A 218,206-nucleotide genomic window follows, 5' to 3' on the forward strand; every position below is an offset into this window, starting at 1 on the left:
GTCAAGGCTTAATAGAACATAGAAAAGCTACAACACAAGCAGGCCCTTCGTCCCACAAGTTGTGCCTACCTACTAGGCTTACCTATAACCCTCTGTCTTATTAACTTCCATGAACTTATCCAAAAGTCTCTTAAAAGACCCAATCGATCTGCCTCCACCACCACTACTGGCAGCCGATTCCACACACCCACCACCCTCTAAGTGAAAAACTTACCCCTAACATCTCCTCTGTACCTACTCCCCAGCACCCTAAACCTGTGACCCCTTGTGGCAACCATTCCAGCCGTGGGTAAAAGCCTCTGAGAATCCACTCTATCAATACCTCTCAACATCTTATACACCTCTATCAGGTCACCTCTCATCCTTCGCCTATCCAAGGAGAAAAGACCTAGCTCTCTCAACCTATCCTCATAAGGCATGCCATCTAATCCAGGCAACATCCTTGAAAATCTCCTCTGCACCCTTTCTATGGCTTCCACATCCTTTCTGTAATGAGGCGACCAGAACTGGGCACAGTACTCCAGGTGGGGTCTGACCAGGGTCCTATACAGCTGCAGCATTATCTCCCGATTTCTAAACTCAATTCCTCTATTGATGAAGGCCAGTATTCCATATGCCCTCTTAATTACAGCCTCTACCTGCTACGCTGCTTTGAGTGTCCTATGAACTCGGACCCCAAGATCCTTCTGATTTTCCACACTGCCAAGAGTCTTACCCTTAATATTATATTCTTTCATCCTATTCGACCTGCCAAAATGAACCACCACACACTTATCTGGGTTGAAGTCCATCTGCCACTTCTCCGCCCAGTCTTGCATCTTATCTATGTCTCGTTGCAACTGCTGACATCCCTCTACACTATCCACAACCCCACCAACCTTTGTGTCATCAGCAAACTTGCCAACCCATCCTTCCACTTCCTCATCCAGGTCATTTATAAAAATGACAAAGAGCAAGGGTCCCAGAACAGATCCCTGGGGCACTCCACTGGTGACCGACCGCCAAGCTGAAAAAGACCCATCTACAATCACACTTTGCCTTCTGTGGGCAAGCCAGTTCTGAATCCACAAAGCAATGTCCCCTTGTATCCCATGCCCCTTCACTTTCTCAATAAGCCTTGCATGGGGCACCTTATCAAACGCCTTGCTGAAATCCAAATAAACCCACTCTTCCCTCGTCTATGTGTCTAGTTACATCTTCAAAAATTCAATTAAGCTCGTAAGGCATGATCTGCCTTGGACAAAGCCGTGCTAGCTATTTCTGATCATACTATTCCTCTCCAGATGTTCATAAATCCTGCCTCTCAGGATCTTCTCCATCAACTTACCAACCACTGAGGTTAGACTCACTGGTCTATAATTTCCTGGGCTATCTCTTCTCCCTTTCTTGAATAACAGAATCACATCCGCAATCCCCCAATCCTCCGGAACCTCTCCCGTCTCCATTGATGACGCAAAGATCAACGCCAGAGGCTCAGCAATCTCTTCCCTCGCCTCCCACAGTAACCTAGGGTACAGCCCATCCGGTCCCAGCGATTTATCTAACTTGATGCTTTTCAAAAGCTCCAACACATCCTCTCCCCTAATGTCCACATGCTCAATCTTCTCAGTCCACTGCAAGTCTGTACTGCAACTACCAAGATCCTTTTCCACTCTGAATACTGAAGCAAAGTATTCATTGAGTACCTCTGCTATTTCTACTGGTTCTATACAGACTTTCCCACCGTCACATTTGATAGGTCCTACTCCTTCACATCTTATCTTCTTGCTCTTAACATACTTGTAGAATGCCTTGGGGTTTTCCTTTATCCTGTCTGCCAAGGCCTTCTCATGACCCCTTCTTGCTCTTCTAATTTCCCTCTTAAGTTCCTTCCTACTAGTCGTATACTCTTCTAGATTTCTAACATTACCTAGCTCCCTGAACCTTTTGTAGGCTTTTCTTTTCTTCTTGACTAAATTCACTACAGCTTTCGTGCACCATGGTTCCTGTAACCTACCATAACTCCCCTGTCTCATTGGAACGTTGCTGTGCAGAGCTCCAGACAAATTTTCCTTGAAAATTTGCCGCATTTCTTCTGTACATTTCCCTGAGAAAACCTCCTTCCAATTTATACCTCTAATTTCCTGCCTAATAGCCTCATAATTCCCCTTACTCCAAATAAACACTTTCCTAGCTTGACTGATCCTATCTCTCTCCAATGCTAATGTAAAGGAGATAGAGTTATGATCACTATCCCCAAAATGCTCTCCCACTGAGAGATCTGACACCTGCCCAGGTTCATTCCCTAATACCAAATCAAGTACAGCCTCTCCTCCTGTAGGCTTATCCACATACTGTGTCAGGAAGCCCTCCTGAACACACCTAACAAACTCCTCCCCATCTAAAGCCCTTACCCTAGGGATATTCCAATCGATATTTGGGAAATTAAAATTTCCCATCATGACCACTCTGTTATTATCACATCTCTCCAGGATCTGCTTCCCAATCTGCTCCTCCACATCCCTGCTACTATTGGGTAGCCTATAGAAAACACCCAGTAAAGTTATTGACCCCTTCCTGTTGCGAACCTCCACCCACAGAGATTCTGTTGACAATCCCTCTTTGGCATCCATCTTTTCTACAGCCGTGACACTATCCCTGATCAACAGTGCCACTCCCCCACCCCTTTTGCCTCCTTCCCTGTCCCTCCTGAAACATCTGAAACCCGGCACTTGAAGTATCCAGTCCTGTCCCTGAGATAACCAAGTCTCTGTAATGGCCACCACATCATACTTCCAAGTAGTGATCCACGCTCTAAGCTCATCCATTTTGTTCACTACACTCCTTGCGTTAAAATACACACATCTCACCCCTTCGATCTGAGCGCTCCCCTTCTCCGTCACCTGACTATCCTCCCTTTCACACCGTCTACAAGCCCCTTTTATTTTTAAGCTAACCTCCTCTCTCCCAGTCACCTCATTTTGATTCCCACCCCACAACCATTTTAGTTTAAACACTCCCCAGTAGCCTTAGCAAACCTTCCTGCCAGGATATTGGTCCCCCTGGGATTTATGTGAAACCTGTCCTTTTTGTACAGGTCGCATCTGCCCCTAAAGAGATCCCAATGATCCAGGAACCTGAATCCCTGACCCCTACTCCAATCCCTCAGCCACGCATTTATCCTCCACCTTATTCCGTTCCTTCCCTCACTGTCTCGTGGCACAGGCAGCAATCCCGAGATTACTACCTTTGCGTTCATTCTTCTTAACTCCTTACCTAACTCCCTATATTCTCTTTTCATAACCCCTTCCCCTTTCCTGCCTATGTCAGTGGTACCAGTATGCACCACGACCTCTGGCTCATCTCCCTCCCACTTCAGGATTTTTGGATACGGTCAGAAACATCCCTGATCCCGGCACCAGGGAGGCAAACCACCATCCGCGTTTATCGACTACCTCCACAAAAATGTCTGCCTGACCCCCTCACTGTAGAGTCCCCTATCACCACTGCCTTCTTCCTCCTTTCCTTACCCTTCTGTGCTACAAGGCCGGACTCCGCGCTGGAGGCACGACCACTGCTGCTTCCACCAGGTGGGCTGTCCACCCCAACGGTACTCAAACAAGAGTACTTAGTTTTAAGGGGCACAACCACTGGGGTACTCTCTACCACCTGACTGTGACCCACTTGCCTGCTTCTTGTGGCCCCGGTGTGACCACCAGCCTATAACTCCTATCTATCACCTCCTCGTTTTCCCTGACCAGACGAACGTCCTCGAGCTGCAGCTCCAGTTCGCTAACTCGGTCCCTTAGGAGCCGCAGTTCGACACACCCAGCGCAGATATGCACTTCTGGGAGGCTAGGAGACTCCATGACCTCCCACATCCGGCACTGAGAACAGCAAACTGGCTTCACATTCCTAATGCCCTTTTCCTCAGATTCCACAGGGGAAGAACTAAGATTTAAAAGTTGAGAAACCTGCCCTCCCTCGCCCATTTCCTCCTAAGCCCGTTGAGCCAAAGCCCATCAGCTCTCACTCTGCTACCTGCTCACTCCGCTGCCCGCTACAACGCTGCCCGCTGAATAGTGCGTACTCCTCTTTAACCCTCACTCGAACTACCGACTGACTCCAGGCACATGCGCACAAAACATTTAAAAAACCGCTCTGTCTTCCTGCTGTTTAAAAAATGTCCGTTCTGCGTTCCTTCTCTGTTAACTATCTCCACTCCGCGTTCCTTCTCCTTTAAATCTCCTTTTAATGTTTGTAATTTAAGCAGAATTTTTCTCTCTCATCCTTTCTTGAGTGCCAACTTCTTTAAGCTCGCAATGTTAAAACAACACAGCTGTTTTATAATGTAGACTACTGGATCAAAGAAAACAAGAAATGCTTTAACTCATCTGAACCAAATCAATGGATGTCTTCCAGAGGTGTGGAGGTCTGGATGGAGAAAACAATCAGTGAGCTCTTACTGTTAGGCTGCAAATTGAACAATTAAGCATACTCCCATATTGTTTGAATTTTTGTTACAAAGGCATGGACCTTTGTAACAAAAAAGGCCGCCAATTCTAATAATTTAGTATAATTCACTTAGAAAGGGCTGAATAATATCTTGCAGCTTCTTCCTTTAAACGTGAAAACATCAATGTTGATTTTAAAAGGTACTACTCATAGTTAGAGAACTATTCTCTAGGGGGAGGTAGTGGTAATACCACAAGACTAGAACTCCAGAGGCCCAGACTAATGCTTTCAGGACATGTGTTTGAAAGCTACCATGGCAGCTGGTGAAATTTAAATTCAATCAATAGATCTGGAATTAAAATTTAGTTTTGCTAATTGAGCATGAAAACTTTGTTGATTGTCGTAAAAACCCATCTGGTTTAGGAAAGGAAATCTGCTGTCCTTATCTGGTCTGGCCTACAAGTGACCCTTGACCCACAGCAATGTGGTTGACTCTTAAATGCGCTCTAAAATGGTCAGTCAAGCCACTCAGTTGAATGGACCACCCGGCATCGACCTAGGCACCGAAAATGACAATGGAAAACCCAGCCATGTTGATCCTGGAAAGTCCTCGTATTAACATCTGGGGGATGTTACCAAAATTGGGAGAGCTGTCTCACAGACTAATCAATCAGCAGCCTGACATAGTCATACTCACCAAATCATACATACAGACAATATCCCAAATACCACCATTGCTATCCCTGAGTATGATGTGGAGATGCCGGCGTTGGACTGGGATTAACAACACCAGGTTAAAGTCCAACAGGTTTATTTGGTAGCAAATACAAAGGAGCAGCGCTCCGAAAGCTAATGGTATTTGCTACCAAATAAACCTGTTGGACTTGAACCTGGTGTTGTTAAAACTCTTACTGTGTTCATCCCTGAGTATGACCAGAGGTGGCAGCACAATGGTATATAGTCAGGAGGGAGTTGTCCTGGATGTTTTCAACATCAACGCTAGAACCCATGAAGTCTCATGATATCAGGTCAAACATGGGTAAGGAAACCTCCCACTGGTTACCACATACCATTCCCTTCAGCTGATAAATCAGTACACATACAATTTGAACACCTTGGAAGAAGTACTGAAGGTGGGAGGGCGCAAAATGTACTCTGGATGGAGTCTTCAATGTCCATCACAAAGAGTGGCATGGTAGCACCACTACGAACCAAGCTGGCAGAGTCTTAAAGGACAGAACTGCTAGGCTGGGTCTGTGGTAGGTGGTGAAGAAACCAACAAGAGTGAAAATCATACTTGATCTTGACCTCACTAATCTACCTATTGCAGATGCATCTGTCTATCACAGTACTGTCACACAGTCCTTGTGGAGATGATGTATCCTCATGTTCACATTGAGGAAACCCTCCATTGTGTTTCATGGCATTGCTACCATGCTAAATGAGATAGATTTCAAACAGAAATCTTCAGAACTAGCTGCATCCCTAGCTAAATTGTTTGTGACTCCTCAGATACTTAAGAAGTCCATGCCCATATGCAGCAAGACCTGGACAACATTCAGGCTTGGGCTGATAAGTAGCAAGAAACATTCTGGATACACATGTCAGGCATGCCCAACAAGAGAGAATCTAACCATCTTGACATTCAATGGCATTTCCATCAATGAATACTCCACTATCCTGGGAGGTTACCAGATGCTGAGTTGGATCAACCATGTAAATACTGTCGCTATAAAAGTCGAGACTGAGGGATTCTGCAGAGAGTAAGTCACTTCCTGACTCCCCAAAAACAGTCCATTAACTACAAGCTAGGAGTGTAATGGAATACTCTCCACTTGCCTGGATGAGTGCAACTCCAACAACACTCACGAAGCTTGAAACCATCCAGGACAAAGCAGCCCACTTGATTGAAATCCCATCCAGTACATTCAACATCCATACCCTCCACCACCAATGGACAGTGACAGCAGTGCGTACCATCTGCAAGATGCACTGCAGCAACTTGCCATTGCTTCTTCAACAGCAGCTTCTGTAATAAGCAACACCGGTTAAATGGTTTCCTCATCAGCTCTTGAGGAAATGGAAGGGCGCACTCCCTTTGAGCACTACAAAGTGGTGTTGGTGAAGGTAGCACAATATTTTTGACATGAAGGTGTTCATAGCCAGCTTCAACTCAACGGCAGCATTTGATTTGATTTGATTTATTATTGTCACATGTATTAACATACAGTGAAAAGTATTGTTTCTTGCACACTATACAGACAAAACATACCGTTCATAGAGAAGAAAACGAGAGAGTGCAGAATGTATTATTACAGTCATAGCTAGGGTGTAGAGAAAGATCAACTTAATGCAAGGTAAGTCCATTCAAAAGTCTGACAGCAGCAGGAAAGAAACTGTTCTCAAGTCGGTTGGCACGTGACCTCAGACTTTTGTATCTTTTTCCCGAAGGAAGAAGGTGGAAGAGAGAATGTCCGGGGTACGTGGGGTCCTTAATTACGCAGGTTCCAGAACTTCTCGGTCTTCTGGAACGGGAAGTATGCAGTGTGCCTCCTGCAAGAAACCCACTGGTCCGGGAGATGAAGCCACATAGCTCCTGGAGTGGCAAAGGCGGGTCTACATGAGTCACCTAGTACCTATTTCTAGCAGGGTGGCAATCTTGTTGGCCCCACATTTTCAGCTGGAGATCTTGGGATTCAAGGAGCCTTGCCAGGCTGATTGCTGCACTTGACAGTTCATGAGGGAGGCGTGGTGTTTCACTTCGTGAATGTCCATGCTCCGGCCCTTTGGACTGCAGCAAATGACTTTCTATGAACAATAACATATGATCTTGCAATATCAACTTTACCAACAACTTTTGCAAAGCTTCAGGGTTTAATCCTGTGTATGTTGTTTGTCCTTGCAACAACAATAATTTTATATTATGTAACACCTTTAGCATAATGTTACTGTGCATGTATGTGAATGCTGGAATGTGATAAAATAAGATTGAAGATTACAGGTGCAGATTGCCATGTGGGAAAACAATGTTGTGGCTGTAACAGAGACCTGACTCAAATTGTTGACCTAGGTGTTAAATATTCCTGCATACAAGGTGCGCAGGAAAGATAGGAAATGAAGTGGAAGGGGGAGCTGTTTTTGTTAAGGATAAAGTTACAGTGCTTGAAAGAGATATGTCCGAGTAGGATCAAAGACATAATCAATTTGGCTAAAGGAACAAAAAAGGTGCAATTATTTTGCTTTATGTATTCCAAAGGCCACCGGCCAGTAGGAAAGATGCAGCGGAACAAATTTGCAAGGGAATTAGAGAGGTGCAAGAGTTCTAGAGTACTTATAATGGGTGAGTTTAATTATCTGAAGATAGACTGGAACTGCAGTAATGTAAAGGGCAGAGATATATTCTGGATTTTTTACAGCAGTGTGTTTCTGGCCCACTGAGGAAGAGGCATTGCTTGATCTGGTTCGTGGAAAGGAGGTGGGCCAAGTGGATCCATTGTCAGTAGGAAAACCTTTAGGGGAAAGTGATCTTTGTATCTGAAGAAGAGTCATATGGACTTAAAATATTAATTCCGTTTCTCTCTCCACAGGTGCTGCCAAACCTCCTGAGCTTTTCCAGCATTTTCTTTTTTTCTGTATCTGTTCAGGTTGGCTATGGCAAAGGACAAAAAACAATTTATTGTAAGAACTGGGGGAAAGCCAACTTCAGTTGGGTAAGAATGGAGTTTTGTCAGATAAACTGGTATCAAAGATCGGCAGGAAAAATAATAATTGAACAATCAGGTACATTTAAAAACAGAGGTAGTTCAGACACAGTTAAGCTATATTCCAGTTAGGTAGAGCAAACAAATCCAGAGTTCCATGGATGATGAAAGAAATAAATGTTCAAAGGGAAAGTGAAAAAGAAAGTAAGAGAAGCAAGGAAAGTATGAAAAGAGACTGGTAGCTAAACGTAAAAGGAAATTCCAATGTCTTCTATAACTATATAAGTAGTAAAAGTGTGGTTAAAGGAGGAGTGGGGCTGATTAGGGACCAAAAGAGAATGGAGGCTGCGGGCATAGCTGAGGTATTAAATGAATACTTTGCATCTGTCTTTACCAAGAAAGAAGATGCTACCCAGGCTATAGTGAAAGAAAAGGTAATTCAGACACTTGTAGGGTATAAAATTGATAAAGAGGTAGTATTGGATACGCTGTCTAACAAAATTATTATAAGACACCAGGACCAAGTGAGGTGCATCCAAGGATAACAAAGGGAAGCGAGAGTGGAAATTGCGGAGGTACTGGCTATAATCTTCCAGTCTTGCTTAGACTCGGGGTGGTGCTAGAGAACTGGTAGTTAAACAAACTTTTAACTAATCTCTGCTACCACCTGAGTCTAGTCTAGCCCTGGCCCAGTGCTTAGAACTCTTACCTACCAGTCAGAGATCAGGAGTATAGGCTTTCATCCGAGGGACTGGAACACTATATCCGTGAAAGAATAAATACCTGAGTGATGATCCAGGCAGACTCTCCCATGCTACACTGTTGGAGGTGCTATCTTAAACTATCTTGCGGGTGGGTACTGAAGATTTCATGACCATTTTTAGAAGAACGGGGGGTAGTGACTAAGTGACACAGAACTTTGACTGTTACATCCACGTCAAAAAAGACTGTAAAAATAAGCCGAGCAACTGCCACTCAGTTTTACCTCAGTGGTGGAGAAGCTTCTAGAAACAATAACTTAAGGAAAAATTAATAGTCACCTGGGAAAATGTGGGTTAATTAAGAAAAACCAACATGGATTTAAGAGAAAACTTCCTTGAGTTTTTTGAAGAGGTAACAGAGAGGCTTAATGAGGGTAATGCTGATATGATGACGCACATGGATGGTAAAATTCCACACAAGACTGGTGAGAAAAGTTACAGTTCATGGAATAAGATGGACTGTAACAACATAGATTTGAAATTTCATGCTTGATAAAAAAGAATCCTGATTAATAGACATATTTTGGACTGGAGGAAGGTTTGTAATGGAGCTCCCAAGGGGTTGGTGTTTGGATCCTTGTTGTTCCTGATATATATTAATAACCTACACCTTGGTTTCAAGGTTTGTGGATGATACAAAACTTGGAATTATAGAATTCCTAGACTGCAGAAGAGGGCTATTTGGCCCATTAAGCTTGCACTGTCAACAATCCCACCCAGAACCTATCCCTGTAACTCCACGTACCGACCCTGCTAAACCCCCTGACACTGAGGTCTGATTTTACCATTAAGTTCCTCCTGTTTTTGGGTGCGAAAAATTGGTAAAGTCGGGCATGAGGCGAGTAGCAATCCACGCCTGCCTCCGTGCCAGCTCCCCCTACCAAGGCCCGAAAATGGACATGATTGGGACCGTGCCCGAAATGGGAGCGACAGCCATTTAAATGCATTTGAATGTATTAAAATTGAATAGGCTGCACGACCAACTTTTCCAGCACTTCTCCCTTTACCACTGCGTTTGCCAATCCCGAATGGGCACGTATCAGAAATGCTCCATAAAAGTCCGATTCAGGTGCTCCATCAGTGAGGGTTAGTGAGCAGCACTCTGCTATTCATGGGTGTCCTTTCGTTGCGGCCATTTTCTTTCTCGGGGCGGTGGCGGCTCTGCGGGTGTGTGAGGGGTGGAGGGCTGTTGCTCTGCAGGGTCTCCAATGTCCGATTTGCAGCACAGACCCGGGTCTCAGCACTGACCTTGGGTTTTGCAGTGCTGCTGGGTCCTGGTGCACTCAGCTCACTTCCAGCTGAAAGATATGCACAAAATCCTTGCTAATTGCACCGCTGCAGCCTCTCAACTTTGCAAGGAGCTGTGATTGTGGGGAGCATGTGACTGGGGGATTGGGGGAGGGGGGTGGGGGGAGAGCTGGGATTGTGGGGAGCATGTGGCTGGGGGATTGGGGGAGGGGGGTGGGGGTAGAGCTGGGATTGTGGGGAGCATGCGGCTGGGGGAATTGGTGGGGGCTGTGATTGTGGGGAGCATGCGGCTGGGGGAATTGGAGTTGTGATTGTGGGGAGCATGTGGCTGGGGAAATTGGGGGGCTATGATTGTGGGGAGCATGTGGCTGGGGGAGTTGGGGTGGTATGGACAGTGACTGTTGATGTGCTAGGGGCAAGCAGTGTTCCTTAACCTCTACATATGTTCCTTTCCATCCCCCCCCCTCCCCCTCCCCCCTCCAACCTGCCCTTCAGAGTGATGGGATGGCTTTTGCAATGCAACCAATCGATCTTGCTGTTCTTTTTGTAGCTACTGGAGCTGAGGAGGAGGAACTGGAGGAAAGATTGTGGGCACAGGAGGCCTGGGCCTTACCACTTGCAGGCATAGAGGGAGATGACCACCAGAGGCAGGAGGTGGCCACCATTCACCCAGAGAGGAGGCATAGGAGAAGGAGGGAGCAGAGACCCCAACAGTTCTGTGCAAGAGTGTCATTTGAACACCGTGGACACCATGTGCTGCCGACGTTTCCGCCTCCAAACACCTGTTGCAGGACCTGGCACCTAGAGGAGGGGGGGGGGCACCCACTCTCAGTGGCTGTGAAACTTTTATGCGACTGGTTCCTTCCAGGCCCCTAGCGGAGATATCTGTGGCACCTCCCAATCAGCTGCGCACACCTGTATCACAGTAAGAGTTTTAACAACACCAGGTTAAAGTCCAACAGGTTTATTTGGTTGCAAATGCCATTAGCTTTCGGAGCGCTGCTCCTTCGTCAGATGGAGTGGAAATCTGCTCTCAAACAGGGCACAGAGACACAAAATCAAGTTACAGAATACTGATTAGAATGCGAATCTCTCCAGCCAACCAGGTCTTAAAGATACAGACAATGTGAGTGGAGGGAGCATTAAGCACAGGTTAAAGAGATGTGTATTGTCTCCAGACAGGACAGCCAGTGAGATTCTGCAAGTCCAGGAGGCAAGCTGTGGGGGTTACTGATAGTGTGACATAAACCCAACATCCCGGTTTAGGCCCTCCTCATGTGTGCGGAACTTGGCTATCAGTTTCTGCTCAGCGACTCTGCGCTGTCGTGTGTTGTGCAGATCACAGCTGTGTCAAGCAGATCACAGAAGCCCTGTATGCCTGGGCTGGGCAGTACATCAATTTAACCTGGACCAGGCCCATCAGGAAGCCCGGGCTGCAGGGTTCGCAGCCATTGTGGGGATGCCTAACATACGGGGGGCCATCGACTGCACACACGTTGCCCTCAAGACCTCCCTACAGAATCCGCCGAGATTCATCAGCAGAAAGGGGTTCCACGTCCTGAATGTTCAACTAGTGTGCAACCATAACATGAACATTATGCATGTCTGTGCAAGACATCCAGGTAGTGTGCATGACAGCTTCTTGTCAGGAGCTCGGACATCCCGGAGGCATTTGAGGAGCCGCCCAGGCTGCGGGGGTGATATGAGTTTTGGACATGGTTGATGATGCAGAGGCCTGTATCTGAGGCGGAGACCCGTTATAATAAGACCCATGTAGCCACCCGCGTGATAGTAGAGAGGTGCATTGGGCTCCTCAAAATGCGATTCCGGTGCCTAGACCGATCTGGCAGGGCCCTCCAATAGAGCCCAGTGATCTCTTCCCACATAGTAGTCGTGTGCTGTGCTTGCACAATCTGGCTCTACAGAGAGGTGACATATTGGAGGAGGAGGAGGGCGTGGAGGCCAGGCATCGCTGGGGAGGATGACCAACAGGAGGAGGAGGAGGAAGAAGACGAGGAAGAGCATGCCGAGGAACACCAACCAAGCACTGGAGGGCTGGCAGCTCAAATGATGCATGCGTGGGCAGCAAGGGAGCCCCTGATCACCAGGTGGTTCAGTCGCTAGGGGTACGTGTCTGTGAGTTCCATTCCCCACCCCCTCCCAAAATTCTTTCTATCTCCTGCAACATTGTCACACCAGAGTGGTGGGCCTGGGTGCGTTGTTTTAGTGAGTGTTTTGGGAAGCAGGAGGGTGATGACGACTCGCTAATCGCCATTATGATGATGCCCAGGTGCAAACTAGTCTGGCTCCTACCTGAGCTCTGCATGCACGCTGGTACCTGGGCCCATGTAGTGGGTAAGGGATCTGAAACCCCCATACAGGGCCCTGGGGCAAGTGGGGTGGGGGACGGGAGAGAATCACTCATGGGGTCTGGGGAACCAATGCCTCCCTTTCCTCCGTGACACAGTATTGAGGGGCCTCCCCAACTGACATCAACATGAAGCATCGTTCTGGTGATCATCAATGTAAGAGGATTCCTATTCGAGACAAATTAGTCACAGGTGGGTGGTGAAAAAACATTTAATTGCGATAAAGGTGTTTAAATCAGACATTCTAACATAAAAACATGTGAACAGAAAACGTTAAAGTGCTTAAATATCTTTCTAACTAGTGCAGCCCTTCACCCGTGCCATCTCAGTGCAAGTACAACTTCCTAACCTTATGTGGCCTACCACGTCTCAGTGACTCCCCAGAATGTACATCAGAGGTGGAGGGACCAGCTGCCTACCTCGCCCCGTTGCCTGTGAAGCGCTGCCCCGAGCTGCCCGGTGTCAGGAAGGGGGGAATCAGAAGGTGTAGTCACAGCTACAGTCTCCTGGCTGGAAGGCCCCGGCATGGGCTCCAGCCCTTCCTCCTCCTTGGAGTTCCTAGGTCACTCCATGGGACGGCGGTGCTTCTGCAGTGAGCTCCAGAAGCTCTGACATCACCTGGCACTGCCAGTTCTGGAGGACCACCTGCGACCTACCCATGATGGTTGAGCCCTCTGCGATGACCACTGAGTCGGGGGCCACCTCAATGGCCGCAGCAAGTGCCCTCTGAGATTGGGCCAAGCTCTGCAACCCCTCAGTCGTGGCCCTCAGACTCTGGATCAGTGCCTCAATGATTGAGGACAGGGGAGAGAGAGAAATGTGTCACACAGCCATTGGAGTCCGGAGGAGACTTGTGGATTATTGCAGTACCTTTCTGATAAGCTCCAACTATCTCTTTTATAATCTGTCCTACCCTGTAGCTACAATTAAGGGGCATGTACACCACTCCCACAAGTGACTTCTTGCATTTACAATTTCTCATCTCAACCTAAACTGCCTTTATATCCTGAATATAGGTCATCCCTCTCTAATGTGCTCATATTATCAAGAACTAACAGAGCCATCCCTCCACCTGTTCTCAACTTCCTGTCCTTTCTAAATGTCACATATACTTCTATATTCAGGTCCCAATCTATGTCATCCTGTATCCACATCTCATCAGTTCATCTATTTTGTTTCAAATGCTACTTGCATGCAGATACAGAGCAATAAGCTTAGTCCTTTTATTATTTTATAGCACCTAGCCTAATCTGCTGATTGACTCTTAGATTTGTACTCTCTGCCCCTTCCTATCACAGCTTGTTTATCATTTCTTATATTAGTACTTTTCTCTCTTGCCTTGTCTCTACTAGTTATGCAGCTCACTAGAACCCAACATGGTTCAGGTGCAGACCATCCCAATAGTACAGATGCCACTTTCCCCAGTATTGGTGCCAGGGTGCAAAAAATTGGAATCCAATTCTCCCACACCAGTCTTTGAGCCACACATTAATTTCTCTAACCCTATTTACCCTATGCCAATTTGCAAGTGGCTCAGGTAATAATCCACTTTGGAGGTTCTACTTCATAATTTGGTGCCTAGTTTCTCGTACTGACAATGCAAAAGCACCTTCCTCATCCTTCCTATATTGTTGGTACCTACATGGACCATGGCCACTGGATCCTCCCCCTCCCATTGCAAGTTCCTGTCCAGCCCAGAGTAGATGACCTGAACCCTGGCAGGCAACACAGCCATCTGGACTCTTGCTCCTTGCTATAGAGATCAGTATCAATCCCCTTCATTGTCCCCTACTACCACTACATTCTTATGTGCTCCATCCACTTGGATGGCTTTCTGAACCACTGTGACATGGTCAGTCAACTCATCTACCCTGCAGCTCCCACCCTCATCCAAACGAGCTGAAAGAACCTCAGACATGTTGAACAATTTCAGAGGCTGACACTTCTTCAAACCTGCCCTCTGAGTCGCCTTACCTGGCTCAGCTGCAGTCATACTCCCCTGTCCCTTACCACTTTCCAGATCAGAAGATCCTATCCTAAGGGGTGTGAGCCTTCTTAAATAAAACATCCAAGTTACTCTCCTCCCTAATGTGTCGCAGTGTGTAGCTCAGCCTCCAACTCAATGACTGAGCCAAACTTCCTCAAGCTGCAGACACTTACTGCACTGTGCTTGTCCTGGATAACACAAGTATCCATGAGCTCCCATGTGCTGCAGCCTTGACACATCACATGCCCTGCCCTATTTATGAACTTTAATTACTTAATTGTTTCATTCAATTATTTTCTTTTAGATATTTACCAATCTTATCACGAACCCCAGTACTATTTTAAACCTTCGGATAATACACCTTGACCACTTACCAGATACTCACCAACAGCTCACTTCCTCCTCTATAGTTGAGCAAAAACCAACAGCAGGGTAAAAAAGTTAGAAAAGGCGAAGGTGTACCTCCTCCCCTCCGAACTCCCCCTTCTCACCAAACCTCCACACTCTGAATTTGCACTCAGCGTTAGGAATTTGGGAAGTTGAGGTTAATAATTGAACTCGAGATGAAAACAAAATAACGTAACAAGATTAGCAGACATTTAGAGGAATAATGAGATGTGATTTACCCAGTAACAATATTAGTAGGCATCTAGACAATTGAGGTGCGGATTGCCATATCAGAAAAACTGTTTGCCAGAGATCAGGAGGAGCTACACAAATGATAACTTCTAAAGACAGGGAATTTGAGAGATAGAAACAGCTGAATCCACAGGGTGGGAATATCAGGCTGAACAATATAACTGCGAGCACCCTCACTGGGGAAGGAGGCTAGTTTTCCATCCAACAGTCAGCAGAGGCCTGTTCCAGCTAACATTTAGAGCCACAGCAGATTGCAGTTATTCTCCTGTAAAAGATGCAGGGGGTGAACTTAAGCCCACTCCCACCATCCATGAGAATGTCGACAGGGACTGAAGATTTGGAAGTCACAGATCTTTCCGGCGAGATCACGATTTTGGATCTTTCCTGCCCCTTGCTCTGACATCATCAGGTTCACACGCATAATGGGTATGTACCTGATTTACATTCATTTAAATATATTTCCACATTAACACTATTGGGAAATTATTAACATTATTGGGAGATATTGACCCCTTCTTCCGCCTTATTTTCAAACTGTCGTTTTCGACAGGTTCACCAGATATGAACCTGTTATGGGAATCCCCCGGGGAAGTAAAGGTGAGTACAGACCCCAGGCCAGGCAGTGGCTTGGCAATGGCAGTCCTCTGGTACTGCTCCTTGGCACAGGTTGGTACTGCCAGGTTTGCACCATGTCACCTGGCATTGCCGGGGTGGACCCCAGTGGGAGCCTCATGGGGAGGGTTCCTTTGTATGTAGTGATGGATGAAACGGGATACTGGCGATGACCGATTGGAAGGTGGGAGGTGCGGTGCCAGTTCTGATTGTGGAGAGGGAGAGGGCAGATGATAATGGAGTGGGGGTCAGAGTTAAATGTCGGCTCTATTCGGGAAGTGAGGGGCAAGCCTCTGAGACCTCCTTGATGGTGGTAGGGGGAGGGGGGAGTTTTTTGCTGTTCTGATTAGGTCACCCTTTAAACATGGCGTTCCAATCTCAGTGTAGCTGGGCTTTGCTGGCGTGATGGGGCCCCCTGCATGACAGCGTGAAACACTTCCATTTGATTTTTTGGCAGAGTGTCATAAGATCTGGAGAGAAAACTGACTGGTTTCTCTGGAGAGAAATACAGCAGTTTTTCACCAGAAATAACACACATTTTTTTGGTAAGATTTCATCCACAGTTTCATGCCTTCATTGAACCAGGAAAAACGTTTTCGCAGACCTAGTCATTTGAATTGGATTGTTTGGGAACTATTAGCTGGATTTGACTAAAAGAGTTACTAAATTTGAAGTTGTTTGGGGAAAAAAAGGACTTCTCAGTGAGTTCAGGGAACAAGAAGTAATCCCAGATAAAATGATGCGTGTTATCAATATACATAAGTGTCATAGCGTATATTAGTCTTTCTTGTCATGTGTTTTTCCTTTTACTTCAGTACTCTTCATTAATTGTTTACATAGTGACTGGACTGGTTCCTCAATGGGTTGTACGTTGTTCCTCACATTACTCCAAACAAATATATACCAAGTGTTTCAACTTATCCTTAGGGTATCCTTAGGGGTTTTGAAACACACTCGCAGGTAATATCAGAAGGTGTAACAAAATTGGGGGCTTGTCTGGGCTTTCTAAAGGCATAATTCCTTTGGGGGTAGTGGATTTATGACTTTTTAAACATTATAAAACAGTGAGGAACACATGGAACCAAGAGAGGATGTGTTATTTAAAATAAGGAGGCTGTAAAGATGGCCCTTGCTCTAGCCCAGGCTTATTTGGAAACAGATGCTGTAACGTTAGCAAATTTGAAAAATGTACCAAAAGTAAATTTGATGCAACTGGCAGCTAAATTGGAATTATGATTATCTACAAGCGCCAAGAAAGCTCGAGTCATAGAGGTTTACAGCATAGAAACAGGCCCTTCGGCCCAACTTGTCCATGCCGCCCTTTTTTTTTAAACCCATAAGCTAATCCCAATTGCCCGCATTTGGCCCATAGCCCTCTATACCCATTTTACCCATGTAACTGTCTAAATGCTTTCTAAAAGACAAAATTGTACCCACCTCTACTACTACCTCTGGCAGCTTGTTCCAGACACTCACCACCCTCTGTGTGAAAAAATTGCCCCTCTGGACACTTTTGTATCTCTCCCCTCACCTTAAACCTATGCCCTCTAGTTTTAGACTCTCCTACCTTTGGGAAAAGATATTGACTATCTAGCTGATCTATGCCCGTCATTATTTTATAGATCTCTATAAGATCTATAACTTGGTAAAGTTGGGCGTGAGGCGAATACTGCGATCCGTCGATTGCGTCCATTTTTGGGCCTTGTGGACGCAGGTGCGGATCGCACTATAACGTATAACTCCTTATAATTCAAACCATCAAGGCCCGGTAGCTTCCCAGTAAATCTCTTTTGCACTCTTTCTAGTTTAATAATATCCTTTCTATAATAGGGTGACCAGAACTGTACACAGTAAAGCTGAGTAATTGTAAAAGTAAGCTGAGGTAATTGAAAGCACAGCAACACATTTAAATATGCAAGCAGTCAGTCAGACCGTGTGGGCCCGATTTTACCATTTGGTTCTAAGTGCTGAATCTGGGTGTGATTCAGATCCGACTTGTAAACACTGTTCTCAGGCGCCCCCATACGCACTCAGCCTGAAAATAAAAGTCGCAAATCTGAATCATGCTGTGAGTGGGATTTATCGCGCCCGAAACACTGCTGCTCCAATTGGAGCCTTCAACTGCGCATGCACGCTAAAAAAAATTTTGAAAAATGCTCCCCTGCTACATCGCTCCCAGGCCACAAAAAGTGGCCCAGGAGCGATGGTCCCCATAGACAACACCCTATCCCCACAACATAACTGTCCCCCTTATCCACACCGCCCCCCCGCTACCCGGACCGATTGCAACTCTCTGCTCCATTTCCCCCCCCACCGATCGCCCGCAGAGTGGCAGCGGACCCTCTTGCCCCCCCCCACCACAGACCCATCTGACCCTCCTCCTCCTCCCTCCCCCACCAGAGATCCACCTGACCCTCCTCCCTCCCCCACCAGAGATCCACCTGACCCGCATCCTTCCCTACCAGAGAATGACCTGGCCCCCCTCTTCCTCCCCCCCCCCCATCAGAGAACGATCTGGCCTCCCTCCTCCTCTGAACCCCCCCCCCTCAAAGAACAATCTGGCCCACCTCCCTCTCCTCCACCCCCCCCCCCCCCACCACCAGAGAACGATCTGGCCTGCCTCCCCCCCCCCCCCCCCCACACACACACCACCAGAGATACATCTGGCCTCCCTCCTCCTTCCCCCCACCAGAGAATGATCTGGCCTTCCTCCTTCTCCCCGCCCCACCCCCCCCCCCCAACCAGAGATAACATCTGGCCCGCCTCCCCCCGCCCCACTGATCTGAGTTAGAGAGCCACCAGAAGCTCTGAACTTACTCCTTCAGCAACTGAAGCACCCAAAACAAGACTTTTGCCGAATCTGGACGGGTGAACGCGATGGTAAAGGGGGAAATGCAGGTAAGTTTAGGCGTCCAGCCCATTAAGTCAATTTAAATGCATGCAAATGCATTTAAATTTGTCGCGCCTGTTTCGGGCGCGGTCCCAATTGCATCCATATTCGGGCCTTGGTAAAGAGGGAATCGGCGTGGACGCAGTCGCGGATCGCACTATTCGCCTCACGCCCGATTTTACCAAGTTTTCACACCCAAAAATGGACGCAATGCAATAGTAAAACCGGGCCCTGTATTTCAAGAATTGGGGAAACTGAATTAGCAAAAATTCAATTACAAAGAGAAACAGAAATAAAGAAATTAGAAATGTAAGAAGGAGAGAAAGAGATGGCTTTTCAAAGGGAATCGGAAATGCAGAAGTTAGCAGTGACAGAAAGAGAAAAGGATAAAGAGCAAAAACTTCAAATTAAAATATAGCAAATTGCAATAGGCACAATGGAGCTGGATAGGGAAGAAAGTTGTTCTAGACATAAACCTAGTGGGGAGATGTTTAGATTTTTACAGGCACTTCCAAAATTTGATGAAAGTGATGCGGAGGCATTTGTTAATGCCTTTGAGAAAATAACTAAACAGATGAAATGGCCACAAGTTATTTGGACACTGCTCTACAGAGTAAACTTGTAGGCTGGGCTAGTGAAGGGACAGAGGAAAAGTCTGGGAAACAGTTAAAAGATCTATACTGAGTACTTATGCGTTATTACCAGAGGGTTACAGGCAAAAGTTTCAAAACGTGAGAAAACAGTCTGGATAGACTTGTATTGAATTTGACATGGTTATACAAAGTAATTTTGATTGGTGGATCAGAGCATTAAAAATAGAAGAAACCTATGATGCCCTTAGAGAAGTAATTCAGTTGGAAGAATTCAAAGATTCATTACCTGCAATGATAGGGACTCATGACAAGGAACAAAGAGTTAAAACTACAAGACACACAGCCGAGTTTGCTGACGATTATGAGTTAGTTCATTGGTCAAAGCCTTTTTTTGGACACTTGTTTAAATCTGAGAAAGATAGAAAATGGGAAGGTGCGAGAAAGGACAGTCAAGCAAGAGGAAGAGTGGTTGAAAATTCCAAGGAGACTTCACCTCAAAATAAAAAAAAGATAGTGCTGAGGGAATGAGAGGTATGAGGAAAGGATGCTATCATTGTAATAAACTGGGTCACACCAAGTCAGCATGCTGGGGATTAAACGAAAAGGCAATTGGAGTTAAAAGGGGAAATATGAAGTCAGAGACTGGAGAACAGGAGAAGCAGGCAGGGTTTATACACAAGAGGAAAAGAGCCAACGATAGGAATGAAAATGTGTGCACAAATGGTACAGGGACAGAGTGACGAGAGTGGCTGACATGTTTAAGGATTTTGTGTGCAAAGGAAAAGTATTTCCATGTGGACAGACCTGAATAGGGAAAATACTAAATTTTATGAGATACAGGTGCACCTCAATCACTAATATTGTGGGATAAATATATTTGTTGTCCAGAAGGGATATTGAAGAAAGACGTTCTGGTCAACAGCATTCACGGCGAAACAAGAAAAATTCTTTTGGTTAAAAATAAACTTGAGTAGCTTGAAGATGAGAGAAGTGGTTGTAGGGATGCAAGGATTCAATTCATTCTGGGGAATGATACAGCAGGATTACAGACAGTAGTGATTCTGATTGTGGTTGAACAGCCGATAGAAAATCCAGCTACAGAGAAATTGCAAACAGACCATTCTGGAGCTTTTCCTGATTGTGCAGTGACAGGATCACAGGCTCATTATCTGGTACGCACACCAGCTGGGCGTAAATCACACAGGATGTGTCATATTAACATGCTTAAGAAGTATTGGAATGAAGTCTTGATAATAATGAAACAGGTGTTCCAGTTTCCTCCCACAGTCCAAATTTAATCAACTGCTTAAGTTATCTTCCAGCTAAGAGCCAGAGTGAATTGTAAGAGTTATTGCAGGCCTATAAATGTATTTGTGGGGATAAATTAGGTAGAACAGAAGTAGCAATGCATGAGGTAGATGTGGGGGACACAGTTCCAATAAATCAACATTAATATAGATAAAATCCAGAAAGGTTATCACAAGTACAGAAGAAAATTGAATATATGATCCAGAATCGCATTATTGAAATGAGTTCTAGTGATTGGTAGCATTCTGATTGGGGAGCTCCAAAGTCAAATGAAACACATTAGTGTGGACTCCAGGAGAGTAAATACCGTCACTGTGAGGGATTTGTTTTCTATTCCATGTTTGAAAGATTGCATCGAAAGAGTTAGACAGTCTGAATTCAGTCATGAAGATAGACTTGCTAAAGGGCTATTATCAAGTAACTTTGACTGAGAGGGCAAAGGAGATCGCTATGTTTATGATGCCAAATGGACTTCATCAATTCAAAGTTACGCCATTCGGGATGAAGAACGCACATGCAACTTTTCAGAGATTCAGAAATAAAGCTATTCAAGGACTGAGACACTGTGCAGAATCCTGGGTGGCATGGTGGCACAGTGGTTAGCACTGCTGCCTCACAGCTCCAGGGACCTGTGTTCGATTCCTGGCTTGGGTCACTATCTGTGTCGAGTTTGCACGTTCTCCCCGTGTCTGTGTGGGTTTCCTCCATGGTGCTCGGATTTCCTCCCACAGTCTGAAAGACGTGCTGGTTCGATGCATTGACCCGAACAGGTGCCAGAATGTGGCGACTAGGGGAATTTCACAATAACTTCATTGCAGTGTTAGTGTAAGTCTTACTTGTGACTAATAAATAAACTTTAACTTAACTTTATACATTGATGATTTAGCTTTCTGGAACGAGAGGATTTTGTCCTAAGTTTGTACTGAACTTTGGTAGTGTGGTAGCACCATTCACAGAGTGCCTAAAGAAGAACAAGCACTTTAACTAGACAGAGGACTGTAAAATGGTATTTGAACATTTAAAAACTTTGTTGACAACGAAACAGTGTTAGCCGCACAAAATTACTACATGCAGTTTAAATTGGCTGTAGTTGCTAGTGACATCGGTGTGGGAGCCTTGTTGCTACAGGAAGACATTGAGAAACCTGTGGGCTATTTCTCAAGGAAATTAAATAGTCACCAACAGAAGTATTCCATCACTGAAAAAGAGTGAAAGTCTCACAACACCAGGTTAAAGTCCAACAGGTTTATTTGGAATCACGAGCTTTCAGAGTGCTGCTCCTTCACCTGATAAAGGAGAAGCGCTCCGAAAGCTTGTGATTCCTTCATCAGATGAAGGAGCAATGCTCCAAAAGCTCGTAATTCCAAATAAACCTATTGGACTTTTACTGGTGTTGTGAGACTTCTTACTGTGTCCACCCCAGTCCAACGCCGGCATCTCCGCATCATTGAAAAAGAGACATGAACCCTGGTACTGGCAACCCACAGAAAAATCATACATACGGACCACAATCCCATAAAATATCTGGAAAGGTTTCAAGATCAGAACACCAGATTATTCTTATGGAGTCTGTTGTTACAACCATTTGATTTAAACATCATTCATGTGGCCAGGTTAGAGAACGTCATTGCAGGAGCTTTATCACAAGTATAAAAGAGATTTTTGGTAACATTGGGTGAAAATTCTCTGCGATATAATTTTATTGTTAATGTATGCTCATAAATCTGTAATAGTTGATTCGGTAGAACGACCAACAAATGATTGAAAAGAAAGCAACTTTCATGTTTATTTTTAAAAAGAGGCAACATGTTTGGGAAGTTAACAGTTAAACTTGAGGTGAAAACAAAATAACAAACAAGTAACAAGATTAGCAGGCGTCTAGAGAAATTGAGGTGCGATTGCCATATCAGAAAAATTGTTTACCAGAGATCAGTGAGGCTATACAAATGATAACTTCTAAAGGGGGCATGATCGTACTGGCTCATCCAGCCAGTAAATCAGTGTGGCGAGCCAGTGAGATCAGGCGAAAGATGAAAAATTGGCTTCATGCCCGTTTTGTGCCTCTCGCAATGCTAGCCGACTCTGTTTTGCCGGCAAAATCAGCTTCGCACCAATTATGAAGCCAATTTCAATATTCATTACTTCAATTCAATATAATTAGTGAGTTCTGGACACAATTGGCCAGGTTCATTTGTCACCGGTCGAGGTCCTCACTGGCGAGAATGACACTTTTAAAGTTTAAACGTTTAAAGTTTTAAAGTTTATTTATTAGTGTCCCAAGTAGGCTTACATTAACACTGCAATGAAGTTACTGTGAAAATCCCCTAGTCACCACACTATGACGCCTGTTCAGGTACACAATGGAAGAATTTAACATGGACAATGCACCTAACCAGCATGTATTTTGGACCATGGGAGGAAACCGGAGCAACCAGAGGAAACCCACGCAGACACGGGGAGAACGTGCAGACTCTGCACAGACAGTGACCCAAGCCAGGAATCGAATCCCAGTCCCTGGCGCTGTGAGGCAGCAGTGCTAACCACTGTGCCACCATGCCGCCCACGTATAGTCCCCACAAACGGGGACCAGAGGTGATGGCTTCACTGGTGGGACAGGAGACCATCAAAGCCCCTGGTGTGATCTGGGGCAGGGCTGGGCAGTGCTCCTTGGGCACAGAGCAATCGATCGGCAGTAGGTCGCGATGTCTGACCAGCAGTGGATCCCGATGTCCATGAAGTGTGGGGAGAGGGGGGAAGTGACAGGAGATCTTCCAGTGTACTGTGTACACTGTGTACACAGTACACTAGGAAATCGGGGTGTCTGAGCAATAGTGCTCCTAGAGCTCAGCAGCTGGCTTCACTGGTGAGAATAGGCTTCAGCCTGTCCCCTACTGACGAGAATCACATTCTGGCTGTTTTCTTTTTACTGAGTGCCATACGATTGCGAATGGGAGCTTGCCCAAAAAAAACAGCGCTTTTCTCTCCTGTTTTCATGCTTGTCCCACATTTAGAATTTTTTTTTGGTAAGATCGTCCCCAAATAATTTGAGAGATGTAGCTAGCCAAATCCAGAGTGTGGAATATCAAAGAAATGGAACAGCACCCTCATTGGGGAAGGAAGCTGGTTTTCCATCCAACAGTCAGAGTTCCTTTAACATTTAGAGCCACAGCAGATTACAGATATTCTCCTCTAAAAGACACAGTTTTGTGCCTTTGCTAAATTTTCCCAGACTTAGTCATTTAAAGAACAAAGAAAGTTACAGCACAGGAACAGGCCCTTTGGCCCTTCAAGCCTGCACCGACCATGCTGCCCAACTGAACTTAAACCCCTACCCTTCCGGGAACCATATCCCTCCATTCCCATCCTATTCATGTATTTGTCAAGACGCCCCTTCAAAGTCATTATCGTATTTGCTTCCATGACCTCCCCCGGCAGCAAGTTCCAGGCACCCACCACCCTCTGTAAAAAAACATGCCTCATACATCTCCTTTAAACCTATGCCCCCTAGTAATTGACTCTTCCACCTTGGGAAAAAGCTTCTGACTATCCACTCTGCTCATGCCCCTCATAATCTTGTAGACTTCTATCAGGTCGCCCCTCAACCTCCGTCGTTCCATTGAGAACAAACCAAGTTTTTTCAACCTCCTTATAGCTAATGCCTTCCATACCAAGCAACATCCTGGTGAATCTTTTTTGTACCCTCTCCAAAGCCTCCACATCCTTCTGGTAGTGTGGTAGCCAGAATTGAACACTATATTCCAAGTGCGGCTTAACTAAGGTTCTATAAAGCTGCAACATGACTTGCCAATTTCAAACTCGGCCGATGAAGGCAATCATGTCGTATGCCTTCTTACCTTCTCCACCTGCGTAGCCACTTAGTGATCTGTGTACCTGTACACCCAGATCCCTCTGCCTATCAATAGCCTTAAGGGTTCTGCAATTTACTGTATATTTCCCATCTGTATTAGTCCTTCCAAAATGCATGACCTCACATTTGTCTGGATTAAACTCCATCTGCCATCTCTCTGCCCAAGTCTCCAACCGATCTATATTCTGTTTATTCCTCTGACAGTCCTCATCGCTATCCACAATTCCACCAACCTTTGTATCATCTGCAAACTTACGAATCAAACCAGTTACATTTTCCTCTAAATCATTTATATATATTACAAACAGCAACGGTCCCAGCACTGATCCCTGAGGAACGCCACTTGTCACAGCCCTCCATTCAGAAACGCACCCTTCCATTGCTACCCTCTGTCGTCTATGACCGAGCTGTATTATGTAAATATTAACTGGATTTGACTTATACAGTTACTAATTTGGATGTTATTTGGGAAAAGGGGTGTTGTCTCTGAGTTTAGGGAACGTGAGTATATTTATTTTGGGAACAAGAGGTAATTTCAGATAAAATGTGATTCACCCAAATTCGGAGAAAGTGCCCACGCCAGCGGGAAATGGGAGTGTTTCCCACTGGCGCTGGCAATGTCTGTTAGGTGGGGTTCGCCCACCTGAAAGATGTAAACGAGCCCATCTCGCGAAACCCACCAGCCAGCTCCGGTGTTCAGAGATCAGGGCGCCCTTTCTCTGCAGTTAGAGACAGCGCCCCCCCCCCCCCCTCCTCCAAAATGGAATGGTCAACCATGACACAATGACTGCTAACGAAGGGAGCACCATCAACCAATCCATCAGCAAAAAAGAGGCAGCCTCTTCCCCTCCCACTCACCATGCAGGCATGAGAGTGACCTGACCCACCCCCTCAGGCCGCCACTCAGCCCCCCTCCGACACCCCACTAAGCCTCCCTCCCTTCTCAGACACCCCCTCCTCCACTCAGTCCCCTGAAAATGTTGAAGTGGCCAGGTCACTTTAATCTCCATTCAGCATGGCATCTGATTCCCACTGGCCATCTGACTTTGATAAATACTCTATTAAATAATTGTTTACACAATGACTGGATTGGTTCCTCACTATGTTGTATGTGCTTCTTCACATTCTTCCAAGCAAATATACACCATTAAGAACCAATGTTTCAAGTTATCCTTTGGGGTTTGAGACACTTTCACAGGTAACATCAGTGGGGTTAACACTTCGATTTTAACCCAGTATAAGTGAGGAGGACTTTACAGGGTTAACAGGACTGGTGAAACTTCGTCATGTTCTGTGCGTCGATTACTGCTGGTTGATTATATTCTTATTGTTATCACTCCATTAGAACCACTCACACCCCACCACTCCCCTCCCCACTGTGGTTGGGAATCAATCCTTATGATCAAGGATCAGACTCCATCCTGGATTGGATCACCCACCTCTGGGTCAGAGATTGAACTCCCACCTGACCTCAGGGTTGTAGATCAGATCTACCTGCTCCTGTGGCCTGTTCCTGAGTCTGCTCCACCCAACTTATCAATCAGGCTAACTTGTGGGTTGTCAAGAGGAAAAGATGGGTTTCTAACCCATAACTTCACCCCTTCTTCCCTCTCCATGTCTATATAAACTATATAAGAGTTGAGTGTGTAGAAATATATATATATATATATATATAGTGAATGAGAATATCAAATGAAGGTTATTTTAAATAAAGTCCCGATTCACTGGGACTTCACAGGTCGGATATGTGCTGGCCTGCCTACCTGTCCTTGGACCAATTGAGGCCCTTAAGGGCCCCTTCCTAAGCTAAGCAGCTGTAGGCTGAGGGTGCTTCTGTGCAGGTTCCCTGATGCTAATGGAGGCCTCTCCCCAGCTGAATGGCTGTCCCTGCATGTCCTTCCCCCTTCACCTTCATGGTTTCTCATTGGTGACTGGTTCCATTCCCAGCAGTGGCCACCACTGCTGGGACTGATGAGCTGCCAGCCATCTGATTAGTTGGCAGCTCTTGGAGACAGAACATTTTCCCAGATAAGGGTAGAAGCCACAAACTCAGGCAGCTAACTGCCTGACAACTGTAAAATCCAGTCATGGTTTCCTGGGTTCGTGGAGCAGGGCTTGTCCCCAACCTTTCAGGTGGTTGGGTGGGACCACTGCCTTTGCAAAAAATTCTGTTGACATGTCAAAGTTCAGCAGCATTGTTCTCACTACTTTATTACAGTACATCAATCAAAGAAAATCATAAACTCATGTATCAGACAAAATAATGAGCATTGTTTCTCAGTCAATTAAAATAAATCAGGTGGGAAGTTCAAATTTTAAATGCTTTAAACCCAAAACCAAGTTTGCCTACCTCTGGTTTTAAACAACGGTGGGCTGGACAACCAATTAGCTTTCAGGAATCAGGTTGATCTTGAAGACTAAGGAGGTTTGCATGCTTCCATTTTAACATGCTTTTTATTTTTAACAAAGGTAGCTGTGTTTCTCTGGTCTAAGGAAACCTGGCTGGTAAAAGGTGAGAATCCATAACATAAATGTGACAGAGCAGCCCAAAATTACCTCTACAGTCTGTCTGTCCCAGACTCCAAATTTTCAACATCAACAACTATTCACCAAATGTTCTCCCTGCTGGGATCAACATCAACAACTATTCACCAACTGTTCTCCCTGCTGGGATCTTGCTCTACCACCCCCCCCCCCCCCCCCCGCCCCTCATGTGAACCATGATTCACACCCTCTCCATTGTGACCATTATCCTGTGCCCAGATTATGTTCCCCCCTACTATAATCTATTTGCTCCTTCACTGCATTCCCCTGATGCAGTTACCTGGATGAGCAAAAGCCAATGGGAACAAATTAGAAAATATCATTTAGGAAAGATTTGCTAGTGTTATTGGGGAGCGTTTAAACTAGATTTGCAGGGGGGTGGGAACCAGAGTGCCAGGGCAGATAGTGGAGCAGGGGTAAAAAGACAGGTTAGTTCAAGCAAAATCACAAATGGAAGGGTAGAGTGTGGTGGAAATAATTTTTTGAGGTGTGTCTATTTCAATGCCAGGAGTATTGTAGGGAAGGCAGATGAGCTGAAGGCGTGGATAGACACGTGGAAATATGACATTATAGCCATTAGTGAAACTTGGCTACAGGAGGGGCAGGACTGGCAGCTCAATGTTCCAGGGTTCCAATGTTTCAGGCGGGATAGAGGCAGAGGGATAAAAGGTGGGGGGGTGGCATTGTTGGTCAGGGAAAATGTTACAGCGGTACTCAGGCAGGATAGATTAGGGAGCTCGTCTACAGAGGCCCTATGGGTGGAGCTGAGAAACAGGAAAGGTATGACCACATTAATGGGCTTGTATTATAGACCACCCAATAGTCAGCGAGAATTGGAGGAGCAAATCAGCGGAGAGATAGCTGACAACTGCAAGAAACACAAAGTTGTGATAGTAGGGGATTTTAATTTTCCACATATAGATTGGGACTCGCATACTGTTAAAGGTTTAGACGGGGTAGAGTTTGTAAAATGTGTTCAGGAGAATTTTCTACATCAGTATATAGAGGTGCTAACTAGAGAGGATGCGATATTGGATCTCCTATTGGGAAATGAGTTAGGGCAGGTGATGGATGTGAGTGTGAGGGAACACTTTGGATCTAGTGATCATAATGCCATTAGTTTCAACCTGATCGTGGATAAGGATAGATCTGGTCCTCGGGTTGAAGTTCTGAACTGGAAAAAGGCCAAATTTGATGAAATGAGAAGGGAACTGGGAAGTGTGGATTGGCACAGGCTGTTCTCTGGTAAGGATGTAAATGGAAAGTGGGAGGCCTTCAAAGGAGAAATTTTGAGAGTGCAGAGTTTGTATGTTCCTGTCAGGATTAAAGGCAAAGTAAATCGGAATAAGGAACCTTGGTTCTCGAGGGAGATTGTAACACTGATTAAGAGGAAGAGAGAGTTGTATGAAATGTACAGGCAGCAAGGAACACATCAGATGCTCGAGGAGTATAAAAAGTGCAAGAAACTACTTAAGAGGGAAATCAGGAGGGCTAAAAGAAGACACGAGGTTGCTTTGGCAGACAGAGTGAAGGAAAATCCAAAGAGCTTCTATAGGTATGTTAGGAGCAAAAGGATAGTGAGGGATAAAATTGGTCCTCTTGAAGACCAGAGTGGTAGACTGTGTATGGAACCAAAAGAGATGGGGGAGATACTAAATGGGCTTTTTGCATCCGTATTTACTGAGGAAACGGGCATGGAGTCTACGGAAATAGGGCAAACTGGTAGGGAGGCCATGGAACCGTTACAGATTAAAGGGGAGGAGGTGCTCGCTGTCATGAGGCAAATCAGAGTGGATAAATCCCCAGGACCGGACAGGGTATTCCCACGGACCTTGAGGGAAGCTAGTGTTAAACTTGCAGGGGCCCTGGCAGACATATTTAAAATGTCAGTATTCACGGGGGAGGTGCCGGATGATTGGAGGGTGGCTCATGTTGTTCCGTTGTTTAAAAAAGGTTCCAAAGGAAATCCGGGAAATTATCGGCCAGTAAGTTCGACGTCGGTGGTGGGCAAGTTATTGGAAGGTGTGATAAGGGATAGGATCTACAAATATTTGGATAGACAGGGACTTATTAGGGAGAGTCAACATGGCTTTGTGCGTGGTAGGTCATGTTTGACCAATCTATTAGAGTTTTTCGAGGAGGTTACCAGGAAAGTGGATGAAGGGAAGGCGGTGGATGTTGTCTACCTGGATTTCAGCAAGGCCTTTGACAAGGTCCCTCATGGGAGGTTAGTTAGGAAGGTTCAGTCGCTGGGTATACATGGGGAGGTAGTAAATTGGATAAGACACTGGCTCAATGGAAGAAGCCAGAGAGTGGTTGTGGAGGATTGCTTCTCTGAGTGGAGGCCTGTGACTAGTGGTGTGCCGCAGGGATCGGTGTTGGGTCCATTGTTGTTTGTCATCTATATCAATGATCTGGATGATAATGTGGTAAATTAGATCAGCAAGTTTGCTGATGATACAAAGATTGGAGGTGTAGTGGACAGTGAGGAAGGTTTTCAAAGCTTGCAGAGGGATTTGGACCGACTAGAAAAATGGGCTGAAAAATGGCAAATGGAATTTAACGCAGGCAAGTGTGAGATATTGCACTTTGGAAGGACAAACCAAAGAAGAACATACAGGGTAAATGGTAGGACTCTGAAGAGTGCAGTTGAACAGAGGGATCTGGGAATACAGGTACAGAGTTCCCTAAAAGTGACGTCACAGGTGGATAGGGTCGTAAAGAGTGCCTTTGGTACATTGGCCTTTATAAATCGGAGTATCGAGTATAAAAGTTGGAGTGTTATGGTAAGGTTATATAAGGCATTGGTGAGGCCGCATTTGGAGTATTGTGTACAGTTTTGGTCACCTAGTTACAGGAAGGATGTAAATAAGATTGAAAGAGTGCAGAGAAGGTTCACAAGGATGTTGCCGGGACTTGAGAAGCTGAGTTACAGAGAGAGATTGAATAGGTTGGGACTTTATTCCCTGGAGCGTAGAAGATTGAGGGGAGATTTGATAGAGGTGTATAAGATTTTGATGTGTATAGATAGAGTGAATGCAAGCAGGCTTTTTCCGCTGAGGCTAGGGGAGAAAAAAACCAGAGGGCATGGGTTAAGGGTGAAAGGAGAAAAGTTTAAAGGGAATATTAGGGGGGGCTTCTTCACGCAGAGAGTGGTGGGAGTGTGGAATGAGCTGCCGGATAAAGTGGTAAATTCGGGGTCACTTTTAACATTTAAGAAAAACTTGGACGGGTTCATGGATGAGACGGGTGTGGAGGGATATGGTCCAAGTGCAGGTCAGTGGGACTAGGCATAAAATGGTTCGGCACAGACAAGAAGAGCCAAAAGGCCTGTTTCTGAGCTGTAATTTTCTATGGTTCTAAACCCAAACCTCAAAATTTTCTGTCCACTGCTCCAAATGCATGGTTCAATAAATATCGGGCCATTGTATTTACAAAAAAAAACTAATTCACTATGCTATATCCATTGATTAAACTGAAGACATGAAACTGGACTGAAAAAATGAGAATGGCAGAAAATGAGAATCAAAATTTGTTATTTATAGTTACATACACAAGACAATACATTTCTACCATTTTATTTTCCTTAGCCAAGAATTTGTATATCAATAAAGAGTGCAAACGGTTCAAAAATAATTATGCAATTCTCATTGTACAACTGACACTTATAGCACGACACTGGTTAAATGGAGATGGTAATGTACATAAAGTGCCTTTTGTTGAATAGAGCATAGTCATCAATCACAGAAAAAGAAACAAATCAACATTATTAGACCAGCTTTAATTATCAAATCTTATTACCATAATGGGCATGTATTTGCCACTGAAATTCTTTAGATCCTATTATTTAATAAAGTGCTGCAGATGAGAATTTTTCATATTTTGATGAAATATCTTAAGACATTTTGTGATGAGCTCTGTTTCTGGTTATCATTCCTTTCTCCTGGGAAAAGTTACTGGTTTACATGTGGTTTGATTGACAGAAAGTGCATTTTCAGAAATAATATACATAAAGTGCAAAACTATACTTATTTCAAATGAGTGTCAAAATCTTAGTCCCAAGCATCCATATTTAAAAGGCTAAAGATTCCACCTTTTTACAAATTCTACATAAAATGACATTTAACAAATTAACAAAGCCTATGACTAATGATTTATACACTCTTAAATGAACTAGTGGATGCTCAATTGCTACGTTTATAGTTGAATAAACATGTTCTCAAATAAGAGGAAATTGAATAATGTTTTATTTTAAAACTGGTTGCCAGTTTAGTGGCAAAAGAAATCCAACAATTTAAATTGTAACCAGAAATAGATTTCACAATACTGCCCAAAGGATTGGCCTAACTTGAACTTCAAACAATCCAAAACATCTAAACAAGAGCACAAAAATGGCCCTAAATTAGCACTGGAGGATGGTTAAATGCATAATAATACCCTGCAGTGTTGATAAATGCAGTATGAAGGAAGGGTTCATAAAGGAAGAGACATTAAATGTTCATGAGATAACAAATCTTACATTGTACTGTGATTTGAGAGTTAAAATTGGTAGGACTTGTCACCAAATCTGTATAAAGTATACCACTTCACTGGTGCAGGCTAAACCCCAGGTTTCTGAACTGATACAATGTTTGATAACTTGTGCACTGCCCCCATTTTGTACTCTTGACAATAGTTGTTAAGCTGTGTTTAAATTAATTAGTAGCAAAAGTTTAAACATTAACTCAAGCTTGAAAAGTCTATATATGTGTAATATGAATACAAGTACTGAAAATAGAAATCTTGTGTTAACAGTAACCTCATTACTTGAATATTGCATAGTCACAGTTACTAAATACCACCATAAATAAGCTGGGCTAGTGAAAGAATCAAAATATACGACTGTAAAAAAAAGTTATCAATAATCATTTGAGCCTGCGTCCCAACTCTGAAAATATTTAAGCCTAGAAATTAGGGTGATATTAAAAGAAATGTTAATTCATATAACACCCATCCACAGCATGTTCCAAAATGTTTCACAGGAACTACACTCATAAAATTTAGCCACTTAGTTCTTGGCAAAAGCACCAACCTATATGCTTGGGTATAGCAAGTCCCACAGATAGAAATGAAATAAAGGACTAATGATTCTATTTCGGTGTTGAATTTGTGGTTACCAGACCTCAGCTATTGCCTTTCAATGTCCACTTGGAAAGTCGGACTTGGAGCCCCAGTTTAACATATCATTTGAAAAATGGTAGGTCTGATCATGCAGTATGCCCTCAATACTGCAATGAAATGCCATCCTAAATGTGCTCGAGTCCCTGAAGTCATATATGAGATTTAATGTGTCCACATTCCATTTTATCTGCTCATTTCTTTAAAGGGGTGGTAACCTTTTCATGACAGAACCAGCAACTGCCAAACGCTATACTCTTTTTTGAAAGCATTATCTCCATATCTTGCTATGTGAATAAGGCTGGAAATTTTTGAAATGGGGCAGTCTTGATGTTGACACTTTATCTCAAGTTTCAAATCACTTTGCTTCAAATACTCCAGTTTAAAAAAAAACCCTCCACTGCAGACCAATTGTCAACTTAAAGGCCAGCGACTCAGATCTCTAGTTGCAAATCTAAATTATCCAATTAAATACTCAGAATGACAAATCAAATTGAAATGTTTACCTTCTAAAGGAAAGTTCTTAAACCATAGACTTTATGTACCTATTTGGTATTTGATAAATTGACCAGAATCAACAATGACATCTTCCTTAAAATAGAACCAATGTAATTAATACAAAATTTCACTTGTTCATAGTTAAATAGTTTTATCCAAAATATTAAATGTATCACCAAGTGCATAATTTTAGTCAACACAAGTCAATATAATAATAAAACCAACCTGCTGAATTACGTTTTTTAGTTTATCTTTTCATGGCATTCAAAGAAAGGCTAGTTTTGATGACTTTTGGAATTACAGAATTGTGCCTTGCCTCAAGTTCAGTTGAAAAATTTACCAATAGATTATGCAAGATTAGTCAACAGGTTAATTCCTATTCAAATAACTTTACAGGGATTATAGAAATGCAAGTTACGCTTCTGTACTAGGTCACTGAAGATCTATTAATTAATTGGTCTTATCTGATAGATTTTCTTGCTGTTCTATTTTAGTACAAGATGTAACAGGGAAAATGTGTGCTGTTGTCTAAAATTCTAAAAGATTTTTTTAAAAGTACGTGTTTAAATTTTAAGTATTCTCTAAGACGCTGCTTAAAGTGGGATTAACCAGGGTGGAAGAAAGATACTACTATTTTAGTTATGGTTCATGTATGTCCTTGACACACAATAGAATCATAGAAACCTCGAGTGTAGGAGGACGACATTCAGCCCATCGACCTGCATAGATAACAATTCCACCTCGACCCTATCCTCATAACTGCACGAATCCTCCTGACACGAAGGGGCAAGTTAGCACGACCATTAACCCGCACATCTTTGGAGGAACATTATTAAGTACAGACACCATAACATTTTCAATAAGTGTGAATTAGCTACAAATTTCAGAACATTATGCAATCCATCCACCAAATAATTAACACAGCAGCTAGATTGGTTGCTGTGGGTTTCACTGATCTACAAATTGTAATTTTGTTCCAACCACAAAATAAGTCTGCCTAATTATTTTCAGAGTCAGGCCCATTATCTAATGCAACAATGTGATGTGTTTAAAAAGAATATTTTTTCAAGTGATGAAAACCAAATCAAAAAATATAAAACCAAATTTAATTTGTAATGTGATTAAAACAAAGTTTTGTGTTTCTTTTCATCTTTGAATCTGCAGTTCAATAAGGCAGAAAGTGCAGTGAAGATTGGTTTTATGTATTTAAAGCAGTACAAGCATGGATTAATAATCTCAATTGTGAAACATGTCTCTGCTAGGCTTTCTTTGAACATTATATTTGAACACATGAATAAAAGATGCTTCAAAGAGGATTAGATTTTATAAAATATCTAAAATACTGCAAATATTTTCAAAATGGGTACTTTACTTCCTTAGCAGTCCAATTTGCTGCAAGGTCTAGGGAGAAGCTGATTACTGATTGTCAGTTTCTGCGCACAAGTCTTTAAAACATGTTTGTTAAACATCTGACTTTCAGATTTGGCAATACATGTCAGTCAAAACATTTTAAAGCTAATCGTTAACAACTCAGATTAACAAGACAGAATTAGTTTCCATGCTGTTATTTCAAGGCATAAAGATTATAGTCAGACAACACACACACAATAGGTGGCCCATTATACCAAATAACACAAATCAAATCCGTTCCTTCAATCACTAGATTATTAAACGCTGAAAGGTGCAGTTCTATTTCACTCTTTTTCATTATTTCTTTGCTGCACTTAGTTCGATATTCACAAGATCATATTTGAGGTTTGGCTCTTTTTTTGGGAACAACTGTAGTAAATAAGCTTTTGCTTGTGTTTGTTTTGTTGTTCACGTGGTCTGTATGTTTATTCTCCAGCCCTGAAAGAAGGCTTAATGACCTCCCAATAGGTTTGACAGAAAGCCTGACTTGCCCTCTTTGGCTTTTTGACTTGCTGCTTGGCCCTGATCCAGTCCTAATTCACTCTCAATTTGTTCCAACTCAGACTCATCAAGCAACTCAAAGTCATCGGCCTCTTCGGTGTCAGTCTCTTCACTCAAGTTAAGCTGTGGTAGCATGGTCGGGTTGCTTTCTAGGGCCTGCAACTGGCCTTTCACAGCAGATGACACTGCAGCAGCAATGACATCAGTTGCCATAGTGCTGATCAGGTTGAAGCTCTGTTCATTTGACAAATTTAGGGCAAGTCCAGTAATAGCAGTTCCTATGCTTATGCCTTCCTGATGTGAATCTGCTTCATTAGGTTCTAGGGTGGGAATTGGAGGTGTAGGGATGCCGATGCTCGAGTCATCATCATCATCTATTGTTCCCTTATTATCAATTGAAGGGAATTCTGGAAGATCTCTGGCAAATGCTTCCTCATGATCACTTGGACGATCTAGGTCTGAATTAAAGATTAAAACATGGGAGAATAAAAAAATGACACTAATATCATTGAACTATTTGCAGGCAATTAAGGATTGACACATGCTGGCCTTGCCAATAATGCTCACATTCCCTGAAAGAGTAAAAAAAAACATTTTATCACTTTGTTTTTGAAACTTGCTTTAAGCACAGAAAATCAAGTTTAAAACTTAATCAACAAAAAGACTATGAAAACAATGAATAACCATTTGAAATTAAATAATGGAAAAGAGCTAATGGCCTGAATTTTACCCTCGAGGTGCATCTGAAAAGTCAGTGTGGGTGGGAGCAGATGTGAAACCTGCTCCCACCTGAGATTGTGTTATTAACACATCTGCCAGATGGGTCTCTGTATAGGTGTGGGAGGAATGTGTCAGATGCCAGGTCCAATGAGCACCCAGCGGGGCTGTTTAAAACCAAAGGATGCAGCTCCCTGAAGGCTGCCAGGAGTTTTGGGGAAGCTGAGGGTGCTGTGTGACATGGCAGCAATGACTGTACTGCTGTCCAGCAATGTCATCAGAAGGCCATGTAAGATGCAGGGAGGAGGCAAGTCATTCAGATGAGTGCCTGTCTGTTCTTGTGCAGGAAATCAGTGCCAAGCACTAGATCCTGATGGCAAGAGAAGGGCACCGCATCTGACTAAGGAGACCTGGGCTGAGGTAGCAGCTGTTCCATGGGCACTAGCTTCAGTGCTGCAAAAAATTCAACAATTTTTTGTGGTCTACAAGGGTAAGTGCAGAGATGGCATAGATCTGTGTGGAGATGGCATAGCTCAGTGCGGAGAGGTGTAGTCAGGTGTACATTCCCCCTCTGCGCTCAGTGGTCTGAGTGTACATACCAACTGACACTGAAGCCTGCCCTGCCAAGGCTGGACTGTCAGCACATTAGGCTGCAGTGCATTGGAGGTGGAGGTGTGCCACAGTGAAGTGACCTACTTAATGTCTGTGTGGGGAAGAAGCATCTCGAATGGCCTTCAAGTAAGATGGAACACTAATGAGCCTTTCTATTTCTGTAAGGAGAAGACAAGTCACAATAATATAGAGTGCCGCCGAACTGGTGGTGGCGTCCCCAGTTTGTTGGTTCTGGCTCAGAGCAAGAGTTATATCCTGGATTTGGATTGTCAACATCCAACTCGCTGCTCCGGTCGTGGTGAGATGCCGGTCTGGATGAAGACACGTACATTGGTTACAGATGCATGTGCCACAGGTAAGGGAGAGTTCATGGGCCTCTCTTATCATCTCTGCACTGCCTCAGCATTTACTGGATGCTACGGGACTTGATGGTTTGAGTTATAAGGAAAGGCTGGATAGAGTGGGACTTCTTTCCCTGGAGCATGGGAGGCTTAGGGGTGATCTTATAGAGGTCTATAAAATAATGAGGGAAATAGATAAGGTAGTCAACAACTTTCCCTAAAGGTAGGGGAGTCTAAAACTAGAGAACAGAGGTTTAAGGTGAGAGGGGAGAGATACAAAAGAGTCCAGAGGAGCAATTTCTTTCACACAGAGGGTGTTAAGTGTCTGGAACAAGCTGCCGGAGGTAGAAGATGTCTTTTAAAAAGCATTTAGACAGTTACATGGGTAAGATGTATATAGAGGGATATGGGCCAAACGTGGGCAATTGGTACTTGCTTAGTGGTGAAAAAGGGACAGATTGGCAAATTGGGCCAAAGGGCCTGTTTCCATGCTATAAACTTCTATAATACCTAGCATGGATAGTAACAATGACACTTATCAGACAGCATATTCTGTATGTCCAGTGGGATGCATGGGAATATTTGGCAGAGATCCATGAAGTTCTGTGTGTCATTGCTTCCATCATTGAGAAGTTCAATTGAAGACTGAGCACTGCATTGACTCTGAGCACTGAATGCGCAGTCTTCTCTACTGAGAGAGTGGCAATTCTCAGAAAGGCTGCTTCAGGGACAGATGTCACACTCAAACTTGCAAGCCAGAACACCAGCTGTGACCTATGGAGGTCACTGCCAGTGTGAGAGATGGATGAGACACCCCAACACCAATCATCGGCACCTTCCCAACTTCTCCCCCGCCCTGACCATGTCTCGCTCCCCCAGAGGCTATACATACCTTTATGACCTTGGGGAAACCCCCACAACAGGGTCACGTCTAAGTGGACCAGTTGTAAATGGCACCAACATGATGTCACGCCAATGCATGCTGAACATCCGGAGAAGGGGCAAGTCGTAGAGAGAGTGGTCACTAATGACATGCAATTAGTATTACAATGAGCTTTCTGTGGTCCTGTGGCATGTTTCACGCTACTCCGCAGGCAACGGGCCAGTAAGATTAGAACTCGGAAACTCGCCAGCGTGAATCGTGCTCTCCAGATTTTGAGCACGCATTGCCACACCTGCAGGTGGAGGTGTGGGCTCAAAATCCATTCTCCCTCCTCCGGGAGAAGAGGAGAATATCTAATTCTAAGAAGGGAATTTATTAAAGGGATTTCTCTTAGATGGGGTTTTTTTTTTTTACCCACAGTGAATGATGGACTGTAGCTAAAATTACCATGATTTAAAACATTTGTACTTCCTTAGGATTTAACTTTGTAAGCAAATATCTAGAATAACCCTCTACCAAGTGACCAGCCTTCCTTAGGATTCAACAAGCACTGGAAGGTTAAATAGCCAACTTGCCAATATACAATTCCATTGTGTCACTAGTCACAATAATTCTCCAGCAACAGGTTGATTTGGTCCAGCCAATTAACTCAGATATTGTCGAGTGGTCACGCATATGCACAATTGTGAACTTAGCGTTCCCAAGACACTTGTGTTCCTAACATCTGCTAACCATTAAATAAGCATGTTTTTGCTCCCCCGTTTTAAAATTTCCAGCAAATTCCCTTAGAAAATATCTCCAAAGGCAAAATACTTCCCCAAAATTTGTGGCACTCCCTCTTTGGAATATTTGCAAAAAATCATAAGGTGTATGAAAAATTATTTCTTATTTGTATATCTTCAATGATAGCAAAAGTTCACCATACCATCCGAGGCATCTGTCTGTGGGGTATGACCTCCTGACAAGTTGAAGGTTCCATTTTCTGTCCATGTTTCTGAAGGTTCAGTATCAGAAATAGATAGTTCTTTGCCAGCTCCTGAGCTGCTTATCTATAGAAGAAGAAAGGTAGAAATACCAGAACATAACAAGGTTACATATTCACATCTCCTCGGTCTAGATCATCTCTTGTGTGCTATCCCAGCCTAGCTAATTGGTTTTAAAGCTGTTCTCACTTTGAAACTGCCTGTTGGCTTTTCCCCGTCATCCTATGTCACAGAAGCCAACATTGTACCCGATGCTTCTCTACCGCAGGTTTGATTATCATTCCCAAGTTCAATTAGTGTGACCACTCAGCTATTCCCCTGAACTCTCTTCTCTCTTGCAAAGGTCCCCTGAAAATACTTCTCATTCATTGTGCTTTGAATTCCCTTTTTATTTTCACTTTTCCCTCTTGCTTGGAGTTCATTTTCTTCTTCTGTCCACCTTTCTGTATGTGAAGAGTAATGTAAAATTTAAGTTGTTGGTGTTCTGTACAATGTACAGCTACAGCTGAACAAATGAAGAATGGAGTATTGTAATAGGAAAACGCTCTTGTAATTCTTTTTACAATTTAAATCTACAATTTTGTACAACATTGACAAACTCTTAATACTTTAATACCAATTCTGTATTGAATCCAATAAAACATGATAGGGTTCATAGAATCCCTACAGTGCAGAAGGAGGCCATTCGGCCCATTGAGTCTTCGACAGCATTCCACCCACGCCCTATCATTGTAACCCCACATATTTACCCCACTAATCCCCCCTAACCTACACATCTTGGAACACTAACGGGCAATTTAGCATGGCCAATCCACCTAATCCACACATCTTTGGCCTGAGGGGGGAAACCGGAGCACCCGGAAGAAACCCACACAGTCACAGGGAGAATGTGCAAACTACACAGCCAGTCACCCAAAGTCGGAATTGAACCCAGGTCCCAGGCACTGTGGGACAACAGTGGTAATAACCACTTTGCTACTGTGCTGCCCTTAAAATAACCCTGAAACAATTTTTAGTAAATATGCTAGTATGAGTCAAAGAGTCAATATGCAACTGAGGGAAGCTATTCGGACCATCAACTCTCTCACTCTCAACCCCACACTGTAACCCCAAAGCCCTGCAAGTTTATTTCCCTCAAGCGCCCATCCAATATCCTTTTAAATCATTGGAAATCTCTGCTTCTACCACCCTCATTGGTACAAAGTTTCAGATCATTAACTTCCTCATGCTGGTAAAACTTCTCTGCCTTTCTCAAGGGCTTCTCCCAGGCTTCCCAAAGTGTGGTGACCAGAACTGGATCCAACACTCCAGTTGTGGCTAAACAGAACTTTGAGGTTTGTTATAGCTTCCCTGCTTTTGTACTCAATACCTTAATGAAGTCCAAGATCCCATATGTTTTGCCAACAAATCTCTCAATATGTTCTGCCAGCTTCAAATATCCATGCACTTGAACTCTCTGGTGTCCCTGCACACTTTTAAGTCTATATTTCCTCTCCCCATCCCTACTGCCAAATGCATCACTTCATTATTCTCGGAATTAAATTTCATCTGTCACTTGTCAGTTCATTTTTCTAGTCTATCTGTTCATTGGCATCAACCCTATTGCCTGCTACACCTACAATCATCATAATGAACGGTGGAGTAGGCTTAACAGATCGTATGTTCTTCTCGTGCACCTATGTCTTCTGCTCCCATGTACAAGTTCGCTATCATTTACAAATTTTGAAATTTTACTCTGTGGGTGGTATCTTACATCCACATCCAAGGAGTTTGTGATGGAGGGCTCATGTAATGGAGCAGGAGGTTGGTGGCTGGGCAACATTATGTATTCATGCCCCCCTCCCCGATTAAGTCCATGGATATATATATATATATATATATACACACACACACACACGTGCGTGTGTGCCTTGCTCACCAACCTCCCATCTGATTCTATCACAAACTCATTTTGCTTTTAAACAAACTGACCCTCCTTTCAATAAGCTCTATTTTGGTTAATTAGCCTTTTATCTAGTACTTTGTTAAATGATTTCTTAAAATGCCTATAGGCAACATCCACTATATGCCCTTCATTGTAATTGTTAAACACCACAAGTTTTCATTCAAGTTTCAAATCCCAGGTTCACAATTTTAAATTTGGTTGAGGTACCAGAGGCTGTCACCATTCATGGAACTATGTAACATAAAGCATCCATTCTTTCAGGAAAGATAAAAAGTCAAAGGGAGGAAAATTTGAGGAGAAAAAATAATTGAAACATCACAATTACACACGATTTTCAAAGTGGTAGTGTGGCACTGAAGCAATGTAAACAAAATCTTTAATGATACTTTGGCTGTCTTTTCAATATGCCGTTACTCCTTCATAGCAGGCCAATGAGATCTTCACAATGCACTAATTATATTTAGCAATTATGTAGTAATGAAATGTAGCCCTTATAATTTAATGAATGATGTTCACAGATCAGGCATTTTACCATCCTGACCTGAATATCTATGTGCTACAACATTCTAGGATAAAACAGCATTCTTGATTGGCATCCATTGACCACCTTAAACATGGACTCCCTCCAACATGGGCACACAGTATCAGCAGTGAGTACTCACTCTTTAGAAATATTGTGAATACATTATAGAAGATATTCACGAAAATTGTTCCAATCATAAGGAACTTAATTTAGATGGATGGATTGGAGAAGCTGGGCTGTTCTCCTTGGAGAAACGAGGGCTGAGAGGGGATTTGAGAGATACGTATAAAATCATGAGGGTCAGGGCAGAGTAGATAGGGCAAAATTGTTCCCATTGGTGAAATTATCAAGAATTGGAGGACACTGATTGACTATGATTGCCAAAAGAAGTAACGGTGAAAAGTTTTATTGCACAGTGAATAGTTAGGATCTGCAATGCACTGATCAAGGGTCGTGGAGGCAGATTTGATCATAGCTTTCAAAAGAGGACTGGATCATGAAGAGGAAGGGGAGTGACACAAGGTGAATTGAAGAGCAAAGAGCGATACAAACTGTCTTCTTTGTGTTCTGTAACCATTATCTATAAGATTCACTGCAATGACTCGTCAAGCCTCCTTCAACAGCACCTTTCAAACCCACAATCTCTACCACCTAGACGGACAAGGGCATCAGATACATGGGAACACCACTACCTAAAAGTTCCAATCCAGGCCACACACCATCCTGACCTGAAACCAAATCACTGTTCCTTCACTATTACTGGGTCAAGAACCTGGAACTTCCTAATGGCACTATGGGATCAGCATTTGAACAAAACAGAAGCTGCAATATTTTACTAACCAGCGACTGTAGAGATAGTCATAGAGGTTTACAGCATGGAAACAGGCCCTTCAGCCCAACTTGTCCATGCTGCTTTTTAAAACCCCTAAAGCTAGTCCCAATTGCCCTCATTTGGCCCATATCCCTCTATACCTGTCTTACCCAGGTAACTGTCTAAATGCTTTTTAAAAGACAAAATGGTACCCGCCTCTACTACTACCTCTGGCAGCTTGTTCCAGACACTCACCACCCTCTGAGAAAAAATTGCTCCTCTGAACACTTTTGTATCTCACCTTAAACCTATGCCCTCTAGTTTTAGACTCCCCTACCTTTGGGAAAAGATATCGACTATCTAGCTGATCTATGCCCCTTTTTATTTTATAGATGTCTAGAAGATCACCCCTCAGCCTTCTACATTCCAGGGAAAAAAGTCCCAGTCTATCCAGGCTTTCCTTATAACTTAAACCATCAAGTCCCGGTAGCATCCTAGTAAATCTTTTCTGCACTCTCTCTAGTTTAATAATAACCTTTCTATAACAGGTCATAGGTTTAGGGTGCTGGGAAGTAGGTACAGAGGAGATGATAGGGGCAAGTTTTTCACTCAGAGGGTGGTGGGTGCGTGGAATCGGCTGCCGGTAGTGGTAGTGGAGGCGGATTCGATAGGGTCTTTTAAGAGACTTTTGGATAAGTTCATGGAAGTTAGTAAGATAGAGGGTTATAGATAAGCCTAGTAGGTAGGGACATGTTTGGCACAACTTGTGGGCCGAAGGGCCTGTTTGTGCTGTAGCTTTTCTATGTTCAATAATGGAGTGACCAGAACTGTACACAGTATCCCAAGTCTGGCTTACCAATGTCTTGTACAACTTCAACAAGACGTCCCAACTCCTGTATTCAATGTTCTGACCAATGAAACCAAGCATGCCGAATGCCTTCTTTACCACTCTGTCCACCTGTGACTCCACTTTCAAGGAGCTATGAACATGTACCCCTAGATCTCTGTTCTGTAACTCTCCCCAACGCCCTACCATTAACTGAGTAAGTCTTGCCCTGGTTCAATCTACGAAAATGCATCACCTCACATTTATCTAAATTAAACTCCATGTACCATTCGTCACCCACTGGCCCAATTGATCAAGATCCCGTTGCAATCAGATATAACTTTCTTCACTGTCCACTATGCCACCAATCTTGGTGTCATCTGCAAACTTACTAACCATGCCTCCTATATTCTCATCGAAATCATTAATATAAATGACAAATAACAGTGGACCCACCACCGATCCCTGAGGCACACCGCTGGTCACAGGCCTCCAGTTTGAAAAACAACCCTCTACAACCACCCTCTGGCTTCTGTCATCAAGTCAATTTTGTATCCATTTAGCTACCTCACCCTGGATCCCATGAGATTTAACCTTATGCAACAACCATGCGGTTAATTGTTCAGTCATTTTGCTGTGTTTAACAACTAAGCCAAACAAAACCAAATGGACCACATGGACTGCAGCGGTTCAAGAAGGAGATGCATTACCACGTTAAGAGCAATTAGGGATGGACAACAAATGCTGGCCTAGCCAACAATGCTCACATCCCATGAAGAAATAAAAGAAATATTCTCTAACCTTGGGACAAAGGGCAGATGTGTCTGCTTCACTCTCATCTTCTGACTTCCTTTCAGCCAATTCTTTCTGCTTCACTATAACACAAGATGCAATGGATAAAATACAGAGTCATAAGTTCAACTTGAGGCAAAAGGAGATGTTGGAAACTAGAAAAGGGAAAAATGAATCACTTTTTCAAGAATATACTAATGATCAACATTTGAACAAAACAGTAGCTGTCATGTTTTAGCAATCAACCACTTTGCAGATGTTGATTGGTTCATTCATTTTGCTGGATTTAACAACTCAGCTAAACAAAACCAATGCCTGGAACAAATCATTCTTGATAAAAACGTGTGAAGGAGTTTAGATATTTTTCCATCTATTGCTGTTAAAATTTGAAAAGTCAATTTTTCTATGATGGCAATTGATACATGTAATTGGGGCTTAGCCGATAAGAGATATGAAGTCCATTCACGTCATGCAGCTAAACTTGACCTTCACCAGGATGCTTCAACAATTTATCCATGCAGATTTATTCAGCTTCAAAAAACACTCCAAACCAGTTCAAAAAGACCAAGAGGGCAATCTTACCAAAATGATTCTAAGTGCCAACCAAGTGTGAAAACGGGAGAAATTGCACCGATTTTTTGGACAAGTTAAAAATCCAATCTTACAAAGCATCGTAGCTGTGAGGGACAGCTCGGTGGATAGGATATTGGTATGTAGATAGGCTGGAAAATTGGGCGGGGATCCTGGATTCAGGATTCAATCCTGGACCGGGGAGCGGCGCGGGCTTGGAGGGCCGAAGGGCCTGTTCCTGTGCTGTATTGTTCTTTGTTCTTACCACACAGAGCAAATAAAGCCAGCAGGGGGAAGGGGCGGAGCCCAAGTTAATCTGAAAGCTGGCAACTTGCACATGGGCAGATTTCTCTCTATTCTGTGCAAAAGCACAGAGATCTGTCAGGTATGTAACCCTAGATTTTCACTCAGAGGGTGCTCATTGCGTCTTGGAAGTGCAGCAGAGAGGGAGAGATTCGCGAGAGGAGTGCTGCGGGTAAGCGCTGTTATTTTTAACTTACTTTTTCGCGGGTTTTTTCTTAAAAAATATCTAAACCCGGAAGTGGTCGCGCAGGGAGGTCTGGGAGAGAGATTTTTTTTTAAAAAAGTTACTCACCTCAGTGAATCGGCCTCATTGCGTCTTGGAAGTGCAGCAGAGAGGGAGAGATTCGCGAGAGGAGTGCTGCGGGTAAGCGCTGTTATTTTTAACTTACTTTTTCGCGGGTTTTTTCTTAAAAAATATCTAAACCCGGAAGTGGTCGCGCAGGGAGGTCTGGGAGAGAGAGATTTTTTTTTTCCCCAATAAATTGGAACAGAGAGGAATCCCGATACTCTACACTTGTAGAGTATCCCACCCTCCCTCCTCCTCTAACCTAAAAAAAAAGATCCAGTGAGAGCAGGGCTTTGGAGAAAACAGGAGGAGGAAAGGTAAGTTTAAAATTTTCATTCACTTTTTTTTCCCTGTGTGTTTAAAGGGGCAATTATGAGTGTGAGGCCAGTATGTTGTTCCCAATGTAGGATGTGGGAGATCCTGGAGGCTCCTAGCCTCCCGGACGACCATATCTGTGCTGGGTGTGTTGAGCTGCGGTTCCTAAGGGACCATGTTAGGGAACTGGAATTGCAGCTCGAGGACCTTCGCCGGGTTAGGGATAGTGAGGAGGTCATTGACAGGAGCTATCGGCAGGTGGTCACACCGGGACCACGGGAGGAGGGTAACTGGGTAACAGTGAGGAAGGAGAAAGCTCAGTTGATGGTGAGCACCCCGGTGGATGTGCCCCTTAATAATAAGTACTCCTGTCTGAGTACTACTGGGGTGGACAGCCCACCTGGGGGAAGCAGCGGTGGCAGTGTCTCTGGAGCTGAGCCTGGCCCAGTAGTGCAAAAGGGTAAGGAAAGGAGGGTAGTGCTAATTGGGGACTCTACGGTGAGGGGGTCAGATAGGCGTTTTTGCGGACACAGACGGGACTCTCGGATGGTGGTTTGCCTCCCTGGTGCAGGGGTCCGGGATGTCTCTGGTCGAGTCCCAGAAATCCTGAAGGGGGAGGGAGAGGAGCCGAAGGTCGTGATGCATATAGGTACTGCTGACATAGGTAGGAAGAGGGAAGGGGTCATGAAAAGAGAATATAGGGAGTTAGGTAGACAGCTGAGAAAGAGGAATGCAAAGGTAGTAATCTCGGGATTGCTGCCTGTGCCGCGGGAGAGTGAGAACAGGAATCGGTGGAGAATGAATGCGTGGCTGAGGGACTGGAGCAAGGGACAAGGATTTGGGTACTTGGATCATTGGGACCTCTTTAGGGGCAGGTGTGACCTGTTTAAAAAAGACGGGTGGCACTTGAATCCCAGGGGGACCAATATCCTGGCGGGAAGGTTGGCTAAGGCTACTGGAGAGACTTTAAACTAGAAAGGTTGGGGGGAGGGAATCGAAATGAGGGGACTGAGAGCGAGGAGGTTAGCTCGCAAATAGATAAGGAATGTAAACAGGGTAAGAGGGAGGTTAGACGAGTGATGGAGAAGGGAAGTGCTCAGGCTGAAGGTCTGAGATGTGTCTATTTTAATGCCAGGAGTGTAGTGAATAAAGTGGATGAGCTTAGAGCGTGGATTGCTGCTTCGAATTGTGATGTGGTGGCCATTACGGAGACTTGGATGTCTCAGGGACAGGACTGGGTGCTTCAGGTGCCGGGTTTTAGATGTTTCAGGAAGGACAGGGAGGGAGGCAAGAGAGGGGGGGGGAGTGGCACTGTTGATCAGGGATAGTGTCACGGCTGTAGAGAAGGTGGACGCCGTGGAGGGATTGACTACGGAGTCTCTGTGGGTGGAGGTTAGGAACAGGAAGGAGTCGGTAACTTTGCTGGGTGTTTTCTATAGGCCGCCCAATAGTAACAGAGATGTTGAGGAGCAGATGGGGAAACAGATCCTGGAGAGATGTAGGAATAACAGAGTTGTCGTGATGGGAGATTTTAATTTCCCAAACATAGATTGGAATATCCCTAGGGCTAGGGGTTTGGATGGAGAGGAGTTTGTTAGGTGTGTCCAGGAGAGTTTCCTGACACAGTATGTGGATAAGCCTACTAGAGGAGAGGCTGTACTTGATCTGGTGCTGGCTAATGAACCTGGACAGGTGGAGGATCTCTCGGTGGGTGAGCATCTTGGGGATAGCGATCATAATTCTATCTCCTTCACGATAGCATTGGAAAGAGATAGGATCAGGCAGGCTAGGAAAGTGTTTCTCTGGAGTAAAGGGAAATACAGTGTCATCAGGGAGGAAATTAGACGGGTAAATTGGAAGGAGGCATTCTTGGGGAAAAATACCGAAGGAAAGTGGAGGATTTTCAAGGAATGTTTGTCTGGAGCTCTGCATGACAACGTTCCGATGAGACAGGGGGGGTGTTGGTAGGGTACGGGAACCGTGGTGCACGAAGGTTGTGATGAACCTGGTGAATAAGAAAAGAGAGGCGTACAGAAGGTTCAGAGAGCTAGGAGGTGTTAAGGATTTAGAGGAGTATACGGGATGTAGGAAGGAGCTTAAGAAGGAAATTAGGAGAGCGAGAAGGGGTCATGAGAAGGCCTTGGCGGGTAAGATTAAGGAGAATCCCAAGGCTTTCTACAAATATGTCAAGAGTAAAAGGATGAGATGTGAAGGCATAGGACCCTTAAAAGGTGAAGGGGGAAAAGTTTGTGCGGAACCGTTAGAAATGGCGGAGCTGCTTAATGAATACTTTACCTCGGTATTCACGGTGGAAAGGGATCTGGGTGGTTGTACTGCTGGTTTGCGGTGGACAGAAAGGATCGAGCATGTGGACATAAAGAAAGAGGATGTGTTGGAACTATTGAATGGCATCAAGGTTGGTAAGTCGCCGGGACCGGATGGGATGTACCCCAGGTTACTGTGGGAGGCGAGGGAGGAGATTGCGGAGCCTTTGGCGATGATCTTTGCATCGTCGATGGAGACGGGAGAGGTTCCGGAGGATTGGAGGATTGCAGATGTGGTCCCTATATTCAAGAAAGGGAACAGGGACAGCCCGGGAAATTACCGACCGGTGAGTCTAACCTCAGTGGTTGGTAAGTTGATGGAGAGGATCCTGAGAGACAGGATTTATGATCATCTAGAGAAGTTTAGTATGATCAAAAGTAGTCAGCACGGCTTTGTCAGGGGCAGGTCGTGCCTTACGAGCCTGGTTGAGTTCTTTGAAAATGTGACCAAACACATTGACGAAGGAAGAGCGGTGGATGTGGTCTATATGGACTTCAGCAAGGCGTTCGATAAGGTCCCCCATGCAAGACTTCTTGAGAAAGTGAGAGGGCATGGGATCCAAGGGGCTGTTGCCTTGTGGATCCAGAACTGGCTTGCCTGCAGAAGGCAGAGAGTGGCTGTGGAGGGGTCTTTCTCTGCATGGAGGTCAGTGACCAGTGGAGTGCCCCAGGGATCTGTTCTGGGACCCTTGCTGTTTGTCATTTTCATAAATGACCTGGATGAGGAAGTGGAGGGATGGGTTGGTAAGTTTGCTGACGACACCAAGGTAGGTGGTGTTGTGGATAGTTTGGAGGGATGTCAGAAGTTGCAGCGAGACATAGATAGAATGCAAGACTGGGCGGAGAAGTGGCAGATGGACTTCAACCCGGATAAGTGTGTGGTGATCCATTTTGGCAGATCCAATGGGATGAAGCAGCAGTATAATATGAAGGGTACCATTCTTAGCAGTGTAGAGGATCAGAAGGACCTTGGGGTCCGGGTCCATAGGACTCTTAAATCGGCCTCGCAGGTGGAGGATGCGGTCAAGAAGGCGTACTGGCCTTCATTAATCGAGGGATTGAGTTTAGGAGTCGGGAGATAATGCTGCAGCTTTATAGGACCCTGGTTAGACCCCACTTGGAGTACTGCGCGCAGTTCTGGTCACCTCATTACAGGAAAGATGTTGAAGCCATTGAAAGGGTGCAGAGGAGATTTACAAGGATGTTGCCTGGATTGGGGGGCATGCCTTATGAGGATAGGTTGAGGGAGCTTGGTCTCTTCTCCCTGGAGAGACGAAGGATGAGAGGTGACCTGATAGAGGTTTACAAGATGTTGAGAGGTCTGGATAGGGTAGACTCTCAGAGGCTATTTCCAAGGGCTGAAATGGTTGCTACGAGAGGACACAGGTTTAAGGTGCTGGGGGGTAGGTACAGAGGAGATGTCAGGGGTAATTTTTCACTCAGAGGGTGGTGGGTGAGTGGAATCGGCTGACGTCGGTGGTGGTGGAGGCAAACTCGTTGGGGTCTTTTAAGAGACTTCTGGATGAGTACATGGGATTTAATGGGATTGAGGGCTATAGATAGGCCTAGAGGTGGGGATGTGATCGGCGCAACTTGTGGGTCGAAGGGCCTGTTTGTGCTGTGGCTTTCTATGTTCTATGTTCTAGATATCACTGGCCTCTCCATCATCTCCCACTATAGCTGGCCTCCCCCCAGCAATTACTCCTGGCCCGGCCGATCACACCGCCCACCTCCCCCCCCCCCCCCCCCCCCCCACCCCACTATCTCACCCCCAGTCCCGACCCAGTCAATCATGCCCCCAGGCATGATTCTTGCCAGTGAAGAGCTTCACCAGCGAGGACGTTAAGGCAGGTGCACCCAGACCATTATGTTCTGGGCTCACTAATAGTAGTTAAATTAGAGGTTGATCTTGCCGTACTTCTGGTGCTGGTAAGCTCACGAGGCGTGACAAATCACGCAAACCTGATTTTTCACCTCCCTCACGATCTTACTGGCTTCGCCATGCCCATGAACCAGGGGGACGAGAAGGTAAAATCGCCCACCCCACCCCCCAAGGGTCAGATTTCTGCACAGTCATGGAAATTCCGTGGACTTTAAAACTGGCAGATAGCATCTTGATCTAGAAATCCTGTCTCCATTTCCAACAAACCCCATTTTTACTGCCAGGGCAAGGGTAGGGAGTGGGGGCAGTGTGTGACTTACACAGAAGGGAAACCTGAACTCAACACTGATTTCAAATAGTGCTGCTGAATTCAGACTCCCTTTTTGCTGTGGCTAGGGCCTATCTCACAACGTGGGGAGAGACATAAAAGCTCATGAAGGACAGATGTAGAACTGTTTTAGCAATCAAATTATTTAAATTCCCAAATAATTCAAAACGAATTTAAAATTTTACACCTGTATTTCCAAATATAAAGGACCTCCTCACAATTTGTGAATACTTAATAAGGAAAATATTAAACAGCATTGATCGTCTAAATATGGAACCTTTTAACATTTGATCGATCTTGTTAAAAAGGAAACTATACAATATATTAGCATGATTTAGAGGAGATCATATCAGTTTCACTGGACTAGTAATCCAGAGGCCTAGGATTACAGGGCTAGTAATCCAGAGGCTAATACGCAGGAGATAGGTGTTCAAATTCCACCATGGCAGCGGGTTCAATTTAAACGCAATGAATAAAGCCGAAATATAAATCTAGTCTCAGTAATGGTGACCATGGCAACTATAATTAATTGCCGATTGTTGCAAAAATCCATCTGGTTCACTAATGTCCTTTGGGGAAGGAAATCTACGCGAGACTCCAGACTCACAGCAATGTGGTTGACTCTTAATTGCACTCAAAGTGGCCCAGTAAGCCACTCAGTTCTAGAGCAATTAGCCATGGACAACACTCATATCCCATTAAAGAATGATTTATCAGACTTCTTAAACATCACCTTTTAAAAATGATTAATCTGATCAATGTTAAAAATTTTAATTTTGCAACATTAATTATGTCTACTACAAATGTGATTTTCCTGTGGCCTTTTTACTGTAACAGCGGTCAGCCTTCCCACTGAATAACTCGAAGGCCACGGTCATAGAATCAGTACAGAATGAGGCCATTCGGTCCATCAAGTCTGTACCAACCACAATCTCACGCACACCCTATTCCCGCAACTCCACATATTTACTCTGCTAATCCCCCCCGACACTAAGGGGAAATTTAGCATGGCCAATCGACCTAACCCACACACCTTTGGACTATGGGAGGAATCCAAAGCACCCGGAGGAAACCCACACAGACGAAAGTGCAAACTCCACACCGACAGTGACCCGAGGCCGGAATTGAACCAGTGTCCCTGGTGCTGTGAGGTAACAGTGCTAACAACCATGCTGCCCTACCACTGTGCCACCCTGTCATGTCCAGCTCTGTGGCCAACCATTTACCCACAAACCAACAGCAAAATAGTTGGCAACGCTCTTGGCTGTACAATGACCTCCAGAACACTGGATCCAAGGTCAGAACAAGAGTGAATCTAGTACAGAAACTGGCAGGTACTAGCTGTGGCACCAGAGCTAACAAACTAAGCACTGCTTCACACGGACCAGTCTACCCAACAACGGGGCACTGCTACTCAACCTGGCTCAAGAACCGCCACACAAAATTGGTAGATATCCATCTCTGGGAAGTAATGAGGATTAATTAGAACCATGGAAAGGTGATAGCACAGAAGGAGGCCGTTCAGCCCATCTGATCCACGCCAGCCCAAGGGCACCCAGGTACCCTTTCCAATCCCACCTTCCTGTACCCGGTCCATAGCCCTGTAGTTTACAGCACTTAAAAGTGCAGATCCAGGTACTTTTTCAAAGAGTTTAGGGTCTCTGCCTCCCCCACAAATTCCAGCAGCAAATTCCAGACACCTACCAACCTTTTCGTAAAAAAGTTATTCATGTCCCCACTATACCTATTGCAACTTACTCTTGAATCTATGTCCCCTGGTGACCCAGGGAAACAATTTCATTCTGTCCACTCTATCTCTTCCCCTTATAATTATGTACACCTCTGTCAAGTCACCCTGAGCCTTCTTTGTTCCAAGGAAAATAACCCCAACCTATTCAATCTCTCCCCAAAGCTACACGTTTCTAGCCCTGGCAACATACTTGTATACCTCCTCTACACTCTCTCCAGAGCAATCACCTCCTTCCTGTAATGTGACCAGAACCGCACACAATATTTTAGTTGTGGCCTCATCAGTCTTTAATACCATTCCTTTGAATACCATTGCTTTTATATTCTATACCTTTGCCAATGAATGAGAGCATTCCAAATGCCTTCTTTACAATATTGTCTACTTGAATTTTAGTGACCTGTGTGATTTTAGTGACTTGTATGCCACGATTTCTCACTTCATCTACCCTTCTTAGTATATTCCCATTAATTGTGTATTCCCTATAACTGTTTGACCTCCCTAAATGCATTACCTCGCATTTCTCTGTTAAATCCATCTGCCACTTCACCGCCCACTCCAACCCATCGATATCGTTTTGTAGATTACAGGTTTCCTCTACAATATCCACTACTTGGGGGCAATCGTTGCGTTGTCTGCAAATTTTCCAATCATTCCCCCATGTTCCCATTCATTGAGACCAACACAGCTAAAGTGGTTTCCTGTGGTAGCGCATATTGAACCTCCTGATGGAATGTGAGAAATTGTGACTGTGGCCACCCAAGTCCGACCATTGTCCACCCAAGTCCGACCATTGTCCAGATACTGAACTCCTGATTGAGAGATCCATCATTCCAGAGAGAAAACATCCTCCTCAAGGAATAGCATTGGCTGACAGCTAAAAAACCTACCTGAAATTCTGTAGCCTCTACTGGGGCACATTTCTTACCCTACAAACAGCTGAGAATCCAGCCTCTCCATGGCAGACCTCCTGGTTGACTGCAACCTTTACCAACCAGAATCAGGTAACTGACCTGATTTCTGAAGTTTCAGGTTTCAACCTTTGACAGAAAATCTGAACAACCCTCAAATGTTTGAGGAGGGGCCAGGGAAGATGTGACCAGTTGCTCCACAAGTGGAACATGAAGAAAGGCTCAAATTGTGACTGTGGCCACCCAAGTCCGACCATTCTCCACATACTGAACTCCTGATTGAGAGATCCATCATTCCTGGTGGCATCACAACCATTCACACTGCAGCAGCGGAAGCCACTGAATGGATTGTTAACCTTAACGTCAAACTATAACTGCTTTCCTAGCCATACAAATAATTAGTTACTGCAGCAGCCTTTTTTCAGGGTTTGTAATGCAACTGTTGCCTATTTTCTTCCACAGTAGCTGGGCCTTGCTGCAACCAGGCAGGAGGGAACGTTCCCTCAAGGCAGCCAAAATTTCCGCTATTGGATTGCAGTTGGCTTGTGAAGAGAGATTTATTCGATATCTGTGGCATACATTGTTGCCGACTACAAAATCCAGGCCCATGTTTTTATAATCTGTCAATTAACAGTATAATTGAGGGTGACACAATATTTGCCTGCTATGCATTCACTGAGTAATTTCGCCACCTGCACGGTGCTTAAATATAATTTCTTCCCTCTCAGTTCACTTTTGTAAATAACTGTCCAAATAAGGCTACTTATTTAATGGATGCAAAATAATTTAAAGCACATATTTGGATGTTGAAGACATGCTGAAAATGTCTTCTTGGCAGCTGACAGTTTTACATAATCCAATATCAACGCATCTTAACGATGATAATAAACACAGGGCGAGATTTGTAACTTATTCAGAACCTATTCACTTGCACATTATAACAGAGTATAGCTGACAAACAAAAAATAACTGTTTAATCTCTCTTCTCATAATCCTGTGCAACTATAACTGACTAACTGAGGAAAACCTATATGGGATGAGAGGGCTTGGTGTCAGCCCCAGGCTCAAGTGGTCGCGCTTATTTCTCAAGTCAGAAGTCCATAGCTTCAAACCCCACTCCCTAGCTGACACTTTAGTAATGAAGGAGGGCGACATGGTAAGAGGTTCCAACTTTTGGATGAGAGTTTAAATTGAGTTCCCATCTATCTTTTCAGGAAGATGTAATTGATTATCAGTCATTTTGCAAAGAAGAGCAAGGAATTCAAAACAGATTATCTGGTCATTTATCTATTTGATGCTTGTGGGGCAAATTGAATTATACTTTTCCCTACTTTGCAATAATGACTGTCCCTCAAAAATACTTCATTGGCTCTGAAGTGATGTCCTAAAATAGTGGAAAAAGCTATTTAAATGCAAATTCATTTTTCTACCATTAGGAAGACTACTAAATTAAAACCTATATTAGTTAATAATAAATAATTTGTTTAGTGGTGTTCCATTAAATTGGTATATTATAAATTTTATGCAATTCTCAGCATATGTTATACTTTTTTTAATGTAGAGCTTAAATAATGAATGCAAAGCTTTTCTTACTTTCCCGTCTTCTTTGAAAGCGTTGCACATAGTCCTTCAGACCAAAATCCAATCGCTGCAGAACTGGATCAATCTTGTTGTAAATACTTTGCCCCAAGTCACAAGAGGTTACTAAAGGCCACAGGAGGATGCATAATACTGGAAACCAAACAAGGAACAAAAAGGTTATGCATGGTATCACATTTTGCCAATTTTTAGTGCCCGGTAAAGAAGGCAAATGGTTTGTTGGCCTTCATTGCGAGAGGTTTTGAGTTAGGGTTAAGAGCAGGGATGTGTTGTTGAATTATACAGGGCCTTGGTGAGGCCACACCTAAAGTATTGTGTACAGTTTTGGTCTCCTTTTCTGAGGAAGGATGTTCTTGCTCTCGAGAGAGTGCAGCAAATGTTTACCAGGCTGATTCCGGGGATGGCGGGACTGAAGTATGAGGAGAGATTGACTAGGTTAGGATTGTTTTCGCTGGTGTTCAGACAAATGAGCAGGGATCTCATAGAGACTTATAAAATTCGAACAGGACTAGACAGTGTAGATGCAGGGAGGATGTTCCCGATGGTGGGGGAATCCAGAACCAGGGGTCACAGTCTGAGGATTCAGAGTAGACCATTTAGGACAGAGGAGAGGAGACATTTCTTCACCCAGAGTGGTGAGCCTGTGGAATTCATTACCACAGGAAGTAGTTGATGCCAAAACATATATTCAAGACGCTTGACAAATTCCTACACGATCAGGATTGATGGTCACGATCAAGGATCAGACAGCTTTGAATCTAAAACATACACATGGACTAGCAACAGATAATACAATTTGGATGTATATCTGACCTGTGTACATCATGCATGTGTCATGCATCACTATAAATTAAGATAAATATTTCTATGGAAATTTCAATGCTAAAATATCTACACTCTGCCACTTACCTGTAATCATTCCTGGTCACAGCACTAGATGGCGTTTTAATAGGAATTCCAATGTTGATCTCCTCACTAACCTGTAACAGCTTCCTGTCACACCACTAAAATAAATAATTAGTTTTCCACTTCGCCCAGGTCTGCCATGGGAAGTAAAAAAAAAGCTTTTCTCCTCAAAACTGCAAGTCTTTAGATATTTTTATGCTGTTGCCAAGATTTTATTAAACTCCCTCCACTTGTTCCTGATTCTGACAAAATAATTAACTCACGGTTTCTTATAGTATTTTGAAAAGAAAAAAGTACCTTAAAACTTTGAGGTTTGTCAGATATTATCAAGTGCTTCTCAATTTTCACATAACAAACTTAGCCATTGACCTCAGTTTCAGAATAAAAACAATTAGCCCCAGGTCTCAAGAAATAAATGGATGCATAGTTTTCTCCCAAAATAGCCTCATTATCAAATAAACAAATAACTATAGCAATCAATGTTTCCAAACTCACGTGCTGAAGTCATATTTCCTGCCCTGTTTGCTCCAATATAAAAATAAATAACACTATTCCATCTGACAAGTAAATAAATCTTCCTTCCATCTTTTCTCCTCTTCTGCAAAAAACAATTCACACTCCCAAATAACTAACAACGACCACAATTTCAACTTCAAAAGTATATTCTTTGCTCCGTCCAGTGTAAAATTCATAAATAGTACTTGAATCATTTCACTGACTAAATATTAACTTAAGGCCAAAATATTTACAGATGGTTTATATGTTTGCATACAGAATCCCATCGCAAGTGCTTAGACAGTAAGATTCCATTCTAAATGTTAATTATAAAAGTATACAATATTTTAACAAATATGATTAAATATATATTTAGTCATTTGCTGGCAGAGAACATGAGTGTTGCTGAATAAAAGAGACACTGTCAAAACTTTTCATCTTGTAGTCATCACGATAGCTCACAAAAAATTACCAGTATTATTGAAGGAACAATAATTTATACTGCAAATATATATTTAATATCTTAAAAATTGTAAATCTAAAGTGCACAAGATACAACTCCATGTGTCATTTTTTAATAGAAATGCAAATTAATTGTAATGTTAAAATGCTACAGGCTGAAAATGTCAAGCATATTCCAAACCGTGAAGTTCACCAGCTAAACAAGTATGTTCTTACTATTTCAGCTTGTGTTTGCCAAATCAGTGATCTGATTTTCACACTTCTCCACCGGCAGGTTTTTAGGTGGGGTGGGGGAGAGAAAGTGTGCAATTGAAAGAACGGGATTCTCTCTGGGTTGAGATGGGGAACTTCACAGTGTTCCCCAATTGAGGCCACTTCAGGGCAGTGTCTAAAAGCTGAATGATTCATTCAAGTTCAGTCTCTCTTGACCCCAGGATAGATGAACGGTCTGATTTTAACTGTTCCACACGATTACCTGGAGTAGCTGAAGTCAGGCCTGTGATCCATTGCAGATAATTCCTTCCCACCTGCTGCCTGTCACACCTGTCATCACTTATCCCTACTAGAAATGCATTTTCCCTCTCATCTCTACCGTGACTGGATCGGAATCTGAAAGTCTTCAGCATTTTTGTACTTTAAAAGATAATCCAGGCTTCCCCACTGGTGCATTAAATTTTAAAAATATAGTCAGTCAATTTTAACGAACATGAGTTTTCCAAATTATTGCTGGGCAAACCATTTGAAGAAATGGCCATCAAGAGTCTCTTCATGAGGACCAGTCCCCAGTGCTCCACTCTCTGAGTTAACTTCATTTTCCCCTATTTCACTGATCTTACTGACAATCATGCCGAGCACCCAAGCTTTGTTCCTTAATGCCAATATTTTCTACAAAACGATCGTAACACGTACAGCAGTACATGAATTCTCTCTACAACCTCAAAAACCTTCCCCGTAACGCTCATTAACTCAGTATTGCCACAGTCTCTCCTTCCACTCCTTCATTTTTCTATCAATACCTCTATACATCTTCCTTACTGATCCTACAGCAGAATGACCTTGCTTCTGTCATACTCCAGCAATCTCACCATTCCTCATCTTTTCCAGTGCTGCAAAATTCAGGGGGGGGCAATTCTCCCAAAAAAATTGTGTCAATTTTGTGTAAGAACTGGAGTAAATCACACTGCTATTTTCCAGCAGAAGTTTCAAAATGAATCTCCACGCTCTGTACACTGCAGAGTGCACTAGCGTGAATCACGCAGAAAATCAGTGGACGGGGTCTATTTCCATTGGTGAGGCCGGCAGCATAGCGCTGAGTGGGCCACTGCGCATGCGCCAATCTATCAGCACCGCAACTGGTGCATGCGCAGTGGCCCCGCACTGCTGGCCTCCCAATTGCTGGTCAGCTCGATCACTGGCCAGCCCCGCGACCCCCACATCGCTGGCCATGCGACCCCCTCACAGTCCGGTCGCTGGGCCCGGAACATGCCCGGGCCCAGCCCTGAAACCCTCCTCCCTGATCTCTCGCAACCCGCCCCCCCTCCCCCCTAGCAAGCTGCTCCCACCCTAACCCCGATGGCCAGCCATGATCGCTGGCCTTCCTCTGTCACTCAGCCTGAATGCAGATCAGCAGCAGGACCCCCCACCCCCATCGATCGCCCCCCAGAGACCCCACACCCGATCAGGTCCCGCTCCCTTGGCACTGCCCCATGCCTGATGGACAGTGCCAAGATGCCCCCTGGGCAGTGTCGGGGGCCCAGGCTGGCTAGCAGGCCCGAAGATTTCAGTCCCAGGTCCGCTAACAGCATAAAAATATATTTTAATGAGCTGCTGAATATATTAGGCAGCTCCGCACTGATTTCCATCACCAGAAATCTGGCGCTGAGGCCGTGGCGCCCAGCGGGGAGCCCACGAAACGACCTCTGCTCGAGTCTCCTAGCCCGCTGCGCTGAAACAGCAGCAGAGCGGATTGGGAGAACTGATCCCCAGGTCTCTGTAACCCTTGTGTCCCTCCAAAACTTGCGCATCTCATAATGCTGTCTTCCAAACTTAAGTATTATCATCAAGTTACCAAACTCATATAGCCCTTGCAACTTCCCATTCCCATTAAACAGTTCCTACAATTGACTTCTGAAGTACCTGGAACATTACCCATACCATTTGTAGTTATCATTTCAAAATACAGTCAAAAAGTTAAGCTAATGGTTTCTAAATTAATTGAGCAGTTTTACATTTTAAAACAAATACACAAGAAATCATGCGATATGTGAGCTGCAAGATAACATGATCACATTATTCTGTAATAAAAGTTTAACTTGACAATGATTAAATCAATTATAAACTGTATATTACAGAATAAGACTCTGCTTCCTGACTCATGCCAATATGGTAGCACAGTGGTTAGCACTGCTGCCTCACAGCGCCAGGGACCCGGGTTCAATTCCCGCTTGGGTCATTGTCTATGCAGAGTCTGCACGTTCTCCCCGTGTTTGCATGGGTTTCCTCCAGGTGCTCCGGTTTCCTCTCACAGTCCGAAAGACGTGCTGGTTAGGTGCATTGGCCATGCTAAATTCTCCCTCAGTATATTTGAACAGGCTCTGGAACGTGACAACTAGGGGATTTTCACAGTAACTTCATTGCAGTGCTAATGTAAACCTACTTGTGACATCGATAAATAAACTTAAATGAGGTCCATTAGTATATTAAAATCTCTGTAAAGTTGATAATTTGAGACATTTTCCATCACTTGTAGCCCAAAATTTGTTCTAATATATGAAATTGTATTTTAGCATACCCAATTGTGTAATTATTCTCACATGCTTTACTGTCAGCCCTATTTTTTAATCACGCCTCTTAAACACGGACATTCATTTGTTTCTTAAATCATCATTTAAAAGAGCACAGAGGGAGAGTGCGACAGAGGAATTATTTTAAAGAGCGCAGAGAGGGAGAGCTGTTGAGGAATTATTTTACAGAGCGCAGAGGGAGAGAGCGACAGAGGAATTATTTTAAAGAGCTCAGCAGGAGGAGCGGCAAAGGAATTATTTTTAAGGGCTCAGAGGGAGAGAGCGACAGGAATTATTTTGTAGAGTGCAGAGGGAGAGAGCGACAGAGGAATTATTTTAAAGAGCACAGAGGGAGAGCGCGGCAAAGGGATTATTTTAAAGAGCGCAGAGGGAGAGAGTGACGGAGGAATTATTTTAAAGAGCGCAGAGGGAGAGAGTGGCAGAGGGATTATTTTAAAGAGCGCAGAGGGAGACAGCAACAGAGGGATTATTTTAATGAGCGCAGAGGGAGAGAGTGGCAGAGGGATTATTTTAAAGAGCGCAGAGGGAGAGAACTGCAGAGGAATTATTTTAAAGAGCGCAGTGGGAGAGAGTCATGATGTGGAGATGCCGGCGTTGGACTGGGGTAAGCACAGTAAGAAGTCTCACAACACCAGGTTAAAGTCCAACAGGTTTATTTGGTAGCAAATACCATTAGGGAGAGAGTGGCAGAGGGATTATTTTAAAGAGCGCAGTGGGAGAGAGTGGCAGAGGGATTATTTTAAAGAGCGCAGTGGGAGAGAGTGGCAGAGGGATTATTTGAAAGAGCACCAGGTCGTGACTCCAAACCAATTTAATTCAGGAATGTCAAAGTGTGACATCATAGGGGAACTGGTAAATGATTGGTTCTTGTTTATCTTCTGAATTGTGGGTAATGTATCAGTAAATCTAGTGTTCACTTAGTAATAGTAAGGTGTATAGCAGCAATAAGGTTTGGTAATAGTTAGTAGTAAGGTTTATTTGATTATAAAATTAAAAAGCATAAATTAAGTAACACATAATAAAGATGAGAAGGTGGGTGATTATTTGCAGTTGCAGTATGTAGAAGGTGGTGGACATCAGTGTGATCCAACATAACCACATCTGCAGTAAGTGTCTGCAACATGTGGAGCTTTATCCCAGGGCCAGTGAGCTGGAGGCCAAATTCCAGACATTGCGATGCATGGGGAACAGGAGGAGGAGTTACTTGATTACTTTGTTATAAAAGGCAGTGACACCCGAGGATAGAGTCTTCAGATTTGTTGAGTATTCAGGGTCAAGAGGGTGTGACTGGGAGTGAGGCAGATAACAGGATTAAGGAGGTGGAAGTGAAAGAGCCTTACCCCTTGCAGTTTGTCCACCAGGTTTGAGACTCTTGCAGCTTGTATGGATGAGAGCAGGCGCTGCAAGGTGAATGAGCGATCTGACCATGATGCCATGATACAGGAAGCCATTCAAGTGGGTGAGTAAATAGCAATGTACTGGTACCAGGAGACAGTATAGTAAGAGAATTGATAATTCTTTGCAGCAGAGCCCAGGTCCTGATGGTGGTGTTGCCAGGGTTTGGAACAGCTGCTCAAGCTGTCGAAGAACTAGCAGTGGAAAGGGAAAAGATCCAGTTGTCTTGGTCCGTGGAAATATCAACAACATACATAGGGGTAGGAAAGATATTTTGATTAGGAATTATGGTCAGCTAGTAGCCAAGTTAGAAACCAGAATCCTAAAATGAACCATGAACAAATTGACAAAGGGTAAATAAGATGAAAGAGATGAATGAGAAATTGGTGTGGGAGAAATGGGTTTTGATTCATTGGGGCATTTGGGAAAGTGGGAGCTGTATTGTTGGGATGGTCTTCACCTGAACTGTGCTGGGACCAGTGTTCAGGCGAGTTGTATAACTAAATTGGTAGAGAGGGTTTAAACTAAACAATGGGGCGGGGGAGGGGGGGGGGGGGAGGTAAGATGTGATTAAGTAAAGGAAAATGGCAGGACAGTAAGAGTAGGGTATAAAATTAGGAAATATTAGGCAGTCAATTCTGAGGAGTCAAAGTTTAAAACAGCCCAGACTTACTTCTGTTAAATTACAAGGACGTGTAAAATGATAGGGAAAAATAGGTCACACCATTCCGGTGGGAAGTTGTAGTTAATGCACATTGTTTTTTTTTATACTTTTCCAATTCAATCAAATCAAATCCAATTCAGAGTCTCAACAAGTTGAGACATTTCCGATCCAGGCTGACAAGACAGGGCGAGCGACCAAACCACCCTGTCCTGGGCCCGATCTACATGAGCCAAGCTGATTGGGGAAGGGGGAGGTTCCTCTTCCAAGACTTGGGCTCATTTGCATCTTAGCCAAAAGGCCGAGATGCGACTTTTAAAAATTGCTTCATATGAAACATATGAAGCTTCAATGTAACCTAATGACCTCAACCCCATTGTTTGGGCAAAGAAACAAGTCTAAAGTTTTAGACTCCCCTAAAGCATTAAGTAGAAGCTTCACTTCTACTTAATGCTGTTCCTGATCTTTATCCTCATGCTGACTAGAAACACTTGGTGTATTTTAGGTTTACGCATTGACAAGAACACAAGTTTCTGTTTTTTCTAAAAGGCAGAAGGAAGTCAATGTAATAAACAAGCTAACTAGTTAAAAGCAGAGAATTTAGTTAGAACAACAGGGCCCTATTTTACCATTTTGATTCCAAGTGCTGGGCCGGCTTGAAACTGCGAGTGTTTCAGATTTGACTTTTAGGCCCATTCTGAGGCGCCCCCAAACTCACTCTGCCTGCAAAAATATCAGCAATTCCAAATCGCGCTGCACAAACCTGTGGGCAGGGCTTAAAGTGCCTGAAACCCTGCTGCTCCAATTGGAGCCTTTAACTGCGTATGCACAAAAAAAAAATAGAATGCTGCTCCCCCGCCACATCCCTCCCAGGCTGGATAATGCCCCCCTGGCCCCCATGGATATTGCCCCACCCCCACAACATTACTGACCCCCTTATCCAACCCCCCCCCACCTCCCAGAGTGATCGCAGCCCCCTCTCCCCCACCCGCCCCCCCAATTGATGTCAGGCAGAGTGGCAGCAGACTCCCCTTCCTCCCCATTGATCTCAGACAGAGGCAGCAGATTTCCGCCCCCCCCCCCCCATCACCTACTCAGCAGAGTGGCAGCGGATCCCTCTTCGCTCCCGCTGATCTCAGGCAGAGCAACAGCGGAGCGCCCTTCCCCTCCACTGATCTCAGGCAGAGAGATCCCCCCCCTCCCACCCCAGACCTTCCTGCACAAGGCTCCCATCTCCTCCCGACTCCAATGGCTGTATGACACTTCCCACTCTCTCTGCCCTGTCCCCAATCATAGAGGCACTGAACCACCACCCTCCCTCCCCTATCTGCGCACCTGCAAGTGCTCACTTGCCCTCCCCTCAATGCTAACAAGCAAACTACATGTAACTTGCTGGAATGCTCTGCCAAACTGCCTGCAGCTGATCTGCCCTAACGAGAGACAGCTCCATAAAAAACCCAAGGCTGGACAGGCAGGCAGGTAGTGCAGGAAAAAAAGTGACCACACGACCAGCTCCCCCCCCCCCGCCCCCGATTTACTGAGGGCGACCTGGGGAGGTTGCTGGATGCAGCAGAGGCAAAGCGGGACACATTCTTCCCCCCAGGAGGATGCAGACGGCAATGCGGCCTGGGAGGCAGTTGCCGCCTCAGTTAGTGCCATGGCACTGGCTCCCAGAACTGGGAAGTAGTGCCGCAAGAAGGTCAATGGGTTAAGCGAGTGCTTAACTCAATCTTAGCATCTTCCCCAAATCGCCCCCAGACCCTCCCACCCCCAGCATGCTTCCAGCCCCTGACCCACAATCCCATGCATAGAGTCATAGAGGTTTACAGCATGGAAACAGGCCCTTCGGCCCAACTTGTCCATGCCGCCCTTTCTTTTTTAAAACCCCCAAGCTAATCCCTATTGCCCGCATTTGGCCCATATCCCTCTCTACCCATGTAACTATCTAAATGCTTTTTAAAAGACAAAATTGTACCCGCCTCTACTATCATCTCTGGCAGCTTGTTCCAGACACTCACCACGCTCTGTGAAAAAATCGCCCCTCTGGACACTTTTGTATCTCTTCCCTCTCACCTTAAACCTATGCCCTCTAGTTTTAGACTCCCCTACCTTTGGGAAAAGATATTGACTATCTAGCTGATCTGTGCCCCTCATTATTTTATAGACCTCTATAAGGTCACCCCTCAGCCTCCTACGCTCCAGAGAAAAAAGTCTCAGTCTATCCAGCCTCTCCTTATAACTCAATCCATCAAGTCCTGGTAGCATCCGAGTATATCTTTTCTGCACTCTTTTTCTAGTTTAATAATATCCTTTCGATAATAGGGTGACCAGAATTGCACACAGTATTCCAAGTGTGGCCTTACCAATGTCTAGTACAACTTCAACAAGACGTCCCAACTCCTGTATTCAATGTTCTGACTGATGAAACCAAGCATGTCGAATGCCTTCTTCACCACTCTGTCCACCTGTGACTCCACATTGAAGGAGCTATGAACATATACCCCTAGATCTCTTTGTTCTGTAACTCTCCTAACGCCCTACCATTAACTGAGTAAATCCTGCCCTCCTTCCTATTCCACTTCCCCTCCCCCCCTCCCCAAGAGTATCACTGGGCTTGCCCACCAAGGACCACGACCTGATACTCTGCAGGAGTAACACCATCATTTCTTTTATGACTCCTTGTGTCTCCACAGGAGAAGAATGACCATAACACCAGAGAGAGAGAGCAAAGACAGGCAGTGGTGAACCAGACCTCCGGGTCCTCATCTCCTTTGAAGAGTGGTTGCTGAAGCTGTCCAGGGAAGGGGAGATGCGGGCTGTCAGCGACAGCATTGTGGGGCTAGAGTCAAGAAGTGAGCACATGTCAATCCTCCACTCAATTTGCGGCAACTTCTTGGGGGCATGGGTTTTGGTTGCGAGGGGCAAGGTTTAAAGGAGATGTACAAGGCATGTTTATTTGCACAGAGAGGGTGGTGGGTGCCTGGAACTCTGCTGGGGAAGGTCGCAGAGACAGATATGGGAGTGACCTTTAAGGGGCGTCTTTACAGCTACGTGAATGGGATGGGAACAGAGGCATATGGTCTCTGGAAGGGTGGGGGGGGGGGGGGGGGGGGTGGTTACAATTCAGCCTGGTCGCTGCAGGCTTGGAGGGCCGAAGGGCCTGTTCCTGTGATGTAATCTTCTTTGTGCTTTGTTCTATATTCAATGGAGAAATGTGAATCATGTTTTTTGCATTCCAGATTCCTCTCCCTCCCTTGCCAGGGACAGATCCAGATGCCCGGGGCCATCTGGCATCATGGCCCCATCACTCTGGTGTGACGATGTTGCAGGAGATAGAAGGACTTTGGCGGAGAGTCGACGGCGCGGGGGGGGGGGGGGGGGGGGCGGGGAATGGAATCCACAGACACAAGCTCCTAGCGACTGAACCGCCTGGTGATCAGGACCTCCCTAGCCGCCCTCACATGGCTCATTCGAGTTGCGAGCCCTCTAGCGCCTGGGTGGTGTTGCTCGGTTGGCTTCTGGTTCACTCTCTGGTGAGCATGACACATCTGATAATGTACATTATCGGGAGGAGGAAATATCCAAGGCCTCTGGCATGTGGGGGCCTGCCGGAGGCGAGGACTCAGCTGGCCCCAGGCCACATGCTGGGCCTCGGAGATCACTTCTCCCTCAGCTGCTGGAGATGCAGCAACAGAGCCAGGGAATGCAGGAGGAGCTGAAGGCCACATTGCACCGACTGCGAGGCTGTTGGGAGGAGTCCCAAAGCTTTCAGATGGACCAGCTATTGCCAGTCTTGCATGGTTCCTAGGCCAACGCTGCAGGGGTCGCATCTGCCTGGGGCAGGGAATCCTCACCATGAGTGACAGGCTCCAAGCGATGGTCCAGTCACAGCAGGCCACAATGGAGTCCCAAAGGGCTGTGGCCGAGAGATATCAGGCTACAATGGAGTCCCAGAGGGCCATGGGCGAGTCACAGAGGGCCACAGCTGAGGGACTAAACGGGATTCTCAAGGTTCTGCAGCCCATGGCTGAGAGGCTCAAGAGCTTGCAGGAGACCCAGCAGGACAGCACGGAGACACAGTGGGCTACGAAGCAGCCCTTGAGAACATGGCCTAGTCGCAGAGGGTCATAGCTGAGGGGCTGCAGAGTGTGGCCCAGTCTCAGGGAGCATTTGCTGCGGCCAGTGACAGGTGGCCCCCAACTCAGTGGCCATCACAGAGGGCTTGACCACCATGGGTAGGATGCAGTACTGGCAGGGCCAGGTGATGCTGGAGCTTCTGGAGCTCACTTCAGAAACACTGCCGTCCCATGGAGTGACCCAAGGGCCCACAGGAACCTCAAGGGAGGAGGAAGGGCTCGAGCCCATGCTGGGGCCTTCCAGCCTGGAAACTGTGGACATGGTTATACCTTCTGACTCCCTCCTTCCTGACACCAGGGCATCTCAGGGACAGCAGGATGAAGAAGCTGTCATGGAAACGTCCCACACACCTGGAAGCCAGCCAAGGCTCTCAAGGTCCAGGGCCTCCAGAGGACAACTGCCACGTGCATCACAGGCAACGGGGCGAGGTAGGCAGCTGGCTCCCTCCACTTCCGATGTACATTCTGAGGGAGGTCATTAAGATGTAGTGGTAGGCCACGTAAGGTTAGGAAGCTGTAATTGCACTAAGATGGCATGGGCGAAAGGCTGCACTAGTTAGATAGCTCTTTAAGCACTGTAACATTTTCTGTTCACACATTTATATGTTAGAACTTATGATTTAAACACCTTTATTGTAATCATTAAAGGTTTTTTCACCACCCACCTGTGACTAATTTGTTTCAGATTTGTCTCGAACAGGATTCCTCTTCCATTGATGCTTCATGTTGATGTCAGTTGGGGAGGCCACTCAATGCTACGTCACTGAGAAAATGACGCCATTGGTTCCCCAGAACCCATGAGTGATTCCCTCCCCCACCCCACCTGCCTCAGGGCCCTGTATGGGGGTTTCAGATCCCTTACCCCCTACACAGACGTGGGCCCAGGTGCCAGCGTGCATGTGAAGCCCAGGTAGGAATCAGACTAGTTTGCACCAGGGCATCATCATAATGGTGGGTGCTTAGCGAGTTGTCATCACCCTCCTGCCTGCCAAAGAAACTCGCTAACACAGCGTACCCAAACCCACCATACTGGTGTGATGATGTTACAGGAGATGGAAGGACTTTGAGGCGGGGTGGGGGGGGGGTAATGGAACCCACAGACACAGGCCCCTAGTGACTGAACCACCTGGTGACCAAGCCGCCCTCACATGGCTCATTCAAGCTGCCAGCCCTCCTGCGCCTGGCAGGCTCCTCCACTTCTTCCTCCTCCTACTGGGCATCCTCCTCCTCAGTGACACCGGGCTGGTAGGCCTCCACGTCCTCCTCCTCCTCCAATAGGTCACCTCTCTGCTTTGCTAGGTTGTGCAGGGCACAGCACACCACCACAAAGTGGGAAGAGATCAGAGGGCTGTATTGTAGGGCTCTGCCAGAGCGGTCAAGGCACCGGAATCACAGTTTGAGGAGCCATATGTGTTAGAATGTAACCGGTGACAACTTTGTATCAGATGTATTGTGACCAATGGTAACAAGCTGTAAGAATCAGCTGACCCAGTAAACTATGGAACCAATTACAGAATGATGTGATGCTCAGCTGTTGGGAATTCTGGGGAACTTGGATTGACCCAGGGCAAGGCCCCAAGTTTGGAGTAATGACGTTTCTTTATTAAACCCTTTCTTTGATTTATAGATTGGGAGTACGTTTTGTTACATTTTTATTGTCTGCATTTGAAGAGTTCCTTCTGAAGAAACATCGGTAGCAGAGGAAAACCCATCGTAACTTGGTATTTGTTTTTGAAGGAGTGCTACATCCATGGCAGAAGGTAGCAGTAAACCAGTGGAATTTGATTGTCCCAGTCTTTTCAGATGCCCTCACTGATAGCGTGCCCAAATTGGACTTAAATGGAGCTTGTCTGTTTCGCGCCAATTGCGGATTGGCAAACGTGGTGGTAAAAGGGGGAAGTGCCGGTAAAGCTGGACGTGCAGCCCATGAAGTCAATCGAAATGCATTTAAATGGCCATCGTGACCGTTTCGGGCACGGTCCTGATCGTGGCCATTTTTGGCCCTTGGTAAAGGAGGAACCAGCACGGAGGCAGTTGTGGATCGCACTACTCACCTCACGTCCAACTTTACCAAGTTTTCACGGCCGAAAACGGGTGCAACTCGTGGTAAAATCGAGCCCACAGTTTCCAAGCACATGAAAACTAGTTTGTAATAACAAGATATGAGTGAATGAAATTATTCCACAGATTAAATGGATTTCTGTCATGTTGCACAATTGTGTTGCTAGACCAAACCCCTGATCATTTTTAAGCAAAATAGTATTAGAATTCCCACAAGATATAGAACATAGAACATTACAGCGCAGTACAGGCCCTTCGGCCCTCGATGTTGCACCGACCTGTGAAACCAATCTAAAGCCCATCTAACCTACACCATTCCAATATCATCCATATGTTTATCCAATGACCATTTAAATGCCCTTAATGTTGGCGAGTCCACTACTGTTGCAGGCAGGGCATTCCACGTCCTTACTACTCTCTGAGTAAAGAACCTACCTCTGACGTCTGTCCTATATCTATCTATCACCCCTCAATTTAAAGCTATGTCCCCTCGTGCTAGCCATCACCATCCGAGGAAAAAGGCTCTCATTGTCCACCCTATTGAATCCTCTGATCATCTTATATGCCTCTATTAAGTCACCTCTTAATCTTCTTCTCTCTAACGAAAACAGCCTCAAGTCCCTCAGCCTTTCCTCATAAGACCTTCCCACCATACCAGGCAACATCCTGGTAAATCTCCTCTGCACCCTCTCCAATGCTTCCACATCCTTCCTATAATGCGGCGACCAGAACTGTACGCAATACAATACTGCGGCCACACCAGAGTTTTGTACAGCTGCAACATGACCTCATGGCTCCGAAACTTAATCCCTCTACCAATAAAAGCTAACACACAGTACGCCTTCTTGACAACCCTATCAACCTGAGTGCCAACTTTCAGGGATCTATGCACATGGACACCGGGATCTCCCTGCTCATCCACACTACCAAGTATCTTACCATTAGCCCAGTACTCTGTAATCCTGTTACTCCTTCCAAAGTGAATCACCTCACACTTTTCCGCATTGAACTCCATTTGCCACCTCTCAGCCCAGCTCTGCAGCTTATCTATGTCCCTCTGTAACCTGCAACATCCTTCCGCACTGTCCACAACTCCACCGACTTTAGTGCCATCCACAAATTTACTAACCCATCCTTCTACGCCCTCATCCAGGTCATTTATAAAAATGACAAACAGCAGTGGCCCCAAAACAAATCCTTGCGGTACATCACTAGTAACTGAACTCCAGGATGAACATTTCCCATCAACCACCACCCTCTGTCTTCTTACAGCTAGCCAATTTCTGATCCAAACCGCTAAATCATCCTCAATTCCATGCCTCCGTTTCTTCTCAATAGCTTACGTGGGGAACCTTATCAAACGCTTTACTGAAATCCATATACACCACATCAACTGCTTTACCCTTATCCACCTCTTTGGTCACCTTCTCAAAGAACTCAGTAAGGTTTGTGAGGCGCGACCTACCCTTCACAAAACCGTGTTGACTATCCCTAATCAAATTATTCCTTTCATGATGATTATAAATCCTATCTCTTATAATCCTTTCCAAAACTTTGCCCACAACAGAAGTAAGGCTCACTGGTCTATAATTACCAGGGTTGTCTCTACTCCCCTTCTTGAACAAGGGGACAACATTTGCTATCCTCCAGTCTTCTGCCATCTCTTCGGACTCCACGCACAACTTCCCACTACTGTCCTTGACTGGCCCCAATCTTACCCTAGTCATTCTTTTATTCCTGACATACCTATAGAAAACTTTAGGGTTTTCCTTGATCCTACCTGCCAAAGACTTCTCATGTCCCCTCCTGGCTCTTCTTAGCTCTCTCTTTAGGTCCTTCCTGGCTAACTTGTAACTCTCAAGCGCCCTAACTGAGCCTTCACGTCTCATCTTTACATAAGTCTCCTTCCTCTTCACAAGAGATTCAACTTCTTTAGTAAACCACGGTTCCCTCGCTTGACCACTTCCTCCCTGCCTGACAGGTACATACTTATCAAGGACACGCAGTAGCTGTTCCTTGAACAAGCTCCACATTTCAATTGTGCCCATCCCCTGAAGTTTCCTTCCACATCCTATGCATCCTAAATCTCGCCTAATCGCATCATAATTTCCTTTCCCCCAGCTATAACTCTTGCCCTGCGGTATATACCTATCCCTTTCCATCGCTAAAGTAAACGTAACCGAATTGTGGTCACTATCACCAAAGTGTTCACCTACCTCCAAATCTAACACCTGGCCTGGTTCATTACCCAGTACCAAATCCAATGTGGCCTTGCCTCTTGTTGGCCTATCTACATACTGTGTCAGGAAACCCTCCTGCATACATTGGACAAAAACTGACCCATCTAAAGTACTCAAACTATAGCTTTTCCAGTCAATATTTGTAAAGTTAAAGTCCCCCATAACAACTACCCTGTTACTTTCGCTCCTATCCAGAATCATCTTTGCAATCCTTTCCTTGACATCTCTGGAACTTTTCGGAGGCCTATAGAAAACTCCCAACAAGGTAACCTCTCCTTTCCTGTTTCTAACCTCAGCCCATACTACCTCAGTAGACGAGTCCTCATCAAATGTCCTTTCTGCCACCGTAATACTGTCCTTGACTAACAATGCCACATCTCCCCCTCTTTTACCACCTTCCCTGATCTTACTGAAACATCTAAACCCCAGAACCTGCAACAACCATTCCTTCCCTGCTCTATCCATGTCTCCGAAATGGCCACAACATCGAAATCCCAGGTACCAACCCATGCTGCAAGTTCACCCACCTTATTCCGGATGCTCCTGTCATTGAAGTAGACACACTTCAAACCACCTTCCTGCCTGCCGGTACACTCCTGCGACCTTGAAACCTTATTCATGACCTCACTACTCTCAACCTCCTGTACACTGGAGCTACAATTCAGGTTCCCATCCCCCTGCTGAATTAGTTTAAACCCTCCGGAAGAGCATTAGCAAATTTCCCCCCCAGTATATTGAACCAGAGGGGTACCAGGTGTAGACCATCCCGTCTGATGCCATATGATGCAGCTGCCTGCAATTTAACTTTGAGAACATGTGTAACAAAACCAGTCAGATTTATCAAAATTTCTCAAAACTGCAGGAAGTGTACTTACGCAAGAAGTACGATACCAGAGCCCCAGGAATGTAGCGTCCAATAACTGCACAAAATGTACAGAGGCTGCAAACAAGGAGACAGAACTGGAGATGAGGATGGGAGAGTGGGAGGAAGGAATAGTAAGAAAGGTTATCAGATTGTCATATGTCACAAATTGCGAGAAAAAGACATTCGCATAACCATGAATAATTGTTGGAAGATTAACTCTCCACACCTGGAACTTGGATTTGAATCAAAGCAAGAAAATTCAGATAACTTTGATACAGGTGGACAACGGTCCATTGATTAAAATAATTTTGAAATTCAACAATTATATGCCAAACTAATTTACAAACAGAGCAAATGCGTACCAGCAAGAGAACCTGACTGGCATGCCTGGAAACACATAGGTGTGTTCAAATATAGCTTATTCAGTGGTGTCAGTGAGCAGAATAATCAGTCAAGGGAAAATACCATACTCTACATGTCAACCAGGAATACTGGATGCAAAGCAGAAACATGTTTGTTTTCCAGTTTGGTATTTCTTGGTAACTGTGCATACGAAAACAATCTAATGAATAATGCTAAAATACAAGTACAGCTGAAAAAGGAAAGTGAACCTTAGTTAGACCAGAGCCTAGTATCTTCCTTCAAAGCCCTTTGTTTTCCCTTTGGTTATTTGCTGTGGCCCATGTTATACTACATCCCCCGAAACTGGAGATTTCAAGTTGGAGTAGAATCTGGGGTTGGAGTGGAGAGATTGCCAGGCCTGCCCGATATCATCAATTTATGGACCTGTGCTATTTACATCCTGCTAGTCAGCTGCCCAACCAAATCAAGTGTAAAGAAATTGAATTTTGAACAGGTTGAAATTGTGCGCCCCATTACATCAAGGGACGTTGTTGGTCAATTAGTCTAAATACAAGGAATGCTATTAGTTTCTCTCATACTCATTACTCTGCTATATGCCAACTTTAGAACTAGCAAATAAGAATGAACATGTTTCATCTCTTGTGAATTCGCCATTTACATTTTTTTTGTAAGTTAGTCTCTATTTTAACTGTGAACTTTATATATTGTTGAGTAGTTGCATTTTCTTACCTTTCCAGGGTTTTGTTTTTTGAAATGGGACATCTCCTCAAAAAACACAGTGCAACTCATCCATGACTCTGTGAGGCACTGGCTGAGTCTTGCTGTGCTCTCCTGTTTAGTATCAGTCACTTTCCAGCTAAATAAAAGAGAATAATATCAACTAGATGCATTAGTCCATCCTGCCACCAGACTTATTGACTGTACATCAACACATTAGTGTTGATGTGAACTTGGCAGTCTTGACATTTTCCATAGTTTGGATCACAAGAAAAACATCCAAATGCCAACAGTCTGCAGTGCTAAATCCGGTAACCTTATCCCATAACAGAATTACAGATACACAAAAATAATGTGGCTCAATTATATTGCTGGTGGAGAAAGGCGGCCAGAATAAGCAATGCAGATATTGCACAGATGCTGCTCACTTGACAACTGAACTACAAAAGCTTTAAATACAGATCCACCTTCAGCAAGTTCAAAATGATCTCTCCAGAATCATCCTCACCGAGGTAAAATCGACAAGTGTACAACTGAGTATTTTCACAGTACAAATGAACCAAGCAAAAAAAATGTTATAGATCCATAATTTCCCCTAATTGAAAACCTAATGAAGCAGAATAGAAAATGTACATCCAATGTACCAAGTTGTCGGGTTCATTAATATACTGGCACCAAAATTTTAAAAATCACAAAAGTGCACATAAGATGACCCCTATAAAATATAATTACAGCAAGTGAAAGATTTGGGTGAACAGCTGAAGTCATTGTTTCAATACATGAGAGGCAATATTAGCCCTCCCTACAATTGGCGAGAGAAGATTAAAAATTTAAAATCACAAAACACAATCCCAACCTGCAGTGTAACAGAGGGTTGAATGGCATTTGTGTGTCCTGTCTTGGAGATATGGGACACTTCGGGGGCGATTTTACCATTTTGATTCTAAGTACTGAATCTGGGCACAATTCAGATCTGACACGGAAACCTGTTCTCAGGCAGCCCCATACGCACTCAGCCTGAAAAAAAAATTGCGAGTCTGAATCGTGCTGTGGGTGGGCCTTATCACGCCCGAAAGGCTGCTGCTCCAATTGGAGCCTTCAACCGCGCATGTGCAGTTAAAAAAATTTGAAAAATGCTCCCAGGCCGCAAAAAGTAGATAAAGCAGCTTGGGAGCGATGGCCCCCACAAATATCGCCCAACCCCACAACATAACTGTCCCCCTTATTCACCCAACCCCCCCCCGCTACCTAGAGTGATCATGACCCCCTGCCCCCTTCCTCCCCCCGACCAATCACCCGCAGAGTGGCAGCGGACCCCCCCTTCCCTCCCACTGATTGCCTGCAGAGTGTCAGCGGTCACCCCCTGCCCCCCTCCCCCCCACCAGAGATCCATCTGGCCCACTTCCCTCCTCCTCCTCTTCCCCCCCCACCGGAGATCCTTCTGCCCGCCTGCCTCCCTCCTCCCCTTCCCCCCACCAGAGAGTGATCTGGCCCTCCCTCCTCCCTGCCCTCCCCACCCCCCCGCCCTCCCCAACCCCCTGCCACCACCACCAATCTGAGTCAGAGAGCCGTTGGAAGCTCTGAACTTACCTCTTCAGAAACTGGAACCCCCGAAACAGACCTTTGCCGAGCATGTCTGTTTCGTGCCGAATCTGGACGGGCGAACGCGATGGTAAAGGGGGAAAATGCAGGTAAGATTGGATGTCCAGTTCATTTAAATTGACGTCACGCCCATTTCGGACGCAGTTCCGAACGCAGCCATTTTCAGGCCTTGGTAAAGTGGGAATCTGCGCGGACGTGGTTGCGGATTGCACTATTTGCCTCACGCCCGACTTTACCAAGTTTTCATGACCGAAAACAGGCGCATCACAATGGTAAAAATCAGGCCCACCATGTTTAAATTAGGCTTCCAAAGTGCAAATGCAAATCTGATTTAACAGTTCTGGCTGGGTTCCCTGTGATTTGAGGAATATAAATATTTGAATCAGGAGTAGGAGTAAGCCATTCAGCTCTTCGAGCCTGCTCTGCCATTCAATAAGATCTGTTTTGTATGTACTCCCTGTCTCTGCGTGGGTTTCCTCCGGGTGCTCCCACAGTTTCCTCCCACAGTCCAAATATGTGCAGGTTAGGTGAATTAGCCATGCTAAATTGCCTCTTAATGCCCAAATATGTGTAGGTTAGGTGGATTGGCTATTGTAAAATGCACGGGGTTATAGGGATAGGGTGGGGTGCTCTTCGGAAAGTCAATGCAGACTTGATGGGCTGGATGGCCACCTTCTGCACTGTCGGGATTCTATGATGATAACCAGAACCCCATATTCTTGTCTACCCACCTTGTTAATCATCAATGTATCTACCTCTGCCTTAAAAATATTTATTGACCATGTCTCCACTGTTCACTGCAGAAAAGAGTTCCAAAGATTCACAACTGCAGAGAAAAAAAAACTCTTCTCATCTTTGCGGTAAATGAGAGACCTTTTATTTTTAAAGTGTGCCCCCTAGTTCTAGTCTCGTTCACAAGGAGAAACATCCTTTTAGCATCCATTCTGTCCAAGCCCCCTAGCACCTTAGCAATAAAATCACTTCTCAATCTTCTAAATTCCAATGAAACATGTCCAATCTGTCTAACCTTTCCTCGGAAGATCCCCCACTGGAGGTTTCAGTAGAGTGAACCTTCTTCAAATTCAGTAACTAAATGGAGCAGCGAGTTGCCAGCTGCACCTGATAACTGCTTCTAAGGACACTACGAGTGAGTCAAAGGAAGTGGCAAAGCTTTCCCCAACCCTTGCAACCACCTCCCCCTCCAAACCACTGATCTCCCCCACCAGGCCCCCGCACCACTGCTGCTGATCCACAATTTCTCCCTCTCTCCAGATTGCAGTCTGACCACACCCACACCTCTGCTTTGCTGTAGGATTACTTCTTCCTTCTCATCTGCCATACTATCTTTTGCTCCCTCCGGATTGTTGATTTGATCCACCACTTCTGCGTGTGGTCCCTCCATCCCTCCCAACTGGTAGTCCAAACATTCCTGATAGCCAAGCACCATTGCCAACTGTAGCTTTGTGCTGTTGTCTTTTTTGCCCAGCAGCAGACAAGCTTGTCAACCTGGCCAGCTGCTGGATGGCAAGCAGAATTTAAAAAAAACAAGATCCTGGTTAAACTCAGTAGGCGCTTTGCCTGTGTAGAATATCCAGGTATCCAACCACCCGACACAAAAGCAAGGAGCCACAAATTGAATGATAGGATCTGTTGCTTCAAGTTTCTGTAAACTTCATTCATATAGCTGTATTCAAACCCATAAAGTAGCAACCATATTCTCATGCTCAATGACAAGAGCAAAATTCAGTCTTGACAAGTGCAAGATCTATTTCAAGATAATGTTAAGATTTAGGTGTTTGCTTGACACTGATTCGATAAAGATATCTGTACATCAAATTTGAAATCACTACCAGAGTTACTGCCATACATTACAGGTTACTTTCTGTACAGGATAATTAACCAGAGACATCAACACATTACAGTATTTAACAAAGTTGACTGTAAAATTTGAAAGAATAGAGTGTAAGCTCATATAATAGTAAAACATCTGAGAAAACCAACTGAAACTGTCCCTGGTAAGATATGATGTGAGATGTGAGTTGGACTGGGGTAAACACAGTAAGACATTACCTGGTAAGAGGGACTGGAGCGGGGGACAGGGATTCAGGTTCCTGGATCTTTAGGGGAAGGTGTGACCTGTACAAAAAAGACGGGTGGCACTTGAATCCCAGGGGTACCAATATCCTGGCAGGAAGGTTGGCTAAGGCTACTGGGGAGACTTTAAACTGGAAAGGTTGGGGGGAGGGAATCGTGATGAGGTGACTGAGAGCGAGGAGGTTAGCCCGCAAATAGAGAGGGATTGTAGACAGTGTAAGAGGGAGAATAGACGGGTGATGGAGAAGGGGAGAGCTCAGACCAAAGGTTTGAGATGTGTCTATTTTAACGCCAGGAGTGTAGTGAATAAAGTGGATGAGCTTAGAGTGTGGATCGATGCTTGGAAGTGTGATATGGTGGCCATTACGGAGACTTGGGGACAGGGACAGGACTGAATACTTCAGGTGCCGGGTTTCAGATGTTTCAGAAAGGACAGAGAGGGAGGCAAAAGAGAGGGGGGGCGTGGCACTGCTGATCAGGGATAGTGTCACAGCTGTAGAGAAGGTGGAAGCCGTGGAGGGATTGTCTACGGAGTCTCTGTGGGTGGAAGTTCGGAGCGGGAAGGGGTCGATAACTTTGCTGGGTGTTTTCTTCAGGCCGCCCAATAGTAACAGGGATGTTGAGGAGCAGATAGGGAAACAGATCCTGGAGAGGTGTAGGAATAACAGGGTTGTCGTGATGGGAGACTTTAATTTCCCAAACAACGATTGGAATATCCCTAGGGTAAGGGGTTTGGATGGGGAGGAGTTTGTTAGGTGTGTTCAGGAGGGTTTCCTGACATAGCATGTGGATAAGCCTACAAGAGGAGAGGCTGTACTCGATCTGGTACTGGCTAATGAGCCTGGACAGGTGTCGGATCTCTCAGTGGGGGAGCATCTTGGGGATAGTGATCATAACTCTATCTCCTCTACGCTAGCATTGGAAAGAGATAGGATCAGGCAAGCTAGGAAAGTGTTTATCTGGAGTAAGGGAAAATATGAAGCCATCAGGCAGGAGATTAGAGGCGTAAATTGGAAGGAGGCATTCTCGAGGAAAAGTACTGAAGTAAGGTGGCAGATTTTCAAGGAACGTTTGTCTGGAGTTCTGCATGACAACGTTCCGATGAGACAGGGAGGTGTTGGTAGGTTACGGGAACCGTGGTGCACGAAAGCTGCACTGAACCTAGTGAGAAAGAAAAGGAAAGCGTACAAAAGGTTCAGAGAGCTAGGCGATGATAGGGATCTAGATGAGTATACGGCTTGTAGGAAGGGACTTGAGAAAGAAATTAGGAGAGCCAGAAGGGGTCACGAGAAGGCCTTGGCAGGTAAGATTAAGGAGAACCCTAAGGCGTTCTATAAATATGTGAAGAGTAAAAGGATGAGATGTGAAGGAATAGGATCGATAAAAGGTGAAGGTGAGAAAGTCTGTACAGAACCGGAAGAAATAGCAGAGGTGCTTAATAAATATTTTACCTCGGTATTCACGGTGGAAAAAGACCAGGGTGGTTGTACTACAGGATTGAGGCAGACTGAAAAGATTGAGTATGTGGACATTAAGAAAGAGGATGTGTTGGAAATTTTGAATAGCATCAAGATAGATAAGTCGCCGGGTCCGGATGGGATGTACCCCAGGTTACTGTGGGAGGCGAGGGAAGAGATTGCAGAGCCTCTGGCAATGATCTTTGCGTCGTCGATGGAGACGGGAGAGGTTCCGGAGGATTGGAGGATTGCGAATGTGGTTCAAGAAAAGGAATAGGGATAGCCCAGAAAATTACCGACCGGTGAGTCTAACCTCAGTGGTTGGTAAGTTGATGGAGAAGATCCTGAGGGACAGGATTTATGAACATTTAGAGAAGTTTAGTATGCTCAAAAGTAGTCAGCACGGCTTTGTCAAAGGCAAATCATGCCTTATGAGCCTTGTAGAGTTCTTTGAAAATGTGACTAAACACATTGACGAAGGAAAAGCGGTAGATGTGGTTTACATGGACTTCAGCAAGGCGTTTGATAAGGTCCCCCATGCAAGACTTCTCGAGAAAGTGGAGAGGGCATGGGATTCAAGGGGCTGTTGCCTTGTGGATTCAGAACTGGCTTGCCTGCAGAAGGCAGAGAGTGGTTGTGGACGGGTCTTTTTCTGAATGGAGGTCGGTCACCAGTGGAGTGCCCCAGGGATCTGTTCTGGGACCCTTGCTATTTGTCATTTTCATAAATGACCTGGATGAGGAAGTGGAGGGATGAGTTGGTACGTTTGCCGACGACACGAAGGTTGGTGGTGTTGTGGGTAGGTTGGAGGGATGTCAGAAGCTGCAGCGTGACATAGATAGGATGTAAGACTGGCGGAGAAGTGGCAGATGGACTTCAACCCGGATAAATGTGTAGTGGTCCATTTTGGCAGGTCAAATGGGATGAAGGAGTATAATATCAAGGGTAAGACTCTTAGCAGTGTAAAGGATCAGAAGGACCTTGGGGTCCGGGTCCATAGGACTCTTAAATCGGCCTCGCAGGTGGAGGAGGTGGTTAAGAAGGCGTATGGTGTGCTGGCCTTCATCAATTGAGGGACTGAGTTTAGGAGTCGGGAGATAATGATGCAGCTTTATAAGACCCTTGTCAGACCCCACTTGGTGTACTGTGCTCAGTTCTGGTCGCCTCATTACAGGAGGGATGTGGAAATGATTGAAAGGGTGCAGAGAAGATTTACAAAGATGTTGCCTGGATTGGTTGGCATGCCTTATGAGGATAGGTTGAGGGAGCTCGGTCTTTTCTCCTTGGAGAGACGAAGGATGAGAGGTGACCTGATAGAGGTGTACAAGATGTTGAGAGGTATAGATCGGGTGGATTCTCAGAGGCTTTTTCCCAGGGCTGAAATGGCTGCTACGAGAGGACACAGGTTTAAGGTGCTGGGGAGTAGGTACAGAGGAGATGTCAGGGGTAAGTTTTTCACTCAGAGGGTGGTGGGTGAGTGGAATCGGCTGCCGTCAGTGGTGGTGGAGTCAAACTCGATAGGGTCTTTTAAGAGATTTCTGGATGAGTACATGGCACTTAATAGGATTGAGGGTTATATGTAAGCCTATATATAAGCCTAGGTAGGTAGGGACATGACCGGCTCAACTTGTGGGCCGAAGGGCCTGTTTGTGCTGTATTTTTTCTATGTTCTATAACCACCTACGATTTTCAGACTTTCAAACATATTGTAAGAGTTTTTGAACTCATTTATCTTTTGCACTTTACAACTATTAGTCGCAAAATACAGTTGCCCAACATCTGTATTTTGGCCCTGCAGACGTTACTTCAGCTCCATGTCACACTTGTGATGTGGACTGTGCTAAATACCATTTTAGTTGATAACAGACATTTGTAAAATAGTTCATGGCATCAATTAGCAAATAATGCTGACTTATCACCAGTGATAAAATTCTCAACATCAATGCTCCACCAAATCCCTTGATTCCTCTCTCCCCTCCCCCCAACCCCAATTTCTCTCTCCCCTCCCCGCCATTCCTGGTAATTTTTGCCAGTGCAGGATAAGTGTGCAGACAGTGGGCCTATAAGTAGCACTCACAGCCTTGCCCACTCTGTTGCGGTGCTAGGCAGTTTAAGCCGCCCCTACAATTTCAGTAGAGTTAGGTCCCTTCATAGGTAAACATAGTCCATGGTTTCTCAGAGGAGGTCTGAACCAAGGGGAACCCCAGTCCCAAGTGGGGGAACAAAAACAAAAATCAGGCACCTGCTCCTGCAATTCTTTTGTCGTCAGACTTGAAATACAAAAAAAGTGCAATGTCAGTTTCAATAGTTAGATATATTTCTACTCGAGTGGTTGATTATAGTGCTCTGTCCTGCAAAGGCAAATTATGATTACACTGATTGGCACCATGTTAAGTGTGGAGATGCATTCGAGTACTTTTATCATGGAAAAGGTGCTTTTATGCATCCAAAACTGAAGAAAACACCACTTGGGATCTCAAGTGTATATGATCTGAAGCGATTTAAATGCCCAGAGCCGTGTTAAATTGAAAACAAAATCTCAACAGTTTTTACTTGAGAAAAAAAAACACCTGCTGCTGGACTGCTTTGATTGATAAGACATATAGAGTAGCTTAGAAAAAAAGGACAATTGATTTTTTTCAGTTTCATTGGACACAATTCTTTAGATTTCCCAGTGTTTATTATTACAGCTGAGCCCATTATGAATGCTGGGCTGAATTTCGAAAGTTTAAGTATTATTTATCTCTTCATTGAAAGTATCACTTATCTCAACAGGGGGCTGTGTTCACATTTTGATTGATTTGATTTATTATTGTCACATGTATTGCGATACAGTGAAAAGTATTGTTTCTTGCACTATACAGACAAACCATACCATTCGATACATAGGGGAAAAGGAAAGGATAGGGTGCAGAATATAGTGTTGCAGTTAGAGATAGGGTGAAGAGAAAAATCAGTTTAATACATGACAGGACCATTCAAAAGTCTGGTGGCGGTAGGGAAGGATTAACAGTCTTTGATGTGGTTAGTGAAATAGATGTTTGTTTTTACAACAGGGAAGGGTTTAAATTTTGTTGAATGGATTTTATGAAAACCCATTGCAACTGTGTTCGAGCGAGAGCCCTTTTAGATTGTTAGGAGGTTTTTTTTCATCTCCAGGTCTGCCCATGGTAGACTTTGGGTTTGTGATTATTGAGGGAGCATGGGGAATTTGAAGATGCATGGAGGGGGCACATGAGGCAGATGAGGTGCGAAATTGGAGTGGAGTGAAGCCCTGAGATTCACTGTTAAAACGGATTGATGCTCCAGTAATTAGAGGCAGGTCTTCTAACCTGCCAGCTTGGCCATCTGTCTATGTTTATTGTCACCACAGGCCTACCTCCAGATGCACAATCTGGCCCCTGCCCATGATTTGGCAAGGTGGGGAGACGGAAAATGCTGAGTATGAACATTCTCGCTACTGACTAGCGTCCCTGGCTCCATCCCGCTTTTCTGGTCATTTCCCCCAGAGGTAGCAGGTAGCTGATTTACCCAATTAATGACTGGAATGTTCCAATCAAGAGTCTTCAGGAAGGAGGGAGGGTACTTGGAGGCAAGTGCCTGGTAAAAGAGCCAGTAGTGGAGGGGGTGGCAAGAACAGTGCTCCATGCAGACTTGCAGGTATTCTCTGCCTGTCTGGCCTCAGCTGAAACTACAGGCTGCTATATGGTGGGGCTCTCCTGGGTGGAACAGCTAGTGAGGCCATTTTTAAATTTAAAATAAAAGAGAGGATGCCTCTATTTTGGGGTATCATCTCTCTAACTTGCAAAGACAGCCTGCTGAACTGCAGTGTCTCCTAATGACCCTCCAGCTTAAGAACTTGCCCTCTGGCCACTAATTGCCTGAATTGGGGAAAATCACAGATGTGTAACAGAATGCTGGCTTCTGATTTTAGTGAGTCAGTGGGATGTTTGGTATCTAAGAATAGAAGTATATAAGTATCTACACAGATCACAAACAATTGAGATCCCACCAATCACAATTTTTACACAATATTCTCCCTACCTTACATTTGTTATGGGTGCTTTCCAGATATTTTAACATTTACGCACCTCTTTGACCTGTTTCTAAGTAGCAAACACTGTGCACTCCTCTTCCCCTTTTACATTTGCTGGTGAGGACTGAGCTTCACAGCTTTCAGTCTTCACTATTTACAATGCCTAATTTCAGTAACTGAGCATCAATAATTGAGCTTATCTTGTATTTTCTCTTGTTTCAATTTTAATTCCGTTTCAATCACTCAACTTCAAGCTGGGACGCGACGTCTTATTTAATTCTTGTTTGTTTTTTCCCTTTCATTTAACTTCTCACTCAAAATATTGATCTGTTGATGTATAATCATTCAGTAAATATGTTCCCCTTCTGAGTCAAAAATGTTTTTTATATCCTTGCCTTTTTGGAACTCAGAACTCCCATACATCTTCCCTCACTGAAGTTGTCTTCAATCAGGTAGCTTGGCTTCTTATTTGTTCCTTCTTTCAATGCATATTTTTCCCCAGCAGTCCTGACTCATTACGAAGCCGAGTCAATGGACACAATCTTGCTGGCCATTCACGCCACGATCGCACAGAATTTGGCGTCCAGTCTGTTCATTGCAGCGGGTTGGGAAACTCCCGCTGGTGTGAATGACCTAACATTCTGGCCTATGACTTTAATTCTGTCCCCATATCTTCAACACCAACCACCCATGTACAGGATATGTTAAAGAAATCATCTCACAGTGTATATTTCCCCTCAAACTACAAATGCTCTCATTTCTCTATTTTATCAGCATATCACCCAACTACTCAGAATTTCCTCTCTCGCTCCTAAAATCCAAATACTTCTCCTCCCCTCCTCTTTGAATCATTAAAATTGAAATCAAAAGTTTCTAAATAAAAATCATAGTGTTTACATATATCACAGGCATCTTAACAGAAGTCCCAAAACAAATGAAATTCGCAAAATGTTCTACAGTACATATAATCAAATTGAATTTGGTCTTATTCAGTTAATAGAAATCAGTAGCTCTGGAAATCAACTCGACTGATTATAAAGTTGGAAAATGAAAAGCAGCAAAAGGTCAAATGGCATAAATGATCCATGGCATGTATGCCAAAAATGTCACCCATAATGAATTAATGGGCTAAATTCTCTGTAGATGTTTCCATAACCCAACCTTGAGTGAACAGTCACGCATCAGTGGGGGCCGAGTAGTCAAGCGTTGGTGGGTGGGCGTTAGTGGGTGGTTAAGCGGGTGGGCAAGTGCTGGCAGGTGTGTGCACAAGTGTGCGCCAGCGGGCAAGAGCACTGGAGAACATCAGTGAAAGAGAGAGCAAGCATCCATGAGTGAGCCAGCGAGAGTCAGTGTGAGCGCGAGCGTGCGTAACCAACCAAGCTAGCAAGTGTCGACTAGCAAGTGAGGATGAATGAGCGAGTGAACAAGCAAGCATCAGCGGGTGAGTGAGTGAATGAGCATTGGTGAGTGAGTGAGCTTCAGCGGCTGAGCATCAGCTAATGAGCGCATTAACAAGCACGCACATCAGCAAGGGAGGGCATGTCCATGGGGAAGGGCATGTCTGCGAGGGAAGGCATGTCCGCAGTGTTAGAGGCAAGGTACTAGCATGGATAGAAGGTACTAGCATGGATAGAAGATTGGCTGACTGGCAAAAGGCAGAGTATGGGGATAATGGGGTCATTTTCAGGATGGCAGCCGGTAACTAGTGGAGTTCAACAGGGGTCAGTGTTTGGGCCACAACTTTTCACTTTATACATCAATGATCTAGATGCAGGAACTGAGGGCATTGTGACTAAGTTTGCAGATGATACAAAGATAGATGGAGGAACAGGTAGCATTGAGGAGGTGCAGGTGGTCTTGGACAGGTTAGGAGAGGAGGCAAAGAAGTGGCAGATGAAATACAACATGGGAAAGTGTGAGGCGTAGACTATTTTGTAAATGGGGAGAGGATTCAGAAATCGGAAGCGCAAAGGACTTGGGAGTCCGAGTTCAGGATTCTCTTGAGGCTAACTTGCATGTTCTGTTGGTAATTAGGAAGGCAAATGCAATGTTAGCATTCATTTCAAGAGGACTAGAATACAAAAGCAGGGATGTACTGCTGAGGCTTTATAAGGGTCTCGTCAGACTACATTTGGAATATTGTGAGCAATTTTGGACCCCACATTTAAGGAACAATGTGCTGGCCTTGGAGAGGATCTAGAGGAGGTTCACGAGAATGATCCCAGGAATGAAAAGCTTAATGTATGAGGAGCTCTTGGTCTGTACTTGATGTGAGTTTAGAAGGATGCAGGGGGATCTCATTGAAACTTGCAGAATACTGAAAGGCCTGGATAGATTGGACATGGGGAAGATGTTTCCATTAGTAGGAGAAACTAGGATCCGAGGGCACAGCCTCAGAGTAAAGGGATGACTCTTTAGAACTAGGACGAGGAGTAATCTCTTCAGCCAGAGGGTGCTGAATCTGTGGAATTATTGCCACAAAAGGTTGTGGAGGCACGTAATTTAGTGTAGTTAAGACAGAGATAGATAGATTCTTGATTGGTAAAGGGATCAAAGGTTATGGAGAAAAGGTGGGAGAATGAGGTTGTGTAATATATCAGTCATGATCGAATGGCAGAGCAGATTTGAGGGGCCGAATTCTGCTCCTATATTTTATGGTCTTACGGTTCGGTGAACATGTATGTTAGTGAGTCTGTCAGCGAATGTGATTGCCAATGCATTGTTTGTGAAAAGGACAATTAAATGTAGACCAGGAGTAAAAATTCTCGACTGGGGAAAGGCCAATTTTATTTACTGATTTAGCAAAAGGCTACAAACAGGCGAAGCAGTAAAAGTGAATCAGTGTAACAGGCAAAATAGAGAGGCTTGTCTCAGATAGCAAGAGCTCAATGCTCCCTGATATTATTCAAACCAATATTCCACACTTCTCCTTAATACAAAGTATCAAGACAGAACAAAGTTGAGAACTGTGCCTGTGCCTCTACACACAGGTTATCCTTTGTCACTAACTTACTGCTTCTTTAATCATTCCTTTACTGTTTATGTATTTATAAAACATCAAGTTTTTCTTGATTTTCCCAGCCAATATTTTTGCTGTCCTCTTTTTGATTTTCAATTTCCTTTTTAATTTCACCCTTTTACACACCTCCAGGCTTTCTGTATCATTGAACTCTTACTATTGGAGACAAACTTCTATATTGCCTGATCCTATGATGCATGGTTCTGACTTTCACCATCTCCTTCTTGAAGGCCACTGACTGCTCCAACACCTATTCATTTTTACTGCTTAACATTTTTGTAGCCTTTTGTCAAATCAGTAAGTAAAATTGGCCTTTCCTCTCCCGGTCTACATTCTGCCCAAGTTGTCATGGGCCGAAGGGCCTGTTTCCATGCTGTAAACCTCTATGACTCTATGGGCCCAATTTTACCATCAAGTTGCACCCATTTTCAGGCGTGAAAACTTGGTAAAGTCGGGTGTGAGGCGGATAGCGCGATCCGCGCCAGTTCCCCCTTTAACAAGGGCCGAAAATGGCTGCAATCGGGACTGCACCTGAAATGGGTGTGACGTCAATTTATGCGCCTTTGCAGGCATTTAAATTGACTAATGGGCTGCACGCCCAAACTTACCGACACTTCCCCCTTGACCACCGCGTGCGTCCGTGCCCATTGGGCATGAAACAGACATGGTCCGCAAAGGTCCGATTCAGGCGCTCCAGCTTCTGAGTCATAGAGTCAGAGGTTTACAGCATGGAAACATGCCCTTCAGCCCAACTTGTCCATGCCGCCCTTTTTTTTTTAAACCCCTAAGCTAGTCCCAATTGCCCACATTTGGCCCATAGCCCTCGATACCCATCTTACCCATGTATCTGTCCATATGCTTTCTAAAAGACAAAATTGTATCCGCCTCTACTACTACCTCTGGCAGCTTGTTCTAGACACTCACCCGGTATGTGAAAAAAGTGCCCCTCTGGACACTTTTGTATCTCTCCCCTCTCACCTTAAACCTATGCCCTCTAGTTTTAGATTCCCCTACCTTTGGGAAAAAATATTGACTATCTAGCTGACCTATGTCCCTCATTATTTTATAGACCTCTCTAAGATCACCCCTCAGCCTGCTATGCTCTAGAGAAAAAAGTCCCAGTCTATCCCAGCCTCTCCTTATAACTCAATCCATTAAGTCCTGATAGCATCTTAGTAAATCTCTTCTGCACTCTTTCTAGTTTAATAATATCCTTCCTATAATAGGGTGACCAGAACTGTACACAGTATTCCAAGTGTGGCCTTACCAATGTCTTGTACAACTTCAACAAGACATCCCAACTCCTGTATTCAATGTTCTGACCAATGAAACCAAGCATGTTGAATACCTTCTTCACCACTGTCCACCTGTGACTCCACTTTCAAGGAGCTATGAACATGTACCCCTATATCTCTTTGTTCTGTAACTCTCCCCAACGCCCTACCATTAACTGAGTAAGTCCTGCCCTGGTTCAATCTACCAAAATGCATCACCTTGCATTTATCTAAACTAAACTCCATCTGCCATTTGTCAGCCCACTGGCCCGATTGATCAAGATCCTGCTGCAATCTGAGATAACCTTCTTCACTGTCCACCATGCCACCAATCATGGTGTCATCTGCAAACTTACTAACCATGCCTCCTATATTCTCATCCAAATCATTAATATGAATGACAAACATCAGTGGACCCAGCACTGATCCCTGAGGCACAATGTGGTGAACCATAGATGGTTATCACTATGGGTACTTGTACATATGTTGGGGTTAGGGTTGGGGTGTTCCACCTGTTGGTATTGTTGTGTGGTACACTCCGGTTGGCTCCGCCTTCCTATAGGAGTATAAAGGTCACTGCACTTCCTAGCGACCCTTTAGTCTGGGATTGTATTGTTAAGCAGTATGCTCCATTCTTGTTGCTAATAAAAGCCTTTATTTCCCGGGTACAATCCAGCCTCCCGAGTGAATTAATCGCGCATCAATTTTATTAGCAACAATTTTTGTTTTGAAAAAAAAAACCATGGAGCAAATGTTAAAACCCGATCGGCTTACCTTAGATCCGCGTGCCGCTGGAGCGTCGAACACTTTCGACCATTGGTTGAAGTGTTTCCAGGATTATATCGATGCCTCAACAGCAGTCCAAAGCGACGCCGACAGATTGCGGGTCCTCCACGCAAGGGTAAGCGACACTGTGTATGCAACAATCCGCGATTCACAAGACTACAAAGAGGCCATCGAATTACTCAAGAAGCTGTACCATAAACCGCCAAACGAGATTCATGCTCGTCACCTACTAGCCACTCGACGGCGGCAGCCCGGCGAAACGACGGGACAGTACCTGCGCGAACTTCAGCAGCTAGCCAGAGCCTGCAATTGCAAGCCAGTGTCGGCTACTCAATACACTAACGATCTGATCCGAGATGCGTTCGTGGCGGGAATCGGCTCATCCTATATTCGCCTGCGGCTGCTAGAGTAAGGTAACTTGGACCTAGCTAAGACGGTGGAATTGGCTGATGCGATGGAAACGGCCTCCAGAAGTCTTGAAACTTACCCCACCGACCACGTGGGAACATCGTGGCAAGTACAGCCACCGACTCAACTCTACCCAGCGGCTCCTAGGAACTGCGCGATCGTGCTTTCAACCTCGGACCTGACGGCGGCGGCAGCTCCAGGAGGCCCACGGTGCTATTTCTGTGGATTGGCGAAGCACCCTCGTCAGCGATGTCCGGCCAGGACGGCATTTTGCTCCGCTTGTGGGAAGAAAGGGCACTATGCTAAAGTGTGCCGAGCGAAGCGACCTTCGAAGCCAAGCAGTGCTGCGTGTGACTCCCCAGGATCCATCTCCTCGTCTCCAGCGTCGTCGATGTCTTCAACCACGTGCGATTCACGGGCGCCGCCATTCCTGAGGACGACGACGCAAGACACGTGCGACCTGTGAGTGCCGCCACTTTCAACGCCATCGACCACGTGCGATCCATGGGCGCAGCCATTTTGGTCGACACCGACTGCAGATGACCAGCAGGGGTCCTCATCATCGACCATCTCAGCTGCCTGCAGTTGCACTCGGGATTCAACAGTGGCGTCAATCATCCTGGACCAGGCCAAGCCTCACAGACTCGACAAGTCCATGATGGACATAGAGGTAAACGGACGCCTGATACATTGTCTGTTTGACAGCGGGAGCACGGAGAGTTTCATTCATCCGGACACCGTGAAACGGTGCAGTCTCCGAGTACAAACTGTCAGGCAGACAATTTCTATGGCGTCGAGGTCCCGATCTGTTACTGTTCTTGGGAGCTGCGTGGTAACTCTAATGGTGCGGGGCACAGCTTATGAGAACTTCAGGCTCCTCGTGTTACCGCACCTTTGCGCTCCAGTATTCCTGGGACTAGACTTTATGGTCCACCTGAGGAGTGTGACCCTGCAGTACGATGGGCCACTCCCTCCACTTTCAGTGGGAGAACAGCAGCCTCCAAATTGCCCAGCGCGCTCCACGTGCAGTCTCTCAACACTCAAAATCACCCCGCTGTCTTTATTTGAAAATCTCGTGCCAGGCTGCAAGCCCATCGCAACTAAGAGCAGGCGTTACAGCGCTGAGGATCAGATCTTTATTCGATCTGAGGTTCAGCGGCTCCTCAGGGAAGGGATCATTCAACCTAGCACTAGCCCATGGAGAGCGCAAGTCGTGGTGGTTAAGACTGGAGACAAGCCCCGGATGGTCATAGACTATAGTCAGACCATTAATAGGTACACGCAGCTGGACGCGTACCCTCTCCCATGCATATCTGACATGGTCAATCAGATTCTCCACTATCGACTTGAAGTCAGCCTAGCACCAACTCCACTATCGACTTGAAGTCAGCCTACCACCAGCTCCCCATTCGCCCAGAGGACCGAAAATACACGGCCTTTGAGGCGGATGGCCGTCTCTACCACTTCTTAAGGGTCCCTTTTGGCGTCACTAATGGGGTCTCGGTCTTCCAGCGTGAAATGGACCGAATGGTGGACCAAAACGGGCTACGGGCTACCTTCCCATACCTGGACAACGTCACTATCTGCGGCCATGACCAGCAGGACCACAATGCCAACCTCCTGAAGTTTTTACGCACTGCGTCACGCCTGAATCTGACCTATAACAGGGAGAAGTGTGTATTCAGAAAGCACTGCCTAGCAATTCTCGGATACGTGGTGGAAAACGGGGTCCTCGGCCCTGATCCAGACCATATGCGTCCCCTCCTTGAACTTCCCCTACCCACTAGCATCAAAGTACTGAGAAGATGCTTAGGCTTCTTTTTGTATTACGCACAGTGGGTTCCCAATTATGCGGACAAAGCCCGTCCGCTCATAAAATCTACCTCTTTTCCCCTGGCAGCAGAGGCTCGCTTAGCCTTTGAAGGGATAAAAGCTGACATCGCGAAAGCCACGATGCACGCTGTCGATGAGTCCATCCCCTTCCAGGTGGAGAGTGATGCATCTGATTTCGCCCTGACCACCACACTTAACCACGCGGGCAGGCCCGTCGCCTTTTTCTCTCGCACCCTCCAAGGCCCTGAAATTCGGCATTCTGCGGTGGAAAAAGAGGCTCAGGCCATTGTGGAGGCCGTCCGGCATTGGCGCCATTATTTGGCTGGAAAACGATTTACCCTGCTCACGGACCAGCGGTCCATGACATTCATGTTCAACAACACATTAAGGGGTAAAATCAAGAATGATAAAATCTTGAGGTGGAGAATCGAACTCTCCACCTACAACTATGATATCATGTACCGTCCGGGGAAGCTCAATGAGCCCTCAGATGCCCTGTCGCGTGGAACATGTGCCAGTGTGCAGGAGGACTGGCTACAGGCCCTCCACAATGATCTCTGCCATCCGGGGATCACTCAGCTCTTCCATTTTGTAAAGGCCCGGAATCTGCCCTACTCCATAGAGGATGTCAGGTCGATAACTCGAAGCTGCCAGGTATGTGCTGAATGCAAGCCGCACTTCTACCAACCTGACAGGGCACACCTCATTAAGGCCACTCGCCCTTTTGAACGACTGAGTGTTGATTTCAAGGGCCCCCTTCCTTCGACAGATCGGAATGTGTACTTCCTCAACGTGGTTGACGAGTACTCCAGATTCCCTTTTCCCATTCCCTGTTCAGACATGTCCGCTGCCACGGTCATCAATGCCTTGCGGAGTCTTTTTACCTTGTTCGGCTACCCCAGTTATATCCACAGTGATAGGGGTTCGTCGTTTTTGAGCGATGACTTGAGGCAATACCTGCTCCCTAAAGGAATTGCCTCAAGTAGGACTACGAGTTACAACCCCAGGGGTAACAGGCAGGTCGAAAGAGAAAACGCTACAGTCTGGAAGGCTGTCTTACTGGCGTTGAGGTCTAGGGGTCTTCCAGTCTCCCGTTGGCAAGAGGTACTTTCTGATGCGCTCCATTCAATCCGGTCCCTCCTGTGTACGGCAACCAACGTTACCCCACATGAGCGGATGTTTACCTTCCCTAGGAAGTCTTCCTCTGGGACCTCACTGCCGTCTTGGTTGACATACTCAGGACCTGTCCTCCTGCGGCGGCATGTTAGGACCCGCAAGTCCGACCCTTTGGTTGAACAGGTCCATCTCCTCCACGCTAACCCTCAATATGCCTATGTAGCATATCCTGACGGGCGAGAGGACACGGTCTCTATCCGAGATCTGGCGCCTGCAGGGGACCTGGCAACCCCCGTCGCTCCCGCACCCCTGGTTAGGGTTCCTTTGCCCATTCTCTCCCCTCCTGACACGGCGCGGGCAGTATCGGGACCTCCACTTAATCCTCTTACTCCCGTGTACAGCTTGCCTGAGTCCAGGAGATTGTCGCCACTTCGAGGCTTGCCTGAGTCCAGGAGATTGTCGCCACCTCGAGGTCCACCCGTCCGTGAGGAACTGGAGGAGTCACTGGACACCACCTTGGAGAGAGGGTCACCACGGTCACCAGAACCGGCGCTACTGCCAGTGCTGCGGAGGTCGCAGAGACGGTGCGGCCCTCCGATACGACTGAACTTCTGAATATATGGACAGTTCGTACTGTTTTTTTGCCCCACCGGCCTTTGTTTTTAAAGGAGGGGTGAATGTGGTGAACCATAGATGGTTACCACTATGGGTACTGAACCATAGATGGTTATCACTATGGGTACTTGTACATATGTTACTCTTGTTACTGTTGGGGTTAGGGTTGGGGTGTTCCACCTGTTGGTATTGTTCTGTGGTACACTCCGGTTGGCTCCGCCTTCGTATAGGAGTATAAAGGTCACTGCACTTCCTAGCGACCCTTTAGTCTGGGATTGTATTGTTAAGCAGTATGCTCCATTCTTGTTGCTGATAAAAGCCTTTATTTCCCGGGTAAGATCCAGCCTCCCGAGTGAATTAATCGCGCATCAACCCAGCACTGATCCCTGAGGCACACCGCTGGTCATAGGCCTCCAGTTTGCAAAACAACCCTCTACAACCACCTTGGTTGGCTTCTGCCATCAAGCCAATTTTGTATCCATTTGGATACCTCACCCTGGATCCCGTGAGATTTAACCTAATGCAACAATCTACCATGCGGTATCTTGTCAAAGGCCTTGCTAAAGTCCGTGTAGACAACATCACCTGCTCTGCCCTCATCTCTTTTCTCGATTGCCCCTTCAAAAAACTCAATCAAATTTGTGAGACATGATTTTTCACTCTCAAAGCCATTCTGACTGTCCCTAATCAGTCCTGAGGAGGTAAGTTAGTTCCGAGCATCCGGCGACTGCCAGGAGGGAGTGTTGGTGGGGAGGGGGGGGGTGTCAGATGGCTCTCTGACTCAGACTGATGGTGGTGGTGAGGTTGGGCGGGGGGGTGGGGGGGGGGGCAGAGAAAGAGGGAGACAGGTCCGATGGCTCTGACTCAGGTCGGGGAGGTTTGCTGCCACTCTGCGTTTGATTGGTGGGGGGGCAGGGGCAGTCTGCTGCTACTCTGCGTGATCGATTGGGGGTGGGGGGTGGGGAGGGGCCGCTGCCACTCTGCGTGTGATCGGTGGGGGGGGGGGGGAAAAGAGGGGCCCGCGATCGGTCTGGGTGGCTAGGGAGATAAGGGGGTCAGTAATGTTGTTGTGGTAGGGCAATGTTCGTGGGGGCCAGGGGGAGGCATTATCCGGCCCGGGAGCGATGTGGCAGGGGAGCGTTTTTCTTTCTTTTTTTGTGTGCATGCACAGTTGGAGGCACCGATCGGAGCTGCAGGATTTTGGGCATGTTAAGCCCCGTCCACAGGCTTCTACAGCGTGAATCAGAATCACTACTATTCTGTCAGGCAGGTGCGCATGGGGGCACCGAAGAACGGTTGAAAAGTCAGATCTGAAACACTCCCAGTTTCAAGTCCGCCCAGTACTTAGAATCAAAATGGTAAAATAGGGCCCTCTGACTCCAATTGTACTTATCACAAATAATGCTAAATCTAACAGAATTATGATAGGGTTTGAGCTGATATTTCAGTGCAGTATTTATTCAATGCCATCTTTCATATGTTAAGTTGAGGCTATGCATACTTACTCAAACGGACACAAGTGATTCTGGGGCATAATTTAAAGTAGAATAGTTTTGGCATATTGCTCAACGTTTACTCCTCAACCAGCTTCATTACATGAATAATGATTAAAATTGTACAGCACATAAGGAGAAAGCAGCCATTTTAGTTTGTGCCAATTCATTGGTGTGCAGTCCAAACCTCACTGCAACCTTGGTGCAAGCATAGACCAAGGATTTGAATTACAGTAGTGAGTCAACACAGCATTTGGTCAAGTGTGGCATCAACAAGTAAAATTGAAGTCAATGGGAGAAGGGGGAAATCTCTCCAGAGGTTGAGCTAATAGCCAGCAGAAAGGATGATGGTTGTGGTTTTTGGAGTTCAACCATCTTAGGCCCAGAATATTGCTATAGTTCATAAGCGTGGTACAGTGGTTAGTCCTGCTGCCTCTCAGCGCCAGGGCCCCGGGTTCTATTCCAGAATTGGGGGAAGTTTGCATATTCTCCCAGTGTCTGCATGGGTTTCCTCCGGGTGCTCCAGTTCCCTCCCACTGTCCTAAAGATATGCAGGTTAGGTGGATTGGTCATGCTAAATTCCCCCTTAGTGTCCAAAATGCATTGGACTGGGGTGGGCACAGTCAGAACTCTCAACACCAGGACTCACCTGATGAAGGAACAGCCCTCCGAAAGCTCATGATTCCAAATAAACCCGTTAGACTTTAACCTGGTGTTGTGAGACTTCTTACTTAGTGTCCAAAGAGGTGTAGCTTAGCTGGATTAGCGATGATAAACGTGCAGGGTTATAGGGATAGGGCGGGGGGTGAGGAGAGGGCGCTGGGTGATGCTCTGTCGGAGAGTCAACGCAGAGTCGATGGACTGAATGGCCTCCTTTTGCACCAGGTCAAAAGGCCCAACCAAATTGACACAACTATTTCACAATAATAAGAGTGCAAACTGAGTATTACAGAAGACTTTAAAATGAACTGAATTATATCTGTGCATTCAGGTCCACTCTCCAACCTCACTTATCTGAAGACCATGCTTACTCTTCCTTTCCATAGGCTGCATCACCCAGGGAAAATGACTGCTGCTAATGTGGGAGGAGACTGAAGTGTTCCTCTGTTTCAGGTGATTATCACTTGTAAATGTGTGAACTCTAGGTGGAGGAGCATTCAAAGGACTTTCACGACCTCAGTATATCCCAAAACATTTTATAACCAGTATTGTAGGAAAGATGGCAGCCAATGTAACTGCATCAAGTTTCCACAAACAGCAATATCATGTCTGTTTTACTTATGATGGCTCAAGAACACAGTTGCCTTTGGAATAATGCCATAGGATTTGTTATGCCTATCCGAGAGGACAAATGGAACCTCGGTTTAATGTTCATTAGAAAGATGGCACATTCATCAGTGCAGCATTCCCATAGTACTGCACTGGAGTGTCATCCCTGTTCATATGCTCAATTATCTGCCTGGAGTGAGATTTGAATCCACAACCATCTGGCTCTGAAGGGTCAAGTTGACCACTAGATTTGCAGCACTCACTTTATAACCCACCCAACTTAGATTCCTCTTTTCAAAGTGAAACTGGACTGAGTTTGAGTTTGCTCCTCCCGAGTCAAAACAAACTTCCGGCTGCTGCTGCTATGGCTGAGACTCTTTGCTGCCCACCCCTTGCTGCCCACCCCAAACCACTCCTATTTTCTCATATTAGGCTGCAGCAATAAAGAAATGGCATTTACAGAGCAGTTTTAACACATGAAACATTAAACGGTGCCTTACAAATAGGAATAAGCAAAAAGTGTGCCTAGCCATAAAACAGAGAAAAGGATGAGAAAGTTTGGTCAAACACCTGGTTCTTACTTTCCTCCTCGTTATTTATCACACCACCAATTTTCATGTCATCTGTGAACTTACTGATCATACCCCAACATCCATGTCCAGATCATTAATGTAAAGTACAAGCAGCAAGGGGCCCAGCACTAATTCCCTGCAGTATACCACTGGACACAGGCTTCCAATTGCAAAAACAAACTTCAACCATTATACCTCCTGTCACAAAGCTAATTTTGGATCCAATTTGTTAAACTGTCCTGGATCCCTTACCTTCTTAATCAGTCTCCCATATGGGACCTTGCCAAAAGTCTTATTGAAATCCATATAAACTGCATTAATTGTACTTCCCTCATCTACACACCTAGTCACCTCCTCGAAAAATTCAATCAAATTTGTTTGGGTGCCATGGTGGCACAGTTGTTAGCACTGTTGCCTCACAGCTCCAAGGACCCAGGTTCAATTCCAGCCTTGGGTAACTGTCTGTGTGGAGTTTGCACATTCTCCCTGTGTTTGCATGTGTTTCCTCTGGGTGTGCCAGTTTCCCCACACAGTCCAAAGATTTGTAGGTTAGGTGGATCAGCCATGTTAAATTGCCCCTTAGAATCAAAATGGTAAAATCGGGTCCTAAGTGCTGGGTGGACTTGAATCTGGGAGTGTTTCAGATCCTACCGTTAGACCCATTCTTCATCTCAAGCAGAGTGGCAGTGGCAGTGCCCCCCCCTCACTCATCTCAGGCAGAGACCCTACAGATATCAGGAAGGCTGATCCCCCTCACCCCCACCCCAGACCCTCCTGCACAAGGCCCTCATCTCCTCTGGACTCCGATGGCTGTGTGACACCTCCCTCTCTCTCCCCTGTCCCCAGTCATTGAGGCACTCATCCACCACCCACCCCTCTCCCCATCAGCGCAACTGCAAGTGCTCATTTGCCTTCTCAATGCTAACAAGCAAACTGCATGTAATTTGCTGGAATGCTCTGCCAAACTGCTTGCAGCAGCTCTGCTCGAATGAGGGGCAGCTCCATTAAAAACTCAAGAATGACAGGCAGGCATTCCCGATTCTCTGAAGGTGACCTGGGGAGGCTACTGGATGCAGCAGAGGCGAGGCGGGACACCCTCTTCCCCCCCTGGGGTGCTGATGGAAATGCGGTCTGGGAGGAAGTTGCCGCCTCAGTCAGTGCCAGGGCACTGGCCCCCCGAACTGGGAAGCGGTGCCTGAAAAAAAGTCAACAATCGCATCTGTGCAGCAAGGGTGAGTGCTGAACCCCATTTTGCATCTTCCCCCAAATCCTCCCACCCCCAGCACCCTTTATGCTTCCAGCACCTACTTCCTTTCCCCCCCAATGAGCCCCACTGTGTTTGCCTCTAAGGGCCACCACCTGATACTCTGCAGGAGTCACGCCACCATTTCTTTCATGGCTCCTTCTGTCTCCACAGGAGAAGACCGAGCACAACACTCGAAAGAGGGCGAAGATAGGGGGTGGTGAGCCAGACCTCTGGGTCCTCACCCCCTTTGAGAAGCGGGCACTGGAGCTCTCCAGAGAAAGGGAGATGCAGGCTGTCAGCGACAGCATGGTCGGGCTGCCGTCAAGACGTGAGCACCTGTCATTCCTTCAATCACTTTGAGGCAACCGGGGGCATGAGTTTGCAGTGCGAGGGGCAAGGTTTAAAGGAGATATACGAGGCATGTTTATTTGCACAGAGAGGGTAGTGTGTGTCTGGAACTTGCTGGCGGGGGAGGTCGTGGACACAGATACGATAGTGACCTTTAAGGGGCGTCTTTACTGCTATGTGAATGGGATGGGAATAGAGGCATATGGTCCCCAGAAGGGTAGGGGGTTACAAATCAGATGGGCAGCCTGGTTGCTGCAGGCTTGGAGGGCCAAAGGGTCTGCTCCTGTGATGTAATTTTCTTGGTTCTTTGTTCTATATTCAATGGAGATATGTGAATCATGTGATTGCCATCCCCGATTCCTCTCTCTCTCCCTTGCACTTAACCTTGTGTCCCGTGTTGCAGGGACAGATCCGGATGCCCCGGGACCTTCTGGACTACAGGCCCCGGCTATAGCTCCCGCCCCTCCTGGTCCAGACAGCTTGGACGAGTCCTTGGAGGATATATGAGTGAAGGGACCAGAGGGTGGCACCGTTTTGGCGTCAGATGCCACCTCACATCCCAGATACTGACACATCAGTGGGCCCAGTTAGTGTTGAGGCTTCTGAGTCACTCTCTGGTGAGCACGACACATCTGATAATGTACATCGGGTGGAGGAGGGCACGTCCGATGTCTCTGGCATGCGGGGGCCGGCCAGAGGCGAGGACTCAGCTGGCCCCAGGCTACATTCTGGGTCTCTAAGATCACTTCTCCCTCAGCTGCTGGAGATACAGCAATAGAGCCAGGGAATGCAGGCCACACTGGACCAACTGCGAGGCTGTTGGGAGGAGTCCCAAAGCTTTCAGATGGACCAGCTACTGCCTGTCTTGCATGTTTCCCAAGCCAGCACTGCAAGAGTGGCATCTGCATTGGAAAGCCTGGAGCAGGGGATCCTCACTATGAGTGGCAGGCTCCAAACGATGGCCGAGTCACAGCGGGCCACAGCTGAGGGACTGAACAGGCTCGAGATTCTGTGGCCCGTGGCTGAGAGGCTCGAGAGCTAGCAGGAGACCCAGCAGGACAGCGCTGAGGCACAGCGGGCTATGGCAGCAGCCCTCGGGAACGTGGCCCAGTCACAGAGAGTCATGACTGAGGGGTTGCAGAGCATGGCCCAGTCTCAGAGGGAACTTGCTGCGGCCAGAGGTAGCCCCTCAGTGGCCATCGCAGAGGACTCAACCACCATGGGTAGGACACAGGTGGTCCTTCAGGACTGGCAATGCCAGGTGAGGCCAGAGCTTCTGGAGCTCACTGTAGAAGTACCGCCATCCCATGGAGTGACCCAGGGGCCCACAGGAACCCCAAGGAAGGAGGAAGGGCTCCAGCCCATGCCGGGGCCTTCCAGCCTCGAGATTGTGGCTACAGCTTCTGACTCCCCCCTTCCTGACACCAGGGCATCTCAGGAGCAGCGGGATGAAGAGGGTGTCATGGAAACATCCCAGACACCTGGAAACAGGCCAGAGCCCTCAAGGGCCAGGGCCTCCAGAGGAAACCCGCCACGCGCATCACAGGCCACGGGGCGAGGTAGGCAGCTGGCCCTCTTCATCTCCGATTACATTCTGGGGAGTCACTGAGACATGACGTAGGCCACATAAGGTTAGGAAGTTGTAGTTGTTCTGACATGGCACAGGTGAAGGGCTGCACTAGTTAGAAAGATATTTAAGCACTTTAACGTTTTCTGTTCACAAATGTTTATGTTAGAACATCTTATTTAAACACCTTTATTGTAAATAAATGTTTTTTCACCACCACCTGTGACTAATTTGTCTCGATTATGAATCCTCTTCCATTGCTGATTGCCTGAGGGATGCTTCATGTTGATGTCAGTTGGGGAGGCCCCTCAACGCTATGTCACTGCCAAAAGGAAGAGAAAAGGTTCCCCAACCCCATGAGCGATTCCCTCCCCTCCCCCACACCATCCGCCCCAGGGCCCTGTATGGGGGTTTCAGATTCCTTACCCACTACACAGACATGGGCCCAGGTGCCAGTGTGCATGCGGGGCTCAGGTAGGAGTCAGACTACACCAGGGCATCATCATCATCATAATGGTGCTTAGCAAGTTGTCATCACCCTCCTGCCTGCCAAAAAACTCACTAATAGAGTACCCAGGCCCACCACTCTGGTGTGACAATGTGCAGGATATAGAAGGAATTTGGCGGGGGGGGGGGGGGGGGGGGGGGAGGATGGAACCCACAGACACCAACCCCTAGCGAATGAACTGCCTGGTGATCAGGGCCTCCCTTGCTGCCCTCACCTGCCTCATTTGGGCTGCCAGCCCTCGAGCGCTTGGTTGGTGTTCCTCGGCATGCTCTTCCTCATCTTCCTGCTGGTCATCCTCCCCAGCAACAGCCGGCTGGTCAGCCTCCTCCTCCTCCAATAGGTCACCTCTCTGCAAGGCACAGCACACAACCACTATGTGGGAACAGATCATTGGGCTGTATTGGAGGGCCCCGCCAGATCGGTCCAGGCACCGGAATCGCATCTTGAGGAGCCTGATGCACCTCTCCACTATCAAGCGGGTGGCTACATGGGCCTCATTATAGCAGGTCTCCGCCCCAGACACAGGCCTCCGCACAGGCATCATCAGCCATGTCCGAAGCGAATAACCCATATCACCCAGTAGCCAACCTCGCAGCCTGGGCTCCTCCTCGAATGCCTCCGGGATGTCTGAGCTCCTAACAATGAATGCAATGCTGCCTGGATGTCTGGCGCAGATATACATGATGTCATATTATGCACACTAGCTGAACATTCAGAGAGTGGAACCCCTTCCTATTTACAAATCTTCGTGGATTCTGTAGAGGGTGACTTGTGTGCAGTCGATTGCCCCCTGCACGTTAGGCATTCTACAATGGCTGCGAACGCTGCAGCCCGGGCTTCCTGCTGCGCCTGGTCCAGGTTGAAGTTGATGAACTGGCCAGCCCGGTCATACAGGGCTTCACGGACCTGCCTCACGGCAGATTGGGAGATGCCACAGATATCTCTGCTCGGGGTCTGGAAAGAACCAGTTGCGTAGAGGTTTAGAGCGGTTGTCAATTTGACAGCCACCTGAGAGTGGGTACCCCCCCAGCCTCTAGATGCCAGGTCCTGCAACATATTGCATAGTTGTTGCACACAGTCTCCTTTTGGAATCGGAGAAGTCGGCGGCACACGGTGTCCGACATCTGCTCGAAGGACACTCGTGCACGGAACTGCCGGGGAGGGGAGATGGAGAGGAACACATGTAGAAGTTATGGAATGCTGCTTGCCCCAAACACATCAACAGTCACTGTCCATACCCCCTCAATTCCCCCAGCCACATGCTTCCCACAATCACAGCCCCCCAATTCCCCCAGCCACATGCTTCCAACAATCGCAGCTCTTTGCAAAGTTGAGAGGCTGCAGCAGTGCTATTTGCAAGGGCTTTGTGCACATCCTTCAGCCTGAAGTGAGCTGAGTGCACTATGACCCAGCAGCACTGCAAGGCCCGAGGTCAGTGCTGAGACCCGGGTCTATGCTGCAAGTCAGATATCAGAGACTCTGCAGAGCAACAGCCCCCCACCTCCCCCATACAATCGCAGAGCTGCCACCGACCCGAGACAGGAAATGGCTGCAACATCAGGACACCCGTGAGTAGCAGAGAGCTGTCAGACGCTATGCACTTACCTCCTCACTAACCCTCACTGATGGAGCGCCCGAATCGGACTTTTATGGAGCATGTTTGATTTGCACCAATTCGGGATTGGCAAACGCGGTGGTAAACGGGGAAGTGCTGGTAAAGTTAGGCATCCAGCCCATTAATTCAATTTAAAATGCATTCAAATGCATCCTCTTCTGTACTGTGGGATTCTATAATTCTATGATCTCCCTTTGGCCATGCTCACTATCCATGGTTTACTTTTATTTTTAAAGGTTTACTAGGATGCTACCGGCACTTGATTGTTTTAGTTACAAGGAGAAGCTGGATAGACTGGGCCTGTTTTCCTTGGAGCGTAGGAGACTTAGGGGTGATGTTATAGAGGTCTATAAAATAATGACGGGCTAGATAATCAGCTAGATAGTCAACATCTTTTCCCAAAGGTAGGGGAGTCTAAAACTAGAAGGCACAGGTTTAAGGTGAGAGGGGGAGAGATACAAATGGATCCAGAGGGGCCATTTTTTCACACAGAAGGTGGTGAGTGTCTGGAACAAGCTGCCAGAGGCATAGTAGAGGCAGGTACAATTATGTATTTGAAAGAGCATTTAGAAAGTTACATGGGTAAGATGGGTATCAAGGGATATGGGCCAAACATGGGTGATTGTGACTAGCTTAGTGGTTAAAAAGGGCGGCATGAACAATTTGGGCCATAGGGCCTGTTTCCATGCTGTAAACCTCTATGACTCTATGATTAATTCTTGCCTCCCCAAATGGAGATAAATTTCATCCCTCAGAATTTTTCCCAATAATTTTCCTACCACTGATATTAGACTCAGTGACCTGTAACTATCTGATTTTTCTCTACTTCCATTCTAGAATAATGGTACCACATTAGCTGTCCTCCCATCCTCTGACACCTCACTTGTGGCAGGAGAAGATTTGAAAATCAATGTTGGAGCTCCATGCAGGAAGCTTGATCCATCAGAGGCATCCCCCCAGATCATTTCCTCCTTTACCCCCCCCACCCCCCTCCCCATTCCCATGAACCCAGATCCACCTGTTAATCAGCACTCCTCAGCTCTGGGTCTGCTGGTATGCCGGATCATCGACACGGATGCCATCATCTCACGTGAGAACACCATCTACCAAGTACACGGTACCTACTCTTGCAACTCGGCCAACGTTGTCTACCTGATACGCTGCAGGAAAGGATGTTCGGAGGCATGGTACATTGGGGAAACCATGCAGACGCTACGACAACAGATGAATGAACACCGCTCGACAATCACCAGGCAAGACTGTTCTCTTCCTGTTGGGGAGCACGTCAGCGGTCATGTGCATTCAGCCTCTGATCTTCGGGTAAGCGTTCTCCAAGGTGGCCTTCACGACACACGACAGCGCAGAGTCGCTGAGCAGAAACTGATAGCCAAATTCCGCACACATGAGGACGGCCTAAACCGGGATCTTGGGTTCATGTCACACTATCAGTAAGGGAGGGGGGGGGGAGGGGGGGGGGAGGGGAGGGGGAGGGGGGGGGAGGGGAGGGGGGGGAGTGGGAGGGAGGGAGGGGGGGAGGGAGGGAGGGGGAGGGAGGGGGGAGGGAGGGGGGAGGGAGGGGGGAAGAGGAGATGGGGGGGAGAGAAAAGAGGAGGAAGGGGGGGAAGAGGAGGAAGGGGGGGGAAGAGGAGGAGGGGGGGAGAAAAGAGGAGGAAGGGGGAGTCTCGGGTAGGGCCGGCAGAGATGTGTCCAGGCATGTCACATATACAGGTAAAAAGCTAACAGTGGTTTACCACATTCACCCCCTGTTTAAAAAAGACCCCGAGGGGGTGAGGTGGGTGGAACGATATTTACAGAATTACAAATTTAGTCTCTCTGGGGGCTTGATCTGCCGCTGCGACCGCTGTAGTGCCGGTTCAGGCGCCAGGTCGTAGTCGCTCGAGTCGTCTGTAGTCCCTTCAGATTGTCGGGTGCATGGTGGCAGCTCCTGTGGCTCAGGCGTGCTGTATACGGGGGCTAGGGGAGCATGCTGTATGGACAATGTTGGGGGTTGGGGGTGTGGGGTTGTGGGTCGTAGTGGTCCCTGGGGCACCTGCGGGTGCCAGGTCTCGAATAGAGACAGTGTCCTCCCACCCGTCGGGGTACGCCACATAGGCTTATTGGGGGTTGGCGGAGGAGTTGGATCCTTTCGACCAGGGGGTCCGACTTATGGGTCCTCACGTGCTTCCGGAGCAGGACAGGGCCTGGGGATGCCAGCCATGACGGTAGTGAGGTCCCCGAGGAGGACTTTCTGGGGAAAACAAACATTCTTTCATGAGGGGTAGCATTGGTAGCTGTGCAAAGGAGTGATCTAATTGAGTGTAGTGCATCAGGGAGGACCTCTTGCCAGCGGGTGACTGGAAGACCTTTAGATCTCAGAGCTAGTAAAATGGCCTTCCAGACTGTCACGTTCTCCTTCTCTACCTGTCCGTTCCCCCTGGGGTTGTAGCTGATGATCCTACTCGAGGCTATGCTTTGGAGAGCAGATACTGTCACAGCTCATCACTCATAAAGGAGGATCCCCGGTCGCTATGGATATAGCTCAGGAAACCGAACAGGGTGAAGAGGCTGTGCAGGGCCCTGACGACCGTGGCAGAGGTCATATCCGGGCAGGGAATAGCGAAGGGGAAACGTGAATATTCGTCAATGGCGTTGAGGAAGTATATGTTGCGGTCAGAAGAGGGGAGGGGGCCTTTGAAGTCGACGCTTAAGAAAGGGCGGGTGGCTTTTATGAGGTGTGCTCTGTCTGGCCGATAGAAGTGCGGCTTGCACTCTGCGCAGACCTGGTAGTGTCCGGTTATAGACCTGACTTCCTCAATGGAGGGCGGCAGGTTACGGGCTTTAATGAAGTGAAAAAACCTGGTGACCCCCGGGTGGCAGAGGTCGTTGTGGAGAGTCTGCAATTGGTCTATTTGTGCGCTGGCACATATTCCCCGGGACAGGGCATCTGGGGGCTCATTGAGCTTCCCGGGCCAGTATAAGATGTAATTGTAGGTGGAGAGCTCGATTCTCCACCTCAATATTTTATCGTTTTTGATCTTGCTCCGCTGCGTGTTATTAAACATGAATGCAACTGACCGTTGGTCCGTGAGTAGGGTGAATAGTTTACCAGCTAAGTAGTGGTGCCAGTGCCGTACAGCTTCCACTATGGCTCCTTTTCGACAGAGGAGTGTCGAATTTTCGGGCCTTGGAGGGTTCGTGAGAAGGCGGCCACGGGTCTGCCCACCTGGTTAAGGGTGGCGGCTAGGGTGAAGTCAGACGCATCGCTCTCTACCTGGAACGGGATGGATTCGTCTACAGCGTGCATCGTGGCCTTCGCGATGTCTGCTTTGATGCGGTCGAAGGCCAGGCGGGCCTCTGCCATCAGGGGAAAAGAGGTGTATTTGATGAGCGGACGGGCTTTATCCGCATAATTGGGGATCCACTGGGCGTAATACGAGAAGAAGCCCAGGCATCTCCTCAGTGCTTTGAGGCTGGTGGGGAGGGGGAGTTCCAGGAGGGGACGCATGTGGTCGGGATCAGGACCGATTACCCCGTGTTTCACAACACAACCAAGGATGGCGAGGCGGTGTGCGCGGAATACGCACTTCTCATTATAGGTCAGATTTAGGAGTGTGGCAGTGTGGAGGAATTTGTGGAGGTTGGCGTCGTGGTCCTGCTGATCATGGCCACAGATGGTGACGTTATCCAGGTACGGGAAGGTGGCCCGCAGCCCGTTCTGGTCTACCATTCGGTCCAGGTCACGCTGGAAAACCGAGACCCCGTTGGTGACGCCGAAGGGGACCCTAAGGAAGTGATAGAGGCAGCCATCCGCCTCGAAGGCAGTATATTGGCGGTCCTCCAGGCGGATAGGGAGCTGGTGGTATGCAGATTTTAAGTCGATGGTGGAGAACACCCGATATTGCGCAACCTGATTAACCATGTCAGATATGCGGGGAAGGGGGTACGTGTCCAGCTGCGTGTAGCGGTTAATGGTCTGACTGTAGTCAATGACCATGCGATGTTTCTCCCCAGTTTTAACAACGACTACTTGGGCTCTCCAGGGGTTGGTACTGGCCTCAATGAGCCCCTCCCCTAGGAGCCGTTGCACTTCGGACCTGATAAACACTCTGTCTCCAGCACTGCACCGTCTGCTCGTAGTGGCAATGGGCTTGCAATCGAGGATGAGATTTTCAAACAGTGAGGGAGGGGCGACTTTAAGGGTCGAGAGGCTGCAAGTGGTGCGCGGTGGGCGATCTAAGAACTGTTGATTGCAAACGGAGAGCGGGCGAAAAGGCCCATTATACTCCATGGTGACGCTCTTAAGGTGACACAGGAAATCTAGCCCCAGGAGTACGGCAGCGCAGAGTTGTGGCAGCACGAGGAGCCTGAAATTTTTGTACACTGTGCCCCGTACAGTCAGGGTCACCACGCAGTACCCGAGGACATCCACCGAGTGGGACTTTGAAGCCATGGAGATCGTTTGCTTCACTGGCAGTACTGAAAGGGCGTAGCGACTCACTGTGTTAGGGTGAATAAAGCTCTCCGTACTCCCACAGTCAAATAAACAGTTTGTAATGCGACCGTTTACCTCTATGTCCATCACGGACCTGGCGAGGTGGTGAGGCCTGGATTGGTCCAGCGCAATCGAAGCCACCGTTGGATTTTGCGAGTAGTCACACGCGGCTGATGGCGGCCCGCACGGCTCACACGCGGCTACCGGCGCCCAAGATAGTGGCCCCCGCGGGTCGCACGCGGCACTACTGGGCTTGGAGGTCGATTTCGCTCTGCATACCTTCACGTAATGGCCCTTCTTTCCACACCCGGAGCAGATCACATCCTTCGCCGGGCAGCGTTGTCGGGGTGCTTCCCCAGGCCGCAGAAGTAGCACTTTGGGCCTCCGGAGACTGCCGCAGCGGTCGGGTCATTGGTGGGATGTGGCGTGGCATAGGCCTGCGGCCCTCCCGAGTACAGAGGTGGCGGCGGCTGCGGTGTCCACGATGTGCCCCCGTGGTCGGGGGTGTAGGCCTCGAGATTACAGAAGGCCACCTCTAACGAGTCGGCAAGCGCCACAGTCTTTTGTAGGTCTAGCCCACCCTGTTCCAGCAGTCATTGTCAGATATAGTTTGACCCGATACCCGTGACATAGGCATCTCTGATTAAGTCCTCAGTGTTTTGGGCGGCTGTTACGGTTTTGCAGTTGCAGGCCCTGCCAAGTGCTCGCAACGCACGCAGGAATTGATCACCTGATTCTCCTGGCTGTTGTCTGCGAGTAGCCAGAAGATGTCTGGTGTAGATTTCATTAGACTGTTTGTTGTACTGGCCTTTTAAAAGTTCGATCGCATCCTTGTAAGTTTCAGCGTCTCTAATCATCGAGAATACTTGATCGCTTACCCGGGCGTGGAGCACGTGTAGCTTATCGGTTTCGGTCCGGACGACGGAGGAGGAGGTGAGGTAAGTTTCAAAACAGCGCAGCCAGTGATCGAAGCTGTTGGAGGCTCCTGCAGCTCAAGGATCCAGTTCAAGTTTGTCGGGTTTTAGTATCTGCTCCATCCCAAAACTTTTGCTCATAAAATTGATGCACCATCAATCGAGCAAAGACTAGTTTGTATGCAAGAACAAATAGGCTTTTAGTAGCAAAAGACTTGGAGCACACCCATGCCGATGAACTGGTCCAGACTGAGGCGGGGGGGGGGGGGGGGGGGGGGGGCGGCAGTCGCCTTTATACCTGGACCGGGGGTAGGGTAGAGCCGGCAGGGTAGGGCCGGCAGGGATGTGTCCAGGCATGTCACATATACAGGTAATAAGCTAACAGTGGTTTACCACAGTTCACGAATTCCAGGGATTTGCGGATTCTTGAGGCCCTGCCACCATTCCCACAGACAGTGAGTGTGGGCTCAAGATGGCCCCCCTTATTTCTAATTGGCTACATCCTACTGACCACATTGTGCAAACCACGCATATCCTATGAAAAATACTGATTCATCATATTCCACCCAAAATATTTCTGAGAAAAACTATGGCAAGATTGCCCCTTATTCAACAGCAAATGGGGTAACACAGTCACCAAGTATCGAAACAAAGAAAGAAAATATCACTATGGATGGGTAAGGGAGAATGATGCCATTCTCTTTGGGGGAGCAGAGGGAAGCTGTTATTCAGGGCTTTTCAAGCCTATGTTGTAAGGTAACATATTTTCTTACTCTGTTAGCAATACCATAAAAATCTGACTTTATTTTGTACAAAAAAAACTTTACATTTTTTTGTTTATCCAGGATACTGCTTTGCACGTGCAAAAAACGTGAATCAGTATTATTGGAAAGCCTAAATCAATAATATTGTAAACAGTTCTGAATTTCTACTTTTGCACTATGAATTCATTACACTTGGACAGATATAGAGTCATCAAGTCTTGTGTCATAGAGGTTTACAGCATGGAATCAGGCCCTTGAGCCCAACTTGTCCATGCCGCCCCTTTTTTAACCCCTAAGATAGTCCCAATTGCCTGCGTTTGGCCCATATCCCTCTATACCCATCTTACCCATGTAACTGTTTAAATGTTTTTTAAGACAAAATTGTACCCACCTCTACTACTACCTCTGGCAGCTTGTTCCAGACACTCACCATCCTCTGAAAAAATTGCCCCTCTGGATCCTTTTGTATCTCTCCCCTCTCACCTTAAACTATGCCCTCTAGTTTTAGACTCCCCTACCTTTGGGAAAATATTGACTATCGAGCTGATCTATGCCCCTCATTATTTTATAGACCTCGATAAGATCACCCCACTACGCTCCACAGAAAAATGTCCCAGTCTATCCAACCTCGCCTTATAACTCAAACCATCAAGTCCCGGGTAGCATCCTAGTAAATCTCTTCTGCACTCTTTCTAGTTTAATAATATCCTTTCTATAATAGGGTGACCAGAACACAGTATTCCAAGTGTGGCCTTACCAATGTCTTGTACAACTTCAACAAGACGTCCAACTCCTGTATTCAATGTTCTGACCAATGAAACCAAGCATGCCGAATGCCTTCTTCACCACTCTGTCCACCTGTGACTCCACTTTCAAGGAGCTCTGAACCTGTATCCCTAGATCTCTTTGTTCTGTAACTCTCCCCAACGCCCTACTATTAACTGAGTAAGTCCTACCCTGGTTCGATCTACCAAAATGCATCACCTCGCATTTACCTAAATTAAACTCATCTGCCATTCATCAGCCCACTGGCCCAATTGATCAAGATCCCGCTGCAATTGGGGATAACCTTCCTCACTGTCCACCATGCCACCAATCTTGGTGTCATCTGCAAACTTACTAACCATGCCCCCTATATTCTCATCCAAATCATTAATATAAATGACAAGTAACTGTGGCCCAGCACTGATCCCCGAGGCACACCGCTAGTCTCAGGCCTTCAGTTTGAAAAACAACTCTCTACAACCATGACAGAAGCCAATTTTGTATTCATTTAGATACCTCACCCTGGATCCCGTGAGATTTAACTTTATGCAACAACCTACCATGCGGTACCTTGTCAAAGGCCTTGCTAAAGTCCATGTAGACAACATCAACTGCACTGCCCTCATCTACCTTCTTGGTTACCCCTTCAAAAAACTCAATCAAATTTGTAAGACATGATTTTCCACTCACAAAGCCATGCTGACTGTCCCTAGTCAGTCCTTGCATCTCTAAATGCCTCTAGATCCCGTCTCAAAATACCTTCCAACAATTTACCCACCACAGATGTGAGGCTCACTGGCCTGTAGTTCCCTGGCTTTTCCCTGCAGCCCTTTTTAAACAAAGGCACAACATTTGCTACTCTTCAATCTTCGGGCACCTCACCCGTGACTATTGATGATTCAAATATCTTGGCTAGGGGACCCGCAATTTCCTCCCTAGCCTCCCACAACGTCCTGGGATATACCTCATCAGGTCCCGCAGATTTATCTACCTTGATGCGCTTTAAGACTTCCAGCACCTCCTTCTCTGTAATATGTACACTCCTCAAGACATCACTATTTATTTTCCCAAGTTCCCTAACATCCATGCTTTTCTCAACAGTAAATAATCATGTCCCTTGATCTCTTTATACCCAAGAGCTATATCTACTTTATTTTCAAAATCACAACGTTATGGACTCAACTACCTTCTGTGGTAATTAATTCTACAGATTCACCACTGTGTGAAGAAAGTTCTCCTCACTTCAGTCCTCAAAAGGTTTACTCTTATCCTCAAACTATGACCCCCTAGTTCTGGACTCCCCCACCACTGGGAACATTCTTTCTGAATCTACCCTATCCAATCCTGTTAGAAATTGTACAAGTTTCAACGAGAACCACTCTCACTCTTCTAAACTCCCATGAATATAATCCTAACCAAGTTAGAGTCTCCTCATTGAATGATAGAATCCCTACAGTACAGAAGGAGGCCATTCGGCTCATCAAGCCTGTACCGACTACAATCCCACCCAGGTCCTATTCCCATTATCTCACATATTTACCCAGCTAATCCCAACGCTAGGGTCAATTTAGCATGGCCAATCAGCCTAACTTACACACCTTTGGTCTGTGGGAGGAAACCGGAGCACCCGGAGGAAACCCACACAGACAGGGGGAGAACATGCAAACACCAGACATTGAAGTAGTCAGGAATTGAACTTGGGTCCCTAGCGTTGTGAGGCAGCAGTGCTAACCACTGTGCAACCGTATTACCCTTATATTTGAATTGATTTATTGTCACATGTATTAGCATGCAGTTAAAAGTATTGTTTCTTGCACGGTATATAGGCAAAGCATATCGTTCATAGAGAAGGAAAGGAGAGAGTGCAGAAAGTAGTGTTACAGTCATAGCTAGGGTGTAGAGAAAGATCAACTTAGTGCAAAGTAGGTCCATTCAAAAGTCTGATGGCAGCAGGGAAGAAGCTGTTCTTGAGTCGGTTGGTACCTGACCTTGACTTTTGTATCTTTTTCCCAACGGACGAGGGTGGAAGAGAGAATGTCCGGGGTGCGCGAGGTCCTTAATTATGCTCGCTGCTTTTCCAAGGCAGCAGGAAGTGTAAACAGAGTCAATGAATGGGAGGCTGGTTTGCGTGATGGATTGGGCTACATTCACGACGTTTTGTAGTTTCTTGCAATCTTGGGCAGAGCAGGAGCAGACTGCTCCTGCTGTGATACAACCAGAAAGAATGCTTTCTATGGTGCACCTGTAAAAGTTGGTGAGAGCCGTAGCGGACATGCCAAATTTTCTTAGCCTTCTGAGAAAGTAGAGGCGTTGGTGGGCTTTCTTAACTATAGTGTCGGCATTCGCGGGAGGAGGGGGGGGGGGGGGGGGGGGGAATGTGGACAGGGGCATATTCTCAATTACGCTTCATATGACAGTCCTGCCATCCCAGGAATCAATCTGCTAAACCTTTGTTGTACTCTCTCTATAGCAAGGACATCTTCCTCAGATAAGGACACCAAAACTGCACACAATTCTCCAGGTGTGGCCTCACACTGCCCTATACAATTTCAGTAAAACATCCCTGTTCCTAAACTCAAATTCTCTTGCTATGAAAGCCATTTACTATGAACATACCATTTGCTTTCTTTACTGCCTGCTGTATCTGCATGCTTACCTTCAGCATATCAAATGCACAACTGATTGAACATTGCCAGATCTGACTGGTCTCAACCTCAACTAAACATCACGCATCTCTGCCAAAACCTCAGCTCTAGAATGAGAGAGAGAAGACAATTTCTAACTATTTTCACCTCTACTATCTCTGCCTGAAAGCATTCTCTCTGGTCCATACCACATTCACCTTTAACAATAAGTGTAAGGAGCTTATCGATTTTGTTATCAAGATAAACACCATTTGTTATCTGCCTCTGGTCCTTCCCTTTCTTCAGAAGACAAACCAGGTCCCTCCTTAGCCCTAATCTGTTGTCACGCTCTCCAGCTCCTCTCCCATCTTACTCTATGCAATCTCCAAATTAATCTGCATTGGAAACCCAACTTTTGCTCCCTCAAAGCCATTTCCATAAATTGGCTTCCCACCAAAGTTCTCTACCTGGCTTCCATGCTGGTTGATATCTCACTCTCTTCAGGTACTGCCCCCCCCTCTCTATCTAAATGATCTTCATCACTCTCATGAAAATATCCATTCCTGATCTCACTATTTTTTTCAGGCTACCACTCATTTTCAATCTCCCCTTCCTCTCTAAAGACCAAGTCAGTCTGTATTCCAAAAGAATGTCAACTAATGGAGCAACTGATTTACAGTCAGCAAATATTCCTTCAGCATCTGCCTCTTCCTGTAGAGATTTGCAACTTTGAACTTAATAAAGCACCAGACAATTGCAGAATGAAAGCTATGTCCGATGAAATCAACCAGCAACTAACCTGTATGTAGTTGATGAACCCTTTAAATAGCACAGGTGAGGAGGTTCTTCCAGCTGCTGAATATTGTGCAGCCATGCAAAGACAGGGTGTTAACTGGAGTGCTGAACCCTGATCTGCATATTTCTGGCAGCTGTTCACTGCTCATGACTGTTCACACCCTCACCAACATGGCATCCAGTTTGATTAGCCTCAAAAAGTATGCATGCATGCCACACATATTATTTTGGAGCTTTAAAATCACAGTCCCAAAAAGACAAGGACAAACAATTCAAATTTCTCACCCTAGGCTGACTTTAATGGGATGAGGCAAAGCCAAACACAGTAATCTAGTCAAAACAATTCTTTGGCAAAACTACAGATGAACACTGGGTGGCATAGTGGTTAGCACTACTGCCACACAGCGCCAGGTTCAATTCTGTGGAGTTTGCACACAGTCCAAAGATGTGCAGTTTAGGTGGATTGGCCATGCTAAATTGCCCCTTAGTGCCAGGAGGATTAGCGGGGTAAATACATGAGGTTTCGGGGAAAGGGCCTGGGTGGGATTGTTGTCAGTTCGATGGGTCAAATGGCCTTCTTCTGCACTGTAGGGATTCTATGTTCAAAAAGTAATTTACCACCACACTATCCAAAATATACTCCAATGTGAAAAGCACATTAATTAACAAATAAAACACCCATGGTTAACAGAGGAGTTCATAGAACCATATAAATTTGACAGCACAGAAGGTGGTCATTTAGCCCATTGTGTCAGTGTCTGCCCAAAAAGAGCTATTCAACCTAATTCCACTTTCCAGAATTTGATCCACAGATTGTAGGTTATGGCAAGTCAAATGAATATCCAAGTATTTTGGAAGGGACTCTGCCTCTACCACCCTTTGTGGCAGTGAGTTTAAGACGTCTATCTTCCTTGGAGTTCACAAACTCTCATCAAGTTCCTCTGTCACTTAGTTTAGATCTATGCTGCTTGGTATTGTGCTGCAAAAGGAAATAGGTCCTTTCTATTCACTCGATCCAGGTCCCTCAACTTTATACACCTCAATTACATCAGTCTCAGCCTCCTCTGTTCCAAAGGAAACAAACACAGCCCATCCAATCTTTCCTTATTAGCTAAAAATCTCTATTCCTGGTACCATCATCATTTACATCTGCTATGTACTCTCTGTAATGTGATCACATAGTTTCTGTAAAGCAATGGCCAGACCTGCACACAGTACTCCAGCTATGGCCCAACTCATGTTTCAAACACTTCTAGCACAACTTCACTGCTCTTCTATACCTCTGTTTATCAAAGAAAGTATCCTGCATTTTTTTTTTAAACCTTTTCTCCCTGTCCTGTAAGCCTTTGGGATCTCTGGACTACATTTTACGATGGCTCTGCTCCCTCTATACTTATCAGTTTCCTTAAGCTTTTGCATTGTTTGCCCACCCCAACTACCAAGGATTGAATTCTATTTATACTCTACATAATAGTCAGGTGGGCAGAAAAGTGGCAAATAGAGTTGACATTTTACTGCAGTCTGCACCATCAGCCATATGGTCAATCTGGTAACACCTGCAGATTTCTTAATCAATGTCCAAAGATGTGTTGGTTAGGTGGATTAGCCATGGTAAATGCTCGGGGTTACAGGGATAGGGTGGGGGAGGAGGGCGTGGGCCTGGATCAGATGCTCTGTCAGAGAGTTGGTGGAGACTTGATGGGCCAAATGGCCTCCTTCTGAAATGTAGAAATTATATGAGGATTAAGCTTGTGGGGAAGATAAAAACTGAGTGTAAAATTTTCTACAGGCATCTGAAGAGAAAAAGTTTGATGAAGACAAATGTAGATTGTGCAGTGAGCTTGCGCACGCCAGTGGGAGAGAGACTGCAGCTGGGGTGAGGTTATCGGAAATTTGGAGCTGAGTGGGTAACTATTGGTAAGTGTTTCTCTCTTTTCTCTTTAAATTCAGTAGTCTAGTTTAAAGGCCAAATAAGCAACTGACCCAGTTAATCAACTGAAGCCTGACTCGGGCCTCAATAGGTGTGAACACTTGGTAATTCTAAACTGGTGTGCGAGTAATCCCAGCTCACCTCAGCTGTATATAAGGCAGTGGTTTTAGCAAGCGCCCAACCAGTGAGCTTGCGCACACCAGTGGAAGCGAGACTGCAGCCGGAATGAGATTCAGCTAGAGTGAGAGTATCAGAAATTTGGAGTGAGTAGGAAAGAGGTGCTGAGGGGAAAGAGGTGCTCGCCTTCGGGAGGATTGGAGAGGCGGACCCGTGAGGGAGACTCGAGAGCAAGCGCGAGGTAGAAAGAAATCGAACCATGATGTCACAGCCAGCAGGTAAGTGATTGGCGGATGACTGGTAAGTAGTTTTTCTTTTTTCTCTTAGCATTGTAGTTGTTGATGTAAGTTAACTCAAGGGTTAAGTCATGGCAGGAGATCATACAGATATACCGTTTTGGATAGAGTTTGGGGAGATGGTTCACCAGGGAAAGGTGGCAGCAGCCGGGTTCATGGCACTGTGGCTGGCTCTGCTACACGAGGGCAGGAAAAAGAGTGGCGGAGCTATAGTGATAGGGGATTCAATTATAAGGGGAATAGACAGGCGTTTCTGCGGACGCAAATGAGACTCCAGGATAGTATGTTGCCTCCCTGGTGCAAGGGTCAAGGGCGCCTCGGAGAGGCTGCATGGTATTCTGGAGAGGGAGGGTGAACAGTCAGTTGTGGTGCATGTAGGTATCGGTAAAAAATGGGATGAGGTCCTACAAGCTGAATTTAGGGACTTTGGAGTTAAACTAAAAAGTAGGACCTCAAAAAGGTAGGAATATCAGGATTGCTACCAGTGCCACAAGCTAGTCAGAGTAGGAATGTCAGGATAGCTAAGATGAATACGTGGCTTGAGGGAGGGATTCAAATTCCTGGGACATTGTAACCAGTTCTGGGGGAGGTGAGACCAGTACAAATCGGATGGTCTGCACCTGGACAGGCTTGGAACCAATGTCCTAGGGGAAAGTGTTTGCTAGTGCTGTTGGGGAAGGTTTAAACTAATGTGGCAGAGGGTTGGGAACTGATGCAGGAAGTCAGAGGGAAGTAAATTGGGACAGAAACAAAAGGCAGTAAGGGGAAAAGTGGAAGGCAGAGAAACCAAAGACAAAAATCAAAAAGGACCACAGAACAGAATCTGTGGAGAACTCAGTGAATGGGTCCAGCAAGGCCAAGAGAAATAAAATATAGGAAGAGTGTACAAAACATGACAGAACAGATGGTCCGAGGTGTGTTTGCTTTAACGCAAGGAGTATGACAGGTAAGACGGATGAACTTAAAGCTTGGATTACTACATGGAACTATGATGTTGTGACAATCACGGAGACTTGGATGAAAGAAGGGCAGGACTGGCAGCTTAGCATTCCAGGATTTAGATGCTTCAGGCGAGATAAAAAGGGTGACAAAAGAGGTGGGAGTGTTCCTTTACTGATTAGGGAGAACACCGCAAACTACTGGCTCCAAGTGGAGAGGATCTATCTCCAAGAAGATTGTGCATATCGACATCGGGTAAGCGTTCTCCAAGGCGGCCTTCATGACACACGACAACACAGAATCGCTGAGCAGAAACTGATAGCCAAGTTCCGCACACATGAGGACGGCCTCAACCGGGATCTTGGGTTCACGTCACACTATCTGTAACCCCCACGACTTAGGGCGGCACGGTAGCACAGTGGTTAGCACTGCTGCGTCACAGCTCCAGGGTCCTGGGTTCGATTCCCGGCTCGGGTCACTGTCTGTGTGGAGTTTGCACATTCTCCTCGTGTCTGCGTGGGTTTCCTCCGGGTGCTCCGGTTTACTCCCACAGTCCAAAGATGTGCGGGTTAGGTTGATTGTCCATGTTAAATTGCCCCTCAGTGTCCTGGGATGCGTAGGTTAGAGGGATTAGCGGGTAAATATGTGGGGGTAGGGCCTGGGTGGGATTGTGGTCGGTGCAGACTCGATGGGCCGAATGGCCTCCTTCTGCACTGTAGGGTTTCTATGTTTCTATGACTTGCCTGGGCTTGCAAAATCTCACTAACTGTCCTGGCTGGAGACAATACACATCTCTTTAACCTGTGCTTAACCCTCTCTCCACTCACATTGTCTGTATCTTTAAGACAAGTGTGAGATATTGCATATTGCACATTGGAAGGACAAACCAAAGTAGAACGTACAGGGTAAATGGTAGGACTCTGAAGAGTGCAGTTGAACAGAGGGATCTGGGAACATAGGTACAGAATTCCCTAAAAGTGACGTCACAGGTGGATAGGGTCGTAAAGAGTGCCTTTGGTACATTGGCCTTTATAAATCGGAGTATCGAGTATAAAAGTTGGAGTGTTATGGTAAGGTCATATAAGGCATTGGTGAGGCCGAATTTGGAGTATTGTGTACAGTTTTGGTCACCTAGTTACAGGAAGGATGTAAATAAGGTTGAAAGAGTGCAGAGAAGGTTCACAAGGATGTTGCCAGGACTTGAGAAGCTGAGTTACAGAGAGAGATTGAATAGGTTGGGACTTTATTCCCTGGAGCGTAGAAGAATGAGGGGAGATTTGATAGAGGTGTATAAGATTTTGATGGGTATAGATAGAGTGAATGCAAGCAGGCTTTTTCCACTGAGGCTAGGGGAGAAAAAAAACCAGAGGGCATGGGTTAAGGGTGAAAGGAGAAAAGTTTAAAGGGAATATTAGGGGGGGCTTCTTCACGCAGAGAGTGGTGGGAGTGTGGAATGAGCTGCCGGATAAAGTGGTAAATGCGGGGTCACTTTGAACATTTAAGAAAAACTTGGACGGGTTCATGGGTGAGAGGGGTGTGGAGGGATATGGTCCAAGTGCAGGTCAGTGGGACTAGGCAAAAAATGGGTTGGCACAGACAAGAAGGGCCAAAAGGCCTGTTTCTGAGCTGTAATTTTCAATGGTTCTATTTACCTGGTTGGCTGTAGAGATTCGCATTCTAATCAGTATTCTGTAACTTGATTTTGTGTCTCTGTATGCCCTGTTTGAGAGCAGATTTCCACTCCATCTGACGAAGGAGCAGCGCTCCGAAAGCTAATGGCATTTGCTACCAAATAAATCTGTTGGACTTTAACCTGGTGTTGTTAAAACTCTTACTGTGTTTACCCCAGTCCAACGCCGGCATCTCCACATCATGCTTCTAGATATCCTGGGGATTCTCGATTTAGGAGTCCTACTTACCTTTCTTTGTGGAAACGTATTTGTTCAGAACCCTCACTATCTATTCTCCCCTTTCCCAATACGGATATACCTTTTCAATTCATTATAAGATAGGTTCAATGAATGGGCAAATATTTGGGAGGTGGTGTGTAATATGGGAAATTGTGGACATTTTCAGGTGTTTCCAGCCCATTTTTGCTAAATCACATCCCAGCTCAGCTCAGTAGAATGAGCTTTTCTCCAATTGAGAATTATTATTCCTGTCCTACCTTGGCTATTTTTCCATAACTATAAATGCGCAAAACAAAACAATTCTAGTGGACTGGGACTGATATGCAAAACAGCGAAGGAAGACAAAAGGGCGGCATGGTGGCACAGTGATTCGCACTGCTGCCTCAACGCCAGGGACCTGGGTTTGATTCCCGGCTTGGGTGACTGCGTGGAGTTTGCACGTTCTCACTATGTCTGTGTGGGTTTCCTCAGGATGCTCTGACTTCCTCCCACATTCGAAAGACATGCTGGTCAGGTGCATTGGCCATGCTAAATTCTCCCTCAGTGTACTTGACAGACGCCGGAGTGTGGTTACTAGGGGATTCTCAGTGACTTCATTGCAGTGTTAATGTAAGCCCACTTGTGACTAATAAATAAACTTTAAAATTTAAAATGTATAGTCACAAAGAGGGAATATAAAACTAAACTTGCGAAAGCTAACAACGTTCATATAAATTTCTAACATTGTAACCCCCAGAGGAGGTGGCAGCCTGATTAATGTGTAGACCTGCTAATTGTAATTTAATTGGTGGATTTGACCGCCCATTCACCAGCAACCCCTAATTAATTTGCCTCTCCAGTGGGAAATGGGCTGGTGAGCTTTGGTGCTGATAATGACCAGCATGTATCTGGCGTGCTGAACCCTGAGGGTCCTGGGGAGCACTACCTCAGAAAATAAGGGCATCCTCCCCCAAACACTCAAAGAACAGGTCATCCTCACCTCACCGCCCCTTCCCCTCCAGCCACGAGGGTGACAAATCATCCCTCTCTCCATCTGCCCCTCTTTCCGCCCCCCCCACCCCCCCCCCCCCCCCGCTTAGCCCCACACCCCTCAGACGCCAACTCAGACTTATACTCAGTCTGCCTGACTGCAGAGGAAGTGTGTCTCAGAGTCATAGAGGTTTACAGCATGGAAACAAGCCCTTCAGCCCAACTTGTCCATGCCGCCCTTCTTTTTTTTTAAAACTCCTCAGCTGGTCCCAATTGCCCGCATTTGGCCCATATCCCTCTATACCCATCTTACCCATGTAACTGTCTAAATGCTTTTTAAAAGACAAAATTGTACCCGCCTCTACTACTGCCTCTGGCAGCTTGTTCCTGACACTCACCACCCTGTGCGTGAAACAATTGTCTCTCCAGACACTTTTGTATCTCTCCCCTCTCACCTTAAACCTATGCCCTCTAGTTTTAGACTCCTCTACCTTTGGGAAAAGATATTGACTATCTAACTGATCTGTGCCCCTCATTATTTTATAGACCTCTATAAGATCATCCCTCAGCCTTCTACGCTCCAGAGAAAAAAGTCCCAGTCTATCCAGCCTCTCCTTATAACTCAATCCATCAAATCCCAGTAGCACCCTAGTAAATCTCTTCTGCACTCTTTCTAGTTTAATAATATCCTTTCTATAATAGGGTGACCAGAACAGTACACAGTATTCCAAGTGTGGCCTTACCAATGTCTTGTACAACTTCAACAAGACGTCCTAACTCCCGTATTCAATATTCTGACCAATGAAACCAAGCATGCGGAATGCCTCCTTCAACACTCTGTCCACCTGTGACTCCACGTTGAAGGAGCTATGAACCTGTACCCAGAGATCTTTGTTCTGTAACTCTCCCCAACGCCCTATTAACTGAATAAGTTCTGCCCTGGTTCAATCTACCAAAATGCATCACCTCGCATTCATTTAAATTAAACTCCATCTGCCATTCGTCAGCCCACTGGCCTAATTGATCAAAATTAAAGGCACAACATTGGCCACCCTCCAATCTTCAGGCACCTTGCCTGTGACTATCAATGATTCAAATACCTCTGCTAGGGGACTGGCAATTTCATCCCTAGCCTCCCACAATGTCCTGGGATACACTTCATCAGGTCCCGGGATTTATCTACCTTGATGCGCTTTAAGACTTCCTGCCCATTTACCATTTTATACGGGAACCTTTGCACTTTCAAATCTTGGTTCCAGCAGGGAACTTTACACTTGCTTGGAAAAGTTCCAAGTAAATCTATGCAAGTATAGAACCATCAGCCCAAATTTCTGTGCTTATGTCCATGTGCTCCCATTATTGTAGGGAATTGTGCAGCAATTGGAGTCCCATGGCTGGCCCGGATGGGTATCTGGATGAGCACTCAGATCCTGTGTGCCTCAGGGATCAGCTGGCAGGGGTATTCGCAGACATCTTCAACCTCTCTTTACAACAATCCGAGGTCCCTATCTGCTTCAAGAAGACGACCATCATCCCAGTACCTAAGAAAAACCAAGCAGCGTGCCTTAATGACTTTCGGCTGGTGGTTCTGACATACATCATTGTGAAGTGCTTCGAAAGGCTGGTCATGGCACGAATCAATTCCAGCCATGTCATGGGGGGAGGGGCGTGTCTGATGTCATGAGGTGGGCCGGAGCATGGAGGCAGAGCATGTGGCCACCTAAAGTGCAAGTCCATCTCTGGACCAATTTACATCAGTCTTCAGCTATGTGTTGCAGGAACATGCTGGTCTCAGCGCCAATTCTGGCTCCGAAAATAATCGTAGATCAAAACTGACCCCCTAATATGTTCACACATCACATTTTTTTCCTTTTCCAAAAACACAACTCTCACACATTGGTTCTTTCGGGTTATGTCAAAATGTTATCTGAAAGACTAGTCAGCAACAAGGCTACTTGCACAAAAAATATTATCGGAACATTTTAAGCCATTTAGCCCCTTGAGCCTGTTCCATCATTCAATAAGATTAGAATCATACAGTGCAGAAAAAGGCCATTCGGCCCATCGAGTCTGCACCAACCACAATCCCACCCAGGCCCTATCCACATATTCCCTACATATTTACCCACTAACCCCTCTAACCTACGCATCCCGGGCAATTTAGAATGGCCAATCAACCTAGCCCGCACATCTTTGGACTGTGGGGGGAAACCAGAGCACCCGGGAGGAAACCCACACAGACACAGGGAGAATGTGCAAACTCCACAGCGACCAGAGCCGGGATTCAAACCCAGGCCCCTGGAGCTGTGAAGCAGCAGTGCTAACCACTGTGCTACCGTGCCTGTGATGTGTGAACATTATGGCTGATCTGTGGCCCAACTCTGTATACCTGCCATTTGCTCATCTCTCTTAATAACTTTGCTTAACAAAAATTTATCTCAGATTTAAAATTAGCAACTGCAATAGCAAAATTGAAGTTTTAATTAAGTGCTTTACATTTTTCAAAAGGCCATGCGATATAATAAGCAGCGTTCCCCCATTACTTGTTATGAATGGTCATGTGAAAGCACATGTGAAGGCTTGTGTGAAGACATGTGATACACCCAGCCTTTTCCACAATCTTTTGGCCACTCTCTCAGTCTACAAATCAATAAGCAGTTCTGGACAACAGTCAACAAATCATTTGCACAACAGTTGCTAGCAACAGGTGGTCATCACATTATAGGCACAAATATGTCTGTGTACAAGCTCAGTGACAGATCTATTTTCAGTTAGACATGACTAAATACCTCGTGCTCAGTACGCAATTGGTAAACCCACAACGAGATAAACACAGTAGCTGGCCTCACCATGAGGACATCCTATTTGCATTTCTTTTAAAAATACCATTTCAATTACAAACACCAAAACAGGCTACACAGGCAGCTCAGGAATGTAAAAATGAGAGTAAATAAAAGTTGAAGGCAACATATGACACATTTTATTGCAGGATGTAAATTTTAAGCTCTGATTCCTGCCTCCTAAAAACAAATGTATTGGGGCAGAAGGTAGAGAATTTGCTTGTAGATTCATACAATAGAATCACAGAGTGGTTACAGCACAGAAGGTGTTCATTTGGCCTGTCAGCTCTCTACACCGCAATCAAGCTAGATCCACTTCCCACCCTTTTATTCCCCTTCAAGTGCTTATTTAATTTCCTTTTGTAAGCCATGACTGAACTTGCCTCTACCACCCTTACAGGACAGTTCATTCCAGATCATAACCACTCACTTAATGATAAAGTTTTTCCTCATGTCACCTTTGGTTCTTTTGCAAATCACTTTAAATAAGTATCTTTCCTTCTAGGTCCTTCCACCAATGGAAACAGTTTCCATCTACTCTGTCTACATCCTTTATGATTTTGGATACCTCTATCAAATCTCTTCCAATCCTTCCTTCTCAAAGGAGAACAGCCCCGGCTTCTCCAATTTATCCACATAACTGAAGCCCCTCATCCTGAAAACAGTTCTCAGGAATCTTTTCTGCACCCTCTCCAATGCTCTCTCACCCTTCCTGTGGTGCCTCGAACTTCACTCAACTCCTGTTGAGGCCGAACCAGTGCTTTATAACATTCATTGTAACTCCCCTGTTTTTGTTCTCGATGTCTCCATTTATAAAACCCAGGATCCTGTATGCTTTTTCAACTGATTTCTCATCTTCACTCAAAGTTGTGAACCTGCGGAATTCTCTGCCACAGAAAGCTGTCGGGGCCTATTCATTACATATGTTAAAGGAGGGAGCTGGACATGGCCCTAGCAGCTAAAGGGATCAAGGGGTATGGAGAGAAAGTGGGAGTGGGATCCTGAAAGTGCATGATCATATTGAATGGTGGTGCAGTCTTGAAGGTCCAAATGGCCTACTCCTGCACCTATTTTTTATGTTTCAACTTGACTTTAGTGATTTGTACACATTATCTTTTCCTGCACCACTTTTAGAATTGTACTTTTTCACTTATACTGGCTCTCCTCTCTTTTCCCACCAAGATATATCTTTTGCACATCTCTGCATTAAATTTCTCCTGTCACTATCATCTATTCTTTCAGCCCATGTATGTCCTCCCGAAATCTCAGTGCTCCTCACTCTTCAGCACACTTCCAAGGTTTGTCATTTGCAAATGTTGCTATTGTGCTCTGTACAAAGTGCAAGTCGTTAAAATATATCAAGAGAACCAGTGATCCTCCCTCAACCCCTGGAGGCCTCACCTCCACTCTGAGAAACAACTATTCACCAATAACCTGTTTCCGGTCCTTCAGCTAATTTAGCCAATAGATATTGGTGATTTTTGTGCTACAGTTGAACAAAGTGGGCCAAATGGCCTCTTTCTGCACTGTAGGGTTTCTATGATTCTATGAAAGTGTTTCTTTTAAATGGAGGAACGCAGATGAAAGGATAACAGCAATACTCTAACACATCTGTAATACTGAACACAGGCCAGAGGAAGAATTAAGTCAAGGTCTAATTACGTGATGCCAAGCTTGAGTTTTTAAAGACTATAGTCAGAAAATTCTGATCTGTAAATAGAGGTTGCCAGAGATGGTGGCAGAGGTGACCATGCAGTGCCTCTATCACAGCCCATCCTGTGCCCCATGCTAGAGATGGAGCTCCCATGTGCTCTTTGTGTGCATGGATGCCTCCCAGCTTTGTCATGGAATCAAACACCCATACCAGCAGATTGGATACTCTCCATTTACAAACTTGAACCATGAAAGCCCATTCAGCATATTTTCTCGCCATTCAGCAGAGCACACACGTTCAGCTGTAACATTGCCTGGCACAGCATTATTTAAAGTTCCAGGCACCTAACTTTTATGGAAAATAATTGGAATGAAGTCTGCTATTGGAAAGTGTTTTTGGATATGTGACGAGTCTCTGGATTTAGCAAGAAGTGTTTCTGCACCCTCACGGGAAAGGCACAGTATTGGAGTGCACTGTCCACTTAAAGAAATGCTGGTGCAGCCTTTGGCCACCTGAGGAATCAAGTATTTGAAAATCATGACATCAAAACTGAAACAAAACTCATGGTCTACACCATGTGGACATGATCTCATCATTATTGTACAAGGCAGAAACGCAGACCATGTATAGGAGGCACTGGAGTCATATCAATGCTGACAGACACACCAACATCAGTGTCTTCTCACAAGCATTAAGGCGATGATGATCCACCATCAGCTTCATTGGTCACATAGTTCAGATGTTAGATACCAGGCTCTCAAAGCTGGTCTTCTTCTCCCAGCTCCGTTAGGATAGATGCACCACAGGATGACAGAAAAAACTGTTTAAGCAGGTGCTGAAAGCTAACAAGAAATACAACACTGATGTCAACTCCTGGAAGTCTGTTGCCTTGGATTGAACCAGTTAGGGACAGAGTCTGCAGGAAGGTAGAGAAGATAGACTGTGTATGGAACCAAAAAAGAGATGGGGGAGATACTAAATGGTTTTTTTGCATCCGTATTTACTGAGGAAACGGGCATGGAGTCTATGAAAATAGGGCCAACAGGTAGGGAGATCATGGAACCTTTACAGATTAAAAGGGGAGGAGGTGCTTACTGTCTTGAGGCAAATCAGAGTGGATAAATCCCTAGGACCGGACAGGGTATTCCCACAGACCTTGAGGGAAGCTAGTGTTGAACTTGCAGGGGCCCTGGCAGACATATTTAAAATGTCAGTATTCACGGGGGAGGTGCCGGATGATTGGAGGGTGGCTCATGTTGTTCCGTTGTTTAAAAAAGGTTCCAAAAGAAATCCGGGAAATTATAGGCCAGTAAGTTTGATGTCGGTGGTGGGCAAGTTATTGGAAGGTGTGATAAGGGATAGGATCTACAAATATTTGGATAGACAGAGTCAACATGGTAGGTCATGTTTGACCAGAGTTTTTCGAGGAGGTTACCAGGAAAGTGGATGAAGGGAAGGCGGTGGATGTTGTCTACCTGGATTTCAGCAAGGCCTTTGACAAGGTCCCTCATGGGAGGTTAGTTAGGAAGGTTCAGTCGCTGGGTATACATGGGGAGGTAGTAAATTGGATTAGACACTGGCTCAATGGAAGAAGCCAGAGAGTGGTTGTGGAGGATTGCTTCTCTGAGTGGAGGCCTGTGACTAGTGGTGTGCCGCAGGGATTGGTGTTGGGTCCATTGTTGTTTGTCATCTATATCAATGATCTGGATGATAATGTGGTAATTTAGATCAGCAAATTTGCTGATGATACAAAGATTGGAGGTGTAGTGGACAGTGAGGAAGGTTTTCAAAGCTTGCAGAGGGATTTGGACCAACTAGAAAAATGGGCTGAAAAATGGCAAATGTAATTTAACGCAGACAAGTGTGAGATATTGCACTTTGGAAGGACAAACCAAAGTAGAACGTACAGGGTAAATGGTAGGACTCTGAAGAGTGCAGTTGAACAGAGGAATCTGGGAATACAGGTACAGAATTCCCTAAAAGTGACGTCACAGGTGGATAGGGTCGTAAAGAGTGCCTTTGGTACATTGGCCTTTATAAATCGGAGTATCGAGTATAAAAGTTGGAGTGTTATGGTAAGGTCATATAAGGCATTGGTGAGGCCGGATTTAGAGTATTGTGTACAGTTTTGGTCACCTAGTTACAGGAAGGATGTAAATAAGGTTGAAAGAGTGCAGAGAAGGTCCACAAGGATGTTGCTGGGACTTGAGAAGCTGAGTTACAGAGAGAGATTGAATAGGTTGGGACTTTATTCCCTGGAGCGTAGAAGAATGAGGGGAGATTTGACAGAGGTGTATAAGATTTTGATGGGTATAGATAGAGTGAATGCAAGCAGGATTTTTCCGTTGAGGCTAGGGGAGAAAAAATCCAGAGGGCATGGGTTAAGGGTGAAAGGAGAAAAGTTTAAAGGGAATATTAGGGAATTCACGCAGAGAGTGGTGGGAGTGTGGAATGAGCTGCCGGATAAAGTGGTAAATGCAGGGTCACTTTTAATATTTAAGAAAAACTTGGACGCGTTCATGGATGAGAAGGGTGTGGAGGGATATGGTCCAAGTGCAGGTCAGTGGGACTAGGCAAAAAATGGTTCGGCACAGACAAGAAGGGCCAAAAGGCCTGTTTCTGAGCTGTAATTTTCTATGGTTCTATGGAAGGATCCCAACATTTTGAGAGCCAACGATGACAAAATGAAAAAAGTGAGTGGCAAAAAGAACAGTCCATCACCCAAACTAATAACACACAACGAGACATCCCACATGATAAATTTCCCATGTGCCATAAAGACTGCAGATCCAGAATCTTTGGCCTCATGGAAGACAATCATCCTTGCTAGCTAATAATTAAATAATAATACTTACTATAATATATTCAAGAGAAGGTGAGAGACGCAGAGATACCTGTGGGGAATCCCAGTCAAAGGATGGAGGACAGACAGAACCCTGTTTAGCTGAATACAGAAACAAGGTCTCAGGAATCAGAAGATACGTTGCCACATAAGGTCATGGGCTGAGAATAGAGGAGGCTATTCAGTTCTCCTCATCCACCATTGTTCAGAGCTTTGAGTACTTGAGTTCCTCCATTGACAGAATGACCAATGTCATGGTAAGCCATATGCGACAGCACTTGGAATGTGTGTAGAAACTGTCTGATGCATGCAGAATGCATACTTCACTATGTAGCCTTGGCCAGTCACTGATAGCACAGGAATGCCTGAACGGGATGTCATTTGCAGCCCAACTGGTGCTCCCTTCCAGCCAAACAGATTGCCAGCCATGAGGTGAGGCAGCGAACAATGAGGAAGTAGTTCCCACTCCGTGTGTTGTTGAGACTGCTGAGCTGTTGGTCCTCAGATTGGCTGACAGTTCTTTGCAGCTGACACCCGTCCAATAAAGGGGGAAGAAAGCCACAATGGCAACTAATTAGTTTCTGCACATCTGAAAAATGTGACCAAAAGTCTACAATCAGAGGCAGTGCCCCCACCACCCCTCAGGCCCATCTGCCCCCCCCACGCTCATCACTGGGGTCATTGCTGTGTTTTGGCCTCTGGTCATCTGTATGAATAGATGCAGTTCTCCTGCATCATTGGTTCTCAGTCATCTCCAGGTAGCTCCATCTTCAGTGATATAGCTGGTGGTCCATCTCCTTTCTTTCCCTCATCCCTCTTCTTGCCCAAGGCTCTGCCTTTTATTGCTGAAGATGTTCATTGCCATATGACCCAAAATAAAAGTCATGCTCTTATTGCCTACTGCTACCTTCCTTGTGTTCAAATGGCTTCCCAATTGTGCGTGGAAGCTTGATCCCTTGCCCTTATGCCTCTATGATGCCAGCAGGATGACAACCCCTTGCATTGTCCGAGCACATACAGGCTCTCTCCCTGCAACTTGTGCAGACCAAATAGTACGTGTGCAATAATTGAGTCTGTCTTTCATGGAGCTCAACCTAGGTTCTTGGAGCAGCCATGACTGGTTCTCTGCTGTGCTATTGTCTCCATGCACCTGGCCTGTCTCTGACTCAAGCTGCAGATTGTGTCCCCCCCATCAAAATCTCAATATGTCCTTCTCTAAGTTCTTTAACAAGCCTATCAGCAGGTTCACACAATCCCCCACCCTTCAGTGAAATTCACCAGCAGCAGGAAACCAGGTCGCCAGTCAATGCCACTATTTTTGTCATCTGCCCCAAAACATTGAAGAACGAGGCTAAAAAAGTTTATTAACACAAAACAAGGAATTACATGGAATTTCATGTCCACAGAATTGTAGATTTTGGACAAGTGGCAAAAAGATTTAAGAGTTTGAAGCAGCATTAAAGACTGATATCAGTGGTAGCATTTCAGAGATTCCACAGCAAGAGCCACATTCATGTAGCTAAATAAAATAGCTCACCAATATTAACACCACCATTAGTACCAAGTTTGTTTAATTTACGGTGAAGATTGCATATCTCAGAGGAAATGTAGTCACCAGTGAGCTATCTTTATGCATACAATTAGCATCTGGAGCAAATGGAAAATTCCAACCTTCTCATACATGTGACATCAATGGTCGATGTCTGAAGCAATGGAAAACAAAATAGGCCAATAAATGTCAAGGATTCATTGATCAGCTATGGAAAAAGGATGGATTTCATTCCAGCAAATCTTGTGTACTTTCTTTTCAGTTTGGGCTGAAGTTTGCAACCATGATCTAGGTGTTCAGAGGTATAATGGGACTGCAGTATGTGCATAATTCTGAGTGTGCTTCAAATGGACACCAATAATTTAATTTTTTAAAAATTAGTGTCACAAGTAGGCTTACATTAACATTTAATGAAGTTACTTGAAAATCCCTAGTCGCCACACTCCAGTGCCTGTTTGGGTACACTGAGGGAGAATTTAGTATGGCCAATGCACCTAACCAGCATGTCTTTCAGACTGTGGGAGGAAACCACTGAGCACCCTGAGGAAACTCACGCAGACATGGGAGAACATGCAGACTGCACAGACAGTGACCCAGTGGGAATCGAACCCAGGTCCCTGAAGCTGTGAGACAACAGTATTAACCACTGTGCCACCCAGCACCACCAATGTGCTCTCTTTTAAAATGAATTCCAATAAATCACTCTTCCCCCATTGATTTGACACGCTTAAGAATTCAGTTTCTACTTTGTTAATTTCAAAATATGAACTGTTCATTGATATGTTTGGAGAAAATTTAAATGCCCAAGAAATCTACATTGGTGATAAACCATTGGTAACACAATGTTCATTACAGTAGCTTCACTGCTGGCTGAATTTGATGCTACTTAAGAAATAAGTGGAAAGGAGGCACAGGCAAAGGGAAATATAAGAAATATCTTCACTATAAAAGTACTCGTCCTCCATCTACAGATTGAAAAAGCAAAATGTGCTATTGCTCCCAGTGTACACAACAGATTTGCTGGTCAATGGATCTCAATGTCAGAGTTTAGAGAGACTCTCATTCCTAAATATTATACGTTCCCAAGTTCTACACAGCATCATATAGTTCCAATATAGCAATGTGTTTTTTAAAAAAGTTAGTACCCAACTCATAAATGATCAAATCAACTGTTCCAGCTGAGTGACTAGATACTCTGCAGTCAGCAACCAATGACTTACGTTGCAATTACAGTAGGGAATTTCTTTCCCAGCCTACCCAATACTTCCACAAACAAATTTTCCTGACGTACCCTATATGTAGTTTTCAGAAACAGCAGTCATGTGAAATTGTAGAGTCCATACAAATAATTATGTAGTTGTCAATATTCGTAACATTAAGATTTGGTTAACTGTCAAAAAGGTCCAGTCCAAAATATCTATTGGAATTAAAAGACATTGCTTGGAATTCTCTGGTCTTGCACGCCCCGCTACCATTACCTGTGAGAATACAGAATTTGGTGCTCAGCCAAATCTCTGTTCACAGCAGTGGGACCAGAGAATCCCAGCTATGGGAGAGGTCAGAGAATTCTGGCAATTATCTTTTTCAAAATCTGTAAATGGAGCAGGCTACAATTAATACACCAAGTAAAATAGAATTACTTTGAAAATTATCACAGACTGAGCAAAGATCCGTCTACAATTACCCGCCAGGTACGCACATTGGAAATTCAGGCCTGGAAGTTAGTGTGCCTGTAAGAGTCAAAAATTGGGACTGCGCACCAATTACCTCAAGTTTCCTTAATGCATTCCTTTGATGGGCAAAATGCCATGCCAGGATCCCAAATTTACAAAATTTATCTTACCTCCGACTTCAACTAACAAGAACAATCGTGATCAAAGGTTTGAGTAAATGATGTACTTCAGGAAGTTATGAAAAATGTTTTCCTTCATTGTAAAGAAGCATCACAATTTAAGAGTCTCAACATTATAAAGGACCGTGTTCAAACAGTAAAGCTCAGTCTACAAAATGTCCCTCTACATGCTAGAAAAAGACGTAGTGTATCTGTAATTTAAACTTCATTACATTAATGCATTAAGAAACAGCAATTTAAAAAATGTACAGGTCCATTTATAAAAAAAAAACAAAAAAAAATAATAATCAAGGCTTTCACCCTCTAACTTTCATTTCCAATGCTGATCTATTTGCTGTGCAATCCCAGCTGTTTTGCTTTCAGACAAATCTGCAGACTTGAGAATTTTGTTAATTCAATTCCTATACATATTCTTAACAAAATCACTGTAAAAATTCAGTGAAGAATTAAGATTCCATTTTACAAAACAAAGTTGACTATCAATGCAGTTACTTCAGTAAAACATTAAACTGATATCAAAGGAACGAACTTTAAATACCTTATTGCTGATCCAAAAATATTCCTTTCTGCCATCTCAGGCATTTATTTTAAGTTCTTCTGATCCTACTGCAGTGCTGGTGTATTATTAAGTACACTATAGTATTTTGTTCTAAGACAGTTATTATTCAAGGTGCTAAGGTCTTCATTAGCAAAATGACAAAGTAGTCTCTAAGTTTCTCTGACTCTAGTGAATGTGATATGAATAGGAGTGAGTCAGTCCCGGTTATCTCATGTTGGTTGCTTCTAAAAATACTGAAAAGGTCATATCACATTCCAAGAACTGAAATTCTAACATGTTGAAATTCAGAAACATTCTTTTAAGAATATGCCATGGAGCAATTCAAATTATTTTCCCCAGTCCTGCTTCTCTGATAACCCCTAAATCTTTTCACCAATCTTTTGGTCAAATGCAGCGAGGCACAGATCCTCTTGAATTTGTTAAGTGTTCACTGGGAAATTAGAGCTGCACGTGTATGGATGAAAATATTAAACTGTGATTTGTTTTACACCAAGTAAAATAAAATTACTTTGAAAATTAACATTCAGAGACTGTGAACAAAGATCTGTCTACAATCACCTACCAGGAACAAACATTGAAAATCCAGGCTTGGAGGTCAGTGTGCCTGCAAGATTTTTTTACTCATCCATGTTAATAGCTAAAAACTAGGACTGCTCACTAATTCATTTAGTAGACCAATTGCTATGCCAGGGTTCCAAATATTATAACATAAGAAATAGAAGCACGAATAGACTGTACAACTCTTGGGCCTTCTCTGGTATTCATTCAATAAGATCATAGCGGATCTTCTGCCTCAACTCCACTTTCCCATAATTCTTGATTCTCAGAGTCCAAAATTCCATCCACCATAGCCTTAAATGTACTCAACAATGGAGCACCCAAAACTCACTTGGGTTCACAACCACCTTGAGTGAAGAAGTTTATCCTCATCTCAGTCCTAAATAATTGAACTCTCATCCTGAGGCTGTGACCCCATGCCATGACACCTGTGTCTACCCAGTTAAGCTCCTTTAGAATTTTCCATATTGCATTTTCACCCCTCATTCTTCTAAGCTCCAGAGAGTAAAAGCCTAATTTATTCAACCTCTCATCATAGGACAACCCTCTTTTCCCAGGAACTAATCTAGTGAATCATGCATGTATAAACTCTAATGCAAGTAGATCCTTCCTTAAAATATTGAGATCACTATACACACAGTACTACAGGTATGATACCACAGCCCTGTACAATTGTAGTAAGACTTCCTTATTCTTGTACTCCAAGTCACTTGCAATAAAAGCCGACATGCAATTTACCTTCCTAATTGCTTGCTGTACCTACATGCTAAGTTTATGTTCTTTGTATAAGTACAACCAAATCTCTATGCATATAAACATTTACAAGGTTCACACCTTTTATAAATATTATGCTTTCTGTATATTTTTGCACTCTTAAAGCCAAGTTTTCCATTAGAGCAATGATATCATGTTACTATGTTTCTATATATGTGTGGGTCAATCCCTGGTTTACCCCTTCCCCCCAAAAAATTCCAAATTTCTGTACATGACTGGTTTCATGGGATACACAGGATCCACTGTCAATATTCTTTCACTTTCTCTGCTCTCCATGGTGAAGTTACTTTGCTTACCTCACTGCAACAGTATAGCTGTAATTCAGAATTCAGTGGGGCCAAGCAAATTTGCATGCACCATCTACTGATTCTGAAGAGGTAACATTTAAATTTCTTTTGATCCAGAAAAGTTTTTGATTAACTATTGATGTCAGCTGTTGACATTAGCTGTTCCACTACTTCAATGACAAGTCAGAATTCTCCGATCTCGCCTGCAGCTGGAATTGCCCAGCCCCACTGCAGTGAATGGAAACTTGGCTGGGCACCAAATTCTTCATTCTCACTGTCATCGGCAGCAGATGAAATCAGAACTCTGGCCCAGGTCTTTTTCCCCTTTTGGGGAAAATTATTTCTAATAATTTTTATTCTTCCCGTATTCTGATTTTCAGGTCACATACCAATGCAGCTAATCAGTATTTGGTACTACAATGCTCTTAATAAATATAACCAGGTTAAAGTCCAACAGGTTTATTTGGAATCACGAGCTTTCGGAGCACTGCTCCTTCACCCGATTCCAAATAAACCTGTTGGACTTTAATCTGATGTTGAGAGACTTCTTACTGTGCCCACCCCAGTCCAACACTGGCATCTCCACATCTTAATAAATAAGTGGCTAAAAGGTTTGTTCACAATTCGCAAAAAGTATTTTTTTTCTCTCCTCAAGTTTAGAAAGGCTGCCAGTCAGTTTGGCAGCCAAAGATGAAGCTCAATATATTTCCATTCTGTGACTTCACTTCACGTTAATATTTATTTCTTTAACAAGCGCCGAGAACAGCAGGCACAGAATGATTGGAAATACTAGGATAGAATTACTTCCTGTGACATTATCACTTAACATGTTTGTATCAAATTGCTTTTTCTGCTTTATTAACTGGGATGTGAGCCCATTAACTTAATTGTTATATAAATTGTGGGGAACATGCCCACCTTTGCTACTATGTTCCCTTGATCAGCATATTTTCACACCTTCAATAGAGTGCGAAAATCAATCCTGCAAGAGTGAGCTGAACATGAACAGGTCCCAGATTTTTCTGGCAATGTGATTTCAACACCATTCACTAATTTACTCAAATCAGGGTTGGCCTCAGTAATTCCACCCACTCAATACCACATCAGCATTCATCCAATTGATGTCATCAGCAGACATTTAAACAATACATTGAAAGGATACTTTCATTGGTCAGAACATTGAATACAGAAGTTGGGACATCTTGTTGAAGTTGTACAAGACATTGATAAGGACACTTGGAATATTGTGTACAGTTCTGGTCACCCTATTATAGAAAAGATATTATTAAACTAGAAAAAGAGTGCAGAAGAGATTTACTAGGATGCTACCGGGACTTGATGGTTTGAGTCATAAGGAGAGGCTGGATAGACTGGGACTTTTTTTCTCTGGAGCGTAAGCGGCTTAGGGATGAGCTTATAGAGGTCTATAAAATAATGAGGGGCATAGATCAGCTAGATAGTCAACATCTTTTCCCAAAGGTAGGGGAGTCTAAAATTAGAGGACATAGGTTTAAGGTGAGAGGGGAGAGATACAAAAGGGTCCAGAGGGGCAATTTTTTCACAGAGGGTCTGGAGCTGCCAGGAGAACAAGCTGCCAGAGGTAGTAGTAGAGGAGGGTACAATTTTATCTTTTAAAAAGCATTTAGACAGTTACATGGGTAAGATGGGTTTAGAGGGATATGGGCCAGACACGGGCAATTGAGACTAGCTCAGGGGGTTTTAAAAAAGGGGCGGCATGGACAAGTTGGGCCGAAGGGCCTGTTTCCATGCTGTAAACCTCTGACTCTGGAACACAGAAGGAATCACGATTCCTTCCCCACCCACCCCCCGACCCAACTTAACTAAACCAATTTGAACAAATAATAGTAACTCACTTATTTGGCACATGTCATGTATGAAAATATTTACATGGGATAAGAAAAGAGCTCAAAGTTCAAAGAAATTCAAAAATTAAATGATTCCACCTTGAGTTTTATTGGAAATGTAGGTAAACAAAGAGGGAGCAAGTGTCTTTGGATTCCTCAGTTGTGTTTACAAATCAATAGCCACTCCTCAGCCACTATTTCTAAAAGCAGGCACAGCATTACATGCCTCTAACCCATTGACTTTTATTTATAGTCAGAACAAGATCTCGGAATAGAAATAATAATTCACTGGCACCAACATTAACAGCTGTCGCCGTAACCACTGACATTTCTTCCAAACAGAATCACCTAGCAATATTGCTATAGTACTAGCAATTGTTACCTGAAAACAAATAGAACATAGTTTGTCCAAACTAAAAGTTTTGTAGTAGAATCTGCATCAACATTACTATTAATCTGCATCCATTAAACTTTAAACTATTGGTAGTAAGTGCCTGGGAGAGATAAAACACTACTTCAAAGATAAATGAAAATCAACAAATACAAGCATTTAGTGTAAAATAAACCTAAAGAGTTTATAAAGACATAACTAGTCAAAAATGGACACCAAGCCAGTTATTGTGAGGGGTGACGAAGAGTTTGTTCAAAGAGTAATTGAATCGTAACAGCACAGAAGGAGGCCATTCAGCTAATCACATCAATGCCGGTTTAAGGTAAAGTAATTAAGCCAGTTGCATATTCCAGTTCTATCCCTATCACTCTGCAAATTTATTGCCTTGAGTGTCCACCCAATTTCCTATTGAAATCATTGGCTGAAATTCTCCAGTCTAACCAGCCACAGGAACTGTAGTGTGCAAGACACAAGATTCGGCAAACCATTTAAAGCTCGAGCAGAAATTTCTGGGTTTGAGGTACGTGCGTAGCCAGAGAGCCTCAGCTCCATGGATAGTGAATTCCAGGCCATTAACACTTGCCAATTTAAAAAGGTTCTTCCTCATACTGCCTCCTCCACACCCAAAATCTTAAAACTGTGGCCCCTAGTTCTTCTACATCAGCTAATGGGAACAACTTTTCTTTGTTTACCTTATCTAAACTAGTCATGATAATGTACATGTCTATTAAATCTCCCCTCAAATCTTCTTTCCTTCTAGGAGAACAACTCCAGGTTCTCCAACCTAACCTTGTAATCAAAACCCCCTATTCCTGGAACCATTCAGGTAAATCTCTTCTCAAGGACTCTCACACCTTCCTAAAATGTAGTGATCAGAACTTGACACAGTACTCCAGTGGTGGCCTACGCATTGCTTTAGAAAAGCATGAGCTAGATTTTGAGGGCCTGTCTCAGTAGACAAATAGCCTACTTCTGTTGCTATTTCTCAATCTTATTTGTTCTCTCCGACTGTTTCATTGGAGAAAACTGCAATTCATGCAGGACTATGTCATAGAAAGAATCATAGAAACCCTACAGTGCAGAAGGAGGCCATTCGGCCCATCGAGTCTGCACCGACCACAATCCCACCCAGGCCCTACCCCCACATATTTACCCGCTAATCCCTCTAACCTATGCATCTCAGGACTCTAAGGGGCAATTCTTAACCTGGCCAATCAACCTAACCCGCACATCTTTGGACTGTGGGAGGAAACCAGAGCACCCAGAGGAAACCCACACAGACACGAGGTGAATGTGCAAACTCCACACAGACAGTGACCTGAGCCGGGAATCGAACCTGGGACCCTGGAGCTGTGAAGCAGCAGTGCTAACCACTGCGCTACCGTGCCGTCCTGATGTTATGTGTTATGTCAGATGTTGACGTGTTATGTCAGATAACATAGAAAAAGTACAGCTAAATACAGATAAGTAGGCTAACAAAACAGAGACTGTGGGGCAGTTAGGTGGAGGGTGGGAATCAATAAGTGGTGGAGAGGTATTGCTGGATATCATGTGTGTGAATGTTGTAGTTGATCCCATATCTGAAAATTATATCACAAATGAACCAAATGTAGGTGAGGAAGTAAAGGAGGCCAGGCTTAGATCTTAGGGAGACTTACAAGTAACAGTACAAATATGGGAAAAGAAACAATTGTCACAGATGCTTTGGCCACCATTGAATGGGTAAAATTGGGAACTAAGTGATGGCAACACCACACAGCTGGATAACAGAGGTGAGGTTTTGGAGGAGGGTGGTTTGGTTGACATGTCAGATGACTGTATGAAGGTTGAATCGGAAATTGAGTTGATTAATGCAGAACAGTCATAGTCACAAATGATGCTAATTTATGACTTTAGTTAGAAGGACCATGTAGCACAAGTTACAAAGTTAATTGAAGAGATTTAAAGCAGAAATTGTGGCAAAGGTGGGCACAGATTTGGATGATAATGATATATTCATGGTCCGGTACTTTTCAAGGAAAAAGCGCTGAGATTTTGAGGAGATAATTGATGACAGAGTTGAAAGGGAAGGAGGCAGCATACTGCTGTTTGAATGTCAGTGTAAGAATAATGTAAGGTAGGTGAATGTATGATTGGAGAAATTATGCACCATGTTCCAAATCCTTGGCACAGGGATGGCCTGTACAAAACAAAGTTGGGACTAATGATCTCACTAGAAGAATATCTCCTGCATTGGGAATGGCTTTTAAGTAACATACCAGGAGAAGGTACAGGAACAAATAATGAAGTTAGCAGAAAGGAAAACGAAAACAGAAAAGAATGTAGGGGAAAAAATTAACAGATCAGAAGAAGAAAAGATTTTTAAAATTACTAAACCAGGTAGGTTTTACTGATGTGGAGGTGTGCCTCAGGGATCAGTGCTGGATCCACTGTTATTGTCATTTATATTAATGGTTTGGATGAGAATATAGGGGGCGTGGTTAGTAAGTTTGCAGATGACACCAAGATTGGTGGCATGGTGGACAGCAAGGAAGGTTATCCCCAATTGCAGCGGGATCTTGATCAATTGGGCCAGTGGGCTGGCGAATGGCAGATGGAGTTTAATTTAGACAAATGAGAGGCGATGCATTTTGGTAGATTGAACCAGGGCAGGACTTACTCAGTTAATGGTAGGACGTTGGGGATAGTTACAGAACAGAGAGACCAGGGGTACATGTTCATAGCTCCTTGAAAGTGGAGTCAGAGGTGGGCAGTGGCGAAGAAGTCATTCAGCATGCTTGGTTTCATCGGTCAGAACATTGAATACAGGAGTTGGGACGTCTTGTTGAAGTTGTACAAGACATTGGTAAGGCCACACTTGGAATACTGTGTACAATTCTGGTCACCCTATTATAGAAAGGCTATTATTAAACTAGAAAGAGTGCAGAAAAGATTTACAAGGATGCTACCGGGACTTGATGGATTGAGTTATAAGGAGAGGCTGAATAGACTGGGACTTTTTTCTCTGGAGCGTGACCTTATAGACGTCTATAAAATAATGAGGGGCATTGACAAGGCAGATAGTCAATATCTTTTCCCAAAGGTAGGGGAGTCTAAAACTAGAGGGCATAGATTTAAGGTGAGAGGGGAGAGATACAAAGGGGTCCAGAGGGGCAATTTTTTCACAGAGGGTGGGGAGTGTCTGGAACAAGCTGCCAGAAGGAGTAGTAGAGGCGGGTACAATTTTATCTTTTAAAAAGCATTTAGATAGTTACATGGGTATAGAGGGATATGGGCCAAATGCGTGCAATTGGGTTCAGTTTAGGGGTTTAAAAAAAAAAGGGCGGCATGGACAAGTTGGGCCGAAGGGCCTGTTTCCATGCTGTAAACCTCTATGAATCTATAATCTACACAAATACTGAAGTATATTCTAAATAAAGCTGCTGAGCTAGAAGCTATGGCAAGAATGATATCATAGCTTTAAAAGTGGTGTGACTTCGGTTAGGGCAGAATTGAAAGCTGAACATGGATTACAAAATATGGAGAATAAATACGTTACAAGAGAAGGAATGGTAATATCAAAAATTTCATTACAGCACTAGAGTAAGAAGAGTGTAGCGATTTAAAAAAAAAACAATATTTTGTTATGTCAAGTAATAAGGGAGCTGTTAATCTACTAAGAATTTATTATAGACTGCAGAACATTGGATTTGAAGTAGTGAGAAAGGTGGACAGATCAGACAAAAAAAAACAGACCATAACCATGGGTTCCGATGAAATGTCATGGACCTGAAACTTGTTCCCTCTCCACAGATATTGCCCAACCTGCTGATCATTCCCAGTATTTTACTTTAGATTTCCAGCAACCGCAGCTTTTGTAAGGAAGGAGCTGGGCTGTATCTAACTTTACAAATAAAATGTAGAGGTAGAGGATCATCTAGAAAACAGCAGGGGTAAAATTCAACTTAAACAGGGATATAAATTCTGATGTATTGCATCTGCCAGCCGTTATACATACATTCCGTCCAATATTCAATTAACTTAAAAAGAGGCAAAGTAGTGTCACATTCCCCCCGCAAACCCTGTTCCTGTAACCCTGTTTATTTACCATGGCTAATCTACCTACGCTAAACAATTTTGTACACAAAGGGACAATTTGCCATGGCCAATCCACCTAACCTGCACAGGTTTGGGCGGCACGGTAGCACAGTGGTTAGCACTGCTGCTTCACAGCTCCAGGGACCCGAGTTCGATTCCCGGCTCGGGTCACTGTCTGTGTGGAGTTTGCACATTCTCCTTGTGTCTGCGTGGGTTTCCTCCGGGTGCTCCGGTTTCCTCCCACAGTCCAAAGATGTGCGGGTTAGGTTGATTGACCATGCTAAAAATTGCCCCTTAGTGTCCTGAGATGTGTAAGTTAGAGGGATTAGTGGGTAAATATGTAGGGATGGGGGGTAAGGCCTGGGTGGGATTGTGGTCGGTGCAGATTCGATGGGCCAAATGGCCTCTTTCTGCACTGTAGGGTATCTAATCTAATCTAATCTTTGGATTGTGGGGGGAAACCAGAGCACCCAGAGGAAACCCACATAGTCACGGGGCGAAAGTGCAAACTCCACACAGATGGTCACCCTATGTCTTGTTAAAAAGGAAACAGATTTATTTTAAATCAAAAGGGAACCATTCCAGATAAATTGGAAAGAGAGTGACATTTGACAAGCAATCATGTCCAAGATGTTTCAACATTAATTATACTTATTGCTTTAAGAAGTAAAGGCAATGGCAGCAAAAGCTGGATAAGGAGTTAAATGCAAATCAAAATTAGATTGGTCTTACTGGGCTCTAACATATGTGACAAAAGAAAATTGTAAGTACACTAAATATATAAATAGAAAGCAGAAAAGGAAAATTAGAGTGTCTAAAGGGGCAGGATGGAAAAAGTCAGAAAACAAAGAGAAAAAAATAAAGGATTTTCTAAAGATGCCAATAAAACTAGTGGCCAGGATTGATTACAGACAATGAAAGAAAGCGATACGAAATCTGGATTCTGCCTTGGTTTTCACAGGATATTGCAACAGTGATAATAGGACAATCGGAGGAAGGTGAAGTAGTATGAGAAAGGTAGAGCAATGAGATTGTATAAACGATAAATAAGGAAGCAGCATTGAAAAAATTGGTTAAAAAATATTTTTCAACAAGATGGATGAAAACAGCATTGGCTCCACTTTACAAAGAGTATTAAACTGACCTTTTGTTAGCAGCTGCTGTTTGGACTACAGTGGCTGCTCTGAAAAAAAAATCAATCTGTTTTAGATGCCCACTGGGAGAGCCTGAACATCTATGCAACACAATTTTGGATCAGATGTCTTTCAACTGTCCTTAAGAGCACAAGGCCTTAGTTCCAGAAATTGAGCTTTGTTGTGCTGGTTTTACACCTGTAAAACAGACAGAACACGGTCCAATTTCTATCCCAACATTGTCAAGGCATTCAGCATTTATTAGATTTTATTAGATTTGGGTAACTGGTACACCTACTCATCTGCATATAGTTTGCACCTGGACAACATATGCAGAGTTCATGATCTAAAGTCCATGATTGCATTGTAAATTAAAATACAGACCATCCAAACCCTACATAATATTTCTAATGTTGACAAAAGCCTTTTAACCAAAGACCAGTTGCTCATCAAACCATGGAAAAATAATTCTAACTGATGTTTCAAAATCTTGTGTACAAATTTGACATTTATTACTTTTAAGTATTACATTTATACTATTCAATTTTTATCTCTGGGCTGTTTTGAATGAACAATTTATTGCAGGGTTTACTTCGTGCGTGGTACCTGGCTAGGACGCAGACAACAGGAGAAAACAAAAAGAACTGTACCAAGTGACAGGATGATGAGGGTAGGTTTGGTGAATAACAAATATGTATCAGGTATGGGGAATCTAACAACAGCCTGGCTAGGGAGATAGTTTATTGAAGGGATGGGATGAGGGGAGATGGCATGACATGGGAAGGGATGGAAAGGGATATGATGCAGAGTGAAGGAAGTGATAGCATGGAAAGAATGGCGAGGATAATGAAATTTGTTAACTTAATTGTCCCTGCTGTTTTGGCAAAGTTATCATTCAAAAGCTATTATTTGTGCTAAAATGAAGATTCACTGGATTTCATAGAATCCCTACACCACAGAAGAGGCCATTCGGCCCAACAAGTCTGCACCAACTCAGAGTATCTTACCCAGGCCTTTCAACCCTGCCCTACTCCCATAATCCAACACATTTCTCACGGCTAATCCATCTAACATTCATATCTTGGAACACTAAGGGGCAATTTATCATGGCCAATCCACCTAACCTGCACATCTTTGGACTGTGGGAGGAAACTGGAGTACCCAGAGAAAACACACACAGAACATAGAACAGTACAGCACAGTACAGGCCCTTGATGTTGTGCCGAGCTTTGTCCGAAACCAAGATCAAGCTATCCCACTCCCTATCATTCTGGTGTGCTCCATGTGCCTATCCAATAACCGCTTGAAAGTTCCTAAAGTGTCCGACTCCACTATCACAGCAGGCAGTCCATTCCACACCCCAACCACTCTCCGAGTAAAGAATCTACCTCGGACATCCTTCCTAAATCTCCCACCATGAACCTTATAGTTATGCCCCCTAGTCCATCCACCACCACCCTCTGTCTTCTATGAGATACAGTAAGAAGTTTAACAACACCAGATTAAAGTCCAACAGGTTTATTTGGTAGCAAATGCTACTAGCTTTCGGAACAGGCTGTTCCTTCATCAGGTGGAGTAGGGAAATGCCACTTCTTACTGTGTTTACCCCAGTCCAACGTCGGCATCTCCACTTCTATGAGATAGCCAGTTACTTATCCAATCGGCCAAATTTCCCTCTCTCCCACTCCTCCTTACTTTCTTCATGAGCCGACCATGGGGAACCTTATCAAACGCCTCACTAAAATCCATGTATACGACATCATCGCTCTACCTTCATCTACACACTTAGTTACCTCCTCAAAGAATTCAATCAAATTTGTGAGGCAAACTTCCCCTTCACGAATCTGTGTTGACTATCCCGGATTAAGCTGCATCTTTCCAAATGGTCATAAATCCTATCCCTCAGGACCTTTTCCATTAACTTACCGACCAACGAAGAAAGACTAACCGGCCTATAATTACCAGGGTCATTCCTATTTCCTTTCTTGAACAGAGGAACAACATTCACCACTCTTCAGTCCTCTGGCACCCAAAGATCAAAGCCAAGGGCTCTGCAATCTCATCCCTTGCCTCCCAAAGAATCCTAGGATATATCCCAGCTGGCCCAGGGGACTTATCGACCCTCAGGTTTTTCAAAATTGCTAATACATCTTCCCTCAGAACATCTACCTCCTCCAGCCTATCAGTCTGTATCACAGTCTCATCCTCAAAAACATGGCCCCTCTCCTTGGTGAACTATCTCTTCTGACTCCATGCACAAGTTCCCACTACTATCCATGACCGGCCCTAACCTCACCCTGGTCATTCTTTTATTCCTCACGTAAGAGTAAAAAGCCTTGGGGTTTTTCTTGATCTGACCCACCAAGGAATTCTCATGCCCCCTCCTAGCTCTCCTAAGCCCTTTTTTTAAGCTCATTCCTTGCTACCTTGTAACCCTCAAGCGACCCAACTGAACCTTGTTTTCTCGTCCTTACATACGCTTCCTTTTTCCTCTTGACAAGACATTCAACCTTTTGTGAACCATGGTTCCCTCACTCGGCCATTTCCTCCCTGTCTGACAGGGACATACCTATCAAGGACACACAGTATTTGTTCCTTGAACAAGCTCCACTTTTCATTTGTGCCTTTCCCTGACAGCTTCTGTTCCCATCTTATGCTCCCTAATTCTTGCCTAATCGCATCATAATTACCGCTCCCCCAATTATAAACCTTGCCCTGCCGTACGGCCCTATTGCTCTCCATTGCAATAATGAAAGGCACTGAATCGTGGTCACTATCTCCAAAGTGCTCTCCCACAAACAAATCTAACACTTGGCCCGGTTCATTACCCAGTACCAAGTCCAATGTGGCCCCACCTCTTGTCAGCCTATCCACATATTGTGTCAGGAAACCCTTCTGCACACACTGTGCAAAAACTGCCCCATCCGAACTATTCGACCTACAAAGGTTCCAATCAATATTTGGAAAGTTAAAGTCACCCATGACAACTACCCTGTGACCTCCACACCTATCCATAATCTGCTTTGCAATTTCTTCCTCCACATCTCTATTATTATTTGGGGGCCTATAGAAAACCCCCAACAACGTTACCTCAGGTGCAGATCCCCCTCGAAGTGCCTTTCTGCAGCCGTTAAACTATCCTTGATTAACAATGCTACTCCTCCACCTCTTTTACCACCTTCCCTACTCTTGCTGAAACATCTATACCCCGAAACTTCCAACCATTCCTGTCCCTGTTCTAACCATGTCTCCGTAATGGCCACAACATCGTAGTCCCAAGTACCAGACTTGGGTAGAATGTGCAAACTCCACACAGACACAGTCACCCAAGCTGGAATCAAACCCAGGTCCCTGGCGCTTTGAGGCAGCAGTGCCACCATGCTGCCCAATAAATTTTATAATGAAACATTTTAGAAAAGCTGTCAGTTGAATTAAAATATATCAACATTGATTCTATAGATGATGATGCTGGTGACAGTCTTTACTCTCAAGAGTTTCTACACTGATCATTGGCATGTCACTGCATGGACTCCAAGAAAGAGCAATTATAACGTTGCAACAAAACTCGAATCGTAACAAGGGTTTAGTCATGGAACAAGATTGGTCGTTAGGAAGCTGTTCCTTCGATGATAGGTGCTGAAACTATAACAGGTAGATTTCAAGAAAATATGTTTATTCCTCAAATAATATTCAGTTCATCAGTTGTAAACTGCCTTTTCAACACAGAAGAGTTTCCAATTAGATTTTCATTTTGCTAGAAAGCATCCACGGTGTCCATATCTCGAGGCCTGACTAGGCTATGTTCCTTTCAAAGGTGCCAAGCCAGTAGAGAGAACTACAGGTAAACTAACTGATTAAAACATTCTCACAAACAGGTAAATAAACTCCTGAGATGCCAGCCCCTTGTTCTATCCAGATTGATTTTTTTTTCTCCCGGTCATGAATTTGCGTCAAGCTTGAAATAGGTGCAACAATATAGTTCACAAAAAAAAACTGATTTCATTTTAATAAATCAATACACCCCAGTCAAACTCTGAAAGGTCACAGCTGTCAGTGAATGTCCCCCAGTTGTTCGTGTCAATGTTCATATCTTGATATCTTACTTGCAGGTGTCCTTGCAACAGAGGTACGGACACCAAGAAGGTTGTGGCCTCATGGCCAGACGACTTAACAGGACTCGAGCACAAAAATCAAGCCGAACGCTCCAGTGTAATACCAAGAAATGTTGTTTTTCAGGTGAGACGTTAAACAAAGGCTTCCTCTGTCCTCTCAAGTGTATGTAAATGATCCCCCTGTTCTATTTATCTCTTGGTCAATATTTACAAATATTATTGGGTCATTACCATATTGCTGTCTGCAAGAGCTTATTGTATGCAAATTGGCTGCTGAGCTTTCTATGTTACAGAAGTAACTGCACTTTAAAAGTGCCTCATTGGGGTTCCTGGAAGATGCCATGTAAAAGCAAGAATTTCAATTTTCAATAGGATAAACACTTGAACTGTACCAACTTATTTGAAATTGTACTGATGTTGACTATGATTCAATGAAAATGTAGATGAAAGTAGCATTGAATTCAGCTCAAAGTACTGCTATGACAGGATACTCAATTCAAGGAATTAGACAGAGGGAGAAATTCTGTTCTGGTCTTATACAAAACAAAGAGCTGTCAATGAGAAGAGGAAGACAGCAAGACCAGATAGCAGTAATATCATTGATAAATCAAAGCAAGGAAGAGGGAATTTCTGACTTTTCCAAAAAGCAAGTAGTGACATTAGAGGCAGGAGATTGGCTGCTGAGTTCAGGGTTTTTTCTTTCTAAACCATGGCAGTGGTTTAAACTAGCACAGGAAAATTATAAAGTACTGGATTAAATTGATGGCACAGCTTAATTAATAAAATTTAAAATCCAAGTATAACTAAGTGAATTAATAATTATTAGCACAGCAGATCTAAAGGCATTAATTAAAATGAATAGTTTATATGAAGTACTAACTAGATTATAAAAGATCTAGATTTGTTTCTTATCATGGAAGGGCAGCTGAGACCTGTGGCTTGCAATTCCTATTCCATGTGGGAACATCAGGACAGATCAAATGCCCTGGGAGACTACGCAAGTTTGAAGTGTTTCCTGATGCTCAGGATTTCCAAGCTCAAAGGCGAGCAGGAATCACTACAGGGCTTCGGGGAGGATGTCAGCTTTGTGAATCGTACATTGCAGGAGGTGGTCATTCCACAGGAAGTGTTCAGGATAGTGGATGGGTGGACATCCCAAAGTGTTTAGAAAGTGTGCCATTTTCAAACCAGTACTTGGCTTTGGAGATTGCTGGAAATGGTTGTATCTTGAATGAGGAGTGGGGTCCACATCATGGCATCAAAGGGCAAGAGAATGCACTGAGCCGCCAAGTTATTTACAGCATAGAGGTAGGCCATTCAGGTCACCCAGACTCTCCACAGAGCAATCCAGCCAGTTTCACTCCCCCACACAATCCCCATAGCCCAGCAAGTTTATGTCCTATAACTGCCTATCCAATATCCTTTTGAAATCATTGACTGTTTCCACCATCATTTTCTGCAGAACAAGGTTCTTATGTCTCCCCTGAATCTCTTGCCCAAAACCATCTGTGTTCCCTTTTCTTTGTTCTCAGTTAATCGGAACCGTTTTCCTGGTCTACCCCATCCAAACCTGTTATAATTTCGCACACTATCAGATCTCCCCTCAATCTCCTTTGCTTCTAGGAGAACCCTCCCAATTCTTTTAGTAAAATTCCCCTACCCTGAAACCATTCTGATGAATCTCCTCTGCACCCTCTCAAGGACCCTCACATCCTTCCTATAGCATGATAATCAGAACTGGACATAATATTCTAGTCTGATAGGAGAAACAACAAAGAGTAGAGACACAGTTGTGATGGAAACTTCTATAGTTCGGGGGATAGTAAGACATGTGACCAGTCACGAGTCTAATATGGTGCGTCATATCTCTGGTGCCAAAGTAAAGAACACAGAGGATGCAGAATATTCTGTGGTGGAAAATCAGTGAGCCAGAGGTTGTGGTACTTTTTGGTGCCAATGACAGAGGGGGCAGGTATTGAGGTCCTACAGTCAGAATTTTAGAAATGAGAAAGTTAAATCCAGTGTTTTGGTCTCAACTACTTTCTGTGGTAAAGAATCCTACTGGCTCGCCACTCTTTGGGTGAATACATTTTTCCTCGTCTCAGTCCTAAATGATTTACACCATATCCTCAAATTATGACCCCGGGTTCTGGACTCCCCCACCATCAGGAACATCCTTCCTGAATCTACCCTGTCTAGGTTTCTCTGAGATCCACCATCACATTATTCGAAACTCCAGTGAATTTAATCCTGATCAACTCTCTCCTCATACGTCAATCCTGCCAACCCAGGAATCAGCATGGTAAATGGTTGCTGTACTCCCGCCATAGCAAGAACATCCTTCCTCAGATGAGACCAAAACTGAACACAATATTCCAGGTGTGGTCTTACCAAGGTCCTGTATAACTGCAGCAAGACACCCCTGTTCCTGTACTCGAATCCTCTCGTTATGAAGGCTAACATACTATTTGCCTTCTTCACCACCTGCTATACCTGCATGCTAATTTCAGCGTCTGGTGTACAAGGACACCCAGGTCTCATTGCACATTTCCCTCTCTCAATCTATAGTTGTCCAGATTTGCGTTTCTGTTTTTGCTACCAAAGTGGATATCATAATTAACCACATAGTTCTGCATCTGCCATGCATTTGCCCACTCACTCAACTTATCCAAATCACACTGAAGTATCTCTGCATCCTCCTCACAGCACACCCTCCCACCCAGCTGTGTCTCATCAGCAAATCTGGAGATATTACATTTAGTTCACTCATATAGATATATACGAATAGCTGGGGTCCCAGTACTGATCCCTGCAGTACCCCTGCCTGCCATTCAGAAAATGGCCCATTTATTCCTAATATACGAAGCATAATGAATAGACGGCACAGTGGCTAGCACTGCTGCCTCACAGCGCCAGGGAGCTGGGTTTGATTCCAGTCTGGGTGGAGTTTGCACATTCTCCTAGTGTCTGCGTGGGTTTCCTCTGGGTGCTTCGCTTTCCTCCCACATCCAAAGATGTGCAGGTTAGGTGGATTGGCCATGGTAAATTATCCCTTGGTGTCCAAAGATGCGTAGGTTATAGATTAGCTGTGTAAAGGTGTGGGGTTATGGGGTCCAACACCAGCATCTCCACGTTATGGGTTAGGGCAGGGGGCATAGGTTTGGCTAAGATGGTTTTTCGTAGAGTCGATGCAGACTCGATGGGCCGAAAAGTTAAAGTTTATTTATTAGTCACAAGTAAGGCTTACATTAACACTGCAATGAAGTTACTAGGAAATTCCCCCAGTCGCCACAGTCCGGGTCAATGCATCTAACCAGCACATCTTTCAGAATGTGGGAGGAAACCAGAGCACCCAGGGAGAATGTGCAAACTTCACACAGACAGTGACCCAAGGCCGGGAATCGAGCCCAGGTCCCTGGCACTGTGAGACAGTTGTGCTAACCACTGTGCCACCGTGGCCTGCTTCTGTCCTGTAGGGATTCGATACATACCAGAACCTTCATTTATAAATAAACCAATCAGAATTGCACACTTACTAGTCCATACTTCAAGAGCTAAACTAGATCCTAAATTTACAATAATGACCCAGATTTTGCATTCAGTGCCAGCTGTTCACTGTTAAACTTGCCCATGGGCTTTTTCATTGGAACCTGGGGTGATTGGAAAGCCCTTTCGGTGCAGACTCTCTGCAAGGAATCTGGAACATTTGTGAACTGAGCAAGTAGCTATGCATCTCCAACCGATCAGAATCAGAAATTCTTAGTGAAGTATGCAGAGTCTCTGAAATGCAATTCAAAATAATTCATTCAATACCAAGCCATATGAAGAAAGCAAAATAGAAGGAAAGACAGGTGGGTTAAGAAAAGAAAAATTAAGATAAAATTTTAAAATCTAAAATAGTTTAAATCAGAAAGAATGAGGTCCCGCACTTGGGAAAAAAAGGTGAGTTTTCAGTGCCATTGAGGTTGTTTGTCAGTAATTAAGATTTATTGTGCCAATGGAAACTTACTGGAATGGACACCACAACTTTTTCTGGTGTGTTCAGTGCGTAACAACTACCCCAAGTACTACAACTTCATATTCTTTCATGCGCTTCAAAGTTGCATCTCTCAGCGATATATTGGTTTGGCCTGAGTTTCTGAAGGGGCAGGGCAACTCAGAAGCATCCTTTTGATTTCAGTGTTTAATAATGCATCTGTGAGCTAGAAGTTGCTATCTAATTTACCTTTTAATAACCCCATTATTTAATGACAAAATATGGGTCAACAAATTACTTAGGACAACTTGGAATGCTTAACGAGTTGCATAAAAAACATTTGGGGGGTGATTCTCCCATTCCGACCCGCTAATTTTTTGGCAGGTTGGGTCAGGAGGGGAGTGCGTGCGCCGATTCGTGGGATTCATGCATGCGTTCCCGACGCACGCACATCTCCCACCACCGGAAATCCAGTGCTGTTGACACCACGCAGGAAACCGGTGGGATCATCAGGCAAGTCATTTTAATTTATTTTTAATGTTATGTAAATGTCATTATCGGGTTCGGGACAGAATTCTCCAGGCCCGATTGCATCTCCCAACCCACCAGTACAAATTCACTCCAGAGGGGTTTAGAGTCACTACCCACTTTCGGGGAACTAGTGGCAGATCCTACTGGAGCGAAAGGGAGGGCAATCAGGGTCCCCCAGGGAATTGGGTGGTGGGGAATGGTAACCCCTGGCACTGCCCACCAGGCATGGTGCTGTGCCAAGGGGGCAGGTGATGCGCTTCTCAAACACGAGGCCAGATGCTCGGTAAATGAAAGGCTTTTATTTACTGTAATGAAGCAGCCAGTAATTATATACACTATCCCAGACTGAAGGGGTCCCGGCCAGAGCAGGGACCTTTATACCTCCCCCAGGAGGCGGAGCCCGACTGGGATGTACCACAACACTACAGTACAAAGGTGTAACAACCCCACCCTAACCCCAACAGCAACAAGTAGCACAACCCAACAGTAACATATGTACATCCTTGTAGTACTGGCCAGACCCTGGCTCAGTACTATCCAGTGGGAACCAACGATGGTTCACCACATTCACCCCTCCTTTGAGAACAAAGGCCGGCGGGGTACAAAAACCGAATAAAGTGTCAGCAGTCTATAAAGTTCAGACGGTCAGGGGGACCGCACCGTCGTTGTGACCTCCTCAATACCGGCGGTGACACCGGAGTAGGCACTTGCGGTGGCGTTCTCCCCAAGGCGGCGTCCAGCTGTTCTTCTACGGACTCACAGGCGGTTGACCCTGAGGTGACGGTAGTCCATGGGATCCCGACACGCCCTGCAGTGGCGACCATCTTCTGGGCTCAGGCAAGCTGTACATGGGAGTAACATGGTTAAGCAATGGTCCCGATGCTGCCCGCGCCGTGTCCGGGGAAGAAACAAGAGTTAAAGGGTTTGTAACAGGGGGTATGGGAGCGACAGGGGTTGCTACGTCCCCTGCTGGCGCCAGGTCTCGGATCGAGATCGTGTCCTCTCGCCCGTCAGGGTATGCCACATAGGCATACTGAGGGTTGGCGTGGAGGAGATGGACCTGTTCGACCAACGGGTCGGACTTGCGGGCCCTTTCATGTCGCCGCAGGAGGAATGCGTCCTGAGTACGTCAACCAAGACGGTAATGAGGTCCCCGAGGAAGACTTCCGAGGAATGAGAACATCCTCTCGTGGGGAGTAGCATTGGTTGCCGTACACAGGAGGGAGCGAATAGAATGGAGCGCATCAGGGAGCACCTCTTGCCAACGGGAGACTGGAAGACCTTTTGACTTCAACGCCAGTAAGACAGCCTTCCAGACTGTAGCATTCTCACGTTCCACCTGTCCGTTACCCCTAGGGTTGTAGCTCGTGGTCCTACTAGAGGCAATCCCGTATGAGAGCAGGAATTGCCTCAAGTCATCGCTCATGAACGACGAGCCCCTATCGCTGTGAATGTAGCCGGGGTACCCGAACAGGGTAAAGAGATCACAGAATGCCTTGATAACCGTGGCAGCGGATGTATCAGAGCAGGGAACAACAAAAGGGAACTGAGAGTACTCGTCAATGATATTGAGGAAGTACACATTCCGATCTGTTGAGGGAAGGGGGCCCTTAAAATCGACACTCAGTCTCTCGAAGGGACGAGTGGCCTTGACTAAATGTGCCCGGTCAGGTCGGTAAAAGTGCGGTTTGCATTCCGCGCAAACCCGACAGCTTCTTGTTACTGACCTGACGTCCTCCACCGAGTAAGGCAGGTTGCGGGCTTTTATAAAGTGGTAGAGCCGAGTGACCCCAGGATGGCATAGGTCATTATGGAGGGCCTGTAAACGGTCCTCCTGTATACTGGCGCATGTTCCACGCGAGAGGGCATCCAAGGGCTCATTGAGTTTCCCTGGACGGTACATGATGTCGTAGTTATAGGTGGAGAGTTCAATTCTCCACCGCAAGATCTTGTCATTCTTGATCTTGCCCCTCTGCGTGTTGTTAAACATGAACGCCACGGACCGCTGGTCCGTGATCAGGGTGAACCGTTTTCCCACCAAGTAATGGCGCCAGTGCCTGACGGCCTCCACAATGGCCTGGGCCTCCTTTTCCACCACTGAATGCCGGATTTCGGGGCCTTGGAGGGTGCGGGAAAAAAATACGACGGGCCTGCCCGCCTGGTTAAGTGTGGCGGCCAGGGCGAAATCAGATGCATCGCTCTCCACCTGAAAGGGGATGGACTCGTCAACAGCGTGCATCGTAGCTTTCGCGATGTCGGCTTTCAATTTATCGAAGGCCAATCGGGCCTCTGGCGTTAGGGGTTTGTCCGCGTAGTTGGGAACCCACTGCGCATAATAAGAGAAGAAGCCTAAGCATCTTCTCAGTGTTTTTGCACTAGCAGGCAAGGGAAGTTCAGAAAGGGGGCGCATACGGTCTGGATCAGGGCCAATGACCCCGTTTTCCACCACGTATCCGAGGATGGCTAAACTGCGCGTATGAAACACACACTTCTCCCTGTTGTAGGTCAGGTTCAGGCGAGATGCAGTGCGTAGGAAGTTCAGGAGATTCGTGTCGTGGTCCTGCTGGTCATGGCCGCAGATGGTGACATTATCCAGGTACGGGAAGGTAGCCCGCAGCCCGTTCTGGTCCACCATTCGGTGCATAGCACGCTGGAAGACCGAGACCCCATTGGTGACACCAAAGGGAACCCTGAGAAAGTGATACAAGCGACCATCCGCCTCAAAAGCCGTGTATTGTCGGTCCTCTGGGCGAATGGGGAGTTGGTGGTAGGCAGACTTGAGGTCTATGGTGGAGAACACCCGGTACTGCACAATCTGATTGACCATATCAGATATGCGCGGGAGAGGATACGCATCGAGCTGCGTATATCGGTTAATGGTCTGACTGTAGTCAATGACCATCCGGGGTTTGTTCCCGCTCTTGACCACCACGACCTGCGCTCTCCACGGACTAGCGCTGGGTTATATGATCCTTTCTTTGAGGAGCCGCTGAACCTCAGATCTAATGAAGATCCGATCCTCAGCGCTGTAACGCCTACTTTTAGTCGCGATGGGCTTGCAGCCTGGCACAAGATTCTAGAACAAGGAGGGTGTGGTGATCTTCAGCGTCGAGAGGCTGCAGGCGGGGCGCGTTGGGCAATTTGGAGGCTGCTGCTGTTTTCCCACTGCCAGTGAAGGGAGTGGCCCACCGTACTGTAGGATTACACTCCTCAAGTGGACCATGAAGTTTAGTCCGAGAAGTATTGGCGCGCAAAGATATGGCAACACGAGGAGCTTGAAACGCTCGTAAACTGTGCCTTGCACCTTCAAAGTTACCACGCAACTCCCTAGCACGGCAACAGACCGGGACCTCGATGCCATAGAGATTGTCTGTTTGGCAGGTTGAATCTGGAGTCCACACCGTTTCACAGTGTCTGGGTGGATAAAGCTCTCAGTGCTCCCGCTGTCAAACAGACAATAAATCACGTGGTCATTTACCTGGATATTCATCATAGATTTGTCAAGTCTATGAGGCTTGGCCTGGTCCAGGATGATCGACGCCACCGTTGGTTCATGAGCGCCACTGCAGGCAGCTGAAATCGATGAGGAGGACTCCCGCTGGTCGTTCGCGGTCAGTGTCGACCAACATGGCCGCTCCCATGAGTCGCACGTGGGCGAGGGCGCCAAACTCAGCGACCCCTGGTGGTCACACACCTCCGACTCCGTCGACCGTAATGGCGTCGTCCTGGCCTCGCACGTCGACGAACCCCTCGATGACTTCGACGACGAAGACCCGAGCTCTGAAGAATCACAGGCCGCACTGCCGTTCCTGGGTTTAGATCGGCACACTTTCGAATAGTGCCCTTTCTTACCGCATGTGGTGCACAACACAGCTTTAGTGGGACACCGTTGCCGAGTATGCTTCACTCCCCCACAGAAGTAGCACCGCGGGCCGCCCGGGGCTGCTGCCGTCGTCTGGCCCGAGTGTGAGCACACCATTACGCAGCATTTCGAACCCGAGGGACGAGGAGGGATTGGCGACTGCTCCTGCCACGTTGTCTCCACATGGTCCTCCGGATATAATACTAAGCTTTTGGAGGCCGTCTCGAGCATCTCCGCTAGCTCGATGGCCTGGGTAAGATCAAGGTTACCCTTCTCCAACAGTTTAAGTCGAATGTACGACGATCCGACCTCCGCCACAAACGCATCTCGGGCGAGGTCGTTCATGCTCTGCTCAGCCGACACAGCTTTGCAGTTACAGCCCCTGGCTAGCTGTAGGAGCTCGTTCGCATAGTCCTCCATCGTTTCGCCAGACTGCCGTCGTCGAGTGGCTAGGAGGTAACGAGCGTGTATCTCATTGGGTGGTTTGATATAACGCTTCTTCAGAAGCTCGAGGGCCTTAGTATAATCGGTGGCCGCACGGATCGCGAGGTAGACAGTGTCGCTTACCCTCGCATGGAGGACCCGGAGTCTGTCATCATCTGTGGTGACCGCTGCGGAGGCTGCCAGGTAGTCTTCGAAACACTTCAGCCAGTGGTCGAAGGTGTTAGAAGCGCCCACCGCACGTGGATCTAGTGTAAGGCGTTCCGGCTTCAGGATTTGCTCCATACTCTCTTTTTTTTTCCTCGACGAGAGTTTAACAACAGTAAATAAAATTGATGCGCTTCTCAAACACGAGGCCAGATGCTCGGTAAATGAAAGGCTTTTATTTACTGTAATGAAGCAGCCAGTAATTATATACACTATCCAAGACTGAAGGGGTCCCGGCCCGAGCAGGGACCTTTATACCTCCCCCAGGAGGCGGAGCCCGACTGGGATGTACCACAACACTACAGTACAAAGGTGTAACAACCCCACCCTAACCCCAACAGCAACAAGTAGCACAACCCAACAGTAACATATGTACATCCTTGTAGTACTGGCCAGACTCTGGCTCAGTACTATCCAGTGGGAACCAACGATGGTTCACCACAGCAGGACTTATAGGGCACTGCCAAGGTGGCAGGGATCCCACTGCCACTCTGAATTGGAATCTGGTTGTGGCTGGAAGGAGGCCAGCGATCTGGGCAGGCTGCGAGGTCGGGGAGGGGCGGGGGGGGGGGGGGGGGGGGGGGGGGGGGCTGGAGATCAGGGTGCTCCAGGACTGGGGTAGGGGGTCAGGGCTGGCGGGACAGCACTTCCGGGGTCCCGGGCTGGCCAGTGATCGATAGGCCGACAGTTCTGGGCCATTGCACATGTGCAGACTCTGGTGTGAATAGGCCCCACCCCCGAGCTTCTAATGATATTCACAATTGTGACCTCTGCAGTGCATAGAGTGTGGGAGATTAGAGTCTGAACTCTGAAAAAATAATTGTGATTTACACCAGTTTTCCTGCGAATTCAGCACTTTGAACATTTTTGGGAGAATCGTCCCCCTAGAGTCTAGACCTCAGCCAGTGATTCTTTTTCAGATCCAAATGTAAGAAAACATTTACATCTGAAAGCCCTTGTGCTCTCCTATGTAACATCAAGTATTCAGCATCTTGCACAGTGATAGGAAAGATGAGAATCAACTCCTTCAAAATGTCTTCCATCATTAAAATGAGGCTTGCGTGGCTTTCTAGGATTCGTCAACACATAGGGCAGTGGCAGAGTGCTTGGGAAGTCAAGTGCTGGAGAAATGCTGCTGAGCACGCCAATGTACACATGATAACTAGAATAAGGTGGCTCTGCCAAGAACATTTTCAAAATCCTAGCGGCATAAATCTGAGTGAAGCACAGCTGAATGGTTGTGAATTGAAGGCATACTCTCTTGCTCAATCTTGTGGACCTGATCAGTATTCAGTTTCAAAATCATAGTCAGAGACAAATGAGTGGTCAGGACATAAACAGTTATGAATAATCTCAATAATGGGTCAGCTAGAGGCAAATTTAAATTCACTTCCAGAAACTTTGTGAACACTAACCCAAGTAGGCAGCAAAAAAAATCTTAACTATGGAAGAGTTTAACAAAGTTAGTGATATATTCTCATGCACATGTACAGAGAAGTATCCAGTGTCACATCAGTCACTATCATACCACAGTATGCATTATCAAACTAACAATCCATCAGTCTGCATCACATGGTGGAATCTAAGAAATGCATTTGATGGTACATTTGTCTCTAAATGTTTGATTTTCGAGAACATAGAACATAGAAAAAATACAGCACAAACAGGCCCTTCGGCCCACAAGTTGCACCGGTCATGTCCCTACCTACCTAGGCTCACCTATAACCCTCAATCCTATCAAGTCCCATGTACTCATCCAGAAGTCTCTTAAAAGACCCTATCGAGTTTGCCTCCACCACCACTGACGGCAGCCGATTCCACTCACTCACCACCCTCTGGGTGAAAAGCTTACTCGACATCTCCTCTGTACCTACTCCCCAGCACCTTAAACCTGTGTCCTCTCGTAGCAGCCATTTCAGCCCTGGGAAAAAGCCTCCGAGAATCCACCCGATCTATACGTCTCAACGTCTTGTACACTTCTATCAGGTCACCTCTCATCCTTCGTCTCTCCAAGGAGAAAAGACCGAGCTCTCTCAGCCTATCCTCATAAGGCATGCCAACCAATCCAGGCAACATCCTTGTAAATCTTCTCTGCACCCTTTCAATCATTTCCACATCCCTCCTGTAATGAGGCGACCAGAACTGAGCACAGTACTCCAAGTGGGGTCTGACGAGGGTCTTATAAAGCTGCATCGTTATCTCCCGACTCCTAAACTCAATCCCTCGATTGATGAAGGCCAGCACACCATACGCCTTCTTAACCACCTCCTCTACCTGCGAGGCCGATTTAAGAGTCCTATACACCCGGGCCCCAAGGTCCTTCTGATCCTCCACACTTCTAAGAGTCTTACCCTTGATATTATACTCCTTCATCCCATTTGACCTACCAAAATGGACCATTTATCCGGGTTGAAGTCCATCTGCCACTTCTCCGCCCAGTCTTGCATCCTATCTATGTCACGCTGCAGCTTCTGACATCCCTCCAGACTATCCACACCACCACCAACCTTCGTGTCGTCGGCAAACTGACCAACCCATCCCTCCACTTCCTCATCCAGGTCATTTATGAAAATGACAAACAGCAAGGGTCCCAGAACAGATCCCTGGGGCACTCCACTGGTGACCGACCTCCATTCAGAAAAAGACCCGTGTACAACCACTCCCTGCGTGCTGCAGGCAAGCCAGTGCTGAATCCACAAGGCAACAGCCCCTTGGATCCCATGCCCTCTCACTTTCTCGAGAAGTCTTGCATGGGGGACCTTATCGAACGCCTTGCTAAAGTCCATGTAAATGACATCTACCGCTTTTCCTTCGTCAATGTGTTTAGTCACATTTTCAAAGAACTCCACCAGGCTCGTAAGGCACGATTTGCCTTAACTCCTGGGAACCGCAATTCATAATGATGACAGCAGGTGTCTGTGAATTAAAGTCAAACATTTTAAACAGATTCAATACTGAATTAGGTTGAGATCTATCAACCCAAATTACAGAGGTAAAACTGAGCCAATTGTACAACATTGAAATGGCCACTGCAACAATAACGAATGCACAGCTTCAACTCCAGGATGAAGTGGGAGTTTGATGATGTCATAGAGGCATTTGAGAAGTTTAAACAAAAGTACAGACTGACATTCAGTAGCTTCCTCGAAACACTAATGAAGGAAAAAGGGTCAGCTACATCCTCTTGTGGACAGGAGGGAAAGGATTGGGTTTTTTCAACAGTTGGGATCTGAGTGAAGAAGACAGTAAGAACTTAAGACAAAATTTCAGAAACTCAGCACACATCTCCAGCCAAATTTGAAATTCGTATCCACCGATACGAATTTCAAAGCCTGAGGCAGGAACTATAAGAACTAGCGGAGCCTGCTGATAATCAAGATTGAGGAATGTAGCCAGCAAAGGTGGCACAGTGGTTAGCACTGCTGCCTCACAACGCCAGGGACCCAGGTTCGATTCTTGGCTTGGGTCACTGTCTGTGCGGAGTTTGCACATTCTCCCCATGTCTGCATCGGTTTCCTCCCACAGTCCAAAGATGTGCGGGTTAGGTTGATTGGCCATGCTAAATTGCCTCTTAGTGTCAGGGGGACTAGCTTGGGTAAATGCATGGGGTTATGGGGATAGAGCCTGGGTGGGATTGTGGTCAGTGCAGACTCGATGGGCCGAATGGCCTCCTGCACAGCAGGGAATCTATGATTCGAAGTGCAAATTCAAGGGAAGAGATGACAAGCCTGGTAGATCAGCTCATTTGGGGCTCTGCACACCCTGATGTACAAAAAGGCCGATTGGAAAACACGCCCGACTCTCTCAAAAAAATTCAAAGTGCTGAATTGGCAGGAAAAATGGTGTAATTCACGATTTTTTTTAATCAGTGCAACTTCAGACTCAAATTTCCCACATTCTGTGCACTGCAGAGGTCACAATTGTGAATATCATTAAAAGCTCATGGACGGGACCTATTCACACCAAAGAGGCCGAAATCTGCGGGATGAGTGGGAACCCGCGCATGCGCACATTTCTGGCAAATCTCTGAAAAGACCTCCCAGCATTCAAATCACTGTCCACCAACCCCCACACAGACATCGCTGCACCCCCCCCCCCCCCACAGACATGGCTGCTCGCTCACCCCATGCCCCCACAGACCCAGATAATGTGTGTACCCCATCCCTCGAACAGACTGATCTCACTGCTGCCCTGCAGGGAACTTGTGCTGTGCTGCCATGCACCCCCCAGCTTGCAAGCATTCCCTCTATTCAATGGTAGACCTGAGCACTGCACCCTTTCCCCGCCCCCCCCCCCCCCCCCCCGCCTGCCCCAGCTTATTGATTAGGAGCCCTGAGTATTGCACCCCCCACCTTTTTACACTGCTGGCCAGACCACAGTGTCAGGCTCCTGGCATTCAGAGTGTCGCTTTAGGAGCGACGTTCCGAAAGCTTGTGCTACCAAATAAACCTGTTGGACTTTAGCCTGGTGAGACTTCTTGTTGTGCTTACCCCAGTCCAACGCCGGCATTTCCACATCATGATTCCCCTAATAAGCCAGAGCTGCATATATGCTACAGGAATGGAGAGACACAGCCAGTCATGCCACAAAGATGTCTTCGAGGAAACCTGCTCCAAGATTCGCCAAGGCTGACCAGGACCGCCTGCTGATGCTATGGAGGAGAGGCGTCAGCGGATTTTCCCCAGTCAGGGCCCTTCCCCAAGGGGTGCAGTCGTCACGGCATCATGGGAGGAGGTGGCAGATGCTGTGAATGCCAGGAGCCCGACACCCTGGTCTGGCCAGCAGTGTAAAAATAAACTGTACGACTTTCTTCTAGCAGCAAGGGTGAGTGAGCATCCCAATTGGAACCTGCGCATGGTTGGTACAGATCTCAAACTGTGCGTAGACACCTGAAAGGCATGAAACAACGTCCCCATCCCCCAGGAACGGAATCTAACTCCTTCCCCTCAACAAGCACCCTTCAGTGGTGACCCTTTTCCCCAAAACTGCCAGCACAACGTCCGAGACACAGGCACATATGGCACACCATGCACTTCACTATATTAATCCCCCCCCCTGCCCTCAGCAAACTCGTGATGTGGAGATGCCGGCGTTGGACTGGGGTAAACACAGTAAGAAGTTTAACAACACCAGGTTAAAGTCCAACAGGTTTATTTGGTAGCAAAAGCCACACAAGCTTTCGAGGCTCTGAGCCCCTTCTTCAGGTGAGTGGGAATTCTGTTCACAAACAGAACTTATAAAGACACAGATTCAATTTACATGAATAATGGTTGGAATGCGAATACTTACAACTAATCCAGTCTTTAAGAAACAAAACAATGGGAGTGGAGAGAGCATCAAGACAGGCTAAAAAGATGTGTATTGTCTCCAGACAAGACAGCCAGTGAAACTCTGCAGGTCCACGCAACTGTGGGAGTTACAAATAGTGTGACATAAATTCTGATTCTAGGATCGCATGATAAAGACTCAGGAGGAAAAAAGCAGAAATATTTATGTGAAATAGTGTGACATAAACCCAATATCCCGGTTGAGGCCGTCCTTGTGTGTGCGGAACCTGGCTATCAGTTTCTGCTCCGCGACTCTGCGCTGTCGTGTGTCGCGAAGGCCGCCTTGGAGAACGCTTACCCGAATATCAGAGGCCGAATGCCCGTGACCGCTGAAGTGCTCCCCAACAGGAAGAGAACAGTCTTGCCTGGTGATTGTCGAGCGGTGTTCATTCATCCGTTGTCGCAGCGTCTGCATAGTTTCCCCAATGTACCATGCCTCGGGACATCCTTTCTTGCAGCGTATCAGGTAGACAACGTTGGCCGAGTGTTGTTAAACTTCTTACTCAGCAAACTCCCCAGGACAGCACCAGAGACACGGCACCGGTATCTACCAGACAACCCACCAACACAGACTATCACCACGGTGGGTACTTTTAGTGTTGAGGCTTCTGGGTCACTTACTGGCGAGTACATCACAGACACTGATGCACGTCGGGTGGAAGTGGCACATCTGGGAGCTCGGGCACACAGATCTGCCAGAGGCAAGGATTCAGCTGTCCCCAAGCAAGATGCCGGGCCTCGGGGTTCATTCATCCCAAGACTGGCGGAGATGCATCAGCAAACCCGGGGAGTTGTGGAATGGCTGTCAGCAACCATGCTGTGACTGCAAGGCTGTTTAGGGGAGTGCAACAGAGTGCTGCTGAGGAAGTGCCGACAAGGGTGTGAATCAGGCCAACGCCGCAAGGGGAGTGACCGTAGTGGAAAGTCTGGCTCAGGATCTGTCCTCATGGGTGACAGGGGCCAGGCCATCCTGGAGACACAGCAAGCCATGGTGTTGCCGGCATGCAGGAGGCACATTGTTCCATGGCCATGGGTGTTGGGGGCAATGTGGAAGACACTGCGGGCCATGGCTGGGACTCTTGGAGGCATTCTGGAGACACATCAGGCCGTGGCTGTGAGCCCAGTCTCCAAGGGCTAATGCTGAGGGGCTCCAGAGCCTGGCTCGCTCACAGAATGCTGTAGTGGAGGGGCTCCAGAGCTTGGCCCAGTCTCAGGGGGCCAGGACTGAGGGATCACAGACCATGGGGCAGACACATCTGGGCCTCCAGGACTGGCAGAGCCAGATGATGCCAGATCTTCTGGAGCTCAGTCCAGCTACCTTGGCGTCCCAACGAGTGTCCCTGGGCCTCTAGGCACCCCAAGGGAGGAGGAAGGGCTCGGGCCCACCCAGGAGATCCTGGATGTCTTGAAACCTTCCGATTCCCCCCCTTCCTCACACTAGGGATCTCAGGGCCAGCTAGATGAACAGAAACAGTGTTATCTGCAAGTCAGCCAGTGCCCTTCCGGCCACCCAGGGGACTTCCATCATGGGCATCACAGGCAATGGGGTATATTATTTCACAGCTGGACACCACCATGTGCATCCTGCAATAGCGCCTAAAAGGAGCAGTAGGCCACACAAAGTTAGAAAGTTGTAGTTCACTAAGAGGGCACAGGTGAAGGTCACCAGTAGTCAGGATTTATTCATCACTAATCTTAAGAGCACAAACTTTTATTTGTACCTCACAGCTGTGACTAATGTGTCTCTGATACTCCACCTCCACAGAGCTGAGTGGTGGTGTGCCTTGCGAGACTCTGCCACATGTTAGAGTGCCTGCCCTACCTTCCCCAACATCCGCCAGTGGCGCAAGTGACCCCCCACCCCGATTGCCCCACAAACATGTGTCCCCAACCCTTACATCTACGTGAGCCAGAGTGGCAGCGTGCATTTGAGAACGGGTAGGAGTCAGACTCCTAGGTAGGCAGCACAGTGGTTAGCACTGCTGCTTCACAGCTCCAGGTTCAATTCCCGGCTTGGGTCACTGCCTGTGTGGAGTTTGTACATTCTCCTCGTGTCTGCGTGGGTTTCCTCCGGGTGCTCCGGTTTCCTCCCACAGTCCAAAGATGTGTGGGTTAGGTTGATTGGCCATGCTAAAATTGCCCCTTAGAGTCCTGAGATGCGTAGGTTAGAGGGATTAGTGGGTAAAATATGTCGGGATATGGGAGTAGGGTCTGGGTGGGATTGTGGTCGGTGCAGACTTGATGGGCCGAATGGCTTCTTTCTGTACTGTAGGGTTTCTATGATTACTTGAGTGGCACCAGGAGCAGGATCCCAGTGTGCACAACAGAGAGTCGTCATCATCATCATCCTCCAGCCTTCAACCAAGACTCGCAACCATTGCCAGCCCAGGTCCATTAACACGTTTGGATGTCTCTGGGGGACAGGGTGGTGGGATGAGAGAGGCTGGGGAGGGGTGATGTGGTTTGAGGGCCCATTTCGGTTTGGAAGGGGAATGATGGCGGCTGAACTTGTTTCTGCAGTGTGATGGATATGTGGTGGTTGCAGCCTCCTCACTGCACCGCACCAGCTAGGTTGCCCTTCCGACCGGACACCTGCCATCGCTGCCCGCCCTCTTTCCTCTGGCTCCTCATACCGACAGGACGTGCACCTCATCCCTCACTGCTCTCCTCCTCCTCCAACTGATCTCCCTGCTGCTGGGCAATGTTGTGCAGATGATGGGGTTTAAGGGCATTTCTTATGATCTTACACAATGGACCCATACAATTGCATTTAATGTCCAAATGTGACAGTTCTGAGGGGAAAGAAATTCACATAACCGTTCAGATCAGAAAGAAAGTGAGAAGTATTCAACAACAAGAAGTCTGAGACTGAAGCTTGATATCATCCTGCTCAGAGTATACCAGAAGATCATCCCTGAAGATCAATGGTAACCCAAGCAATCTTATTGCATGTGGTGGAATGGAGATTTGATAGCTAGGATTTACCCAAATCAGAGGGGTTGAATGGCCTCCATCTGTATGTGATGACTCTACAGCTGGAATATTCCATTTTTGAGTCAGTTTGAGAGTTGGTGGCGGGCACACGAGTTACACCGGGGTGGGGGTATTGGAGGCCGACCTTGCACTGTTCAATTCAATTAACAGTGCATCCATGAGCAGCTTGTGGCGGGGCAGGCAGGATGTCATCACCCCACTTTTTTTTCATGGGGGGAAAGGGCACCATTATTAAAGGGTCAATCTTCACTACCTCTTCCTCACTGAGGTGTAGCTGGGGTGATCAGTAAGTTTGCGGACGACACGAAAATGGCTGGACTTGCAGATAGTGAGGAACATTGTCACAGGCTACAGAAGGATATAGATAGGCTGGAAATTTGGGCAAAGAAATGGCAGATGGAGTTCAATCCAGATAAATGCGAAGTGATGCATTTTGGTAGAACTAACGTAGGGGAGAGCTATACGATAAATGGCAGAACCATAAAGGGTGTAGATACGCAGAGGGACCTGGGTGTGCAAGTCCACAGATCCTTGAAGGTGACGTCACAGGTGGAGAAGGTAGTGAATAAGGCATATGGCATGCTTGCCTTTATAGGACGGGGCATAGAGTATAAAAGTTGGGGTCTGATGTTGCAGTTGTATAGAACGGTTCGGCCGCATTTGGAATACTGCGCCCAGTTCTGGTCGCCACACTACCAGAAGGACATGAGGCTTTAGAGAGAGTGCAGAGGAGGTTTACCAGGATGTTGCCTGGTATGGAAGGGCTTAGTTATGAGGAGAGATTGGGTAAACTGGGGTTGTTCTCACTGGAAAGAGGGAGGATGAGGGGTGACCTAATAGAGGTGTATAAAATTATGAAAGGCAGATAGGGTGAATGGTGGGAAGCTTTTTCCCAGGTCGGTGGTGACGTCCACGACGGGTCATAGGTTCAAGGTAAGGGGTGGGGGGAGGTTTAACATGGATATCAGAAGGACGTATTTTACAGAGGGTGGTGGGGGCCTGGAATGCGCTGCCGGGCAAGGTAGTGGAGGCGGACACACTGGGAACGTTTAAGACTTATCTAGACAGTCATATGAACGGAGTGGGAATGGAGGGATACAAAAGAATGGTCTAGTTTGGACCAGGGAGTGGCGTGGGCTTGGAGGGCCGAAGGGCCTGTTCCTGTGCTGTATTGTTCTTTGTTCTCACTAACCCCGAGACCCTTCCTTGTTCATCCTCTACGTAACTTGCATTGCAACCACCCAGTCTCAAGCGTAGACTGACATTTACAGATGTTCCCCAAAGAGGGCAACACAGCGGCAACTCATTATTAATCATGGGAGAAATGTACCTCCCCAGGTGTACACCACTTACATAAAAGTGAACACTGTCATTTCTCGCCGGCAGGGCAACATAATTCCAGTGAGTTGCCTTTTTAATGATGATGCATGACATGCTAATGAATGCAAAACGATATTTCTTGTCGGGAAGTTTGACTTGCCTTTAAAGTCCTGAGAACATAATTGCTAAAGTTCATCTCACTCGCTAAATTGATTTTTGGCCTTGTGCCAAATTAAGTTTCCCCACCCAGCAAGGTACCCCTGCTGCCAGGACCGGAAGATTCCACACTATGGGCAGGATTCTCCGTCCATGCTCACCCCAAGACCAGAAAATCCTGCCCGAGGTCAATGGAGCTTTGCATGGTCCGCGTCCCACCTGGTACGATTCCTGTGGTGGGCGGGACAGGAAAACTCCACCCTATGATTCTACAACAGAAGTAAATGTGTCACTCCATAAGTAGATGCTTCTAAAAGAAAAGACTAGGAGTGATCCTGATACGAGATAAAACCAATGACATTCGTCTACAAGGTTCTAATATCAGCTGAGGCCAGATATGCCAAAGTAGAAAGAACTTTGAGAGAAAAACTCCATACATATTTCTATAGGAAAATAGTAGAGAGTGTTCTTTGAACGCTAGAGCAGATCTGCAAGAAAAAATTGTGTAAAATACCAGCAAGACCACACAGAGGTTACTCTCGAGGCTTCACAGTTACAATTTCAATCTGAAATACAAGTCAGGTGTTAAAAGATGCCGTATCTCATCTGTCACCACATGTGAAACATGAGATCAAAGATTTAGGTGTAAAGATCCATCAACTAATGAACATCACACCAACAAAATTAAATCAAATTAGAGATGAGAGCAGCAAAGGGAAAAAATTATAGATCCTATTTCAGGGGTACCATGATAAGATATAAGAGCCTGCAATCCAGATCAAAGATGACGGGGCGATCCTCCCAAAGAAATTCTAAGTGTCAAATTTGCGTAAAAACTGGAGTAAATCATGCTGTTTTTTTCAGCAGGACTTTCAAAATGAATCTCCCACTCTCTGCACTGTAGAGTGCACGAGCATAAACCCCATTGAAAATCCGTGGGTGGGGGCTATTCCCATTTGAGAGGCAGGTAGCATAGAGCTGAACAGGCCACTGCATGTGCGCCGATCTGTCAGCACCAAGATTGGCGCATGCGCAGTAACCGTGCACTGCCAGGCTCCCGATCGCTGGCCAGCCCCATGACCCCAGCATCACCAGCTGTGCAAACCCCAAGGCCCAATTGCTGACCCTCCAGATGTGCCCAGGCCAGCCTCCCCCCCCCCACCCCCCTCCCCACCGCAGCCCCAGCCTCCCTAGCAGGCTGAGCCCTCCTCCACCCCAATGCCCAGCCTCCGTCCCTGTCACTCAGCTCGAGTGCAGAGTGACAGTGGGAACCCCCCTACCTCCAATTGCATGCGTACACATACGCACACTTCAGGTCCTGGGCTCGCTAATGATATTTAAAATATGTGGTAATGAATATTACCACAATTAATGCAGCTCTGCACCAATTTCTGGCATGGAGCGGACGGCGCCAGAAATCCAGCTGCCAGAGACTCACGCCTAGCAGGGAGACCGCAAAACAGCCTCCGCTTAAGTCTACAAAAGCAGCGCAGCGGGATGGGAGAATCGACCCCAACATTTCATTAGAACTGGCCAGATCCAGAATCATCATATCCAAAACCATGCAGAGAAAACTTCTCCAGAAAACACATGAAGGCCACATTAGAATCAAGAAGTACAAGCTCACAGCCAGATTAGCTGTGTATTGAATAGGCATCTACAAGAGTCTTGGAAAGAATAGTATCTATATGCAGTGTACGCTAAAGGTATCAAAATAAACAACAGAAAGAGATGATAGCCACAGAATGGCATACTTGCACATAATCAAGAATGGCATCTAGACTATTCCTCTAAAGTTTCTTTTATCAAAAGTCGAAAGATTTTAGAGCTACAACAATCATCCCAGCAGCAGGAGTTCAGTTTGCTCAGCAAGGGATTTGGAAAAGGGTTATATGTGATTAAGGAATACAATTCAGAGAGATGGACAGTATGTGTTCATCATCACCACCACATTAACCAAAACCTGTTTTATAGAAAGACACATCAGGATGGTCATGAGAAGCCTCATAAAATGCCAAGAGAAACAGGAAAACCCAAACATTACCGCACTTGTCAGTCTAAGCTATACCTCCCAAGACTGCTTAATAGCAGGAAGACAACACTACCAAGCAAGATATATCCTCAATAACAAGGAGGAAGACAATAACTTACTGATGCACAGGTAGAAGGAAGTCAACACTTCACACATGTCAAATCCTTGCTGGATTTGTTTTGAGGACAAACTTTACATATACAGGATCCAATCATGAAAACCTGGAATCCAGCAAAGTTTGTTGGTGAAGCCGAGACTTCAAAGTCATTCATCGAAACTGAAAACAGTAAGCAAAGGTGAAGTAACAGCATCCATTTTTGACCTACTCCAAAGCTGGAAAAGTAAAAAGATCATTAACACCAGCAATATCACTAACAAGTGAGGCATCAACAAGCACCGACACATCAACTAAGTTAGCAGCAAGTGACACAACAGTATCAAGCACAACTAAGATCAAGCATGAGATCAGTCGTAATGCCTGTTCTTGTCAGCTTGGATCTAGTATGTCACTTTTGTGGGGACCATGAATTGGATTCAATTCAAATTGGTTTTCAGAGCAAGCAAGGAGATAGATTAGGGGTGTCCACTCTGTGCACTGGCTTTGTAATGTTGAGAAAGGAATAAAATTTTTAAAAATCAAGCACAATTCCTATAGCACCAGGATTAACCAACATATCATCAACACAGTGTGTCAACTCAGAGCAATGTCAAATTCATGAGATGGAGGTACAACATCCTAGTACCCAAATATGGTTTTTGGAAAAAAATAAGCTATAAAAGACAATCAAGATGTTCAGTTTAATTATAAAAGTTGATTTGTTATTCTTTGGTTTAGACATAATATGAAACAATTCTATTGATACATTTTTTCTTTCCAAAAGAAGGATGTTATAATGCGTATACACGAAGGGTCATCTGGACTCGAAATGTCAGCTCTTTTTCTCTTTTTACAGATGCTGCCAGACCCGAGATTTCCAGCATTTTCTCTTTTGGTTTCATATGTATACACAAGTATCCAGTGTGCCACATCGCTCACAACTGCATTAATCTGTGTATCAAACTAAGAATACATCAGTCCACAGCACATGCTGTGATCTGAGAAATTCATTCAATGAAGCTCTGACATTTGACTTTGATGAGGGGCGACCTAATAGAGGTGTATAAAATTATGAAGGGCATAGATAGGGTGAACAGTGGGAAGCTTTTTCCCAGGTCGGAGGTGACGAACACAAGGGGTCACGGGTTCAAGGTGAGGGGGGCAAGATTCAACACAGATGTCAGGGGGACGTATTTTACACAGAGGGTGGTGGGGGCCTGGAATGCACTGCCAAGCAAGGTGATTGAGGCGGACACGCTGGGATCGTTTAAGACTTATCTAGATAGCCACTTGAACAGACTGGGAATAGAGGGATACAAACGAATGGTCTAGTTGGGCACATGAGCGGTGCAGACTTGGAGGGCAGAAGGGCCTGTTCCTGTGCTGTATTGTTCTTTAGAAGTGTTGATTATTTTGAACTTCAGGAAACAATACACAATGACTACTTTTCTTACCTGAAAGCAAGGCTACATCCGAGATGAATTATGTGGAACATTAGATGTACAGCACAAAAAGGGGAGAATGTTGTATAACGTATAAACAACATATAAATAGCCAGGACTATATACAAATGGACAAACATTTTACATCCATTACAAAAATGAGGAACATTTAATCAATTTGCAGAATATACATTAGTTTATTACTCTTACAGGATTTGTTCCTCACTGCAAGGATTTTTTTCCATTTATTCATGGGATGTGGATGTCACTATTAACATCTTCATGAGCTCATCAAATTTAGAGATTACAGATAACCACAAAATGAATTAAATCATTCAATGCCATTAGTCTGAAACATCACGTGAAAGCAAGAACAATGGAGCTGTTATATTTCAGAATAACATTGATTGGGATAGGGCAAGATTAAATCATCTGTAGCAGCATGCAATCTAGACAAAACTCAGCAAAAATCAGTCAGTGCCACAGTGGACAGACAACTGCTCTTCCAAAATTATAATTCTCACAACACCACGTTAAAGTCCAACAGGTTTATTTGGTAGCACGAGGTTTTGGAGCACTGATGAAGGAGCAGCGCTCCAAAAGCTTGTGATACCAAATAAACCTGGTGTTGTGAGACTTCTTACTGTGCCCACCCCAGTCCAACACCAGCATCTCCACATCAAAAGTATAATTAATACTAAATAACTATACCATAACTTTCATTCACCAAATGCAACTTTGAAGCTGTGGTGAAATATTAAGCTGCTTAGTTTATTTCTCAGGGTTTGAAAGGTATATATAATTAACTGAAAAACAAAAGATAATTACAGGTCTAAAAAACTGTTCTTTTTATGACTATTTCTCTATTGCAAAGAACTCGATGGAATTCAGGCAATATAACATGGGCTAGATCTTTTCAAAAAAAAAATTCAGCAAGCTACCTGATACAATTTTCCTACACTCAATTTGGCAGTCAGGAGTTGGTAGGATGGGGCAGAGCCTAAGCTCGCCAGGGAAGCCAGCTTTAGATTCTCAGGGCACCATCGCTCAGGTGCCCCGATCTCCCGATGCACTGGGAGAAATCCTGCGACAATCAGCCCTCCCCCATCATCGGCTGCAGTGTAACCTCCACCCCGCCACCCCAATGACAACCACAGGTCGCATTGGGATTCTGCCAAGGAGGTCCCATATCTCAGCCTCCTCCACAGCCTACCCCTTTGTCAATCACCCTCCCCCTGCACACCCAACATGCTCCCTCCATTGTCAATAATCCCTTGCATGCCCTCCCTGCTCCCCCCCACTGCAAAGCTTTCCCTATTGCTCCCCCTCCCCCTCATAGCTACACCCCCCCCACTTAAGGCTCCAACCCCACTTAAGTCCATCCCTATGGCACTATGGTGCCCAGTGAACAGTGCCAGGGTGCCCAGTGGGCAGTGCCAGGCCCTGCGCGACCACTCAGGGGCTTCAATGGCCTCCGATACCCATGGTGTGGGCACCATGTCCGATCCCTGTTGGTGGGGATCATGAGTGATCCTCTTTTGCGGGACCTCTCACTGATGAGGGAGGAGACATCCAGGAGGTCATAAACGGCCATGCTGGATGTGTTAAGACCATAAGACATAGGTGCAGAATTAGGCCACTGGGCCCATTGAGTCTGCTCCGCCATTCAATCATGGCTGATATTTTTTTCATCCCCGTTCTCCTGTCTTTTCCCCATAACCCTGATCCCCTTATTAAATCAAGAACCTATCTCTGTCTTAAGACACTCAATGACCTGGCCTCCACATCCTTCTGCGGCAAAGAGTTCCACAGATTCACCACTCTCTGGCTGAAGAAATTTCTCCTCATCTCTGTTTTAAAGGATCGTCCCCTTAGTCTGAGGTTGTGCCCTCTGGTTCTAATTTTTCCTACTAGTGGAAACATCCTCTCCATGTCCACTCTATCCAGGCCTTGCTGCAGCCCGTAAGTTTCAATAAGATCTCCCCTCATCCTTCTAAACTCCAACGAGTACAGAACCAGAGTCCTCAAACGACAAACTCTTCATTCCAGGGATCATTGTTGTGAATGTCCTCTGGACCCTTTCCAAGGCCAGCACATCCTTCCTTAGATATGGGGCCCAAAACTGCTCAAAATACCCCAAATGGGGTCTGACCAGAGCCTTATACAGCCTCAGAAGTACATCCCTGCTCTTGTATTCTAGCCCTCTCGACATGAATGCTAACATTGCATTTGCCTTCCTAACTTCTGACTGAACCTGCACGTTAACCTTGAGAATCTTGAACAAGGACTCCCAAGCCCCTTTGTGTTAATGATTTACTAATCTTTTCCGATTTAGAAAATAGTCTATGCCTCCATTCCTCCTTCCAAAGTGCATAACCTCACACTTTTCCACATTGTATTCCATCTGCCGCCACTCTCCTAACCTGTCCAAGTCCTGCAGCCCCCCTGCTTCCTCAATACTATCTATTCCTCTACATACCTTTATATCATCTGTAAACTTAGCAACAGTGCCTTCAGTTCCTTCTTCCAAATTATCAACGTATATTGTGAAAAGTTGTGGTCCCAGCAACAACCCGAGGCACACCACTAGTCACCGGCTGCCATCCTGAAAAAGACCCCTGTATCCATGCCAGGATCTTACCCTCAACACCATGGGCTTTTAACTTATTTAACAGTCTTCGATGCGACACCTTGTCAAAGGCCTTCTGGAAATCTAAATAAACCATGTCCACTGGTTCTCCTTTATCTAACTTCCTTGTTACCTCCTCAAAGAACTCTAACAGATTTATCAGACATGGCCTCCCCTTGACGAAGCCGTGCTGACTCCATCCTATTTGATCAAGCACTTCCAAGTACTCTGCGATCTCATCTTTAATAATGGATTCCAAAACCTTGCCAATGACCGAAGTCAGGCTAACCGGCCTTTAATTCCCCATCTGCTGCCTCCCTCCCTTCTTAAACAGCGGTGTTACATTAGCTACTTTCCAGTCCTCTGGGACCCTCCCTACCTCCTGAAAGATCACCACAAATGCCTCCACAATTTCCTCTTTAGAACAATCTCTTTTAGAACCCTTGTAGTCCATCTGTCCAGGTGATTTATCCACTTTCAGACCTTTCAGTTTCCCCAGAACCTTCTCCTTAGTGATGGCCACTACGCTCACTTGTGCCCCCTGATTCTCCTGGAGCTCTGGCATCCCACTGGTGTCTTCCACCATGAAGACTGAAGCAGAGTTCCTCTGCCGTTGCTTTGTTTCCTATTATTACTTCTCCAGCCTCATTTTCCAGTGGTCCAATGTCTATTTTTGACTCTCTCTTACCTTTTATATGTTTAATGTCATGCAAATCATGACAATAGACTTCTCCTGGGCAAAGCATGGCCAGGACGGTGGCTTTCGGCGAGAGACCAACTTGTACCCAGCACGAAAGCCTCGCAAGCAGCAGGCTGGAAAGATTGCACCCCATATCTCAGTTTATCTGCTGCCTAAACCATTCAACCCTGCTTCTGTTCCATTCGACATTGGGCCAGCCTTCTCCACTTGCACACACTGTAAACTTGAGCTCATCCTAAATCACACCATCCATCCCCTTCCCGGGCTCTATGATCTACATTAGCTCTGCCAGCACCTCAATTTTAAAACTCTAATTCTTTTCAAGTCTCTCCATAGCCTTTCCCTCCCTATCTAACACTTTCTTCATCTCTACAACCTTCCCAAGATCTTGGAACACCTCCAGTTTTAGCCTCTTTTTCCACTACTCCATTTTCGATAGCTATGCCTCCAGCTGACTAGGCCCAGGGCTTTGAAATCCCCTCTCTTTGAACAGCTGCATAAGACCCATTTCTGAGAGCTTGATCATCTGTTCTAATATTTCCTTATGCGGTTTGGCATCAGATTTGTTTGATGACACTCTCGTGAAGCAACTTGAAATAATTTACTGAAGTAAAAGCTCTATACAAATGTAAATTGTTCTGGCTGTGCAATTTGAAGTGGAGCTTTAATCAAATTGGTAAAGCTGCTAACCTAATAAACAGAAGTTGGATAAAGATGTTCTAAAGTGTTTGCATCTCGGCAGAAACTATAGTTGTGACAGACATACTGGCAGTAATTTACCAAGTCTTTAGGGCTGTGTTGGGAGGTGGGAAGGCATTAGTGACATATCTGCCATTTTCTGGAGTGTCCATCAGGTGGTAGATACTGGATCTCCAGCAGGATGCATGGGAGGATCTGGCAGAGATCGCCAAGGGGTCGCCTGCCATGGTTTCAGTCTTGAAGGCGTCCATGCAGTGTGAGCGCTCAGTGTTGACCTGGAGTCTGAACGCACAGCCTCCTCCACAGAGAGAGTGACGATTCTCATGGTGAAGCATTTCCTGGGCTTGCATTCAGATATGCAACCTACACACTGACAGTAACCCCAGTGGGTCACTGCCAGTATGAGAGATGGATGAGGTACCTGGTGACTCTGCTAGCTGCCTGTGAACATCTATGCTGAGCAGCGAGGTTCAAATCAAACTCACGTTGGCAGACAAGCTGCAGCTCACATCTGTGGGCATCTCTGGTAGTAGCTTCTCCATCCCTCTGCAAGTGACCATCCCGTCTGATGATACTGTGACAACTGAGGAGTGTCCGGCTATGGTGCTAGATTCTCTTGCCCAGATGGTGCCCGCACAGGCTTGACCAGCCAGATGATGCCCACCAAGGCTGAAAGGACATTATAGTCAGGAGTTTGCCTCCAATCCAGCTGCCAATGAGAGGGGCATGAAGACATAGCACTTGTAAAACGGAACATAAAGTCACCATGATCACAAAAGGACTTCTCATGGGTGATGTATGTTTCCTTGGCACACGTGCTGGTGAATTTGTATATATGGTGTGATTGTAAAAATTTATCATTCTGTACAATGGCCTTTGTGTGCTTCATGTCTTCATTAAGAAATAGGCCTGGGAGTCATGTGTGACACAGAGGAAGGGCTGCAAACTCCAGAAGTGGGACCTTGACTTAAGGGTAACAGGATTACTTCATCAGGTGCAGGAAGGTGGGATTAGAAAGGACACCTGGGTGCCCTCAGGCTGGCATGGACAAGATGGCCAAATAGCCACCTTCTGTGCTGTAACTTTTCTATATTTCTATGATGTACTCCTTGCCATCATGATTTGGATGCCTAGCTGAAAATTTTCTGAATCAAGGCCTCCCTGGTTTCCATAAAGGAGCCTCACGTTGGGATCTTGCTCCTCACTCAGGGGTTCCTCCTCCGATGCAGCACTCGACTTGTCCTTAGTGCCTGTGGATCCAGATCGTTGTCTTTATCATTCAATGGGTATCCCTTTGACAGAGTCAGATTGTGTAGTGCACTGCAAACAACAATTAGGAAAACACACTCAAGAGGATATTGAAGTAAACCCCTCCATACCTGCTTCTATTGGCAAAGCCACTAAGCTCCCCGACTGGCATCTTGTTGGGAACATGCATGCAGTCAATCAGATCCTTGGAGGTCTTGCAATTGTTGCAAAGCCTCTAGCTCGCTCAGCCTGGCTGCCATCAGAGGAAATGAATGAAGGTGCTGACCCTTCAGAACAGAGCATCTGTAACCAGCTTCATGCAGCTGTGGGCAGCCAATTGTGAGACTCAACATGACTTCCCACTGACCCCTGGAAAGAACCTGAGGCATAAAGGTTCAAGGCCTGTGAGATCTAAAGATCCACTGGTGCACGCAAGTGGCATCTCCCTGGAGTCCTCTTCGACATTGAACCTGAATTTAGAAGGGATGAAAAATGTGAAGGTCACTTGGTCCATGCACCAACCATAAAAAGCACAGGGGCCACTGAAAATCAGAGACAATCACTGTTTAAATGGGCTTAATTAGCTCTTTGTTCATCAGCAAATGCACTTCCAACCTCCGTATGCCCCTGCCAACTGAGATATCATGAGGCAGTGCAATGACATTGGGATGCCCTCTGATGTCATTGTGCCCCATTTCGCCAAGTTCAAAATTCAGGCCATAAAATAATAGAAGGCTACAGCACTGATACAAGCCACGTGACCCATCAGATCTGTGTCAATGTTTGCTTCACATCAACTATCTGATTTGATTTATCATTGTAACATGTGTTAGTATACAGTGAAAAGTATGGTTTCTTGCATGCTATACAAAGCATACCATTCATAGAGAAGGAAAGGAGAGAGTGCAGAATGTAGTGTTACAGTCATAGCTAGGGTGTAGAGAAAGATCAACTGAATGCGAGACAAGTCCATTTCGAAGTCTGATGGCAGCAGGGAAGAAGCTGTTCTTGAGTAGGTTGGTACGTGACCTCAGACTTTTGTATCTTTTTCCCGACGGAAGGTATGTCCGGGGTGCATGGGGTCCTTAATTATGCTGGCTGTTTTTCTGAGGCAGTGAGAAGTGTAGACAGAGTCAATGGATGGGAGGCTGGTTTGCGTGATGGACTGGGTTTCATTCACGACCCTTTGTAGTTTCGTGCGGTCCTGGGCAGAGCAGGAGCCATATCAAGCTGTGGTACAACCAGAAAGAATGCTTTCTATGGTGCATCTGTAAACATTGGTTAGAGTCGTAACGGACCTGCCAAATGTCCTTAGTCTTCTGAGAAATTAGAGGCGTTGGTGGGCTTTCTTAACTATAGTGTTGGCATGGGTGAACCAGGACAGGTTGTTGGTGATCTGGACACCTAAGAACTTGACGCTCTCGACCCTTTCTACTTCATCCCCATTGATATAGACAGGAGCATGTTCTCCACTACACTTCCTGAAGTCGATGATTTTCTCCTTTATTTTGTTGACATTGAGAGATTATTGTCACCGCACCAGTTCACCAGATTCTCTATCTCATTTCTGTACTCCGTCTCATCATTGTTTGAAATCTGACCCACTACAATGGTGTAATCAGCAAACTTGAAAATCGAGTTGGAGGGGAATTTGGCCACACAGTCATAGGCGTATAAGGAATATTGTAGGGGGCTGAGAACACAGCCTTGTGGGGCACCAGTGTTCAGGATGATCATGGAGGTGGTGTTGTTGCCTATCCTTACTGATTGTGGTCTGTGAGTTAGTAAGTTCAGGATGCAGTCGCAGATGAAGGAGCCGAGCCCCAGGCGATGGAGTTTAGAGATGAGTTTCGTAGGAATGATGGTGTTGAAGGCTGAGCTGTAGTCAATAAATAGGAGTTTGACATAGATGTCTTTCTTATCTAGGTGTTTCAGGGTTGAGTGCAGGGCCAGGGAGATGGCGCTGTGATTCAACCCCTAATAATATTCTCCTACTTACAATACACAATATTTAACAACATTATTACTGTTATTCAACAAACTATCATATTCTTTATCAGATGAACTTACAGTCAACAACTTTATCTGCTACAGCTTGTCCACATTTATTTCATTTGCAGCAGCCTGTTGTGACCACAAAATCCGTGTGGGAATCAGCTCCATCTGATTACTATTGCACTTAACTTTGCTGCTGATCCAAGGCCCGTGTCAGAAATTTATTTAAGACGACAAGTTTTATTCTTTATTCATAACGGGGCATGAAAACCCTCCGCTCTGTTCTGAAGTTGGGGGCGAGACAGCATTACAAACAGCAGGTTTGAAAGATATCTGTGAAACCTGGATGCAGAGTTGCTAGGAATGGAGCGCTCAGTTGGCAGTCCCCCTGTTGGCTTTGTGGCCTTCACGAGCTTTGTGCCAGATGCCTTTTTTCAGCTCTCTTTACCAACACTTATTGGAGACTTCTAACCATGCCGAAGGAGGCCATTTGGCTGCACCGACTCTCCGAAAGGGCATCTTGCCCAAGCCCACCTCCCCACCCATAGCCTTTTGTATTTACCATGGCTAATCCACCTAACCTACACATCGAAGCTGAAGTATTTAGAAGAGGGGTCTATAGAGGAATGCTAGCCAAGTCTGCCTGCCCAATGAATGATATGTGCCCTACCGCCAACATATGCAAACCTATATCAGCAAACATGAAATTAATTCATCCGGTGGTATCATTTTCCCCAAAGTTGCATAATAAGATCTACAATATTCAAATGCTTGACGAATGATTGGTCTTCAGAAGCACGGCACATTATGTCATACTCTCATGTAATACAATGTCAAACAAGTATACCCAATGCTTGGTCTGATTGGTGGCATCTTTACAGCTGTAACCAACCACTTCTTGATACTTCAGAACATCCACTTTACAACGATTGAAACAAAGAAAACAGTTCTTCACAATCAGCAGAAAGATGTAGACCTACACTATCTCCTATGAAGACACCTATATCGTCGATAACTTTGGGGTTGATAACTTTGCTGGGTGTTTTCTACAGGCTGCCCAATAGTAACAGGGATGTTGAGGAGCTGATAGGGAAACAGATCCAGGAGAGATGTAGGAATAACAGGGTTGTCGTAACGGGAGACTTTAATTTCCCAAACATCGATTGGAATATCCCTAGGGCAAGGGGTTTGGATGGGGAGGAGTTTGTTAGGTGTGTTCAGGAGGGTTTCCTGACACAGCATGTGGATAAGCCTACAAGAGGAGAGGCTGTACTCGATCTGGTACTGGCTAATGAGCCTGGACAGGTGTCGGATCTCTCAGTGGGGGAGCATCTTGGGGATAGTGATCATAACTCTTTTTCCTTTACGCTAGCATTGGAAAGAGATAGGATCAGGCAAGCTAGGAAAGTGTTTATCTGGAGTAAGGGGAAATATGAAGCCATCAGGCAGGAGATTAGAGGCGTAAATTGGAAGGAGGCATTCTTGAGGAAAAGTAAGGTGGCAGATTTTCAAGGAATGTTTGTCTGGAGTTCTGCATGACAATGTTCCGATGAGACAGGGAGGTGTTGGTAGGTTACGGGAATCATGGTGTACGAAAGCTGCGCTGAACCTAGTGAGAAAGAAAAGGAAAGCATACAAAAGGTTCAGAGAGCTAGGCGATGATAGGGATCTAGATGAGTATACGGCTTGTAGGAAGGGACTTAAGAAAGAAATTAGGAGAGCCAGAAGGGGTCACAAGAAGGCCTTGGCAAGTAAGATTAAGGAGAACCCCAAGGCGTTCTATAAATATGTGAAAAGTAAAAGGATGAGATGTGAAGGAATAGGAACTATAAAATGTGAAGGTGAGAAAGTCTGTACAGAACCGGAAGAAATAGCAAAGGTGCTTAATGAATATTTTACCTCTGTATTCACGGTGGAAAAAGACCTGGGTGGTTGTACTACAGGATTGAGGCAGACTGAAAAGATTGAGTATGTGGACATTAAGAAAGAGGATGTGTTGGAAATTTTGAATAGCATCAAGATAGATAAGTCACCGAGACCGGCTGGGATGTACCCCAGGTTACTGTGGGAGAGGAGGGAAGAGATTGCAGAGCCTCTGGCAATGGTCTTTGCGTCGTCGATGGAGACAGGAGAGGTTCCAGAGGATTGGAGGATTGCAGATGTGGTTCCTATATTCAAGAAAGGGAACAGCGATAGCCCAGGAAATTACCGACCAGTGAGTCTAGCCTCAGTGGTTGGTAAGTTGATGGAGAAGATCCTGAGGGACAGGATTTATGAACATTTAGAGAAGTTTAGTATGCTCAGAAGTAGTCAGCACGGCTTTGTCAAAGGCAAATCGTGCCTTACGAGCCTGGTGGAGTTCTTTGAAAATGTGACTAAACACATTGACGAAGGAAAATCGGTAGATGTCGTTTACATGGACTTCAGCAAGGCGTTCGATAAGGTCCCCCATGCAAGACTTCGAGAAAGTGAGAGGGCATGGGATCCAAGGGGCTGTTGCCTTGTGGATTCAGAACTGGCTTGCCTGCAGTTGGTTGTAGACGGGTCTTTTTCTGAATGGAGGTCGGTCACCAGTGGAGTGCCCCAGGGATCTGTTCTGGGACCCTTGCTGTTTGTCATTTTCATAAATGACCTGGATGAGGAAGTGGAGGGATGGGTTGGTAAGTTTGCCGACGACACGAAGGTTGGTGTTGTGGATAGGTTGGAGGGATGTCAGTAGCTGCAGCGTGACATAGATAGGATGCAAGACTGGGCGGAGAAGTGGCAGATGGACTTCAACCCGGATAAATGTGTAGTGGTCCATTTTGACAGGTCAAATGGGATGAAGGAGTATAATATCAAGGGTAAGACTTAGCAGTGCAGAGGATCAGAAGGACCTTCGGGTCCGGGTCCATAGGACTCTAAAATCGGCCTCGCAGGTAGAGGAGGTGGTTAAGAAGGCGTATGGTGTGCTGGCCTTCATCAATCAAGGGATTGAGTTTAGGAGTCGGGAGATAACGATGCAGCTTTATAAGACCCTCGTCAGACCCCACTTGGAGTATTGTGCGCAGTTCTGGTCGCCTCATTACAGGAGGGATGTGGAAATGATTGAAAGGGTGCAGAGAAGGTTTACAAGGATGTTGCCTGGATTGGTTGGCATGCCTTATGAGGATAGGCTGAGGGAACTCGGTCTTTTCTCCTTGGAGAGACGAAGGATGAGAGGGGACCTAATTGAGGTGTACAAGATGTTGAGAGGTTAGATCGGGTGGACTCTCGGAGGCTTTTTCCCAGGGCTGAAATGGTTGCTTCGAGAGGACACAGGTTTAAGGTGCTGAGGGGTAGGTAGAGATGTCAGGGGTAAGTTTTTCACCCAGAGGGTGGTGGCTGAGTGGAATCGGCTGCCGTCAGTGGTGGTGGAGGCAAACTCGATAGGGTCTTTTAAGAGACTTCTGGATGAGTACATGGGACTTGATAGGATTGAGGGCTATAGGTAAGCCTATATATAAGCCTTGGTAGGTAGGGACATGACCGGCGCAACTTGTGGGCCGAAGGGCCTGTTTGTGCTGTATTTTTTCTATGTTCTATATCTACCATACGATCCGATGCTGCTTCCACATGCAGGAACAGCAGTGCTCAGCTCTCACCTGCAACTTGGTACATCTTCTTGCATGCAAGCTGCAATGGAGCTGCACTAACTGCTGTTGTTAAAAGCCATTTGGCAGTCCTGTTCATTCATATTTTCGAAAAAAACAGGATTCATACCGAAACCATAAAATCCCGCCGACTCTCCGATTCCCGTGACTGCAGGACGGTAAAATTTCAGCCTTGGTCCTTTGAGCTAGCGTTCCATTCTGGGACTTATTTAAAACAAGGAAGTTAAGGATAACATCAAATGGGATTGTAACACTCAATGGCAAGCATCTATTTTCTTAGAAGAGGAAACAAAATCTGCACACAAGACTCCATGGCCGGAATTTTACCGTCCTGCCCACCATGGGAATCGGAGCGGGCGAGGGGTAGATCATGGAAAGGTCCGTTGACCTCGGGCAGGATTTTATGGTATAGGGACAAACAAGGCCATAACATCCCATCGCATGCGTAATCTCACCAAGGCCCTGTAAAGTTGCAGTAAGTCATCCGTATGTGTGTACTCAAATCCTCTTGCAATGAAGGCCAACATAGCATTTGCTTAATGTACCTGCAAACTTGCTTGCTTTCAGTGACTGGTGTACAAATTTAAATTTATTTATTCGTGTCACGAGTAGGCTTATATTAACACTGCAATGAAGTTACTGTGAAAATCCCCTAGTCACCACACTCCGGCACCCATTCAGGTACACTGAGGGCGAATTTAGCATGGCCAATGCACCTAACCAGCACATTTTTCGGACCGAGGGGGGAAACCGGAGCACCCAGACAGTGACAAAAGCTGGGAACCGAACCCGGGTCCCTGGCATTGAGAGGCAGCAGTGCTAACCACTGTACCACCATGCTGACACCCAGATCTCTTTACATGTCAACATTTCTCAATCCATCACCATTTAAATAATAAAATAATTGAAGAATTATACAGGCTCAAAACATTAACTACATTTATCTTTCCACAGATACTGCCAGACTTGCTGAGATTTTCCAACATTTTCTGTTTTTACACCATTTAAATAGAATCCCTATTCAGCCCATCGAGTCTGCACCAACAACAATCCCGCCTAGACCCTATCCCATAACCCCACATATTTACTCTGCTAAACTCCCTGACACTAAGGGGCAATTTTGCATGGCCAATCTACCTAACCTACACATCTTCTGCCATTCTGTTTCTGTCTGTCTAAAGTGGATCAGACTTCTTCGCTGTGCATCCTAATTAAAAATTCTATCACGTTATGGTCACTGTTCCCTAAAGAACCCCACACAACAAGATTATTAATTAACCCCTTCTCACTGCATAATACCAAATCTAGGGTAATCTGTTACCTCATTGATTCCTCAGTATGCTGATCTAAAAACACCATCTTTTACACACACCAGGCATTCATCCGCCACAGTATCGTTGCTTATTGGGTTTGCCTAATCAATGTGTAAATTAAAGTCAGCCATGATTACTGTAGCACTGTTTTTACGTGCATCTCTGATTTCCTATTTAATACCATCCCCTACATTACCACTACTGTTTGGAGACCTATACACAACTCCCATTGATGTTTTTTGCCCCTTGTTGTTTCTTAGCTCCACATAGACTAATTCTACATCTAGGTTTTCTGAGCCAATATCCTCTATTGCACTGATTTCATCCTCAACTAAGATCAGCACCCATCTCCTTTTCCTCTGTCCTTCCTAAAACTAACTTGGATCTGAAGGAAAATGTTGGCCGACCAAATTTTTCTCAACAATGATTTATGACAGAACTAAGAACATAAGAAATAGGAGCAGGAGTAGGCCATCTAGCCCCTCGAGCCTGCCCCGCCATTCAATAAGATCATGGCTGATCTGATAGTGGTTTAGTTCCACTTACCCGCCCGCTCCCCATAACCCTTAATTCCCTTATTGCTCAGAAATCTATCTACCTGCGACTTAAACATATTTAACGAGGTAGCCTCCACTGCTTCAATGGACAGAGAATTCTAGAGATTCACTACCCTCTGAGAGAAGACGTTCCTCCTCAACTCTGTCCTAAACTGACTCCCCCTTATTTTGAGACTGTGTCCTCTAGTTCTTGTTTCCTTTCTAAGTGGAAAGAATCTCTCTGCCTCTACCCTGTCTAGCCCCTTCATTATCTTATAAGATCTCCCCTCAGCCTTCTAAACTCCAACGAGTACAGGCCCAATCTACTCAATCTCTCCTCATAAGCTAACCCCTCATCTCCGGTATCAACCTGGTGAACCTTCTCTGTACTCCCTCCAAGGCCAATATATCCTTCCGCAAATAAGGGGACCAAAATTGCACACAGTACTCCAGCTGCGGCCTCACCAGTACCTTGTACAATTGCAGCAAGACCTCCCTGCTTTTATACTCCATCCCCTTTGTGATAAAGGCCAACATTCCATTTGCCTTCTTGATCACCTGCTGCACCTGCAAACTGAGTTTTTGCGATTCATGCACAAGGACCCCCAGGTCCCTCTGCACAGTAGCATGTTGTAATTTTTCACCATTTAAATAATAGTCCATTTTACTATTATTCCTTCCAAAGTGGATAACCTTACACTTGTCAACGCTATACTCCATCTGCCAGATCCTCGCCCACTCACTTAGCCTATCCAAATCTCTCTGCAGACTTTCCGCATCCTCCACGCAATTCACTTTCCCACTCATCTTTGTGTCATCTGCAAACTTTGTTACCCTACACTCAGTTCCCTCCTCCAGATTGTCTATGTATATGGTAAATAGTTGAGGCCCCAGCACCGATCCCTGCGGCACGCCACTAGTCACCAAATGCCAACCAGAAAAGCACCCATTTATTCCAACTCTCTGCTTCCTGTTACATAGCCAATCCTCAATCCACGCTAACACTTTACCCCCAACTCCATGTACCTTAATCTTCTGCAGCAACCTTTTGTGAGGCACCTTATCGAACGCCTTCTGGAAATACAAAGACACCACATCCACCCGTCAACTGCACCCGTCTCTGTCAACTGCTCTCGTTACATCTTCATAAAACTCCAGTAAATTCATCAAACACGACTTTCCCTTCATGAATCCATGCTGCGTCTGCTTGATCGAACCATTTTTTTTCCAGGTGTCCTGCTATTTCTTCTTTAATGATGGATTCCAGCAATTTCCCAACTATGAACGTTAAGCTAACCGGCCTGTAGTTACCGACCTTTTGTCTACCTCCTTTTTTAAACAGTGGCGTCACATTAGCTGTTTTCCAATCAGCCAGCACTTCCCCAGAGTCCAGCGAATTTTGATAAATTACAACCAACGCATCTGCTATTACTTCTGCCATTTCTTTCAGTACCCTGGGATGCATTCCATCCAGGCCCGGGGACTTGTCTACCTTTAGTCCCATTAGCCTACCAAGCACTACCTCTTTAGTAATAGTAATCGTTTTAAGGACCTCACCCCCTACAGTCCCACGACCGTCAATTTTCGGTAAGCTATTTGTGTCCTCTACCGTGAAGACCGACACAAAAAATTTGTTTAAGGCCTCGGCCATTTCCTCGTTTCCCATTATTAAATCCCCCTTCTCGTCTTCTAAGGGTCCAACATTTACTTTAGCTACTCTTTTCCTTTTTATATATTTGTAAAAACTTTTACTATCAGTTTTTATATTTTGTGCTAGTTTAGTTTCATAATCTATCTTTCCTTTCTTTATCGCTCCACGACCCTCTCAGGAAAGAAATATTTCCTCCCCTTTCATTCACTTAATAATTACTTTAAATTTGTCTCCACATAGCATCTTAATAAAACCAACCCGATAAGCATAATAATGAAGAAATTCATCACTCTTACTAGTTACAGTAGAAAAATCTAACACTCAAGACTTTGTCTTAACTCCACAGATAATATTTCCTGGTGAACTGTTACTGTGGGCTAAATTTTCCATCCGGCCCACCATGGGAAGCGTCATAGACAGGATAGAAACTTTGGCGGACCATTGAAAGGTCTGTTGACCTTGGATGGAAATTTCTGGACTTGGGGCAGGTGAGACTAGAAAATCCCATCCTGTGTCTTTGACACTGTATTTAGAAAACTAAAACTATGCACAGTTCTCCAACTGTGGGCTGCTACCTCCTTGCTTTTGTATTCTGTGCCTCCAGAGGCAAAAAAAAAATCCCATTTGCTTCCTTGAAAATGATACATCAGAATATATAGAAATTACAACAAACAGATCTACCAGCTAGATCGGCATTTACCTTCCAATCCGTATCTAGCTGAGCTGCCAAACTTTAATGATCTGCGAATCTATAGAGCAGTGTTCTCCTGCTTCTCTATTTTTATTTTTTACTATTTAAGGCACATTTCCTTTCCCTAATCAATGCCAGAAAGGGGGAATGAAAGAGAAGCACCATTATTTGGAAGACACCATTAATAGGATAACTGCACTTCATTTAAAAATAGAAAGAAATGAAGCAGATTTAAAATGCAGTCAATTCAGAGCATGTAGAGTTTAATATGGTACATACCTTTCATTCAGGCTCTTGCTTTTCTTCCAACCTACTGAAAAGAGACAGTATTAGCAAAATCATACATTAATTACCAATTCATTACAGTTGCATTCGATTATAATGGTTGACAAATGCAGCACACATTAGGGTCATAAACACAAAAGAGAAAGGATTTAACACTTGTCTACCAATACTTTTATTGAAGCAGTGCGCATACTGTATTCAGAACATTATCAAATGATTCACCTGTAGCCAGTCTTTCCAAACCAGAAGGTGATGTCAAATGGATGTACATCGGTATACAAGTTTAGCATATTATCAGGTACTACAGATATGTGAAGGGCAAACTTTCAGGTATTGATTATCACCAGTGTACAAAACAATTAGTCTACTCAGTGTTATATCTTATTTTCCTTTTGTTTGATAGTATCTGCAAATCAGGAATCTACTCAGGCTCCAGATTTGTAGTTTTCTTTTTAAAAGCAGTGAGATAGACTACTGCATATCAAAGCATTGGATTGTTCAACTTACAAAGTCATCTGAAAATGTAAACTGCTGGTTGAAGTCTTAGAAAGCAGAAAAAAAGGAAGCAATCACAGAATGCCTACAGTACAGAAGGAGGCCATTCAGCCCATCGAGCCTGCGCCGACCACAATCCCACTCAGACCCTATTCCCGTAACCCCACACATTTACCCTGCTAATCCCCCTGACACCGGGGTCAATTGAGCATGGCCAATCAACCTAACCTGCACATCTTTGGACTGTGGAAGGAAACCAAAGCACCCGGAGGAAACCCACTCAGACATGGGGAGGGAGCGCAAATTCCACACAGATAGTGACCGAGGCTGGAATTGAACCTGGGTCCCAGGTGCTGAGAGGCAGCAGTGCTAACCACTGTGCCACCGGTAATCATTTTGATTGATTTTGCAGATGGTACTTTCCAAGGAGGTAGGGAAAACAATAGCTATTGGCCAGATTACATTCTCAGCACCTGAAGTTGTATTTATCTCCAACTTCTACCCTTCATAGAGAGTATAGAATGTGTCATAGAATATGTCTTCACTTAAAATTCCTCTCCCATCTGCAGTCAATGCAATTTTAAAGAAAAATCACAAGGACCTCAATACAATACTCTCAGCAAAAGATAAAATACTTCTTCATACTTTTTATTCAGTGATTTATCAAACCATATGGAGTCTTCACCAAATACCAGTACACTCCTGGTAACCCAGTGAATCCCAGGATCTCCGGTCCTAAATTCTGAAAGGGAGTAGCAATTACATACAGGGAAAAGAAGTGTTTTTGTTGTAGAAGGCATTTGTACGTATGTGCACAGGATTACAGTGTTAGTATTTCAAAATAAAAAAGATACAGAATTCAAGATGCCTGGTCTCAGATGGACAGAAATCTAATGACCTTTTAGCATTCCCCAACAAGGTTCACAGTTCTTCATGCATGTCCTCCACATTTTCATACTATAACAACCCCACGGAGGTGAAAGTCCTATCACCAAGTTACTTTATTTACACCATACATCTGTACACAGCCAGCTCTCCAGTTGCTCCCTGCTGAATGCAGGCTGGGAGTCTGACACACCTGCTTTAAATAGGGAGCATGAGGCTCCCTGATTTAACCATTAATTAAGACTCATCAGGTAGCTCTTTTAAGGTACCAACGTAATAAACGAACTCAAACTAACTTAGGGACAAAGTAAAAGGGGAGCTCCCCAAAAGGAAGGGGGGAACAGCCCGAACCAAAATCAAAGTCGAAAGGAAACTTAAAACGTCAAACCAAAAGGTGATTATCGGGGTCGACAATACACCCCAGCCCCTGCGGCGCCCAGCGGTCGCGGAAGGCGTCAACCGCGCCCGTGGACACCGCATGCTCCCTCTCCAGAGACACCTGGCCGCGAATGTAGCCGCGGTAGAGGGGCAGACAGTCGGGATGGACGGCCCCGTCGATCGCCCGCTGCCTGGACCTATTGATGGCGCGTCTCACCAGGCCCAGGAGCAGGTTCACGAGGAGGTCGGCGTCCCGACCCGCCCCTCTCCGCACCAGGTGCCCGTAGATCAGGAGCGTGGGACTGAAGTGCAAACAAAACATCAGTAAAAGATGTTTGAGGAAACCAAAAAGGGTGTGCAGTCTAAAACACAGAACGTAGACATGGTCCACGGACTCCACGAGGCCACAGAAAGGGCAGTCTCAGGAGCCCGTGTACCGGAAAAACCTACGGTTGCACGGCACTGCTGCGTGCAGCACCCTCCACCCCAGGTCCCCGAGATAATTGGGGGAGATCCCTCCGTAGAGGGACCTCCACTGGGGACCTCCGCTGCCCGGCGGCAACAAGGCCCGCCAAGGTGTATCCGGGCGACGGGCGAGGACGCGGTAGTGAAAGGTGTGCAGCAGCAGCCCGTACAGGAAACGCCTCCGCGCGGTGGAAAAGGGCACGGAGGGCATTTCCGCGAGGCGGCACACGCAGTGGGGCACCTGACCCGGGGGAGGGGGGGTTCTAGGCTTCGGGCTAATGTGAAATTCCGTCCGAGCAGGGGAACGCTCGGGCGGGATCCCACCGCACGCCTGCGCCGCCTCCAGACCGCGTGCGCACTCAGGGCCGAGCACGACCGTCCTAAGGTCTTGGGTGGCTTTGGCCGCGCGCCGGACGGCCACCCCCGCGCGCTCAGCCAGCACGTGGGGGCTCATCCAGCCCGCTCCTCCGCCATCCAGCACGTCCCCCGATCCTGGTCACCCCGGCGTCCACGGCCCTCCTCTCCACCAGCCACCTGAAGTTGTAAGGCTGGAGGTGCGGATTCCTGAGCAGCGGCTCTCGCACGAGACCCGCTACTCCTGACGGGGGAGAGCTGCGTCGCGAGGCGACCGTGTTCCAGACCGTGAGGAGGTCCTGGTAAAAGACGGGCAACTCCCGCAGGGAGGTGGGAATACGCCCCAGGTTGATGCGCAGGAGCTGCACGTCGTAATTGAGGTCGTGCAAGTGGCGGAAAAAATACGTCGCCATCGCACACCATCGTGGAGGAGGCTCGATGTAAAGGTATCGCTGCAGGGTCTGGAGGCGGAAGGTCGCTACCTGCGTGCGGAGGCACACCAGACCTTGTCCGCCCTCCTCAATCGGGAGATGCAGCACCTCGGCAGCGACCCAGTGCAGTCGGTTGTCCCAGAAAAACCGCACGAGGGCTTTCTGCATATCGGTGACAAAGCCAGGGGGAGGGGTCAAAGTGACCAGCCGGTACCACAGCATGGAGGCGACCAGCTGGTTTATGACGAGAGCTCGCGCCCTGTAGGACAGCACTCGGAGCAGTCCTGTCCAGTGACCCAGGCGGGCGGAGACTTTGGCCTCCAACTCCCGCCAGTTCGCCGCCCAAGATTCCTCGGCTGGGCAGAGATGGACCCCCAGGTAGAGGAGGTTGGTCCTGCTCCAGGTGAAAGGCCTGAGCTCCTCCGGAAGGGGGTCCGTCTCCCACGGACCGACCAGGAGTCCGGAGCACTTGGCCCAGTTGATCCTGGCGGAGGACGCGGCGGAGTACACCGCCTGGCATTCTCGCATCCTCCGCAGGTCAGCCAGGTCCGTGAACATGAGGAGCACGTCGTCGGCGTAAGCAGACAGGACCACCCCTACATCCGGACCATGCAGAGTCAAACCCGACAACCTCCTCCGCAAGAGGCGCAGGAATGGCTCCACGCATATAGAATACAGTTGGCCGGACAAGGGGCAGCCCTGCCGTACTCCTCTCCCAAAGCGAAGGGGCGCCGTCAGGGACCCGTTAACCTTAATCAGACACTCTGCGGCAGAGTAGAGTAATCGGATCCGGGCGACAAACTGCATCCCGAACCCGAATGCCCGCAGAGTCCCGAGCAAATACTCGTGCTCCACCCTGTCGAACGCCTTCTCCTGATCTAAGGACAAGAAGGCGCTCGACAGACCAGCCCTCTGGGAATGGTGGATCAGGTCCCAGACCAGATGGAGGTTATCGTGAATCGATCGGCCCGGGACTATGTAGGACTGGTCAGGGTGGATCATGTGGTCCAGCACGGACCCAAGGCGTGAGGCTAATGCCCTGGCAAAGATTTTATAATCCGTGCTGAGGAGGGAGACCGGGCGCCAGTTTTTAAGGCACCGGAGATCCCCCTTCTTTGGCAGCAGGGCAATGACGGCCCTGCGCCACGAAAGGGGCATCTCCCCGGTGGCGCTGCTCTCCTCCAGGACCCCCGCGTAGTCGCCCCCCAGGACGTCCCAGAACGCCCTGAAGAACTCTACCGTCAGCCCGTCCAGCCCCGGGGCCTTGCCCCGACCGAGGCCATTGAGGGCGTCGGTCAGCTCGGCCACGGTGATGGGGGCCTCGAGCCTGCCGCGCCCTCCGGGCTGACTTGCGGAAGGTCCTCCCACAGAAGTCTGCGGGCATCCTCGCTGGACGGATCCGGAGAGAAGAGGGAGGTGTAATAATCCCGGGCGATGGCCCGGATGCCCTCCGGATCCGAGACGGGGGAACCGTCGTCGGCCAGCAGCGTAAGGAGCTGCTGACGGTTAGCCCGCCCTTTTTCCAGCGAGTAGAAGAAGGGGGAGCCACGGTCCAGGTCCACCTGGAACTGGAGCCGCGACCTCACGTACGCGCCGCGGGACCCGACCAGTTGCAGGTCCCGCAGCGCGCCCTTCTTCTCCCTGTACTCTAGCCGCAGGGCCGGGTTCGCGTCGGGCTGACTGAGACGTGCCTCCAGGTCGAAAAGTTCCTTCTCCAACTCCTCGAGCCTGGATTTCCGCCTCCTCGTCGACCCCCTCGCGTACTCCTGACAGAAGGTCCGAACGTGAGTCTTGCCCACGTCCCACCATAGCCTCAAGGAGGGGAAGCCTCCCCGCTTCCTTCTCCAGCCGGCCCAGAATCGACGGAACGAGTCCAGGAAGCGCTCGTCCTCCAGCAGCGTGTTGTTGAAGTGCCAGTACGCGGACCCCCCCCGGACGCGAGACAGAGCAAACTCCGCCCACACCAGGTGGTGGTCCGTGCACGGCACCTGCCGTATGGAGGCCGACGGCACGCCGGACAAGTGCGCCCTCGAAATGTAAAGGCGGTCGATTCTGGACGCTCCGCCTCCAGGCCTCACGTAACTGAAAGCTCTGGAGCCAGGATGGAGATGTCTCCAGGCGTCCACCAAGTCACGGGTCCCGAGCAGGTCCCGCAACTTCATCATCGCCGGGGTGCGCTGCCAGAAGCCGGCGCGGTCCCGTGCCTCGAGGGTGCAGTTGAAATCCCCCCCGAGGATGATGCATTCGCCCCCAGCGATGGTGTCGAGGTGAGCGGACACTTTCTCGTAGAAAGTCGTTTGCTGCGGTCCGGCGCCCGGGGCGTAGACGTTCAGCAAGTGAATGACCACGCCCCCCACACGGACCGTCAAGTGCAGCAACCGGCCTGGCACCGGCTCCTTGACCCCCAAGATCTCCGGCTGAAAATTCAGGGCCAACAAGATAGCCACCCCGCTAGAAGCGAGAGTGAGGTGGCTCATGTAGACCCCCCCTCGCCACTCCAGGAGCCATCGGGCTTCGTCTCCTGGAATGGTACGGGTTTCTTGCAGGAAGCACACCGCATACTTCCCGTCGCGGAGGACCGAGAAGTTCTGGAACCTGCGGAGTGGCTCGCTGCTGCCGTTGACATTGAGGCTGGCTATAATTACCTTCATGTCAGTAGCATTGTGCCAACGTCACCACTTATCTAAGTGCGTGGGGGGGCGCTGGTGAAAGACGCGCCAGTCCGCTCCCCCTTGAGCCCGTCGAGGAACTCCCGTACCCGACGCCGCTCTCTTTCAGTCAGGTCCGACGCGGCCTGGGAGCAGGCCCGCGTGGACCGGACGAGCAGCGCCAGGTCTGACCAGCGGTCGAGGGCTAGTCGGACGCTGTCAGGGCGACCAGAATGGTCTTCGATGAAAGCCCTGAGTTCCCCAAAGGGGATGAGGGGCAACTTGGTGAGGGGCACGAGGGAGTCCCCCGCCTCGCTACAGGTGGACCCTGAAACGATCCTCGTGCCCACCACCGAGCAGCTTACCTCCTCGGGGCCGTCGCCCTTCGACTCCGAGTCCCCTGCGCAGGGCGTACGGCACGGAGCCGCCGACTAGTCCTGACTGCCCCCCGATCCCACCCCCAGGATCGGCGGAGGAGGGGTTCCCCTCGGGCTCTCGACCCTGCGTTTGTGGGTCCGTGGGCGGCGGCGGCTCCGTCCCCCCCCCCTGCCCCGAACGCCTGGACACCCCCCAAACCCGGAGAACCCTCCGGATTCACATTGGGGGTGCCCAGCATCAAAGGCTGGGACAGAGAGGGGGAGATAAATTCCTCGCCACCGCCGCCCAGGGACCCGAACATTGGGGTGCTGCTCCAGTCCCCCGGCAAGCTGTAAAAGGAGGACGGGTCGAATTCGACCGGGCTGAACGGAGCCGCGAGGGCCCCGCCCACACCTGGCCTCGGGGAGACCCGTCCGGGGGACTGCAGCAGCACGTGTTTTGTTTTCAGTTTCTTCTTGCCCCCGGTCTGGGGACAAGGTGTAGAAAACAGGTGGGGGCGTGGCAGGCGATGACATAAACGGGGGGGCGGGGCGCACAACCCTCGAACCCACGGCTCCCGAGGGGCAGCGCCTCTTCTTGCTGTTATGCCCGTGGGTGGGAGACGCTGCCTGCACCCCGCCCCTCTTAACCTTTCCCCGAGCAGGCAGCCGATGTGACTGGGGTGGAGGGGGTCGGGGTCGCGTTCCTCCCCTTTTAGCGGGGTCATCTGGCCTCGCGGATGCTCCACTCCCTCCCCACCGGCAGCCAAGGTGGCGGCTGCTGCCGGCGTGGCCTCCCCTTGCGGGGGGCCAGGTGGTGTTTGCTTGGGGGGGGGGGGGGGAAGAGGGGGCTGCGGTGCCAGCTGCGGCCGCCTTGGATTGGGGATCGGCGGCCGCCTTGGAGACAGGGCAGTTCTTTTTAATGTGCCCCGCCTCCTTGCAGGCATGGCACCGCACGCCGTCCGCGGACCAGAAGACCCGGTAAGTAGTCCCATCGAAGGGGACATTGAAGCCCCCTTCCAGGCACTCCTCCCGGGCCAGGCGGACATATACCTGGCACCGGAAGGAGTACACGTGCCTGAGGGCCTGGTAACGAAGACCGAGCGGGACCGGCGCCACCTCGGACCTGACCTCCCCCAGTAGATGGAGGTGGGGGAGGAGGAGTTCCACGGGGATGAAGGGCGGGACGTTCGAGATGACGACTCGATGGGCGGTGGCCTCCAGGGGGTCGACCACCAAGAACGTCCCGCCCACCGTGAGCCCCTTTTCCAGGGCGAGGTGGACCGCCCGCTCGGCCTTCAGAAAAAATACGGCCTTGCCGTACATCTTTGAGGCTGCGACAATGGCTGAGGGGCCGACAACCCCAGCCATTGCCCGAACGCAAGCCTCGATGGTCATGTCGGGGTGGGCGTAGCACTTTACCCCAAGTTGTTTAGTTATTAATTTGAAAGGTGGCAGGGCCTTGGGTGCCGTGGGGCCCCTGGCTGCCGCCACACCTGCATAGTTGGGCCTAGACGGCCCTGCCACCGGTGACGGTGTCGTGGTCACCATGATGTTAATGGGTGCTACGCCCACCCCGAGACTGGCCAGATGCACGGCAGGGCGTATTAGTTTTGATTTGTCCGTGGGGTGAGGGGTGCAGGGAGGGTTGAGTGAGGGGCCTCCCTGTCCTTTACGTGAGGCACAGAGAGGGGGGGCAGAGAGGGAAGGGAGTATGGGTGTGGGGGTGTGGGGGGGGGGTGGGGGTGGTGTCTCTGCCCTAGTATTGGAGGACAGAGAGGGAATGAGGGAGGGAGGGGTGGGTGAGGGTTCAGGCACTCTCTCCCCGGATATCAGAGAGGGAGAGAGAGGGGGATGGAGGAGCAGGAGGGAGGATGAGAGACAGGGCACTGAGGTGGGCTAGTGCCCCAGGTCAGGAGTGGAGGAGGGGGAGGGTGCCGGTGTTGAGGGCAGCAGCAGTGGGTGGGGGGGACTTTTAATCTTCAGCCCTATTGGGCCTGACAATGAAAAGTCCAGGAGTGTCTTCGCCCCCCACCCCTGTAAAAGATGTTCTGTGTTCTTCCCCCCCTCCCTTTCAGGCACAGACCTTCAATGGTTAGGGGCACCAGCCCAACAACTCAGTCCTTTGATGTTGATCTATTTTTCTTTTTGTTGACTGTTGTCCTCCCTCCTGCAGATGGAAGTCTTTGTCTCTCCCTTTCTCCCTCTCCTCTCTCAAGGAGAGAGCACCTTCAGTGGCTGGGTGGGCAGGTTCCTTCCTTCCTCCTTCTGGTGAATCCTCCACAAAAGCAAAAAGACCCTTCCACCCAGCTTCTCTTTTCCTTCCTGTCAGCAGCAAGAACCTCTTCTGGACACAGGCAGCTCGAACAGGTGCTCCCTGCTGAATGCAGGCTGGGAGTCTGACACACCTGCTTTAAATAGGGAGCATGAGGCTCCCTGATTTAACCATTAAGACTCATCAGGTAGCTCTTTTAAGGTACCAACTTAATAAACTAACTCAAACTAACTTAGGGACAAATTAAGAGGGGCAGCGCCCCAAAAGGAGGGGGAACAGCCCAAACAAAAACAAAGTCGAAAGGAAACTTAAAACATCAAATTAAAATGTGATTATTGGAGTCTATAATCCACCCCAGCCCCCGTCGTGCCCAACGGGCATGGAAGGTGCCAACTGCGCCCATGGACACCGCATGCTCCCTCTCCAGGGACACCTGCTGCAAATATAAAGACTCATCGGGTATCTCTTTTAAAAGGTACCAACTTAATAAACTAACTCACAGTAACTTAGGGACAAATTATAAGGGGCAGCTCCCCAAAAGGAGGGGGAACAGCCCGAACCAAAAATCAAATCACAAAGGAAATTTAAAACATCAAATCAAAATGTGATTATCAGGGTTAATAAAACATCCCAGCCCCTGCGTTGCCCAGTGGGCACGGAAGGCGTCAACTGTGCCCGTGAACACCACATGCTCTCTCTCCAGGGACACCTGGCCGCGAATATAAAGACTCATCAGGTATGTCTTTCAACACCAACCAAATAAATGAACTCAAATTAACTTGGGGACAAATTAAAAGGGGCAGCTCCCCAATTTCATACTCTAGCAAGCCAACCTAATTAGTCTGGCTGAAGTCATCACACATACATACTACAAAATTAGAACAAGACAACAATTAGTGACATTATTAATGCAATAATATAGCCTAATCAAATTGTAACATTCACTTAACATTCCCCCTGGTGCCTCATATCAACAATTTAAATGTTCGTAAGAAATAGACTTCCTTGCGGGGTTACTTCACAAGCAATCCTATAAGATGAGTACAGAACAGAACTCATACTTTTGATCCAATCACGATTAAATAGCTCTCAGAGTTCAAATATCCCAATCTCCCATTTTAAAGTATGTGATACCGTTTTTCTGATAACCCATTTAATGAATCAAATACCTCAATTATTATTCTACTTCAGGTTAAATTGGCACCATAGATTTAATTATTCATACCCTATAGCATAAATTGTGCCAAAGGTTTTTAATGTCAGTATATCTACTTTAAATGGCTGTGAAGAATGGCACAGGAAATATTATGGAGAGAACTGTTTGTAATTTGTGAATGTCACCACCAGTATTATCATTCTAAAATACTTGCACCAAATTACTAATATAGACAATAAAAGACACCCAGGAGCAATTAGTTATTTTAAGAGATTAAAAGGTATCAAATAACACTCAAACATAAGAAATCTGAATTCCAATATCAGATTGTAGTCTTTACATTATTCCTATAAATCTTTATTAAAAATATGTTTTTATAATTGATACATCTTGAGATTCAATAGCATTCAGTGTTAATTCTTGTTAAAATATCAGCAACAGGCATTATGACATGCACCTAAGGAATACCAATTGTATCAGAATCACCTGCTAAAATCCAAAGTTATCCATCTTCATTTAAGTTTAAATAAATGCATTTGGTTACACAGTTTGAGGAATTTAAAACAATGCAGTCATTTGTTTGAGGTCATCACTAATCTATTTGAAATTTAGATGCCACTTCATTACAAAGTGTAACAATTATATATATTTTTATAAAGCAACTAAAATAGTGGCACTTTTTGAACCCATTTGGAGGAATAAGTCGAGAAGACAATCAACATCAAGCTGCCACAACCAGATGCTTTTCATAAGCGTTACAAAGAACTACAAGGCAAAAATAACTTAACACTCCAGTTTACCATATTAACCCATACAAATCAGAGATTAAGTGGCATTTCCCAAACAGCCAACTATTAGAACAAACAAACAAATGCAAGCACGCACACCCCAACCCCAAGATGAGTAGCAAATCAGAAGATTGGACAGAATGTTAAAAACAAGCAAAAAAATGATTAAAAGATTAATAAGAAAGAAATTAGAGCATAAGTAAAGTCTAATTAGAAATATAATGACACTAGAGATGCACAGTGGTTAGCATTGCTGATTCACAGCGCCAGGGACCTGGGTTCGATTCCAGCCTGGGTTACTGTCTGTGTGAAGTTTGCACATTCTCACCGTGTCTGCGTGGGTTTCCTCCGGGTGCTCTGGTTTCCTCCCACAGTCCAAAGACGTGCAGGTTAGGTGGATTGGCCATGCTAAATTGCCCCTTAGTGTCAGGGGGACTCGCTTGGGTAAATGCATGGGATTATGGGGATAAAGCCCGAGTGGGATTGTATTCGTTGCAGACCTGATGGGCTGAATGGCCTCCTTCTGCACTGTAGGGATTCTATGATTTGAGATCTTTAAAAAGAGTTAACAAAAGTGAGTGTTGGTCTTATAGAAAGTGATTCTGAGGAATTAATAATGGAAAATAAGGAGATGGCAGATGAATTGATCTGATATTTTGCATTGCCCTTCACTATAGGATACATGTGATATCCCAGAAATAGCTGAAAATCAGGAATGGAAAGGGAAGAGGAACTCAAGAAAATTACAATCACTAGTGAAGAGAAACTTAGCAAACTGACAGGTCCTTGGGTCCTGGTGAGTTTCAACCCAAGATCTTAAAGTAGCTAGTGAGATAGTTGATGCATTGATTTTAATTTTCTAAAATTCACTAGATTCAGGAATGTTCCATTAGATAGGAAAATAGCTAATATTATTCAAAAAGGGAGAGAGATAGCAGGAAATATAGGCCAGTTAGCATAACATCTGTCATGTAAAAATTAAAGAGTTATAAACGGGCACCAATTTATTGGAGTTCTATGAAGGTGCTGTGGATAAAGGGGTTGTTTGGACTTAGATTTCCAGAAGGCATTTGGTAAGGTGCCACATCAAAAGTTATTGCAGAAAAAAAAAGCTCATGGTGTACAGGGTAACATATTGGCATGGATAGAAGATTAGTTTGCTAACAAGAAACAAACAGTAGGCATAAATGGATCATTTCCTGGTTTGCATGATGTAACAACTGGTGTGTCACAGGGATGGTGCTGGGGCCTCAACTCTACAATTTATATAAATGATTTGGATGAAGAGGTGAGCTACATTTGCTGATGACACAAAGTTAGATACAAAAGTAAGTTGTGAAGGGGACATAAGGAGGTTACAAAAGGATATAGACAAGTTGGGCAAATGGGCAAAGATCTGGAAAATGTGAAATTGTCCATTCTGGCAGGAAGAATAAAAAAGATCATACTTCTAGATGGAGAGAGATTGCAAAGCTTTGAGATTCAGTGGGGTTTGAGTTTCCTAATCCATGAATCACAAAAGGTTAATATGCAGGTACAGCAAGTAATTAGGTAAGCAAATAGAATGTTTTATGGAGAAGGGGATTGAATACAACAGCTGGGAGGCTCTGCTTCAGTTATACAGGGCATTAGTGAAACTACATCGGAGTTCTGAGTACAGTATTAGTCGCCTATTTAAGGAGGTAAATGCATTAGAAGTTCAAAGAAGGTTTATTAGAAGATTGACGATTTATCTGGAATGAGTGGGCTATCCTGAGGAAAAGCTGGACAGGCTAGGCTTGTATCCATTGGAGTTTAGAGCAAGGGTTGACTTGATCAAAATATACAAGATCCTGAGTGACTTGACAGAGTGGATGCGGAGAGAATGTTTCCTCACGTGGGTGAATGTAGAACTAAGGATCATGATTTTTAAGACACAGATGAGGAAAATATTTTTCTCAGAGGATCGTGAATCTTTGGAACATTCTTCTTTAAAAGACATGAGCATCTTTGAATATTTTTAAAGAATGTGGAGTTGAGGTTAAAAATCAGATCAGTCATGACCTTACTGAATGGCAGAGCAAGCGGCACGGTGGCACAGTGGTTAGCACTGCTGCCTCACAGCGCCAGGGACCCAAGTTTGATTCCAGCCTTGGGTGGCTGTCTGTGTGGAGTTTGCACATTCTCCCCGTATTTGCATGGGTTTCCTCCAGGTGCTCCGATTTCCTCCCACAGTCCAAAGATGTGCTGGTTGAGTGGATTGGCCGTGCTAAATTGTATTTTAATGGCCCAAGATGTGTAGGTTAGATAGATTAGCCATGGGAATGTGTAGGGTTATGGGGATAGGACAGGGGAGAGGGCCTGGGTAACATACTCTGTCAGAGTGTCGGTGCAGACTTAATGGGCCAAACGGCCTCCTGCACTGTCAGAATTCTATGTTCTAAGTGGGTTAGAGGGATGGACGTGGCATATTCCTAATTCGTATGTAACTCTATGCTGGAAAAACGATGCATGAATCCATAGAAATTGCACTCGGTCCTGCTGCAATAAGCTATACTTTGTAAATGAATAATTAAACTGTCAGTTGACTTTACTTCAAAATTTGAAGTGAGGAGGAGGATTAGGGGGCATAAGATGGGAACAGAAACTGTCAGGGAAAGGCACTGATGAAAAGTGGAACTTTTTCAAGGAACAAATACTGGGTGTCCTTGATAGGTATGTCCCTGCCAGGCAGGGAGGAAATGGCCGAGTGAGGGAACCGTGGTTCACAAAAGAGGTGGAATGTCTTGTGAAAAGGAAGAGGGAAGCTTATGTAGGGATGAGGAAACAAGGTTCAGATGGCTCGATTGAGGGTTACAAGTTAGCAAGGAATGAGCTGAAAAAGGGGCTGAGGAGAGCTAGGAGGGGACATGAGAAGTCCTTGGCGGGTCGGATCAAGGAAAACCCCAAGGCTTTTTACTCTTATGTGAGGAATAAAAGAATGACCAGGGTGAGGTTAGGGCCGGTCAAGGACAGTGGTGGGAACTTGTGTATGGAATCAGTAGAGATAGGCGAGGTGATGAATGAATACTTTTCTTCAGTGTTCACCAAGGAGAGGGGCCATGTTTTTGAGGAAGAGAAGGTGTTACAGGCTAATAGGCTGGAGGAAATAGATGTTCGGAGGGAGGATGTATTGGCAGTTTTGAATAAACTGAAGGTCGATAAGTCCCCTGGGCCTGATGAAATGTATCCTAGGATTCTTTGGGAGGCGAGGGATGAGATTGCAGAGCCTTTGGCTTTGATCTTTGGGTCCTCGCTGTCCACGGGGATGGTGCCAGAGGACTGGAGAGTGGCAAATGTTGTTCCTCTGTTTAAGAAAGGGAATAGAAATGACCCTGGTAATTATAGACCGGTTAGTCTGACTTCGGTGGTTGGTAAATTGATGGAAAAGGTCCTTAGGGATGGGATTTACGACCATTTAGAAAGATGCGGATTAATCCGGGATAGTCAGCACGGATTTGTGAAGGGCAAATCGTGCCTCACAAATTTGATAGAATTTTTTGAGGAGGTAACTAGGTGTGTTGATGAAGGTAGGGCGGTTGATGTCATATACATGGATTTTAGTAAGGCGTTTGATAAGGTCCCCCATGGTCGGCTTATGATGAAAGTAAGGAGGTGTGGGATAGAGGGAAAGTTGGCCGATTGGATAGGTAACTGGCTATCTGATCGAAGACAGAGGGTGGTGGTGGATGGAAAATTTTCGGACTGGAGGCAGGTTGCTAGCGGAGTGCCGCAGGGATCGGTGCTTGGTCCTCTGCTCTTTGTGATTTTTATTAATGACTTAGAGGAGGGGGCTGAAGGGTGGATCAGTAAATTTGCTGATGACACCAAGATTGGTGGAGTAGTGGATGAGGTGGAGGGCTGTTGTAGGCTGCAAAGAGACATAGATAGGATGCAAAGCTGGGCTGAAAAATGGCAAATGGAGTTTAACCCTGATAAATGTGAGGTGATTCATTTTGGTAGGACTAATTTAAATGTGGATTACAGGGTCAAAGGTAGGGTTCTGAAGACTGTGGAGGAACAGAGAGATCTTGGGGTCCATATACACAGATCTCTAAAGGTTGCCACTCAAGTGGATAGAGCTGTGAAGAAGGCATATAGTGTGTTAGCTTTTATTAACAGGGGGTTGGAGTTTAAGAGCCGTGGGGTTATGCTGCAACTGTACAGGACCTTGGTGAGACCGCATTTGGAATATTGCGTGCAGTTCTGGTCACCTCACTATAAGAAGGATGTGGAAGCGCTGGAAAGAGTGCAGAGGAGATTTACCAGGATGCTGCCTGGTTTGGAGTGTCGGTCTTATGAGGAAAGGTTGAGGGAGCTGGGGCTGTTCTCTCTGGAGCGGAGGAGATTGAGGGGAGACTTAATAGAGGTTTATAAAATGATGAAGGGGATAGATCGAGTGAACGTTCAAAGACTATTTCTTCGGGTGGATGGAGCTATTACAAGGGGGCATAACTATAGGGTTCATGGTGGGAGATATAGGAAGGATATCAGAGGTAGGTTCTTCACGCAGAGAGTGGTTGGGGTGTGGAATGGACTGCCTGCAGTGATAGTGGAGTCAGACACTTTAGGAACATTTAAGCGGTTATTGGATAGGCACATGGAGCACACCAGGATGGTAGGGAGTGGGATAGCTTGATCTTGGTTTCAGATGAAGGTCGGCACAACATCGTGGGCCGAAGGGCCTGTTCTGTGCTGTACTGTTCTATGTTCTATGTCTAAACATCATTACAACTCTTAAATTTGTCTGAATGTTTTCCGGTGGAATTTATAAGCAATGATGTTTTTCACATCACAATAGTGCCAGTTACATCTGAACCATTTGTACTGACAAGATATGCAGTAGTTCATTTTAGCACTGGTATATTGGAGCTTTCCTTACAGATGTGATGCTTTGCTTTTGAGTTGCAATTTTGTAGTGTTTATTTTGAGCTGAAATAAGTTTCCCCAAGATCCTGCCTCCACCCCATTTTCTTACACCATCAAAAGCGTTGTTTTCCATGTTAAAGGAATGTTGTCCAAGACTCAAAAGGTCAAAAATGTGACCAGGTTCCAGTTCAACACTTGCTTTTGTCAGATCAAGGCAAGCTGAAACTACTCCTTAAAATTCCAATGTAAAGATAGGTATTTAAAGACTTACTTCCCTATACGCGTTTTATGCGTTTGCTATTTTGATAAAAATAATACAAAGAGCAGAAAGAGAAAGATTACAAAAAGGTCCACATTGAAGTACATGAACTTTAAAAACATTGAAGAATATGGTGTGTACTTTTATTATGACTAAGTAACTGAGCATATAGAATATTTGATGCAAAAAAGGGCATTTTTTGAAATATAGGCCTAGAAATGTTTGAGTTCAGACAGTGTGACCAGACATCTCAAATTTTCACAAAGCATCCCTGTTTCCAAGGGCAGTTTTCTCCAAATTGCTCAAATATCCAGCTTTTCAGCTCCATGGAAGCCAGTTTAATCCTCCCCTTGCATCCAATTTACTAGCAGCAAAAACAAAAACCCTTGTGCTGTGCAGCACCAGGGAATCACGGCCAGCTCCACCTTGGATTCTTCAGCAATGGCCAGTTGTGCAGCCAGGAACTCAGTCCAAGGGGGTCATCACATCTTTTTGGTGCCAATGGCTCGTTTGCTGGTGACACCTTTTAAACATCCTTGCAGCACCTAGCCACTTGCCTATCACCACAACACGTTTAACCCAATACTGCTGGTGCTCCATAACGGCTCCACTCTTCAGCTTTCTTCCTTAACAATCCCATTGGCTCCCACTCTGAAATTACCTTTGCCATTGTGTGACAACAAGAACCTGTCAATCACTTTGTGGTTTAAATGATCCTGTCTCACCAGTTCTGTTGGCTTGAGGCAGAGCAGTATGTTCACAGCAAATAACTCAATTGCACAATTAATCTTCTATTAAACTTTCAAATTATTTGCTTGATTAGAAAAGATGTACTAGAGCTATGAATTGTAGCCCAAGTATCTAATACTCAAGATGTGCCTACTGCCATATACAATGCATACATTTGTGAAAATGATATTCAACGATAATTGATAAATGCTCAGGAATGCAATCCTCCTGCCACATAGTAACACAATCTACTCAGAACATGTATTCAACTGTAACTAATGGGCTGAATTGCTGATTGTTCTCCGAGTTACAATTATAGTCTGACTGCATGTTGTTGTTTGATGTGGAGATGCTGGCGTTGGACTGGGGTAAACACAGTAAGAAGTTTAACAACACCAGGTTAAAGTCCAACAGGTTTATTTGGTAGCAAAAGCCACACAAGCTTTCGGAGCTCCAAGCCCCTTCTTCAGGTGAGTGGGAATTCTGTTCACAAACAGGGCATATAAAGACACGGACTCAATTTACATGAATAATGGTTGGAATGCGAATACTTACAGCTAATCAAGTCTTTAAGATACAAACAATGATGTCATCATATGACATCTCCCGGGCTACCATACCTTTCACACAGAGGGTGGTGGGCGAGTGGAATCGACTGCTGTCAGTGGTGGTGGAGGCGAACTCAATAGGGTCTTTTAAGAGATTCCTGGATGAGTACATGGAGCTTAATAGGATGGAGGGTTATAGGTAGGTCTAGAAGGTAGGGATGTGTTTGGCACAACTTGTGGGCCAAAGGGCCTGTTTGTGCTGTAGTTTTTCTATGTTCTATGACCATCTACCTTCAAATTCCCCTCCCCCAGACTGCTGCCATTGGTCGCCCAACATGTCAATCATCACCGATCCCACCTTCCCAGGACCTTTCAAGGTGTCCCTGTTTTAACTTTTGATGATCTGGTCACCTTAGGTACGCATAAAGTAAATGCACAGCCTTGGCATCATTTTGGGTGAGTTACCAACTTATTTGAGGATACAGTGTGAAGGCTGTAACCTGTTAGGATGGTCTGTCCATCCCTCGGTTACAGTTTCATATGTGAGTTTAGGCTGATTTAGAAAAGCTGCAGAAAACTTGAGAATAATTCCGTATCGGCAAATTCGGTTGCACCTTCGGGGCTATGCCCCGGGAAATCCCAAATTTCAATCTTTAAACAAGGCGAGTATTTTCGTTCTTTGACGGAGCAGGCGAGATAGTACAAACTGCATTATTTAGGTTTCTCAGAATTTCGGTAAAAACCCGCCTTTTGATCCTGTCATTCGACAATAGCCTCGGAATTTTAAATAAATGCAAGCTGTAATTATGGATATGGAAAGGCCGCCTCATCCTCACCCGATTTGTAACGGCCATCAACCCACTTGTTGTCTCATCTTCCTTACTTACCTTTCATGGCGAAGGAAATCAAAGCTCTTATGTTCTCCGTAACAACCAACAAAAGGAAGCCCAAAGCAACCAAGGAATAAAACCTCCAGGGTGTTAAAGCTAGAAACCTGGGAGAGCACAGAGAGAGAGAGGAAGATTAAACACTCACCAACTGCCAGCCCCCTCAGACACACCCAACGTCTTTTATTTTAACCCAATTTCTTTCCAGCGTATGCTGCTTAATCGAGCTTTCCATTTCTTAATATTTAAATCGCAAGAATATTTAGCTGCCCAATACAACTGAACCAGTAGAATTGCGAGAATAAACTCGAATCCACTCAAAACTCGGTTCAACAATGAAGATTGGAATATTATTGACGCAACTCTGAATGATAATCCAATCAACATAGAGATGTATCATCCAAGTTGAATCAGAATCACCGATGGGCATTTGAGGTGGTGGTAGTCATTTAAAATCTTAGGCGACTGCAAAATGAAAGTATGCGACAGGCCTACAGTATCAGAGAGCAGTCATCTCCCATTAAATGAAGTCAGCCTTTAAATTGGAACTCATTGTTAACCAACAAGACTCATCTCGAATGCCAATCAAATTCACCCACCAAACATTATCGGTGACATTGTGCAGACTGTTAAAGTCAGCAATGTCCAAGCCTGTGTGTCCTGGTGGTTAAATATAAATATTTTCCCGCAAACATCCTATTTTCTGAAGGGTGGGATATTTCACCTAGCTTCCCTTACCAAAAGAGAGCGTTGCAGCAGATGAACATTACACTGCTATAAGCCGGTCTGTGGCCGGTTAAAGCGGTCTCCATGGAATTCAGCAGCAAAAGCCAGAGCGAATCTGAATCATCCGCCTCTTGTTCACTGTCAGCCTGAAGCCGGAGCTCCGGCACCGCCTTCTCCTCCGGCTTCACCCCAGGAGCTGCCGCCTTCCTCTGCCCATCGTCGCTGCCGCCCAGCCGCTGCCACCACCACATCCCCACACTCGCCATCTTATCTTTCCTTTTCCACACTTGTTTATTTACAGCTGCCCTGACGTCAGCTCAGTGTTATGGTTTTAATCTCTCTCCTGTTTGTTACGCCAGCACCTCGTTATGGGGAGGGGAAGCTGAATATGTCCCTCCCTCCGCCGATACAAGTCTGACTCTCAGACTGTGTATTGGTGGAGGGAGGGACATATTCAGCTGACTTCATGGCAAAGGGGTGGAGAACCAGGGATGTTATTATTAAGGCAATGCTGAATTTACATCATTTTGAAAGTGAAGGCTTAACTGAGAGATCTGGTAGGATAGGTTAGTCTCTTAATATAATCTACACACTACTTACTCATTAATAGGAGTTCCTTGGCATGCCTCCCAGTGGCCCCATGACATTTGCCTCTATCTCCAACCTCACCACCACCAAAAATATTCCCCATGCAAACAGTCTGAGACTCAAACACGTGTTCATAGATGTAGTGCATTTGGCATTAAATGAATCAGGCTGTTGAGGGCATGGATGCTTTGTAAAAATCTATCCCATCTCTCTAATATTCCTTTCAAAGCTCATTTCACTCTCCCAGGATCTTCCATAGAATCCCTACAGTGCAGAAGGAGGTTATTCAGCCCATTGAATCTGCACCGATCACAATTCATCCAGGCCCTGTAAACCCACATATTTACCCTGCTAATCCCCCGCCACTAGGGTCAATTTGGCATGACCAATCCACCTAACCCACACATCTTTGGACTGTGAGAGGAAACCGGAGCACCCGGAAGAAACCCACACAGACACAGGGAGAATGTGCAAACTCCACACAGACAGTCATCCAAGGCCGGAATTGAACCCAGGTCCCTGGTTCTGTGAAGCAGCAGTGCTTAACCACTGTGCCACCGTGTCACCCTAATTGTTGTCCCATTTCTTGCCGTTTTTGCTGTGGTTCTGATGTAGAATTCATATCTACATCAGGAAATTATGGATTTAAGTCCCACTGCGGGGATTTGAGCGCGTAATCTGTGGGACAGAGTATTGTAGTGATTAAGATGTCATCATTCAACTGAAAAATTCAACTATCTGTCCCCTCACATAATGTAAAATAACAGATGGCACTATTTTACAGAAAAGGAGGGTGTTTCGGTCAATATTTAGCCCTCAATCCACATCACCAAAACAAATGTAATTGGACCAGTAACTTAGGGGCCCAGGCTAACGCTCTGGGAACATGAGTTCAAATCCCATCATGGCAACTGGCAAAATTTAAACTCAATTAATATATCTGGAATACAAAGCAGTAGTCTCAGTAATGATGATCATGTCGATTGTTGTATAACCCCAACTGGTTCACAATATCGTTTAGGGAAGGAAATTATTTACACAGCAACCTGGTTGACTCTTAATACCCTGTGAAATGCTCTAGCTCACTCATTTCAAGGTCACTTTGGGATGGACAATAAATGCTGGCTATGCCAGTGACTCCCACATTCCATGAAAATAAGAAAGATTATCTGGCCATTAACACATTGTAGTATGAGATCTTGCCATGGGCAAATTGGTTGTGTGGTTTCTATGTTTCAGCAGTGACTACAGTATAAAAATACTTCATTGGCTGTTTGAGGTCTTCTGAGGTTATGAAAGATGCAATATAAATGCATTATTAATATGCTGCAATATAATGAAATGAAATGCTGTTACCTGGCTATGGACAGGAACCCAGATAGTGACTAAGGCCAATCAGGCATAAAAGCTGGTTTTGTTAGCTGGTCAGTTCACAAATAAGTATTTGCCTCAAATCACATTTGAGGTAGAATTACATCCTTGACAGGTGCACTCAGCTGGTGCAACCGGAAATGGTCGTAAATCCTATTCCCGCCCGAATCCAATTGAAGCTATGATATTATGCTGGAAGTGGCAATCAGCGTGAATCACAGTCAAATTAGTGGAGTATGTGCAGCGGGAGTGGGCTCAAATGCCCCATTTCCCAGATGACAGCCCTGATGGAGGCAGTCATGCAAAAGAGCAATGTGCTGATACCCAGGAATGGGAGGAGGAGGCCACCTCACCTCACGATGAAGGCTTGGACCGAGCTGGCAGCAGAGGTCAGTGGGTATGCCTTTGTCTGGAGAACCTGTATCCAATGTTGGAAAAGGTTCAATGACCTTCTGTGGTTGGCACAGGTGAGTAGTAAGTAGGCATTGTGCTGAATGGGGCATAGAGCAGTGTGCCATCCATGGTTGCTGTCAAGTGTGCGGAGTCTCATAGTTGTCTCAGATCACATGTGCTGTGTGTCCAAAGGCTGGAGAAATAAATCAACAACCTCTGGTCCATAAAAGGTTCAGGTGTTCAGGAGGGTAGTAATGTTCTCAAACCTCTCGGAGGTGTTTTGAGTTGCAGGGGTGCAGCAAGGTATATTATTGTATTAAGGTTTCTCAGTGCCCTGTGCATGAATGAGATTGCTCTGATAGAGCAGAGCCTCGGTCATCACCTTCACCCTGAATGTCTCATGCTTCCGCCCAACAGGCTCTTATCATCCTCAGACACACCAGCCATTCTGTGCCTGATGACCTTCCTCCTCGCTTGCCCTCCAGCTCTCTGGGTCTCAGTTCATGGCTGCTGAGGATCACCAAGTTTGGCAGATTACTCCCTATTGTTGTGGCTCCATTTCTCCTGCAAGTCAAGGTAGAGCTCCAATGAGTGGTAAGACCTTCATATTGAATCAAGCAATTCCTGAGAGCTCAAAAATTCATTAGTCTGTGATGCGCGTTATCACACACGAGGCTTGAGATGCTCAGGAAATAAAGGCTTTTATTTGCTGTTACAACGAAGCTACTAATTATATACACGATCCCAGACTGAGGGGTCCCAGACAGAGCAGTGACCTTTATACCTCTCCCAGGAGGCGGAGCCCGACTGGGATGTACCACAATAACTATAATACAAGGTGTAACAGCCCAACCCTAACCCCAACAGCAACAAGTAGAACAACCCATCCCTAACCCCAACAGCAACATATATACATACTTGTAGTACTGGCCAGACCCTGGCTCAGTACTATCTAGTGGGAACCAACGATGGTTCACCACAGTCTGTTGAAACAACTGCTGATTGACAGCTCTGGCTCACTGGTCTATGCTGTCAATTTCTTAATGTTTATTTACACAAGATCATGAGGTTTCAGTGCTTGCCTTTAAACCATTAAAACTCGAAAGGTTCTGGATTATTGACACTTTTATTGGGCTGTAGGGAAAAGGTTTTTTTTAAGAAAGTTATCAATTTTTTTTTTTAAAGCCTTTTACACATCCTATGCTATAGGATCCTCGCTATAGGGCGGCACGGTAGCACAGTGGTTAGCACTGCTGCTTCACAGCTCCAGGGTCCCGGGTTCGATTCCCGGCTCGGGTCACTGTCTGTGTGGAGTTTGCACATTCTCCTCGTGTCTGCGTGGGTTTCCTCCGGGTGCTCCGGTTTCCTCCCACAGTCCAAAGATGCGCGGGTTAGGTTGATTGGCCAGGTTAAAATTGCCCCTGAGATGCGTAGGTTAGAGGGATTAGCGGGTAAATATGTGGGGGGTAGGGCCTGGGTGGGATTGTGGTCGGTGCAGACTCGATGGGCTGAATGGCCTCCTTCTGCACTGTAGGGTTTCTATGATTTCTATGATCCATTACTTCTATAGAGTCCATTGTGGGTGGATGGGCATGGAAGTACCATAGCCTGGAATGGGGTGGGGGTGGGGAGAAAGAGGGTGGATACGGATTGTTTTGAAACATAGGAACAGGAACAGGCCATTTAGCCTATCAACCTACTCCACCATTCAATACAATCATGACTGATCACCCACTTCAATGCTTTTTCCCACACTATCCCCATATTCCTTTATGTCATTGGTATTTCTAAATATGTCAACCTCTGCTTTTAAACATACTCGATGACTGAGCTTCCAAAGCCATCTGGGGTAGAGAACTCCAAAGATTCACAACTCTCTGAGTCAAGAATTCTCCTCATAATGATCCAAAATGGCTTCCCCTTTATTTTGAAATTGTGTCCCCAGGTTTTACACTGTCCATGATGTGGAGATGCCGGCGTTGGACTGGGGTAAACACAGTATGAAGTCTCACAACACCAGGTTAAAGTCCAACAGGGTTATTTGGTAGCAAAATCCACTAGCTTTCAGAGCGCTTGCTGTTCCTTCGTCAGGGGAGTGGGAGTTCTATTCACAAAGAGGACATATAAAGACACAAACTCAATTTACAAAATAATGGTTGGAATACTCTCGCCAAGGCCATCCCCACACCCCCACTTCTTGCCTTCAAACAACCGCACAACCTCAAACAGACTATTGTCCGCAGCAAACTACCCAGCCTTCAGGAAAACAGTGACCACGACACCACACAACCCTGCCACAGCAACCTCTGCAAGACATGCCGGATCATCGACACGGATGCCATCATCTCATGTGAGAACACCATCCACCAGGTACACGGTACATACTCTTGCAACTCAGCCAACGTTGTCTACCTGATACGCTTGATGTGGAGATGCCGGCGTTGGACTGGGGTAAACACAGTAAGAAGTTTAACAACACCAGGTTAAAGTCCAACAGGTCACGGGCATTCCAAATAAACCTGTTGGACTTTAACCTGGTGTTGTTAAACTTCTTACTGTGTTTACCTGATACGCTGCAGGAAAGGATGTCCCGAGGCATGGTACATGGGGAGACCATGCAGACGCTACGACAGCGGATGAATGAACACCGCTCGACAATCACCAGGCAAGAGTGTTCTCTTCCTGTTGGGGAACACTTCAGCGGTCACGGGCATTCGGCCTCTGATATTCAGGTAAGCGTTCTCCAAGGCAGCCTTCACGACACACGACAGCGCGGAGTCGCTGAGCAGAGACTGATAGCCAAGTTCCGCACACATGAGGATGGCCTCAACCGGGATCTTGGGTTCATGTCACACTATCTGTAACCCCCATGACTTGTCTGGGCTTGCAAAATCTCACTAACTGTTCTGTCTGGAGACAGTACACATCTCTTTAACCTGTGCTTAACGCTCTCTCCACTCACATTGTCTGTACCTTTGAGACTTGATTACCTGTAAAAACTCGCATTCCAATCATTATTTTGTAAATTGAGTTTGTGTCTTTATATGCCCTGTTTGTGAACAGAACTCCCACTCACCTGACGAAGGAGCAGCAAGCGCTCCGAAAGATTTTGCTGCCAAATAAACCTGTTGGACTTTAACCTGGTGTTGTGAGACGTCTTACTGTGTTTACACTGTCCACCCAGGAAAAATATCTTACTTGCATCTCCCCTGTCTATCCTTTTAAGTATTTGTAGGTTTGAATTAGATCACCTTATATCCTTTGAAACTTTAGAGAATACAGGCCCAATTTGCCCAATCTCTCTTCATAAGACAATCCTGCAATCCCCAGACAAGTCTGGTGAACCTTTGTTACACTCCCTCTTTGGCAATAATAAGGTGAGGGGACCAAAACTACACCTAGTACTCCAGGTAAAGTCTAACCAAGCACCAAGTGCTTGCAAGTGTGATGTGGTGGCCATTACGGAGACTTGGGGACAGGGACAGGACTGGATACTTGAGGTGCCGGGTTTCAGGTGTTTCAGAAAGGAAAGAGAGGGAGGCAGAAGAGGAGGGGGGAGTGGCGCTGATCAGGGATAGTGTCACAGCTGTAGAGAAGGTGGACGCTGTAGAGGGGTGTCTATGGAGTCTCTGTGGGTGGAAGTTCGGAGCAGGAAGGGGTCGATAACTTTGCTGGGTGTTTTCTATAGGCCGCCCAATAGTAACAGGGCTGTTGAGGAGCAGATAGGGAAACAGATCCTGGAGAGATGTAGTAATAACGGTTGTCGTGATGGGAGACTTTAATTTCCCAAACATCGATTGGAATATCCCTTGGGTAAGGGGTTTGGATGGGGAGGAGTTTGTGAGGTGTGTTCAGGAGGGTTTCCTGACACAGCATGTGGATAAACTACAAGAGGAGAGGCTGTACTCGATCTGGTACTGGCTAATGAGCCTGGACAGGTGTCGGATCTCTCAGTGGGGGAGCATTTTGGGGATAGCGATCATAACTCTATCTCCTTTATGCTAACATTGGAAAGAGATAGGATCAGGCAAGCTAGAAAAGTGTTTATCTGGAGTAAGGGGAAATATGAAGCCATCAGGCAGGAGATTAGAGGCGTAAATTGGAAGGAGGTATTCTCGAGGGAAAGTACCGAAGTAAGGTGGCAGATTTTCAAGGAATGTTTGGAGTTCTACATGACAACGTTCCGATGAGACAGGGAGGTTTTGGTAGGTTACAGGAACCGTGGTGCACGAAAGCTGTGCTGAACCTGGTCAAAAGGAAAAGGAAAGCGTACAATAGGTTCAGAGAGCTAGGCGATGATGGGGATCTAGATGAGTATACGGCTTGTAGGAAGGGACTTAAGAAAGAAATTAGGAGAGCCAGAAGGGGTCACGAGAAGGCCTTGGCAGGTAAGATTAAGGAGAACCCTAAGGCGTTCTATAAATATGTGAAGAGTAAAAGGATGAGATGTGAAGGAATAGGACCGATAAAATGTGAAGATGAGAAAGTCTGTACAGAACCGGAAGAAATAGCAGAGGTGCTTAATGAATACTTTACCTCGGTATTCACGGTGGAAAAAGAGCTGGGTGGTTGTACTACAGGATTGCGGCGGACTGAGAAGATTGAGTTTGTCGACATTAAGAAAGAGGATGTGTTGGAAATTTTGAATAGCATCAAGATAGATAAGTCGCCGGGTCCGGATGGGATGTACCCCAGGTTACTGTGGGAGGCGAGGGAAGAGATTGCAGAGCAATCATTGGCAATGATCTTTGCGTCATCAATGGAGACGGGAGGGGTTCCGGAGGATTGGAGGATTGCAGATGTGGTTCCTATATTCAAGAAGGGGAATAGGGATAGCCCAGGGAATTACCGACCGGTGAGTCTAACCTCAGTGGTTGGTAAGTTGATGGAGAAGATCCTGAGGGACAGGATTTATGAACATTTAGAGAAGTTTAGTATGCTCAAAGGTAGTCAGCTCGGCTTTGTCAAAGGCAAATCGTGCTTTACGAGCCTGGTGGAGTTCTTTGAAAACGTGACTGAACACGTTGATGAAGGAAAAGCGGTAGATGTGGTTTACATGGACTTCAGCAAGGCGTTTGTTAAGGTCCCCCATGCAAGTCTTCTCGAAAAAGTGAGAGGGCATGGGATCCAAGGGGCTGTTGCCTTGTGGATTCAGAACTGGCTTGCCTGCAGAAGGCAGAGTGTGGTTGTAGATAGGTCTTTTTCTGAATGGAGGTCGGTCACCAGTGGAGTGCCCCAGGGATCTGTTCTGGGACCCTTGCTGTTTGTCATTTTCATAAATGACCTGGATGAGGAAGTGGAGGGATGGGTTGGTAAGTTTGCCAACGACACGAAGGTTGGTGGTGTTGTGGATAGTTTGGAGGGATGTCAGAAGCTGCAGCGTGACATAGATAGGATGCAAGACTGGGCGGAGAAGTGGCAGATGGACTTCAACCCGGATAAATGTGTAGTGGTCCATTTTGGCAGGTCAAATGGGATGAAGGAGTATAATATCAAGGGTAAGACTCTTAGCAGTGTAGAGGATCAGAAGGACCTTCGGGTCCGGGTCCATAGGACTCTAAAATCGGCCTCGCAGGTAGAGGAGGTGGTTAAGAAGGCATATGGTGTGCTGGCCTTCATCAATCGAGGGATTGAGTTTAGGAGTCGGGAGATAATGATGCAGCTTTATAAGACCCTCGTCAGACCCCACTTGGAGTACTGTGCTCAGTTCTGGTCACCTCATTACAGGAAGGTTGTAGAAATTATTGAAAGGGTACAGAGAAGATTTACAAGGATGTTGCCTGGATTGGTTGGCATGCCTTATGAGTATAGGTTGAGGGAGCTCGGTCTTTTCTCCTTGGAGAGACGAAGGATGGGAGGTGACCTGATAGAGGTATACAAGATGTTGAGAGGTATAGATCGGGTGGATTTTCAGAGGCTTTTTCCCAGGGCTGAAATGGCTGCTACGAGAGGACACAGGTTTTAGGTGCTGGAGAGTAGTAGAGGAGATGTCAGGGGTAAGTTTTTCACTCAGAGGGTGGTGGGTGAGTGGAATCGGCTGCTGTCAATGGTGGTGGAGGCAAACTCGGTAGGGTCTTTTAAGAGACTCCTGGATGAGTACACAAGACTTAATAGGATGGAGGGTTATAGGTAAGCCTATCTATAGGCCTAGGTAGGTAGGGACATGACCGGCACAACTACTCTTGTACTCTAATCATTTTGTGGTAAAGGCTAACATTCCATTACCCTTCTTAATATCTTGGCTGCACCTGCATACAAGCCTTTGGTGACTTATGGACAAGGACACCCAGGTCCTTTTGAACATTTATACTTTCTAATCTCTTACCATTTAAGACGTACTCTGCACTTTGCGAGAGGTGGGAGGAAATACCTGGACATGGGGGAATGAGGGGAGTTGTTTGGAGGGGGCATTACTTTGAGATGAGTGACCGTAGGGGCTTGCTAGGGCCTTGACGCAGTATGTATGAGGAGACATGAATGGAGTATGGGATTGTGGTGGGATGAGAGCTGGAGGCCCTCTTTTTAACGGAACTGGGATGAAGTTCCACAGCACCAACGTGGGCCCTTTAAACAGTCCACCACCACACCTTTGGCTGCCTCCAAATATTTTGCTAGGGCTGCATCCCCACCCACCCACCCAACACTCACTATGAAAATCCCATCCTTGTGTGCATTTACACCCAAGCTAGGCAGGATTTTCCCGACTCCTGCTACGAGAATAAAAATCTTGCCCTGTATCCCTCACTCTCATTCCCAATCTCTCCCGTTCCCATTCTCTCTCTCCTCTCCTCCTCATTCTCTCAGGCTTTCCCATTCTGTCCCTCTATTTCTCCACTTTCTCATTCTGGCTCTCTTTCTCCTTAGTAAGAAGTCTCACAACACCAGGTTAAAGTCCAACAGATTTATTTGGTAGCAAATACCATAAGCTTTCGGAGCGCTGCTCCGAGGCTGAATGCCCGTGTCACGGGCATTCAGCCTCAGATCTCCAGGTAAGCATTCTCCAAGGCGGCCTTCACGACACACGACAGCGCAGAGTCGCTGAGCAGAAACTGATAGCCAAGTTCCGCACACATGAGGACGGCTAAAACCGGGATGTTGAATTTATGTCACATTATCAGTAACCCCCACAGCTTGCCTCCTGGACTTGCAGGCTGTCCTGCCTGGAGACAATATACATCTCTTTAGAATCCCTACAGTGCAGAAAGAGGCCATTCAGTCTGCATCAACTTTCCAAGATAGTATCCCACACAGGCCCTCCCCTCAGCACTATCCCTGTAACCCCACACATTTACAATGGCTAATCCACCTAATCAACACATCTATAGGCGTGGGAGGAAACCGGAGCACCCGAAGGATGAAACCCATGCAGGCACGGATAGAATGTGCAAACACCGCACAGACAGTTACTTAAGGCCAGAATCGAACCCAGGTCCCTGGCACTGTGAGCCAGCAGTGCTAACCATTGTGCCACCAGTTGCCTAAGAATCATGAGGTAGACTTGGTGACTTGAACACTAGGAGCTCTTTATTTATGTGCACACCATTACACAGTCAAATCTAGTACTGCACAACTGGGTCCCACACTGGGAGGAGCTAACCCCCAGGGGTCACCTGACCACACTCTGAAAGGGGTAGTATGCACCCCAACCCCCAGCATACATTATTTACATACATTACACCTTTTCAATCTGGCTCGCATTCTCTCCCTTTCCCATTCTCTCTCTCTCATTCCCGTTCTCGCTCTCTCCCTTTCCATTCTGCCTCCCTCTACCTCACTTTCCCATTCTGTCTCTATCTCTCCCTTTCCCATTCTGTCTTTCTGTCAGTGTCTCTCCCATTCTGTCTCACTCTCTTTTTCCCATTCTGTCTCTTCCACTCTCCCTTTCTCTTTGTCTTTCTCACTCCTTCCTTTCCCATTCTGCCTCTCTCTCCCTTTCCCAATCTGTCTTTCTCATTCTCCCTTTCCCATTTTGCCTCTCTCTCTTTCCCATTCTGTCTCCCTCTTTCTCTCTTCCTTTCCTATTCTGCCTCTCTCTCTCCCTTTTTCCCATTGTCTCTTTCACTCTCCCTTTCTGCCTCTGTCCCTTTCCCATTCTGTCTTTCTCACTCCTCTTTTCCCATTCTGCCCCTCTCTCCCTTTCCCATTTTGCCTCTCTCTCTCTTTCCCACTCTGTCCCCCTCTTTCTCTCTTCCTTTCCCATTCTGCCTCTCTCCTTTTCCCAGTCTGCCTCACTGTCTTTCCCATTCTGTCTCTTTCTCCCTTTCTCAGTCTGCCGCTCTCTCTATTTCCCATTGTCTTTCTCACTCTCCCTTTCCCATTTTGCCCCTCTTTCTTTCCTATTCTGTCCCCCCCTCCCTCCCCTTTCTCATTCTGCCTCTCTTGCCCCCCTCTCTCCCTTTCTCATTCAGTCTCTCCCTTTCCCATTCTGTCTCTCGAGAACCATAGAATTCTTACAGTGCAGAAGGAGACCATTTGGCCCATCGACTCTGTAACAACTCTCCAAAAGAGCATCTCACTCAGGCCCAAATCCCTGTCCTATCCCCGTATCCCCATGCATCTAGCTAACCTATGCATCTTTTGGACACTAAGAGGGTAATTCAGCATGGCCAATCCACCTAACTACAGATCTTTGGATTGTGATTTGATACCACTCAGTGGCTTGCTAGGCCATTTCATTGGGCTGTAAAAAGTAAACCACATTGATATTTCGGGAGTCACAAATAAGCCTATTCGGGGCTGGATAAGCGAAGTCTTTCCCTGAAGAATATTGATGAACTCATGGGCCAGAGATTTTTTTTGAGCATGCACAACACAGAATTTGTGTGAAATTATGCATGAAAACGTTGGGCACAAGTCCTGATGTGATCACACTCATGTGCAATATTGCACATGGAAGTCAGAAATATGCCCAGAGTCAATTAAGCAGGCAACTATATCTATTAAGGAGCCAATTATCAGTGATTTTATATGGCCTATCCACTCTTAGGGTTGGTAGACGGGCTAGTCAGCTAGGCAGCTGTTATAATGGCTATGAGGGTGTGGTGGACCTCAGTTGTGCCTTTGTCCTATATGGACCACCGTTGTGTGTGCTTGTCATACCTGGACACATCCCCTTCCAGTTTGGTTCCTCCTCTCGGCACCTGGTATAAAGGTGGCTGTCTCCTCCCCCTTGTTCAGTCCAGGTTGGTTATTTGTTGGGATCTGCTCCTGATTCTGTTGTGAATAAAAGCCTACACTTATATTGGCACACCGGTAGTCTTTTCGCCTTATTGATAGCGCATCAATTTTATTCACAACAGTTACCAGCTTGGAGCAGTTTCTAAAACCCGACAAGTTAGCATTAGACCCTCAAGAGGTTGGAGCCTCTGATAAATTTGATCATTGGTTGGACTGCTTAGAAGCATTCGTCGACACCGCTACGGCCATCGACACCGCGCCGCTAAACTCCACGTGCTCCGTGCCCGGGTAAGCGAAGCTGTGTATGGAATCTTCTGGGACGCTGCTACATATGCGGACACTATTGAACTCCTAAAAGGGCAGTTCCGAAAGAGCCCTAACGTGGTTTACGCCAGACATCTCCTAACTACCCGCAAGCAGCAGCCAGGAGAATCGTGCGCCCAATTTCTGCGCGCCCTAGCTCGAGCTTGTGACTGTAAGGCTGTTACAGCAGCTCAGAACACTGATCCTGATCCTGATCCTCGACGCCTACGTTGCGGGCATTGAGTCTACATACATCCGGCAGCGCCTGCTGGAACAAGATGACCTAGATCTCCGAAGAACAGCCACGATGGCTGAAACGTTAGAAGCGGCCTCTCTCAATCTCCGGTCTTACCTTGCATCCCGTTCTACCGATGGCTCCACTGCGACGGCTGTTCCAGCGGGGCCCAAATGTTACTTTTGCGGCCTACCCAAGCACCCTTGGCGTCGCTGCCCGGCGAAGGACGCGATTTGCTCCGGATGCGGTAAGCTAGGCCGCTTCGCTAAAGTCTGCCGGGCAAAGCCACTTCCGAAGTCTCGTGGTGCCATGTGTGTTCCGCGGGCGCAGCCATCTTTAATGCAGGCGGCGGCTGCGTGCGAATCGCCATCTTTGATGCAGTCACCGGAAGCGCGGGAATCGCCATCTTTGATGCGGCCGCCGAAAGCGCGGGAATCGCCATCTTTGAGACTGGCATCAAGAACCGCTGAGCAGGAAGCTTTATCCGTGACGTCATCAGATGGCAACGAAGATGGATTCTTCTTTGATTCGACGGTGGCATCGATTTGCCTGGACCAGTTGCAGCCTCATCAACTCTCCAAGTCCATAATGGAGATCAAGGTAAATGGTCATGCAGAAAACTGCCTGTTCGACTGTGGGAGCACAGAAAGTTTTATACACCCTCACACAGTGCGTCAATATGCCCCTCCCTGGAGCCAGACCATCTCCATGGCCTCGAATTCCCACTCAGTGGAGGTCCTCGGGTGCTGTTTGGTGACGCTGACGGTACAGGGCACAGTCAACGAGTGTTTTCGGCTCCTCGTGCTGCCGCGACTCTGCGCAGCTGTACTGCTGGGGTTAGATTTCCTCACCCATCATAGAAGCGTCATCCTGCAGTATGATGGCCCTTATCCCCCGCTCTCCGTCTGCCAGGCGCCGTCACGGCAGCGCCCCTCGCGCACCACCTGCAGTCTCTCGACCCTCAAGATCACCCCCCCCCCCCCTTATTTGATAACCTCACCCCGGATTGTAGGCCTATAGCCACCAAGAGTAGGCGCTATAGTGCGGATGACCGGGCCTTCATTCGGTCCGAGGTACAACGTCTGCTCCGGGAAGGGATTATTCAGGCTAGCACCAGCCCCTGGAGGGCGCAAGTGGTCGTAGTTGAATCGGGGGAGAAACACCACATGGTGATTGACTACAGCCAGACCATAAACAGGTATACCCAACTAGATGCATATCCTCTTCCCCGTATCGCGGACATAGTCAACTGCATCGCGCACTATAGGGTTTTCTCGACGATCGATTTGAAATCGGCTTACCACCAGCTCCCTATCCGCTCGGAGGATCGCCCATATACTGCCTTTGAGGCGGATGGCCGCCTCTACCAGTTCTTCCGAGTCCTCTTTGGTGTCACCAATGGGGTCTTAGTCTTCCAGTGGGCTATGGATCAAATGGTAGACCAGCACGGGCTACGAGCCACTTTCCCGTATCTGGATAACGTCACCATCTGCGGCCATGACCTGCAGGACCATGATGCCAACCTACAAAAATTCCTTCGTACGGCCACTCTCCTGAACCTCACATATAATGAGGCAAAGTGTGTTTTCCAGACACGCCGCCTCACCATCCTTGGGTACGTGATAGAAAATGGTGTCCTTGGCCCCGACCCAGCCCGTATGCGTCCCCTTATGCAGCTTCCCCTTCCTACTACCCTCAAAGCACTGAGGAGATGCCTGGGCCTCTTCTCCTACTATGCCCAGTGGGTTCCCCGTTACACGGATAAAGCCCGTCCTCTCCTAAAATCGACCTCTTTTCCCCTGGCGGAGGAGGCCCGTCGGGCCTTCAACGACATCAAAGCGGACATCGCGAAGGCTGCGATGCACGCTGTGGACGAATCCATCCCATTCCAAGTGGAAAGTGATGCGTCTGACTTTGCCCCAGCCGCCACCCTTAACCAGAGGGGCCGTCCGGTGGCCTTCTTTTCCCGGACCTTACAAGGCCCTGAGATTCGACACTCCTCGGTCGAGAAGGAGGCCCAGGCCATCGTGGAAGCCATCCGGCACTGGCGCCATTATCTTGCGGGCCAACGATTCACCTTAATTACGGACCAGCGGTCAGTTGCCTTCCTGTTTAACACCAGGCAAAAGGGCAAAATTGAGAATGACAAGATCTTGCGGTGGAGGATTGAGCTCTCCACCTACAGATATGACATCATGTACCGGCCCGGGAAGCTCAATGAGCCCCCAGATGCCCTGTCCCGTGGATCATGTGCCAGCGCCCAACTAGACCAGCCACAGTCCCTCCATAACGACCTCTGTCACCCGGGTGTCACCAGGTGTTTCCATTTTGTCAAGTCCCGTAACCTGCCCTTCTCCCTCGAGGAAGTCCGGACGATTGCCAGGCAATGCAGGGTCTGCGCTGAGTGCAAACCGCAGTTCTACCGGCCAGGTAGGGCGCACCTTGTAAAGGCCACTCGCGCGTTTGAGCGCCTTAGCATTGATTTTAAAGGCCCCCTCCCCTCCTCTAACCGCAATGTTTATTTCCTGAATATCATTGATGAATACTCACGTTTCCCTTTTGCCTTCCCCTGCTCGGACATGACCACGGCTACAGTGATTCGGACCCTGAACAAGCTCTTCACCCTGTTCGGCTTCCCAGCCTATGTCCATAGCGATCGTGGGTCCTCTTTCATGAGTGACGAGCTGAGGCGGTACCTGCTCGCCAAAGGTGTTGCCTCCAGCCGCACCACTAGCTATAACCCCAGGGGCAATGGTCAAGTGGAGCGGGAGAACGCAACCGTCTGGAAGGCCGTTCTATTCGCGTTACGGTCTAGGGGCCTTCCAGTCAGCCGTTGGCAAGACATCCTTCCGGACGCATTCCATTCCATTAGGTCACTCTTGTGCACAGTGACCAATACGACCCCTCACGAGCGGATGTTTTCGTTTCCTAGGAAGTCCTCCTCGGGTACTTCGCTCCCGGATTGGCTGATGTCCCCGGGGCCCGTCCTGCTTCGGAAGCATGTCCATAACCCTTGGTCGAGGAGGTCCAATTGCTCCACGCTAATCTTCAATATGCTTACGTAGCGTACCCTGATGGGCGGGAGGACACGGTTTCTGTCCGTGACTTGGCACCCGCGGGTGCCCCTGAGGTCACCATGTCCTTCCGCCCCACGGTCCCTGGTGTCGTCCATTCGGAGACTGCTACGCCTCTTCCTCCCTCAGTCCCTGTCCCCAATGTAGTGTGCCCAGAGCCTGTTGCGGCCCCCCACCCCCCAGCTTCAGTTCCCACTGTTCCCCATACGTCACCAGGGCCACTGCTCACTCCTCTCGCCCCTGTGTACAGCTCGCTTGAGTCGCCGGAGCCATCGCCACGCAGTACCCGACGACTGGACGGGACGACGGATCGGTCCGCTTCACACCACCTAGCGCCTTCTCTCGACACTCACTGTACGGAGCCTGGGCCGACATCGCTCCCTGCTCGGACGACTCTGCGACCTGCACTACGATGATCGCGACGGCGAATCAAGCCACCGGTTCGTTTGGACTTGTAATATTGTTTCCGCTTCACCACCATGTTTTTTTTTAAAAGCAAGGGGTGAATGTGGTGGACCTCAGTTGTGCCTTTGTCCTATATGGACCACCGTTGTGTGTGCTTGTCATACCTGGACACATCCCCTTCCAGTTTGGTTCCTCCCCTCGGCACCTAGTATAAAGCTGGCTGTCTCCTCCCCCTTGTTCAGTCCAGGTTGGTTATTTGTTGGGATCTGCTCCTGATTCTGTTGTGAATAAAAGCCTACACTTGTATTGGCACACCGGTAGTCTTTCGCCTTATTGATAGCGCATCAGAGCGATTGTCAATAGATCTCCTCATAGAGTACGAGCTCTTCTATTAGTCCAAAGATGTGCAGATTAGGTGGATTGGCCATGCCAAATTGCCCTTAGTGTCCCAAGATATATAGAGGTTAGGGCGATTGGTGGGATAAAATACATAGGGGAAGGGTCTACTCAAACTCAATGAGCCAAATGGCCTCCTTCTACACTGTAGGGATTCTATGAATCGGCGAGTGAAGGCTCACCCAATTAGAGAAGGAGCAGTGGGAGGTTTAAAACCAGCTAGCTCCACTCAGGCCAGCAGTCGAAAGACTTTGGAGCTGACCTGTACACTGTAGCTGCTGAGCGGCACTTTGACCAAATTGTAATTAAAGGGTGATGGTGACAGGAGACTGGCCTCGGTAAGATTATTACAGCGGAGATGAGGAGTAAAGCGAGTTTTTTTTCCTTCCCTCTGGACCATTTTTACTGTCGAGACAAATTCCTCTTTTTTGAAACCTACGATGCAAGCATAGAAGACTGGGCCCAATAGCAGAGCACATGCATTACTTTTTTTCAGACCAACAATATTAGAGGGGACGGCATGCGGCGGCGTTCTGACCTTCAGCGTTATTAAAAGCCTCACTTAACCAGGTGCCCCTGACTCCAAAACCTTTAATGAATCGGTAGACTTCGTTAAAGGCTATTATGGCAAAGATAGAGGGACAGACAAAATGCACACTATTTCGAAAAAGGCTAAGTGCCAGAACGTACCTTGCAGGTATGCCCACAATCAGGAACAAGGACAATGCAATTAAATCGCATGTCCGTGATAAAGGTTGACCCCATAATGGTGGAGTTGTTAGTAAATGGCCACCCATTAAAAGTGGAAGTGGATACGGGGGGGGCTGTGATCTCCGTTATGGGAGAGCAGACTTACAATCACCTCCCGGCTGATATTCAGCTCCTGAACTTAAAAAACACAAAGGCTAGGCTGGCCACCTACACGGGGGAGCCATTGCAGATAAACGGCACCACGGTGACCCTAGTGACTTGCAGGCAGAAGTCATCTTGACTTCCACTCATCATTGTATGGGGAGAGATTGGCTTCAATACATCAGGCTGAACTGGCTGGAGATCTTCAGGTCAGGCACGGGGGACTTTATGAAGTCATCAATAAGTACCCCAAAATTTTTCAGGAAGGGCTTGGAAAAATAAGGGAGACAGATCTTAGATCTAGCTCAATCCCGATGCTACGCCTAAGTATGAGTTGGGACTGGAATGCCTGGAAAAGCTGGGCATAACAATTTGCAGAGTGGGCCGCACTTGTTTTTCTGTCCATAAGCCGGATAAGTCTATCCAACTTTGTGGAGACTATTAGCTTATTGTCAATAAGGTTTGTAAACTTGACAGATACCCCATGCCTCAGATTGAAGACCCATACACTAGGTTAACTGGGGGCCACGCATTTTTGAAGTTGGACATGAGCCATGCACATCTCCAATTTGAATTAGACATGCCTTCCCGAAAGTATGTGACAATTGATATGCACAAAGGCCTATCTATACAAGTACATTGGCCTGCCTTTCGGGTTTTGTCTACATGTGCCATTTTTCAACAAGTCATGGAGAACATACTCCAAGGGTTACCTCAGGTACCAGAGTACCTGAATGAAGTCCTGTCACAGAAACTTCAGAACACAAACACCCAGCAAACCTGGCAATTTTTGGAGGTTGGGGTACATCTGAAAAGAGAAAAATATATCTTCCTAGCAAGTGCTGCGGCCTATTTGGGCTATCAGGCAAGGGCCTTCATTTGGTGGAGCATAAGGTGAGAGACATTAAGGAGGCACCAACTCCAAGGAACCCCACGGAATTGAGATTCTCTCTGGGGCTAATGAGTTATTATGGAAATTTATTCTGAATTTAGCCTCTTTACTTGTTTACCCTACTATGAAAACATCAAAGGTGGTCTTGGAGGACAGCTGGAGGCTTTGAACAACGTTAAACAGGAAACTTTGTCCTCTAATTTATTGGTACACTTTGAATCCAAAAAGGACCTGATCTTGACATGCAGTAACTCCCTTTACGGGGTTGGGGCAGAGAGGTGGAACAGAGGAGCCTATTGCATACCCAACCTTCTCAGACGCTGAATGAAGGTATTTCCAGATTGAGAAAGAGGGGTTGGCAGTTGTCCTTGATGTTAAAAAAGTCCATCAATACGTCTACAGTAGATGCTTCTTCATAGTAACTGATTATAAACCACTGATGGGACTTTTTAAAGAAGACCAGCCAATACCCCCTCATTGCCTCCGCCCAGTTACAGCATTGGGCCTTGTTACTGGCAGCTTATGAATACCTCCTAGAGCACTGCCCAGGACCCGAATAGTTAACGCCGATACACAGAGTTGTCTGCTGTATCGGTTTTGTTACCACCTGTGGTGGAGGCCGTGATGACCCTCAAATTTTCGGACAACTTGCCAGTTTCTGCAAGGCAAATCAAGGCCTGGACGCAAAAGGACCCAGCCTTATCTAAATTATATATAACATAAATTATAACATATAATATTACATGGGGGATTCAGATGACAGTCCTCAGATGAAATGAATCTCTATCTGACAAAGAAAGATGAGCTCAGTGTTGAGGATGGCATCATCCTCAGGGAGTCTTACATAGTCGTCCCTCACCCAGGGCGGTGTCCGATATTTATGGAATTACACCATGGCCACCCTGGAATATCAAAATTGAATTTACTAGCCAGGAGCTACGTATGGTGGCTCACTCTTGATGTAGACATTGTCGACTTGATCAGACAATGTGAGTCATGCCAAGAGATCAGAAACCTCCCCCCCCCCACCCCTCAGCCTCCCTACTTCCATGGGAGTGGCCTGGTAGGCACTGGGTGTGAGTGCATTTGGACTTTGCTAGGCCTTTTTTGGGTTCCATGTTCTTATTTATGGTTGACACTTACTTGAAATGGTTTGAGATACATCGCATGAGATACATTGCATGAGCTCCACCACTTCCCATGCTACCATTGACAACCTACAACAAAGTTTCTGCACACACGGGATACCTGAAGTCCTGATCTCTTTACTCACACTGAGTTTCAGACTTTCATGCTTTCCAATGCAATCGAACACATTAGAACAGTATCCTATCACCTGTCATCAAATGGGTTGGCTGAATATATGGTGGAGACTTTTAAGCTCAGCATGAAGAAACAACCCGCGACATCTATAGAAACCAAACTGGCGCAACTTTTATTTGACTATAAGACTACCCTTCACACAGCGGCAGGAATCGCTTCAGCAAAATTGTTAATAGGACGGAGGCTTCGGACAAAATTAAGCTTACTGTTCCCGAACCTGGCAGGGAGGGTGGAGTCCCAACAAGAGAACCATAAGAAGAACTTTAAAAACCAGCGACTCAGTGCACGTGAGGAATTTTGGGTCTCCGGGACATAATGGAAAAATCAGGGCCCATGTCTTATAAAGTAAAAGCGCCGGGCAAAATTGGCAAAAGTACCTGGGCCATCTCAGGAGTTGAGAGCCCACGCCAATGCAGACATCATTACCAGCCATGGGGATGATCACTGCCAGCGTCGAGTTACGACTAAATGGTGACCCTATACCTGTCCCTGCAGATGATCAGGACACGGATTCTAAGTTGGAAGCAGAAGAAACTGGTGCCCAAACTGAAGGAAGACTTCAGAAAGAACCAGGATCAGTGGCTTTATGATGCTCCCTTCAGAAGTGAAGGTCTTGAATCTGCTTCACACCGCCTAAAATGGTCCTGCCTCCAATCAAGCCCAGGCTGATGGCTAAGCGAGAAACAGACTTGAGGGGGAAGGATGTTATGATGGCCATGTGGGATCATCAATAGATGGGACTTTGAGGATGTTGTAAGTAAAGGGTGATGGTGATGGAAGACTCGCCTCGGTAAAATTATTACAGCAGCCTTCACATTTAGATCCAAGACAAGATAAAATGTCCATGGTTAAATTAAACAACAGAAGACGTTTGAGGACTGAGATCCTGTGTCTGCTGTCAGGTGCTTGAATTTGCAGTATTGACACGGTTTGAAGCACTTGGGGCAGCACAATAGCACAGTGATTAGCACTGCTGACTCACAGTGCCAGAGACCCAGGTTTGATTCACGGCTTGGGTCGCTGTGCAGAGTCTCTATGTTCTCCCCATGTCTGTGTAGGATCAAGGTGCACTCTGGATGTGGGGAAACAGCTTACCTACTTTTTAAGGATGTAAACTGCTGAGAACAACCATATGAAACAAGGATAGTTATAAACACAAATTCGAATGTGGATTTTCTTAAAATAATTTAAGAACTTTATAAGACCCTCGTCAGACCCCACTTGGAGTACTGTGCTCAGTTCTGGTCGCCTCATTACAGGAGGGATGTGGAAATGATTGAAAGGGAGCAGGGAAGATTTACAAGGATGTTGCCTGGATTGGTTGGCATGCCCTATGAGGATAGGCTGAGGGAGCTCGGTCTTTTCTCCTTGGAGAGACGAAGGATGAGAGGTGACCTGATAGAGGTGTACAAGATGTTAAGAGGTATAGATCGGGTGGATTCTCGGAGGCTTTTTCCCAGGGCTGAAATGGCTGCTACGAGAGGACACAGGTTTAAGGTGCTGGGGAGTAGGTACAGAGGAGATGTCAGGGGTAAGCTTATCACTCAGAGGGTGGTGGGTGAGTGGAATCGGCTGCCATCAGTGGTGGTGGAGGCAAACTCGATAGGGTCTTTTAAGAGACTTCTGGATGAGTACATGGGACTTAATAGGATTGAGGGTTATAGGTAAGCCTATATATAAGCCTAGGTAGGTAGGGACATGACTGGCACAACTTGTGGGCCAAAGGGCCTGTTTGTGCTGTATTTTTTCTATGTTTCTATGCTCTAACTTTTGTTAGATCTGATTGCTTTAATTTAATTATAAGACTTAGGTCAATTACAATTACAGACTAGGTTGGGAGAGCAGATCTAAAAGGGACTTCCAGCTCAGACTAGCTACAAAAACTTTTCACTGGAAAAACGGAGGCTTGAGGGGAGACCTGATAGAGAATATACAAAATTATGATGTGGAGATGCCGGCGTTGGACTGAGGTGCGCACAGTAAGAAGTCTCACAACACCAGGCTAAAGTCCAACAGGTTTATTTGGTATCACGAGCTTTCGGAGCGCTGCTCCTTCATCAGGTGAGTGGATGAAGGCACATGATGAAGGAGCTGCACTCCGAAAGCTTGTGATACCAAATAAACCTGTTGGACTTTAACCTGGTGTTGTGAGACTTCTTACTGTACAAAATTATGAGCGGCATAGACAGGGTGAATAGTCAGAGACTTTTTCCTAAGGTGGAAGTATCAATGACAAGGGACACAGGTTCAAGGTGAGAGGGGAAAGTTTAAGGGAGATGTGCGGGGTAAGTTTTTCACGCAGAGTGGTGGGTGCCTGGAACCCGCTGCCAAAGGTGGTGATGGAAGCAGGCATATTAGCAACATTAAAGAGGCATCTGGATGGGTACATGAATGGGGAGGAATAGAGGGATATGGACCGTGTAAGGGCTGAAGGTTTGTTTTAGCTTAGTTAAGGCATCATGATCGACACAGGCTTGGAGGGCCAAAAGGCCTGACCCTATGCTGTTCCTTTCTTTGTTCTCTTAACCACGTGGGTCTAAGGGTATTTTCACATGTTTCATAAATGTTAAATTTTTCACAATAAGCACAAAATCATGATAATTAGCAAAGATTATCAGTCATGTTCATGATGGAATATCAGTCTTCAACCTCCAGTTTACTAGACACCTTGTCTCTTGATTGAAGTCTACCCTCTTCTGTCTTCTTCTTGGAGAGGATGCATGTTTCGTATCTTACACACCTGTATTTTATACTGATGTGGAGATGCCAGCGTTGGACTGGGGTGAACACAGTAAGAAGTCTCACAACACCAGGTTAAAGTCCAACAGGTTTATTTGGTAGCAAATTTATTGGTAGCAATTTATTTGCTACCAAATAAACCTGTTGGACTTTAACCTGGTGTTGTGAGACTTCTTACTGTTTTATACTGATCCCAGCTTGGCCCTGTGCCTTATTAGGTAAAACCCTGTTTCTGTCTATCTGATTGGCCTGTCATTACCTAATTGCCCTTCCATGATGCTTTCGATCATTGTCATTCAGGGGGTTCCAGACTCACACTTCCTTGCTGTTTAGTCATCATCAACGACCACTTAATGAGATTAACATGCACTTGTCCCATTTCACAGCTATTTAGCTACACATATTTACAGTCACATATTAAAAGGCTAACAGGCTTCCCTGGAGCTAGCAACATTCTAACAACTTTTAAACAAAGGATCTTTACATAGTCTGAAATAGTCCGTTCCATCACTTCACAACATGTCAGGACTTGTACAGAACTGTTGCTTACATTCAACTCCTTTGTGGCAATGTTACATATAGAATACAATATTAACCAATATATTTAAGGATATGACAATTAAGTTCTCACATTACTATAATAAAATAAACTCAATCCTTCACTTCAAAATTTGTCAGGTACTGAATGATGTTCCATTGAAAATGTAAGCAGTCAGATAGGGCTGAGTTATTACCCAGGATACCCAAGAAATCAGAAGCACAAAAGGGACTTGGGAGTCCTTGTTCAAGATTCTCTGAAGGTTAACGTGCAGGCTCAGTTGGCAGTTAGGAAGGCAAATGCAATGTTAGCATTCATGTCAAGAGGTCTAGAATACAAGAGCAGAAACGTACTTCTGAGGCTGTACCCCATTTGGAGTATTGTGAGCAGTTTTGGGCCAGTTTTGGCCATCCTTAAGGAAGGATGTGCTGGTCTTGGAAAGGGTCCAGAGGAGGTTCACAAGAATGATCCCTGGAATGAAGAACTTGTTGTATGAGGAACTGTTGAGGATTCTGGGTCTGTATTCTTTGGAGTTTAGAAGGATGAGGGGGGGATCTTATTGAAACTTGCAGGATACAGCGAGGCCTGGAAAGAGTGGACGTGGAGAGAATGTTTCCACTAGCAGGATAAAGTAGAACCAGAGGGCACAACCTCAGACTAAAGGGGCGATCCTTTAAAACAGCGATGAGGAGGAATTTCTTCAGCAAGAGAGTGGTGAATCTGTGGAACTCTTTGCCGCAGAAGGCTGTGGAGGCCAGGTCATTGAGCATCTTTAAGACAGAGATATATAGGTTCTTAATTAATAAGGGGATCAGGGGTTATGGGGTATTGTTCCACAGGAGCAGGCTGAGGGTAAGGGAGCTTGTTTGTGCACTAATTTATTTAATTATTTTTCAGTTAAATTTGTGAAAAAAATCGGAGGTTTTTTTTTCAAAACAGGAAATAGGCCCAGCAGCAGCCTGGGAAGGTTTTGGAGGGTTTAAAAGTAGGCCGCACCTTTGAGCGGGCAGCGTCGTTAGCGGGCAGCGTCGTTAGCGGGCAGCGGAGTGAGCAGGGGACAGAGTGAGAGCTGAAGGGCTTTGGCTCACAGGGCTTCGGCGAAGGCGAGGAAGGTTTTTCTTCTGTTACACCCCCTTTTTTGTTTTATCTCCCAAAAACTAAAAAGGACATGGCTGGTATGAGTGGGAGGCCAGTATACTGCATTCGCTGTGGGATGTGGGAGTTCCTGGAGACAACTTGCCTCCCGGAAGTCCATATCTGTGCCAGATGTGTGGAACTGCAACTCCAGAAGGATCGTGTAAGGGAGCTGGAGCTGAGGCTCGATGAACTCAGTTTAGTTAGGGAAAATGAGAGATTAATAGATAAAAGTTATAGTCAGGTAGTGACACCAGGGTCTCGGAAGGAAGACACGTGGGTCACAGTTAGGAGGGGTAATAGTCAGAAGGGTGATGTGCCAGAAAGTACCCCAGTGGCAGTCTCCCATAAAAGAAAGGGATGGGCAACAGATGGGAGAAGGGAAGGGAGTGAGCAGTCTGTGGAGGGATCCCCTGTGGTTGGCCCCCTCCAAAATAGGTATATTGTTTTGGATTCTGTGGAGGGGGATGACCCTCCAGGGGTAAGCCACGAGGACCAGATCGCCTCCACGGAGACAGGCTCAGGGGTCCGGAAGGGAAAGAAGGGGTTTAGGAGAGCGATAGTTG

At 46.2% G+C, this 218,206-nt stretch overlaps 1 protein-coding gene across 2 annotated transcripts; it reads right to left on the reverse strand.

Annotated features, from left to right (window-relative positions):
• Positions 1-30,473: 30,473 nt before the first annotated feature.
• Positions 30,474-194,566, reverse strand: retreg1 (reticulophagy regulator 1). Of its 2 annotated transcripts, none has more exons than XM_078240806.1 (9): positions 194,233-194,566; positions 193,495-193,601; positions 175,948-175,978; positions 70,336-70,462; positions 69,254-69,338; positions 53,213-53,350; positions 42,963-43,036; positions 37,999-38,122; positions 30,474-34,978 (listed from the first exon to the last, which is right to left on the reverse strand). In XM_078240806.1, the coding sequence occupies exons 1-9, from the start codon at positions 194,484-194,486 to the stop codon at positions 34,470-34,472; spliced, it is 1,449 nt and encodes a 482-aa protein (XP_078096932.1). In that variant the 5' UTR covers positions 194,487-194,566; the 3' UTR covers positions 30,474-34,469. The 2 variants fall into 2 exon arrangements, with proteins under 2 accessions (XP_078096932.1, XP_078096923.1); XM_078240797.1 differs by having other exon boundaries at positions 175,948-175,981; positions 194,233-194,532.
• Between the last annotated feature and the right edge of the window lie 23,640 nt (positions 194,567-218,206).

Source organism: Mustelus asterias, chromosome 2 (assembly GCF_964213995.1).
Source record: "Mustelus asterias chromosome 2, sMusAst1.hap1.1, whole genome shotgun sequence".
In the NCBI taxonomy this organism is placed as follows: Eukaryota; Metazoa; Chordata; class Chondrichthyes; order Carcharhiniformes; family Triakidae; genus Mustelus; species Mustelus asterias.

What these genes read in the sequence shown, in the direction of transcription:
- retreg1 (XM_078240797.1), bottom strand. Translation starts at nt 194,486, where the DNA reads ATGGCGAGTGTGGGGATGTGGTGGTGGCAGCGGCTGGGCGGCAGCGAC. An exon ending in CATCTGCCCTTTGTCCCAAG is followed by an intron (nt 38,123 to 42,962) that starts GTTAGAGAATAT and finishes CTTCTTCTATAG; the next exon opens with ATAAGCAGCTCAGGAGCTGG. An exon ending in ACAGACAGATGCCTCGGATG is followed by an intron (nt 34,979 to 37,998) that starts GTATGGTGAACT and finishes TCTTTAATTCAG; the next exon opens with ACCTAGATCGTCCAAGTGAT.